This window comes from Barbatula barbatula, assembly GCF_947034865.1.
Source record: "Barbatula barbatula genome assembly, chromosome: 4".
Taxonomy (NCBI): Eukaryota; Metazoa; Chordata; class Actinopteri; order Cypriniformes; family Nemacheilidae; genus Barbatula; species Barbatula barbatula.
The window spans coordinates 8,263,192-8,551,549 of record NC_136768.1 but is presented as its reverse complement, the minus strand read 5'-3'; the positions used below and the strand labels follow the sequence as shown (position 1 = coordinate 8,551,549).

At 39.3% G+C, this 288,358-nt stretch overlaps 12 protein-coding genes across 27 annotated transcripts; 7 read left to right on the top strand and 5 right to left on the bottom strand.

Annotated features, from left to right (window-relative positions):
- Nucleotides 1-108,005: 108,005 nt before the first annotated feature.
- On the top strand, nt 108,006-108,976 carry lepb (leptin b; the record flags this gene model as incomplete). The annotated part of the gene is made up of 2 exons (XM_079454393.1): nt 108,006-108,146; nt 108,605-108,976. 2 exons carry the CDS (start codon nt 108,006-108,008, stop codon nt 108,974-108,976), a joined length of 513 nt encoding a protein of 170 aa, XP_079310519.1.
- Nucleotides 108,977-114,679: 5,703 nt separating this feature from the next.
- On the top strand, nt 114,680-134,031 carry prrt4b (proline rich transmembrane protein 4b). Its single transcript, XM_079454877.1, has 4 exons — nt 114,680-114,776; nt 119,231-120,226; nt 126,177-126,287; nt 131,135-134,031. Exons 2-4 carry the CDS (start codon nt 119,326-119,328, stop codon nt 133,159-133,161), a joined length of 3,039 nt encoding a protein of 1,012 aa, XP_079311003.1. The 5' UTR covers nt 114,680-114,776; nt 119,231-119,325; the 3' UTR covers nt 133,162-134,031.
- Nucleotides 134,032-134,051: 20 nt separating this feature from the next.
- Nucleotides 134,052-146,520, bottom strand: impdh1b (IMP (inosine 5'-monophosphate) dehydrogenase 1b). Of its 5 annotated transcripts, none has more exons than XM_079454878.1 (16): nt 145,736-146,520; nt 142,360-142,458; nt 142,212-142,286; nt 139,408-139,456; nt 138,159-138,260; nt 137,995-138,069; nt 137,709-137,915; nt 137,494-137,581; nt 137,131-137,330; nt 136,826-136,916; nt 136,659-136,754; nt 136,325-136,468; nt 135,971-136,115; nt 135,732-135,875; nt 135,577-135,660; nt 134,052-135,479 (listed from the first exon to the last, which is right to left on the bottom strand). In XM_079454878.1, the coding sequence occupies exons 1-16, from the start codon at nt 145,936-145,938 to the stop codon at nt 135,458-135,460; spliced, it is 1,824 nt and encodes a 607-aa protein (XP_079311004.1). In that variant the 5' UTR covers nt 145,939-146,520; the 3' UTR covers nt 134,052-135,457. The 5 variants fall into 5 exon arrangements, with proteins under 5 accessions (XP_079311004.1, XP_079311007.1, XP_079311006.1 ...); XM_079454881.1 differs by lacking the exon at nt 145,736-146,520 and adding an exon at nt 144,081-144,193; XM_079454880.1 differs by lacking the exon at nt 145,736-146,520 and adding an exon at nt 143,755-144,009.
- Nucleotides 146,521-152,577: 6,057 nt separating this feature from the next.
- On the top strand, nt 152,578-192,008 carry rap1b (RAP1B, member of RAS oncogene family). 2 transcript variants are annotated; one of them, XM_079454648.1, is made up of 8 exons: nt 152,578-152,869; nt 175,486-175,565; nt 180,862-180,930; nt 182,466-182,522; nt 184,474-184,614; nt 187,454-187,597; nt 189,746-189,861; nt 190,025-192,008. In XM_079454648.1, exons 2-7 carry the CDS (start codon nt 175,509-175,511, stop codon nt 189,830-189,832), a joined length of 555 nt encoding a protein of 184 aa, XP_079310774.1. In that variant the 5' UTR covers nt 152,578-152,869; nt 175,486-175,508; the 3' UTR covers nt 189,833-189,861; nt 190,025-192,008. The 2 variants fall into 2 exon arrangements, with proteins under 2 accessions (XP_079310774.1, XP_079310775.1); XM_079454649.1 differs by lacking the exon at nt 152,578-152,869 and adding an exon at nt 152,992-153,147.
- Nucleotides 192,009-192,978: 970 nt separating this feature from the next.
- mcat (malonyl CoA:ACP acyltransferase (mitochondrial)) lies at nt 192,979-195,573 on the top strand. Of its 4 annotated transcripts, XM_079454759.1 has the most exons (6): nt 193,014-193,168; nt 193,297-193,373; nt 193,472-193,684; nt 193,818-193,905; nt 194,540-194,757; nt 195,111-195,573. In XM_079454759.1, exons 3-6 carry the CDS (start codon nt 193,490-193,492, stop codon nt 195,519-195,521), a joined length of 912 nt encoding a protein of 303 aa, XP_079310885.1. In that variant the 5' UTR covers nt 193,014-193,168; nt 193,297-193,373; nt 193,472-193,489; the 3' UTR covers nt 195,522-195,573. The 4 variants fall into 4 exon arrangements, with proteins under 4 accessions (XP_079310882.1, XP_079310883.1, XP_079310884.1 ...); XM_079454756.1 differs by having other exon boundaries at nt 192,979-193,109; nt 193,190-193,684; XM_079454757.1 differs by having other exon boundaries at nt 192,990-193,168; nt 193,254-193,684.
- Nucleotides 195,564-198,275, bottom strand: bik (BCL2 interacting killer). The gene is made up of 4 exons (XM_079454760.1): nt 197,166-198,275; nt 196,727-196,867; nt 196,251-196,362; nt 195,564-195,987 (listed from the first exon to the last, which is right to left on the bottom strand). Exons 1-4 carry the CDS (start codon nt 197,258-197,260, stop codon nt 195,883-195,885), a joined length of 453 nt encoding a protein of 150 aa, XP_079310886.1. The 5' UTR covers nt 197,261-198,275; the 3' UTR covers nt 195,564-195,882.
- Nucleotides 198,276-198,878: 603 nt separating this feature from the next.
- On the top strand, nt 198,879-201,700 carry cbll1 (Cbl proto-oncogene-like 1, E3 ubiquitin protein ligase). 2 transcript variants are annotated; one of them, XM_079454102.1, is made up of 6 exons: nt 198,879-198,952; nt 199,560-199,718; nt 199,805-199,911; nt 200,007-200,090; nt 200,162-200,235; nt 200,413-201,700. In XM_079454102.1, the coding sequence occupies exons 1-6, from the start codon at nt 198,940-198,942 to the stop codon at nt 201,434-201,436; spliced, it is 1,461 nt and encodes a 486-aa protein (XP_079310228.1). In that variant the 5' UTR covers nt 198,879-198,939; the 3' UTR covers nt 201,437-201,700. The 2 variants fall into 2 exon arrangements, with proteins under 2 accessions (XP_079310228.1, XP_079310229.1); XM_079454103.1 differs by having other exon boundaries at nt 198,897-198,952; nt 199,808-199,911; nt 200,413-201,687.
- A 3,851-nt stretch (nt 201,701-205,551) lies between these two features.
- On the bottom strand, nt 205,552-213,979 carry LOC306892789 (chloride anion exchanger-like). 3 transcript variants are annotated; one of them, XM_079454084.1, is made up of 20 exons: nt 213,882-213,979; nt 213,014-213,182; nt 212,173-212,312; nt 211,572-211,682; nt 211,180-211,340; nt 210,873-211,037; nt 210,542-210,694; nt 210,205-210,287; nt 209,252-209,399; nt 208,925-209,038; nt 208,316-208,393; nt 208,099-208,194; nt 207,769-207,875; nt 207,599-207,668; nt 207,353-207,445; nt 207,045-207,140; nt 206,637-206,864; nt 206,410-206,464; nt 206,118-206,251; nt 205,552-205,849 (listed from the first exon to the last, which is right to left on the bottom strand). In XM_079454084.1, the coding sequence occupies exons 2-20, from the start codon at nt 213,142-213,144 to the stop codon at nt 205,799-205,801; spliced, it is 2,214 nt and encodes a 737-aa protein (XP_079310210.1). In that variant the 5' UTR covers nt 213,145-213,182; nt 213,882-213,979; the 3' UTR covers nt 205,552-205,798. The 3 variants fall into 3 exon arrangements, with proteins under 3 accessions (XP_079310210.1, XP_079310211.1, XP_079310212.1); XM_079454085.1 differs by having other exon boundaries at nt 213,014-213,159; nt 213,882-213,959; XM_079454086.1 differs by having other exon boundaries at nt 213,014-213,162; nt 213,882-213,947.
- Nucleotides 213,980-217,499: 3,520 nt separating this feature from the next.
- Nucleotides 217,500-225,062, bottom strand: slc26a4 (solute carrier family 26 member 4; the record flags this gene model as incomplete). The annotated part of the gene is made up of 20 exons (XM_079454392.1): nt 217,500-217,928; nt 218,048-218,131; nt 218,226-218,371; nt 218,444-218,498; nt 219,030-219,260; nt 219,402-219,497; nt 220,025-220,117; nt 220,396-220,465; nt 220,732-220,838; nt 221,068-221,163; nt 221,668-221,745; nt 221,840-221,953; nt 222,620-222,767; nt 223,192-223,274; nt 223,523-223,675; nt 223,865-224,029; nt 224,216-224,415; nt 224,520-224,630; nt 224,718-224,857; nt 224,929-225,062. The coding sequence occupies 20 exons, from the start codon at nt 225,060-225,062 to the stop codon at nt 217,905-217,907; spliced, it is 2,328 nt and encodes a 775-aa protein (XP_079310518.1). The 3' UTR covers nt 217,500-217,904.
- Nucleotides 225,063-228,031: 2,969 nt separating this feature from the next.
- def6c (DEF6 guanine nucleotide exchange factor c) lies at nt 228,032-235,802 on the top strand. 2 transcript variants are annotated; one of them, XM_079455404.1, is made up of 13 exons: nt 228,032-228,578; nt 229,559-229,699; nt 229,813-229,995; nt 230,542-230,769; nt 230,995-231,141; nt 231,469-231,577; nt 231,917-232,119; nt 232,398-232,505; nt 232,803-232,969; nt 233,048-233,201; nt 233,890-233,973; nt 234,104-234,194; nt 234,279-235,802. In XM_079455404.1, the coding sequence occupies exons 1-13, from the start codon at nt 228,483-228,485 to the stop codon at nt 234,428-234,430; spliced, it is 1,863 nt and encodes a 620-aa protein (XP_079311530.1). In that variant the 5' UTR covers nt 228,032-228,482; the 3' UTR covers nt 234,431-235,802. The 2 variants fall into 2 exon arrangements, with proteins under 2 accessions (XP_079311530.1, XP_079311529.1); XM_079455403.1 differs by having other exon boundaries at nt 233,048-233,219; nt 234,279-235,801.
- Nucleotides 235,803-237,099: 1,297 nt separating this feature from the next.
- atxn10 (ataxin 10) lies at nt 237,100-247,332 on the top strand. Of its 4 annotated transcripts, none has more exons than XM_079454067.1 (11): nt 237,100-237,262; nt 237,529-237,723; nt 238,036-238,121; nt 238,222-238,318; nt 238,477-238,644; nt 238,964-239,044; nt 240,377-240,536; nt 240,622-240,730; nt 241,215-241,393; nt 243,849-243,912; nt 245,267-247,332. In XM_079454067.1, the coding sequence occupies exons 1-11, from the start codon at nt 237,153-237,155 to the stop codon at nt 245,449-245,451; spliced, it is 1,434 nt and encodes a 477-aa protein (XP_079310193.1). In that variant the 5' UTR covers nt 237,100-237,152; the 3' UTR covers nt 245,452-247,332. The 4 variants fall into 4 exon arrangements, with proteins under 4 accessions (XP_079310193.1, XP_079310194.1, XP_079310195.1 ...); XM_079454068.1 differs by having other exon boundaries at nt 237,113-237,262; nt 241,272-241,393; nt 245,267-247,103; XM_079454069.1 differs by having other exon boundaries at nt 237,182-237,364; nt 245,267-247,109.
- On the bottom strand, nt 247,144-260,036 carry wnt7ba (wingless-type MMTV integration site family, member 7Ba). The gene is made up of 4 exons (XM_079454071.1): nt 259,798-260,036; nt 258,670-258,896; nt 256,205-256,476; nt 247,144-248,903 (listed from the first exon to the last, which is right to left on the bottom strand). Exons 1-4 carry the CDS (start codon nt 259,878-259,880, stop codon nt 248,424-248,426), a joined length of 1,062 nt encoding a protein of 353 aa, XP_079310197.1. The 5' UTR covers nt 259,881-260,036; the 3' UTR covers nt 247,144-248,423.
- Nucleotides 260,037-288,358: the final 28,322 nt, after the last annotated feature.

Here is a 288,358-nt window from a genome sequence, read left to right as displayed (position 1 = left end):
GGTAATAATAACCTAACGCTTCATTATGTAAGGTCTTTAAACACCTCTGCACAGATAGTTATGTATGTTATATTGCATTCAATAGATCCGCAAAATAACACACAGCACCTTTAAAAAACATTTAACGTCACAGGCATGGCCAAAGCCTCTTCATGCAGTTTTTAATCTGATATGTAAATACTGATAACTAGGGTCATTACCAACATAGAAAAGCAGGGCCCTCAGACTGCTGTTCATATGAATGTGTTTATTAATAATAATTAATTAACTACAAGGAATGTTATTTGAGGGCCGTTCTCTCAGGGAGTCTTAGTTTTTCATCTGGCGCTAAGCTCACCTTTGCTTCCCTTTACGCGCACATTAAAAGCGAGTTTATACGTTAACACCGAGCATTAGACTGCATCAATTATTTAACTCCTGCAATTACATATTTATGAATTCGGATAATTGCATTTTTAATGTAGCAGATGTCAGGCTCATCTGATGTGCTTAATGAATATGAATGACAGGCCTATATGCTTAGTAAGTGTAAAGAAAACTAGGTGTGTACAGACCTACATATACTGTATACTTTATTATCTCCTATATATACATAATGTAATGCATACATATTCAGACACACACATGAACATATTTATCGGCATCTAGATTTCTGAACTCGCTTCCAAATCGTTGTTTCACATGAATAGCTGGCTGCGTCACCTGAGTTTCATTGAGCTTTCTGAATTTTTAAGTGTTTTGAGAGACTGTCTCATGTGATGACGGTACATCATACAGTTGCTGCACCTACAGCCATTTTTCTGGTTTAGTCAAAACAGCAGAGATCTTGCTCTATTACTTCAATCTAAGTGACCATGCTTTAGGCCGGACCTGTGTCATTTTCTTGGTGTGATTTCTGTGCTCGCGCTGGACCCTTCACGTCCAACTACGATCATGGAACTGCTGAACAACAACAGAAACATTTTAATAACCGTGACCGATGTCACCGTTCCAATAGAGCCGCCTGACCAAGCTACACCAAACCCACACAGAGACTAAATGAGAGTGTTAGATATGGCTCAGCGACCGCCTTTAATGTACTGTGACTCACTGAGATTTTATTAAACCTGTTTGATTCTATGGCAGGCAGAAACTGTAAGTGGTCACAACTTCGCGATAAGCCACATTTTCGATATCGTTGTGTGCATTCATAATAGATAGAAAAATACACAAACGTTGGGTTATTTTTAAACCCAGCTTTGGGGATGAACCCAACCGTTGGATCATAAATTAACCCATGCTGGGTTGTTAGAAACAGAAAAAGAAAACCTAACTTCTTAGCCTTCGGTTTATCTTCCTTTTACTCTGACAACACATCTTTTTAATCTTGCATACACTAGACTATCATAATATAAATATTCCGCAGGTTTAGGCTGCACTAGTTAGATCAACCGGAACCAGGAACACTTCCAATAACAACTGATGTATTTGTTGCATCAAAAAGTGCAGAACCGTACTCTACTCTCAGCAAGTCTTGTCTCAGTGTTCCAAGGTTACCAGAGCAGGCAGGACACAGACCAAGATTACCAGAGCGGACAGGACGCAGTCCATGTCCAGACCTGACAAACGCTGAGGTGATAGAACTGGATAAAGGACGCGGAGACTTGACACATCTTTGCTACAAAATTTCAGCTGCTATTAGATTATTAATGATAACCTTAAATCTAAATTTAGTTTTTGCCTTGTGCAAGCACTGTCGAGCTTGTGCAGAGGCCGTAGCTTTTGACAGAGGGGAACTGGAATCCCCTGGTTAGGCCTGGTTTCCCTCTGAGTTTTTTCCCTCTAATGGAGTTTTGGGTTCCTCGCCACCGATTGCATACTGTTTGCCTGGCGGGGGGGGGGGGGGGGGGGGGTGGTAGAATTAAAGTTTTATTTAATTAACACTGCATATAGGAATTTAGTCTGTTTAATAATTGACCTGTGTTTCTCTCTCCTTATCTTAAGTGTGTGGTTCTAGGTGATGGTGTGTGTGCCTGTCTGTCTGTGTGTGCGTTTGTATGTGTGTGTGTGTTGGTGCGTGTGCGTGTTGTGTGGAGTGTTTTGTGTGTGGGTGTGTCTGAATCTGTATGTCTGTGTCTGTCTTCACCTTTTTGTTTTGACTTGCAAAACCTTATGTGTTTTGCTTATGGTCAATATGTTTTCTTGTACAGCTGCTTTGTAACAATGGAAATTGTAGAAAATGCTTTATAAATAAAGTTGACTTGACAACGAAAATCAAGTCGGCAGAGTCGAAATAATTGGCAAATAAATCATAATTTTCTGCTCATTGTATTTTAAGTAATTAGCCTATGCCATGCTACTTTTAAGAATGTAAATAGGACTATATAAGCACTGCCAAATAAAGAGGCTGCGCTTCCAGACGATAATGGTAGAATATGGGATGGCTAAAAAAAGCGTCTCCCTGTACTTCCAATACACAAATAAGGAACCTGAAGCTACCAGCCAAGTCGAAGAAAGTGATCCATCAATCAGCACACAGATAAAATCTAATCATGCCTGTAATTCATCTGCATTTTAGTAGATTTGGAAGGACTTGCCGATAGGCGCTTGCTGGCTCGATTATTACTAGCATCTTGCTCATCAAGCCCTAAGGACTGGTGAGTATGCTAATACACTAACGCTACAGAAAACACTCAACTTAAATTGTCATATTAAAAATAGAAATGTAACAACATGCCATTTCCTTCACAGAACTCACAGCCATGGGCCCAATGTTGAACCTAAACCTGAATTAGGTTTGTTTAGCTATCTCTTACATCACTGCCGGTGCTATGAGTCTTCAGTATGGATGACTCGGGTATATTTAAAATGCAGATTTTATGAGCGGCTAACATTGCGGGCACTGCACTAGCAGGTGCCAAAGGAAAATGAAGAAGTAAACCTGTGGGGCTCGGCACTGGCACGTTCTGCAAAGCTCGCATAATCAAGGACAACCTTGTAAATGCCCAGGCTACTAATTCATAGAGCGCATTATTAATCTCTGCATGTCACAGCTAAAGGCAAAACAGGGTTAAAATATCTCTCTGACTATCCTTCTCATATGAGGCCACTTGCATAGTTCAGCAGATCTGCCAGTCGTATAAAGAAAAGGCATGGGATGAATGAGAATGAATGCGGATTTGTGTGCGTGTGTTTGTGTGTATATTAGAAAAAGTGGCCGTGTGTGTGTGTATATTTGCGTGTAGGTGGTCCTTGATGCGACCATAAATTATAAAGTGTAGTCATGATGTCAGTCTTTCCTTATTTGTGGTAATGTGATAGAGAAGATGTACACTGGGCGCCTGCCAGGCACATGGAGTAAAACTTTAAAACTCACACGGCCCTCCCTCCCTCACACACCTCAATGGTGCTTAACTGAGCAGAAAGAGAGGAACAGAGAGAACAGGAGGCAGAGGATGAGAAAAAAACTGATTCGACCACTTTGAATGAACTGAGATTTCAGATCTTTTTCAGATCTTCATTGGTTTTAGATGTGCTATGCTGGATGCCATGAAATCAAATTAGTTTGAGATTTCTTGAGTTTTGTGGCATCTAGTCTACCCATGTCTGCTATCTTTTGAGTCATCTATATGTTAATGTACTCCTTATGTTTTGCGCATTTTGCAGACTGACGAATGTAAAAGTTAGTGTCTTTCTTTTCAGTAAAGGCAATTCAAAATACTGATGACTCATCCTGCACCACACTACCGTTTTGTCCAATGAAATGCTCTGTTAAATTATAGAGTGTACTTTCTCTATAAAATAAAAATATCTCCAATATTTGAATTCCCAGCTTTCCGTCTAGCTCCATTCAGTACAATGCATATGTAGAATAAATAAAATATTTAAAAAATCCAAGAAGTATGTCTGATCCTCAAATAATATCAGGAAGGCTATTCCAGAGTTTAGGTGCTACGTATGAGAAAGCTCGACCCCCTCTGGTGGATTTAGTTATTCTAGGTGTTATCAAAAGTCATGAGTTTTGAGATCTTAGAGAGCGTGATGGGTTGTAGTGTGATAGAAGCTCTGTTAGGTAGGTAGGGGCTAAACCCTTTAAGGCTTTATAAGTGATTAAAAGAACTTTAAAGTCAATACGATACTTAATGGGTAGCCAGTGAAGGGTTGATAAAATTGGGGTTATGTGATCGTATTTTCTGGACCTGGTTAGAACTCTGGCAGCTGCATTCTGAACTAACTGTAGTTTGTTTATTGATGATGCAGGACAACCACTAAGTAGCGTATTACAGTAGTCAGAATGATGGGAAAATGCTTATTTTTGGGGTGGACTGCTTATTTAAAAACAAAAAAGGAAGATGGCATAGACAGCAGAGGAAGGATACATTTTTGAAACTGAGATCTGCAAAGGGATAATGAGGGAGAAGACATCGCCCCATACAATCTGACTGTCTTATGTTCTCATTAGCCGTTCACAACACAGACAAACAGGGCGAAGTCATTCACTTGCAGCGCCCGGGCCTTCCTTCACATCCATCCTGATTAGCAAAAGCAGCACTGTAACACCCTCTCGGAAATAAGATGAGAAGCCCTTGTATAAGGAGCGCGGGATGGTTTTAATTACCACCCCTAAACTGTCACTGGCGTGCATGCAAATCGTACTAAAATGTACAAATAAGATCCTGCAATAATTGGTCATGTCGTGAAATAGTTACGAACTGCATATATTGGAAAAAGACTCAGTTAGGTGCACATAGTTACTCCGTAAGGTGCACATTTCACACTGATTGATGCTTATTTAGATTAGTGACACTACAAATACATTTTCGTATTGTTTGAGGGTTTTAATCTTCTTTTCAGTGACGTGGCTGTAATGAAATTGAGGCGTTATAATGGAATTCTGTTTAGGAAAAGAAACATTGTGCGTTTAGTGATTGAAAGGCTAATGTTAGGTTATGTCAACATGTAACTAATCTGTGGAGAAAACCAGGATGAAATTAGAGCAGACGCATGATTTATATACATTTAATCTGATCCACTCAGGAAAGATGTATAATTACGAGGGTACTAATAAGGCTGTTGAGCATCTGAACACACAAAGATAGCAGCGTACTTCTCTGTGTGTGTGTGTGTGTGTGTGTGTGTGTGTGTGTGTCTGTTGTATGTTCTGGTCATATCTTTGGGCTCTCGAATCAAAAATCCTGTTTCACTGACCAGACAGGCCACTATCCCCTCAAAGCTTTAGGCTGTAATTAGGAAAAAGTCAATTACTGTCTGTTTTTAATTAACTAACACTGTCTGATTGACCAGTTCAGCAAAAGCTGATTTATACTAAATTAAGTTTGGTCACCGCTCAAGCCAACTGTATTCAAGGGAATCTTGATCATAGTCTTAACTGAGTGTTTATATCCAAACATCGAGAAACGGAAATGCATTGAAATTAAGCTGATTTAAGAAAGCATGAATGCATCACATAATCTATTGAATTTAGTAAAACAAGTTTACCTAGCGTAGTATGAAAATGACAATGGTGGTTAAAAGTGCCCCAAAACTTTGCTTTCCTACATTATTCAAAATACTCTTTGATATTTAACAGAACAAAGACATAGAGAAGATAAAGCAATGTATAGCTTTGGAACAACTTGAGGGTGAGCTAATGTTGACAGAATAAAATTTTTTGGGTGAACTGTCTATAAATCATTAATCCACACTAAGTTTAAACAGGAAAACAATGTATGGCCTCAAACATGTCAAAGAACGGATATAAGGAAGAACAAATTGGTGGCGAGTTGGTATTTGGGTTGGTATTTACACAGATCTATCATGTTTGATCTGACCTGCTGTTATTAGTTTTGACTGAGCCACTTCGTCTCAGGAGAGGGGTAAATAGATGCTGGAGGCAGTCGATTGTCTTTTGCCAAAAACGCAGTACGAATTTACACAGTTAGGTATTAAAACAGCACGACTGTTGTATCAACGCACCGATCCGGAGCTTCAGTCATTACTTCAGTCTTAACAACAAAGATAATGACTTACCACAAACACTTTACACAGAATGCACACACTTTTTTTTAACCTTATACTGGATGATGTTGCCACTGGTAACAGTGTTATTTCCATCTTTAAATAGAAAATAGTTGACATAATACATTGGTTATGCAATGCAATTCTGCATGTATAGTATCTTTTTAAATGCGTTCATACTGCATACAATACAGGGATAAACAAACACAAACATACATTATAGAGGGTTAACTGTGAGGACAGCTGTCTCAAAGGACCCCAATCCCGAAGGTAAGCTATCAAAGGAATAAAGAACTTTGGTGGCAGTCCTGCTCAAGTTGGTGTAATGGACTGCCAAGCAGCTGCTCAGAGAAGGTTGGTGATTGATGCCATGGTGTTGATGAATGCTAGCATGCACCCGCCCAAGTTAGTGGAGAGATGACAGCTTTATTGATAAATGAACAGTAGGACATGTGGATCTCATCAATCTCAGCCGTTTTAGCCACAGAGTAAAGTACCCCACTTCGGCCCACGACCCTGACCAATCCCGGATGGTCAACATCAAGCCAAAGACCGTCTCGCTGGGGATCAATAAATATCAATGGTTCTACTGCATTACAGACAGAAAAAACAGGAAATGCCCAAATGATCAACATTGCGGTCCAATACATGTCATGTTTGCTGGCACCAGATGAATTAGCGTGGCCACAACAAGAAAGTCACCAACCTTTGTTTCCACCCTCAATATTACTTAACATCATCATTAAAAGAGGTGGCATTTCGCAAAAAAAGGCAGGGGCCCCAGTTGAGTGCTCTCCCTTATTCATCTCTGTCTGCAAATTCTCTTGATCTTTACCCAGAAATCTTTGCAACAACTTCTAATGAACAGCCCAGAGAGAGAAAACAGACCAAATAATTTCAGGCGCAGCGTGAGCGAGAACAACAGATTAAAATGGGGCGTAGAGAGAGGGAAAAAGAAAGATGAAGTGAGAGGTTGAGCGAGAACGATAAAAGGATTGTTTATAAGAGGCGGTGAGGAGAACAGAAAGGTGACGTACTGGCTGAGATACGCTGTGTTTCTGCCCTGAGAATGTCAGTGCTGTCTGGAAGCTAGAAGAAACACAAAGAGAGAGGTTGCTGCGATTAAGGACAACGTTGGCCCCCAGTCTGACCAAAGCAAGAGATCACGCACTCGGACGTTTGCACAAACATATCAGCCACAGCACATTGCCACAGACCAGGACCAAAGGGAGAGCAGGAAACCTTCGGATAGCTTTATCGCCGTGAATTCAGGCACACGCACATACCCGAATCACAAGCGTGCTGCGAAACGGCATCTTTGATAAACGAACCTATGCTCATTTGTGCTAAAGTTACATTAGCTCATTATAAAAGTATACAAACACGTTCACTGTAATCTCAAATGGCACCGATGCCTCATGGGCCTAGCTAGCAACAATTAGCATGGAAGACTTCATTGAGACAATTGGCCCAATTAAACGCAAATGTCATAATTATCATACACAAGCCAAGCTGTTAGAGAGATCAGGCGGCTGTTCTCTCTCGAAGCTGGCACATCTGTCGAATACCCGCTTTCTTCTCCTGACTGAACTTTAATAATGACGGCTCTGAACGTTTCGCTCACCGGAGCGCCTTTGTCTCGATGCTGTCACCAGCTGTCAGAAGCAGGAGGGCTTTGATGGTAGACCTCTGTGTATTCGGCACACATTGAATGGATGTCTTCTGCCGGGACGTAGCGGAGAGTCTGGAGCTTCTGGCAGGAAGGGGCGAAGTGTAGGAGAGTGGAACTCATTCAGTGGGGGGCGTTTTTACGCCTTAACTCTCATTCACATCCATTCAGAAAAGCACAAAGGAGCAGGAAAGGCAAACAGGGATCTAGTGAGTCAGTATTCATCGAGGAAAGATTAGATCAAGATTGCAAAACACAGGCATAGTCTTTGCGCACAAAGACATTTCCAATTTCTTTTTCGATTTGGTGATGAATAAGGGAGACAAGCAGGAAAATGTGAAGAAAATAGGCCCTTTACGTGGTTTAGTGCCATATTAAAATACAAAATTAAAACCCACGGTTTAAAGATGAAAGTCAATAAGGTTTTATGAGCAGAATAGTTGAAACATTATAATATTAAAATAACAATATTTTCAGAGTAAAACATACATTGACATATTTTAATCATACAGTGCTGCTGAAAAGCGATAATCGGGGGTATGTTAGTACAATATTTGTTTTAATGCGCTCTCATGTTCGATTTAACCAACAAATCTGATGTGTATGGTACAAAAGGAACAGAACACTAACAGGATTATTTGTCAAAATTGCAAACTACAGCATGTCAGGGAATATGAATTTTAAATATTCAAATATTTAAAAAAAAGCATAAAAAACTAAAGAACTTAACTGCAATATTATTTATAAATATTTGTTTATCTTCAAGTAGTAATATTTTGTAGCCATTCTTCTAAATGTCTTTGTAAATTTTGAACATGCATTATATTTTTTTGCCCAGCCTCCCTAAATTCTTTAAGTTGAACTTCATTTATTAATATAAAGTTTAACATGAAAAAAATATTTTTAATGGATGGTTTTGGCTACTACTGTATATTTGCAGGACAGTAAACGGTCAAACCTCCCAACAGGGATCTGACAACACTGATTTTCCTACATTGTTAATGTTTGCCTTCAGGAAAAAGGCTGGTCCTAGACCAGCACCAAAGGTGCAGCGTTTCAATGACAGGTCAGCCAACTGTCAGAGCAATTGACTCTTCACGCAGCCCTCATCATGTCGTGACTTCTGAATGAAAAAACACAGACGCTGGAAGCCGACAGGTCATTTCCGCAATCCGTCAGAGCGCTCGTAAAGCGTCCCGTGGTGTCGAATCTGATGCATGTTATTCTCCATTCTGATACAAAATGAAAAATGAATGAAGACATAACTGTCAGAGAGATAACGGCGAATTACGCAGCACGGGGAAGAATGTAATACATTGCACGCTTTTCCTCATCAAACGAAATATGTTTATGGGTTTATCATTTTTCAGTGTTGGCGAATATTGCAACCTTCAGCAAATGTATAAAATATGTTTCCTGACAGTGCGGTGAGATGGCTGAGTTATGAGCTGTGTTTGAGATATGCAAACAGCATTGCTTGTTTGTTTTGCCTTTAAATGGCACGAACAGCGGGACACCTCGTTCACCCAGAGTTCAGTGCGGTTCTTCTTCATCAGATAGCCGTGAACAGCAGTGCTAACTGGCCCGTGTTCATTTTAGCAGATTTAATGGTGGACTTTATTGCCTTTCACAGTCATTAATGAGGTAAACATACACATGGACTTTGATTGGCTCTCCAACGAACGGAGAAAGGTGCTGGCCCATGAGAGACTGACATGATGTGAGTATGCAGGAAAAATGACGTGGGCGATGGCTATGTTGACCCATGAGGTTGAAATGTGTTAATGAGACCTTGCTAGTGTGGTGTGAAGGTACAGATAATCTGTAAAGGCCCGACAAACGTCAAGCCACCAGACCAAGTATCCATGAAGAAGAGCTCTTTGAAAGGTCAGGATTTATCCAAAGGCAGAACGCTGCTTAACAACTATATGGATCACAGACATTGGCTTAAATAGATCCTAGTTTGGTGCACAAATGAACCTAATTGGTCAGGAAAAGGTGAATGCACAAAGAGCTTCCTGAAACAAAATAGTTCAAAAAGCGTATGGTTTTTAGAAAGTTGCCAACATGTATGGACGCAAAATCAATGCAAGTCAATTGGTTCCGCACGGGTTTAGTTACCAACATTCCCAAATGATCTTCTTTTTTGTTCTGCAGAAGAAAGAAAGTAACACAGGTGTAAAATGACAACGGAATTTAATTTTTTTGGGTCCTATCCGAAGTCTAGCAAACTGACTGAGGCTGGTCAAAGCAGTCGGGAAGCCTTTGACTTGAACTGGAAAGATGTACTAAAGAGTTTCTGGCCCACTGTACTGGATATACTCAGAAAGATTTGCGAAGTCTTTAGAGACAATTCAAAGACCACAACAAGTAACCAAATGCTCTTATCTGCTCTCTTTCAGATGGTAATAAAATGCCTGGGTTCCTATTTGCTATGATATGTAAATACTCCCCGATGAAATGGCATTTACGTGGCATGGAAACATCATTGGTTTAGATAAGCACTTCCTGATGAATATCAAAGATCTCCAACCTTTGTTCAGCAGCTGAGGCAGTGGCAACTGTTTTTCTGTTTCTGTTAATGCCAGGATCGTGACAGAACTAAATTGGAACAAAAGGCGAATTCCCCATATCCAGAAATACACAAAAGATGCACAGACAGAAAGTGAAAGCAAACATCCATCAGATGTCCAGGGTGGGTGTGCCACCTGTGAGTGCAAAAAATGCAGACTTTCAAAAATCTCCATGAAACTTTTTTGATGTGATGCAATGCTTGCATTCACTGATGATGTAACGATTGTGTTATACAGCAAGAACGATGAGTTAAAAACCGTCAAACAGGCCTGCTGTTGCCGGGTGCTGCTTGAAAATAAATCACAGACATTTCAGCAGTCATTTCATCACAAGGTTTAGATTCCTCTCCAGTGAAAGCAAACTGAGTTAAAATAGTAAAGAGAAGTGCTTCTGGCTGAGCTCCTGGCTACTGAATTTAAGTAATATGAATGATATTCTGAGCTGGAGGATGCAGCCTCAGATTTGCTTGACATTTTCTGGACGAACCAGAAGGAGACCACTTGGCAGCGAAAAGATACGAAGTAAGAGTGACTCTCAAGCAGTGGCCATAGTGGACTCTTTCGCTTGGCCATAGGAAGATAGAAGCCATGCAACCAGTCTGACTCCACCCTCGAGTGCCACAAATGACTATGTTTTCCAAAATGTGTCAGATAGCCTGGTGAATGAGATTATGGATAGAGTGACGTGCTGCTAAATCAGCATATTTTGTTCATCTTTTGATAAGAATACTGTTGAAATCCCAACCCCTATACTTGGTTAAAGATGTTAAGCACGAGAACAGATAGACAGAGAGAAAGAATAATGTAATAAAAGAGAATGCAAAGGTCAGAGGGAAAGACTTAAGAGAAAGCTAAGATGTTCCTGTTTTTTGGATTGCAAAATTGGCATGCAAGGCCCACCTGCCTGGCCCTGATGGGAACTGATCATGTTCTCGCATTCTCTGCTGGTTTGCTCCTGTGATCTACAAACCATACCTGAGGCTATGGAAACAGTCCTGCCAAGAATCTACACAGGTCTTAGCCAGCTGAAAGGTCCTAAGAGACGCGGTTAAGCCAAGCATGAAGAAGAGCCCTACAGGGGGCTGAGGAGATGAGAGGAATGGAGAAGAGAGAGGAGCAGGCCTCTATGGAGAGAAAGAGACAGGACAAGGCTGGTTAGGCACATCCTGCTTACAGGAGAAAACCGGCATTCTGGGGCCGACAGGCTGGTGGAGCTGAAAGGCCTGTAAGGGAAGCTACGGAAAACTGATTGGAAGATAAAACGTACAAAGAGAGTTGACTTGTCGTGAAAAGATGTGAAAACAGACTGGCGCAAAGGCTTATAGATGAGAGTGACTTATCATTCCAGCCAGAACTTGAGCCATAGGCAGTATCCTTTAAGAGTAGAAGACTCAAAGGCAAATATACTACTGCATTGCTACAGTAGATAAGTTTAGCTAGCCAAGAAAATAAACACCAAAATTCATAGAAACCGCCAGAGCAAACAGTGTATAAACAAGATGAATGAAATCTAAAACCGCAACCTTCTCAAAAGCTTTTGTGGAGAATGCCACAGGTAGATGATGATGCATTCACAGTCCTCTTGAGGAGAAGGGCAATTTCAATAACAGTGCAAAGACTGGAAGCCACAGAGAACGGCCGTCGTCCCTGCAGGCCATTGGTTTAGATCCAGACCACAGCTGGGCCAGTAAGTACCTCATTTAGAGAGACGGAGTTGGAGAGATGGGCTTGACTGAGCCAGGAGAAGATTACAAGCTCTTGCCCCCGGATAAGTGCCCGCTGTTTCCCAATTGTGATCCAAACGCTGGGAAAATGGCAGCTGTGTCTGTTTTCTTTTACATTCCCAGGTCTACTTACTGGCCGGGAACATGGTCGATTTATAGAATGGAACTTTGTGATGCACTGTAAAGTGCGCCAATGGAGGTGCCTGTTATAAACCAAAAAGTATATTGCTGTCTCTGATGTTTCCATTTTTTCTCTCTTTGCCGGCAGGTGTTTATTTTTGTTGTGTCCTTGAGAATCACAATGAAACACCTTTAGGGAAACGCACCTATCTGGTTTGCACAAGGATACTTTCCAAATCTACAGACTGTGGGCATTGGCATTTCACATGTATGAAAACAAATGTTGGCACATATTATCATATCAATATCCCCGCCACACTAGCAAACTATATGGGTCAGACCCTTGAGGGCTTCTTCTGGTCACCTCATTTCAAGGCAGAAACACCTGCTTCCAATTCCCAAACTCAACCCATGCGGCTGGCAGATGCAGACGGCCGCAAACTTGTGCGAGGATCGTGGTCTTTAATCAAATCCAAAGAGCCCATATATGCGATGTTTATTTATTGCTTTATTTATTAAGAGAGAAATAAACCATTTAGCTTTTGAAACATACACACTTTACAATGAGATGTCAATCCATACTCCGTCAAGCGATTTTTTTTAACAATGGGCACTTTTGTTTATGAGTGCCTTAAACCATTTTCATTAGTTTATTTAGAAAACTCTGTAAACTAATCAGAGGAAAGGTTTGTAATTTACATAACCTTATACTTTCATTGTCAAATAAAGTCTCAATTTTATAAGGAACATCAAAGTAGTCTTAGCCCTAACATGATATTAGGTAATGTGTAAATAAAAAATCTAATGAGTTTTATTGTCACATCACCAAATATGTGAATAAATTGAAGATTTCATTATGGTTTTCAAAATAGAGTACTCCAATTTTAATTTATAAAGCATTTCATTCTGAAATTAATGATTTTTAATAATAACGGATTTAAAGATTATATTGACATTCTGTTTTATTTTAATTCTGTTTAAATTTTGTATTTACATAATGCATTTTAAATGTTTTAAGATTCATAAAAGCCATCAAAGTAGCTACAAGTTTCAATGTGACCTTCAGCTAACATAAAGGAAACTAAAATCTTAATAGTTTAATAAAACATCAACCCCAGGACATGAAAGTAATCTGATGAACAACACGTTTCCTGAATGTTCAACCACCATTTTTCTTCTGGCTCTGACCTTTGCACACAGAATATAATCCTTAAACTTGAGGTGACTGCTGTAAACTACTTTAAAAGATCTGCTGTGTTCCTCCTTTAACGGGAAGGTAGCAGCTCTGAATAGTGTGGCTCAATGTGTCTTTCTCCACCAAACCATTAACCTGTTACCTCACAACATTTGCACTCAGCTGTAGGTCACGCTGACATTTTGATTAACACAACTACAATTTTCAAAATGCCTTCAATATTTCCCACAAGACAGCTGAGGTTGCATCGGACGAGTTCCGACATTTTGATATTAAAGTTGATCTCTTGTAGATTGCACACGCAGATTGCAGGAGTTAAGACGCCGCAAAGTCAAATGAGCGGAAAACACAAGGGAGATCTGTTTCATATGAAAGAAAGTCTTTGTGGAGATGAGTTTGACATATATGGGGGACTAAATGCTGATGTTTAATAATGAAAATACAAAAGCACTGACAAAATATTGATTCCTTGGTCTATGAAACTTTACTTGGATTCACTGGTAACATTTAACAAATCGTAAAAACATTAAATCATTTTTCACACTGATTTTTGCAATCTAGCCTTAACTTATTAAATATGCATGTGGTTTGTTGAGTCGCAGAAACTTTCACATGCTGTTTAGTTACAGCGTTGGAGAGAAAAATGTATATGTCAAATGTTGATGGCAAATGTATTAACTAGAATGAAGAATTACATTTTATTTATTTATCGCTGATCCCAATTTGTTTCAAAGTAGCTTTACAGAAAAAATTACATTTCATAATGTCATCGGCAAGGGGTAAAATTTCCCACTGATAAACTAAAGCAAATAAACATTTTCAAATGTTAATTATATTGAATAAACATGACTAATGAGTTTCATTCTATAATATAATAAAGTTTGTCTGTGTTATTAATGCAATCTAGTATAAATATTACCTGTGCAACTTTAAGAACACTGCCATTAACAATTTTCCCCACTTGATTTACCAAACTATCTTTCATTCTAAGGGTCTCTCTCTCTTCCTCACTCACCCACTTGTCTGACCTACTTGCGATGTTTCTTCCGTCCTGCACAGCCTAATAAATGCAAATACGATTCATGTATGATGTGATCTGGTTGACGATGTCATCCGAGGTCTAATCTGGTCCATTATTTGTGTGCAAACACTGAGCAGCCTCTGCAGAGTTTAGACACGTACAGCCACAGATGGAGGGAGTCTCAAAATATACACCAGCGATGGCAGGACATGACACCCAGGTGCACATTAAATGAAGTGCATTAAATTAGTGCCCAGAGACAAGGGCATTAATGATAAGCAAGGGCAGAGTTCTTTATGGTACGGCTCGGATTGCTTTATATTAAAAAGTCTTAATATATTGTAATTAAATAGTAATTACATGATAACTAAATACAATCATTTGTAATAGTGTGTAATTATAAAGCGCCGTAATGGGTTAAAATGTAATTAAAGGTGTCTACCTCCATCAGGTATTTTAAGCAAGGTTGTGTTACAGTCTGTGCCATCTCTGAGTCAGGAAAGGGTGGAAGGACTTTCGTTATCTAAACAAACTGAATTGTACTGGTTTTCAATGACAACGAGGTTCACGGCTGTAGGCAGATCTGCATTAATCCGCTCAAAATGCCATCGCTCGCATATTGACACCTGTGTCAGGGTGAAAAGTCCAATTCAACCTGCATCTGTGCTAGATATACTCTACCTGATGTGAGGCATGAGGCCACCTGGCTCCGGGTCAACAGGCAGAAGATATTCATCTGTAAACAGGATTGGGAGGGAATGTAATTTCAGGCCAATGATGCTTCCATATGCTCCCCCATGAACGCTGCCTCCAGTTTCATTAAATTTCGATGAAGTATCATTTCTCCAGGAATAAACGCACCCCCCATCCTTCTATAAGTGCCAGGCTATAAGCATGATTGCATTTTTTCAGAGAGAGAAAGAGAGAGAGTCTGGGATTTCAGGATGCTGTTCACATTAGACATAATTGCCTATAGATACTTCCCTATGGGAAGTGTTTAATTAAACTATCCCTCTCTGTGCTACTATTTATTACAACGATAATACAGCGTACTGTAATCTATGAATCTAAAAATGCTTTCTTAAAAGGCTGGTTGTACAGTATGTCTTGAGAAATGCAGCAAGTGCTTACTTGATAAAATGTCTGACATGAGAACAAGAAGGAAAGGGAATAAATTAATAATCAGAAGGTTCTCAGATGTGCTGACACAAGCCCCGTGTGTCCAACCGTTCAAACAGGAGGTCTAAATTAAGATTTATTAAAGTGTTGATGTTCAGCACAATAGATCAGAGTTGTGGTTTTAAACATGACAGTATTGGAAATGGCTTCAGGTCGAGTTTGGAAAATATTATCTAAATTGTGAATTAATTATACATGATAGTAGTATTTGCTGAACTGCTAGTACATAAGTAGTAATGCATTGTGGTTTATTACACATATGAATTGAATGTCACCAAAGTCCATTTAGGGAAGTTGTGCCACTCGGCGGCCATCGTTGCAACGCGCCTTCGTCCAGTTAGGGTAGTTATTACGTAATTGGGAATACTGATATTTCTACAATCGCAGAATCAAACATCATCCTACTTGAACTACATATTTAAAAACGATGTAAACTGCACCATAAAGTGTGTTTCCTATGATCATATTGCACTTAAACATATAATTTTTCATGTTACTTTAGATACTGCTCATGCGTAAAGCTTCGCTAGGGCAGTCATATTGAGCATTGCGTTCCTCCCTGTTTGTTTCAATGGCAGTGACGCATCTTGTTAATATTAATATCTTTTATGCATAATGTAACCTTAGGTCAGCTCTTTCTTCTCCAAACACTGACATGATCCATACAAAAACCACCAAACTGATCGATCGTCAGCACAAAAGAGAGGCTTTCGTCTAAAAATGTGGCCACTCTGAACATCTTTCTGCGAGAAACTGAAAATAGCCACTATTAAGTGGTGAGGATACAACGTCCCTCAGGACCGGAGACAAAATCAATAACATCTGAAATAGAAATCAATCTGAGGAAAGTGTGTCAGTGATTTACTGTTTCCACTGAGCCCAGTGTCTGACAGCTCACCCTACACACACACTTCACTGTACTGTCTTACTAAAGTTCAAGTCTCTTCAGTTAATACTTCCACACATCTGCAAATTGATGTTAAGGTCCACCTCCAGCAAATAGTCTTCAAAAGACTTTTTGCAGAGATCTCACACGCAGAAGTGCATTTTCTGCCTCAAATAACTGTGCGACAACTTTGATAAATTAGACTGCATAATGATGTCAGTAATTACAAAATCTCTCACTGCACAGAACATTTTCATCTTTCTCCTATACATACAAAATCATGTAAATTATATTCACCTATAATCTCTTATGTAAATCAAGAAAACAAAATTGCTAAAACGTATGCATATTTCTCAAAATACGAGCAGCTGCCAGCCCGATGGTTGTTTTAAATATTTATGCATTTCGAAGCAAGAGAAAACTAATGTTTAAGCTCAGATCACACATTTATGAAAGACATTAAGATGGTTTAACATAACGAATAATAACTGTCAATCGCAGCTCTGACACTCTCTTCATAATACAATTTCCTTAATATTGTTTTTTATGATTTATACAGTGGGAAACGTTTGTAGAAAGTAGCAAAAAAAAACTTTTGACATGCTGTCAATCATTTTGGGGCACTAACTGTTTTATTGTACTTTTTTTCAAAAAAGATGTCCTAGTTATCTTACGTGATGATGAATATGATATGACTGTCTTATCCTTCGCATAGGTATTTCAAATTAGAGGCAAACAGATGGTGTGTGGAGTGTGCCAGTAGGGCTCTTTAATAATGACTCGGGTGGCAAGAAAACATTTCAGCCTATAATGTTTCTCAGTAGGTTGCTCCTTTAAGAGTCTCTCAAATTAGCCTATTTTAAAACGAGTGCAGAAAGAGTGACAGAACAAGACTGAAAACTGGATAAGAACTGGACAAACTGGATTTTCGCCTGTCCAACATGACAGTCACATAAAAGCTGTGTAAAAGTGATTGTAGTCATGCACTGTTCTTTTTCTTTACTTTAGTCAGATACCGTTGGGCTCAAACTAAGAAATGTATCTAGCTGATGAAAAGTGTACGAAAACACATTCAAATATAAGTGCATGCACATTTAAAATGTAGTGCACAACCTTAAAATAAATGTTACATTATTGGTGAATTGTGATTATAGTTGTCATTCTTGGACTGAATGGGCCTTTATGTAGCATCACTTTAAATTCATGTCTTTCACACAAAGGAAAAAGTCAATTAATGAGAGAATTTTAATGTTTACCCTGACAGCCTACTGCGCTAAATAAGTACATTGTTTCCAAAGCAATCATAACACACTCTCATCCATTGCAAATTAAATCAACGTTCCTCTCAACCCTTTTGCCATCCCACTTCACTGAAGGTTTGATTTCACACTCAGGAAAAAACTTATCTTATCGAGGATTGGGGCATAACACATTTAAAATGCCCAGGAAAATCCCTAGCTTTGACTTTACTTGTGCTGGCTTCTCTAGCATCGCACGTCAATAGGCCTCCGGTAAATATGCCACTTTGTCAATGCCCCCCAAAAAATTGTAGTTATACAAAAATAAATACATGCCACCGCAATGTAGGTTGATCTGATATTTTAGCATCGTTGTATAGGCGTTTGGTCCCCACAACGACATACAAACAAGAACACACAAACACTTTCCGTTCGTGGTGACTCACCTAATTAAAAGCTACAGTGTCAAAATAAGAGCGCGTCATAGGAGACAAAGAATCAAATTTCTTCCTCTCTATTGATGGCACACTTGCACAATTATCCCTTGCTTCTACTGTACATATAACTAAGACATCTGGCCCTCCACCTTCTCAACAACAGAAATAGACCTTTCACTGCCAAGGAAAGAGCAAATGAGCTCATTATAAAACTGCTTCCTTAGAAAAAGGGCTGGAGTCAGGTGCTCGGTCTAAAAACCTTGTGAGCTACCTACAAAGGCAACATTTTAGGGTTGATATAAAAGCTGGTTTGAATAATCACACAGCCTTAATCGAAAGGAATCATGTGTCTTTCACAGACATAATGCAAGAAAATAAGTGAAAAAGTACGATTGTGGACGAGGTAAAAAGGGGGTGTTATGCTTATTAGAGTGGCATTAACTTAGCAGCATGCTACATGCTAACATCTATATTCGAAGCAGAGTTTTAGTTCAGTCACTTCAAGACCCGCTTGGATGCTGTTTTAGAAGACATCCGTATACGAAGAATGGTTGCGTTGCTTTGGACATCATCTCTGCAGTCAGAGAGAGAAGGATAAAGTGACGAATGAGCCGGTGCTTTTCTTTTGGCTGACATTTTACTGAAGCCTAGAAACCAGGTCTTCTAGTCTTATTTTGGATTCTGAGTCTTAGAGACAGTTTAGCCACACACCCCCCCACCCCCCGAAATAAATATATGTTTACCACATTGTTGAGATTGTTGACAAATTGTTAACTTTTGGATCATCCTTTAAAGCATTGTGTACGATATATACAGTATATATAAATACGGTATACGATTTTATTGAAAATCAATAAGTAATAAGTCAAACAATAGGACCGCTGTGACCACTGTGTGTGGAAAGAGGAAGATCTATGTATGAGACCTTTTGTGTATAATTCCTGAGGGTTTCGTTTTGTATCAGTTGGAGGGTAAAAGGAAAAACAAGAGACTGCACCCCCCTGTGGTTGCTACAGTCTTTGTGGTTGATTTAGAATTTGCTAGTCATATGGCGGTGACAGCAAAAATTGAAAACATTAACAATGAAAATAAATCTCTATATTATATGTAGACACATGACATGGCATGATATATTTGTCAATAGCCATTTACTGTATTGTAAAGGAAAGTAGTAATGTTTCATATTTAAAATGGAAATTATTATTTTGTTGTGTTGTTGCAAGGGCCGGTTGCACAGACTGCTTTAGACCAGTCTTAAAAGTTAATAGTCTCTTTTTTTTCTTCAAGACTGGACATGGCTTCAAGTCAGTTACATAAAAAGGTAGCTCGGCTCAATTTAAATCTGAAAAGACTGTTTAGTCCTAACCAACTGCTGTTAAATCTTAATTTAGCGGCTATGTTTATGCAACTGGCCCCTAATCTCTGCTTTTTGTTTTGTCTTATTGTGTGTTTATATGGAATTATTCCTATAATTTAGAAATAAAACTGTCCTCACAGGTACATCTGTCAAAACACCCCAAAGGTTCGCCAAATCCACCTCAACATCACCATTTAGTTTTAATATCATAAACTAAATAAAACATGTATGTGCATAACTGTATGTTGAATATGCAGGCTAATACACTGCTCCAACTTTCATTTATTCGCACCCACTGCCAGCGTTGTTTTACTTGAAGGAATTATACAAATAGTGGCACAAACATGTCTACACAATCTGTGCTGAACACAATTTGCACTGAGCATTTCTCAAATACTGAGTTGTGGAGGGAGCAGCAGATCACTGCAAACTGCTACTTCTTTATTGGGACTGTACAGCATCACTCCAACACTGCAGTCCAGACACTTAAAAATCATGCACTCTTTTATGAATAACTGCTTACAAGAAATGAAAAAAGTCATGCCTTTTTAAACTCACTTTGTGTTACGGTTGCAGCAAACAATTATCTTGCGTTTTGCATATAAGGCACAATCTGATAATATGAATTCATACAAGCTTGCAATGACACAAATCGCAGCGTGCATTTAACTGGATTGTAGATGGACCTTCGGCATTAAATGAATTCGCTGCTGTCATCTGTTGCAGAATAGCAGATAATGGTCTCTATCTCATATGGAGTCTCACTGCATCTGTGTCGAGTTTTTTTCTTTTCATGCACTAGTCTCTCTCTCTCCAGCCTTCAATATGAAGCAACGATTGGATTTTTATTTGCAGTGGTTAGGCCTCCCAATCCCTTTAATATGGACAAATGGGTCTCATTATCCTCTCTGTGGCCAATCTTGCAACTGGGAACCTAAAGAAAAAGGAATCAAGAGTCTTTGACTTCCATCTAAGACTCTGAATCCCATCCACCCCTCCACATTCTCACCGTTCACTTTTTCGTGCACGCTTTCGACGTATTCACTTGGGAAAAAAAGCAGGGAGAGTTTAAAGATGCCCACTTCAATTTAGTTGGCATGAATAAACAATGGGGTTTCCATGCGCGGGATAAATTTCCCAAGGCGACGAGCTTTCGTACACACTGGCCCAGAAACGCGCTGGCGTACGCACACCTGCAAAGACTGCACACTTTCACAGATCAGGTTATAAACATATCGGCTTATATGTTGATAATCAAAAGCATTGTAATTTCGATGTAATGGGATATTCCTACGCACATTAATTGCTTTAGCGCACAAACTCGCACTCTTCTGCGAATTACACGCTCGGATGCATTAACATTCTCTATTACAGTTTGTTAGCGCTATAAAAAAAGATTGCATTGTCTGTGTTTACGATTAAGACATGCGTAAATAAGAAGGTCAAACAAGCCATTGAGAGCTATAAGGGGACGAATTGGCTCCACGAATCTACGTCAGTCATTTCAATTTAGTTCCTTGCATAATGAGAATTTTATCTCGGCGAGCTCAGGGGCTTGACTGAATGAGAGCAGAGTGTAATTAATGAGAGTGGAGATACCCGTGTGTGTATGTGTGTGTGTGTGTGTGCACACATTCAGTATTTCACAAGGCCTTGAGGGACCATGAATGGTTTTGTGAACATGTAGCTATCAGTCAGAAAGTGACGTGGACTTCCTTAAAGTCTAACACACGTAGGCAAAATCTTGATGAAAATGTGTCTTTAAAGAAACCGAAAATATGAAAACTGAGGCATGTTTTAATTCTCAGAGTAATACTGTATATGATAAAGCCAAAGCATAAGGGGGCAATTGTTTTAAATTGGGGAATTGGATGCTTTTGAGGGTGTTAATGGAATTTCACAACGGTGCCACTGTGAAGCTATTTTAGTGTAATATTAAGTGTTTGTTTCAATGCACGTTTCTGTTTATCCAACGATTTTATTTCCCGATGGAAAACTCAGCTGCTGCAAGGTCTTTTCATGCATATTCAGCGACGTCTTTTTGATAGCGAAAAGAAAGAAGAAAGCGTCGACCAGAGTGGCTGGTTGTGAGCATTTCGTCTGTTTTTGTTTTGGGTCTTTAACGTCGTGGTGGGCCTGCTGGGACTCTGCTAATCAGCATCACAGCTGCAATTTATGATTAATGAAGCAGTACACGTCGCAAATGAGTCTGTCTATTAAAGCCTGCATCAAGGCCTCAAAATAGATGTTATGGGCGGCTTGCGAAAATATCATTTAGCCCTTTACATTTTCGTGAAGAAATCGTCGAGGGTGTCCAGATGTACCCGCAAGTTTATTTCCAGCAAACAAGCACGCTCGACTGAGAACAAAACAGAAATCAAAAACTACATTGAAATCAAAAATATGTACATCACAAGGTATTACAAAAGGTGATAAATGAATCATGTTTATATTTTTTTTAGAAAATGTGAGTTGTGCATGCACATTCTGATGGCAAAAAACTATTTTCTCAAGTGTTTTGTTTTTTCAGTAAATGTCTACCAAATTCATCCATCAGGAGACATTTATTTGAGAACTTTAAATAAGCAAAATATCTGCGTACAGGGTAAAAAAATCAATTATTTTAATTCAATTTTATTACCTTAGAATGAGCAATTTCAATCTACGTATACCGCGGGTCCCCTTGAATGTAATTCGCCATTTTCTATCAGCCCTCGTAGTGTTATGAAAAGGAAGGGGTTGAGTGACTGAACCTTTAATATCTTGCGTCATTTTCCTTCTCAAGTAAACGTGTCTTGATTGAAACAGTTTTAGACACCTGTACTGGAAAACAAAAATACTACACTCTAGAAATGGTTGTGATTGAACAACCCTTTTCATTTGTTTCACACAAAATCAACACAAAATATGTTAAAATAACACATAATGTGTCATAATAATGAACATAAATGTTTTCCTTAAGTACACTTTTAAAAGTGTTAAGTAGTCAGAATGTTTTTCTTCAAATGAGTATAGAAATAATTAATCTTTTCTATTACTGTAATTTACATATTTTTGGTTATGTCAAAAATACCAAGAAATGTATTTCTGCAGTTGGGTCTTCTGCAATACAAATCTAAAGTATTTTTTTTTTTCTCATTTTATCGACTGCTGGGTTAAAATCGTCGCAAGCTGCATGATTTTAAGCGTTATTCATGGTTGCGCCAAGCAATGTGGGGTGGGGTATTTTTTAATTATATTACATTCATGTTATATTCTCATCAACAAAATATTTAGTAGTTATTCGAGCAGTCGAAGCACATTGTTCAAATTGACATCCATCCCATGCACACACCTTTAACCCTGAAGGCCAGCAGCCAGGCCCACTGCGCATGGAAGGCCAATCAGATCCCCGGATGCCGCACCGGCAGCCAATCAGAGTCCTGGCACAGCACGTAGACTGAAAGAGCAGAACCGGTGGGATGTCACACTGCTACAAAAGCTTTGCTGTATCTCACAGCGGTGCACAAAGCCCCAGCCCTGGAAGCACCACAAAAACATTGTTTAATGCTCACCAGGGAATGATGGGCTATTTCATCTGTGAGCTGTCCATCTTCTATCTTACCCTCTCTCATTATTGTGAGTGAATCAATTGTCAGGTAAAGGTTGCTGTGCAGCACAGCAGTACGCTTTGGTTCTTTGCTTTGCGCTAATTAGATCCACTCAGCGAGGAGAGGAAGATGAAAAAAGACAAGTATTTATTGTTTTCCTCCTCTCCCGCGGGTTTCTTCCGTTAATTCAAAAGTTTATGGCTCAATAAAGAACAAAAAGCGCAAAGAAACGAAGTTCTCCCCCAAACCTGCTCGGAGGAAATGTTTTTTAACTGCACCAGCGGTCACAAAGTCAGGCAGAGGCAGTCGAATTACGACCTCTCGTGAAGTTTGACAGCATGACTATTTCTGCACAGTTACGCTGAAATACCACCTGTCGGACTTCACTTAGACCATCAAATCATTAATAATGCCAGAAAGGTCCGTATGCAGTCCGTATACATTCATAGTATAATGGAAATGGCTTTCTTAACGATCTTAACGGCTTCTCTGTGCATAGATCTGATCAATGCCAGTCAGGTCAAGCTTGGACAGCATGTCAAAATATATATGTGTTCTGAGCTATTTCCTCTCAAATATGTCACATGAAAAAAGGCTTCAGAAAACTAAAACTAAATTAAAGAGGTAGAAAAAAATAATACTAAGATAGGGGTAGGTTTAAAATTAGTGGGTAGAGAATATTATTAGCTTCAGTTGATAAAGTTATCGCCTTGATAGAAAACCAAAAATAAGTGGCTTTCCAAGTAGAAGGTGACAGACAGACAGTTAGCAGCAACCTTTCCACAACTGTTCATGTGATCATCATTCACCTTCACCTACACACATCACCCATTGACCTTTGTGTTTGAGATCTTCCAAAGCATCTCAATACCAACCAATTAAGATAATCTGATGTTTTAGTATTAAAAGATTAAAATCAGCAAAGAGAGTCTGGACACCTATACAAATCTTTATACAGTATCTCTCAATGTCTTTCAGTAGTGGGATATTTGTACAATATCCGATAAATACAATGAAACAATATCAAAATATGAGTGTTGAAAACATAAGGTGTACTAAAGAAAATGGATGCAAACTACAGTGTGTCAGTGAATATGCCTTTAATTCTAATAATAAACTAATACGGTATATTTAAATTTACATTTAGTCATTTAGCAGACGCTTTTATTCAAAGCCACTTACAGATAAGGAAACATTGAAAGCAATTATAACAACATAGGCAACAAAACTAGTCCATTAAAGCCTAGCACAGTATACAAAGCTAAGAATAGTGAGGTTAGTATTTATTAATTTTTTTAATAAGAAGAAAGAAAGGGAAAATAATTAGGTTAAATCAATCAGCGACGTGTTGACGGAAGAGATGCGTTTTTTTAAAGATGGCAACAGAGTCTGCTGATCTTGTAGCAGCAGGTAGATCATTCCACCAATGTGGAACAGATCCAGAGAAGGTACGGGAGAGTGACTTTTTTCCTTTTTGAGATGGTACCACTAGTCGTTGTTCCTTTGCAGACGGCAGTGATCTAGCAGGCAGGCGCTCTCTTCCGTTCATTGAAGACCACTCTTGCCGCCGCATTCTGGATCATCTTGAGAGGTTTGATTGTGCAAGCAGGAAGTCCAGCCAGAAGTGCATTGGACAAGACAAGAGCCTGGACTAGGACTTGGGTAGAGTGCTCTGATAGGAAAGGTCTAATTTTCCTAATGTTGTAGAGGATGAATCTACAGGACCGGGTGGTGCTGGCAACATGAGTTGTGAGGTTAAGCCGATCATCGATTACCTCCCCCAGGTTTCTAGATGTGCTGGACGGTGTAATAGTTGATGAGCCTAGTTGAATGGCAAGGTTGTGGTGAATCTTTGGGTTGGCTGGGATCACAAGCAGTTCCGTTTTTGCAAGGTTCAGCTGCAGGTGAGGGTCTTTCATCCAAAGCGAGATTTCACTCAGACATGCCGCGATGCGAGCAGAGACCGTCGGATCGTCATCCGCATAGCAGTGATAGGAGAAGCCATGCTGCTAAATGACCGTGCCGAGGGATGTCATGTAAATGGAGAAGAGTAGCGGTCCAATCACTGAGCCCTGTGGCACCCCCGTGTTGAGCTGTTGGGACGCGGAGACCTCATCTCTCCAGGATACTCTGAATGACCTACCCGACACGAACCATTGCAACGACATTCCAGAGACACCAGGAGGATGTGATGATTCACAGTGTCAAAAGCAGCAGACAGATCCAGTAGGATGAGCACAGATGACATGGATGATGCTTTTGCCAGTCTCAGGGCTTAGATGATTGAGAGCATTGCAGTCTCTGTGGAATGACCGCTCTTGAAACCAGACTGATTGCTGTCCAGGAGGTTGTTTCGCATGAGAAATGAGGAGAGCTGGTTGAACACAACTCGCTTCAGGGCTTTGGCAATGAAGGGAAGAAGGAAACTGGCCTGTAGTTTTCTAGCAGTGTAGGGTCGAGGGTGGGTTTCTTCAGTAGCGGTGTGATGCGGGCCTCTTTGAAAGTTGTGGGAAATATGCTGCATATGCTGCATTGACTGCACTTCATATTTATTGAACCTCTCTTGTAGTAATGTTTTGTAGTCACTGTCTTTATAAATTTTGCACATGTATTTTTTTGCCAAAATATATATAAAAGATAATCTTAAATAAACATTCTCTGTTTAGTGAAGAGAGTCTGACCTATTCCACCAACAAAAACGTTCTAACTGAATATCTGTACCTATAGACCACCACAGAAAATGAAAACAACACTGGTCCAACGTGTTGCGGTGTCGTGCCGGACGAGACAGACGAGAATGCAGGTTTTACAAAAAGACAGGTAACTTTAATGAACAGACTGGTACACGAAACGCAAGACTTTACACGACAATCAATAACCGACAGGGGAACAAAGGAAACACAGGGTATAAATAGTCTTAAATGATGACAATGATCGCTGGCAGGTGCGGGAAACGGCGTGATACAAATGACAGACAGGTGCGGGATAGCAAATGAGTCCATGGGGAAAAACAGGCAGGGAAACGGACGGGAGTGTTACAGTACACCCCCCTCCCCAAAGGCGCGTCCTCGCGCCAACGAAACACCAGGGAGGGGGGGTGGGCAGCTGAGAGACTCGTGCGGGACATACAGACTAGGACGGGACAGGGAGTCACTCAGCTGGCTTCCCCCTGGCTTGGGGTCAGGAGGCTTGGGCTCGGGCTGAGGGTCCGGAGGCTTGGGCTCGGGCTGAGGGTCCGGAGGCTTGGGTTCGGGCTGAGGGTCCGGAGGCTTGGGCTCGGGCTGAGGGTCCGGAGGCTTGGGCTCGGGCTGAGGGTCCGGAGGCTTGGGTTCGGGCTGAGGGTCCGGAGGCTTGGGTTCGGGCTGAGGGTCCGGAGGCTTGGGCTCGGGCTGAGGGTCCGGAGGCTTGGGCTCGGGCTGAGGGTCCGGAGGCTTGGGTTCGGGCTGAGGGTCCGGAGGCTTGGGTTCGGGCTGAGGGTCCGGAGGCTTGGGCTCGGGCTGAGGGTCCGGAGGCTTGCGTTCGGGCTGAGGGTCCGGAGGCTCGGGCTGAGGGTCCGGCGGCTTGGACTCTGGGCTATCCGGGGCCATGGAACGACTGGTGGGTGCCGGGCTCCCCGGATAGGCAATGTGCACCCCCCCAAAAAACATTTGGGTTGGCCCCTGGGGTTCCTTGGGCTCTGGAGAGGGCTCGGGCACGGGTTCGGAGGCCTGGTGAGGCTCGGGCACGGGTACGGAGGCCTGGTGAGGCTCGGGCACGGGTACGGAGGCCTGGTGAGGCTCGGGCACGGGTGTGCATCGGGGCGCTGGCACGGGAGTGCTTCGGGGCGCTGGCACGGGAGTGCTTCGGGGCGCTGGCACGGGAGTGCTTCGGGGCGCTGGCACGGGAGTGCTTCGGGGCGCTGGCACGGGAGTGCTTCGGGGCGCTGGCACGGGAGTGCTTCGGGGCGCTGGCACGGGGGTGCATCGGGGCGCTGGCACGGGGGTGCATCGGGGCGCTGGCACAGGGGTGCATCGGGGCGCTGGCACAGGGGTGCATTGGGGCGCTGGCTCGGAACACCAGAGGGAATCCAACTCCCGGAGTGCCTCTGGTGCGATCAGGACCGGTAGCTGTGCCTGGGAAGGCCGGGGATTTTGACCCTCACGGCCTTCCATATTCCGCTGCTGCGGAATCTCAGGAGCGCACTCGCGCTGCTTGCGCTGTAGTGCCCGCCGACGTGGATGGCGCCGACGGGACTTCGTGGAGGAGTGAGGCGCGGTCCCGGAGTGAGTCAGAACAACCCCCACGCGGATGACCGGTACCGGACGCGAACCGCTCAAGCCACCGTCCAGCTCCCCAACGCGGTCCACGGATTCCTCCCCCGGGAGAACCTGATTGATCAACTCCTCCAGGGGAAGGTCGTCCGCGTACGGGAGCAGAACGGCGGCGAGCAGGTCGTCGTCCAGACCGGTCAAAAACACACGGTTAAGTGTGGGATTGTCCCAACCCACCCGGTAACACACCTCAACAAACTCCTCCACATACCTCTCCAGTGGCCGTCCGTCTTGAAGAAGACCCACGAGCTGGTCCACTGGAGAGACGTAGATGTAATCCATACTGGTCGGTTATTCTGTCGCGGTGTCGTGCCGGACGAGACAGACGAGAATGCAGGTTTTACAAAAAGACAGGTAACTTTAATGAACAGACTGGTACACGAAACGCAAGACTTTACACGACAATCAATAACCGACAGGGGAACAAAGGAAACACAGGGTATAAATAGTCTTAAATGATGACAATGATCGCTGGCAGGTGCGGGAAACGGCGTGATACAAATGACAGACAGGTGCGGGATAGCAAATGAGTCCATGGGGAAAAACAGGCAGGGAAACGGACGGGAGTGTTACACAACGCTAGTCCAGAAGAACTTCCTGTTTCAATGTTTTAACATTGCACAACCGTTTGAACAAAACACTACCAACTAGACATTTATGACTGAATTAACCCTTATGGGCTGTCTTGGACATTTTTGTGTGTTTTTTAAATTGATGCACAAGGGTTAAATTGTTAAACGAAAATCTATAAGATTTAATTGTGTAATATATAAGATAAAATTAAATTAAATTAAAACAAATACAGTTAAAAAATTAAATTTTATTTATATAGCGCTTTTCACAATCTGCATTGTTCCAAAGCAGCTTTACAGTGGAAAATAGAAACTCTAAAATACAAATAGGTAAAACACATTGCATGGTGTTTATATAACAAGTTAAATTATTCTAGTAAATAATATCTGATAAATGCAGTCTTCCGGTGGTGTATTTAGCATATTTTGCATTAAGTGAAGGCTTTGCTGAAAAGATGTGTCTTTAATCTAGATTTAAATTGGACGAGTGTGTCTGATCCTCGAAAAGTGTAGGGGAGGCAATTCCAGAGTTTAGGTGCTACGTATGGGAAAGCTCGACCCCCATTGGTGGATTTACTTATTCTAGGTGTTATCAAAAGTCCTGAGTTTTGAGATCTTGGAGAGCGTGATGGGTTGTAGTGTGATAGAAGCTCTGTTAGGTAGGTGGTGCTAAACCCTTTAAGGCTTTATAAGTGATTAAGAGAACTTTAAAGTCAATATAATGCTTAATGGGTAGCCAGTAAAGGGTTTATAACATTGGGGTTTTGTAATCGTATTTTCTGGACCTGGTTAGAACTCTGGCAGCTGCATTGTGAACTGTAGTTTGTTTATTGATAATGCAGGACAACCACTAAGTAGTGTAATACAGTAGTCAAGTCTTGAGGTCACAAATGCATGAAAAAGCTTCTCTGCGTCAGCAACATTTCTAAGGTGGAAAAAGGCGGTTTTTGTGACATTTGATTTCAAAATCACAGGTTGCTGTCTAATATAATTTCTAGATCTTTTACTGTATTTATTGGAGTAACAGAACATCCTTTAACGTGCAGGTTATAATCCGAAATATTCGGTTTACGCGTCTTTGGTCCGATAAGTAATATGTCTGTTTTATTAGAATTTAAAAAAAGGAAATTTCAAGTCATCCAATGTTTCATATACTCGATGGACTCTGCTAATTTTGATAGCTGGGAGGAATCATCTGGTCTTGATGAGATATATAAATGGGTATCATCTGCATAGCAGTGGAAGCAAACTCCATGTTTTTTAATAATGTTTCCAAGGGGCAGCATGTATATGGAGAATAGCAAGGGTCCTAGAACAGATACCTGAGGTAATCCATAATTTACTTGTGTTAGATTTGATGATTCCCCATTTAAATGGACAAAATGTTCTGTGTTTTACCCTTTTTTGGTTTTTTTTTTCGTTTCTCCCCTGTAAAGCTGCTTTGGAACAATGCAAATGGTGAAAAGCGCTATATAAATAAAATTGAATGGAAATTAATGTCTGTCTGATAAGTAAGATCTGAACCATTGTAGTGCCTGTCCCTCAATACCGGTATAATTTTGCAAGCGATCTAGAAGTATGCTATGGTCTACAGTATCGAAAGATGTTACCTTTATCTGATGCTATAAGCAGGTCGTTTGTAATTATACTGAGCGCAGTTTCAGTTCTATGATGCGGTCTAAAGCTTGACAGAAATTTTTAGTGTATGTCATTATTTTGTAAGAAAGAGCATAACACTACTTTTTCTAGTACTTTTGACAGGTAAGGGAGGAAATAGTTTCCTAGTTGGTTGGGGTCCAAGTTTGTTCTCTTGATAAGAGGCTTAATGACGGCCATTTTAAAGTGTCTTGGGACATGGTCTAGATTAATTGACGAGTTGATAATGTTATAAATGGGCTCAATTGCAAAGGGTAGCAACACTTTTAATAATTTAGTTGGTATGAGGTCTAATAAGCAAGTTGCAGGTTTAGATGTTGCAATAAGTTTAATTAAATCTTCCTGTTTTACAGGTGAAAACAATTGTAGCCTTTCTTTTGGGGCGATGGTTGGTATTTATTTATAGGACAGACTTGGAGGTGGACTTCCTCCATTGAGGAAGCAGAAGCTGAGGGCTCAGAGGTGGACTCGTCCATCACCCAAGCCGAAGTCACTGAGGTAGTCAAGAAACTCCTCAGTGGCAAGGCACCGGGGGTGGATGAGATTCGCCCTGAGTACCTCAAGTCTCTGGATGTTGTGGGGCTGTCTTGGCTGACACGCCTCTGCAGCATCGCGTGGCGGTCGGGGACAGTGCCTCTGGGATGGCAGACCGGGGTGGTGGTCCCTCTTTTTAAGAAGGGGGACCGGAGGGTGTTTTCCAACTACAGGGGGATCACACTTCTCAGCCTTCCCGGGAAAGTCTATGCCAGGGTACTGGAGAGGAGAATACGGCCGATAGTAGAACCTCGGATTCAGGAGGAACAGTGTGGTTTTCGTCCAGGCCGTGGAACGCTGGACCAGCTCTACACCCTCTACAGGGTGCGGTTCATGGGAGTTTGCTCAACCAATCCACATGTGTTTTGTGGATTTGGAGAAGGCATTCGACTGTGTCCCTCGTGGCATCCTGTGGAGGGTGCTTCGGGAGTATGGGGTCTGTGGTCCTTTGCTAAGGGCTGTCAGGTCCCTGTACGGCCGAAGCAGGAGCTTGGTTCGCATTGCCGGCAGTAAGTTGGACTTGTTCCCAGTGCATGTCGGACCCCGGTAGGGCTGCCCTTTGTCACCGGTTCTGTTCGTAATTTTTATGGACAGAATTTCTAGGCGCAGCCAGGGGCCGGAGGGTGTCAGGTTTGGGGACGACACGATCTCGTCTCTGCTATTTGCGGATGATGTTGTCGTGTTGGCCCCTTCAAACCAGGACCTTCAGCATGCACTGGGACGGTTTACAGCAGAGTGTGAAGCGGCTGGAATGAAAATCAGTACCTCCAAATCCGAGGCCATGGTCCTCAGTCGGAAAAGGGTGGCTTGCCCACTTCAGGTTGGTGGAGAGTTCCTTCCTCAAGTGGAGGAGTTTAAGTATCTCGGGGTCTTGTTCACGAGTGAGGGAAGGATGGAACGGGAGATTGACAGACGGATCGGTGCAGCTTCTGCAGTAATGCGGTCGATGTACCGGTCCGTCGTGGTGAAGAAAGAGCTGAGCCGCAAGGCGAAGCTCTCAATTTACCGGTCAATCTACGTTCCTACTCTCACCTATGGTCATGAGCTTTGGGTCATGACCGAAAGGACAAGATCCCGGATACAGGCGGCTGAAATGAGCTTCCTCCGCAGGGTGGCTGGGCGATCCCTTAGAGATAGGGTGAGAAGCTCGGTCACCCGGGAGGAGCTCGGAGTAGAGCCGCTGCTCCTCCACATCGAGAGGGGTCAGCTGAGGTGGCTTGGGCATCTGTTACGGATGCCTACTGGACGCCTTCCTCGGAAGGTGTTTCGGGCCCGTCCGACCGGGAGGAGACCCCGGGGAAGACCTAGGACACGCTGGTGGGACTATGTCTCCCGGCTGGCCTGGGAACGCCTCGGTGTCCCCCCGGAAGAGCTGGAGGAAGTGTCTAGGGTGAGGGATGTCTGGGCATCTCTGCTTAGACTGCTGCCCCGCGACCCGGCCCCGGATAAGCTGTAGAAAATGGATGGATGGACTTGGAGGTTGAGTTTTTAGATTAGATTAGATTCAACTTTATTGTCATTACACATATACAAGTACAGTGTAACGAAATGTAGTTTAGGTCTAACCAGAAGTGCAATTAGCAAGTGCAGGATATACAGTTAGAATAAATACAGAATACAATATTGATAAAATATTATACAGTTATGAAAATATTTTACAGTAGGTATGTTCTATGAAAATATGACAGTAGATATGTACTATGAACAATATAAACAGATGACTATATACTATGAACATTAACACTATGAACATTAATGTACAGGTGGATATGAGCAGATAATAATTTAGACTAAACAATAGTGCAAGTGATTAAAGTGTGCATAGATTATTGACATTAGCTGTTAAAGTTGCAAAAAGTTTTACTATTTTGTCTCGTATGTTTTCGATTTTCTCAATAACCAGGTCAGATGATGTCTGTTTATTTGATCATTTAGCAACTGTGCTAAATAAAAACCATGTTTTTGTTAGTTTCTATCAGGTTATGGAGGTGCACAGCTTTTGTTGCTATTAGTGCCTTTTTATAAAAGTTTGCACTCTCTTTCCACTCAATTTTAAAGACCTCTAATTGGGTTTGTTTCCATTTGCGCTCCAGTTTACGTGTTTCTCTTAAGGGCGCGTGTTGCTATTGTACCATGGTGCTATTTGTTTCTCATTCATCTTTTTTGACTTTATAGGTGTGACAGCTTTTAATGTATTAGATAAAAGAGTGCCCAATTTGCTGGTCATGTTATCGAGTGATTCTGTATTTATTGGTATAGTTATTAAAGGAGTCAGATCTGGCAAGCTCTTTGCGAAACTATCTTTTGTAGTCAATGTAATTGTTCTACCCTTTCGATAACAAGTTAAACGGCCGATTCCTGCAGTGTGCATGTTAGTGATCGGTGACATAGTCGCTTTGAGGTATAATATCTATATTGGTTAGATCGGCTCTGTGAGATATAATCAAGTCTAGTGTATGATTAAGTCGATGAGTGGGTCCTTAGATGTGTTGTATTACTCCAAAAGAGTGTAGTAGTTCTGTAAACGCCACTGCTAGTGAATCTAATGCTATCTACATGGATATTAAAATCTCTGACAATTAGTACTTTATCAACATTAACCAAGAAGTCCGCGAACTCTTTCAGAAAATCAGTGTAAGGACCAGGGGGTCTTTACACGGTAGCCAATGTAAAAGAAAGCAACGTTTTTTTACTTTTGTTTGGAACAATCATGTTCAACGCAAGCACTTCAAATTATTTAAACGTATGCTTTGTTTTCTGAATTACAGTAAGAATTGAAACCGCAAGTGCTTCTGGACCAGTCGTTCCATCTTCCAAAGTGGTCTATAACCTAAATTTAAATTAGTAATCTTATACAATCGCCTTCGTTTTAAACAGATCATGAGAAGGGATCTTCAACAAACAGATTCACTTCAGCAAACAGAGTCTGAACTTGTCACACTACTGCATGAGAATCTCTCACCAGGCATCTGAATTGTGCTCTGTCAACCGCTCAGCCTTCAGAACTGTGAGGCTGTCATCATCTTTGTGCACACATGGGCACAAATCAGCAGAAGTAAATAAAGAGATCTCTGGGCCACCAACCCTTCCTGTCTTCTCTTAATATCACTCCCTATTTTTCAGTCCCATTCTTCCATGCGAGCACGAGCAACAAAAGGTAACCATTGGAAGCTTAGAAATCAATTGTGTTTTGTGCATGACTGATGGCAGGGTTTTGCTGCAGGGTTAAATACCGTGGGCTAACACTCACAAGCTGAGATTGATATTGTGTGTGTGTACACTACAGGAAGCCAGGATCAGCAAGAGATAGGGCGTCTGAAGCTGAATGATTACACGGCTCAGTATCAGGCACTGTGGAGGTATGTGTGTATTGGTATTCTACATGCTCAGCACTTATTTACATCCAAAGTGTTCCTTCACCTATCAACATATACAGTAGCAGAGTACTCCAGATATCAAAAGAGATTGCAAAAGCAAAGGCACCATGTATAACCCTGCATGAGCGAGAGCAAGAGAAGCCTATTTCATCTGTTTATGCCTCATTAATACAGCCCCAGTGACAGAGCTAATCGCAACATGTCACAGATAACAAATGCAAGGGCATCGTTTCATGAGAAGAGATGTCACGGCACTGTAAGTAGAGTGAATGGAAGCCTTCATTGACCGTGGCTTGGAGAAATGCACAGTAATTATATTCTGCACTCATAATGAGGAATCATGTTCAAGCTATAAAGACAGATGTTTCGCCGTGGTTGAGGACTGCTTGGAGACACGCCACAACTCTGCCCTGTTTGTCAGAGCTCCCCCTGCTGTTCGCACCAATCAGGACGGCCAGAGGAAGTTGGAACCCCCACACAAGGCGCGGTTGAAAAAACATGTGGTCCTTCAATACGGTTCCTTTCTCGACAGCTGGTGTGAATATCTTCAAATCAAATGAATGTAGTCCCAGAGAGAGAGAAAATATGAAATCAGTTCTGGGATAGAGCTTTACAGAGGCGGCTTGTGTTCACTGACAGCTTATTTACCAGATACGGGCACTGAAAGAGATGCTCTGTCAGGCTCAATTCAAAAGCACCACCCCTTAATGAGAACTCAGAGTCTTCCATCCAAGAATACCCTTGGGTCTATCATCCCTCTCTTCTCGCACAGATTTACTCTCAAACTATAGCGTTTAATGGCTACAGGGAACTTATAACAGAAAAAAACTATAGCCATTCACGTCACGTCCGCTTCGGGTTGATCTCCCACCCTCCAGTAAAACCCAAACTGGTCTGTGGGCCGTTCTCTGCATCTCTAATGACCGGCTTTTGATTCGCCTGTCATTCAAGTGCTTAAGATAGGCCAGTCCAAGACTTTACCTGCATTAAGGTTGAGAGAGTTATTTTGTGCCCTGTTCATTTGTATTAAGCCGATTTAAGTGCGTTAAAGGCTATGAAGTGGGCCAGCTTTGATAGAGATCTCACTGCTCCGACTCGCTCCAAAGGAGGAAGATTAAGGTGCAGTTAGTGGAGTCCTTCATGCCTGGTGGTAAAGACCTCTGGTGCGATTGAAAGTCGTCTGAATTTTTTAATTTGTTTGAAATACAAAAAGTGGAATGAGAGCTTTTCAGATCTCAGATTGCACTTTTGCAACCACATTTTATGGATCTTTCGCCCTGTTTTCCTCATCTGAATAAATACAGCCACTGAGAAACTAAAAAAGAGAGCACTCCAAAATTATTTTCAGTTTTTCTGTATTTACTAGTTAGAAGTCTGTCTAAGTTTTTAAATTATTTGTTTCAATCATGTAATAATTGAAGACTATACTGTTGAATATAGTAAAAGTGGTTGATGCCTTGCAACCAGAAAATATTTCCTAAAAGATGCAGACTGCCAATAAAAGTTGTTTCGGAAGCTTAGACTCTGTTTATGTTGACAGTAAATATGAGAGTGACATTTTTATAAACAGAAGAATGAGCACAGTGGCACAGAAACCTCTCAAATCTGGTTCACTACACATGCACAAGGAACCAAAAGAGGCAAGCCTTCGTTTATTTGAGACGGGAGTCGCACCTGTGTGCCAATTCCCGAAATAACATTCAAACAAATACAGCTCAAAAGACTAAATGCAGGGAAATGTGGGTAGGAACAAAAAAGGACACAAAAAGAAAAGAACATCTGATCTCCGTTTTACTGGGGAGGCCTAAGTATCTTGGAAGCAGATTCAGGCATTTTGCGTCTAGCGCATTTGCATGTTGGCTGGCTGGCGCCATTTGCCACTTGTTGCTGCCAAAGCATTGAGTCATGTTACCCGTGATTACAGCACTGTCTCCACCAATTTAATCATTGGACTCCATCTCCAGCAGTTCACATCTTAAGCAGCTGCAAAAAGAACAATGAGTTTTGCCTGTGCTGTTGTTCACCGAGTCCAGCGAATCGGTGAGATGAAGGCATATACAAATTGTTAGTGATAGTCATTCTTAAGATGAATATGGATATGACCGTATTCATCACAACAGCCCATTCAAAAAGAAAAAAGAAAATAGGCTTGTTCGATCAACTTGATCTTTTGCCGTTGCATGCAATGCAAAAACAATTCAAATAAAGCTCCGCTAATAAGATGAAGTTAAATAACGATAACGCTCACAGAAAACACAATAGTAATGATACAGATCGACTCCTTTGAAGCTAGACGATGCATTTATCAAAACACCACATCCCGTGTGGTGGCTTATTGCAGATGGTTGCCTTGGATTTAATAAATTACAATCTATTACACGCCATCATGCCTGTAAGCGGGACTTAATTCAGTTGAAAGTTCAGCAATAGTTACAGATTGGTCTTAATTGTCTAGAATACAAATGCATGACACGTTTAAATTCAGAACGTTGACGAGCTTTTGAGATTAAGAAAATTATGACGCAGAAGAAAGAAAAGATGCAGCAATTTTAATGAACATCTGTAACTCTCCCAGGCACTTTGCCAGATCTGGGTCTTGAGCTCAAGGGAATTGCAAGGTTGTCATAGATGTAGCCTAAAAAACACAAAGACGGGCAACTTACTTATCAGGTGGAAAGTGCGTGGGTGTCTTTTTCCTTCTTTTCCCACTTTATTCAGATTTCCTTCTAAGCATGCTAATGTTTAGTAGGAGTAACAATGCAATTGTTCTCCAAGGAGAGCGTGTTCTCTAATGGCAGAAAAAGCGTTTGGCCTCTGGCTATAAGAGAATCCCGAAAGGCTCGTCATGTACGGAGTTCTTTTAGAGATGCGCTGCTGTGTTGGGCTAAACGTGGGTTGCATAATCAAATCACTTTACCGCTTTTTTAAATTCCACAATACTTTTCTATTTACGTTGTTATATATTTGCTGCCAATAATAGCTGAAAGCCCCTAGAAGCCTCTCCTATTGTTCTTTTGGTCTTGACACACCATCTCAACGATGCAGAGCTAATATGATTAGCTTTTGGCTAATGCATCTGGAACCATCTTTTTAGACCAAACTAACTACGACCCTGTTCATGAAGCTGTTAATGTTGTTCTAAGAGAAAAATAAATATATTTCAAAGTCATAATTTAGCAGAAATATAGCAGAAACAATGAGAACATGATTGATTACATTAGCTTTCAATTTGCTGCTGCAATAATTATGTTAGTATAATCAAACTGACTGTACAAGTAATTTCAATTTGTAAATCTTGATTAGGCAGGAATTATCGAAAGAAAATTGAGTTTCAAGGATAAAATTGACAATTGCTTCACTTATTTAAAACATATAACATACTGTACATCTCTGCTATTCGCATTACACGCATTCCATTACTATATTATGCTATACATATACATTTATCATATTAAAATGGTATTATATAGTATCTACAACCAATGTAACATATTAATTAAAACATTTTAGGCAAAGTAATTGTTATGAAAGGTTTGTAAAGCAGGAGCAAGATCCTGGACATGAGAGAATGAGGATCTTTATCGTGGAGCTAGCTTGACAACATAATCACCCATCTGTCAAAACACTGGGAATCAAACGTGTCTTATCTCAGATCCACGGACAAAATTTGCTCGTGCTTGTCTCATTGTAAAAGGGTTTTTTTTTAAATAAAAAATCAGTTTGATGGATCTGATATTTCTCAATTGACGGCTTGAAGGCCACAGTAATAATATATAAAGAAATGAAAATACTCGAATCAAAAAGTGTTTCATTGAAGTATAAGAAACGCTGGTGGACATGATGAATAGTACAATATCATTTTTTCATTTTAGAGAGGACTTCAGATTCACTTGAATTTGACAGATTTGGAGATTAAGAGGTTTAGAGCAACAGTTAAAGCCGATTTGAAGAACAATCATTGTGTATATAGCCCGCAAACTCCAAACACACTGTGATCAAAAGCAGGTCTGCTATTGACCAATATATCAAATTTTGTACGTCAAGAATTATCACAGCAGCAAATTAAAAGACAATTTGTCCAAGACATTAGCACAGTTTCCTTTCAATTCAATCTTAGGACAGTGTTAAAACATTTATGACAATGAAAATCTGAATGGCAGCATAAATCCCACGTATAACTCGGCTTCAGGAAAGAAGTGAAAGGGGGTGGCTTCTTAAAAAATCACTCTTGTCTACTGTGGTACGCTTCTACTCATTATATCTACTCTCTATCAAGCTCATTAATCTCGGAGATGCACTTCTTTTAATTAATATAAGCTCCTGTGCTGTTATAAATACTGGAGGAAACGGAGGCTTGGAGACCTTCCTACAAAAGAGGTTGTCAGCACACACTATGATTTGATATCTCTCTTTTCTTGTCACAGCGAATAATAAATAAATAAAAAGTCCAATCCAAAAAAGGAATATGTTTAGCAGCTATGCATCCCGTGTGCAATGATTTTCTGGGATGACAACAGCTACAAATCATATAAAGTAATGCAGCGATTCAGCTCATCGGTTCAGCCGCAGTTCACCTCAGTGATCCCAGCCTCAATCCAGACATCTCATGAGATACATTTGGCCATATTTTAGTGGAGTGGCCTTACCTCAGTCACTGCAGCAGTTGCCATGGCGATAGGGTGCCTGTGGATTCCACAAGCAATACATTTGTGCCGTACTGGAGCCACTCACAATTAACAAGAGGGAGAAAATCTGTGGTATTGATAGGTGTGCGCGGTTCAGAAACATCTGCTAGTAGTTCGGATGAAAGTTGTTGAAAAGTATTCTGAAGTTAATACCTCAATGACAAAGTGACTAACCACAGTTATTTTTTATTTAGTTTAAAGCATTGTAGTTGTGTTTACAATTATTGAAGTTGTCATGTTGATTTCAGTAGTTCAGTTTTTAGTTATTTATAAATAATATTAAATATTATAATTTATTGTTATTTATTTTATACATGTATTCATTTTGTTTTAATAATACTATATTCAATATAATCTTTATATTAATTTAAATAATTTAAGGGTCTCAAATAAAAAAGAATATTGCTGAGGCAATGTTTAAGATTTTCACATAATAGTCTTTTTATTAAAATACTTTTTTTATAAATGTTATTTTAGTAAACTATAAAATTACAATAAGACAATTGGTGAAATAATATCCTAGTTGGCGTACCAACAAAGTTTATTTTGTGCCTCTTTTTCTGTGAAGACTGATAGAAACAACTCCAAAAGTTGTGTAAAGTTTGCCAGAACAGAGATTGCTTTCCATTTTATTGCATTGTGAATAAGATGGTCAGTAGATGGACTGTGCATGGCCAGTGGGCATGTCACTTGAGACTAATAAAGCCCAAACAATAAAAGCATCAGAAAAAACATAAACCAGAATGAAACAATATACATCTAACAATATAAGGAATGAATTAAACATCTATGAATCATACTCTATAAAAACACAACACAGACTGTACAATACCATAAACACACATCTTCATTTGTTGACTGTGTGAGGTCAACATGCACCCATCCAACCAAACGAAACCTATCACCTCGTGACTTACGCAATTTAATGCAAGACTTCCTTCCCTCTCCACATGCATCCAGTAGATAACAAGTTTTATCTCTTACACTGGCAGAATTTTTCACCCGTCTAGAATGTGACATCTGTACTGACACAATTAGTCTTAGACCAGGACAATTCACATGTCAGCTTGATTAAATCTGGCTGGCCGAAAATAGGCCCTGGCAGAGGCACACGAACGTTCCAAACGCGCCCGCCATCCTTTATAAATCAGATTGAGACCTCTTTAACCTACTGAGAGCTGCCCGCTTGACCCCGACAGATGCCTATTGGTTCAGCTGGCGGGAGCTAACGAGCGAGCGGGCACAGGTCGATGAAGATGATGATGATGACGAGGAATCGCCGCCAAGCCCAGCGGGCACCCTCGCAGCCACGCGGCACCCCGAGCAGGTGCCGTAATCCGCAGCGAGTGCAGCAAAGTGATATTGATTGAGTTTCACGCTGCCATTTAGTGGTTCAATGAACGAGCGCGAAAATAAATATGGCATTTTGTTTATACGAGTCGTTCATTAATATACCGTCAGGGAGCTGGGTAAATGGCTTTACCCAGGGCGGCGGCGGGCAGACACCTGCCGTCTGTCTGCGTTAGGGTTTATTTCACTCCAGTGGGTGAGAAGAAAACACAATGACAGCCTAAGGCATCTGCCCGATAACAGGGAAAAAGTCAATTTTTGTTTGGAAGGCGAATTGCTGGTGCGTTTGCCAAGCATCGTAACATGATCTTCTGCACAAATCCGCAGTGGTGTCATGATAGTTCTGGCAAGGCAGGAAAATTGAGCTGTGCTGTGAAAAAGTGTTTGAATCGGTATGTGGGATAAAACAGAGCTGATGGAGTTGGTCGGAGTCCCAATGGTCCAAAATGGACATCAACAGAAAGATTCCAGAGGGAGGACAATCCCTCCAACTAAAAAAAAAACAGATGATGTGTGTGCGTTTTGTGTGCGTGTTCTTTGTGCAACTACTCTCACTGCTTTAAGTGTTTGTTGTATGTTTAAATATTCATTCAAGCTGTCTACTCTACTGTATCTTGTGGTGCAGATGTTACCTCTTGACACGAGTTTACAGTGCTGTATCTGAGCTTAATGCTATTTGAATAGATTATTTGTCGTACGCACACAGATGCAACGAGCATAACGATATTTGACATACAGTAGATGAATGATTACAGTTTGTCTACTCTCCTTCAGTCTATGTTCATTTGTGGGAGAGAAAAGTGTGTTGCACACGATGTACAGTATAGTACAGTTCACAGTCCAGTACAGCAGAATTAACTGGTAAAATCATTCAATTTTACATGATTTAATTGTAATTAAGTAAACTAATTTGGTAACTGAACAGTTGGTAACCGAACAGCTGTGGCACCCATTCACTTTTATTGTATGGACACAAAACCAAGGCAAGTGAATGGGTGCCAGTTAAAAACATTAGTCGAATTATCTTCTTTTGTCTTCTGCGGAAGGAAGGAAGTCATAGAGGTTAACAATGACAAAATGGTGAGTAAATGACGACAGAATTTTCATTTACTATCACTTTATCTAACATTACGAAAGTTACAAATGCTGAAACATTGTATTGCTCATTGTTAGTTCATGTTAGTAAATGCATTTACTAATGTATTATAAATCTTTCATTCATATGCCATAAATTCTCGTGATGTCATAATATTTCATAGACCTTAAATGTATCGTGCTCTATTTCTTTACTATATTCTCAAGGTACAAATTACATTTAGAATCCTACATTTCAATATGGTCTCAGACTTTTGGACCCCTCTGTACCTATATTCTAACTCTTTATTATTACTAGCACTGATGCACATCAGATTTATTTTGATCACATTGTGTGTATTTTCTCAACATTTCATATATTAACAGCTCAAGTGTTAATGTTTTTTCGATATAATAATGTGTGTGTGATTCTCACCAGTGACTTTGTAGCATTCATTTAAATACATTTCTCACATACATCAGCTCCGAATCCCACGTAACGTCTGAACGTACCATAGCTCCATCTGACAGACCGAATATGCTTAAAATCGTTAATTATGAACTGATGCCACCTTTTCTCGTTCATATGGATTTATTTAAAGAACAACTTACAAGACTTATTTGAAGGTGGCTTCTATGGGCTGTTACTGTACATATGGAATATGAGCTTTGCGTGATTCACTAAAGCCCCACTGCAATGCCTTGGAACGCGCAGCATTATCTGATGTGTTTATATAATTTCAACTGAAAAATGCAGAGAGCTCGATACATATCGAGTGACCCAGCCCTCTTCTACAATAAACAATAGTGTTTCATTTACGGCACACAGTCAAAGCTGCATTTAACAACCTGACAGCCACAGTGGTGTAAAAGTCTATCGAAAAGAATAGGAAGATGTTATACCAGTGATGTGTCATTTGAAGCTTGTTATTTACGTTGGTGAGTGACACTGGTGTTTGTCTTCTTTACTCAACAAGGCTGCGATGTCCGATTGTCCGGAGTGAATGGGGATTATTTTCTTAAGCCTCAAAAGCACATTAAAAACTCCATGCGACTCATGTCGTATATTTCAAGTGTCCTTAAGTCACAAAAAAATTATATTTTATTTGATGATTTATTTTTCGTTTCTGTGTGTGCACTTACAAAAGAAAACAGCAGTCTGATTGTTGCCATAACAACCGACATGTGTCGGCAGGACACTGAGATATTTTGTTGAGAAAACTACATAAAAGAACAAATTATACTTTATTTTTCCACACTATTTTTGGGTGAACTATGCCTTTAAGGTTGGGTTTGGAATGGATGGTGAGGTGGACACCAGCATCGAAAACAACACATGCACATCAACTCTTAATCAAAAAATTAGTATATATGTCTTGAAAGTATTTACTGAAGCGTGTCAACTGTTTCAGATAGCACGCTAGCCCGTTTTCAAAACATTTACAATAAAGGCCATGAAGCTCAACAAAACAACATTAAACATGACTATAGCAGTAGTCATTTACAGTATATGGCTTATAATAGAGTTTGCAAACAAAGCCTGCAGTCTATTGCGAAGAATGATACACCAATTCACATTTATTTATTGATATTGCGCTCTTAACTGCTGGTCGAGGATGTTTATTGTTGCATTACCAATAATAGCCGTAATACCACTTGATGGTGTCAATGTTTCACTCCAACTACGTTTTACATTGTGTTTCCCACCTTTGCATTTGTCACCTACGTCCGCATACAACACACAGCACTTATTCTGTGGAGTGATGCTGTTCTGTGGGCCTGGCCTTGAGCCCACAGACAGACCTAAGCAGAGAGCGCTGGCATCACCAAAGTATGGCGACCTGCCAACGGCCCCCGGTCTCTGGCTGGGTTCCGGGGTAGCGGTCCTCCCTTTGTCTGGATGGATTTAAAGGTTATCTCCTCTGATCAGTCTTACTCTGTATCCCTCCAGAGTGGCAGCCAGATCCACCACAGGTGTGTGAATGAGAACGATAAGAGGAGAGCATCATGGGAACACTCCAGGGCTAGAGAGCCGCGGTCAACTTTGATATGGAAACAATTAACTGGCCTTTCCCACCTACATCAAATCGAGCACTTGCTCATTCTTTATGAATCATATAGAGATGATTACTTGTAATGGGGTAATTGCTAAAAAAACAGAATGCACAGTTGCACGAGTACACATTTGACACAGCGTAAGTGGCACTAACCAGTGTCTCTTGTAAGTAGCTCTCTCTTTCCTTAAGAATTAGTCATCGATTACTCCCGCATGTGCATCACAAAAATGACGACTGTGTCAAAGAAACCACATCAGCTGTGGGCTAATGTGCTTTTCAGTACGAGGAGTACAATTGACCTCTGGTTGTAGTGATTGAGTGCTTATGAGAAAGGAGGACGCCCATCTGGTCCATCAGGTAAGGCTCACCCCCTACCCTTGACTCTCATTCACTCTTTTATAACTGACTATGTCCATAAATAAATGTTACTTAAGCACTATTGCTTATACATTAGTTTGAGAGAACGGTTGTTATTTATGCCACGTTTACACAATGAAAAAAAAAGTTTTTTCTTTTGCATTGTCAAAACATTCACACGGATGCATGCCATGCCAGTGGATAACGTGACGTGCCTGCGCAAATATGCAGACCCTAAAAGCCGAATGGGCTTATTAATTTCATTGGTCGACGTATATGTCTGTTTAAAGTCTGTCGAATGTAAATGTAAAATCTCAGTAGGGCATATATTTTTTGCTGGATAAACGTTTTGTCGCATAACACAAGCACACAGTACCCAACGTCGGCATTATTGTTTTGGGGATGGCCTACTCACGCAACTGAACATGTTATTTGCATGCGTGTGAGGTTAGCGTTTTTACAAAGTTGTGTTTTGCCTTAGTTTTTGGCATCATATAAACAGCCTTTAAATTTGAATTTCTACTTCTGTATTTTTGGGTGGTTACAAATATACAATCAGCTATTGAGCAAGGATATAATCCGGTATGTTTGATGTCATTTTACTTAATTTTTACCATTTAAGAACGGAAAGGAACCTGCTTTTATATAGTTCATAGTTTAAACAGACATGGCGATATAGAGGCTAAAGCTATGGATTGTAGCTTTATTGTCCTGTTGTTGAATGTCCCTCAAGCCAATAAAGCAACAGCGAAGTGTTACCAAGAAATCTTCAAATCAAATTACTTGCATCTTGAATTAAAAAATGTTGCATCGTTTTCCATTGCTAGTTATTGAAGAATCAATGACGTTTTAGTGTCAAAGCAATGGCCGGTTTTATGGTCAGTTTTTGATCTTGACAGCCCATGACCACAGCATTGTATGTCAAGAGCTGCATAACAATTCTACACAAAGTTATCTTTTTGTGCTGTAAACGACGTTGTGGGCGAGTAAAAAAACAGACATTTTATTTAGCATGGGCCGTTTGTTTAACTATGTTAGATGATGTTTAAAAAGCCATAAGCTATTTCAATCTTCCGAGTTACTATTTGAAAAGTGGCACATTAGCAAAAATCCACTCATTTTGAAGAAGCACCAATTTGAAAGACCTTTGTCGACAATAATAAAAATGACTGTCTGCGATGCATGCTGCATGAGAAGACGCTGGTCAGAGGGGAATGATGGCTGTGTCGTCTCATTAGCCGCCGTGGCCCACGGCAAAAGAGCTCATTACATTTTGCTCCCTTAATAGGCCGCAGTGCAACTTAATCAAATCCTGCGAATCCAATAGACCAATTAAGACCACAATAAAGCAATTGATTTATAAATTTCCTGCTGAAATCAATACTTTAGCACTAAATGCAAATAAGTGCTGTTTGACGAAACGGCTCAAAACGAGGAGTTAATTTCCTGACAGCGGGCACAATTATTTGTTATTTGTTGTCTCAAGGCTGTCACTGAAATTATGAGAGCGCAAACAAAAGCGGCCTAATACAATTCAGCTGAGATGAGCGTTTCTGTGCCAGCGCGGGCGTTTAATTGTTGCCTGAACGTTTGTTCAACCAGTCAATGCTCGACATAACTGTAATGTCATTTTGAGATGATATGCATGCGTAGCGTAGGGTGTCGTCGCATGCCAGTTTAATGCATCATGGAGCATTGCGCAATAAGCCATACTTAAAACTAAATTAATTGGAAAATAACCGCATAACAAAAGCCGCACACGCACAAACAGTTTCTGCCCTACGTACCTACGAAAGCTTCGCAAATGTGCCCGCAAACCTACACAAAAATAATAGCGCTCGGTATCTGCCAAAGTCATACACTCACCGATGACACGGCCCACTAATCTAGACACGAACAAAAGGCTACCGTTGTATCTGAAGCACATGCGGGGCTCACGCACCCAGGCGGGTTCAATTATTACCCGGCATAATGATGATGCATGCCATGTTTTGGGAATAAAGCACAACACATTGCTGAAGGGGGATGGAAAAGCCCCTCTCCAAATGCCATACAAATACAGGCCGGAGCGAGTACACGCACACTCCCTGGCTAATTTCAGCCTGTTGTACAATAACACCATTCGTCAAACTGACTAAGATTGGTTACATTTCACCCCGGTCCCTGTTTATGATAATTAAATCAATGTATGTGTAACTGAAGCTCCTAGTCGAACAACAGTTACAAGAGGACTTGGATCGTGCAACAAAACTTGGTTCTCTAAACTCTAAACTTAGAATCGAGGAGAAAAACTAAAATAATAGATTTTAAAATCAATATTGTTTTTATGATAGTTACGGTATGTAAGATGAAAAAACTAAAAGGAATCTGTCAAGAATTCATTGATGTCAATTACCAGGCAGTTAACATTGAATCATGTAAACACAAGCACTAAAACACATCAACAAAGTTTTCATATAAGCAACTTTCTTTCAAGACAAAATCAATAAATCATTTATTTAAAGTAAGCGTGAAAAGCATCCACATTCCTTATTACTTTTGTAATGTGAGAGAACTCGGCGCAAAAAGATATTCAGCGAAGCAACTGTTGTTAAATTACCCACAAACATGAAAGACTAACATTTTCTGTATTAGTAATAACTCGCACAGCATGACCAGAATTTAATGAAAAACATTGGGTTAATTTTGACTGTATTCACTTTGAAGAAAATATCTCGGTGGTTAGATGCGAATCCAGGCAAACAACATTAAACCTCGCCGCCTGATTGCTCACCCGTGTGTCTGGTTACCATGGCCACCGTTTCACATGTGTCACTGCTTTGGAAAGTTCAGAAACATCCGATGTTCAGCCGGAGAAAACATCCACAACATCCAAGTCCAAGAGATAAGTCACAAAACACACCAGACATTCTGACTGTAAGACAGTTTTCTACTACAGTACAAACCGATGGAGCCCAAAACAAAAGAGACATCCAAAGCAGACAGAGAATGTCTGTCAAAACAGCAAACAACCGAAAAAAGGGGTTCAACTTCAGACAAATATGACCTCTCCTCACCTACCCTGCCTTCATGCATCAATCATTGCACAAATACCGGTTCTCCCTCTATTTTTCCTCCTGTCATCTCTATTGGACTCTTGCACATGCCAATAAAAATGAGTGACATATACACATATATCTCATTACCCGATCTGCACTGTTTTCTGTTCTGCAGGGCTCTCTCTGGCCTTTAGATCTAGCTAGGTTATATCTCCTCTATGTCTGAGTGAAGATGCAAACACACACACAGGTATTTGTTTAGGTTTTAAGATCGAAACTACCATTTTTAGAGTATTTACAAAAACAAGATGGTACATTATTTACAGTAAGTCAACGTAAATGAAGAGAGGTTTCGGCAGAAATCTCGATGCAAGTGCGTACTTAGTTACTGCTGCTGACAGACACAACGCTTTCTCTTTAGTTGAAATGAACTCAAAATCAAGGACTGCTAAAGCTCTTTTCTCACTCTCTGGAATGTTCTGTCCAATCATTCGGCTCACAGAAAGCACCATGGCAACGAGAGGACTGCAATACGGAGGTTCAAGGACTCCTCTTGTTCCTGCAACATTTTAATTACATCACCAGCGCCTGTGGTGATGTTTTGCGGGGCTGCTCTTGAGGACTTGAGGCCGTAGGAGTTTACCCTCTATCCATTCTGATCTCTTTCTCGGTTTCAGCAAGATTAGGATTAATTGAAGAAAATGTTCCCTCCTGAAAGGGACTAAGACGGAAAATAGAATGCATTTAAGACTGAAAGAGTAGAAGACAATTGGGAAGCAAATGGAAAATAGGAAGAGTGGAATCTAAAAGTGGTTCAAATTCAGCTGTAAATTAAAGGAATAGTTCACACAAAATGAAATTGCAATTGTCATTTAATGACCTCAATGTCCTTCATAACATGTATTCTGTTATTTTATTCTTTTTTGCTCTGCAATAAAAGAGATATTTAAAGACTCTTCAAAAATGATTACTTTTGTACAAGATACAGGACGAAAGTAAGGATCATCAAAATGTAATCAGTCTCCTATCTAGCTTCAACTGCATTCGAATGATATACTGTATATTACATTTACATGTTATTTCAATGTATACATTCCATCAGTCCATACATTCATGGGTTTTTCAACTTATGATCTTGGCATTGGCAGTAACACGCTCCATCGCTTGTGCTGTGAATGATATCTGGTAAAAAACAAACAACAGGTGTAGAAAAGTGTATTTTTCCCCCTGATAAGATGCAGGACTTCATTAATGGCCATTTCAAACATAGATAACAACAGGAAGAATGCACACATTCTGAATGAGACATGTGAAAATTCATGATTTTCTAAAGAATACTGGTAATTGACCTATTAAAATGTTTTGGAGAGCTGGAGCCTACGTTATTTCTATTACGTTGCATTATGGGATAGAGCAGACACAGACTTTTAATTATAATTCTTTTAATTGTAATTGACTGTTGCCCCAGATAAAAGCTTGGACAGACTGGAGTCGTGGTCTGATAAATAGCCGTCAAATCTGGAGGTATTTTATTCAGTGTTTTGGTTTTAAAACACTATTGTTTGAAAGGCACAACACAGTTTAAAAATACGGCCATAAATCATGTCATCTTTGTGCACACGGGTCAAAACAAACCTCTCATGTTGATACCAAAGCTTAACACGAAGCAAAAGTTGAACTCAGATTTTGAAAAGTGAGTGGATGTTTGTGTCAAAAACTAACTAGATGCTTTAAATGAGCTTGTCAGATTGTGGCCAATTAAAAACCAGCATGTGTTTCTTCGGGGGATGAAAATAATAATTGTTTGTGCAATTACATTCACACCAAATGTTTTCTATATACCTTTCAATGAGAGGAAGCAACAGATGTCTATTTGCAATGCAAAATGTACTGTTCTGTTAATGATTTATAGAAGCACATATAAATACATCACTTTATATAAAGCGTGAATAACAGTGATTTGCTTTAAAAGTTTGTTTATAGGAGTCAAGTTAAGACTAAAACCACTTTTTAGGACAAAATATAATTGTACCACTTCTTTACCTATTCTTGGATGGTGTTATTGTGGTGGTTCTCAAAATACATCCTTTAAAGTCAATGCACGATCCCCATTGTGTTATTGGACACCTAGCAAGAATAGTACTGGCGGTTCTGCTCAACTTTCTGTGCTTGAAACTGTTTCATCCCTTTTCTCTGGCAGATTACTTGAGGATTATTCTTACATTCCAGACACACGGTGGGAATGCTAATGTCTGTCTGAGATGGAACACACTTGTGTCCATAATGCTGACAGTGTGCGACGCTTACAGAAGTGAATGTCACAGGTTCTGCTGTTAGTTCGGGTCTTTGTGTAATCCGCCTGGCCGGGTGGATTTGAATACAATAGAGAGAGAGAGAGGGTTGCGAGAGAGGAAGAGTGTGTTCCGTTGCGCTTTAAGAGTCTATCCTGGGAATGTGTCTATGATTTCAACGATTTTCTCTCAGTCTCTTTGGACTGAAGAGAATTAATGAGAGAGAGACACACATTAGCAAATCTCTAAAACAAGTGGGTGAGTGAGAGCGACATGTGGAAATGACGATAAAATCAGCTGCTGTCATCTTGTTGAAATCGATTTTCTGCAGACAATGCAATGAATTAAAAATGATGAGTTTTTTCAATAAACACTCGAAATGTCTATTTATGAAAGGGATAGTTGACCCAGAAATAACATTTCTGTTATAAAATATATTTTGAGAAATATCTCAATGGTTTTTGTGTTTATATAATGAGTTGGGGCCAATGTTGTCTGGTTACCAACATCCTTTAAAATATCTTCTTTTGTGTTCTGCAGAAGAAAGTTATACAGGTTTGCAATGACATGATGGTGAGCAAATGATGAATTCATTTTCATTTGGGGGTGAGCTAACCCTTTAATATACATATTTTAATGTATGTAATTGCTGACTAACAATCTTTCCAGAAAAATCTCCTCTAAATGAGTATTTTGTCTTGTCTCAACATCCCTAAAACAAGGCACTTCCTTTTGTAAGGAGGTATGAAAATATATAAAATTCTCATTGCATTTTATTATCACTTCTCTACCCTAAAAAAAACTTAGAGAAGGTTCTTAAACAAGAATATTTTTAGTTCAGTTCTGGAAAACAAGACAATAATGCTAATAAAATACATTTAAACAAAAATGATTATTATTATTAGAAATAGTAATAATATTAATAGTATTATTAGTTCCGCATTATGTACTACTTTCTGGGCCACACCTGCCAAAAAACCTTCCCCTCCACCCAATCTGACCTTCGGCATCAGTGCCAGGTGCTAAGACATCACTTTCCTGCACTCAGGCTTCAAATGAGAAGCTCATTATCAGAGACTCCGGGTAATATAAGCCCTGATAAGTGACTAAACACTAACCCCCAACAGCCAGATATCTGTAGCTGATGAAGAGATCCAATTGAATATCTGATTATAAGCGATCAGCGGCAGGTCTGATCCATGCCTGGGCTTTGAGAGGCCTAAACCTCTGTTGACATTAATCACTCCAGCGGACATCAAAGATTAGATGCTTTTAGGGGGATTCTGCTAATCACTTACAACAAACAAACGTCAATACGGCCGATGCGCTTTGAGCCTCCCTGTGGCCAATGGATCACTGCTTCAAAATTAAATCGATCAAATATCGTCATTCGACGATCATTCCGAGGGTTTAAGGGGAGTTTCAAGAAATGTTTTAAGTTCAAGACAAGTTGAGCTCTATCGACAGCATCAGTGGCATGTTGTCGATTGCCCCTGACAGTGAGTTTGACTTCGTCCCTAGGTTTTGTTTAAATAAGCAGAAACTCGAAGTCTAGGGCAAAGGTTTTAAAACTGAAATACTAACATAAGTGAAGAGCTTAATATACATAAATTCAACACAATGTTTTATTTGAACTTTAAATGGAAAGTTATTCTTGTAGCAGTGGGAGTATTTGGAAACCATGTTTGTTTTAACATGTATCTCAATGAAATGTCTTCCCCCATAGATCTTTATTATAAGTGCATTACCTTAAATGCTGTCAACAACAATTATTTGAACACATTTTAAGTTACAAGTGGCTAGAATCACGTCACAACGCGAACAAACCGAAGTACATCCCTCATAACTTTAATACCTAAAAGTTCCATAACTTCTTATCCCGAGAGAGCCAAAATGATTAAAGCACAGCCCTAAAGCTAGTTTATCAACACACCACTACATGCACGGACACACATTCTAACCGACAAGAGCTGACCTTTGATAGAATGGTTATTTGTTATGCCACAAACACACGTCCATACACACATTGCTTTCCTTCAAGTTGTTTTGGTAATGCTAAATAGCTGCTGTCCTAAATGCTATAACAGTTTACCCAATAACCACACCGAATGATTTAAAAATAAACCAATCGGAAGAGTTGTTGATCCATAATGACACACGCTGTTATTGTTTTAAAACGCCTCGAGCAACCGAGCAATTAACCGCTTGTACCCAGAGCAAAGAGCCAATGAGAGCACACACAGCGAGGGGAGAGAGAATAAAATCAGTTTCAGCATTTTTATTATTACATCACGGAAACAGAAACTCGAATCCCTCTTTATCCAACAGGGAGATTTGATTATGAATATTGCTTCTCAATGCGAGTGGCGCCTTGTGATATCTTGTGCTGGAAAAAAAAGAGCTCGTCGGCGCGATCTGTGTGCGTTTCCGAGTGTCATTACCGCTAAAAGCAAATAAAGGTGCTAAATGCTAAACGCTAGTATTAACGAGTATAAGAGGCTCTCTTCATTCCTGCTAATGGCTCCCATGCTAATGCTTCACGTTGCCTCGAATCTCACATTACTTTGGGAAACTAAATGAGCTGCGAATGCTCCACTGAGCCGAGAAGGCTCTGAAATAGAAAACAAACTTTCAGGTACTCCAGGATCTTTCGAGGCATTAGTCACAAAGCTCACTGCGATGATTTTGAGTGCTTCTTTGGCAAAGGGGGCAGCTTAGGACACACATACTTAAATCGATGTGACATAACAACCTAACAAACTGAAGCGGACACATTCATCTCAATAACAGGTGCTTAGGTGGCTGCAGAGTTAGAAGTATGAGACCTCCATGCTGATATCTTTATAAGTTCTCACAGATGTGAAATATTTGCTTTGCATTTTTTGTGATTAATGTATTTACAATACACTGAGATTTGTATGAATAACTGTCACATACAGCCCTGCACAAAAAATACTTTCATGTTTGCGTCAAAACAAAATGTTTTGAAGGAACAGCCTGTATTCTGCAGAACATAAACAGATATATTTTGAAGAACATTGGTATGCAAACAACACTGGTTCCCATTGACTGCCATTGTATGGACAGACAAAACCAGTGAGACATTTCTATAAATATCATCTTAATACATTCTGCAAAAGAAAGAGCCATATGCACTCGAACAACATGAGGGTCAATAAATGATAACAAAATATTTATATTTGGGTAAACTATCCCTTTAAGATCTATCAACATCAATAGCAGTTGCCATTTTTTCAGACAAAAAATACATTTATGACAGTATGTTTTTTAACCAGATTTAACTTTTTTGCATTCAAAAAACAACATAGAAAGCACAAATTACAATGGCAACAAAAATGTACCACATAACATATTTAATAATATATACAAATATGGTAAACAGGGATTCAACATCAGAGGAGATGATGTGTTGTGTACAGTGTACACTCTAATCCTTAAAACAAAAAAACCTGTACATTTTCCAACTGGGTCCAATGGTCACAAAGCAGCAAAGTTTGTTTCCAGATACAGTAATCTATTTTTTCTATTAGGTATTAATGTTTGTTTTTCAGATTTTTTCAGTCTTTCATAGATATAAATGTAACAAAATGTGTTATCGCATCAAACTGACAAAGCCTCTGTAATAAAAGCAGAGATTGATAATAAAACCTTTTTTGCCACATCATCTAGAAAAACGTACAGTCCGCTCTTTATGAAATCCTCAAAACACACAGTAATCTCGTCCTAGACATGACACCATGGGAGAAATATCACGTAATCAGGGGCATCATTTCAGTCCGAGCGAAGTTAAAATCGCCTACTTGTGTAAGTAAGATAAACAAGTGATCCATCAGTGATAAATGCTGACAGAGATGGGTACAGAAGATTTGATTCCACTAATGGAACCTGCCAATGTCAAAGCCTTTCTCTGATCTACCTCCACATCCATTTTTCTCCAATTATGCCATCGGGGCTGAAGAGGCTTTGATCTGGCGTGCCCACAGGGAGGGTCATCTCTTCACAGGAAGTATATTACACAGCTGGACCGCTGGAAGCTGCACTGATTGTTCGAGGGGGAAGAGGCCTTATCTTTCCCATTAGCGTGAAAGTGGGCTGTAAAAGATGGCCCGTTCTGAAATGTGCAGCTTGTGCCGGGGTCATTCTCGTCTCCTGTGGAGCCACAGGGACCCATTATATCTACATCAGACACTGAAAGCGGCATTTCCAGATGCACATATCAATAAGGCTATCGATTAAAGCGTAATTACAGCGCAGGAGAGCAAAGACGTGACAGGAAGACGAGGAATACATCAAAGACGACGGGACCACCTGAAGACGGAGAGTGGGGGGCGGAAAAACGTTTCAGAGCGTCTGTGCATGGTCAGAGTCTGTCTTCGGCTGCGTTTTTATTATTTATAGGAGTATTAAAGTGAATCTGGGGCTTTCGGTTTGGATTATCCAGCTTTGAGATGAAGAGAAGAGGACTGGCTTTCTCGGAGTCCGCAGCCGTAGGGAAGCTGTTTGTATTCTTTGTTGTGCAGTGCTGACTTGATTTTAGACTGCTGGCTGCTTTTTATGATGGAAATATTCCTCCTCTGAATGTTATCAAAGGCGATGAGGGTAGAGGGATGGAGAGAGATAGAGAGCGAGAGGGGGGTTTGTATGCTATCTGATATAAAGACGGTTAAGATACTGATTATGGTTCATAGCGTTTTAAGGTCAAGTCACAGATTAGTTGGATTCCATAAAAAAATAACCTGCATGAATATCAGTATTTAGCAAGGCAGTGAAAAAAAAATATTTTTGATAAGGTTTTAAGCTTCAATGCTGCATTACAACTGCTTAAAATTCAATATGCAAATAAATGCAAGACCGATCAAAAACCAGTATATAAAAATGAAAGAGCCATATAAAGGGATGACGTACAACAATTCTGTAGTCTAAACCAAAAGTTAGCGCCACAGTGGTTCCTTCAACCAAAAGCCTATAGATTTTCCACATAGACTTTAGGTAGATCACCAAAAACATGGACCACACCACGGTCGCTCAACATCAATATCGCCGCCATCAAGCCTTTGACAACTCTTTCAAACTTTATTAAAAACCTCTTCCCTGGTAAGTAATTGCTCTGTGAATGAATCCTTATCTACATTTTTAGGAATGTATGCCCATGTTGCAATTTTTGCTAGATTTTTATGCGTGATGACGTTTTTAACGTTTTTCGTACCCACGGTTGTAAAGACATGTAAAAGATTGAAGTGACAAGTAGGTTATAATGGTGTCCGAATAAAACTTTCAAATAAGTAGATGTTTTGTTAACCACACACCTTATTTCAGGCCCCTATTCAAAAAACCATATGACTCTGGTTCAATAGAACCGGAAGTGCTAACATGCTACAATACAAATAGGTCATCGATGTTGTACTCTATTGCTGTTGGTTTTTTATTTTTTTATTTTATTATTTTCTAATAAATGCAAATAGTCACTGGAAGAATAAAGAATAAACTGAAAAGGTTTTTAAACTGATTTTTAATTGAAAAAGTGAAAAACTAAATCCAAGAAGCTATAAGGAATTTTATACAGTGCTGCCTTGCTGAAGTATTTAAAACAGTTTTGGTCTGTAAATACATATCATGCTAAGATTGAAAATAATGTTTCCCAGCATTTATTAAATCAGTTACCATCTCATTAAAAGAACATTGCCTATTTCTTGAAATACAAACATATAAAATCAAGCTAACCTTATGGACATCAGAAAGATATTTTCATGTACAGAAACCACTGCAATGTATGATACGGTATCTCGAATGAAACAGACCATTTATGTTCTGAGATGAAACCAAATTAATGCAGTTACAAAAGAAGCACACATACACACAATCCCGCTCAAAAATGATGAAGTGGAAAAAACAAAGCCTATTTTTAGACCCAAATCTGTTGAGCAGAGTGAAGCTGATCTATTGATCTCGCTTTCATTGTAGGCTTTAACAAGGAACAAGCTACAAGCAAGGTGAATGAACGCAAGCAGAACCCCAATGGCATCTATTTAACTACTTAAATACAGCCACTGTCCTGCATTCACACACAAGTATCCCAGGAGTGTCCTCGGAAAAGTCCTTGAGTAATTGTGTAACAGTGCTAGAGAGGAATATTTTTAAAGAACCCCTTACATCTCAAGAGGAGCTTAAGGGATTTGGGTTGGAGCCTGACAACACATCGGTTCCACTGCAGCGGTCCTCATGTTTCTTTGTGCACACAAGACAAGTCCTGTTAAACTAAATCTGTCTTTATCTCTCCAAGAGGCAAGGTGAATCGAAGCTACGATCTGACTCATCATCGGTAGTCAATGCTGAGACCGACACCCAGGGCTCTAGCAGGGGTGAAAGGTGGAAATGATTATGGGGTCCACAGGTCCAAACGGCCCCTCAACAATTTCTAAATGTTATAAAAAACGTAGAAGCCCACAGCAAGAGACCCTGTGCCAACACCAATGTTCCAAAGATAAAAGCTTCCACAAAGCCTTGATTTATCCATAAGGTACTACAGTAGCTCTGACTAATGAAATCGAATTTAGTTTTTTGGGGGATGAACTACTCCTTTAAAGGTCCAGTGTGTAATTTGTGGGATGATCTATGGATAGAAATGCAATATAATATACATACAGTAGTTCAGAGTAGCATAAAGAGCTTACACAATGAAGCGTTATGCTTTTATTACCTTATGAGCTATCTACATACACTGCGGGTCCCTTGGCATGTAATTCGCCATGTTCTGTCAGCCGTCGTAGTGTTTCAATAGGGAGGGGTGGAGCGAGCGGTTGGTTGCAATTCGCGACCTTGCCGGTAGATATTACTGACTCGACCTTTGATTATTATTAAACCACAACGCTTACAGATCCGGAACAATATAAGGGTTAGTAATGACAGCATATCCATTTTTCGAGTGCTCTACTGCTTCCATGGTTATTGCTGAGGTTTGTCTCATGAAGCCTCTTCTGCGCAAGCAGCAATTAATAATCATTAGAACAGCTCTAATTGGGAAAAATTTAACTAAATTTATGGGACGCAACGTAAACATAAATAATGCTGGGAGGCAGTGACTCCAGTTGTAAAACACAAGCAGAAGTGTGTTTGGGAGGCCTGCTACCAATATATCGGATTCATTAGCGACGTATTGAACGCTACCAACTAATCTGATGCGTGTAAGCCGTCCAAGGGTCACACGCCGCATCATACGTGACCCAGCATACCATTAGAGATTTAGACTGCACAAAGCTTTATAGTTTCAAAGTCACGGCATGAAAATTCAAAAGCTACATATCAGTCTTACTGGGGGAAATTGGCTTTTCTGTTTTTTAAATATTAATCCGATTGCTCTGATTTCACTGGCGAGTTCTCATTTGCGGCATACTATGAGCACCATTGAGTATAGATCAGATCCTGTAACTAACATGAAAGGAGATACGCCACAACTAGAGAAAATGAGCTCAGAGCACAAAGAGAATTCCACACAAGTGCCGATTTTAAAAATGCTAAGTGCTTGCAAAGTCTATTTAGAAGACATATCTCAACCCATTTCCCAGACGTCGGAAAGTCTCCCATGATGAATTTCAACGCTGTGAACTCATCGTTTCATGTCCTAGAGTCACTGCTTCTCTATGCAGTCCATCGTTTGGCCAATCTCTGTCCCTTTCTGGAACTGCATTCCTATCGGTGTGTTAGATACGACTTGACTTTTGTATATAAAACGGAAAACGTGTATCTAAAATGAAAATCCCGCTTTCTGAAGCTAACCCATATTTTAAGTCTGTGGAAGACTGGCATCCCACACAAACATTTCCTCCAGTCTGACACAACAAAACGAATAGCATTATAACAGAAAAATACAAAGAAAAACCCTTTCAAACATTTCTAATCCATGCTTAGGAACACATTCGAGTGCCAGTCATCTCACGGTCCTATTCCTGCAGGATCTGAGCTGAGATTAAACTCACTCACCTGTTCACCCGAGCCTGAAGCTCTCTATCCTGCAGACACGCGGCCAAACACTCCAACCATCATCCCAATTAAGACCGTGGCCAGTGGGGAGAGCAAAAACACCCATTCTCTCGTCTCTCTCTGGTTTCTGCTCGTACATGGTCTGAAGGCCTGTCACAAATAACCTTGGGTCAGACACAAACAATTCACAAACGGGCTTCAAAGTCCGCAGACAATTCCATTCATTACCTCCGAGATTGTGGCAAAGGATCTCGAATGAGGAATGTTCAGGGCTTTAGGTTGGATATGTAGCAGGTAGATAGTGGAAAGGAGATGACGTAAGGGTGCAAATGAGGCTGTAAATATTGGAAAAAATGTGTTAATAAAATAGGGATCATGTTTCCATAAACAAATATTAAATGACAAAATATTATTGAAAAAACATCAAATAATGAATTTAGGGAGCAGTGTTTTGACATTCTTGACTGTTTTGTATAGCAGTCTAAGCATTTTTATACATCAACTTCTCCGCGTACATTAAAATGTACATGTGATCGAATACAGAGACAGAAACAAGAAACAGTGAAATTTTACTGGGGGGAATCAGAATAGTATTGGGGCTTACACGTGTGTCTCAGTCAAATTTGTCTAGCAGACATGGTATGGAGAATGGTATTCGAGAGCTGCAACTTAATGCTTTTTATCAATTATAACTTAAACTTTGTAGATCCATGCACGTGTAATTGTGTGGAAACAGGTGCCCGGAATTCTCCTTTTTGTGTCACTGACAAAATAACAGCATATGGCTTTTTAACGACACACGAGTAAATAAACTATGACAGAATTTTCATTTTCGGCTGAATTATTTCTTTAATACCTGTCAGAGTAAGTAAAAGAGTACATAAACTGAAAAATAACGACATTTACTCCTGAGACAAGTAGAATGTCTGTCATACGCATAATACAGATGTCACGTATCTCTTTTTTTGTGCCGTAGGAAATGTACAGAACAAAAAGCCTTTTGTCATATTCAAACTCTTTCTCTCTCTCACATTTCTTCCATCTAAAGGGTCAGACAGCTTTGTGTCAATCAATTACATTCCACCAGCCACCACAACACCCCACTCCCCCCCCACCCCCGGCTGGACAATTACAATATTTATGAGTGCCCGTATCATCGCACACCTTTCATTTTAGGTCTCATTTCTGCCCTCCCTCTCCATCCATTCATATTCCTTTCTCCTTTCTGCCTGAGTTTATTTCAATGATAAAGCAAGGAATCAAATCATTCAGGCATTGTAAGTGTAATTCCTACGAAACAATGATTTGAAAAACTATAAGCAGGCGGAGGTAAAAGTGCTGACAGCTCCGAGAATAATACATTTCACAGAGCCGAGAGCTCAGACCTTCACCTACTGTTCCCCCACGACGATTCGCCTTAATTGATTGAAAAATCAAAAAGCTAATTTCATTGACCTTAAAGAGAAAGGCAACTAAAGACGGTTTAAGAAACCAAGAATCAAACCAGTTACGTCTCAATCTTCCCACTGATCAAACGTCTCTCTGTGAGATCTAATGTTCTCTACTCGCACACACCTGCATCTCCATTACTACATTGATATGAGTGTCACACCACCCACAGCCACACAAACTTCAGCCAGAAGTCAATTATTAGGTTTTATAGCACGTCTTGGTGGAATGACTTATTCATGGAGTCCTTGTCAGATGAAAATTACACACCCTTTCAATCAGCTTCCCTCAAGGGTGTTCCTAGTGGCGACACAAAAGAAAACTTTTTCACACCTAGGCAGGAGCACAAATGATGTTTTGGAAAGCTACATGACTTTGTGTTAAAGAAAGTTCACAAAAATTTTGAAGAAGTATTCTTCAAGTTTTTTTTCTAGCATTTCACATTGCGTTTTATGTGTATAGTTTTTGTTTGGTTCACACATTTTTGTAGCTCAACTAGCACATTTAATGCATTTACTATGCAAGTCACTTAGGTTAGAGACTTTTTGAAAATCTGTAGTCTGAGGGTGAAAAAAAATCTAAATATTGAGAAAATCGCCCACTAGAGTTGTCCATGAGAGGCACTGGAGTAGGCCGTTGCTAGGAAGAAACAGGTTTGTTTTAACGCTCTCTATTGGCTTACTGCTGTAATGACATTGAGGACAGTAGAATAACCTTTAAGCAAAAAAGCTTTACATAGATACCAAGGCGGGCAGCAGCAACAAAGTTTGCAGTCGATTTTGCTGCATCCACTCATTATAGCGTTTTTCGTTATTACTCATACCGATATATTTACGGTAGCAAATTCACAAAATGTCTTCATGGAACACGATCTTTACTTAATATCCTAATGATTTTTGGCATAAAAGAAAAATGTGGTTTTGTTGGCCATTGCTACAAATATACTCATGCGACTTATGACTGGTTTTGTGGTCCAGGGTCACAAACTGGACGTACTCAATTTATGTTGGTAAAACAAAAAATATAATCAACATTTGATTATGAATATTTTATATAATATATAATATTATGTTAGCTCTGCAATCTTTGCCTTCTAGTAGCAACATTTTTGTAAAATAATTATTTACAATAATAGATGTAAAATATAGCTAATATTATAAATATAATACAATAAAACTTAATACGCAAAACTCATTTACGGTGACAACAATCGACATACCTCAATAACTTGAGCTCTTAACATCACCAAACAATAAACAGCTGACAGTGACAGCAAAAAACCAACAACAACAAAAATACGCTCAACATCACATAAAAAACAAGAATTTTATAGCAGTAATGCATAATTGATTCATGCAGCAGGGCATGCTGGGAGTTAGCAAACATTGTTCAATGGAAAATTGTTTGTGCAGACAATTCTGTTATTGGTTATTTGTGACAACATTTGGGCTGAACATTTTTGGTTTTATGTGATTCATTGAAAAAAAAATTGTAACTCAAAAAGTCCTCGACGCTGAATATAATGTAATTGGTTTTTTTTTCCCATGAGGGCATTTATCTTTACTGGATGCAATACATGAATAAATGTAGAATCTCCAAGACATTGTCACGAATGCATTATAAAACATATTAAATGTTAATGTGTAAATAAAAAATGTAATATAAGAATGTAATAAGACTTGTATGTCTGCGGGCAAGCAAACAATATGACAACAAGTAGACATGTCACGTAAATGGCGCTTAAACTGTCTGTTAAGACGACGGGAGTTGCAAGAAGTGAAAAGGTTCCTCAGTGTGGATCTCAGCTCAGCTCTGAGTTAAGACTGCGGCAGACCCACGGTACATGCACAAATTTCATGGGTTACAGCTCAAGCGTTCTGGACTCTGTGTTCGGATCGAATCACCAGCACTCTCTCGTTTTTTCTTGTCCTCCTCATTTCCTCTATCCTTATCTGTCCCTCTGTCCTGTGGGATTTTATACTTTATATGTGTTTGATTGGAGAACACACCTTTACCTGATTATCAAGACTCGAGTTATGTGCCCTGGGCCCTGCATGTATGGGTGAGTTACACAGACATGTCAAGAAGTCATATATATCATGTCACATAATATAAAATAATATAATTATCCTAAATTAGGTTAATTATATTAATTCATTTATTTTACAATGAACCAATCTCTTGAAAAATCTGTTTTAACAGTTGATTGAGGTGGAATTAACCATCATGCAAAAAAGCTTAATGGTCCTAAAATAGTTTTTTAATAATAGCATCATTATGAAATATTCAGTTGCAATATGACTTGGACATTTCTTCATAAGATTAAACTCGATAATGCAAATTCTAATCATAATAAATGCCTCCAATTACTTGTAATAATCTGAGTACTCAGCATGAGTGAGCATGTGACATTGCAAATCTTTTTAGTTTTTTGTTGAATGCCATTATATATCAAATAAAAGATTAGTTCATGTAAACTATTCATATAATCATAATACAATATTTAAACGTAAAATCCACAAATGAGTCTGATTGCTGGTTTCCATCTATGACTAAACCCATATATCATATTTACAGAAGATGAGCATATTTAAAATGGCCAGTGGTATGATGTATAATTAAAAAGTATAAGCCTAAAATTATTTTACACAGATTTGTAATGTCATTAGATGAGATTTACAATGTGCATGTAGATAAGGCATGGGAGACCATAATAGGTAGATCTTAAAGCGTTAGTTTTAGTGTGTTGATTCTGAGAGAGAGAGAGCTATTGTGAAAAGGGCTTTTCTGCACTGACTGGTGGGAATTAAAAAACAGACAGAAAATGATATGAAAAGAGAGAGAGTCTTTAATCTGGATTTGCATTATCAAAACGCTTTCTGGCTCCAAAAATGAAACATAAATTAGAACCTCAAATCATTACTTTCTCTCTCAATTAATGAAAATAGTGTATTATCCTCTAACAAACATATGTACTTGTGTAGCACTGTTTACTGCTCATCTTTTTGTCAATGTGAGAAAGTGTTAGTGAGCCATAAACAAGTCTTCATAAATCACTTTGTAACAGCAGGAATTAGACACTGTAACAAAAGTTAAAGTTTTAACCACTCAGAATATCAAATCTGTTATGTAATTTTGTGTTTATTTTTGTAGGTTTGAGCAGAAGACACACAGACTCTCTGTGCAAGGCATCTGGAGTGATTAGTTCGGGCGGATTCATCTTTTTATTCTAGTCTAAATCCAACTCCAACACATTTCTGAAGAAGTAAAATCGTATTCAAAAGCGTTAAAGAAAAGTTGATTGTTAGTCACAATGCAGCAATGCGTCACCTCAATGTCAACACTAAACAAACATTTTATGAAACCATTGTGACAAACGAATTGATGGCAAAAAAAGTTTTTATTTTGCGTCAAAGCATTAATTTCAGTTTCTTGGTTTTGAAAGTGATTGAAAGGCACATAGAGCATGATATTTTAATTTCCTTACATTGGCTTCCAGTTAAATTTAGAATTCAATTTAAAATTCTGGTGATTGTGTACAGAGCACGGCATGGTCAAGCCCCAATATACATAAAAGAGATGTCGCAGCCCTATAACTCCAGCAGGAATCTGGGATCCTCAAATCAGATCCTGCACGTTCTAGATTGAAGACAAGAGGTGATCTGTTTAAGCAGTTTTTAGCTTTGTTCTATTTTGCTAATTTTTCATTTTCTAATTTTGGGGTAAAGCATTTTCTGACACTGCTCTTGAAAGGTGCTGTAGAAATAAATATTACTTATTTACTCGACAAAAAAACTCAACTTGAACCTAGGGACTTGGCTAACTACCTATATCGAATCTACATTTCATTTCTAAAGTACTTGAAAAGGTTGTTTCGTCACAGCTATGTTCCTTCCTCTGACATCTGTGAAGAATTTTAGTCAGGATTTAGAGCACATCACAGTACAGAGAGTGCTCTGATCAGAGTAACAAATTATTTGCTTTTGGCATCTGATCGTGGCAGCATCTCGTTACCTGGCAGTCAGATCTAAGTGCTTACTTTTACACAAACTTGAAAATTATGTTGGCGTTAGTGGTATAGCATTAAAATGGTTTTGTTCATATGTGTCTAACCATTTTCAGTTTGTAACAGTATACAATGAGTTGTCACGCAAATCACTAGACCAGTACGGCGTGCCACAGGGCTCAGTCTTAGGGCCTCTGCTCTTCACATTGTACGTACTCTGCAAACACTGTATGAACCCATAGCTAACCACCAAGGATACTGCTCAACTTTTGACTGTGCTCAATGAAACCCTCTTCGTCAGCTAGGAATCTGGGAGTTTTATTCAATAGTAATCGGTCATTTAAAAACCATGTTGCCAACACCTGCAAAACCTGTCAGTGTGTGTTTGGTGTGCGTTAGTGTGTGTCAGCACATGTATGATATTTAATGTACAGCTGCTTTATAATAATTAAGTAATTTTGGGGCAGAATCGGTTTTACCCAACTGTCACATTTCTACCCTCATTAAACTTATGCATGGACGCATATATAGCCAGAAAGAATTACTTTGAAGCATGCATACAAGCAACAGTGTATGTCTCATGAAGCATTTATTAATAATTACATAGACATCAGGGCTTGACATTAAGCATTGTCATGTGGTTGTCCTTCGGACAAGTACATTTGTCATTCACTTGTCCAGGTACAAAACTTACTTGTGCAAAGATAAAAAAATTATATTTAATTTGAATAATAATAGAATATAATCTATATAATTGTTTCGGATTTAGTTTGGTCAAGTTTGCTTCTAAGCTTCTTAACTAGTGTAAACTTTGGCCGCCTGAATTTGGTTATAGTCCTACTCTCAGTGACTGCTATAAAACAAAGCAAGCCGTAATTAGTATTAGTGTTAAGTTAACTTTTTTGCAAATAGCACTAGAGAGGTTTAAAGTTTGGTAGCACAGGCCAAACAGTAATAGCAAGTATAAATCGTCTGGTCATCATTAAAAAAAATGCATGTGCAGTTCATCATGAATAGGCAGTTAACTAACTACAGACATTAATGTTACATAAATTAGGGCCATATCATTTTTAGACTACCTAAATTAGTTTGTATTTTCTAAGTTCTGTGTTTTTCCTTTTTACAAGACAATAATGGTATATTTGACCACATTTTTTATTACTATAGTCAACTGCAGTAAAATTATTGGATACTATAGTGTTTTTGAACTTTACTTTACAGTGTCTATCAATTTACTACAAGGGCACTTCAATTTTCAATAGCAAATACTAAAGTACATTACAGTAATTTTGTCTGAGTGTACAATATAATAAGACTTAAATTTTCTCGAGCCTCAGGAACACGCTTGAGTTTTTTGTGTTTGCAGATAGCTTCTCTCAAACAGTAAAACGCTTGTAAAATAAACTCTCCAAGCAACTCTGGAGATAAAGTTTATGTGTTCATATCCTCATACAGTGCAGATGCAGATAAATCTTTGACCATCACTCATGTCGTATGTTAAACTTTGTACATAATTCACTCAGACACACAGAATGACATTTAAATAACAGGATTCTGGTTCCGCATCTAGTTAATGTTACATGGACCAAGTGCCGCACACCATTGGTTATTGTTGCACACAAATAAGCACAACTATGACAAACGCACTTCACACAAACATGCAGCTCTGTCTAATGCACATATTCTTATTATTCTACAAATGTCGCACTGTTGTTATTTTTTAAGTTACTTGTCCGGTCGGGCAAATAAAATTATCTCTCACTTGCCCATACAAAACATTCACTTGTCCAGGAAAAGCATTCATGCACATGCTAAAAATGTCAAGGCCACACACAGACTACATGCGACACATGACTGGATAATACGTATTTAAAGGGGGTTGGGAGTATTTTTGGGTCAGGATCTGTTTTACCTTACTGTCACGTTTCTACCTCCTCTAAAAAAATATGATTATAACTGACAACTAAGGAAAATCCCAAATTCAGTATCTCAGAAAGTTAGAATATTGTGTAAAGGTTAATATTGAAGACACCTGGTGCCACACTTCAATCAGCTAATTAACTCAAAACATCTGCAAAGCCTTTAAATAGTCTCGTAGTCTAGTTCTGTAGGCTACACAATCATGGGGAAGACTGCTGACTTGACCATACCTGTCAATATTGAGATTTGAAAATAAGGGAAATTTTATAACCAACATACCAACAAATACAATGTTTTTATGTATTTTATTATGACACAATTCTTTACAAAACATAATTTACAAAATCTCTCGTTGGGAGACTAAAGTGCAGAACATAGTTAAACACAGTTAAGTAGAACAAATACAATAAAGAAAGTAAGTACAAATAATATAAAATAAAATAAATTACAGGCATTACAGTCCATGAGGCATGTCAAAGTGGTTCACATTCATATATTGTTCTCAGTCATCAAATATTCTTAAAATAAAGTTACATGGAAGCTTAACAAATTATAATGACAAATATTTTAATACATCTTCACATAGAGAGTAAATATTATCACTGGAATCTTTCAGGAGTTTCAAAGAAGCAAAGTGATCCCTCAATTCAATTTTAAACACCACTAAGGAAGGATTTTTATTTTGCCATTTACATTTATGGATATGTTCGTCCATCATCGGGATGCTGCTGCTGTTGTTGTTGTTCTTCTTCGTGCAACCTTTTTTTTCCCCAAACTACTTTGCGGGAAAATCCCGCCCTGCAGCCGATTCTAAAGATTTTATTGGTCATGTGAATCACAGTACTGATTGCCTACACCAAACATTGATCCCTAAACCTACCCGTCATTGTAAGCCTAACCAATGAAATTAGCTGCAGGGCGGGATTTCCGCCTAACTGTTTTGCGCCCAGTGTTTTTTTTATAGAAATATAAAAAATACGGGAGAGATACAGGAAAATATTTAAACGGTATGATAGCGGGATAGGAAGGTCAAATATGGGACTTTCCCGGCCAAAACAGGATACTTGACAGGTATGGACTTGACAGTTGTCCAAAACACGACCATTGACACCTTGCACAAGGAGGGCAAGACACAAAAGGTCATTGCAAAAGAGGCTGGCTGTTCACAGAGCGCTGTTTCCAAGCACATTAATAGAGAGGCGAAGGGAAGGAAAAGATGTGGTAGAAAAAAAGTGTACAAGCAATAGGGATAACTGCACCCTGGAGGGGATTGTTAAACAAAACCCATTCAAAAATGTGGGGGAGATTCACAAAGAGTGGATTGCAGTTGGAGTCAGTGCTTCAAGAACCACTATGCACAGACGTATGCAAGACATCAACAACAGATAGCGTCAGAAGCGTCTCGCCTGGGCTAAAGACAAAAAGGACTGGACTGCTGTTCTCTGATGAAAGTAAATTTAGCATTTCCTTTGGAAATCAGGGCCCAGAGTCTGGAGGAAGAGAGGATCACAATCCACGTGAGGTGCAGCGTAAAGTTTCCACAGTCAGTGATTGTTTGGGGTGCCATGTCATCTGCTGGTGTTGGTTCACTGTGTTTTCTGAGGTCCAAAGTCAACGCAGCCATATAGCAGAAAGTTTTAGAGCACTTCATGCTTCCTTCTGCTGATCAACTTTATGGAGATGCAGATTTCATTTTCCGACAGGACTTGGCACCTGCACACAGTGCCAAAGCAACCAGTACCTGGTTTAAGGACCATGGTATCCCTGACCTTAACCCCATAGAAAATATATGGGGTATTGTGAAGAGGAAGATGCGATATGCCAAACCCAACAATGCAGAGCTGAAGGCCACTATCAGAGCAATCTGGGCTCTCATAACTGATCGACTCCATGCCACGCCGCATTGCTGCAGTAATTCAGGCAAAAGGAGCCCCAAGTAAGTATTGAGTGCTGTACATGCTCATACTTTTAATGTTCATACTTTTCAGTTGGCCAAGATTTCAAAAAATCCTTTCTTTGCATTGGTCTTAAGTAATATTCTAATTTTCTGAGATACTGAATTTGGGATTTTCCTTAGTTGTCAGTTATAATCATAAAAATTTTAAGAAATAAACATTTGAAATATATCAGTCTGTGTGTAATGAATGAATATGATGTACAAGTTTCACTTTTTGGAATTAAGTGAAATATATCAACTTTTTGATGATATTCTAATCATATGACCAGCACCTGTATAGCCAGAAACAATTCATTTGATGCATGCACACAAGCAACTGTGTATGTCTCATGAAGCATTTATTCATAATTATATAAAAAAACAGGTAGTGTTCTAGCTTTTGTTGAAACTAGTAACTTTGTATTAGCACACTATTGCTCTTTGTATGACATATCGCTTATTGCTCCCCGAACTCTTTGTAAGTCGCTTTGGATAAAAGCGTCTGCTAAATGACTAAATGTAAATGTGAATGTAAATATAGACATGCTAAAATTCCAAGGCCACAGACACACTAAATGTTACACATGACAAGATCATATTTAAAGGGGGTTGGGAGTAATTTTGGGACTGGATCACTTTTACCTAACTGTCAGGTTTCTACCCCCTTTAAACTTGTGCATGTTGCATATTGGGACGACCCTGGGATTTCTCTTGATTCTATTGGTGCAGCGGTAGGAAGACTCTGATTGGTTTTCCTGGCTTAATTGATAGCAGGTGCCTTATATAAGAGCTTGGTGTGTTAATTGTAGGGGTGCTCTCTTTGAAGCACAGTCCTCTCTTGAAAGTTACAACAGTTACATACTGTGCAACACATTGTGTCAATATTGCAGTCTATCAATATTGCGTGTCATTTAAAAAAAAAATTGCATGTACAAATGTAGTGAAATTACAACAATCCCATCCCACTCACAGGAATAGTTCGGTAATTAGCAGTAAACCCGTTTATCTCAATCGTCAGTCTTTTTTGCACAAATATAATGATACACACAGGAGCATGATACATAAATGAAGAAACGCCATTCAGAGAGTCTCTGTGCAAAATTGTGTGTGTATATTTGAGAGCGCTAAATAAGGGACAGGCTCTTACACACAGACAACTACTCTTAATGGCTGTGAGCTGTTGGTATCAACACTCCAGATGCTTAAAATTTGACATTCGGGGGTTGGGGTTCATTGAACTGCATTACAATGCCACAGCGTGAGAAATTGATGATAAGGGCGATTGCAGTCCACAACTTAAATTAATTCTACAACCAACACACACACAAACACATTGACATGAGTATGACAGTAAGAATGTGTCAGTAATGGCCTGCATCCCCATCAGGTACTGAAGCCTAAAATCCAGTCATGTACAACCTTATTTGACTGTTCAATAAGTGGTTAGAAAGAAAATTGCAGACCTTGCTTGAATCTCAGACATGTATACCATGTATGTTGATAGTGGACAAACCATGTTTAATGTTTGCTGTTGACACAGAGGATCATGAGCATTCTAAACACTGCAATACATGAACTAACAAGCTATACAGGCCTAAAAGACAAAAATGAGCAAAACATTTGCTAGAGAGTATAGATGGTATTTTTAGAGTTCACAAGCATATAAAGATAGCAACATGTACTGTATCGTTTTCAGAGAAGAACAATCCATGAATGCTTTGCTGAATATGCATAGAAAAAAGAGCCAAACGTTCTATGCGCATGCTTCAACTAATACTAAAAATATTGTTACAAAACAAGCACCAACGAATAAACGAATATTGGTTAAAAAAGTCAGACAGTTATGGACCTTTCTCGTGCCTATCCACTTGGGTTTTTGTGAGACAAAATACTTTCTGTTATTAAAATGTACAAGAAGCAATAATACCAAGGAAAGGCTCTTTATAGAACATAAAAAGGATGTTTTATTTTAATAGTCATGTGCCCATCCATGAAGAATTTGAACTCTTATGGTTGTGACAATTCACTTAAAAGTTTTTTATCTTAAGGTTGACATTTGCATGTATTGTAAAATATAGCTCTCTAAACAGACCATAGACCGCATCACTGTATTTTGGTCATGAAATTTTAAAGAAATACATAAAACCTAATATTACACATAGTTCTATTTGGTCCTAAGATCCCCACTAAACTCAGAGCTCAGAAACTCTTGTTTACCTGTACCCGAGAGCTCATCGAAAGAATGCGAGAGAACAGCAGCACAACAGCCTAGCACACTGTTTTCCCCTGATATAAAGCCTCATCGATCCCTGTGTGCTGTAATTTGGCAGTGAAGGTTTGTCCTCTGCTTTGCTGGAGTTATGGACCAGCTTTGTGAATAGAGCTGTGTATGTGTCCGCCCTTCAAAGAGGTTAGGCGAGAGTTCCTCAACAGAAACGCCCAAATTGTTATACCCAAGCTAGGTTCACATTTGGTGAAAAAATATTTAAAAGGCCAAAGTAAAATGCAGGAAATATGTGAAAGCTTGTGAGAGATTACTCAGCTGTGATACAAGTCTGTTGTAAGACCACAAGACACACACGACCTGTTGAAGGGGTCAAATAAACAACCACGTGTCATCATTGCTTTTCTTTGTTGTGGCTTCTCAAAGGACGGAGAAACTCTCTCTAACCTTCATGCGGCAGGGTGACTCAGCTCTTGTCTGACAATGACATACGATTGGAAAAGCTATGGGTGTTGCAGCCACGGTCTTACTTCAACACACACAGGAACGCATGATATGTGAGTATGCAGCTGTGTTCAACAGATCAAGCCTACCTTAGGAACAAAAAAGTTCATAAAGGACAATACAGAACTATCTTCTACTGTATGTTGTGGTTCAGTGTGGTCTCGTTGACAAATATTTAAAGCTCTCATATTCCTAACTTGCTATAAAGGTTAAAATAACCTGGACTATACTTGTTGCAATGCACTCTGGGATGGCTTTCTTTGGTTGCCATGCAATGCCATACATTTGGCCAAATATAGGCATCTTGGAAGGCAGTAGAATGTTGCCGTCTAGTTTCTGGAACAGCCGTCGCATCTGCATGCTTCTACAATCCCCTTAAAATTCTGTCTGGGTAGGCAGCTTATTATGATCAGAGCTCTAAACACAAACTGCCACACACAGACCTACCCAGACCGCACTGTGGCAGAAGACAAATGTGTTGAGTAATGAATGTCCAGAAGGCCATCTTGTACCGTTTCCTGATGGATCTCTCTCAAACACACACACTCGCACAGAAATACAGATGACTTGAAGATCTCGGGTCACTTTATCAACCCCGAGTGTCTGTTATGGACCAGAAATTTCCGTCAATCACCCCGAGACGCCCAAACCAAGTGGGATATTTACTGATGCATCTAAACACAAAACACATCATACATCTGTCATCTCTCTTTCATCCGTTCACTCTCTAATAGGGATGGGCAATACTACACATTTAAATCATATAGTTGGTGGGTTGTCTAAATGAATAGTTGACAAATCAGTCGTAGGGAAGTGCTTTATATTTGGGCAGGCTAGGCTTAATCATCAACAAGTTTGTTGTAAGACATTGATCTTGACCTGACATCTATCTATAAAACTTTAAAACTTTCAGTCTTTTTTCCTCTTTCTCTATTAATACAAATCTGCTTCTGTAGAGAGGGAGAGAGAGGCTGTATTCAGCATGATTTTCAATGGGATTACAGCAGTGATTTCGTCTGGCTCCTTTTGGCAGCAGCACGGAGGTCTTTTCACTGCTCCTTGTGTGAAATTGAATTGGACTTTGAGAGCTGCCAGGGCCTGTTTCCAGCAGGTGCTATAATCTGGTTAAATGACGCTAAGTCTCGCACCTAAAACTTCATAGGAAACCACAAGTACACATTTTGGTTAGGGTTATGCTCAAAATGAATCCATGAGTGGGATTGTCAGGAAAGGGCTATCAAAGGATGTGGCTGTGCATTCATCCAACACATTATTTCCATCCTCAGGAAGCGGGTTACGTCTTGACACTTTTAATACAATCAAAGCTTGTACAAAAGAGTTTATGTAGGCAAGCGAGGTAGTTAATCCTATGACACGTTATCACTCTGTTCCAAAAAGCTACGGAGGGTATCTTTCAGGGCATCATAGGCATGTTCCAAACATGGGCAGCATCACATCGATCCCAGAATGCATTGAGCTAAGCTCACTGAAAAAAATGTTGGCTACAGAATTGTTTATAATAAGTTTTGTAATTGAAAATGGATTATTTATCCAATGTATCGTGCATGTTATGTATTTGCATGCTTATTTGAGAATCACATCATTGTCTAAGCAACATTCTAACATTAAGGCCTTGCAAATCAATTGCAAGTTGAGTGCAGCATGCTATTTTTCTTTTAACTAGAGTTGCTGCCTAAGTATGTACAGCATTACAAAACGGTCACGTATGAGGTCATTGAAGGTTATAATGCTGCCTTACAAGGCAGCGGGGCAGGGATGGCTTACAAGATTTTGAAACAGATGTTAATTGTATGTTTATATAAAATACTTCACCAAACGATTATATTGTGTTTATGGCTGAGAGTTGTATTTGGGCCAGATTACGGGTATGCAGATTTTGCACCATAACCTGCCATGTCTCAGTAATGTCCACATATAAAATCTAAAAGTGGGCGGGGCTCCCCAAAGCAACGTTGGCGAAAAAATTATTTTAAGATCAGTTCCGTGCATAGACCTTTGGCAGGAAAGGTGCTCAAGACCGTGTTTTCATCCGTTCGTGAAAAGGGCACTTTGGGCAAAGGGGCAGGGGCTCACCCTTCGCCCTACCTCTCCACTTGCCTGGTTAAAACGACAGAGTTTGAAAGTTCTGTTTTCAGAATTATTGTAGTTTTATTCATATTTTTAATTAGCTTTTAGTATTTTTTGTTTTCTTATATATTTTGAGTTTATTTATCAACAACAGCAAACGTTATTGTTCTAAAACGTTTCAAGTTGAGAAACAGATGAAAAAACTTTTTATAGCAATTTTTATGTGTATTATACTGCTGTATAAGTAAAATTTATTAACATCCTTCTAAACTAAATTTGAGATTAAGTTTGGGTTTTAATTATTTTCATTTCATAATTTTACCTCAATTTAAACTTGTCCTGGCTATTTCTGAAAATTATGACCAACATTTTTTATTTTAAAAAATATATATATGCATGCGTCATATATATATGGCAATTATCAGGAATATTTAATAGTGAGTTTGCACCTTATACTGTTATTATGCAAGGTTATTACATGTTTGCGGTAAGTTTATTTGCTTGATGCTTAGCCATCCATCTATCCGTCTTTAAACTGAAGTTCCTTCCTTTTACTCTGTCTTTTGTTATCATACTCACGGTACTCATAGCTTAAACCTAAATGCTAACACTGTGAAGTGTAAATAGTCTATTTGACACTATAAACAAACTTCAGTCATATCAAACAGATATTTATAGACTGTCAAAATGTATATAGTGTCACTGATTTATTGCAGACCGGATGCTGTGGTTTAAGTGTCTCATCATATACTGGCTCTTCTGTGGGCTACAGTAGAAGCCCAGCTAACATGGCAGAGACAAATGCAACTCATTACATTCAGAGGGCCGGACTCATAAAGCCCGTCTGAACCGAGACCAGGCTGAGAGGTGGATAAGGCAATCATTTGAGACCATATTCAAACCTGCTATCAATCACATCAGATCAATGGAAAGATGCACAGTTACCAGCAACACAATTCAAATTTACTTACGTCTTTTTTATGGCATGCCATTGAGCCAGCAATCAGCATTAAAGGATCAAATTAATCATTTTATAAACAAGGTGTGATAAGATGCTAGAACGCCCTGAGAACTTTTAGAAAACAAACTTAATTTGGCAGCAACAATACCCAACCATGTACATACATGTCATTTCCGGCACAATTCCAATGGGCATTGTGTTTGATAACATTGAAATTATATTGCACTATTTTCATCACACCACAAGTTCTTTTTTCTTCCTTGAAGTAAATGGAAAGTTAATGTGCTTGATACTAAGAAGACGACAGCAGTAGTGATAAGTCTTGAAGATGAAACGTATAATAACACTTCAAATATGAAATACTGAAAAATACATACAAATAATAAATGAAAGAATAGTAAAGGCATTTTAAAGTTTTAATGTGACATTTATAAAATATGTTTGGTTTAATTAAAATCGATGTTGACTAATCACCACCGTGCAGAAAGGGTTTATACTCTCTTTTTTTTTCGTTTTCCTCCAGAGATGCTCGATAATGGATAAAAGCGAGAGCAACAGCTCACAATGTCAAATTATTCAGAAGGGCAGAGACACAGCGACAGAAGGTTACAGGCACACATACCAGCACACATGCACAGACAGAAACCCTGATATTTCCCCAAAATGTCAGTAGACTGCTTTTGATCTACTGTGTGTGTCCAAAATGACAAGGAGACGGGAGGTCTGTGATTTCGTCACGCTCGTCTTGACCGAAACAAGGTGAAGAATAAGTAAAGGTCAAAGGTGAGGAGAGTAAAACAACAGGTGTGTAACAGCTTTGTGTCAAGTCAAGCACACACTGTACACACTTTTATCTGCTTGTGTGTTACATGTAGAACTGCCGGCAGTATAAGCAGCTCAACATGTATAATAGAGAAAGAGTTTAACAAATAATATTTCAATTGAAAGAATCACAGTTGTACGACAGACAGAAGGACCGACGGATGGACAGACAGACAGATGGCCATCGTGTTCAATGTGAGCAGCTTGGTGGGTTAAAATAAAGCAGGTGCAGGCTGTGGTCTTAGCCACACGTGAGCAGTCTTGTTCTACAAAGCCTGGCAGATCACAGACCAACCACAGACTCTGGCACACCACAGCCTTCATACGGACCACCCCACAGCAATGTATGTCCTCACAAAACCTCGCTTTTAAACTGCCTCAATCTACTGAGGCACACGTGGTCCATCACAATGTTAACCGTCTGTGGTATTGAAGTCAACGTGACCTTTGATAAGACGGAATTTGGAGAATATGGAAATAACAGATGTGGGAAAATATGTCACTGTCGCAGCGGGCAGACAAACACTGTGATCAGTCCGCTGCATTGACGGCTCTGGCAATTTTCCCTTTCTTGCAAATAAAGGGCCGATGGGAAGGTTGTCCATTAGGTTGTCCTGTATGTGCTCTCTTCTTCTAGAAATATCTCTCTCGCTAACACATTTTCCCCCTATTAAATATTTTTCTATATAATTTAGGTTTCTCTATTTTTTCCATTTGATGCATTTCCCCACACATGGCTAATGTTCCATTCAACTCTTTCCGGACGTTATATAGACTACAGAACTCTTTCATGTTTGTACTAGGGCTGTCAAACCTTGTTCACAGAAAATATATGTGTGTTCCATGTAGGCGTTACCCTAACAAATATTTCAATTAATATAGACGCTGTCCTTCTTAAACCTTGTATGTTCAAATTCGCTGTTTTTCAAGAAATTGAAGAAAAAACTGTATATACTTTATAAATGATTACATACTGTGTTTTTGACAAGCAAATTTTTGTTGGTTAGATATTTGGAAAACTAAAAAGGGTGACTAATAATGATTAATGGCAAAACATTTTAATCACGAAATATGGAGATACAACATTTCAGAAGGACAGCAGCGATATAACAAATGGGTAACATTTTACGTTAAGGTACCCTTTATAAAGCATTTATAATTGTGTTCATTAATGATACATAAGTCATTTACAAACGCATTATGAAGCAGTTATAACTGCATGATTAAAAAGAGGGATTCTAATGACATACCTGCCAAATAGTGCGTAACTCACATGCTATAAATGCTTAATAAATGTATTTATTCATAAATTATTTGACTTGAAAGCAGATTCACTATTATCTTGATGTTGTTTGCAATATAGGCTGTCAGACTGGACAATGTTATGTTGTTTTTCTTATACCTGCTCACTATTTGGCAGGTATTTCATTAGAATCCCCCTTTTAATTCATGCAGTTATAACTCCTTTATAATGCAAATTTAAAGTACTCATTAATGAAGAATTCATAAAGGGTAACTTCATGTAAAGTGTTACCAAAAAATGTGTGTTTCAATATAATTATATTATGTATGAAACAAATATAACCACATTACACATATTTACACACCAAACGCTTTATTATTTTTAAACAATTAATCACAATTAATCGATTTAACAGCCCTACTTTGTAGCTATTGAATTATGTTCAATATGTCTGATTCAAAGTATTATTTTGTTAAATGAAATATCTGTTAAATGAAATATGACTTTTTTTCTATAAAGCAGAAATAATAGTTGGCTGTTTTGTAAAACTGGAACACAGGTTTAATGTTAAACCACTATATAAGGCACATACACCACAAAGGCTAAAAAATGTCTGAATCAACAAGATTTTAGCTAAATTCAGAATCACATTTCATCAACAACTTCACACAGTATACAGACGGGCAAGAACACCTGTAATATGTAGAAGTAAGGGATTTCTGCTTATAAAAGGGACTTTAAAATGTCACCCACCCATGGTAATCCCAAACCCACACCTTCAATTGTTTAAGTACATTTACACACCTCAAGGGGAGAACTACAGATCCAACAAATGTTAACAATCAGAACATATCAGAATATATCAGACGTCTTAAGATTTTTTTTGTTCCAAAACAGTGAAAGTGACAGATCTGACCCTTCCGTTCGGTAGCTTTTTTAATTATTTACTGCCCATGACTGAGATAAGAGTTTAATAGCGTTAAAACTCAGGCCAGGATTATCACAGTCAGTTTTGGACTTTATAAAAGTAGCTGTTTATTTGGCAGAAAGGATAAAAATCCCTGGTCTGTGTGTACATTTTCTGCTACCGCTATAGCTCGTCTAATCTACAAAAACACTCACAAGTGCTACTGTAATGAATGTACTTGAGTACAAACCCGTTTTAATTACCCCCATCAGCTCTTTCACAAATGCTAATATTTTACACAATCACCACGTCTAAACGATAAGCCAAGTATATTGATGTAGTCTTTGACCAAAGCTTACAGACAATTAAAATACCAACAGATGTGCAAGAATACGTTCGCTTATGGACAGCGCATTGTGAATATCAGTTTATAAAACTGATATATCTTGCTTCGCTTTAAGAACTTTAATAATTAAAATCGATTTTGACCTTTTCGAAGGAAAATGTAATTGGTGCCCATACAATTTAAAGAAGTTGCTGTGATGTTGGTAGGTGGTTGCCAGATCCCGTAGACGGTTTCAGTGGCATCAACATAAACAAACGTTATGTGGCCCAAACGTAAGTAAGACCTCGTAAGCATGCAAATTATTGGCATATTGGCTGTTTAATAGTACTTACATAGCATATATTCTGCATGACCATAATCTACACCCCTGATCCTACCCAATACCTAAACCTAAAAACTACCTTACTAACTATTAATAAGCACCAAATGAAGAGTTTATTGAGGGAAAAGTCATAGTTAATTGGAGAATTGCCCCCTATACTGAAGTGTGACTGAACCTTTAAATCACCTTTATTTTTAAATCCCCAGAAGTGAACTTTAGGCCACGCCCCATCGTATTCTGGTCCTTACATGGCTCGGGTTTCAATTTTAGTGTATAGGATTTATTTGCCTGTTTTTTGTCCTACTATGTAAAAATGTGTGTTAGATCACATAGAAAAGTCACATAATGACTATCTTCTACAAGTTGAAGTATCATTCATGTCTGCAGAAGAAGTAGCACATGATGTTCTCCCTTTAAAGTTTAATACTTAGGATTGATGGTTGCCTAAGCAAGTACCATTGATTAACAGTTCAAATCATGAGCTGCTTTTAGACAACTAAAACTCAGCAACGCCATTGTTTCTATGCAAGCAGATAGATTTGAAAGATCCAGACGTCTAATGCAAGAGCATATGGTTTCATTTGGCTTTGATTGCTAAAATGCTCTATAGCAGATTTACATGAAGCACTTAGCAAATGACGTCCTCTTACATGCTGATAGGCTCTGCTTTGGATCTTTTACAGAGTTTTAACAAGCTATCACTATATGAACACGTCCACCTAAACTGGGAATTTGCTTTCAATTAAAAGGAAGTCAGTTGTCCTATTTATGGATCATGCTGCTAAATCTGCAAGAATACTTCACGATTGAAGTAATTGGTTGATGTGTGTGTGGAGCCATATCATAAGTTCATAAGCTCCTCATTAACGTTTCATTCCTTCACTTTGCACACACAGAATATCTCTTACAATCCTGCATCGAGTGCACACATCAAATGATGCAGTCCCTTCCACCGTCAAAATCCTTCAAAACTAGAGGCCACCAAAGAGCCAATGTGACCCAACAGCGGCCGGTTGCATGAGCTGCCATAATGAGCACAGAAAGAACATTGGCAAACACGGCTCAAGAGTAATAATGTTCTCTTTCCCATACAGCCCTGAGATACCGGATCAGATTATTTAAAATGCAAACTTGCATTGGCAAGAGCTATAGGCCTTCACCTGAAGTGTCGCTTTCATGCTGTATCATAAAAAAACAAGGAAGCAGAGAGTGGGAAGAAAAAAGATTTGCAGGCTCCATTTGCAGAAAGCAGCAGAACTACTGTGCATGTACTTGACTGATATATAAACATATCTCTCTCTCTCATGACCTGTTCTGTATTCTATATACTGTATGTATAAGGTGACTTTTTTAAATGGATTTTAAAACTAATCATGGTTATAAAATGTAATAAAGTCAAGTACTTCATAAAGCTTGATGTGAATTTGTTCTTTCTGGTTCATTCGGCATGTCGCTACTAAGAGATTTGTGATATGATTGACACATCGTATGCGTTAAAATGTTTATTGAACCAATTTACACACATTTTTACACACACGTTTGTTAAAGATATGCAGTAATATGCTTTACACAAAAACCTTGTTTTTGGCTTATTTACAAGGCATCGTATTGATTAGTTATCCTTTTGCAATGCTGCTTCTTAGGTGCCGTTTCAGAATGGGTTAGGATGCTGTCTTAGAAGACAGCTGCCAAGACGGGCAAGAAAGCGGGGCAGTTCACAAGGTCTTTAAAGACAGGCCTGGTGTATAGAAAAAGAGTTGTAACCTGACAAACCCCGGCAAAAGCACACACACACAGCCATGGTATCAGATAAACAAGCGCTATATTAGGAGAGACAATGTAGCACTCTCCAGGGTCTGAGGCGAATGTAAGCATCCAGTGAAATAATGCACTGTAAGCTTCTTAAAGCCCCTGCAAAAGGAAAGACGGAAAAGAGCAGTCGAGAAAAAGAAAGAGAGGGGTGGGGCTAAGGAGGAAGGTGGCTCTTTGACTTTTCTCCTCCAATCTGGTCATGAGCGTAAGCAAAGGGCTCCATGCCCATCTACCTGATCTGCGTGTAAACCTTCTAACATGACGTGAATGAACCCCGAGACATCAAACATCTGCGCTGTCGTCTGCCAACTTAAACCCAATCAAGGGTTCCTTCGTGCTGCGAGGATCACCTGACACTATGACTCCACCTCTAAAACCTCATCCGTATAGACAAATCCCCCATTAATATGCAGGGGATGTACAAACATTCCTGTTTGTTTAATTAATTCATTGATTAATTAGCTTGTTTACCCGTTCAGCCATTTGTCGTAACGCTTTGAATGGAACTGCAACCTGGCGGCCTTGAAGGTTGGAAAAACTGGGCTGAAACAAACCGCTCCATCATGCGTTTCTGTACCAGCAAATGTCACAACATCATGAGAAGAGTTGTAAACAAAACTGTTAAATTTTCTAAATAAAATCCTAGTGTTTTTTTGATGTTCTCAACCTTGGCAAGCACTTTTAAATAGTTTTATTGGTTAGATATCTTCAAAACCATGTGACAAACATAAGAGTGATTAATAGTGAAGATTTAGGGTTTCAGAAGGACAGCAGTGATTTATAACCTTAAAGGGATATTTTGAAGAATGTTGGTAACCGAACAACGGCGGTACCCATTCACTTCTATTGTATGACAAAAACAATGCAAGTCAATGGGCACCGCCATCGGTTACCAACATTCCTGATGACAGAACTGTCATTCACTACTGTATCCCTTTAAAGCTGCAAACGTATATCTCTTTATCACCATCTCTCTTTGAAACAAAACTGCAGGTTACTTCACATACTGTAGACAACCTCCTCTTGTCCTTGACCATTCGCGCTGTCTTACTCTCTCTTTCAACCCAGCAAACATGATCACACAAACGCTCACTTATTCCTCCTTAACAAACACAAACAGTAAGATCCAGAGAGCTAAGGCTACCAAAGGTACCAAGTCCATCGAGGAGCATACAGGTCCTTCAAACCCAGAGATACACACACTCGTCTTTCTTGCTCCTCCGTACAAAGTCTAATACACGGAGGCCCCCGAGTCTGTTGCCTTAATGAAGACGAATGCAAGGAATCAATTTGCACCTTCCCAACTCCATCTGGCAGCTCAGCACTCCACCATCAATTAACACACCAGCTGGGGAACACACATACATACACACACTCACACGCCGCCCACTTCTGCTGTCTGCTCATTGCCGCTCAACTCCGAACTGCCAGAAACGACCTGAACCTGGAGGGCCAGGAGCTGTGCAAATGCATTTTGGGATATCTAGGTTGCCCAAAATGTGAAAAGTAGTATGAAAAGAACTTTAAAGCTAAAGGTGAAGGAGAGCTGTTGTGAATGTGTGGGCCAGAGGATAAAGAGACAGTTCCAATACGCAAGCTCAGGCAAAAACAAACGCTCCGTCTCTGCGATCCAGATCCAAACAAAAAGGCATCACAGGGCATGTAAATCGGTCAGACAGTAAACAGATTAACTTCATGTGGACAGTTTTAGGGTAAGCTGTGCACCAGCAGTGCAAGGAGTTATCGACTGATTTCAAACAAAGACGGACAAGAAAGTTTATCCTTCTTCCAACTCGCACTGCTCTGATCAGTCCGGTGAGATAAACACAAATCCGCTCGCGGGGCCAACCACCATCAGATACCAATCTCTCGGCAGACCGACAACAGACATCCACCTGTTCAAATCCTGTTGGACAGTGAAAACATATGAAATAACAGCAGGGTGAAATATCACAAGTGAGCGGACACATGCAGAAAGATAGAGACATTAAAACTGCATCACGGAGCTGGAGATCTTTATGAAGGTCATGAGGGTTTTTATGAACATGTGCTCTCTCCTTCACTTCCCTAATCTCTCATGTACAAGTTACACGAGTCGGTAAACAGCACAACACACATGGGATGTACATACAGACGGTTAATTTCATGTAAAATAGAAGGGGTAAATCCGTGTTCAAAAAATGGCATATGCTGGATAGGTAGGATTTGAAGCATGGTAGCTGGTCATGTGCTGGTTGAAGCTGGTCATGAGCTGGTTTAAGATGGTCCTAAACAAGTTCAGGACCAGCTTTAAACAGCACATGATCAGTAAAGGACCAGCTCATGACCAGTTTAAACCAGCAAATGACCAGCTTAAATCGGCACAAAACAAGCTACCATTCTTCAAAGCCTACCTAACCAGCATATGCAGTTTTTTCCAACAGAGACTCTGACATGAGACTGATTCTCATCCCCTATACACTGTAAGAAAGCAGCGCCTGATGCCCAAACTAATCCAAATTCCTCACACTCTAAATCCATCTAATAAACACTGGAGTGATTAAGTTTAACTTCACGACTCCCCTTAGATGAGTATGGACCTCAGCACTTCACATCCAAACCAAACAATGAGCCCTGAATAATCACCACATGCCAAAACTTGTGGCACCAAATACCACAATACAAGCATAAATAAAAGCGCAAATAATAAACGCTTCACAGTAATCTGCATAATTTATTCATGCCGCTGTGCATTGCTGGGAACCAGAGTACGGCATCTATCCCGAAAATGCTCACATTCGACGGAAACACAGAAAATAAGTCAAGACAACTCTCACTTTGTGGCTATTTGAATGTTTGAGTGCTTGCGTTTTAATGTTTAAAGCACTGTGGGTGGCAGAAACAGTGCTTGTTAAGGCTTGTCACGTTCTTTCCGGAATTATACGAGGAAGTTGCCGACGAGACGCAAAAGTCACACTGAGTTGAAAAAATGAGCAATTCATCTTCACACTAACTAAAATAACCTTTCTGCGAAGATATGCTTCGTATAAGGTGTATATCTATAGTTCTCATTTAAGTTTTACAGTTAATGGCATTTGTGTGTTTAAATACATTTGAAGTGTTGTTTATTTAAATTATTTAGCTTAATGAAAGTTTATTCATCTTCCAATTGATATTAATTATAATGTCATTCAGCATGTCCGGATGTTTTACTTTAGTTTTTTTTATTCTCATCTTTCATTATAAGGTTTTTTATTCAGTTTAAATATTGTAATATAGTATTTTCTTTGACGAACTTTAACCTGTTGAAAATGACAATAATGCCTCAATTTTGGGGTTATAAATGACTAGGATATACAGGTTTTGTGACTTTCATCCCTCCGCTGAATAGAAACTGCATATTGTAGCAACTGACCTGTAGGATGTGTTTGAATGATTCTTAAAGTGATAGTTCATGTTCATACACTTTGACATGAAAAGAGACTGAGTAAATATCCACAGAGTTTTTAGTTGAACCATCCCTTTAACTATCTTAACCATAATGGTTTGATGGAGGCTTTTCTGATCCACCGGACTGGCACCAAATCAGCACTAGCTTACATAACACCAGCTATTCCCATTGGTCAAACCAGCAGGGTTCAACCACGCTTTCCTGTCTCTGGATCGTATTGTGTTGTAATACCTGCTATTGTATATTTCAGCACAAGGTCCCAACAGTATTTGTCAATTCTTCATTTGGTTTTCGGCCTGGAACACGAAAACTGCTTAAGTAAGAATTCTTTTGTCCTTTGTGTGAAAGAGCCAATAAATCTTTTGAATCTTTTGCGGCGTGGCTAAATTGAAGAATCAGCAAATTTAAGGCTGTTTGTTTTTTTGATTCAGACACGCGTCTGACAAATCCGATTTACCTCAGACCCTCTGACAGGGAGTTTGTTGTAATAGATTTGTACGAGTGTCAAAATAAACGTTAAAACCTGACAAATAGAAATGACTTGAAAAAGTCGAGTGAAGCGTGATCCAACGATAGTCGCATGATTCGTACAACCATTTTATTTGCTGAACTTGAGCGTGTGTGTGTGTGTGTGTGTGTGTGTGTGTGTGTGTGTATAGATGCTTTGTGCAGGTGTGTTGAGCTGAATGTGTGAGCACCGGAGTGACTTAACAATCAGGTTGGGTGTGCAGTCCAAATTGGTTGCTGAATCTGAACACCTGACAGGAGTGAGATTGTGTTTTGTTTCAGGCTATGAAGAGTGTGTACGATCAGATGGAGCAGCAGTACAAGCGTCCTGGGTGAAGGAAACAAACCTTCATGCGTCATGTGTTCAGGATGGTGAGTCAGTCATACACATACAATATACACACGCAAACTGTCTCCGAGGCCCAACATGTCTACTCTGAAATGTGTCAAAGTTAAAAAGACCTTTTGCAAATGTCAAAGGTACATTCAGGCTGTGTGTGTACCTGTGTTCTCTTGTGTGCGCAAGATTGATAACGTTTCAACCTGCCATACTAATAACCACTGGCAACATCTGGAACATGCTAAAAATGAAGATACATCATGAACTTACTTCCTTTGGTCATTTCTTCCATAATTAATATGCAATATTAGTTTCAGACCAATATAATACATAAAACAAAGGGTTTTTGATGCACTTAATTGTGTTTCACGTCACAATGCAGCTTTCTAATTTTCTTAATTGTTATTTTTGTCTTGTTTTCCTTTAAAAGATTGTATAATAATTATTTGTATGAGTGTCGCTAACTGGCTGTGGGTGTTTTCCATGTTATAGGCAGAAAAGAAACAAAACTGCTTTGATTAAGTATAGACCGTTTCATCAGACGTGTGCGTCTGGACTGCCGTTAAGTTACGGTCTGGCTAGTCTCTAATAATAAAACAATTTAATTTATTTTAATATTAGCATAATTTACCGTTTAATAAGTGTTTTAAATAAACAATAAGTTGAATGCGTCTTGTATCTTTAGTCGCATTTAAAGAAACCTTATGGGACATCCAGCGGTTGAGCTTGGTATCGCGGTCTAAATTAAAAATATTGGAGAGGCAAGTTTAGTCAAGTAACGGTTCTTCTCGGTTTCTTCTGCTTGTTACCATGCACTCTAAAAGGTGCTACAAAAACAATTTTTGATTCCCAAAGAACCATACACTAAAAAGTTTGAATAAGAATAATTTCCTTCGTACTATTTTATAGAGAGTCAAAGATTCTTAAAAGAAACATTTATTTTCTTACCTTTTTATAGTCTGTATAACCCTCTTTCACTACAAAGAACACAACATGTGTATACGTAGCTTCACTAACCTCGAAATTAAAATGGAAAGCCTATTGTAACAAGGTGATAGCCTAGTTACTACCACGGTCACCGTAACATCATTACATCAAACATATTATCCTACTCTCTACAAATGAATGATTGTTCATGCTTCACTGCTTCTGGATAAGGTACAGACACTTCTACACGCTGACGGCAGAAACAAGTCGGATATTAAACGAAAACAATCAAACTAAATGCTGCTCTCTCGTGTCTCAATAACAGCTCAAGAGAGAGGTCCAATTGGAGAAGCAATGTGTAGATGCAGGTTAGATTATTTTATTTAGCAACTAATACACATCCTGCAGACACGGGGGAAAATTCACAAGATTAGTGTTTTAGCTAGTTTTAGCTTATCAAGCTGCTAGTTATGTTTGCTGATTTTAGCACTTATTACATTGTTATGAATGTGTCTAGCTTTCTTTGGCACCAATTTGCAGTTGTTTGCGCTAATGAGGTTTACCTGTACAGGGTGCTAAACACTGAATAAGAGTAAAAGTTGAAACACATTGTGAGAAGCTGAAAGTAACACTTTACAATGAATATTAACTAATTTAGTGAAACATGTCTCCTGTTTTTCTCTTTGAATGGTGTATTTTATATACATTTGTACATTTGGCAGATGCTTTTATCGAAAGAGACGTACAGTACATTCAGGGTGTTTTATCAGATTTTGTGTACCCTGTGAATCAAACCTATCAATGCTCCATCAATTTATCTACACTCAGTCAAATCAGTTGGATTAACATGAAAAAATTATCCACAACCGCTGCACATAATAAAGTTATGTTTACTAAGCATAATTTAATTATGCCAAATGTATGGTTGTTAAACAAACATGATTTTTATATTTTAATTTAATGTTCTATTAAATTAACATATGTGCTATTAATTAATGTGACTTGATTTTTTATTTTCTCTCTAACAAGACATTAAGGTAACCAATGTTTTTCTGAACAATGGTAACCACAAAACGTATATACAAAAGCATATATAAAAAATTCCTTTGAAGCTCAAAAATAAACGAACATTAAGAACTAAAAAATCTTTATCTTTACTGAAAAACACATAAAACAACGCTTAATTAAGAAAATAACTCAAAATGCAGTCTTGTGCAAAGCATGCTGGGAAATATTAATCATCTGCCTAGTTGTAACAATTATATGTTAACACACCATAAATCATTTATGTTGTGCCAACATGAAGGGATTAAAAGTTACATAACTGAACAAGAACAAATCATGTTGTGACCAAATTTGACACAAATTGTGTTGATTTAACTTTAAATAATTGTTTTTCATTTTACCGGAACACAGTATACTACATGTTTGGTTGATATAATTATGCATTTGTAAATTGTTTTTGTGAGATTGCAATTCTACATTTTACCTAATCTTTAACACAACAGATACACCTTTTAATGCTAGAAATCTATGCGCATGCAAATGTGTATCCAAATGCATGCAAATATATCTTAGTTACAAAATGTCTTTATTGGTTGGTCGTGTTACTATTTTTATTTGCGGTAAGTGTAACTAACATTGCATTAACATAATTAACCATATTGTAAGTTATTACATTATATTACTAAATACTACATTTAAATGCTTGCAAGAACACAAAGGAAACGCCATAGAAGATATTTTAAAGAATGTTGTTAACCGGCACCCATTCACCATACAATAGATATGAATGGTTGCCTGCGCCGTTTGGTTACCAACTTTCTTGAAAATATCACACTGTTTTGAAATGCCATGGGGGTGAGGAAATGATGACAACATTTTCATTTTTGGGTGAAATATCCCTTATAAAAAACATTTTGGATGTTTTTATCATCTATACACATATTTCTATGAGCACATTTCAATGCAGTGCTCTCTGTCTGTCTATATCTACAACAGAGCTGTATCTCTGCTGCCCCTCTCAGGCGAGAATGTGCAACTACAAGCAACACTTACTCCTCACATCTCCATCTTTTCTCCTTTATCTCTCTCCCCGTCTCAATCTCTCTAACTCTCTTCCACTCACCCTCTCCAGCCCATATTGGTGTTCATCTTGCCTGTCTTTCTTCTGTTCTTTTATTTGGTCATACAGAGTGAGCCCACCTACTGTTCACTGTCACACCGAGAGCACAGAGCCTTCTGACTGCAGCGAGACAGACTACAGAGATACAGGAGAAAGAGACAGAAAAGAAGGCGTGGAGGAGAGTGAGCAAAAAGGCTTAAGAATAAAAACTAATTTAGAGAAAGACAGAAAGTGAGATAGAAGCCAAAAGGTATTACCCACCCCATTGTCAGCTCTAAGCACACCAACATAGCATAGCATTAAACGATTTCTGTAAAGCACCACATGGCTTTTTAACAAATAAATTATTATTATAATATAATATATATTATAATAATATATGATGACTGTCATAATATTGTATAATTTTTATAGATTTTGCCTAAATGCAGAGGAAGCTTTGCGCATCGCTAAAACACCCTAAGCCATCTATGCAGCTGCATAGCAACACCCTGACAACCACCTACAACCCTCTACGATACTTTTCTACAATGCTAATCTGTACAACATAGATCTGTATTTTCTGACAACGTTTGTGGTCTAAATGTTCTGAGCAGTCAGAAGCCCCGCTGAGGCACATGCATGTGCTGGAGCAGAAAGCCGCTCTGGTTTCAGCCCGTATTAAAGGCTTGTGTGATGATTCGTTTGATGCGTTTACAGTGATGGCTGCTGCGCTTGCTTTTTAAATGCACTTCAGCAGATCTGAGGAGTCACATGTTTCCTTTTATTCTTTTTTGCATTTATAGCCTTATTTTGAAGTTTTTAGGTTTGGTTACATAACGTCCATGCAACTTTAAAGTGTTGCATCTAGTGTTGTGAGTCAAATTCCATCACATTCTTTGATACACGTCGCACACAGATTTATGACTGCATGAAAGTTATTACTGTATGTAGTCCATGTGAAACATGTCATACAAACATACAGTAAAAAACATAATAAACAGCTCTACTCTGCAGAAAAGGAAAGAAAAGAACGAATACAACAAACGCCTTTCCAATAATCCAGAAGGCACACACAAGTGAGCACACATACACACGCACAGAGAGTTTAGATTATTAACCTCATTTCCCATAAGCTGCTGTGTGATCAGATACATTATCTTTAATATGAAAAACAGCACATTAGCGATTAGCGGCTCGGTGCTAATGATAAGAAGCAAAGCTGTAGTATATTACTCACTCAACTGTAGCTGTGTTTGTTTACTAAGGTTGTGCTCTAATTTGTCAGCATTATGCCGTTCATTTTTCTTTGTTAGGGGTACTGTGAGGCACGGAGGGAAAGAGAGATCTGACACAAAGAGAGAGACGTGACAATGAGACATAATGATGGGAAGGCAATAAGGAAAGTCAGATGGAGAGAAAACCCCCAAAAGGACAAACAAAAATTTGTAGTTGAGAAAAACCAACTTAAAGGACACAAAGGTGAGAGAGAAAGAGGGAAATCTAAAGGACATCAGCTCTGATTGGCTGAGCATTTGGAATTAGTATAATGCGCATGGAAACCATGGTCTTCTCCAGATGACTAATGACCCTTTTATGAGCCCCCAATCTATTGAAATCTATAGAGTGAAGCATCTAGTACCAGTGCAACAGATTTTTACGGGGCAATTTTCATGATGCATCATTACAAGGGCAATGCTGGCATTGAATGAAAACATTATTAAAGAAAAAAATGATTTTGTGTGTCTACGTACAGAACATTGACTTTCAGCTCCTAGGTCGAACACAAAGAGAAAACAAGTAGAAAACCAAGCGGAAATCAGATGGGATATTATATTTAAATGCACAAAACATCATGATACAATAGAAACATTGTTCCTTATGACTATGGCTACGATTAAAGATCTTCTCCCATACTCCCTTAAATCACAACAGCAGGTCAAAGTGCATAATGCACGGGCTGAGAAGTGCCTCGAAGAACTGACGTGAATCTCGTAAACAGGCACTCAAGAAGCCTTTGCTGTCTCTGCAACGCCATCCCATCTCACAGTCCTACTTAAACTGTCACACGGTTTCCTGATCCCCTTGACTCAGAGATGAGCGTGTTTGTAAAGTTACTGTACTTGCTCATTATGAGCTGAATGACATGGCACATTGCCTTCCATTATCTGGATTACATAAGGAGGTCAGCGCTCAGAAGTACTGATGCATTTATCAGCTGAGTGTGTCTTTTTGTGTGTGTGCTGCATGGACTTCCCCAAACCTTTTTACCAAATGTGCATTGCCCACATCCCTCCAAACACCCTTCCACTCGTGTGTAAACCACTCATCACAATAACACAAACAGACTCTTCCTTTAAAACTTCCCACGTCTGTTCCCAGAACACCCCAGGCAAAGCTCTGATTTCCCTCCTGTCCAAAAAAACTCAATACTAGAATTCCCATTGGTCTAACAATGGCCCGCGGGAAATATCTTTTCAGTAAACCAAACACAGACAATCTGGTTGTCAGGATAAATATTATCCGTGCGAGTCCTAGTAATTATCATAAACATACAGATGCCAAACAGCACTTTAACGTGTACAGAAAATAACATGGCTAATACACGTTACGGAACCGAAACATTGCCCAAATTACAATTCGTCTGCGTAAACATAGCAGTATAGGAGTATGTTTGTTTGTTGATTTTAGTAATCTTCTGAGAAAGAAAGAGAGGAAAATAGAAAGTGCGCAGGAGACAGGGAGCTTTGGTTGTTTCAATATCCCAAGGCTCACTCTACACAAAGTGATTTAGCCACATACCTCAAAAACCCTCTTCCTCCCTCACCCACCGCTTTTCCCCTCTTTCTTTGTTGGTTACTTCTTGTGATGTGAACCCATGTCATCCTTTGTCGACTCGCTGGGCTGAGGAAGAGTTTCTTTATTTTGAGTTTCTCTTGGTCGGTCATTCTTGCAGATGATGCAATGCTTTTCAGTTTTTCATTATTAAATACTTTCTTTTTGATCATGTGTAAAGCCATCTACATTCATAGACCAAATCCCCCAACCCACCCTCCCGTTCAAAGGTTTGGTCATTTGAGTGAAATGTTTCAGTAGACCAATGATGTAAACTATTTAACCAACCAATGACAGACATCCCAGAAACTGGGTAAAAACAGCCATAATGTGCAGTTCCTATCCTGGTGTATAGAAATGTGTGGTAAGGTGTGGATGAAAAAGGTTGAACGTCAAGCAGTTAAATTCATTTAAAAGACTACAATCCTGACAAAGAAGTCTGAATCTGTGTCTCTCTTTCAGATATATCCGTCTTTGTACCTTTTTCATGCCGCTACACGAAAACACATTTTTTTCCACTTCTCAAAGCCATTCTCTTTTTGTTTCCTCATCTCCATTCATACCCTCGCTACTTCACTTCTATCATTGTCATCTTTTCCCAGACATCTTTGTGATCCTATTCCGTTGTTGTTCCACCCCTTCTCAATTTCATATGACTCAATATCACAAGAAAGAAGACGACCCCACTCTTGCTTGAAATTGAGTCCCAGCACACACACACACACACACACACACAAACACCTCAAATGCACACTGTGAGGTAGGGCTTTAATGATGTGTCTGGTTCTATTAGCTGTGCTGCCATCTTAGTTTTCAATGAGTTCATTATTCACCCTCCTGTGACTCAGGGGCCTCTTATCTCCATGCATTTCTCCACACGTCAACCCTTCCACACCTCCTGAGTGACCCCACAGGGCACTCTAATGGAGAATGCTGCAGATAACCCTCACATCTGATCTGCTTCCAATTGGATGAAGTTAACTCAAACCAACAAACGGAAACTTGCATGAAACACAATAACCCTATCATGTGAACGAGGTACAGCCGGTGTTCTGCCATCTTGCATGATGCTAATCTATGTTCTCGGTCGACCGAGGCGCAAACCTCCCGTTGGGAAATTCATAGGGATAGATATAAACCTGCACACGTGTTTGCAAATACCACTTACGCATCATCGCTTTGCCTATGTAATCAGCTCTCACCAGGAGCCCCGGTGCATGTTTGATGAGCTGCTTCCTTGTCCCTTTGTGCCGGCAGGTAAAACCAAGGCAACCATGGAACATGCCCGTGAAGGCAGATCAAAGGGTCCGTTACAGAATCCCCAGATCAGAGCCGACATCCTTAGGCCAATAACTGTGGGATTAAGATAAAATCAGCCTTCTAGTTACTGGATTTTGTCTCCCTCTTTTTCTCCACCTCGTCCTTATTCATCTTTTGCATCTTTTCTCTGTTTTTTCAAATTAGTGCGATCTCTTTATTTTTGTGGTGTTTTTTCCAACAGGCACTGTAGGACTGCAGATTCACTGAGGCTGAACACCTAAAGTGGCTCATTAAACAGTTTTTCCACGCAGAAATCCCTGCGTATAGTTCGCAGTCTGCAGTTTCCTTCCCCCACCCCTAGGCGGGCTTGTCTGATAAGAGTCTGATAAGAAATAGTGCAATTGAATCGAACCGCACATCATCTCATCAGACTGTTTGACTCCTGCTGCTTTTTGTTATTTGTCATTGTCATTCCCGTTTTTCGTCTCTAAATAGACAAAACACAGATGCACTCTGGATAAACAAGTGCAAGGTTGAGTCAGTTCTGTACACACTGTGCCAAATGTAACATCAGAGATTTGAGTAAACAAGGTTTAAACAGGTGCAAGCAGCAACAGAGATTTATGTCCTTACCCAACCTATTATAACTCAGAAACACAAAAATCAAAGTCATCACTCAAAAGACATAACATTTTGTATTATGATACCTACATTATGAGCAATTTACCCGCATTTGTGAAAGAAATTACACTCCCTGAATATGAATATTCGGGTTTGAGTGACACCCATAAGTAAAACCTTTGAAACGAAATGTTGCCACTATACGCAGAATAGCAGAATGAAGGTTTGTGAAAGATCTGAACAAAATGCTTTTCAAAGCTGAACTTTGACTTTAAGTGTTTGACCGAAGATTTCAGTTTAGGGACATTGTAGACTAATGTCCTGGAATTAGTGCATTTGTGTGTGTTACTCTCTCTGACACTGATGTGGCATGGCACTGAAAGCCTGCAGCAGTTTTCTGGCCAGCGGTTACATCCTGCAGCTTCACGGCTTAGACAAGTAGAACAACACTAAGAGCTCACGCAGACGCAAGCTCGTACACAAATACAGAGAGCGGAGGCATAAGAGGGCACTCAGCAAAGTAACCACCTTTAAGGATTAGAAGCGCTGGCAATGCCGCGCACCGCTAAGGAATTCTGACAAACCAGACAGCTGAGAGGGAGACAAAAACAGACTGCTGTTTCCAAAACACTGTCAATGAATTCAAAGTAGTCTAAGCAGATTCGCAGAATTAGCTCCACTACAATCGGTCTGAAAGACCCAACTAAATACGATTTTAATGAGTTCACGTTGAGGAACAAAATTGAGGCCAGTATATGACTGGTGGATTTTGACGGTGTCTGTTACGTCATTTGTGGTGTTTGCTGAAGCTCAAACTTAACAAATCCTTAATGCAAGCTTGTTATGTATGTGCTACAGGCAATGTCAAAACAAAAGAGAAGGAGGTCTGAGAACTTAGTATTCATGATACAGTATTCCAGTCTTCCGATAAAACCAATGCAATTCCCATTATGACCATTAAATCCATTTAAAATTCTGCAATGGTTTTTACTTTATTCAACAGTTTTTTAAATCAAATTCAGTGCATATTCTAAAAGTACAGAAATCCACAAGTGGTCAGTGCAATGGCCGGTTATTAAAAGGGGACATCTGGAGCTCCGATCTTCTCCCCTGTGTGTCTGCCATCATCTGGTCAGCATCAGAGCTGCACTGGCCTGTTAGCTTTACACGATGCCTGCTCCAAAAACTGAACCTAACCTCCACGCACAGGTAACTTTCACGTGTGTAGGTACAGAAGACCCAATGGCCAAGGTGATTTTACAGACGTGTGTAATACTTCTCAATATGCAAAGCAGTGTTACACCAGATAGCGTGCGAGCAGATGTTTGTAAAATAAAACTACACCGCATCTGTTGCAGAATGCCTCAGCTATGCTTGGATATGTCCTGTCCGTGTGGAGTTCAGGGCTATGGCCATGCTATATGGACCGGTGACTCTGTCCCTGCTGGAACGGCCACACGCCGATATCTTGGATTTTCCAGATCACTGGGTAATCTGGCATTCTTTACTGGAACATCACTTTAGCTCTGATCGAAAACAAAAGCTGTAGCAAGCAAAAATGAATGTATTTTCATTCATTGTGTGTGTATGTGCACGCTGATGTGTGTGGTAGGACCCTCTGTTTTACAGTAAGACTGCATAGCGCTTCACAGTCTCTTCATATCCGCATACATGAATAAAAAATAACTGTCAAAATCTGGATGCACACAAGTACAAGGATATCCATCTTATGTAACATGCGAATTAAAATCCGAGCTTTAACACTGCGTGTGTGCCTTTGCGATGTGTGCGAACGTGTCAAGCAAGCTTGTGTGTTTATCCCTCAGATGTGTGTGTTTATCAAGTGCAAGCTAAGATCCTGGTGCTTTTGAGAACAGTGGGGGAAAAAAATAGTGCAGTCCTCAAAAGCTGATGACAATGTGTTTGCCACAGAGAATTTACTTATCACAGATGCCAAGAAAATTACCATGGAAATGATTCAGCTGACAGACTAACATTATATCTGACTGCAAAGGCCCAAAATATGTATGCTTACAGCTAAAATGAGAGAGGGGGAGAGAGAGAGGGATGAAAAGTACACATCTAAAACCCAAGAGAAAGAAACCCCACTTATAAGGAAATGCAATGTGAAGGATACTGGCCTAGCTACATGAAAAAAGCGAGAAAAAGAGGCTGACTTGGGACTTCAGAAATGAACCCACTGCAGAGACCGTGGACTGTAACATTGTGGGTTGCCATAGAAACGGGGACAGGCTCACTTATGTGCTAACTGTTTGCATATAGATTGAAATGAATGTGTGCATCTGAACGGCTTCGAAATTAGCAATAAATATCTTGCAAATATATTCCGCCCATAACTTAACGCAGCAACGCCATTCCACTAATGTACCCAGCTCATCTTGTTAAAAATCGAGCTGGATAATAGCTGCATTAAAGTGTAACATAATTATATGGCATGTTTTAAATCATTGTATGAGGTTTGAGCCATAAGCCATAGAAAAAATTACTAAATGTAAAAAAAGTGTAATCCATCTTGTCCGATTACTGTTAGGTAGGAATATGGAATGAATTTTGTGGGTGTTAGACCATTAGTGAAGATTTTGCAATTTTTCTATTTAGCATTTTTCTAATTTAATAAAAAAAAATGACCATTGCATATTATACTGTGGAAAATATTATGGTGCACTGTAAACACTCAGAAATAAACCGTAAAAATAACAGTTTTTCTCTGTAAAATTACATGTTTCACAGATTTCAAGTTTTTGACCATATTTCAAAGTACATGAAAATCTGTAAACAAAACAATACAATTCATGAAAAATAATACAAAAAATAACAGAAAAAGTTTTTTTACAGTCTGGATTATGTAATGAATACATTGGAAGTAAGACCACTAGTAAACAATTTTCATGACAAATACTTTTGGTGAATTGTTGAACTGATATTCAATACAAAAAGAATACAAGATTTGATAAACTGTTCCCGGTTGATTTAATTAGATTAAAGTAAAATATTATCTTAATTAATAAGAGGTCATATTTATAATAATGGCAAAAAATAAATATAATAGTTGAAAATCATTTGAAAAGAGATGCAGCAGCACACAACATTTCATCACTAAACATGAAAAGTGAAAGATGTGCAAGCACAGCTTATTACCAACCAAGAGCCTCTCTCTCTCTGCCCTGCCCTGCTCTTAGAGTGGCCGTGGCTAATCGAAGGTAAAGCTCTTCATTTTTTTCTCTCCGTGCTATAATTATGTTTTCCCATTAAAGAGGAGAGATAAGAGAAAAGCGTCTTCAGCAGATGTGCAAATCTGGGTCTTTACAAACTATTGATCATTAGAGCTAAACTATAGGACCAGAACTTTCTCTTTGATTATATACTCACTTTTGTCTGCTTCTAAGTTAGTGGAATTTGGTTATTATATGACTTTCGGCATGGTCATCAGTCTATTCATGCAGTGAAAACATTTCACTAGCTCGTCATAAAAACCCCTTGTCATTACTGAAAAGAAATGAGTTTTTGACCTTGGGTTCTATTACTTTGGAATACACAGACTGACTAAAATGAATACTATTCAAGTTGGTTTAGATGAAGTGGCTAGTTATGTAGTACATTTAATGGAGCCCAATGGCGAAGTAATGTGAAAATACTATGCAAATATAAGATCTTACATGAAGGATATAATACCAACAGCACGAACCTAAAAAAACACATTTCCACATCCATCTTCCATCTTCAGAAAACGTATAGTGTATTTGAAGTAGTGTTATTTCCGGAGGCTCACTGCTGCTAATAATGGTCTGGAGAATTTGCGGACTGCTCATCTTTAGAAGAATTCGACATATCTTCGCTGTATACAGCTAATGCCTGCCAAAAAAGTTTGCATCTGAAAAGACTTCAATGTGTTTTTCGAAATCTAACTTTCTGCAGACTTTACGCCCAAACACCTGCCTGGAATGAACAAGTGATCCCAAAAGACGCTGATGAGCTGGTTTGGGCCTGTTTGATTACAGCTGGAATTAAATGCAGCAGGATGACGGATCTCAACAGGAGCTGTATTAAGCACCTCTGCTATAATCACTGTCATTAACCTTTGAAAAAGAAACCGAAGGAAAGATGGAAATGAAATGATGAATGAACCATTATGACTTTATCTCGGCAGAGAGTCCTGTGATATTGCCTGATGTGGTATCGTTCTTTTCCATGAATACTAAAACGAAGCTACAAAAAGTCTGGTGAACATGCGAAATACAAAGGAGAGTGTTATGCAATACCATTGTTGTTGTTACCATGACGATACCATGATGTTATAGAAATGTAGCTATGGCCATATAACATAGAAGACATCGCTATGAATGTATATAACCAAGAGACATCTAACAAAGGTCCAGTGTGTAATCTTTTTGGAGGATTGACAGAAATGCAATATAATCAGAGGTGTATAAATGAATTGGTTGCCATTCGCAACGTCATCGCTAGAGGCCGCTAAATGTCATACACTGGACCTTTAAAGAAATAGTTTACCCAAAATACAGATTCTGTCATCATTTGCATACCCTCAAGATGATTCAAATCTATTGTATGTAAGTGTATTTATTCTGTTAAACACGTCATTTTAAAGAATTTTGAAGAATTTCTTGCTGTATTATTTTGAAGAATGTGGGACACCAAACAGTTCTATTGCTCTCAAGGGCACTTTTTTAATAGGCACATTTCGCCACAGAAGTACGTAAGCTGGCGGTGGCCATCTGTAACCACAGAAATCTTGACAATGCTAAATGGCACCAAAGTGCCCTTTACAAGAAACTATCTTGTGAGTGCACAAGCTTAGACTATTGCACGTTGTGAATACAGAATGCTTATAAATGATATAATACAGTACATAAGTTGCTGCAAAACTATTTCATCAGAATTCAGTCTACTTTTGAATGGCAGACAAAAGAATCAAGGTTTTTTACCCACCAACCAGCCAAACCTTGAGCTCCTGGTTACAATGTGCTGTGATTCTAAGAGGCCAGGTCAGAGTTCCCATACTGTTGTGTTTTTAAAGTTGAACCTTGTGGCGTCCACCCACCAGGCATAAAAGATCACAGGAGCGACTGATTGACAGCTTCGCTCACAGAGGTGCCCATGCACACCAATGAAAAGCATCGGAGTAGCAGTCAGGGCACACACTGGCATTTCTTTTGGATGTGCACTTTTTCAAAAGGCCCGCAGGGGAGACGGGGATGCCCGCAACGACCGCCACCGAGGAGTGCACAGCTGAACGCTGAAGCTAACAACAGGAGACAGAGCAGTCGATGTGACATAAACTATTACACTTTAATACCTGTCCGAAACAATCTACCTCTCCATCACACACACACAGACTCTTCCATTTGAGCTTCAATCATAGATTCCATTGTATCCTCACACATATACAGACTACACCCTCCTTGTCTACATCATCTTGAATTCATAAACACACAACCACACACACACACAAATCATTTGCTGTCGTAGCTCGCAAATATGCCGTGACAGGTTTCATAGAGAGGTTGCAGTGGGTGCGTTATTCAGTGTGTGTTGCACAGAATGTAAGATGCCTATAAAACGCGCGCGCACACACACACGTTCCCCCAGCAGTGCAGTCAACTCTGCATTAAGAGGCTTGGAGGATTATGTTGGCAGACATGAGCTTTTGTGTCCCTGTAACACACATGTGCTGTGGAATCAATACGGTACTAAATGAGTCATTTGTAAGTCATGTTTGCAATACATTTATAATGACACAGGACCAAACATAAACATCGCCATGCTCAACAATGTATAACGCTTAATGTCAATTATTCACAAAAACTTATAGCTGCTTCAATAATATGCAGTATTGTTCTCAATGTGTGAATCTATATATATAAATGTATTCATGCTATAAGGAGCATCAAAAACATCCGCGGTCTTCGGTTCCCAGAGACCTTTTTTTTCTAATCCAGCAATTAACATGAATGAATTAGTGATAAAAGGGAGGCCAAAGCTGTGAGCCTTGAAGACGGAGTTCTGCCTCGTAAGCATTCAGATCTCATCTCAAGGTTGTCTAGGTCATTCACCTCCTAAAGATCTAGGGGCTGAGGAACACTAGAAGAAAAGAACTTTGATAAGCTTGATCTCTCTCACTCTCTCTCTCTCTCTATCCTGTGGTCCACCTCCTTTATCTCTCTTATTCCTTTTTTTATATTCTCATGAATCATCACTAAAGGAACTCTGACTCGAGATCTTTTTAAAATCGTTCTATTTGATATACTTGCAAAAATGCACAGACAGAAAGTATATAACACTATAATCAAATTGTTGATTATAAATATGCAATGTGTGCATGATTGTTTGATTGATTGTTTTTATTTTCTTTACATTTTGGTACACAAATAATGCAATTAAAAGAATGTAAATGTACTGTTGCATCTCTCTCTCTCTCTCTCTCTCTCTCTCTCTCTCACTTTATCTCATTCTGTCACTCATGCCTCCATGCACTTATGTAGAAAAAGAGCAGGGTCAGTCAAGAGAAGACTAAGTTGAGAAGACCAAGTCAAAATCAGGTCTGATTGCTGAATGACCTCTTCTGCCCCCTGGTGTTCAAATAACATCTGACTAGTGGAAATACACAGAACAGAGATGCCGTTTTAAAACCTAATGGATGCAGCATGTTCTCATTTTTGGCTTGGGTCCTTAATTTAAATGCATCTACTGGATGAATATAAAATGTTGACCTGGTTCAGCTGGAGTTTAGCCCAGACAAATTTAATATTATTATATAGCCAAATACGCTAAGTAAACTCTTATGAACTTAATTTATTCTCTGTTCCCCTTTCTACATTGAATATGTGCATATTTTAAAATTGGGAAAACTTCCTTCAGCTACAGGCACCAGTGATTGAGCTGACATTTCAAGTATTTCACTACAAGAACAGTTAATGTCTTATTACTGATGTAAGGCCAGAATTATGAAAAATAGCTAAACATTTCCAAGCTTATTTCAAATTAAATTCATGTTGATATACAATGGCAAATATATTGTGATATAGTACTATGTTGAAAAATCTGACATCTTATAGTGCCAAAATGATCGAGTCTCATTTGGTTTTTTATTCACTCAGTCTTACTTAACACACTGAAATACTTTACCGAGTTAATTCAGTGTGTGGGATCACAATGGAAATACTGTAATCTGTGCTCTAAAAAAGCATCTATATTTCCTGTCCAAGCCACAGCAGATATAGGAAATAGACATTATTTATCCCATACTAGAGAATTTATTTCATAAATTAACAAAAAACTTTGAAAACTGAAATGACAAAAAAAATCTATATTAGTGTCAATGTGATGTGTGTTTGCAGGCCTCAGCATCAGCAGTTGTTCTATTTTACCAGTAGATGGCATCAAAAGTTAAAAGAGAAGAACCTATTTACAATACATCGCTGTCATGTAAAGAGTAGAAACTAGTAGAAACCATGCTATGGACACCTATATAAAACACCATGTAGTTTTTTTTTTATTTTTTGTGTTTTTGGTTTTTATTTTCCCCTGTAAAGCTGCTTTGGAACAATGCACATTGTGAAAAGCTCTATATAGATAAAATTGAATTGAATGGATACACCCTCTCCTTCTATTTCTCTATCAAATATGCAAATAGGGATGTAATTACACTGTCTCTATGTGTGATTTTGGACCATAACATTATTTTTTTCCCAAATGCAAGTTGCTATGTTAATCTTAATAAATCTTTCATTTTTCATTAACTAAAATTAACTTACATCAAACGGTAAAATAATTTACTGATTTACTGATATTATTTTTGTAGCAAAAAACAACATGCTATCCAGAAAAGTGGTTAAGCCACTAACTCTATAGCTCTAGTCCATCTAGCTAATATTTTACACACACATAAGTAATGCTGTACACAATACGGTTATCTAACAGAATGTAGGTAGTTTGTAAACAACCATAATTGGTAAACAGTTTTTAAAACAAAAATCTTATTTTATGTTACTAAATTTATCTACAGTAGATCACAATACAAGATTTAGCTATGTGACATTAGGCAAATACATAAACTGCCTCTTATAGGATTATAAAGAGTATAAAAATGTATTACTGCCATTGCATCGGATAGCAAATGTCAAACCAAGCGCCTTTTGTAATATCTAATCTGTTTTTCTTATTATTGCAGTTACCTTTAACCAACTGTTGCCAAAGCCATTTTATTTAAGTCAGATACAAAATTTGTATGTATACTCATAAGTAAACATGGGAAAAATATACACAGAAACAACAGTTGGGTTATAAATTGACTTGTGAAGAGCAGTTTAAACAAAATAGTATATTTATCTGTATGCATGTGTGTTTGTGTGTGTGGCCTTTGATTGTAAATTTTTTTTTTTTAAATCTAAAAATGCATAAGCTGTCTATGATCATTAGGTATAGGGGTTGGGGGTAACGGGTAGGGGAAAAAATACAAAGTTTTTACTGTATAAAAATCTTTGTGTCTGTGTGTGGACTTGTTTTTTTATGTTAGTGGGGACCTAAATCTGAATGCACACCAACTCATGGGGACCCGTGTCACTCTGGGGACCAAAATGTAGGTCCCCATGGACACAAAAGCTTATAAATTGTACAGAACGATAATGTTTTATGTTAATACAATTTTAAAATGCTAAAACTTTTCTACGATCTTTAGTTTTAGGGGTTGGATAATAAAACATACGTGTGTGTGTGTGTGTGTACGTGTGTGTGTACGTGTGTGTGCGTGCGTGCGTGCGTGCGTGCGTGCGTGAGTGTTTGTGTGTGCGTGCGTGTGTGTGTGTACGTGAGTGTGTGTGTGTGCGTGCGTGTGTGTGTCTGCGTGTGTGTGTGCATAAAACATATTATTACTAAATCCCCTGCTTTTTATATTTCAGAATAAACTAGATGTGCATTGTTTACACAATACATTTTGATACCTTTATTAACCAATCCACATTTACAAGTCTAGCCACACTTTCAGTCAATTAATGATCAGCTAGAACTGGGGTGAGTAGAGTAGATTTTCTATCTTTCTCCATTGTACCAAATTTTACAGTTCTTCCCACAAAGCCCTCCCCAGTTCCAGGCACCAAATCCTCATCCCAACGAACCCAAACCGTTCAGACTCATTTTAATAGATTTTCTAATTCGACCTCCATTTTAAAGCAACCATTAACATCGTTACAAACCGATAGAAAGACTCCGTATGTACTTTTGTGTTTTCACACTGTACATAAAAATGAATGAGTGAATGAAGGTATACAGTTTGCGTTTTAGGTTTTCCACTTTTAGTCAAATATAACCCATTTTAAGATCCAAGATCCAAGGCCGTTGTGTGTGCGGCGCATGTGCGGTTCTCAATCTCTCCGTTATATATTAGTCCAAAAAGACTAGCCTTGTGGATTTTGTCAACGTCAAACGCACAGGCTGTGTAATATTTGATAAAGGGAGTAGCCGATGTATTTATCTTCTGAATTCATGTTTTGTTTTATTGTGGCGTTTTTTTGTGGCGCAATCTGCTGCGTTTCAGTCACGAGGCAGCGCAGGCTGCTCCAGCTAAATTCCTCTAATATAAGGAGGAAACTGGTTTTGAATACGTATGCGATCTCGCGATGTTTTAGGTGAATGTACATCGACTGGTTTAGATATCGCAATAAGCTGTGTGGGTATAAGAATGAATGAGAATGTCATGACAATGAATGAAGTCAATGGATGCGGTTACCCCGGTACTCTCGGAAGGGGATACCTATCGTTTTGGCGGTGGGTTGCTTGGATCATGTTGGCTACAGAAAAGTGATAAACTGGATTACACTATGGCAAATCTGAAATAAAGACATAGATAGCAAGTTAAGATAGCTATTTTGATGAACGTGCGTGTGGCTCACAACAGCACAAAACGCAGAGCCGCTATTTTCTTTGTTTCTGTTTTGAATGCTTTCTTTAGTAGAGCCCCCGCTAAACACGCAAGCGCTCACGAGCTCCTCCTGTTCAGATGACTGCTCGCGCTTGGCACTTTCTATTTTTGTCCCCGTGGCGCTGTTTCTGCTCTTACTACCGTTTTTGATTGCGGGCGGGAATAAAACAAACCCGAGAACACCCTCATCTGCTCCGTCCCTCACTTTGATATTCATGTAACCGTGCCTTCTCCTTAAAATAGTCGAAAAGTCGCGCCTGCTCGTGCGCCACGAGATCTTTAACCCTCTGAAGAAAAAAAGAGAAGGAATGGGAAAAAGAAGAGAAAGAACGAGAAAACGAAGAGGAAAGAACGAGAAAAAGAAGACAATGTAGGGGAGGGGGTGCGAATCAGAATATTACGGATTGATACAAATAGTCGCTCGCGCCAACCCTCAGCCAGAGTTGAATTAATGTGTTACTATTTTTGGAGCGCCTGTGTTTCCAGGGGAAACCTAATGACGCAATGACGTCAATGCAGGTCAACAGCAGACTGGAGGAATTGAGCGCTTCCATTAGATTTTGCAGTATTTTCCAGAAACGCGGAAAGGACAAAATGGATTAGTTTAAAATATACTTAGAAACATCAGATTGCACTTTTATAAACGTAAAGATCAGGGGGCCGGAAAATGTGCGCATCCGAAAAATGGGAAGATCAGAATTTATTGGAATTATCATTGCGAGAAAACGAAGAAAAAACATATCGGCTTCCTTGAAGCATCACTCACACGGTAAGTCTGACATGTATTTTTATATAACGGCTACAGATGCGCGTTGTCTCGTGTCGTCCGCTTGTAACGGGGCTTGACGGATTTAGAAATGTATTTAGGAGTTTCTGAAAGACAGTCCCGATGCGTGTTCTGTCTTCATCTCTGAACTCAACACACGGTGAAAACACCCTGTTTCGGCTGTCTCTTGTGGAGAGGGTAGGTGAGCAGCGGCTATAAGCGTCTATAAATGAGCTATAACGCGCAAGCTTCGCCCTGCGTCCCTTTGCGATCTTGTAAAATGCCATTTAGTCTCGTTACAACTGTTGAATTGTGCACCATTTTGTAGTTCTTACTTATCTGTACCTGTAACAATCCTAAAATTGCCTTCAAATATTTGATTACGTTCTGAAATACTGACTCGTGACTGAATATCTGGTATTAACTTCGTGGTGTGGAACAGGCGTAAAGCCCTACCAGTATGCCAAGACAAACACATTATATGTTAACCGTCTGATGTGTTAGTGGTTTAACGTGACATTAAAGACATTTGAAGGTCTGGGACAATGGCATTTACTGAACTGAAAAAATAAGACAGCCATATCTAATTCCATAGACCATAAAACGATTTATATCCAACACTACAAACCGACTGGGCATCACAAAAGCATTAGCAACAAGTACTGTAAAGATGGGAAGGTGCGAATTTCGTCTTCAAGTATATGAACAATTGAAACCTTTTGCTTGATCAAACTTGCTTACATGAATACAAAGCAAACATCTTGCCAATATCAGAGGACAAAAATGCACACACCCCTGAAACAAGTACACTTTAACACACACAGAGAGAAGGAGAAAGTGAAATTAAGGGAGTGCGTCAAAGGCACATCTAAACTCAATAGGGAAAACATTTTGTGTTAAAACAATTCTAAGATTGCATTTAATTTTATGTTCCAGATTACAAGCATCCCTATTTAACTTGTCATCGGTGTGAAAACCCTTTCCTTCCCCCTCTCTTCCACAAACTGTGGGTGTGTGCAGTACTGGGCGTTCACCGCGGCGGGATTCAGCACCGTGGACAGCAGCCCGTTCAACACCACGGACAGCACCAGTTTAATTAGCGCGCCTCCCTCAATCAACCAGAATACACCACATCTGCGCAAACAGTACTTTCTTTTCTCCATGTCCACATGTTAAGTGTTTCATCTGGTGACGATTTCATGACACACGGTACATCTGGACATGGAGGGAAAATACGTATTTTTTTAACGTTTAAATATATAAACTTATACAGCAACATTATATTTGGTTGGTTGATAAGAGATACAGAAAATCCGCAAAAGTCGTAAAAGGAATCGTGGCCGCAGCGCAATCAGAAAAGGGAGGGGGAAGCGCAAGGGTGGGCGACACTTTTTACACATATGACGCATTTAGTGAGGTAGGCGCATTTAGTGAGGTGGTACGTCATCTGCTCCGTCGGACCTCAAGCATCTTCGCCCGGGTAATAACTAACAAAAAAGATCCTCTGCGTGATTGGTTTAGATTGACTGTCCTCTGACGTCATACAATTATACAGAAAGAAAAACTGTTGATCATTTTGGCATGATAAGACCAATAGATTTTAGGACCATTAAAGAGTAAAAGAAAATCAAATAATGATATTCATGAAGTGTCAATTAATCAGTTGCACGTACAGTGTAAGTGTCTTTATACTGATACTCCAGATCTCTGGGCCTCATAAATGTTTGTGTAAAAATGTATTTATTAAAATATGTTCTTCTTATTAAACAAATTCACTTTTCATTCTTTCTCCCTGGTTCTCTTTCTCTCTTTCTCCCTTTCTCTGTTTAGACAGACGAGGCTGAATTCTGTGACCCTCTTTGTCCTTTTCAGGTCTTTTTGCGGTCTGGGCTTGCTGTTCCTTAAACCACTAGCCAGGAAGCCCTTACCCCAAAAAGTATCTGCAGAGGACCACAACATCCGAACAACATATCAAGCTCTCAACATCACCCCCAAGACCTCTGTCCTCTCAACTTTAAAAAAAATAATCTTCTACATCCTTAATGCTCAAGGTGCATATAACAAATATAAAGAATCCGTGTTTACTAACAAAATTAACATTACGTCTAAGATTGATTATTTCACATTATTTTACATAAGAAAGTATACACATTTCGTTGAGAAATTAAACACTTATTATATAATATAATTTGACTTAAATATATAGTCATTTTTATCTGTTGAGAATTTAAGGATCATCTTTGGTCACAAACCGGACACAGAGGATGAAGCGTGACCATGCAGACAAACCTGAAATACACATAGATCATAACTTAAACATATCTGCCTTCTTAATTGATTCTGCAGAGTTTGGTTACATTTGGTGTAAAGACATTAGGCATTAAATTACCTATCAAAATATACTGTATATAAAAGCAACTAGACAAACTGTGTCGCAAGGCAGTTCACACAATTGGAGCAATTACAAATATCCCATATTTTAGTGTTAGTTGGTCTATGTTTAAAAAACTGTCCATTAATTAATCTAAAAACTCTAAAAAGACTAATAACTGTTTTCTGTTGAAACTTTTTGTACATCCAGTGCTCAAATACAGGAAAATAGCAGAACACAATACATTTCCAATGTGTTTAAAATATCTCTAAACATCACCCAGACTTCCGTTAATTGAATGCATCAATTATTCCTTTATAAAATACAGAAAGGAAGCATACTAACAAAAGTTTTAAATAGGTCATAAAGAACCTTAATGAATGGCAAAGAGTCAGTGTAGTTGTGCCGATGACTCCCTAAGATACAAGAGTTGAGTATTCAACTAGCTCTATGGCCATATTACAATTGTGCTCTTTTGCCCAAAGCATTTATCCCCATAACTTCCTCCCCGATTCACTGGAGTGCTTTGGTCATGTGACTCTACTGTCCGCAGGCCTTCCAGTTTACCCAGTTCTTCCCTGAGAGATCTTTAACACATGCAAGATCAAAACTTATAAATAAGGTTCACTTAAATTATGATAGAAAAAATATATCAGGTCTCTGTTTAGGAATAGAAAGAATTGTTCTAATGTATATAATGTAATTACATCAATTGGCACCACATCTTAGTGAATGTTATCTGGTTAACACAAGTCTTTTTCAAATGCATAATCCATCCTGTACTAAAACTTAATGTGTGAAAAAGGGTTAGTCTCTTTGAATTATGATCCACGGACATGGGACACAATTTGTGTCACCCTGTAGCCTTAGGAAATAGAACAGTGCTCTGCCGATGTCATCCGCATTATTGTGGCACCACTTTTTGGGTCTCAATGTTGTAACAGACCTTATGACGTCGCTACTTTATCAGCGTTGTGGAGCTAAGACCTGTAATTCATTGTTTGTTAATTTGTTTTGACAGACAAATGTTTAACATGGACTCATCATAAATTCATACCTTGTAATGTTACAATATGATATCATTCTTATTAAAAACATGAGTGATTGGTGTCTTTCCTGCATCTGTGTATCCTCCGCTTAAAATTTTTAAGCACACTTTAACAATGTCCCACAATCTGAAAAAGTTTCATGTCAGACTGATTCATTAAAGCAAAGACTGTTACCAAAACATACATTCTTATATAAATGAGAATGTGTATTAATGTGTATAATTCCAATTCCCATTCATATCTAGGGTCATAAAACACATCACAAACCAGTTCATTCCTGACACAGTTTACCCAGAATGCCAATTCACACTGTTAGTGTATATTTTCATGTTCTAAAACAGACATTAAAGTTCAGTCAAATGTTTAGCCTGATATTTACATGATTTTACAGAGATCATTTCAAGCATGACACTTTGTTTGTGATCAGTGTATTTGCGCTTTTTTATTTCTTTGTAAAAATCATTGTGCATTAAGGCATGATACAGTAGATGACAGAGAAGTGCCAAATACTTCAATAATTCATTTATATTTATACGTTTGGCAGACGCCTTTACAGTACATTCAAGCTATACATTTTATATTAGTATGTGTGTTCCCTGGGACAATGAGATGTAGAAAATGTCAAGCTGCCGAGGAAACAGTTTTGGGGCAAACAGGACTTAAAAAAATCAGGCACTAAATATATTAGATAAAATTAAGTAAATCGATCTTAAATATATAAAATAGGACAACAGAATTATGCAGTTGCATGTCATCAAACCAATGCAGAAAATGTGCTTTTGTACTAATAATTGTATAATTGTGTCCGTTTGATCATTCTGAAGATTTACTGTGATACACAGTTTCATGAAGGAATATGTTTTTCCTTTATAGACCTTGCAGTTTGTTTTTCGTATTTGAAAGTTGACTCAGTGAAGCCTTCTGCTGGTCAAACAGAGAACTGCACTCTAAGCTCAGTTTGAAAGAGACGGCAGTTTTGTGATGTAAATTTTTCTAAAATACTAGGAATAACTACATGCACCTCTACCTGGAGCATTAGTGTTCAACAACAATCAAAAAGGGTCATAGGCATTATTTAAACAGCTTTGTGAAACAAAGTGTCCATATTTGGAGAGTCCACATGTCCTGCTTCGATTAACAGCATGCGGTTTCCAGACAGGACCCTCCTTCACTCCCCACCCCCAGCAGTATCCAGCATTTACAAGATTTGGTTGGGACACAAGCAAGTTGGAACCATTCTGAACGATCTCAGACCAGTGCCTAGACCACTAGTTGAGAAAACATCTGGAGAAATATTTTTCTATGTCTAGCTCATAATTGCAAACAGATGGAAGGCGAAAATAGAATAGCCATATACAAGCTGACTTAGCAGAATCAGATTCCTAAACACCATCTTAATATTTAAATATACACAAAGACACATGACCCAAAAGGCCACATGATTTATAAAAAACAAATGTGTCATTGTTAGGAATAACGTCAAAAAGGTTTGTCCAATGACACAGTTAGAACAATGAACCCTCCTGAGACACAGTGAAGGGGAAACATGCATCAGTGGATTTTATGTGAATACCATTCTGATGATTTTATTTTTTTCAACTTCATCTCATTAAATGCATATTTTACAGGCTGTTAAATCCAGGAAATCACTGTTTCCCCACTGTTTTTGCTGGGTCATGCTCTGTCGGGTCATATAAACAGTAATGACGACCAAAGGAATCTGTGACAAATGATTAAGAAAAGCGAAGAGAATATGCTTCAACAAAAAATAATCAAGCTAAGGATTTATGAAATGACAGGATACGAGAAGAGCATAATATTACAATCAGTAACTCAATAGATGCGTCAATAGATCCAGATAAGAAGAATGTCAACTAAAGTTTAACATGCACACACATACATACACTGAAAACAAGACTTTATTCAGGGCATATGCAAACAGACACACAGACAAATAAATATGAATACTATGAATAAATACAAAGGTGTTATGTTCTTTTCAGAATTCAATAGTGAATGCTTTTTAAATTACAAATATATGTGAATTGAACTTTGAATGGGGAAACAAACTGGTTGCAGCATTAGTCGAATGTAAAGAAAGTGATCTTTTCATTTTTCAATATAGTATGAGTCTTCATTAGTGTGTATAATATACTGTATATAACATTTGGGGTATTTCGATAAATAGTAACTGTCTGAAATGCCATCTTAATTTTTTGATATTTAGAAAATGCTCTTTCATACAACGGACCTAGATGGGATAACACTTTATTTTGGAGAATGTTCCTTATTATAAACGTGTTTATCAATTTTTTATTTTTATAAAGTAATATACAATAGGGTGCACAATTTGTCGTTTGTGTATTGCAAAATTACCATCCGTTATTATATACTTTTCACAGTATTAAACATAATTTAAAGAAATATATCAAATCAGACATGTTTTGTATGTTATTCTCAGTCAAAATCGAAGTAAATTTGTTTTATTTCAAAATTGTGCTGATTTTTTTATATTGCAATTCCCATACAATTATAATTCAACATCCTGTAATCTGTGGCCATTTCAATTCTAAGATATATAGAAGTGAATCATGTCTGGACATCCGGTTGCATTCAACTCTTACACATTACTGAGTCTCAATGGAGCATGAATTAATGCTCAACCAAACCAACAAAGTGAGAGCACAATGTGCCAACCGGGCTTATGGTAAGTATAAAAAGAGGATCCGTTCATTATAGCATAAACACACTCCAAAACAGGAAAACCAATAGGAAAAAGATTTCTACAGTATTTATGCCTGACAAAACAGTTACTCGCATATTTTGGAGTAACTAGATTCGAAGAGCAAAAGCAACAAACAAAAGCAATAAGGGTTTACGGTAACTCTGAAACAAAAGATTTGGGTCATTTTCCACACAGAAAAATGTATCAAGTCACTGTTTTGTGTTGTAGATGACCAGCTGAATTACACAATGTGCACTGATCAAGGACGCTCTGCCCTGATAGTAAATGTAAACAGAAAACAATTATTTTTTCGTTTCATAGCTCCTGACAAAAAGCATTAAATTAGGATACTTACAAACTAAATACAACCAAGACCACGTTTCAAACCAAACCCTAATTTTGGTCTAGTTTTGATCACAGACACTAAGAATGTGAAGAGAATTTGTTCAATAACCTGTAAGACTTTCTTTAATAATCAACAAAAGGACATACATTTTACAGCCATCCTTCCTTTTTCCATTCCGTTCTGCAAAGCTTTTACTTTTGGGTTCCACAATCTAGGTGACGGTAAGCAAATTACTTTATTAAATCCATCTATAGACTAAATGATTTCATTAAAAAAACTGTATTTGGCTGTAAATCAAATATACTTTATACCACCCCTTGACCTTTGACTTCCTTTAGGGGATATGTTAACAAGAAATGCCAAATTACTATTACAATAACTAATCCTGTTACAGTTTAATTTTGCCTGCATACATGGTCTGGTCTGAGTGGTTCTCTTCCTAAAACCAATACAAGAAAGAATGTGAAAGAAAATCCAACACACGTCATTTCCAGGAACTTGCCTTGGAAGCCTAAGGGAAATATATAACACACTCGATCGCACACGCGCATACACACACACACACACACACAGGCACGCATGCACACACACACACAAGTAAAAGTAGACATACATACACACAGGAAACATGCATGAGCATGCAAACACAGATTAGTACGTTCAAAGGAATGTATTCTAGGGTATTCAATGTGAATATGAGTATTCCAGAACAGACCAGTTTTTTGATGAGCATAATATGAAATTGCTTCATCAGTTATTGTCTTCCAGTCTAATAAAACATTATATGACATATTAACGAAAATTTGCATTACTGCAAAATATATTTATAAAATATATTTATATAAAATATAAACCAAATCAATTGTAGGGGTATGTAGAGGTCAGCAAGTTCAAAAAGTTTCATCATGAATTATAATTGCTGCAAAATATAATTCATATTATTTTGTTACGAAAAACTGACTACAAATTACATTTATGAAATTAGTTTTATCCAAATTAGCCACATCATACATGTCAATACAATAGTCGAAGGCCTAGTGGACAATGTTCTGACATATGGCATGCTTGCATTTCAGGGTGACTAAGTGCGAATCTCGTAATTTCCCAAACCCACCCCCTTCTCTCTCCCACTTCACTTGTACTGTCTAAATAATGGCAAAAAAGCCTGAAAAAATATCTTAAATGGAAATAAGTCAATATTGCATATCTGTTTTAAATAATATGATAATAATCTGTTTGACATCATAACATATGCTTATTATTTTATTAAACAAGTTATAAATCAAGTAGAACAGCACACATGAAGACTATTTCACATTCACAGCCATTTTATATATATTGTTTCAAGTTACCTTGCGTTTAAACATGAGTTTATAAATTGATAACTACTTTTACCTTAAACTGTGAGCCATGCTTTTAATGTATTCAATGCTAGACCAATCTTTTTACACTGCCTACATATTTCTTGCCAAACAACATTGTTTTGTGTGTCCTTTGAGAACACATTACATCCAGCATGGGTACATAAGATATTCTGTACAAATCTGCTTGACACCAAAGAATATTACATTTATATATGGGTGTGCTCTTACCTGGAGCCCCTGGATATTTTTTTGGACCAGAAGGTATGGAACGGGTCATCTACATGCTTGATCTCATGGTGGACAACATGAGAACCAGACTAGACCAGCGGAGGGTGATTCACCAGAGCAATGAGTCAATCATGAATACAAACTCCTATAAAAGGAAGATTCCTGCTTGAGTTTCTCAATGTGAACATCAACACACCAGAGGTAAGCACTCATACAAGAATACACAACAGTTTGGAGACAAAATTTGGATTTAACTAACATAAGATGTAACTCCAAAAGCTTATTTTTTCCAAACCTGACAATACAAATGGACTGATTTCATAACATTCAATACGACTTATTTCGCAGAAAGATGAACTTGTCGCTGATCTTTTGCTCAATCTTAATGGCAGCCCTGGTGGCCCTCACTGTGAGCCGACCCACAGCCACGCTGGACATGATCCGGATCATGGCCCGAACCACCATCAACAGAATCAAAAAAAATAAAGATGAGGTACATTTTCTTGATTTCTACAAAAGTGGCACTATCTAAGCAATGACATTACGGATGTATTTTCAACAATACATCACAGTTATGAGTCACTCTGACTGGTGTATTCAACGGCAGTATAATTGTCCTACTGATGTAAAGTAGAATAAAATATTGCTTTTTTGGGGTAAGATACAGTATTAAGTCCAAAGTACAGGTGAGAAAATTCACACTCATTTGTAATTTATTAGCAACATCCAAAGCACTATTTAAATACACTTTATAAAAAATGTATTGAATAAAATATGACATTTCATATTAACATCATTAAAGACTAATGTTTGAAAGTTTGTATAATGTAATTTAGAAACTGTATTAATCAGATGCAGAAAAGCTTACATTTAATAAGTTTCTCAGTTTACTTCTCAATGTAGCAGCAATTGGTAACTACTGTAACTGTGTAACTTTAACTGTCTCCACAGCACTTCCAGATGTCTCCAGAAATCGACTTTCCTGGTCCTGACATTGACACCCCCTTTGACGGTCTCACTTCTGTCATTGTTCACCTGAGATACCTGCAACTAAGGCTGCAAGTGCCCCCAGCCCAGCATCTGCGACAGTTTCAAGTGGACTTGGAAATTCTCCTTAGCACATTAGAGGGACTAGCCGTATCACACGGATGTCCCCTTCCCAACCACGAGACCCCGGTGCACAAAGCCGAAACCACTTTCCCATTCACCTCCAACTACCTGTACCTCATGGAGCTCCAAAGGTTCCTGGATAAACTCTGCCTGAACATGGAGGAACTAAAACGATGCAAAGATACAGATGTGGCCGAGGCATTTACGTTCTGAGACGCGTAAGCCATGTGTAACTACTTCTATGCATCACGCTGAAACTATGCACATAAGGATCAGTTCTCTAAAAAAATTGTTTACTTACCAGAATTGATTAGTTCTTTGTAATGATCTAATTTGCTAATATGTTATGAGTTCTCCTTAAATTGCGCTTAATCTTAAAATATTGTCTTCAAATAATACTGATGTATTTCATGGCACATGCTGTTTTATATCACGACAGAGACTATGGCACTGAGAAATTTTGCACATGTATGTAACTGTTAATTGAGTGTTTATTGGACATAAATATTGAAGAACTGCGTTTTGAAAACCAAACTTTGAAGATGTTTAAAGCATCCTTAACTAATAAATTCTTACGTTAGTACCATTGGTTTTACTTGATAAGAGGCAATGCACGGAAATAAGGCCAGTAGCAAAACAATTTTTTTAAATGTATCAGATATATTATGGTGTTTCTTCTTTGGGGGGTTAATAAAAAGGGGGGCGCGGTTCTTTTTGCCAGAATATGGGATAAATCAAATAGATTTGTTTTTTGCTCAAAGTGGCCCACTGTAAAACAATGTAAGCTTCCTTGAGTTTTTAAGGTAAACGAAATTTGCTTTATGAGTTTATTGAACTTAATTATACTGAACTGACTGAAAAAATCTAGTTGTGTTTTACATCTCGATTTTTTTAATTAGTTCCAATATAATTTAAGTTGAATTGACTTGTAAAGATAATTTGATTTAACTTTTTAACTTGAGTTTTTAATTAGTTTTTCACATGCTTAAGAATGAACTGTGATGTCTAAGAAACACTAATTCAATTGTTGTTGTTTTCAAGATTTTATTTATTTGCACATTTTTATTTGCAAAAACTGGCCCTTAAACGAACTCATTACCTGTTAATGAGCGGTCATTAGTTATGGTAATTTGTTGTAATGCTACTCACCTGTCAATTAAGCTTTGTCCTGTGGACCGAGTTTATAAATGGCAATTCGGCGCGGCAACGTTCAGATGAAAGGCTTGCAGGGCCTGAGGAGAATCGCAATGTGCGTTTGAAGCTGTAAGCGAAACTATTTCAAAATAAACTCAAATCACTTGTTGTCAGATGACGTTATAACGTTGACTTGGTAACATTTAAAATTGAACTACGTTCTTAAAGAATTCAATTTGTTTGTAAAAGTCGACACCGTTTCAAGACAACGTTAATCGCGCGCACGTTTTTGCGTGGCTGCAGCGTGCCTAACAAATCAACATAACGCATTTGTTTTATTGCTGCTTCCGTTTTTAAATATTTCATGATAAACTTAGTTTTTCTGAAAAGTGTATTTTTGATGCGGTTACAACTTTGCAGTGCCAGATTCATCGTGTCATTTTAAGGGCATTATACGTGGCCTTTGTTTCTTGCATACTTTTCTAAGTCCAAAAAGCACATAATCATTCAATAATTTGGGAGGAAATCCAATAAAAATTGTTTTGATATAATGGGCGTTTGTTTCTAAAAAGTTTAATATTTCCTTTCCTAAACAAAGCCTGCTTTATAATCCGGCAATTTTCAGGCATACCTAAGAATTATCAAGAAGACAAATTATGACCTAAATTGACCTTGTTCGGGTATGGAGTTCCGGTTCTAATTCCATATGTTTTTTTATTTAGGCAGATAATCAAGGGACTTGAAGGGTAAATTGTTTGTTTGTTTGTTAAATGCATTACAAAGCAATACTTGAACATATGAAATCAATGTCGATTTTACCCTAAAAGGCGAAGTATTTCCAAGAAGAGTATTTTCGTTGTGTAGCCTATGTATATGCTTCGTGCTTGTTCAACTGCTTGAGTTGTATCTCGGTAGTTACAACCACATTTGCAACAAATTTGTTAAGAAGACGAAAAGTTGCTTTCCATGGGTCGCGATCAATCTTTCCATTGCACGTTTAGTTCTGTACCACCTGAGGGCAGCAAAAGCTCGTTTGCTGCCAGTTTTCGAAAGCCGATTCCTTTAGAGCTGATGCAATGCGTCTCTACAGCAAGCTTGAAAAATTGCCTCGTTTCAAATCCATGTCAGATGAATACCACGATCTTTATTTTTCTCTGACCAAAAGTGCTGCCTTTGTTGTTTTTAAATGTTTTGTCATTGAAACAAATGCCAATGTCATTTGTATTGTGTAGTCTCTCTCTTTAAATTCCAAGGGAAAAGGATATTAAATATACCGCTGGAGATAAACATCTCACCCGGAACTAAATAAAGTTATGGTGGGCAAAATGGGTGGATATGTCGTCGCCTTGTGTCCAGTTGTCACCTCCCCCTCTATTGTGTCTCTTTAGGCAGAGTTGAGGCCATTGAGACGGGGTTGACCTTAGGCTATGCAACGTTCAAAGATTTTAACACGGATTCACAAGTGAATGTATAGTTCATGAATATAGAGTTAATACAGATCCTGTGGATATTTACATTTACATTACATTTACATTTATTCATTTGGCAGACGCTTTTATCCAAAGCGACTTACAAGTAGTTTTATACAGTGGCACATTACTGCAGAGCAATCAGGGGTAAGGTGCCTTGCTCAAGGGCACTTCAGAAATATCACATTACAATGGTGAATAAAACAATGAAATGAAGAGACACATTTATATTAAACTTTAAACACACTTGTTCAACTTTAAACACACTAGTTGAACAGCTGCCTTTTATGTGAAGGTGATGTTAAATTCGACAACACACCCGGATCCGCTATGTTAGTGAAGCAATCAATGAACGATATGCTCCCAGTTGTAACATCCAACCGGTGTAATAAGAAAAGTGACATCTAGTGGATAGTTGTAGCAATAATAATTGTGTTTTGTCCCTTAATTGGGTAGACACATGGCGCTTGATGCATTAAACATGTGCACATTGATCTAGCATGATCTGCCTGTATGTCAGCAACCACAGCTTATTTGAACCACTACACAATACACACTGTTTCTCAGTTCGTAGTGTAATACCATGTTTAATAAACTCTTAAATGAGAACAGAAAGACTAATGCTGACAGGTTTACCTTTTAAAGCACAGATAGCCAAACTTCAATTGAACAAGCATCTTATCCACTTTTTATACATACTTTCTGAAGTCAGTGTTACTGGTTTATCTGCATTAATTGTATCTAAGGCCTTTTGAGCTAGTTATATATATATATATATATATATATATATATATATATATATATATAGCGTATTGTGTGTGTGTGTGTGTGTGTGTGTGTGTGTGTGTATATATATATATATATATATATATATATATATATATATATATATTAGTATGTTTAAATATAATTACATTTGTCTACTTTTGAACATCCTCTATACATATGAAGAGATGACACACAGTTATTATAGTGTTGCTATCAACATAAACCGTAAACTGTGAACTTTCATGTGCTTTTGTCTCTGAGAATATCTCCATTTATCTCCACTCACACAAATGAATGTTCACCACAATCTGGAGATGTTTCGGGTCACATGTTTGCTTACAGAAACGTGTCCATAACATCATATCTGGTTGTACATGTCACATGTTGAAAGCCACAACCATTCCTTAGCAAGACCGCCTAAAAGGAAAATTGCACATTGAAGACAATTTCTGTGTTTTAGCTTGTTAAAACAGACAGTTAGAGTTCATTGCTCCCTGGAGACAGAGGTACTTATCTATATCACAGGCAGCCTTTGTGCTCCCATCCGGATGCTGGGGGTGGGTGAACATAGAGGGCTGTGGAGTCAGGAGGGGAAACCCTGCCCACCTTACGCTAGCCAGTCCGTGTGCAAAACAATATGGAGCCAGAGTATAATGGATGCTCATGAACTTCATGATACACGGTTGGATACTGTGACTTACTTATACGTTTTTGTTTATGCAGCTGTAATGTGTGAATGTCATACAGATGGCATAAGTGCGTTTTGCCCATCAGAGATTTAGTTTCTCATTAAATTAGGAGCTAAATGGGATCACTTTCAATTTTCAGTTGTTGTTCGTACATTCACAACAGTAAACAGTTGCAGAATAATTTTTTTCTGTAACTGCAGGCAATGTGTGAGCCTGTTTGCTAAGCTAAGCTTACTGACTAAACAATTTTCATGTGTGCTGGAGGGTTATGAGTTGATCTAATATTCAATTTTTAACGTGAATTTTTTAAAGGACGACTCCACAAGTGGCTTTTTTGCTGCAACATTAAAAAGTGGACTTGTGTCTTGCTTCTGGCCAGATTCTAATAATGCGATTTTGTTTTACTTTAATAGAAAACCTCATATGGGGAAGAAGAGATTTCATAGTCATGTAATAATAAATGTACTTTATCAAAAACAATATTTTTGTCCATAGTTAGAACGTGAGGTCATAATATCAAGTAATGTAATTTTAAATATTGATCTACATTGACATTCCTTAAAATAATCTTACAAACACATTTATGCCGTCAACCTCCAAATGTACAAAGGAACTCTATAGTCCAACATATTCATATAGTCAACTTCAAATATTGTCTTTACCCTTATAGTAAACTGTAACCAAAAACCCTTCAAATGCTTAGAAATACATTAATTTAATTAAAAACACAAATATATCATTGTTTGATAATGAACACCTGCGAGAACGACCCATGCCCTCCAGAAGCACCCACTCATTAGACTAACACACGCTGTCCTCAAAAATGTAGCCTTATGTGATTGCTCTCATGAGAGATACAGATCTAGAGCAAAAGTGAAATGGTAAAAATAGTTGTGCGTTAATGTGAGTATAAGACTGGCATTGAGACTTACTGGCTCCATCCATTCGGACAAAGCTGGGATTTTCATCAGGAAATGATTTCCTTGGGATGGGACAGTTCTGATTGTTTCTAAATTTGGAGAATTCCTTAGGATCAGAGAAGCAATCCCAGAATGCCCTCTCTCCCCGAAACATGTTGAGAATAGATTATTATTGTAATTTAGACTGGGGTCAGAGATAAGCGAGTCTATTGGCAACAAAGAAAAGTCAACTCGAACGCATTGCGTATTGTTTGGGTGTAATGCAACATGTTGGTAGATCCTTCAAAGACATTTCTGAAAGTCTGTTAACACTTTCCTGCCAGCGGCAGCGTTTACAAAACTTTGATGGCTCCAGGAACATTTTCTTCTATGTTTAAAATACAAGATGTTAAAAGAAAAAATAGCATATAATATTAGAGAAAATATTGTCAATGGTGGGAAGAGTTAAGGTAGCTGGTAAATAACACAAACGTGAATCAATTTTCGGATTTGGGATTTTTGTTTGAATTCTTTTTATTGATGAAATTTATTGGGAATGATAAATCATGTGCAGGTTGACTACCAAGATGTGGAAACCTGTTTGATGGAAGAACATGTACAAAAAATTAATAAATACTTTTCAATGAATCGCTCAAATGTACATAAAATGAGTGGAATGGTAAAAGACTGATGCTGTGGTTTCCATCACCTCATGCACATGCATACAGTATGTATTCCCTGTGTGTTTGTTTTGCATGTGTGAGATTCTTAATTCCCTGATGTTTGTTGCCTGGTGTACAGTGCTTGCTCTCTGCTCACTAACAATCTGCTCAGTGAGGTGTGACCAGATACTGTGCATCCGAATCCTATACTGGACTAGTGATGCAGCGAGAGAGGGGAGGAGAGAGAGAGAGCAGGGGAGAGAGAGAGAGTGCAGCAGAAAACAATTTCTCTCCCACACGCGCAGGGAGACAGATCGCTCACTCTCTCTCCTGCAGTGGAGTGCTGCTGGTGCCTCTGCATTCTCTATTTCCTCTCCTCCTCTGGAGGAACGGTGAGTTTTTCCTGCTCTCGTTCATCTCACTGTTCAACATGTTTGTTTATGGAGGCTACAGCTTTGCTGCAGGTGATTCAGGGAGGGGGGCTGAATCTCTTCTGTATGCTTGCATATGAGGAATAACAACCTTGAAATGTGCGTGTGGGTATGTGTAGTGCTTGTGACATGTCATGTAAACATCTGTAATTTCTCTTGAACGCTGCACAGCGAAACGGAATAAAATCTCAGACCTCTGCACACGCACGTATGTGCGGTGTGGGTAAAGCTCTCATTTAAGATATATTCTGCTCTTCTGGTAACCATGGCAAAGGCAGTCGACGTAGCCGCCTGCGCTGGGAACGGTGCGTTTGAGATAATCAGGTGATCCGGATGCTTGGAGAGAAAAGCTCATGAAAACATTCGTGTGACAGGTCATATATCGTGCATTTAAAGTGGCATTGACTCCATTAAGGTGCGTTGTCCTGGGTGTGTGTGTTTTGAATTTGGAAAACATGGATGTAGACATGTTTAAAATAACCTGCATTTAAAAACACGAAGGGATTGATGGGAACTGGTTTAGGTAACGATATAGTCATAAACATCAACACGTTGCTGAGACCACATTGAGAATCATTTGATTGATATGCACATCATATGTTGTAGTTTGTGAGACCGTAAACTCTACATGTGACGTTGTAGAGTGAAATTGCAACCAGGAAACATGGATACAGGCAATTCTGGATACAGGCAATTCCATGCAAATGTCAACCTTAAGGTTTTCAACATTCTGATAGGTTGGAAGTCAGTATTTGGTTGTTTGGTGCCAAAGTTTTTGAAGCATATCTTTTTCCATTGTTTCCATAATGGTCCATATTTCTCATAAATGGGCAAATTGATATTAAATAGTAACTATTTTATGTTCTATAAAGAGCAACCCCTTCATTTGTTGGTTATTTTAGCATTTGATTTGCACATTTTAATTCACAGAAAACCTACAAAGTATGTGGTCTCTCAAAAACGTGCATGCTTTTTTTGTCACATCCATAACACATAAATGTTTCCCTCTTTTAAAATAGAAAGAGATGATTCAATATATTAAAATATAAATGCATGTTCTAATTGCCCATACAGTGAAGTACAAGAACATTCAATGATCTTTGGATATATGTGCAGGAAGGAACTAAATTTAAAAGGATCGATCCTGGCATAGGACCGCAATGGGTAATAAAACGCCCTGTTAAATAACAAAACCATTGGGACACAGAAAGCCAATGGTGTGGAAATGATTGTGTACATATAGTTAAGAGTATTCAGTCCGGTGTTTTACAGTCTGAGGGAATGTGAGGGGAAAACACTGTAACGGCTATTCAATGATCCGTCAAACTGATTGATTTTAAGTGATTTAGTGGAGGTTGTGTTAAACTGGGCGCTGGACTCTCCATTGCAGATGTGTAGATGAATGCTATCAACAAATACATTTAAATGATTTCTGTCTATTCCTAAACTAGTAATTTAGAGCCAAATAGAGACCAAATTCTGACAATGGACCACCACGGACATGAAGCACCATACCTTAGCTGCATTAGTCCATGGTTGGGTTAATCTAGGGTTAAGGTTAGACTAATGGCTTTTGCTGTCCCTTTAGACTGGGTTTAAAGAAAGACCCCCATTTAGGGGTCTGTCTTTTTTATGGCTGCAGGTCATAAACACCCCCTCCCCCACGGCGTCTGTAAGACAGAAAGCCGCTGTGAATAAATCAGTCAGTTTCTTCAAGGGGTGATCCAATGATTCCCACAGTAGTCATGCACGTCTGGAGGCCTGTTAAAATAATTGATACCATGACGAGTCAATCCATCACCACTTAAGAAGGTCCTCATTGCTAGAAATGCTTACAAGAGCACATATTGAGAGAAGAACATTTCCACCCCGTCTATGATCTTACGGCCTTCTCTTAGCTCCCTGAAGGTTTTCAGGTTTTCAGCCAGGTTCTTTGACCACTTCTTTAATGGAATTGTTATTTTGAATCAAGAATTCAATTGAACGTTGTTGACGGATGGCGCCTGCAACTCAAAAGGCTCAGCGTGTTCTGAATTTATTTGCCGCAGGGGACAGCGTGGAAAAACAACGCTAAATGTGTATAATAAAATGCATCAAATGACATTAAAGGGATAGATCACAAAATATATTTTGAAGAACGTTAGTAACTGAACAACGGCAGTACATATTGACCCATTTTCTATACAGACACTAAACCAGTGCAAGTCAAATATCTTCTTTTGCGTTCTGCAGAAGAAAGAAAGCCATACACGTCCAAAATGACAAGAGGGTGATTAATTGATGACAGATTTGTCTTTTCTGGGTGATCTATCCTTTTAAATATGAATCTATTGCATAATCATACAAGCATTGTCATTGCATTTGGGATCCTAGGCAAATCCGGTACTATGCTGCGGCGTGAACTACCGATTTTTAAGTAAAAGAGAAGAGGACTAAAAGTGTACTTTGGATGACAATCTGTATTCATACTGTTATGATCTGTAAGGTGATTGTAAGAAAGAAGGGCATTGTGGGTAACAGGCGCTGTAGACAGAAGGACCACTTTCCAAATATAAAAGGGAGGGAAGGATTTTGGGCAAAGAATAAGTGTGTGATGTTAAATCAGAAGTAGCTCTCGAATGCTCTCTTTTTTCCCTGATTTCTGCTTGAGTGGTTACATCCTGCGCAGGAAAGACCTTTCTTTGCCAGACACAGTGGAACTACCTAACAATGTGAGAGAGAGAGAGAGAGAGAGAGAGAGAGAGAAAGAGACAAATGGATTGAGAAAGAAAAGGGGAGGGGTCTTGTTGTAAAGCTCTAAGCTATACAGTCATTAAGGTTTCCTCTTTGGCACAGCCTCTGACACATACACAGTATTTGCGATACTTTGTAATAAGCTCCGATGGGGTCTGACTTACAGAGGCATTAAGCACAGACTGAACTGTTCTTCACATATAAGGTGAGAATGTTTTTCATATATCTGGCCGGCAGTGATGGCGTTTTTAATAGGGAGGATGCAGGAGATGGGACACTTATAGGGCAAAGCAGGTGGTGTGAAGTGTGGTAATGATTAAATGGTCTGCTCAATAATGACAGTAATGACTGTGACTCAACCAGGCAGTTGAGATCTAGCAGCGTCTACTGTGGAGAGATTATACATTTGAAAGCCAGACCTGAGGAGATAGTCAGCTGAAGAGTCATACTTGACAGCAAGTCTCATGACGATGTCATATTCACCTGTAGCTCCACCCACTTCCGCCTTGAGACTGCTTTCCTGTCACTGCTGCTTGGAATCTGATGTACAGTAGTCTGGATTTGAGTTACAGGTGCATTACAATTTATAACGATATACAGCTTTATAATAAAACATAGCACTTGGCATAGTTTTTAATGTTGTGACATTTATTTAGCAAATTTGCTGTTAGCTTAGTGTGTCAGATCGCACCAAATTCAATGGCAACAATAATGACAACAATTTAAAACAAGAGCCCCAGTACCTTTGGCAAATGGTTTGCTAATATATGAATAATCATTTGAAAAGGTCATCGTGTATCCATAGGTCGCAGCTGATGTTTAGCATTTTCTCACCAATACGAAACTGAGATCCATCAATCTTCTTTAAAGCCCATTAGCTCAGAGCTTGTTACTTGGTTTAATCTAGTAAACAAACCGCATTAGGCTGTGAGCAGGAGTTGCGTCTTCTTTCTGAGATGCAGATGGCATTGAGACACAGTTGGGTAAAATATCAAGACGTGAACAAAATCTAAACGGTTATGCCATTGTTTACTGACTAATTTATTTTTTTCCCAGTGGAAGAGTGGAGAGTTTATTTCAGTTTCAAGAATAAATCAATTGTGTGTGGGGGAGAGAAAGAAAGCGAGAAAGAGCGAGAGAGTCATGTGGGGGTGGAGCAGAAAAGTGTGTGAGGCTCAGTACAAGCAGGTCTCCCTCGGAGATAAATTCCAGCAAATTCAACTCCTCTCACTGGGGTTACAGGGCATAAGCTTTATCTTCCAAAATTAGCCCACAGCTCCACAAAGAACCCGGGCCTCTATATGTTCTGCACCGCCCCCATATATGCATACACACCCACAATAAGATCTCCGATTAGTATTCTTAAAGATCTCTGCCTCTATAATTGCTCTGTCAATGGAGAGCTAAGGCCACCACTTTGAAAACAGAAAGAGGAGAGCTCGGTATGTCGCTACTACACTCACAAACTTACAGCATATGACGTTCTCACAAACACACTCAAGGTTTCAAAAACATTACATTGTGGTGTCTAGAGTAGTTGACACGATTCAGTGACTTCTCACATACTATGCAAGAAGATTTTTGCGCTTTTTGTCATTGTTCTTGAGACTAAATGGAGATCTCGGTTTGGTTTGCTGTACCAACAAGATCTCACGTGTGATCTATCTTTTCTATGTTTTTAGGGCTTTTTCTCCAGAACCCTAAGAATCTGGTGGATAGTCCACGTCAAGTCAAACACCATGTGAGCAGAGGTCCTTGTCAACATTAGCGAGGCAGAATGCCGCTTCTGCGTGGGACCCTTGGGGTTGTTACCCTCCTGTGTCTCTCCGGCACTGCAAATGGATTTTTCAGTGGGTTTGGGCCGAAATCGACCCCCCAGGTACAAGCAAAAGAGAAAGGATGGGGCATACCCTACATGGGAAAATGGAAACCAAAACTTCCATTATTTGGTTTGGGAACATGGGGCTTTTATGGTTCTGAAAAAAAAGGTTCTGACACAACAACGGGAAACCCAATACTCCCAGAAGCCACAACACAAAACTATACTCCTCCTCCTTTATCAGATGAGTCTACCAGCCCAAGATATCAGCTAACCACAACCACCACTGAAAGAGTTCAAAGCAACATTGTTCAGTTAGGCACCCCGCTGCCCTTAAAATCAGCACAACTGCCAACAAATGAACTACTCAGGAACATACAGCGACTGGATAGACCTACATCTTTTTCTAACTATGACCTTGACCACTGGCCCCCCAATAATGCCCCGAGCACAGAGAAGACACCACAAACATCGTCTCCGCTGATAACTCAACCCCAAACATCAACTGCTCACACGAGCACATCGAGATATACTACAGAAACTAGGAACGTTTACAGTCAACAACCAATAACTACAGTAACTCCATCAACAACAACAGAACACAAATTACTGACAACACCTTTAATAACACCAGCAAATCCGAAGTCTGAACTATCCACTGAACCTCTGAACACCTACAGCCCTGAACAAAACATACTGGGGACAGAACAATTGACCACAGTGCCAAACTGGACACAATTTAAGCCCACTGACAAACCTCTAGATGGATTTATATTGGCAGAACAAACCACAGGCCCAAGAGGAGAGGAGAAATTCCAAAGCATCGGCCCAGAATTGTCTTCCACCCTTCCAACAGGAGGTAAGTTGGCTCTATCTTATCTGTTCATCTGTTGAGCTACAACCTAAGCATACACTCGAAATAATCAAATATACAAATTGAGCACTCAAGACCAGCCATTGCTATATTATTTTTGATCTTTTTATTGTCTATAAAGGGATAGTTCACACAAAAATATATTTTAAAGAATGTTGGTAACCAACATTGGCCCCCCTTGACTTTCCTTCTAACACAAAAACACTGAGACATTTCTCAAAAAAGAAAAATTCTCTAAGAGTCAAAAACAGTTTTTGAACAACATGAGGGTAAAAAAAACCTTTTTTGGGTGAACTATCACTTTAAGAAGACTTTCCCTTTTAATAAGAAATCGAGCACTTATTGATTACCAATCGAGGGGTATCACTGTCAGGCTGATGAATTGATTATTGATGTCGTTGATGAGTCACTAAAACATGCAAAGTGTTGCCCATAAATAATGAAAAAGGTTGAGTATTGTCCCAAGTAAGAACATGCTGTCATTACAGGGGTACCATCTCGTGCTTATTTATGTCACACGTATGAAATTAAGTGTATAGGTAATGGTTGAAAAAGCATACTGAGTAAAATATGTACTGTGCACAAAATGCGATTTTCTGCAGCACGTAGATGACCTGCTAAATGTGTAAAATATGCAGAGCACACTGAGGAATATTGTATCCCACAATGCAATGCTCGACACAATTAGAGATGACTATATGGAGTTTGCAAGTCCAAATGACCTCTAGACCTGCCTACAGATAATGAAAATATAAATATACCTGTAATTACGTCCAAAATCGATCTGGATACTTCCGTAAATAACGTGCCATGGCCTTTACCTGTGTTCTTCTGTAATGTGGCCAAGCTGTGTTAACCAGTGTTGACATGGCTCTGTTTGGTATCTACAGCCAGGGGTGTAGAAAGGCAGGGGTGTGTGTGTGTAAAGTAAGCATGGGATTTGTACCGAAGAAGCATCTAACTGGGCGGCATTTGATCAGTATGCCAAAGGCAGAGTCGGCCGTTCCTCTGGGACGTTGTTTTTCTGCACCGCCTGTTCATGGATGCTGAGCATGCTGCTCTCAACATTTAGTCTCCTTTTCTTCATTCCCTCTATCATTCTCTCTCTCTGTCTCTCTCTCTCTCTCTCTCTCTCTCTCTCTCTCTCTCTCTCTCAGTAATAGGCCTCTCGTGATGTTTACTGGATTTCTCTTTTTTCCAGCCATAAGTCTCCTTTAGCCCTTCAGTCCTACGTTTTCTTTGAACCCTCTACTGGCTTCCAGAGATGCAGTTTTTTAATGTCCTGTTCTTTTCCTCTCTGTCTGAACTTGTATGCTTTTAGATGAGGGAGTGTGGCTGAGCCAGGAAACAGAAAATATTGAGAGAGTTGTTTAGAAAGAGAACAATTGGTGTTTTCCGGTCAGATGGTAAAGCAACCATGGGCATTTGATATCCAGGCAATGTATTTACTAATATATATGTTGTATAATGTATGTATTTAAAACAATTCCAGTACAGCTTTAATGCACCGAGGCGGAAAAGGTCAGCCAAATGCAAAAATGTAAATTTCCATCAATTGCAAATATCTTGACGGACTTGATGCTGCGGTAAATCAGTTTAACTCAATGTGATAATATAAAATAAAGAAAATTCAACAGTGAGAAATATCAAACAAGGATGTGCCCTCCATCTGGGTGGCTACAGAAACATGGCTCTTTCTATACGGGGAAAATTGCAGTGTCTCTTCGTGTGTGCGCGTGAAACAGCAAATTATTGACTAATGTTTGGGTCACCTTGTGTTCCGGAGGTGCAAGCAGCCAGAAATTGCTTATCCCCCACCTCTAAAAACACGCTGGAGCAGAGAGAAAGGTCAATTACAACACTGGATCTAAGAGGAGGAGGAGGGGAAAACATGGATGAGGAGAACATGGGGATGGAAAAAATGAGTGTTGAAATGGTGACAGACTGGAAGGATAAAGAGGCTGTTTAGCGCAGTGACTGGGAGAAATTAAACCTACTTAAAGAAAACACCAAGAATTTTGACACGCTGCTAGTGGAACAAAAGTTAAACCATTTTTTGTGGAACACAATAGGAGAATTTTAGGAATCACATTTGCCAATGTCACTTTGTTTATTGTGTTTCTTAAAAGAGTAGTTCACCTTTAAAATAAAAATTCTTTCATCATTTACTCCCCCTCTTGTCATTTCAAACCTGTATGACGTCTCACAAAAGAAGATATTTTGAAGAATCTTGTTAGCAGCCCCACATCCACTTGCATTGTTTACAATATAAGTGAATGGGGGCCTCTGCTGTTCTGCATTTTTCAAAATATATTTTTTGGGGTTCGGCAGTAGAAAGAAAGTTAGACAGATCGGAAATGGGCGTGTAAAGGATGAATTTCCATTTTGAAGGTGAACTACTCCTTTAAAACACAAACAATGTTTCATAGTTAGCAGAGAGAATGATTAGTTAACAACTGATAACATCATTACAACTTGAGTTTCACTCATGCACGTGTAAAACTATAAAAAAAGACAGTAGCACATCATTCAGGGACTAGTATTCTCATGGTGTTTTTATACTTTATACACATGGTCACTATATGCTGCAGACGTTTTTGTGATATTTTCCATGGAAAGAATGACATCAACGGGTTGAAGTAATATTAGAGTAAGTAAATAATGACCGAATTTCCTTTTTGGCTGAATTAAGCGCAGCCGGCTCTTATGTGCACATACACACATGCTAAACCACTATCAAATCATTTCATAAATTAGTTACACATATTTGAAAGTGCAGATAATTGGTCGGTACCATGTGGCTGCTGTCTGGCCTGAATGAATTTGACATGCTGAAAATGTTTGTGACGCACTTCTAGTTTGATCATAAAATTCAACATTTCATTATATCATTGTGCACACTCCTTGTGACATGCTGTTTATGTCAGGGGGAGATCAGGAACCCTATTTATCAAGCGTCTCAAAGTGACATTTTAGTCTGAAGTGCTGAGAATTCATGAAATGTACTTCAACTTCTTGTACTTCCAAAGTTAAGTTATGAAATTTCTTAAAGCTAAGAATCACTCTACCAATTATTAAAGCCCGCCCGAGGGGTCTCTCAAGTGCTAAGGAGTTGCCACTAGGGGCTTGTAACGGTGCTGAGGAGACAGAGACCTGTGGTGGACAGAGCAATTGGTCGACGGAACCGTAGATTCCACGTTATACACACATAAATTCGGTACTCCCCTGCATATTATTACGGGTGGGACAGGAGGTTGAGTGTCAATAAAACAACATCCACACATAATTTTTATAATCTAGTTTATACATTTATACATGCCCTATGTATCATCAGTACTGTTGCACGTTGTAGTTAAGCTGTATTGCAATGGATTGTCATCTTGTTATGCTGTATTGCAATTATTTTTGCGCATTCTCACTATGCTGTATTGTTATTGATGCGATTTAAAATGCAAGAAAAGATTCATGCCAAACATATCATTGTATTTAAAGCAAAACTACTAGACTAAAACAAATAAAAACAAAATTCTGCACCGATTAAGAAATGGTGGAAACTTGTTTATCTTTCATTTCCGATGTCTTTATCATAATATGTTCTCTTGAAAAGTCTTTATTGTCATATATGTGTTGAATATAAACTCACCATTCAACGTGACCGTATCGAAGAATATTCTTAAATAAGGAAATCTATTCAGTGATTGGTCCGTGGCAGTGTCGTCACCCAAAATCCCGGTTGCGGCACAGCAAAGTGTCATAAATCATCCCTAAAATGGAAATTTAGGATTTAGTCCTACACTTCACTTAAATAACGACTGAGCTGCTTTATTACTAACTTTTAAGCGCGGTTTTGAGCCCAAGAATTGGTTTACTCTTAAGTCAATTCTTAGAAGTGTTCTTGTGAGTAATTCTCCAAAGCTTGATCAATACGGGCCCAGATCATAACCAAAATGGTTGGCAAGGTCACGGCTTCCTCGGTAGTTTGTAATTGTCAGGAAAAACTAGTTTAAAGCACTGTTTTGAGTAAACTGAGGACACGGTACACCTTTATCATTTAATATAAGGTTAATATTAATATTCTGCTTATATAGGAGAGTCTGGACTAAACTCATTACTGGCTTTCTTTCTAAATTTAGATCCTCTTTTAATAAAATTGAGACTTGATTTTTTATCCAGAATCTATTGGATTACCTTTTTAATCTCTTTTACAACCCTCCCCCACACACATTCATTTATCTGTAATGTGAGGACGTTTATTATTTTAATTCCGAGTTAATGATATTTTCTATCCCCACACCTTACCTCACACAAACCTCTTTGCAATATTGAATATGTATATCAAGCCTTTTTTCTCATGGGGCCCATTGGCTTCTCACGTAGGCAATTTTACATTTTACTATCCACGTGGGGACATTCGGTCCCGACAACCTGTGCCCCAAACGGCCATACACTCAGCTCCTGTGAGAAACATTCAGTGATGGATCTTGCGCTGTGCAGGGGTCCAAATGACAAATTCTGATCTAATTCCCTCTTTATTAATAGAGAGAGGAATGAAATGTGGGTGTGAGCACGAGAGAGAGAGAGGATGGGGTATAGCGCAGTAAAAGGTCGACGGAGGCGAACGAGAAAGAAAGATGGAGAAATCTCAATGTAAGAGAACATCCCTCACCATCTTATAAGGGCTAGTGGTTTAGGTGGCTCTGATGGAAAGTGACGGAGGACATCTAACTACCCATTTGAAGCCGGCTTGTGAAAGATAATCTGAACTCCATTTATACATCAACCAGAATCTCTAAATCAGCCATGTGTAGACATAGAAGTAAATCAGTATGATGTTAATCTTATGGAAATACAGCATTGAATCCGATATATTCATACAACACCTACTATATCCCTGCCAGTTTATCCAGCTTGTGTGGGGTCATGGTAGCTGGCTGATGTTGAAGCTGGCTATAATATTATGTCACTGACAATTCAGATCTAATATATCCACCTATTTCATTTCCATTAATGAACCAAATATCTAGTGTCATATCACAAACGGGATTTGAAATTTGTCTGTTTAGTTATTCAAAAATGAAAATTGAAATATGGAAGCAAGTGGTGGCTTAATGGCAAGCTTGCGCGAAACCCCGCCAGGAGGGGATGAGCAGAGCTGTCACACAAGCACACGTGCTCTTCTTGTAGTCCCCTTGCTTGGTTCAGTGCAGAGCGTATTATTCATGGTAATGAGAGATAACGTAGAGACTTTCAGCATTAGAAAGAAGATCTGCGATGATCAAACATCTGCAGAATATACATTTACAGTAGACTCTGAGGTGCACAAAAATCTCCATACTTATTTAAATACATTGATGCTGTATATTATCCAGACAAGTATGCTTCAATACACCTAATAAAGAAAATACTACACATGGAGGCATTCTTGTGAGACTTGGAAAGAGTTATTTCAATGAGATCTTTGGGAATCATTGACCGCTGATGTTAAACACTCTGCCCTCATTGTGTCTTAAGTCTCTGTAAGGTGTGTGTAAGTACTACACAGCCACAGGCAACCTAGTGTACTTTATGTTTGAAGCTTTTCTAAACTAATCCCAAGCAGATTGTGTTTCTGGTGCATAGAATTTCTGAAACCATTGTAATTCGCTTGGGTTCAATACATTGCAGGGGTCCGCTTGACATAACTGGGTTAGGAAATATTCCTGCGTCTTCCTTTTTTCAGTTATAAAAACTCTCCACACTTCGTTTCGAGGTATGCTTGGTCCCAGTTCGCCGATGTATATTATGCCTTTGAAGTATGTACTGTTTTTGCTATGGAAAAGTGTATACATTTTAGTGGGTATCAAAACTATGCATGCACTGTTTAGTTATACTATTTAGATTAGTATGCGAATTGGGACGCAGCAATACATACCCTTCTGCTCTGTTTTCCCATCAGGCCTTGCACTGGAGGAAGGAGATTCGGGAGTACAGAGGGGTGCTGATCTGGCAACCCAGGAGCCACACGAGCAGACAACATCATCTAGCACAACAACCCGCAGGAACACAGGTAATTAAAAGTGTCTGTACATATTTGTTTGCCATCACGACACAACAGGTTATGAACCAGTTTTCTTATCAATATAATGCAAAGATGACTGATCTGGGTATTTACTTGTAAAGGTTGAACAACAACAACACCATTGTTGCTAACACTAAACTAACCCAGCGTTTGATTTTATTAGCATAATTACATTTATTCTATTAAATACCCCGTACAACATTTTCTGAAGTAGTGAAAATACGAATTTTGATTTGACAACAAAAGAAATAAAAGCAATTATAGTTTAAACTAAGTGAAGAGTTTATTTTGTGATCCATCTAACAAAATCTAGTGTCGGGGGGCCGAGTATCAATATGGGACCTTTAGACACTTTCAAAGATGCTCAAGATGACAACACAACATACATATTCATAGTTGATGCCAATCTCTATTGGTTAGAAATTGAAAGGTGATGAAAGGTTGAGATCAACCTAACTAGAAGAGATGGCCCCGCCATTAATTCACTTCATTGGTCGAGCTAAAGTTGCTGTTTCGGATTGGTCAGCATGATTTGATAGCACCTGAGCAGTGTCCTGGGAACCAACCTACAAATGGCTCACTTTGTTATTTTATCAGCTCTACATTAAATATAGATAGGTGAACGTATTCTACCATACTTGTCTGTGTGCGTCCCATTTAGTGTTTGTGTGCGTGTGATGTGGTCGACTGCATCCAGACCACCTATCTGCAACCTGTCTGTAATTGCTTCCAAAGAGAGGAGGAACTAGCACTTTTCTCGCAGCAATGGCTCCTCCTACAAAACAAGCCGATGGCTAACCTGCCCAAGAGACTAGAGTTACACAACACGCGTCACTAGAGTAGATTTATCAACATATGGGAGTTGTTAAATATACCACCTTTCTTGTTGATCACGAGGTCCCAGATACTTTTCAGAAGCACCTAACCCACATTCTCCCCGTCACGTTTAGTGGACTAACCTAAATTCTGTTAATAGATGGACAAAATGTGCCACGGCGATCTAAGAACCAGGTTGCGAGAGTATGTGTGTGTTTGTGGGTCTCATGGAGTAAACAGCACGCAGAACTCTGACCCGCAAAACTGTGGCTGGCGTATCTCAAATTAAAGATGCAGAAGGATTTAGAATCTGAATGTACTGGGAAGAAGGTGGATCAGATGGTCTTCTTGTCTTCTCGCTGCCCTCTTGTCTAAAATCTGCCTACACGGGCTTCATCAATATGTACAAGCTCGTTCTAGCCTGCTGCCCATTCATTTATTATTAGTGAGGGCTGATATGAAAGTGAGAATGTGGGGATGAAATCTAAAGGATATGATAGTAGATCACTGTGGTCCTGTTTAGCAGAGGATGCTGTCGTAGTTTAGGAAATCGAATGTTCTCATCCTCATCCTCATCATAATTTATCTAGTGTAGTATTTCATAGACACAAAGACATTTGATCAGACATGCGGTGAAAACTTGATCAGCGACTAAAATTCAAGCTATGAAGTTGATTGGGCAACATGACTTTACAGACTTTGTATGCAAACATGTCAGTGCTAACCATAAATTAAGTCATTTCACAATACTGTAAGTGTAGACTCGCCCAGGTTGGCACCATCAACAATAGACCCAGCCTAACATTAGAAAGGGATTTCCATTAACCCCATGTGGATCAGTGGAGACGTTTGCCTTTGGTCTGCTTCCTGTCCCCTCCCGCTGAACTTTCGGTCAAAACAACTGCAATGCAGTACCAAAACCCCGTATGGAAAGTGAGAGCCTGTGTGATATTATAAAACATGTCCACAACTCCTATGTTAAATACCTCTAGTCCCTAGAGCCACTTGTGTATGTTTTGTTGTGAAAGCCTGCGCATATCATTTCCACGGAGTGGTGAGTGTCATCCAGTGTGGCAGTGTTGTGACCGGGATTGGGGTCATTGAGATTTGATTGATTCTTGGACTGAAACTTTGGCTAATGTACAGATATCGGTCAGATTACCAATACCCCTCTGGCTGGAGGGCACAAGCGTACAAAAAGAAACGAAGAGGGAGGATGTGTGAAGCAACTGCCAAAACAAACCCTCTTATCAGTGCCCGGCCTTCACGCCACCCACTTCCTACGTCTGCCCACAACACAATTTTCCATAAAGTAGAGTGACGCAGCTGACGCTACACACCCACTGGATAATCAAACACAGTGATTGGTTTTATCAAGATGTACACAGATTTTTTCAAATTGTCATATGAAAGTGTATATAGAACATTATTGACAGAATGAAAAAGAAATGTCTTCATTGTTTTTGTCAAGTCTTTAAATGATCTTTACATTTATGTGCAATCAGAAAACATACAGTATCTTGGATTGGAAGCAAGTTTTTTTCAAGTTTTCTTTTTTAAGTGCAAACCTTAAATCTTGGTGTGTGCGTGTACATGTCCGCGTGTGTGCATGTGTGTACAGGCATTTCCCACTCAAATGGTTTGAAAATCTACTATTTTATAGATGTTTATGTACATGTAGTAAATATAATTTATGATACAACAATGATAGTTCACCCAAAATTAAAATAATTTACTCGCCTTCCAAACGGACTTTCTGTAAACACACATGAAGAATGTTGATGCTACTGTATTTTCTATACAACGAAGGCAAATGACTGGACTGCCAGTCAGCAACCTTCTTCCGAACATGTCTTTTGGTTTAAAAAAGTCATATGGTTTTAAAATGACAGTCTGGAACATCTATGTTTGTTAAACGTCCCTTTAACGTCATCTAATTTGTCAAAATGAAGCAATTTATTCGTTTATTTAATATAATTTTATATTATAGACTAATTATAAATAAATCTATTTTAAAAAAACACATTTAATATAAATAATGAATGCATTTTATATCAATAATAAATTGTAATTATTTTAAAAATAAACATGTAATAAATATAGATTTTGTGTTGTATTTTGTTTCCACATTTCAACACCGTTATACAGCATAATTGAATTATTCCCCTTTCCTTTATTCTTCCAAAACGAAAACGCTTTTCAGACGGTTTCATTGTAAACAAATCAGGCCGGTGTACACAGACAAGCCAAGTTTGAAGGAGTACAGTGTTTTTGAGGTGAACAGAAATACTTTACTGTAACCTATATTTAACGTGACATAAAGTGAGTAAACAGCTATCGTGATGTCAGCCTACAGGTCTAATGTGTGCTGCAGTGGTTTGTGTTGTGGTCAACTTGATTAAAGAGAAATGTGTAATGAGCAGTGTGCATGCCACCATTAATCCAATGCCGCCTATGCCTATTCACTGCCACCAATAGAAAAAACACTTTTTTTCACATTCTACACCAATGCCCACCATTGAGTGGCACCACGAGTATATTTAGCCAAAGTGGTGGTCATCGGCCAAGCCTGGCGTTAAAAAACAGACCCACCTTTGGGAGTGACCCATGTCTACACAGTCTTGCTGGTTTGAAGGAGGAAGGTCGTAAATACAGATTTTTTTCCGAGCATCAGTCATTGCAAACATATTAAAGACTGTCAGCTGGCATCACTTTTTAACAAAGAGTGAATTGCATTTTGTGGCTTTAAACCATGCTGGTGGAGTAGCAATGTTTTCTTGTGGCAGTTCCCCTTTAAAGCTTCATGGTTTCCATCTCGGGGGTACAATAAGCACACTGGCTCTTTTAGGATAGCTGATAGTAGCAGTTCAGATGAGTAATGGTTCTGATCTGCTATTTAAAGGGTGTAATTAAATGTGTCAGTCTCTGAAGAGCTGACGCACATCTCTGCGCTCTTTTGTACGGCTCAGATATGGCAGTTGTAGCTAATGTTCTGCATCTTCGATGGATTTGCACATCAGTTGCAAGTTTAGGGAAATATTGGTAGATCATTTTTTTCTACACATGAAATGTCTCTGTGCCACAGACACACTTGCGTGGGTTTCCATAATGTGTGCGCTGTGCGATGATGTCATCTAAAGACTATACACTATTCCAAAATAAAATCTGTAGGGAACGTTTCTCAGACCTGGAAAATGACACAGGATGGCTGTCATATGGAACTTCCACATGCCGTTCCAACCCACCGCCATAGAGCTCTGATGAATGTAACACTCTTCAAGCATCAGAGCCAAGCCGCAGAATGCAAAATCTAAAACAGTAACCTCCTCCGACGACATTCTGCGAAACAGCCGATATGATCACAATTACGTTTATATGGAAACAACAGATGTCATGTCTCCGCCTTTCGTGGCAGCTCACCCTTCTGATCCCTGCTGCTTATAACATCTTTTCTTCCATTCATTTCCAATTGTTCTATTTTTCATAGATTACATTAAACGTGATACAATTGTTTAACAGAATGCATTTCCAGATTTGGGAATAACCAGTCTAAACCGTGCATTATGCTTTCAGCTGTAAAATGAGCCTCGATATGCCCTCCAGCGGTGATGTTTAATACAAAAAACAAACCACAGGTTGTCAAAGATGTTGATGCCAGTAATGTATGCCTTGGATGTGTGCAACTAATTTGATCATTTTGAGAACAATGCTATACACTCATTACTTTCAAGATTTAAAGAAACATATCAGCTAATGTTTAGCATTTTTATTTTATTTTATTTATTTATTTATTTATACAAAGCGTATCATTTCATGCTCATTATTTTGGATTTCCTTTATTTCTTTCATTTAAAGCATCAGCTAATATTTAGTGTTTTTATTTACTTATTTATTTATTTAAGGCATGTCAGCTAATGTTTAGTGTTTTTAATTAATTTACTTCTTTTATTTCACATATTTATTTCGTTTAAAGCATATCAGTATGACTAACATTGCAATCCATCCCTTTTTTCTTTCAGAAATGCCCACTACACCGTCTGAGGACTGGCTGACAGATTTTACAGAAGAATCTGCACTGCCCGACTGCAATGCAGAACGTTCCGGAATATGCAGTTCAAGTGACACATGGCCCACCCCTGTACCGAGCAACGGCAGCAAAAATGACATCACACTCTCACCCTCCACCAACCTCTCTCAGAATCCCATCCTGCTTCCGATGCCACCTATGCTTGTGGCACTGCATTCTGACTGGAACAGTGCCCTGCAAACGTGGGGTTCGGCGTGGGAAGCACATATTTATGGACTGGGAACAGTATTCTGTTTAGTCGCCTTGGCCTCCACCCTAAACCTCCTCTGTTTGCCTCTACAATATCCATCAGGGTGTGGCTACTTCGCTTTAGTCAGTCTCTCCCTGGTGGCTGCTGGCTGCACTAGAGCATTCGCCCTGATCTACGACGCCTACGGATACCAGGACCGCATGGCATCTACCGAAGCTTCTCTGCTACTTTATGAAGCACCATTTCCCTGCATGACTGCAGCGTTTGGTCTGGTGTTCCTGCTCCTGTCAATGCGATCCCGCATGCAGCTGTCCTATTCAGCCTTTCAAAGACCCTGCATACTGGCCTGCCTAGTGCTGCTGCACTTTGCAGCTGCTTTTGGCCCTGCTGCACTATTCCATGTCGACCAGCAGGGGACGCTCTACCTATTTTTGTCCTTGATCTCCAGAGGCGCCTTCGTGACTCTGGCGTCTTTCCTATCAGTTGCATATTTTGTGTTTTATTGCTATGTCCGTGCTGACTCCAAGCATATTTATCATCTGAACAACACGTCGCCAACGCCAGCCGAGCGATATAACCGTTGCCCGTTTGCAGAAAGCAGAGATTGGGACCGGGCAGCAGCCGCAGTGCTGCTATCCGCAGTCTTCTCTCTCGCTTGTGCAGGGTTGCAGCTCTACGCCATGCTGCACGCCCTTGGCTTTACGGGAAGTGCTGAAGCCTTTCGGCCATGGCCATGGTGGACTTTTCAGTTCAGCTGTCGCGTGTGTGAAGCTGTGGTCTGCCTCACACTGGTGCTTGTAGTTTCTCAGCCAGTTTACTGTTCAGACCACCTTCCCCAGCCAGGCGGATGCTGGACAGAACTTCTTGCAGCAAAGTCCCCCATAATTCCCGGGAGCTATCAGTGGACTCTATCCCAGCAGGAAAAGCTGGCCATCTGTGATCCAATTGGGCATGGAGAAACAGAGTGCCTACCCTTGTACACACTCATGGATGAACGTCTGGGGAGCTTAAATGGCCTTGATCTTTTATATCATAGTAACCGAGCTCTGGCCTATCGTGACCATGACCTAGACTTGCCCAACAATCAGCCTAACACCGGTGCCCCCTCCGGAGGTTCGTCCTGCACCAGCGACTCCACAGCAGATCTGCGCCCTCCATCACCAATAAATCTGCGCAGAAGCATCGATGAAGCGCTGTTCAGCGAGTCTCTTTTTCCCATGAGTCTCTTCAGTCCCCTGCGGCCCTTCGCCACTAGCGACCGTTCACTGGATGGTAGGGAGACCAACTCCACACTCAGAGACACACTGACGCCTGATCCATGCCTATACAGAACATCTTCCTGTGTGGAGGTCCTACCCCTGGCCCCTCTCTCTTCTCAAGCCCAACAAGGTGGTCCTTCGTTAGGCTTTCCTCCATCCCCATCACCCTCCCTGTCAACCTCCACTTGCTGCTCATCGCCAGAACGCTGGAAAGGCAGCTCCAGTTCCTCGTCCATCTATAGGCAGTCACTGGCTGGTTCCTCTCTGGTTTTGTGCTCTAGTCCAGAGGGAAATCACCATCCTCCACCCTCTACTCTGAGTGGTAGTTCAAGTCGCACTACGACCTCTCGCCATCAAGAGGGCAGTTCACAGAGACCCTACAGAACATTAAACTCACAAGAGAGTCTGGACCAGCAGTCAGAGTTTGACCAGTCTGTCCAAGAAGAGTTTATCAGTGTGTGCAGACAGATTGATTCTCTCAGCGTTTGCAGTGAGACTATTGACCTATAGGGGAGATTACTTTCACACAAAGAATGATGGACGCACGGGCAGACAAGGTCATTTGACAGGCATGGTGCCAAAACAGATTTGCTCTGTATTTAAATGTAGACAGGCATATGTTTTGTAGACTAGAACTGTGCCAAATGTTACGTTTTATAAGAGTGTTGGTTGAATGTCTCAGAGGTAAGTCTCCCAAAGAGATAGATGAAGTCTTTTTTTCTTGGAAAGGATTAAGTGCCACCGACTGCCAGAACCCGCGGCAGGTTTTGTACAAAACTTCTCAATGCTTATGGGTAAACAAATTTGTAATCGTGAAGCATTTTACGTTTTGACATTTCTATAATGCTTACAGTGACGTTTATATAGCCATTTGTACAAAATCCCTTTGTTGTCTATATGATTGATACTGTGAGAGTGAGAACTACTGATAACCATACTGTTAAACCTATACTTTCAATTATATATAATAACAATAGCCTGCCAAAGCAAGTTGAATATCAACTTGTGTTTTTGGGTTTCCCTGTGAGTTCACAAGAATAATGCAATATAAATGTTGAATAGGCAAATCGATTTAATCAGTTTATTCAAAGAGGGAAAATCAAAAGGGAGATGTAGTGCCATCTACTGGTAACGTTAAAAACTGACACCTAGTACTATATGGACTGAGCTATAGACTGCCATAACATTCATCTCAATGTATATTTGATAAACTACTAGTTTATTTATCTGCCAAGTCTTGCACCATGTTTCAGCTACTCAATACACTGTTAACAATCCATATAAAACGCTTAGATAAAAAAGACTTTGTACATTTTGTAGCGTGCATGTTTTGAAAACATGAACTGTGAGAAACTGAAGATTTTAAATAAAATATATACCAAAAAATGCTGACACAAATCCTAATTCATACAGCAAACAGATCACTGTATACCAGATTTATTACGTTTATTTATTTCCAACAATATTGAACAGGATATGCAACAACAGTCGAGTAAACAAACTTGGCTTTTGAGTTCAACGGAACACCAAACAAGCAACATCCAGTAGACAAAAGGATGCAAACCATGTCTTTGTACTTCATTATGCAGATTTGACTTGCTGTGTAAATGATTGTGTCCACGAATTCCAAGGTACAGAGCGCATGATTTCTACACAAGAAACTCCATTGGGAACAGGATAAAAGGCAATTCATAGTACTGTTGTTAAAAAACTAAATTCACATGGATGACATGACTTCCTTTGGCAGTATCCTTAATTGATGACACAAAGGCATTTCACTGGTTCTCCCAACACACAAAGCCGTGCGACATTTCGGTGACTATAAGAAGACCGACCAGGAACTCAAAGCATTTATTTGGCTTTTGTAAAAGCTTTGATATCGTCAAAAGATAAACGAAAAAACTAAATGCACTTGGCAGTAATGTAAATATAAACGTCGCCATGTTACAGCTTAAAAAAACTCGACAGCATGCACAGTCAAACTCTTTACACCTTTTCGTCAGAGCTTCGATTGCATTTATAATTCTTTGTTACAATTCCAGTCAAGACTGCATTAAAAAGTCAGCCTCAATTGACTTAATAACAAAACCTTCAAATTTAAGTTCCCGCTTTTGGTCAAAAATATCAGGACAACAATGAGACTCTTCGAGCAACTGTGTATATTTACAGATATTAGATTTGGTATATTTATGTTCGGTATGAATCGTACCCACAGATACAGGACACGTATTGTGGACATGGCAGAAGAACGCCAAGATAAACAGACTTGTCCCACATGTAGACATTTCACCATCATAAATACAACCATTTTAAGTTCCTCTGTTCTCTTCCGTCTAAAATAAAAATATATCTTATAGCATCTTCGGTAGTTACAAATGGACTACAGAAAAGATTGCCTCAAGTATAATTCGATCACTTGGTCTCATGGCAGTCGTCAGTTTGCGAATAGAAAGAGATTGACTTAGATGCTGCAATGATGTGAAACTTTAAATGCGTAGACATGGCCGCAGCATCAGTTCAGGAAGTAAAAAGGCTTTCGAGAACAAACGCTCCAAATTCCTTCCTGTTTTTGCTGGTCTGCTAGTAAATAGGCAGCTTTTTGGCAACCCTGATACTCCACTGAGTGCAACTGGTATTGTAAGGGGGACTGGATTGGTTTGAGGTCCTGCTCTCCAGCTATTAATACTTCTCTTCTCCATTTCCCACTACTGTGAAGATTGGAGAAAGGGTGATGGGATTACGTTTGTTGGTATAAGATTTGTCAGGTGTTTGGTCTCTACTTCTCATCCACGCGCCACCGCTTCCATTAGTAAAGACGTTTCTCATAACTATAAAGACAAAAATCATCAAAAGTATAAAAATTCATTAACTATAGGTAGTGTTGAACTAATATAAGTCAAGAACTGGCTGCCCCTAGTGACTTACGAGTGAAGTCCATGCACGCCTCCTTCAACTTGAGCAGACATTGTCCTCTTCTCAAACTTCAGCTCTCCGGAATACATCATGGAGCTTAAGAGTGTAAACATAGTATGACGATTTTCAAAAAAGAACAAATCAATAAATACATGTATTGAACTCACCGTAGAACCGAGAGGCTTTTTGCACCGATGTCCTGGCATCCGTGCTGAATCCCAGCGATAAGGTACGGGGCAAACTTATGGATGGAGCCTTTGTCCTGCACCGAACCGGACACACCCTGAGCCACCTTTACCGTGTCACCCTCACTGCCAAACAGCACACAGAAAACATTCTAGTACATTTATTCAAAGAACAGCTGTGAAGTTACTATTTTACATCTATGGTTTATAAATGTACACACCTAAAGTAACGTTTCTGACTGCTGGTATTCTTCTCCATGGCATCCAGAGATCCCATTCCTCTGTATTTCTTCAACCTCACCCCATCAGAGAAGAAATACTCGCCTGGAGCTTCTGTGGTGGCAGCCAGCAGAGAACCCATCATAACTGCAGACAAAACAAACTCGAAGTCACGGTGGATTCGTTTCAGAATTCCAGTGAAATGAGTTGTGCTAACAAAACTGAACTAAAAATATTTAAAATATATAAAAATATCAGAGCTTTGGTTTGCTTACTAGGTTCTTTTAAGACACTATTCTACGACGTAAAGCTCCTTGAAATGATTGTAAATGAATCAACCAGACTAATTTGTAAACCTGTAGATGCGCCCAGGGAAAGGGCCTTCACCACGTGACCGACCGTCTGGATGCCTCCATCGGCGATGACTGGCACACCAAATCTGCGTGCGTATTCTGCTACTTTATACACCGAGGTGCCTTGAGGCCGGCCACAAGCCATGACTACAGCAAACAGAAATACATAAGTTTGATTGCAATTGTACATTTAATGTTCTTGGAATTACTGCACAGTTATAATCAGGAATGATGATGGGCTAGCATGTGTAAGGAGGTCAAATAAAGGACTTCATGAAAACTTTGAAGTTCAACAAGTAATTCAAGGCTTAATCTGTGTGGGAAATGAAATGCCAACCTTCTTGCGTAATGCAGATCGAACCGCAACCCATTCCCACTCTCAATGCGTCCACACCTGCGTCGATAAGGTTCTTGGCCTGAGCAGCTGTAACCACTTCAAAGAGAGAATAACTGTTTAGAACGAATAAGATATAAAGGATGAAGTGGTAACAATTTGACATTTACCGTTTCCACCCACAACCTGCACCTCTGGGTACTTCTGCTTGATGTAATGGATGATATTTATCTGGTATACAGAGTTGCCTTGTGATGAATCCTGTTGACAAACAAACACCTATCATCTCAATATCGCAACTATGAAGACAACTCGTATGCAGTCCAAATGTGTATATATGCATCTATGAGCACTCTGTCCATCACAAACTTTTCACCGTCATAAAATTTCTAGATGCAGCGTGTTATTTTGTATGTTAAATACTTACTGCTTACTATGAAATGATTTGATGAAATGATTTTTTCCCGTCACCTACCAGGACGACTACATCCACCCCGGCCTGCACGAGCAGATCCAGTCGGTATTTGTCATCTTCACGGGTTCCGATGGCGGCGCCGCACAGCAGCTGTTTGCGCGAGTCTTTAGAGGCCAGTGGGTAGTCCCTGTTCTTCTTCAGATCCGTGCGGGCGATTATAGCCACCAGCTCGTCTTTGTCATTCACAATTGGCAGTTTACCTGTTCAAGAAAAGAATAATGCTGTGTCAATATCAAACAGCTTTTTGTGGGACCTAAAGGCATCTGTTTAAGTATAATTAAATCCATTAATAGTGTAAAAATGGTATCACGCTGAAATAACCATGACACATGAAGTATCTAGCATGGCTGGATGTGATCACACCTTTTTTGCTGCGCTGCAGAATGTCGTTGGCCTCTTTCAGCGTGACACCAGCTGGAGCAACTACCAGATCCTCTCTTTTAGTCATGGCCTAGAAAAACAATTACAAAAATGTGAAAATACAAATTCACTGGATTACCAACCAAATCAAGTCTTTACAAAACTTAAAACAGGATCATAACTCTGCAATTGTAAGATGACACTAAAACTGAAATCACCTCTTCCAGAGGTTTGTTATTATCCTTCTCAGACAGGAAGTCGATGTCTCGCGACGTGACGATGCCGACCAATTTGCTGCCCATCTTGCCAGTCTCCGTTATGGGGATTCCTGAGAACCCGTGTCTGACTTTAGCTTCAAGCACGTCGCCAACAGTATGACGTGGGGTAAGCACCACTGGGTCGGTGATGAAACCCTGCTCAAACCTCTGCACACATACGAGATCTTAAGACTTTCATACACAAAGATGGCGTCAACTACATTTATGAAGATAGTTGTTGTCTTACCTTGGCCTTGCGCACCTCGTTGGCTTGAAATTCTGGGGTGCAGTTATGATGAATAATTCCAATCCCTCCCATGAGCTAGATTAGACAGTCAGAGACATCTATAAAACTGGTTGACAGATGTTTTGACAAATCAGATTGAAAGGGAACTGGTGGAGAATACTTACTGCCATGGCGATGGCCATTGCGGATTCGGTGACGGTATCCATGGGAGAGGAGATAAGCGGGGTCTTTAATGTGATCTTTTTGGTCAATGCTGAAGTCAAGTCCTAAAAAGTTTAAAATGAATCATTTTTTAATAGTCAGTTTCATGGTTAGCCACAAGGGGCAGAAGTGCAACCAACTGTTAACATGAAAACTGACACATGGAGCATTGATCTGACAAAAAACTTTTGATTTAGATGCTCTGGATCAAAACACAAGGACTGAAGGTCAACTTTGAACTGTAATTCAAAGATAATCGTATACAATTCTATCATAAGTATATCTGTTAAAGATGTGATCTAAACACTAGTAGGAGAAGGAAGGGGGGGATACAAGACAATGTGACCATGGAGGCTGTGACCTTGTCTTATACGCCAGAGCTGAGAATTATTCCTCGTACATAGATAAGCTCCCAAACATTCAACTAACAATCGCCATGTCACCAATACAAGCCAAATTCCCAAAATACACTCTCGCATTCTCACAGGTGGGGGAAGAGCGGTCCCGTGAGAGAACACACACCATAGTGGGAAATTTCCCAAACTCACGGTTCAGTCAAAGCTGGTTTTATGAGCAAAGATTTAAAGCGACAGACACAAAGGGCATTTAAGTTGTAACTACACCACAAAACCCTCCAATACAGAGTGTTAGTTTCACTCTTTGTCATACTAGCAATATTGTTACATTTTTGAGTTATATTTTCATTTATTTTATCTGTAAGGTGCTACAGTGTGCCCAAGGCGATACAAATAAAACCAAAAACAAAAGACGATAAGAATGAAATGTGCACTTTTTAATGTGTGTGGGGGGAGTATTTCAAGAAAATTATAACATTTTAAAAGTGCAGCTTGGCTTATAAAAAACATAAATGTTCATTTTGCTGAATTAAGTGATACAAAAAGAACTCAGAAAAGTCAAATACTATAATATAAGCTTTCACATACTACTATCATATTAAATAGATGTTGATTTTAATTTCAAGATGTGCTACATGTTTTATATGTTGAGATTTTATAATATAGAAAATATAATTCTCTTTATATGTTGCCTCTTTTCTAAATCGCAAAAGTCTGGGACAAAGAACCAGAAATTTTGCTAAAAATAGATAGAAGAGAAAATGCAGACGGGTTGTTGAAACGTAAAACGTGTCATTATGAAAACAAGTAGAGTGAAAAAATGAACATGTGCACTAGATCCAGCGTGAAAACTCACCACTTCATCCGAGGTGAAGTCAATGAAGCCGGGCAAGATCAGAAAATCACTGTAAGAGACACAGAGAACAGATGAAAGTCAATTATCTTTCTTTGTCTTACGGCAAAAAACAAGTGTCATGAGAAAGGCCTACTATAGTGGATTACAGTAAAATTCATTCAAATAAAAATACTTTCAAGGCAAAACAACAGAACACTTTTTTTAAAGTCCATTTTAAATGAATAGACTTTTCTTTAAACATTTCTTCATATGCATTTTGATGCTATTTGTGAGTATTATCCTGAAACAGTAGACATGTTTATCATCACTATAATAAAGGCATACCTAAAATTATCTTTATTATCATTTTGACAGATCTCAACAGATTCAAAGTACTCAAGTTTTGCAGTTATTCTGAAGACTTTAGGCTACAGATTTCATTTTTCCAATGGAGCGTCTAGACAAATGCAGTCAAGCATAATAAACTCTATTCATGGTACCATAAATCAAGTGTGGTTTTTTGAGGCAAAAACATTGGAAAAGGAATGAGTTGATGCGGAAAGATTGTGTCCACACTATTCTTCAAATAAACCTTAACCAACCCACTGAAATCTTTCAGGATGTGCTGTATATTTGATTTATTTCAGCAAGCAGAAAGGTCCTGAACCAATGAAGGGGAAAGCCAGGGCAATGAAAAACACGTCTGATAGTTGTCTATCCTCCGTTTGCGGCGAGTCGTCTAAACAAGGAGACTGTGTCTGCTAAAACAGGGCGGGGCTCCTCTGCACCCACATGCGCCAGTCACACAAACCTAACCTAACCTCCACAACACGGGTGGGAACATCAAGAAACGCCAGAATATCTGTTAGTTCCTTCTAAATAAGGCGATGGTGAGAAAAACACTAAATGTGACATGACAGACTTCTCTACAGATGCCATACACGATGCCAATGATCACTACAGACAAACGGCATTCGCCACTTACTGCCATAAGATTTGATCTCAAGTATTTCATGATCTGACCATGGATTCATCCCGAGAATAATATCTCATAATAGTGCATTCTCCGCAAGGGACGATTCACTGAATAATTCACCACACAGCTCCTATTTCTTTTTATGCAAATAACATTATTAAAATGCCATTCTGCCTCGCTCAGCTTGTGTGTACAACCAATCATTCGTTCATTGGGGAAAAACACTGCATTTAGCGGAGATGGATCTAAATATATGCAAGATTTAAAAAGTATAGTTAATGTAAAAGCTGTTTGGATTTGCATACATTTGTAAGTCCTGAATTCTCTATTGCTTTGATCTGGCTTCATAAATTTGCAAATGCAACTCCATTACATTTCTGTAAGCATCATTTAATAAATTATGATGTAATGAAAAACATGACATTTTAAATAAAGAAGTAAAATGCTATAAGGGATTTTTTCATCATCATAAATTTGTGAACGCTTTTAAGCAATTACACTAGTCTGAAATGTATTTAATAATGCAGTGCCGTTTTATATATCTCATTCGTTTCAGAAACATTAGAAGTCCCATTCATTTAATCTTTTATTAAAAGCTTAACAGATTACATTAAAAACATTTATGAGCATAGTTTTGCTGTCTGTTTAAGCAATATTTTATATGTAGTATTAATATAAATGTTTCACTGACAAATGACAAATATACCTTTATAAACATCAGTTGTATATTACTCATTATATCATTTTTACGGTACTCAAAGCACAAGACTCAGCGAATCAAGTCACTAAGCTAATGATGTATTAAAACCTGAAACTGAAAGTATGCTTTCATTTTCTGTAAAGCAGCGTTAATGTGTTTTCAAAAGCACTCGGCTATACAAATAAGTGTTAACTGAATTGATGGGTTTGCTTATGGATAATTCCCACTGCTGTATTCCTGTGATAAAATAACATCTCATTCTAAAAAGAGAAAGCAAGTAAAGAGTAAAAAACGACTTGACACCGGCATATGAGCCTCGTTTGCTGTTGCGTGTAAAATAATTGATTTAACACATATGAGCCTTCGGCATACAAGCATGCTTTCTATACCTTTGTACCCTTGTAAAGAAACGCTCACATGATGCCAGCATGAGGACAGTCATGCGGTCCGCACCACATCTCTTTCATTAAAGATCACACAGTAGACATTTAACCTTATGAGCTTTGCTATTAAGACAACGCTGTTAGTGATTAACAACATCCTAACGTCACAAAGGTGACCGAATCGATTCTTCAGGCCACTGGGATTTAACTGATGTTATGTAAACCTGTATGTTCATAACATTAAACAAAGTTGACAGATCATTCAAGTTGAACTATAAAGTTCAAAAAACAAACCAGCCTTAAAGTCAATGTATAACAATCCTCCACATAAACAAACACAGACTGAATTATAAACATGTTGGAAGTTGTTAAAACAATAAAGCATTATAACAAGTCCCTTATCTATTGGGGTTTTTTTTCAAAGCTGCAAAGACATAGACAAACGAATACATCCGAAGAGATTCAAACCAACTGCCAATTCTGTGGATTAAATGCAGAACGCTGAACCAAGCTTGGCTTTCTTAGTTTGTCAATCAGTTCTGAATTTAAGATATTGGCATGTATCAGGTTCAAAGAATCATAGAAAATCCTCATGAAGAACTGCATGCTGCTGCTCCAGGGCAGTTTGGGTGAATTTGTACTGTTTGTGGGGCAAAAGATTTATCACAGCTACTGTTTGGCCAAAATGATGTGCTTCCTTTATTGATCTCACAAGGAGACTGAGGTTAAAATATGACGTCTTTATGCGAAGTACCATATTACTCACTTGTAAGTCATACCGTCCCCCATAGAGCAAAGCTCTTCAGCCGTGAGCCCGTCTCGGGCAGACTTCTGTCCTGATCTGTAATGTGGATGCCCGTTACATTCGCACGGAGTATCACTGCAAGGAGAGGAGCCCAATGAAAGGTACTTACTTGTAGGTGAGACCATCCCCGACAGAAAAAAGCTGCTGGGCAGACAAGCCATCCTCTGGGATATACCCCGTACCTCCGCTTATAAGATAGTCTGCCATACTGGAGTGAGAAATACACAAACACAAGCCAGTAAATTACCAACAGATGACTTCCCTGGCAGTCTGGCCTTTACTTTTGATTCTAAAGTCCAACTATCCATGCATATTTAAACTGCAAAGCAACAGAGTCTGCATTTCAGCAGCTCCCAACACTGGTCCTAGAGGCACACCGGTACACATTTTGGACGTCGCCAAGGAAACATATCAGCTCATTAGCAGAGACACTCAAGACCTGAAATGGGTTACATATTAAAAATATGAAGTGATCTTGAAAATGTGCATGCTGCTTAAACATGGTTGGGAAACACTAGCTTGCTGTATAGTCCTTTCTAACAATGTCAGATTTCTAAAGGTAAATCTTAAAACGGCGCTCAAAATCCTGCCATTTAAAGAAAATATAGCAGTCACATTACTTACATTACATTTTTTGCTTCCCCCCCCAATCTATATGTATATAAATAACTTTTCAACAATTTAACAATATTCTTTTGCTGCATTGCAAGAAGTCCTACTGACTTCTACAAATCTATTTATTCACATGCATTTTCTGTTTAAACCATATGCTGTTGTTTTTATACAGAAACGCGTGCAACATAACGTTTAGGTTTGGGGATAGAAATAACAAACACGGATTTAGACTACAGCCAAATTACAGCCTGTATAAATTCGGAAGCCACAATAAAATAAAGATCGCTCCGTGCTCCAACCTTATTCTGTCTTAACACGTCACACAAAAAAATAGAAGAGCAGATGTTGCACACAAACAGACGAGCGTGGAAAGATCTGCAATACTGTATTTCTATTTGACGCGTTGCTTCGTGCGGTAATACACTGGTACACTGGCCCGGTGACCTACATTTGCTCAATCAAACGTAAGGCAGGGAAGCCCGGTCCCTACATAAAGGAACGATGGTGGAGGTTTGTGGTGTTAATAAACCACCTAACATAACGACACAAAACGTAAATGCGTGCATGATGCATTATAAACAGTGATAATAACAAAACATTTCATGAAACAATGCGTTCGTCAGCACGCAACGATATACCAGTCTACACTACCACTAACATCTCCATGCACATAACGAAAGCTCTTCTTTCGCCGAGGGAAATGTGCGCGCAAGAAAACGATGACCATTACTGCCACGCAGTAAAAATGGTTGTTCTCTTACTACACACACGCGCGCGCACACTCACACACACGCGTCAACACCTGCACGACATCCACGTTTCTCCACGTAAGAGCTCCCGATGCCACAATGCACAAAACACTTTCAAGCTACATAATGAAAAAACAAACCTGTTTCTTTTTAGACGAGCACGCGTTTATCTGAAGCGGATGGGCTTGTGCGCGACAGAAGCACGCTATCTAACTTAAGACCTGAAACACCGCAAGTGGTCTGAAATCGGTGTTATTTACGCCCCTGTTCGTAGCTTCCTCGCTGGCTTCTTATACTTGAAAATGTCGCTTTTGTATCGGGGTCTTGTGATGAGTGTGGGTTTATGTAGAGAACGAGGCAGACACAGGGAGCCCGCGTCATATCCTCACTGCTCTACATCCACGTGGTGACGGCATGGTTAACTCTTTCATTCCTTACACACGCGTTATGAGTTAATAACTCTTACCGAACATTGTATTCATTTTGGGTATAGACTCATTTGCCTGTGCAACAGCCCAGTTCTTGTTAGAGTTGGCCTTACTTCCTGGTATGGACTTTTGCTTTGTAACTGCTGAAAACAACAAAACAACACAATGGTTTCCATTATATCACCATCTGTTTATCATTAAAACCCTCTACAGAATTATTTTATGTTTATTCCTGTAGGTGCTTCTGTGGGTGCCAGATAACATCCAACAAATTTACACTGCCAGAGACCCACAGACCATTAAAGTTTCCATTAAAACCAATGCAATTCATGTTGCATCGGTAAGACAAGGTATGGGCATGAAGCGGAAACAAGGAAGTTACTTTCCTTTCCACTAAAATTACATTTGCATAATGTTATATCTAAAGTAAGGACACGTGTGTCCCTTGTGATTGTTTAGCATCACTGATGGATATGGAGTCAGTCACAACCAACTGCCAAAGCCAATTGCTAAAGGATGACTGTACTTAAGAAAATCCTCTTCATTGACTGGCCATGGTGCCTCATTACCATGAAGATAAATCAGACTTGAATATAGTTGCTTACCGTGCCCATTTACCCGTACCATACGCAAAAAAAACGTGAAATAAGTACAGTTGCAAAATGGAAAGTCATCTGATATTGAGTCTCAGGTGAGAGTACATTCTTCAACCGTATGAAAGTCACAATAAACAATTTTCATCGGCTTTTCCATCATTTGGACAATATAATAGATTTATGTTCAAATGAATCATTGTAGGGGTGAAATGTTCTAAAGTTAAATTGACAAAATTGTCCTAAATGGCCCTTGCACTTTGTTGTTTGTCAGTTCCAGTATGTTTTGCTTTGGTTTTGCATTCCAGTGATAAAAACGAGCAGCTGACCATAACACAGCCAACAACTTTGAATACACTTTGCGTTGGGGTTTTTTCTACAATAAATCACACCTCTAATTAGGATTTTCTCTTTAAAACATCCCTATTAATATCCAACATCCCTGCTATTCCAAGGCAGAATCAGCAATAGTGCAGATTCATGAAAGAACTTATCCCATGATTCCCTGGGAGTCTTCAGCATGTGGGTTTGTGAAATTAGTTGATGTGAACCGTTTGTTCAAAATGCAAGAGAGAGAATAACCGGGTCTCCATTAGCAACAGTAATCTATACCTCTGACTGAAACACCATTTTCTCAAACACTATTTCACCAGCCAAAGAATGGTCACATGGCGATTCTGTGTACGTTTCCATATGTGGGTCAGTGGACATGTGGATCAGAATATTCTCCCGTACCAGCTGCTATTTTAGACGACAATTTTGACCCATTTGGACTTTGCCAGGACTCCACAGTGTGTCCTGCGTAGCTGAAGGAGACGATCTGATCTTCTGTTCCCAGAATAGTTCTGTGCTCTTTTAAAAGCCAACTTTTGTTGACCCGAAATCTATTTTTAAGCCATTTAATTATCCAAGCTTGTTTTAACCCTTCATCTTGGTGGTTCTTAAAATAGAAGATTAGAATGACTCTTACATTTAATTACTGCGTAAGGACTTGTCTTCAAAGTTACATGTATTGAGGAAGAAATGCAAGCATGAAAGGAAATGACAGGGGGGACATAACTTAGACCGGGTTTTACGTGACATTGTGTCCTGTCACTCACCTGTTTGGAAAACCAGCTTGTAAGCGTGTCACGTTGTAGCGCTGGGCTGCAGACTCGTGTCCACGCACATGAGACACCTCTGGGAAAACATTGGAGCAAGATTCAGTGTTGTCCGACATCTCATGGTTCACCTGTGCCTGGAAATGGTCTGGGATATCTTCCATGTCTGCCCAGTTTGTGGATAAATCCTGCGGATAACTCATCTCCAAAACAAACAGCCTTCTGACCAAGCGAAGCCTGACTAGTGCCTCAGTGCAAATGCAAATTATCGTCTTTGAATCCTATTCAAAGTAGCACGATCATGCGTCCAAGATTCAGACTCAAGAACCAAAAAATCTGTGTGTTGAACTGAGCCAGAACTGAAGTCTCAATTATCTCCATGTAAATCCAGACTATGCATGCGGTTATCAGCTGCTCATTACTCTGTTATCCAGTGAGGTGAGGAGACAGGTTTGCTTTGACTGAGCTCACGGCCAGGGTGAGCGAGTTCCCAGGAATGGTGGATCCATGCTCTACGTACCTGCTCACATGGAGACCGGGGTGTCACCGTGGAGATGGTCCCACCTCTGAATCCCTCTGGCCTACGCGTGGTGTAATAGGTGGACCGAGAAATGGAGGGATTGACAAATAAACCAGATAAAAGGGAACAGAGAGAGAAATAGCAAATGAGACTTCAAGCCTGAGGGAGAAACGCACTAGAACGCGGAGAATGAAAAGAAGATAAAAAGCTCTCTCGCTCTCTTTCTCTATTTGTGGCTCAGGCATAGAGGACACGTCACTCGTACAAAGAGGATTGGAGAATCAGACCTGGGGAACATTAAGAGGAAAACTTTACATTTTACAGACTCCGTTATGGTTGCGAATGTAAATACAGTACCAGTTGCTAAATGAAATATTTACAATGTTACAGTAGTTACAACGTGAGGCGAAATGAAAGCTGACATTTTAAACTTAGTCATGTTTGTTAAAATATATAACCTAAGAATAAGGAATGCTTCTATTAGTAAACACATTTACAAAACGTTTCCCTAAGATATGAAGTTCAGTGTCCATCTAACTCCAAAACATTATAATAACAGTTGAGATTACCATGTCGCTATAAATAAGCATCAGTCAAAACAGTGTCACTGAGTAGCTGATAAGTATATTTGGCACAATAACTGAGTCTTGTCTTTATTTTTGGTAATAAGCTCCAACAGATGGTTGAGGGTGGGAGACAGTAGCTTAAGCTAAAATCCTCTCAGGCCTTATAGAAAGACTATCACTGTCTTATTACAATTAAACACAATTTAGCATCCAACAGGCCTTGTTTTCGAGTTGGATTAAGCAAACATATTTTTCTCATTCTGTGGCTGCCATGACTGTGTTAATGAGTCTTGTGCTCAATTTGTGAGGGGTCTCATTTAACAGACTGTGACAGACCCAGGCGCATGACACAAGACCACTGTCTTTGTGTTTGTGCGTGTGTGTCATGTGCTCACAAATGTATTATAAGGTGTAAAACTGATTCTTCTTGTTCTTATTTTTACCCCTTATTTATCAGTATATGGTTACTGGAATTGCATGCAAATTGAGTTATAACGGGTTGCACATACAAAAACAGTCAAATAGCCTTAAAAAAAAGTCTTAAAGCTAATAAGTCAGAGTGGGCCATGCTTCATATTTAACATCATGTTTCAGCTCAAATTTTAGATCAAATTTTCACAACAACATTAAAATGGTTCCACATATGAAAGGGATTGTATGTGTTTCCATCACACTATTTGTGTTAAACACAGTGTACCCTGACTACAGCCTGACTTTGATTCTGAATGCAAGTATGAAGGTCAAAGCATGCCCTATATGGATAAAAGTATTGAAAGGCCAAACATGTTTATCTATTACAGTAATAAAAAACTGATATACCATACAATACCATATTAAAGAATTTTGTTTCCATCTTTGTTGCAACCGTTTTGGGGCCTTTGTAGTTCCCAAATGACTGTACCCCACATGTGTACAAGTCATTGACGGGTTTGGGTGAGGAGTGTTCGATGGGTTCAGGTCATTCAAGTTCTTTCACAATAGAATGAATCTATTGTTTCTTTTCAAACCACATTGGAATAGAAGGGGCCTGTTCGGCGTGGAAGGGCTCCGAGCTCGGAATTTCAGCCAGCGTACTCTCCTCTTCAACTGGGATTGATACCAGCAGAGAGGGAGGCCATCGGGTGTGTAGGAGGATGCTGCAAAAACTGTCGCTGATTGGTTGGATTACATTAGGCTCCTCCCGAATTTAGTTAAATAATAAAAAGATTTGTGCTCACGAAAATGACTTGACTATTTTTGTCTACGGTAACTGTTATTTCCCATGTATATATTTCATAACATTTGTCTCCCCCTTGCGCTTTCTTTTGGCAATTGTCTTCATCTTATTCTTCTTTTGACCACACGAGAGAAGCAAAGACCATTTTTTATCACGGTCTCTTCCTCAACAAAGACAGTTCTGCCTTGTTGTCACCCACGTTGTGCTCTATCCAAATCTGGACTTTTTCATCATTAACACATCGGGAATTTTTTTTTATCTTGGGTTCAAAGACATTTGTGTCACTCTTAATACACTCGTGTTTCACACGTATTGATGACTAATAAGAACATCCTGTTTCACAGGAATGACCAATGAGTTTTTTATTGAGTGGTTATTAAGAATTGAACTAAACGTCAGACAATAGAATAACCGGTTACGTTTATGTATACGTTACAGAACCAAATCTTAAGTCAATTTAGTAGTTTCGTGCATAGATTAAAATAGCAAGGACAGGGAATCTTTACAGACTGGCTGGATCATAATTTTGGAAACTCCCACTGAAGCATTATGTGGGTCTGATCATGCCAATACAGAATCAAAGCAACACACATAGACTGAGGAACAGTTGCGTTTAACACTATATTAGCGATACATCTCTCCTGGAGGCCTGGTAAGAACGACATTTAATACTAAACATATTTATATTTACATATTTCTTAAGTAAACTGGCATCTTGTAAAATATTTGGTCTTGCATGATGTTGTTACGATATATTAAGAGGTCTCATCGCCTACTTTGTTTAATTTGTCGTTTATTATTCGTCATCATCTGTATTTAAGCTATTTTGCTTCTATTATTCCCGATTAAATCTTTAACTTCCGGCTTTGATGATGAACGCGTGGTTATGTGCTTCTTTCGTATTTAGAGCAATTGCTGGTCTAACGCTTCGAACTATGGCTGGCATCCTCAAGATCTACTTGATCGGGACAGTGTTTTCCCTTCTGGTGGCTCTGTTTGGATTGGTGGACTCTGTCGGAGGTCTGATGTATCCTCAAGGATCTGCTCTGGCAGACGGTAGCCACGAAGAGAAACGAGCTCCAGTTTCTCCATTGAGTGCTGCTAGCGCTACCATCACGAAGCGCATGGGCTCACGGTGATCTGATGCGTGGACGTTCAGTGTGTGACCTATATCAGGAATACTATCAATTTTACCTTGGTACGAGATTGTCTGACTTGACAGAAAATACACTGGCAGCTGTACAAAGACAATTGAAGATACTTGCTGTAAAATGTAAACATATGGGCATTTTTGTAATGGTGTTATAAAGGTGCAAATTGCATTTTTTGTGAAAATGTAGTTATAAACAATGAGTGTCCTTAACTTACTCCAAGTTGTTATGGTAAGATTTGAGCTTTTGTTTGTATATGCACAAGTTATGGATTGCACCCATACATTTGGGATTTTATATATCCTCATGAACTTTCAAATGAGTAATGTTTTGTAACTATTATCTACTTTTTATGACACATTGTTACCATAAGAAACTCTCGAGCAAATGTTTCTGTGATTTGTTGTACAAAACGCATAACACATTGTTTATTGTTTTGTCTGTTTCTCACAATTTGTCTGAAACATAACAACATTCCAACTGACCAAACAAATGCTGTGTTACTACTCACTGTTTTATAAACAATTGAATAAAAAGCATCAAAACATCTCTTCACTTCTAAGAAATGTGGTCAGGTGTGAAATGGGGATTTATGAGGTGATGTAAGTTTATCCTCTTTCTATTTCGTTTTACAACGAGATAAACTGTCGTTGCATTACCGACGGCACAAATTGGCAGCAAAAGTACCTTAAGGTAAGCAGTTTGATTGTGCAAGTCACACCCACAGTTTCGGTACAAAAATTGCGTAGGTTGATGGAAATCATTAAGGTCAGTTAAGGGCGACAAAGTGAAGTCAGTTCGTTTCTGGATAAAATGTTGATCTATTTCTCTCTTTACAGAAAAAACCCAAACTCATTTCAGTTTTTTGTCTGATTCTTTAGGCTTGACTTTGGAATGTTGTATCTGTTCCGGATTCACACGAAAATGTTCTAAAACACATGTATATGCACATGTGAAAATTGTGTCTGAAAGAGGCTCTCTCACTTCGTCTTGTGTTTTTGCATTAATATCTCAGAGCAGTCTTTTTCGCAAGACTGTACTTGCAACAGAAGTATAACCTAGACAGTGACATCATGTGGAACATCCCTCATGTGGACCCACAATCTATGAAAGTGTGTCAGTAATATTCAGTGACTTTCTCCCATTTCATGAAGAATAACTTAACATTTTAAGACTTCAAAAGGTCATACAAACAAAGTACAGTATAGTGAGCTTATAACCTCAAGCTGATCTGACTATTTTAACGTTCGTGAAAAAACTAAAGACATTCTTCCAGTAATGAACTAGACCAGAACCATACCAGATCTTTATTTAAATAGGGAGCGTTTAAATTATATATATTATATTATCTATTTATTAAGAAAAATACTTTCTGTCTTCTGTCTCTATAGAGTCTATACCACTTACCATTCCAGTGCAACACTCCAGATATTAAGGCTTTAATGGTCATTTCACATTTTAGGTCGCTTTTAACAACGCTTTACGTACAGGACATTAATCTCCTTAAAACGTTAAATCGCACTGAGCATTATTTGCTAATGTTGGATACAAGTTATGATGTATACTGAAAATATTAGTTATACCTGTTGGCTATACAGTATGTAGCAACAGCGTCCTCTTTTGGCTAATACATAACAGAAGTACACACCCTTGTACAATACATAAACAAGTACGCTACACGCTTTCAGAATGTTTCTTGCTTATATTCATACTTTTTTATTGTTCCTCATATTGGCAGTGTTGCACGAAAACAACAAAGAAGTGCACGGTTTGTACTGTACTGTAAATGTCACGGAGAAACTTTGAACATCCAACCAACAGGAAGACAAAGCTAAGAATAGCAAGAGCTTAAGTTTCCACCCACCCTCACAGATAGGAGTTCCTCTACGTGATCTGGAAGACAAGGTGTCTCCATGCAGCGGATGGCCAGCTCTGTACTGACATGTTTACATATGGGGTTTGAAAATAGATTATGGGAAACTTACAAGGAAATGTGTCTCTAGGGCCTACCTCGAAAAATGGAATACATTTTTTATATAAAACAGGATAAAATGTATATTCATACAGGCATTGCATTTACTTCCCCCTGCCTTGTAACATGATGTTTGAAATAAATAACTTACAAGTGCAGTGGTACTGCAATATGCTTAACTAAAAATGTTTACTAAAATTAACAAACTAACCATCAATTACATTTAGAGTTTTTTTGCACAGGTAAAATGATTCGGGACCCTGGTACCATTTAAATGAATAAATTTGCTTTTAATTTTACATACATTTATAATTCTGTATGCAAATTTATACCTTATTTAGCACTATATGGTTACTGGAATTGCATGCAAATTGAGTTATAACGGGTTGCACATAAAAGGAACTCTCAAATTGCCTACATTATTATCTTAGTTAAAGTCTAAAAGTCACAGTGGACCATGCCTCATATTAAACATCAAGTTTCGGGTCACATTTTTTTATCAGATTTTCACAACTACATTAAAAGTGTTCCATCTATTAAAGGGATTGTATGTCTTCCATCACAATATTTGTGTTAAACACAGTGTACCCTGACTACAGTCTGACTTTGATTCTTTGATTGACTTTGATTCATCGGTTAATGAAACTTGGTTTACACGCTTGTTTCTATTTCGCCCAGTCAAGTTAAAGATGTACATATCAAACGTCACACACTTCATATATAACAAATTTATATATTACGTATGTAACATATGTTGATTGCATTGGGTAGAAACACCACTCTGATCGGATAAGCAGACTTCCACCAGTGATATACATCTCCTGATGTAGCTCGGGGCCACATGTCCGCTGGCAGAGGGGAGGGGGGTGGTGGTCCACAGCAGGGAGTGGGCCTGCATTCCTGATGCCAGTAAGCATACTTGGCATTCTTGGCTTCTCCTAGCGGCTCTCAATGAGCCATTTGACTAGCGCTGAGGTTTTTTCTCCCCCGGAGTGGCAGAGTCAGCCTCCATGGATGAGAGTTGCAGCTCGGCGAGAATAGGGGACTATTCATACCGTGCTGGGACTAGAATGATGCCATTGAAACGTAGTGTGGGGAACATTAAGATGTGGCATGTCTGAATTCAGTGTGGATGGGAGAGGAACAGTTTGATTCACGTGGTTGTTTGAAACTGATTTCTTGAATTTGATTTCATGGTACACGTGAAATGTAAAAGCAACAAAATGTGGAATTAACATGTACGGAAAATAAAGGGTTTTAACACAAATATCATATCAAAGGAAAACCGAGGTTACTATACCCAGACTGTGGTACATTTGTCGTCACAATAGTACAACATATCATACTGTGGCTAGGTTATTTTTTTATAAAAGGGTATTTTTAACCGTTTTTATCATGTACCATTGCTCCTATCTCTAGGGACATGCGTTTCTTCATGTTTTTAGTCCGCATCGCAGTCTGCATTGCACTCTAACTGTTCTGTCAATGCATTCCATCCACAACGTCGATTTCACGTGCCACATTTAGCACTCGTTCGTGCTCGCGCTTTAAAAGGCTCCGTTTCCCGTTACGCCGAATTGTAGGCAGAGCGTGCGGTGTCGAAACCGAGGCTGTAACGTCATGCTCGCAACCTCACCCACCCTCCCAGAAGCGAGCAGCTTTTTCACAGGCGCAGACTGACTGACTGGCTGGAGCTGTAGCGGATTGCTGTAAGTATCTCGTTTGCGGGAGATTCAATGGCGTTACGCTGGTAACGGCGTGCGCGTTGTACTGGAACCGTCGGGGTTTTACGGGGTCGTCTGTGCGTTTCGCAGCGTTTTAACGGCGTTGGGAGGGTCGCGAAGTAGACCGGTTAGAAACGCACAGCACGGGGTTTGCGGAAGAGCAGCTCGGGTGTCTAGAATATGGCGGAGCGGGAGTGAAACAATTTAACTCCTTACAGTTAAGCAGGGCGAGCTTGTGTAGGGAACAACATCAGCGTGTCGGAGTAAGTTTGTGTAGTAATGCACGAGGGCGTGGGCCGGGTGGCGAGAAGAATGGCGTTTTTTGTTGTATCGCACCGACGCCGCCGTTGAAGTTATAGCGGAAATGGAAAAGTTGTACGAACGAGTAGTTTTACGAAGCACGGATTATCGTCTTCGGACACATGTGTCGGAATGTCTTGTTTAGAAAGAGTGGCGACGGCTGTTCACCGTTGTCGTTATTGCAACGTATTGTGTAGCGCAGTCTTTCCTTCTAGATTTGACTGATCGCCGACCCCGCCTAGTTCGGTTCCTCACTCCTCAGTCGAGAAAACATGACTCTAGTTTATTAAAGAGAAACGCGAGGAAATGAGATAAGTCTGCGATGTATATATTACACAATGTAGGGAATAGTTTTCATCGCGATCGTGCTTTTCGGGGTCACGGAAAGAAATCGAGCACAGATTGTCATTCACGCTGCGTTTCCACTTTCGAGACCACCAACGTTACTGGGCCTTTACGACCTAAAATAGTTTGGCGTGACATTTTGAATATGATCAGATGGTTGGATGGTTCACGACGTGCTGAGGAGCCACGTTCATCCGAACCAGAGATGTATGAGGTTGTTAAAGAAGCTCCTGTTGCTTCTTCATGCATTTTTAATTCATCTTTAATGATGGCCCTACTGCCTTTGAGACCGCTGTCAGATTATAGCAACTCTTTCTCCAGCACTGCATTTGCTTCAATACATGCAACGAAACGTGTAACCAGCGACCGAGTGACTACCGTTTCCTGTTTTTAAAGCAGTCTTGAGCAAACATTTGTCATTCCCAGTCGAAGAAAAGTACGCAGTCATATATCTGTCACTGCCCATGGCAGATACGTTGGAAGGGCCCTTACATTTCCGGTGTCGGAACTGAGACGAGCTGTCAAGTCTGTACATACTTGGGTGGTTCTTGATAGGTTTCCAGTTTACAAGGTAACAGGGTTGTTTTTGTTACACTTCTTGGACTTCCAATAACATCTTCCTAAAGTACAGATGGTATTTCATCGAAAATACTTAGAAAATTCCTATATATGTTGTGTATATAATTAGTATGCCTTTGAAAAGTCACTCTGCTCGTTACCACACAGCGGACACTAAAAAATGATCTTTGCAAGTGGTAGGTCGGGACGACCTCACCCTACTGGGGTCTGACCCCGATCCGGTCCCTCCTGGAGAAAGAGGAAGGAAATCCCAGTGATAGTGTGTCCTCTTGGGCACAGAGGAATGCCGGTCTGAAAGCTCTGTTGAACATAACAAAATAAAGAGGTGTGGACTCTTACAAATTTGGGTTGGGCCTTTATAAAACGTCTATTTTTAGACATATGTCTGCTATGATGCTTTAATATTGTGTGTATCACATGACTTTCATTTTATGTTTGGAATTCCTTGTTGTGCTGTGTAATAGTAGTCACGGTTATGTTGTGGTTGTAAAAGTGTGGTCTTACTTTGAGCTGTATAGGAACTACTCGGCACTTGCGGGAGTCAAGCTGCATGCAAACAAATGCAGGGTCTGTCTCTGTGACTTTGTAAAGGGTGGTTTTAATACAGCTGTCTGGTACGATTCCTCAGAAAGGCTGTTTCAAAATGACCAGTCTGCTAGCCTGAATCATTCACAGAATCCACCCAGAGACACTATTAGAGGGCCGTAACAACCAACCTTACTATTGAACAACCTAATAATAACCGATGTCTGTGTACATGCACCTGAAATTTCAGTGTGTCATGCAGATGTTTTAACCTCAATGTCAACATTTCTGGCTTCTAACAGTATTTTACAACCATGAAAAACACATGTTTGTAAAAGTCTCACAACCTGTATTTTGTAATCCATTGTGCTCTTGTGTGCTGTTGTCAGGGACATAATTGAGAGTTAATATGTTGATTTAATCTGTTTGCAGAATTACTTAAAGGACATCTCCAAGGATCTGCATTAAAGGCATAGTTCACCCAAAAATCAAAACTCTGTCATAATGTACTCGTCCTCTTGTCATTTCAAGCCTGTATGACCTTCTTTCTTCCGTGGAACAGAAGATATTTTGAAGAAAGTCCGTAACCGAACAGCACACCGACACCCATTACCTTATACTGTATGAACACAAACCAATGCAAATGAATGGTTGCCAGTTAACAACAGTCTTCAAAATATCTTCTTTTGTGTTCTGCGGAAGAAAGTCATACAGGTTTGAAATGACAACAGGGTGAGGAAATGGTGACCGAATAAATTGTTTTGGGTGAACTAACTTTAACCACAATATAGATCTCTCTCAATTATGAAATCATGTTCATGTGAACATGGTTTGTGACAGATTCTCAAATGTTTGCCTTTGGTCCGATGTTGAATATTTGCTGACATCCTTGCTGTGCCAAAGTTAACAAAACAGCAGTAACATATCGGTTGAAGATGTTGTGTAGTGTAGTTTCGCACCAAGGCTGAGACTTGGAAATGGAACAACATTTTTGAGACCGTGGGCAATGGGATGCCAAAACATCAACTGCCAGCTGTCGATAAGCTTTTGAGGTTTCTGGAGGAAGTTTGAGGTTTCTAGAGGAACCGACCGAGCAGACAGGAAAGGAGATGCTCTGGAGAGGAAGAACCGGACAGTGTGAGTAAAAGAAGGCTGCTGGTGGCCCTCAGTGAATTTGACTGCTTCCTCTTTAGGCCAAAGGGCCTTGTGAAACCTGGTGGCCCTGTCACGCTTTCCTTCCTCCTTTTAGTCATGTGATTATTGTGCGAGACTAAGAGCTGCTTCCAGGGTTTAAAGATAGCTGATGTTTGCTGAGCTATATCTGCGGGTTTGGTCTGCGTGGCAGGTGTACTTATTTACTGGCTCCCAGTGTAGAAAACTCCAGATGTAGAGGCTCTCAAGATGTTACCAGAGCTAATGTGAGCACACATTTTCTGACGGTTTAATCACATAGCAATCCCACCACATCATTGTCGTCATTTAGGAGTGTAAGCTGTGATGACTGATGACAATGGCAGCTATTTGTGACTTGCAAGGCAGAGGCCTTTCTCAAGCTGCGTACTAGAAATAAACCTTTTAGGGTAAAACCCAAAATTTTCTTCCATTTTCAGTACATGCATTGCGATTAAACATTGGATTTAAAGGGATAGCTCACTCAAAAATCGATCTAGTTTCATGTCGTTCAAAACCTGTATATGCATTCTGTGACTTAAACTCAGAACCTGGACATTGCTAGCGCAGCTGCCTATTGAACTACAGGGAAAGCTGTTATTAATAATTTCAGGCTCTGGTGTAAAGAGTCACATCAAGTACATGACGAAGCCCAATTGCTAATTTCTCTGCTGAGAATTATGGGTGCGTAAACGCGTCCCTGGGGTCTATATGCTGCAGTCAGTCAGTTAGACGTCAGATGCCCTGCCATGCGTTGACATTTGACACTTGATGTTGGGCTGAGATCTCATTGATCTCCTCTCCCGTCGCTCCTTTTCCTTCCTTAATCTGCTTCCCAACTGTTGTTTTCCAGTCTCTAAGCCGCTTACAGTTTCTAGCAATGGATATCGTGCGATTGACGCCTTGTCAGTGTTTTGACGAGATGTTTGACACCTTGCCAAGTTCGTAATTGTAGTTTATTGAAATAAGACCTGAGGTAGGTTTTGATGGGCAAGTTTGTGCCCCTTGTGTTAATGCAATGCACTGTTTCGTTTTGGTGATGCAAATTCAGAATTTTAGTGCTTTGGTTAGCAAGGATGATTTTACTGTAAATTATTTTTATTTTTTAACACAAACATCCTGAAATCATTGTTGGTACACGCATGCTTTTTTGCTGCCCTTTACCCTACGGCTACCGTTTGAGAAAATTGCTTCATTAAATAATTAATGGTTCGTCTGTATTATTTCTTTTATATGATTCTATAATAAGGAAGTTCACTAATATGCATGGTTTAAAGAAGTGTACCGTACAAATTACTTTTACATTCTCAGTCTCATGCATTTGTATACTGTAGGTCATTTCTAGATGTACCCTGACGCATCTTACCCCACTCCCTACTTTGTTAGAAACAAAAAGAGACCACACTGCCACAGGTTGAGATGAAGTGAGAGAAACACCAGAAGCACACTTTTGTAAATCTCATTAGATTCCTTCTCTGCAAATCCCACTATTCAATGCGTCAGAAGGAAACGCCAGATTGTTAATCCATCCTTGCTAGCCCATGTTTGTTATCACCTCATCCTTCTTGGCAACCTGTAACCTAGGTGAGTTGACTGACTTGCAAATAACACGTCGGGTTTCAACACTGATTTGATCAGTTAACCTTACATCCCTCAACACAACAAAAGGCCTGTTTTTTCTTTCATCACATGACCCTTGGTGTCATCAGACCTTTCAAGTTGTCTTTAAAGATACATCCGCTCCGATCGCATTTGTTTTGAAGCATACTTGAAACCCTTACATGGGCCGTATTCAATCTCAACTGCTCCTCCAGAGTCTTGTGATTCATAATGCGGTTTGTTTAATAAGCCTTTTGTGCATAGGTGGGTGTAAGTTCGAATAGATAATTTGACATGATTAGGTTTCATTTAAACGTGTTGTTCGCAACGAACGAACACTTGACGGCAAACAATGAGCCAGACTGCTTCACGTTCGCCGTGTTCGGTAGCTCAGTGTCGGTCTACCTTTTATTCACAGTCTAACTCTGATATAATGGCCCTTGTGTTTGTTTCCTTGTACTGCAGTTGATGATAGGGTTTCATGGATTAATTTGAATAAAAACACAACGAATACGTCATTTGTTTTCATCCCCGCTGTGGTTTGTCTTAATAACAGGCAAGAGACCATTTTATGCACTCATTACCCCTAGATTGTGTTGCTTTGACACAAGTTTACCGCAGGCTATGAGTAACCATGTAAAATAACGGTAGCTTTGATGGTGTGGAAGTAGTCGGCCTCCAGCTGAGGTGCTAATAAGTTGGCTTGCTGGTTGTTTGCCTCATCGTGAGTTCAACCTTTTTGGCTTTTAGGGCTTCCAAAGGTTGGCGTATCTCTCACCTGTTCATCAGAGTCCTACTGGGGTTCAATCCTACATCGGGATGTTTCACAGTGTGATTGATATACTTTGTTTATTGTAACATACAGGATCTAAACCCTATGAGACATTAATGTCTGTAATATGATTTCTCGCTGAATAAGATGCATGTATAGATCGATTTTTGTCTTGTAGGATTTGTTATGAGCAGCCGTTAACATCTTGTTGGCCTAAGAACCCTTGCGCTCACTATATGGTTAAGTAGAAATATGCAAAGTTAAATGTTTAAACAGACATCAAAACACAAGTTACATTGTGTGTCACTACAGAAAAGTGTCTCCTACTGCAAACCCTGCAAAAGCTTCAAGAGTTTTCTTTTATTTATGATGCCACAGTGAAATATTTTACTCGGAGAAGCAGAGTATTGAGAGAAAGGTATGATCGCTTGAAGGGTTGTCTTCAGAGACATGGGAAATGCACAAGGGTCTAAGAAGGCCTTTAATCACCGTGGATATCGACTGATGTCCCAGCATTCATGGCAGTTTAAGGAGGCTGTTGGTCTTATCGCTGGCCTTCGCTTGTGTAAGCCGAGCAAAGGCCAGGTCAGATTTTGGGCCTTCTGCGTGTTTAGGGTTAGAGGTCACGGTAGTGACCCATAGAGCCACGCAACCTCATAAAAGTAATAAATTGTGAAAAATCTGAAATGCAGGTTGAATGATTCCCATGTTGACAGCTGGTTTATTGCTCTTGGAGAAGGACTTTAGAGGTCTCCTCAAACTACAGCCCTTTTAAGAGAGTAAATTAAAACATTCAAGTAGTACAGACACGATACCATTAGGGATGCGCACAAGCACTCAAGTACCACTTATGATCACAGTAGGGATGTAACGATTACCGGTTTAATGGTTTACCGTGATGAAAAACGTCCAACGGTTAGTATTACCGGGTCATATTTTAATTACAGTTGAACCGTACCAGTGTTACAGCTTGAAAAACCCTGTCCAGCATCAAGCAAAGTTATCAAGAGTAAAATGTAAATGCAACGCGACACATGGTTTTTGTTCATTTAAGTCATGTAAATATGTGTTTAATCTACCAACATTGTAAAAATTTAGTTTTTAATATTTTTCTAATCCATTCGCTTGTGGACTGTCTACTTTGTTTATCAGTCGCTTACTCTGTTGTAGCCGTCAGTAAAGCCAGTTGTTGTTGACTGTGTGGATCTCTAAATAAACTGTTCTGTGGATTTTAAATGAATCCCAGCATCTTCAGATAGACTCCGACGCCGTTTAATGCGCTACCATAGAGAGCTCTCATGTATCATCCGTGTGAGCGTTTGTATTCGGGTGACCCATTCATGTGTATATCACTCGCTCTCTTTGCACATTTGCACATCTTTAGAAAAGCAATCCCTTTCATGTTTTAAGATGTATTTTTTAGCTCCAATGATAAGCGCACTTATCTCTCTGGAGACGTGCGTTCGCAAACATATATTTACATACGAGTCTTCGTCTATTTGTACGCAATATAACCCACCTCGTTTTACCTCCCATCTGGATGTCGTGTCGAAATATCAGTTGACTTTTCATCAGAGTGACACGTTCAGACTCCCTCCGATGGGTCTCGTGGGAGAGCATGATGCTTCTCTTTACGCTCCTCAGAATAGCGAAGCTAGCCACCCCTGCAGAACCCAACAGTCTGTTCAGCTTTGAGAAAAGGAATCCGCCTGGCACCGGCAGGCACCAGCAATCCCAGAAGGCTAACTGTCTTTCCTCTGCTGTCCTCCTAATTCCTTTCGCTGTGGATTGGACTTTGTTTGTAATAAACCGGTTTTGTTTTCTGATTTATTCAAAAAAAGCAATTATACTATCCAACTATTTTTCTTGGTACAGTAAATGGAGTTGATCTGGTTCATCAGTTTGACTGTAATAAGCTTCATGATTGGTGTTTATTACTTCGTTTTTGGCTGAAGGTGACACCAAACTTCAGTATTGGGGAATTTCCCATGAATGAGTGTGTTTTGGACTCTTTTCCCAATGGGGGAAATTTCTTGGTTTGTCATAAATGATGTCAAGGCTAATATTTAAGCATGTCAAGATTTAATAATCACTTTGTAGTTACATGATGTATGATCTGTATTGATTTGTATGATTCTCATCATAGTGTTGGCCTAAAAACAAACCTTATTGAGGGCTATTGCAGTGCTTCAACCTACTTCAGGTGGTATATCATGCTATGAGCAGTAACAAATGGCCAATAAGAAAAGTTGAGAAACTTGAAACATGTTTCTCTTTCTCGGTGTGGTAAGTCCCTTAAGTTCCAGCATGTGGAGAAGTTCAAGTTTCAGTTTCTATGTTCCAAAAAATCAGTCTGCAATCGTATTTATACCAGAAGGCTTTCGTCAGTATTTCAGGTTCTCTGGACATATGGCCACTTTAACACTTTCTTTCGATCTGTAATTGAGTTTCTGCTTTTTGGTGCAGTGTGCGCGAGCTAAGTCACAGTTTAGTTTAGATGCCTTCTTTTTTTCGTAAAAATCATAAAATCTAAGATCAAACCTATTATTCTGCCTCTTTTCATCATCTTTCACAGTAGGAGATCATCAGAGCCCAGCAAATGTCACGGCAGAATGTCACTCTTCTGAGATGTTTTGTGATTGTGTGGGCAGGGTCTGTGTGTGTTACGAGATTGGGTGGGTGTGATCTGTGGGTTCAGAAGTGGCTGAAATGGAGTTGGTGTGGATTTTATCTGTAATATTACAAATCCTGTCATGTGAGTACTTGCGGTTTATTTGGAGAGTTTTTTGCAAAAAAATCTAATGGGAATTTCTAACTATTTTACGACGTGGCTAAAGTGTATGTTTTCTTAAATACTAATTTGGATCTTTTAATAAGGTTTTCTTTCAACAGTGCTGCTAGAATTAGGGATGGGGATAGAGGAGGAGCTTCACAATAGTTTTATTTAGGGATGCACATCCGATAAATCGTAAATGATTTCCTCTGAGCAGCGTCCAGCTGGAGAAGTTTAGCCACAGTTAAAAATCAGCACAGTCCCATCTTTCTGTCGTGATCATTCACTAACTGCTAAACATAGCAAAACATTATTGTATGTAAATATGGTATTTATGAATGTGTAAATTATAGGAACAAAAGTATATTGTTTGAATCAGACACGAGACCCACCTACCATAAAGATTGTCTGGTGAGAGCTGTGGACCTGAAGCCTACTCTTGCGATAGGGAAAGAAGTTTGAGGTATGTTTGTTTGTTCACAGAATTTCAGTGATGGGTGTTATATAAACTGTGGATATAACACTGAATTTGGAGATTGTAACTGATAGATGGCGTGGACCAACGCTAAAAGATGCCAGACAATGTGAACTGCATGCAGAAAGTCAGACGAAGTCATACGTCTGTGTTTGTTGGCAATCGTCGTGGACGTGCAAAATGTAAAAAAGAGGTATTAATATGATGATGTGTTGCTTACTTGCGCTGTACTTCCATCCCACTTTCCCCTCTAGTCCCACCTCTAGCAGCTCGTGTTTTTCCGGAAATAACCGTACACCTGTGTAAGCTAAAAACTCTTCGAAGTTCTGATGTATGCAATACTACTGTATAGGCACTCAAGGTATGAGATTGGCAGAAACTGCATGTGATATGTGATCTTTAATTTTTAGATAATATATTGGTTCCAATGTTGAAGAATTATTGGTTATCGTTATCGGCCATCAAACTAGCAACAAGAACTAGAATTGCACAAAGTTTTCAAATTAAAATAAAATGTTATAAACTTAAATAACAGTAACATCTTTGCATTACTGAATTAAATTAACTTAAAAATATATACATTCTCAACAGTACAGGTAAATTAAACAAATAGAACATAAATACGGATGTACACATTTTTAGGAAAATAATCTCAACAAACGGTTATTTAAGCAGATTGTAACATCTACTTGGATGAACTCTTTTGGAAAAGAAACTGCATATAAATGTGTGGTTCAATCTGTAAAACTTCATTTGACTTGGGCACCTATTAAAATGGCGACGAATGCCCATGAGATCAGCTCTGTTTGTGAGCTTATTCAAAAACGTTCGTCCAGTGATACGCTTGTACTGCTTGATTCTCACACAAGCTCTTAGATATCTGACGTCTCCAACGGGATGTGTCTAGGGATTCGATAGTGTTAGTCAGTGAAAATGCTGATAAAAATATTAATAAACAGCCCATGGCAGGTTGTTGGGATCTTCAGAACACAAAGCCTTCAGCGTAATAGTGCACCTTAACATGAAACATTTGTCTTTGTTTATTAAACCTCATGCCACTCTTAACCCTATTTTCATACTTTAGTAATTCAGCTCTTTTCCATACAATTAAACATTTGACATCTTTGGAGCCCGACAATTTACATTTATGCATTCGGTAGACGCTTTTATCTAAAGCGACTTGCATTGCATTTGATTTACATTAAGATATGTAAGCTAATGACCTTCCACTATCCAGAATATTTCATTTTGACAATAACAGTCTAATTTAAGGCCCAACTCATCAACATGATCTCGCACTCTTTATCTACCGTCTACCAACACATAAACGCACACCATTAAGCCTTATTCGTGTTCCTATCACGCACTGATCTCGATGGTGTGAGCTTGCAAAGTGTGCCAGCCCACCAGTTGAGTATCACTTGCAGAGCTTATCTCATTTCTGAGCAGTGTCCGATTACTAGACTACAGGTCCAAAAGTTTACGAGTGATCCGTGTTCGCCAGAGCTTTCTTATGTAAAGAACCGAGTGTTGCTGGCAGTGAATCAGCACCATTCACATGTGCAGTCATGTCTACACGCATGACATCACCTGCGGGAGTCATGCATGCACATGCACTGCTATGTTTGGCACTCACCGTCACGCACGCATATTGAAAATTTCTTCAGAAAGCATTTGTTTTTGCACACCAAGCATTGTCAGTTAGGCAAGGGTACCCTTGTTTTATCACTGCATTCCTCATTTCTTTGTCACATGTCACAGTGGGTTTGATTGGCTGGCGTGCAGCCAGGAGCTGCTGGTGAGGTAAAGAGTCATAGATCTGCTCTCGCATCCTGGAATGGAAAAAATAAACACAATAACCACACTCTAACTTCCCCCAATTTTCTCACTACTGTGTCAATTTCATTCGTAACCCAAGCGCCGCAGACTATTATGTTGCTCCTGCCGAGGAATTTAAAGGTCCAGTGTGTAATTTTGGAGATGATCTATTGATAGAAATGCAATATAAAATACATTGCTGTGTCTTCAGAGATGTATAAAGAACTTGCACAATTATGGCGTTATGGCTTTATTACCTTGGAATGAGCTATTTCTATCTACATACACCGCGGGTCCCCTTGCATGTAATTCGCCATGTTCTGTCAGCCGTCGTAGTGTTTCGATAGGGAGGGGTGGAGCGAGCGGTTGGTTGCAATTTGCAACCTTGCCGCTAGATATTAGTGACTGGACCTTTAAGGGCGGCATTAAATGGAAAACAGCATTTTGCTTAATCTTTTGAGGCATTACAACTATTTTTACAATTACATTTGAGGTAATTGTAGACGTACGCTTATTATTACAGTGAAAGGTTTGTTCTCTTACTCACGCATTCCATTTAAACTACTGAAAACATTCAGAAAAGGTCTTCGTAAGTGAAACGGTAGGTGAGAGAAAATAAGTTTGGAGCTTATTGGGATAGTTCACCCAAAAATGTCATTTTCGCACTCTTTGTCATTTCAAACCTATATGAATTATATATGATACCAAACTAATCACAGGGCTCCTGACAGCGATGTTTTTTTTTTACAAGTACTTGCGCATGTGCGACCTGCAAATTTGGAATGTTTTCTAGTTGTTATTTCATGTGGAAAGACAAGCAGAATGTGACCCGCCACCAGTGCAGGCTGTGTGTGATAGTCAACTGCACGGGTAACTCTTGCGTCACTGATGTGTGTACCGCATTTCTTGTAAAACTTGTTTGGTTTTAATATCGCTGAATAGGTTCGGCTTTGTTTAATATTTTGTATAAGATCTAAATTTAAATCTTTCTCTCACAAACCTCTCATTTAGCTTCAGAAGACATTAACCTCTTTAAACTCTTTTGCATTACTTTAATGATGATTGTATGCGCCTCATGGACCTTCAGCATTTTAAGTCGACATTTTAATATAAAATTGATGATATTCATTTATTTGAACGAAAGTACAACTTCAATTTGACGGGGCTTTTCTGTGAATAGTGCATACAATTTTAGTTCATTCCACAAAGCTGGACCTCAAGGGAGAGGAAATGATGACAGACAATTCTTTTTTGGTTAGGTTCAATTCCAGGGGTCAGAGAAAATGTTTAAAATGGTAATGTGAAACTAAATTATTATAGCAGTTTTTGGCGCAGGAAACCTTGACGTGAGAAAAATGCCTGGTGGGCAACCTGGTGCACCTCTACAAATTATTTGAAACCACACTGGCTGTCTGTTGATAGCAGATGCTTTATCTGACGTGAGCTGCGGGTTCAGCCTGCCGACATCACACATCGGAGACCGTCAGTTTCCTTATAAAGACACAAGACAGCAGTTGCACGGTGCCGCCCCTCATTTCTGAGTGGGCGCAGCTTGTGGTTTATTATGCTCAGCTATCTGGTTTCCGTCGCTGCAGGGAAGCCTAGGAGATGGAAGGGCCTGCTGCCTAATCACAACCAGCAAGAACTTCCTGGCCCCCCTCGTCTATGTCAAAAAACGTCAGAGCAACTTCTCCTGTCAGACTCGGATGAAGGCCTCAAATCGACCTCTGTCCAGCTGCTGCTTTCCTCATGCTCTCGTTCATTGTGAGTGTGAGTGTGTGTGTGTGTGTATTCAGTGACTTGCGCCAAACCACTACCTTCGTTTTGTTCTTCTGCATGTGGTTGTGAGGACTGTTAGTCAATTCTGTATAGTTTGTGATTGGGCTGTCACATCTGGCCACCCCATGCTTTTGGTTAGGGGCCGTAAAGAAGGGGCCAGAAATGTAATGCGCAAATTCCTCAAGGCAGAAATCTGTAGCGTTTTAAGGCTTGTGCTTTATTGTCGTGAATGACGAATTTTCAGTGTAATAATTCATTTTGGGGAAACTTTTTTCAAATATAAACAAGTTTTCCAAAAGATCATATTCAATTCAGAAACTGTATACAGCGAAAACCTAGAGTTCTTTTGCCTTAAAGTTATCTGTATCCTTATCAGTACTGTTGATGCTTCGACTCATGCTGATAAGTTTGAATATCACATTTTTGGGTCAACTCTTCCATTAATGATGTCACTACCATTTCCGTACAAAATTTTGTTTAGTAGATCTGTTTGCATTACGCAAACCATTACTTACTAACTTAACTATGCAAAGTAGTAAATACGTACAAAACCTTTTTTGTTTTATGTTTCATTAGAATTTAGTTTCTGCGGTAAAGTTTGGCATGAATTCAGAATCTATATAAACGTTCTATTGACACATGCCAGGAATGACCTTATAAAGCTGGGGAAAATGTTAAATTCTACAGCTTTAGTAAAGTTCCTTCTCTTTATTTTGTAAATCTTTCTCTTACTTTATTTAAACATTCAATCTTCACAGGGAAATGAGTTTAATTGTTTTCGCAACAAGACTTTACATTTTCAGATTTAGAAGCATTTCTCAACACTCTTTCTCAACAATCAAGGCCTTTCCGCTCTCCCTATGTATTTCTGGTGTGACCGAAAAACACCCTGATCATTCAGGAGTTTTTCACAGCTTTCTTAGGCCGAAACGGGCAACGCCTAAGCTCACGTTTGTGGGGGGGATCCCCTGGGGGGCTGTCTTACTACGCCTCTCTGAATGACTGCTCATGGAGATCCAGTGTAGGACAAAAGAGATCCTCCACATTCCAACGTGAAACTGCCCAGAATTCCATTTCTACCCTGCTCTTCCGCTTCAGGCGCAGGGACATTTGACACAAGATAGCGGGCTGACCGAACAGCCTTTTATAAACAGCCGCATTCCAGATGCAACAGAGAGAAGATACGCAGCTCTCTTAGGTATTGTTCTGCTCTGCTTTAATAGAACTATGCAGGAATGATGTGCTCACATTGCACAGGATTGAAAGACATGATCGGACATTTTGGAGTGTATCATAGTAACTGAAGATTTGAAAAGCTATTATATTTTCTCCAGGCATGGACTTGGTGTAGATTTGTTATTTGAGCTTTGTGGATACTGTGACTTTTATCGTGTGGGAGGTTTTATCTCTGCAGCCAAGACCAAATACATTTCATCTCTTTGGCACACCGTCTTCTCTTTTTGTTTGTTTGTTATTAGCTCATTATTATGTTGGATGTTCTTTTTCTGCAAGCTAAGAAGAACAGTAATTTCTATTTAAGTCTATTTAAAAGCTTTCGTAAAGAATCGCAGAATATTTTTATTTGTAACAATGTTGTTTTTGCTGTAACTCGGTTGAGCTTTGCGTTGGCAGCAAAGTGCACACATGCTGATGAAAGGGACAGATTTAATGCACTCGAAGATAAATCACTTCGGATAAAAGTGTCTGCCAAATGCGTTAATAAATAAATGTTAACAATATTATAAAATAAAATATTACGGTATGTACACACAGATTTCTTTCTGATACAATTGATAATTAATAAAATTTTTATAGATTAACATTGACCATGTTAAATATGTTATTTTGTCCATAATATATCTATTGAAACTGACATTTGACGAAATGTTACATCTGCAGTATCTGCATTTTTGCTTTAGGAAGGTCTATCAGAGACTTTCATAGTCATAAAATTAAGCAACAGCAAATAAATCTGCGAATTTAATTTTATATCCATAACTAAAAGATTTATGGCCCAGCCTTAAAAAAAATACACAGACATGCATTGGATAAAAAACCATTAACAGCATGTCTTGGTCTGCATGTGGTTGCTACTCCGTCATCTGTCTATATAGCATCAATTGATCACACTTAAGTTAATGGGATTCATTGCTTTCTGTTACAGGCCGTTTTGGATTAATGTGTGTGTGTGGGGTTTTTTTTGCCTATAGTGGATCATTCTCCCATCAGAGGTGTGCAATTTGTTGGCAGTTGCTGTTTGAATAATGGTAGCTATCAGCACCAAGGCAATAAAAATGCAAAAACAATAACTTGTTACTTTTGGATCAAAATGACGTTCTGTAAAACTTTTTAAGTGCTCCTTTTAATGTCATTTAACATCCAATCTATTCAAACTAAAAGCTATGCTGTCTCCCCGTGACTCGATATAATGATTCTTGAATGCGAGAACCCCTGGCGTTTATGCAGAGATGAACACTCATTATTACTAACTCCGAGTATTTCGCTGCATGCGTCCAGATATGCAGGGTATGGATTTGCCACCGGGTCTGACTTCAAGTTCCAGCTCAGTTTGTTCAATCATCTGTCCGCAAACAATAAAGTGTTGGTGTCTTAATCAGAATGATTATCCACGGACGCAGTCTGAGGACTCATGGGATGGCTCACTACTAGACGTATTAAAATGCTGTGTGCACATCTATTTTTAATCCTTTGGAACGTTCACACTGATGGAGATTTGCAGCAACAAATTGGAAGATTTGCATTCTGTTTAGCTCTCATTGGTTATTCATTGCAAAACAATTAAAGCTTTTTATCCAGTAGCATCAATTCAGCTGAATGATATTGGTTATCGGCTACATCTTTACAGCAACCTCTGACGGTTAAATCTTTGTTGGTGTTATGACCTTTTTGAATGTCACATCAAATTAGTCTTCCCTGTGTCAGAGACGCTCTTGTCTTTGCGTATGATTTATGGAACATGCACATTCCTGGTCTTTCTCCGGTTCAGGGAACTATGCCAGGATCTCTGTAGCTTTAGCTTGGAATGACAAACGATAGACGAGAGGTTGAGGTGCGTCCAGGGTACGACCGGTTGGGGTGATGGGCCCACGGGTCATTAAAACTCCCCAGACCTTGTAGTCTTGAGCCATCTGTTTCTGTCTAAATGAGCCGAGTGTAATATCTCACCCTGACACCAGCTTGATCCATCCGCCATTTAGTTCCAAAGAGTTTGGTTTATGTTGCACCTAGATACGCATTAGGGACCACAGAGGTCAGGACCTCGGCTTAAGCAAAACCACAAATCAGAGAATGGCCTTTGTAGGTGATTGATACAGCCTTGGATTGTTGGACTTAATTGTCGCACTTACAGCCAACGCTGCCAATTCAACAGCATCTTTTCTGGCAACGTGATGTCATTTCCTCCTCCCGCCCTTATGAATGGGTTTTAAAACTGCCTGTCACATTAATACGAGACCCTTCTTTCTGCCCGATGACAGTGATTTCTAGTGTACTCCAGAGACCGTGCCATCACACCTGGGGTGAAGCAGCTGTGTTAATTGAACAGCTGGGGTTGCCCGGCTTTCATTATAGAGGCATTCTGTAATCCTTTACAAGAGCCAGCGAGGGGGTTAATTGCTCGTGATGGCACAGTATGAGAAGTCGGACAAAAATGGAACAGCGGTGCGGATAAAAATGGACTAACCTGAGCTGCTGATGCACGGGCAGAAAGAGAGGGCCAGGGCATTATTGATTCGGGATCAGGGTTGATGGCATTTCAGGGTGTTATTATGCTTGGCCTGAGGTCTGACTCTATTGCTGAATCCTGCTTTAGCCACTGTTGGGCTGCTTTTGTGTATTATGTCATCATTTTCAATGATGCCAGAGATTCACCAATATATTTTATCTCTGCTCCGTCCCAAGTGATTTTCTATCTTTTGAGTGTTGAGGTTTGTAGAAAGCTGTGTGGTGAATCATTATGTGTGTGTTAGCGTGTCTGCTGTGCAAAGACTGCTGCATCACTCAGCATTGTGTAACAAATGTTGCGAAACAGATTTACATTGGCGAAAATTTTTGAACGACATTACGATAAACATTTGTAATGCAGCTTTGAATATTTCACACGTCCATGGGAAAACGTGTAACAGTGTCCTTAACAGTAGTGACATGACAAATTTTTAGGGCTGTCAAACGATTTATCGCGATTAATCACATCCAGGATAATTGTATATATGTGTGTGTGTGTGTGTGTGTGTGTGTATTATGCATATTCATTTTGTATTTAGAAAAAACATACTTGTATATATTTAAGAACAATATAAAATATAACAATTTAACATTATTTATATTTGCCAATAGTTTAGAAGATAAATCAAATACTTAATATTTGATGATGATACATGTATGTTTATAATTATAAAATAAGTATGCACAGTACACAGACATATATTGTGTAATCAAAAGCTTTTGTTCTGAATGCGAATAATCACGATTAATCGTTTAACAGCCCTACAAATTGTATTTTTACATGTGCAGCGACATCGAATTTTGGCCCAAAGAGATTTCATTGTGGGTAGAGCCAGTTGAGTGAAATGGACCTTTGTCACGTTTCCTGGTTTCTCGGCAGCGGGAGTCATTATAGTTTTAAAAATAGAGACTGATGATGGCAGTCAAAAGAGAGAATGATGTCAAATTTACAGTAACTTCCATAGTCGCTGTATAAGAAACACCCTCGCATTAACATTAACTATTTTTTATTTGATGCAAAGGTCATCTAAACCAAAGCATAGTTTTATAAACGTACATGTGCTGTGGAGGATTCACAATGCTGATGATGAGTATTGAACGTGTGTGTCCTCACAGGTTTGTAAAAAGGTCAATTTTGAGTAAAACAATTTGATAAAATATATGCAGTCGTCAATTTCGTTTTTGTTAATACCTTAAAAAAAAGACAATATATTCTCATGAAATGTGTTCTCATTATTGGATCATTTTAGTAATGAAATACATGTGCATTTATCCCTTAAAAAGAATAGTCCTTTTTTCCTTGACATGGTAGTAGATGGTTAAGACAAACCTCTGATCAACATGGAAGACATTTTTTGCACTAATGGGTTGGAACTTGGAACACAGCCACCAACAAAAACTGCAATTACACTTTGTTGTTGCCTTCTGCATTTTTCACAGAATTGGATTTGGTTTCAACCATCAGTCATAGTGTAAAAACCAGCACGATTTGACTGACTATTGCTTGTGGACTATTAGATTAGATTGTGTCCTTTGCACTTGTAGATGTATGTGCATGAATACTCAAGTGTTACCCTTTCTCCAGTCTCCAGACTCTCAAACGATTACATCTGGCTCGCTGCGACTTTTTCCATCTCTGTGCTCACATGCCGAAATGAATTTGGCCGAGATGGAAAACTCTTTGAGGTTTGAAACGTGAGAACACAAACCTCCTCTTCCCCCCACATCCCCGCGCTGTTCAGCCTCACTTTCACAACCTTCACTGCGGCTTCACTCTGATTCTTACTGTCTTTCTACAGCTGCAGTAAGATATTTCATTCTCGCTGACTTCTGGTGTCTATAGGCTGTCAGTTCACGTTCACGCCTAGAACTACCTCAGGTTAAAATACTTAATCTTTACTGAGAAGAAAGCCGTGTTGCGTTTCTCATGTTTGTTAGTCACTTTCTAGATTGCAATCTGCTTCATTAGCTCTTTGACCTTTGAACTTCCTACAGGAATAAGCACTTAAGTTTTCCTTAATGTTGTGAAATGGTTCATCTCTTGACTCTAGTGTGGTTAATGTAAGCAGTATCATGTGACAGTGACATTACCCTTCTCTTAAAGGTTTGTCTTTACTGACCCGTTTGAAAAAATGGTTTAACAAGCAGTTTTATTTCCCTTTTCTGTTTTATTTTTAGTTTGGGTGAAGGACCTCAAATGAGTTTAGTTCATTTTTAAATGAGGAATAGTCTTTTGTGATATATCATTGTGAATTATGATATGCTTGGTGGTCAGTGGTAGGTGCTATTGAGGGACGGACAGTCTCATTCATTTAATGTCTAGTGCAGGATGAGTCATCATAATAATTTTCATAATACAGTATGTTTCTCCCTGAAGAGACTCAAATGTCATGAAATGTGTAAAATATCTTGTTAGAGTATTGGTTTTGGTACATTTTTCACAGGCAAACAGGTGGCACCCGGCATAGATTAATAGCCACAATATTTTACCAGCTCTCCTCTTTTGTTGTACATTGTTGTTTTCTGCAGTGTGCCTTGATGTCCCCTTGCAGTTGGACGGTGATCTGGTTTTCAGTCATCATGCGCTCTGATGCTGATAGGCTTCTTTGCCAGGCTAGTCTAACGGGACTGGGCATGTTTACGATAAGTGAAGTGTGACACCAAATAAATTGGTCACGTAAGCCAAATTCTCTGCTAAACACTGATGTTTAAAAAAGAGACTTTCGTAATTTTGCTTTGACAGGTTTGTAAAGCTTTTAATAATATCTTGTATGCTAGTGATAAATAAAAATGGAAATCTTTTGGTGAAATAATCTGAGATGAAGTGAAAAGTGAAATGCGAAATATTTTCAAAGTTTGTCAGACTGCAAGATATTATGCAGTGTACTTGTAAACACATACACACATCGTACATAAATTTTAATACTATAATCATAACATAGTGGTATAATACAGCATTATAATTTTATCACTTAATCTCTTTCTTGGTGATAAAGTTGTGTTTGGATGTGCCCAGTTGGTTAATTTATCAAGGAAGCGTTGCTCAGAAGGAACATCACTGTTTGTTGTTATACGGTCCTGTGACAAATAGTGGCCCACTATGGTCTTCTATGTTATATTCCTTATGTGACTTCATTAAAATGGTGTCCAGGCCTACGTTGTAGCCACAAACCTGGTTATCAGACTCATTACATGGTATGCTGGTCTCCAAACAGGTCAGATCTAAAATAATCCAGGTGTTCCTTTGGTCACCCGACCCTCTTCTTTATTTAACAGGTCATTTGGGGCATCAGGCTACATGTGTGCTCTTTGTTTTTCATCGAGTTTGTGTGAAGTCAAAAGGTTATACTTGTCCTATATACCTTTTCAATGGCTTGAAAGGCTCAACACCGTGTTTAAGCATCTTGCTTGCAGGCAGAATCCTGTTACAACTCGCCACTGAATTCTCTTTTATTGTGATTGTTTCAGGCCTTCTCAACCTGTTGACCTTCTTTCAGGACCAGAGGGAGAGAAATTTGAAGCTGCTTTCAGCACAAGTGCTAAGGATAAATGCAACTATGGATTAATTTATAGTTCTATACCATCCATATTTTGGTTGAAATCCATATTTACAGTCAGTTGGAAGAGTTGATAAAGAGAGCACAACTCTTTCTTTGTTGTTTAGGCCACTGAGTTTTTTTTTGCATCTACTTCTGATATACTTATAATTTCACTTCATCTGTTAAGTACTACCAGTTTAGAAAAAAAGGAGCACATGACACGACTAAAACTGAGAAGTGCCATCATTCAGATCAAAAATGAGCTTTCTTTTGCCAGCAATAACCTGATGGAGGTTATTTTAAGCCATGGCCTTGACATATTTTCATCATTCTTCCTTGTCCATCGCTCTTCAGTTTGCTTCAGTTTAGTTCAGAATACATGCTTCAAGCTAATATTACTAGCAGAAAGAGTCTGTTTGTGGTCATACTAAGCATATTTCACTTGGGTGTAAACATACTTCTTTTCACAGAGAGAACTAGGCTTTCAAACCACATGCATAAAACTCATTTACATGCAGCTTTGAGTTTCACACACCCACACATACATGTATGACTCTTGTGCAAATGAATAGTCAAAGAAACTAAAATAAAATGTGGGTTTTAAGTTATCCGGCTATCCTTAAAGCTGCAATTTGGTAATATTTTGGTTACATAAACAAATCGGTTGAGCAAGTGCACAAAAAACAATGGTCAAAAACTAATCTCACACTGATTTTAAAGGGGAAAATCTGTTTGACGTTATTTGACTTCAACTCAAATAACCTAAAATGTTTCGAACCGAGATCAGGATATAAGGGGAAAAGTAACTGCAGCTTAAGAAGTAGGAATGCTGTCTTTTATTACAAATGTTAAACTTTAAGACATTGTCAAAACGTCTTTTTTTTGTGTCCTCCAGACATATAGCTAGGTTAGAAATGCAGCCATTTGCACATTCTGAAAGACAAGACTGATGTAACTTGTCTCTGAATCGACATGCACTGTGCTGAACTGCTCTGAGATATTTTGAGCCAAACTTGTTACTGCTTGACTTTATAGCGCAGAAGAGGCGTGGTGTGTCAAAGGGGATGGGATGAGAAATCACATAGTATTTCCTGTCATAATCCACCCTGTCATATGTACCACACTCTTGTGATATATATGACAATCGAAAACTGCTTGACTACCCACCTCAATCTTTCACAGTGCTTGCAACATAAACCGCAGCCATGAACAGCCTACAGTATTTGTTTGATGCATGATACAGCATCACGGATGCCGTTCCTGAGCAATGTGTTCAGCTTCATGATTCAAGCTCTATTATAATTAACAAAGTCCCTGCAGTGAATAAAGGTCAGAAGTCTCCAACCAGGTCATTTAATTACGCTTGTCGTCTTATGTGCTATTTCTGATCCTATTGTTCCTTGCACATCATGTGCAAATTATGATCTGTATTTTTCAATTCCTCGTTTAGCACCGTTTGGAGTCTTCATAATATCTCAAAAAAGAATATACAGCCCAACTGTACTATTACCATTTACACTCATTGAGAATGAAACGTATGTAGTTATGAATCATAAGTAAAGATGCTATGGGTAAAATTGACATTTGGAAAAACGTAGTCTTTCCACCTGTGCATGCAGTAAGTAAATCTAGTGAGGCAGAGGCATGTTCCGTCAGACGCATCACCCCTACATATGCCCATTGTTTCCCAATTATAACACGTCTTTCCACTTTGATATCCCTTGGTTTCCGTACGAATCCTCTCTCTCCCTCCTTCTCTGATTCTCCCCCTTCTCTTTGCCAATGTAAATGGAAAGCAAAGCGCTAGATGACAGCAGTGGATTTGTTCTCTGGCACCGGCTTTCTCTCTTGTCACTGATCTCTTGCTTTGAGGGAAAGCAGGAGTTGCTTGTGTCGGAGCCTTTTGTGTGTATCGCATTAGAAGCGAGTAAGTGGTAATCGCCTCTATCTGAGCGCAGTCTCGCAGTCATTCTGGCTCCAGACTCCAGGCCGTCATGCCTACTAAAAACCCAGCGTGGTGGATCTGAAGCCTCCTGCCTTCCACAGTATGCTCAATTCTCTCTAAAGGTTTCAGGCTTGGGTGGGATGTGGGAAAAGTTGGGAGCCAGTGTTTGCATTTATTGCTAAGTTATGGACTCGTAAGTAAATATACAGTGCTGTATGTAAACTCGAGGATGGGTTTTGTTTGGAATGACCCCATTCTTGACTATTTAAAGGGATACTTCACCCCAAAATGAAAATTCTTTCTTCTACTCGCCTTCGAGTTTCCCTATTTATTGAGAAAGATATTTGGAAGAATACTTATAACCAGACAGATTTTGCCCCCCCCCATTGACTCCCACAGTAGGACAAGTTAATGTATAATTTTTTTGTTCTGTTGAGCACAAAAGAAGGATTTTTTTTAATAATGTACTTGTAGGACAGCAAACAGTTCTTGGCTGTATTTCTTCCTACTATGGTATTCAAAGGGGAGCTAAATCTGTCTGGTTATAAGCATTTTTCCAAATATCTTTGTGTTCATCAGAGAACAAACAATTTATACATATTAGGAACAACTCGAAGGTGGGTAAATAATGGCAGACTTTTCATATTTTGGGTTGACTATCCCTTGAATTGTTTTTGTATGAAATGCTTTTGAAGTTACATGAGACCGCCAAAGAAAGAGAGAGTGAGTGAGACTGAAGAGCCCAAGAGACAGGGTGTGGAGCAATTCACATCTGTATGTGTGTGTATTTGTGTGTGTGTGTGTGTGTGTGTGTGTGTGCGCGTCACATTTATCTGTGATCTGTCAACCCCACACCGTTTACCGCTACGCTTTTTCTGCGAAAAAGGAAATACTGCAAGAGTTAATGCCACGTAGCCTCAACCAAACACCTTTGTGGGCGATATAGCATTAAGTTTCTGCTGATTGACAATCTTTTTAATTATAAAGTGTGAAATGCAAAAGCATGAGCATGTGAATGTGGTTGAAGATGCATAGTTGCGATGTCAAAAGAAACTATCAAATGATCTATTTATAATAATGAGACGTCGGAGTTGAATGTAGATGAAAAACATTGAAAGCAATTTCATGCTACTAGCCTCCTTTCAAAATGTCTAAATACCCTTAGTGTCTTTGTTAATGTATGTGATTGTTCATGTCCCTGAGAAAATTAGACTAATGGTCTTTCTCTCTTTCCGCAGGTAGTTAACGGACACACTGCACAATGCGTGAATACAAGTTAGTAGTCCTCGGATCAGGAGGTGTCGGCAAGTCTGCGCTGGTAAGTAACTCCGTGGTTATCATCCCCACAACCCACATGTTCTTTTCATTTTTACACAAACAAAATGATGTTTGGTTGTTGTATCTTTCACTAGAATCTCTTTGCCTTCCGTGTAAATGCAGTTCCTATGTCTGTCGTACATCTCTGTCCACTTTTCTGAACCAGAAATATTAGTAGTGTTTTTTCAGTTATTATTGTTGCTCCACTGCATCAAGCTTAAAACCACTCCAAACACCCATAGCAATGCAATAGCATCATGGTTGTGTGCTGCACATGTAGTTTCCCTCTTTGGAAATCTAGTAACATCATTATTCTTCTTTGTGTTGGCTCAATTTCAAGCATCTTTCATTGGTTTTGTGTTTTTGGACACTCATACTTCCATATTCACCATGCACTTTTGACATCTACATGAATTCCCTATATATCAAGAGTCCATACTGGGGATAAACCACATGCATCATTTAACCGCAGCATAGCTGGTTTTGCCTATCTAAAAGAGCTGAGCTGAGCTGTTCTGCTCCGTCCAGCCATGCAGGAGTCAAACACGTCCCTCGAGAAGCTATGTCCTCGAGCAGGTCGGTAAAGGTTGTGAGAACTAAACTGGCCTTTGGTCTGTTAGTCGTGCCCTTTCTGAGCCGCACTGACATCACATAGCTGAGTCACAAAAACAGCAGAACGTCTGTAAAGCTCATTTGCTCCTTGGAGCGTTGATATTTGCCATTCAGTCAGCATATCGTATTGCATTGCAAAACCACAAATAGTCTTCGGTTTTGTAACATTCAGTAGTCAATCAGTGGGTCGAAACAGCAAAGCACAGTGCTCTAGAAACTTTTTGGCCTATTTGCCTTGAACATTAGCATGAAATCCTAAACCGCCATTTTGCTGGGGCACAGAATTCCACATTTACCATTAAGTTGAAAAGCAGAACAGAATAGTTTCCTCATGAATTATTTGATATCATTAGTCACTCAGGTTACCGTTAGCAATTTCCCCTCCTTTAGCATCCTTGCCTTGTTAGCACGCTAGTAATGCCAAACATTTAGCCGACAACACTTTGACCTAGTTTGTTCCACCCCAGTGAACCCAAATGGCTCCCCCATTGGAAAGCGGCCACAATGGCCCGACCCACTCACCTCAGGGCCCGACGAAGAGCCCATTGGCTGTATGTGTGCCATGGGGTGTGAGAACCATCCGCCTCCATCCACTTCTCTCCCGGCACTGAACTCTTTTAGAGTAAAGCATATAGACTTTTATTGTCCATTAGCTCTAATTGGAGCACTATGGATGGGTCTGGTTGAAATGCCCACGCAGAGTTAATCGTGTTGTAAACGCATTCACATTAAGCCTCTCTCCTGTTTCACGCAGAGATGGAGGAGAGAGAGGGTCTGTAAAATCAGTTCATTAAAATGTGGAGTCAACCTGGTGTCTTGTAAGGGGGCTGTGTAGACTGCAAAAATGACCACCCACTTTGATCAAAGCTGCAAATGTACAAGAAGTGTCTTGTGTTGCGTACCTTGTACTTTAACTGCAAAACTAAGAGAATAAACAATGTCTGTTTGATGTCATTTCACTTTAACATAACTGCAGTTTTATGTTTCAAACAGAGATGGCGACAGAGGCGAAAGTTACAGATTGCAGCTTTAAGTTGCTTTGTGTGTCCTGGAATTCTTTTACAAATCATTTTCTTACATTCTGTTTAAAGTTCAATAAAGAGACAAAACCAGTCACTGGTAAGATGAGTCATTACAATATTTAAATAAGAATCTGGGGATTAAAGGACTACTCATAAATAGTCGCAAATCTATTCAGATCACTGTGTTTTTTTAGTTCATTTTCCTTAGAAAACACAAATACTGCCCTTTTAAGGCTCTAAAGAGCACAACATGACCATTTTTACCAACAATAGCTGAATTTTAAGCTATTTTTATTATAAGGCTAGCCTACGCTCGCAAGCAAAAACGTGACTTGCTTAGGTTGCCAATAGTAACGGTGTCTCTTTAGTTTGATTTATCTAAATTTGTAATTGTGGGCATCATCTGAAATTCTAATAATAATTGTTTACTTTTAAATGATGTTGAAATAACACCTCGGTTGCAGCTCAGTAATATAAGACAATAGTGGTCTGTGGTCAGGTGTTTGTGGCTTATAAGACAGCTATAAGGATGACGTTAATAGTCCGGTGGTGTTACCAAGACCACGGGCCGCTGAGGTGGAAGATGACGTCTGTCATATCCACTTTGAGAGATGGACTTTGATTTCCGTGGTCTGGTTCTGGGGTTAGTCATTGTCTGCTCCCTGTAAATAGCCTTCTGTATGTGTTTGAGTGTCTCTAACTGCACTGTTTACTACTCAACAACAATACAAAATGGTGGGACCATTCACAATGACGTTAGTTTGAACCGTTCAAGTCTGTGAGTTAAAGTAGTCGGGGGAGCCTTTACAGGAGCAACAGGCTCAGCTTGTGCTGTAATGATGGACTGCCAGACCTAACACAGAGATCCCTTTTGCCTGCGAGCAGGACCGATATCCACTGAGATGGGGGTGTCATAGAGCTGACTTCTGTACGCCTGAGCGAGACGGAATATACTAATGTGTTTTGCTCCTTTTAAGCCTTTTGAAGCAAATGCCATCCTTCAGTTTTGGGTGGACTATCTTATTAAAGGGCTCGATCTACAAGATTTATGCCTTTTGGTTTTCAAGAGAGAAAACTTTTCACAAGTCATCTTTTAGTCAAAGTGGCTGATGGGATAACAATGTGCTGATCTCAGCGCTGTGGATTTGATCTACTTTCTGAGAGCAGAACAAAGACAGGAAGGCAGTTTCACTTGCTATTGCTATTTGAAACCAGTGGCCTCCTTTGAATTTATATGCCTTCTTTTCACATCTTTCGTGCCATATAGGGAATATTTTTTAGCCCTGTGTATGTGTGTGCATCAGGTTGTTGTGCTGAGTTACTGTAAGAGTGTGTGTGTGTGTGTGTGTGTGTGTGTGTGTGTGTGTGTGTGTGTGTGTGTGTGTGTGTGTGTGTGAAGCTGGCTGGTTACACTAGTGCCTCGCTAATGCACGCACGCACACACAGTAAGGAACAGAGCTGCAGGATAGAATAGCATATGTGCCAGCTGACGCACGCACACACACACAGAGTGATGCACATGGTCTGGTCTGTCTCGGGCACATCAGTTCAGCTCTGCTTCATCAGCACACAGCACCTCCCAGGGGTTACAAGCAGTGGTCAGCCTTACTGACTTGATGTCCTAACCCATCCAACACAAACACGCAGGTCTCCTCGCAGCGTTCAACAGCATCCCCTGCATGCCTGGGACTTAACAACATAGGTTATGTATGTTATAGACCAACTGTAAATGCTCTGTTGATTCAGAAGAAAAGCAGCTTATGGATATTAGTCACTAACATATCAGGCCTGACACGATTACCCGACTGTCTATTTTTAATTTTTAAAATATAGATGATCTTAGAGTAACCAGATTGCTCTATTATGAATATAATGCATAGTGACGGCTTATAAAAATAGCCTTTGTGGTTGTGTTGCCGGCATCATAACATAAATTCACTGTCAACACACGGAAACACTTCACCTGCTCTAGTAAAAGTAGACCATGTTTGTCTGGTAGAGATGACATGTAGTTAAGCATTTGCCAACACGACTAGCATGATTTATAGACACACTGATTATTTGCTGACATGAAACAGTACTACGCTTGATCGATGTTAAAGATTTAACTGGGTGAACTTGCAGCCCACATTCAGCTGTGGCTGTAAGTCATCCTTTAAAGCCAAGGAAACAACAGAGACCATATTACACACACACACTTTTCTCATACTGCGGGGACTTTGCATCGATTCTTGTTTTTATTTTTGGACTTAATTAAAATGTATTAAGCTATTTTCTTTCCGCTGTCTATCAACTAGTCAAAAATGGACCCACACCTATATTTACAACCAGGCATACATTTTCTCACAAGGAACGTTTCTGATCCTGGTTTGCTTGAATAAAAATCTGATTTGAGAAGTAGATCACACTTGCTTCTCATTATTGGCAGCCCACAAGCACAGATCATTATTTCTTCCATCATCTATCCCCATGTTTGTTTAGCGTTACTCTTGCTTCTCACCAAATAGAGAGGCATTAGCTAAACAAATGACCTCTCGTTCACCATGACTACGCCTCCCGTGTACGGCAACAAACAAACTCATTCACTCACACCTCGTGATTGAAACCACCTCCCTAATTTTTCTTTCTCATCTTTTTTGTCCCCCCATCAGTCGATTGTCCTCCACCTACAGGTGATCAGCATCTTAATGGCTTTTTTGTCGTTTATGCCCGTGTGTTTGTCCAAACAGAGCTCTCATTAATGAATCTAGGCTGAGGTCTATTGTGGGTGGAGTGAGAATGAAAGCGAATGATCAAAGGTCACCTCAGATGCTGAAGAGCCCCTGCACCTGTGGGCTGCATCTCATGATTTTGATTCCCACCCCGCGCTTCCTGTGAGGTCATAGCCGAGCTTTTTAATTCGGTTCTTTGTTTCTGCAGACTCGTTCTCCAACCCCCTGTAATTTACCTCCAACGTATCGTTTCTCAGCTACAAATCTTTCTATTTATATAAAGTTCTTGTTAATTGCCAGGTAACCGGTTTCCAAGCAACATTGCAATGCCTTTGACCAGCGAGCGCAGGTTTTACGCCTGCTCTCTTTGAGAAGTGCCGTTTCTGTGGCTTTGCTTTGCCCTTTATAGTTTGATGTAAGCACCTACTTCTGTGTTTCTCAAGTGAAAACATTTAGAAACAAAAGTCACAACTTTCCTTGATATCAAACATTAAAATGTTCTTTTATAAACACGAGCAATGCTGATAAATAAGTATTATTAACCTTTTAAAGCCTTTGTACAATTACGGTAATATGTACTTATTGATTTGCCTATTGTTTATTACTAAAAGGCTCAGAAATGTGTTACCGGCACATTATACGTAAAAGGTCTGTAAAAAAACTGATTCTGTCAAATTAGTTTTTTACTGTGCACGTTATACTTGAGCATCATAGTTTCTGTTTTTCTTTTCATTGAATGCATAAATGTGTATTTTTTGCATAGACTTCTTGTCAGTAGCATATGGTGAGCCATTTAAAGGTCTTTATAATGGATTTCCCCACTAACCAGTGAAAGCGAAAGTCATTGCGTGCAATGTAACCACGCTCATGTTTGAGTATCGTAAACATTAAATGGACATCTCTCTTTGTTTCTTCCCCCCTCTGTCTTCCTGCCTTCCTTTTCTGTCTCCAGACTGTTCAGTTTGTCCAAGGAATCTTTGTGGAAAAGTACGACCCCACAATAGAAGACTCATACAGAAAGGCAAGTCCAGTTCTGCATTATACAAGTCGGTCTGATCCAAAATATAACAAACACTGTTGCATCCATTTACATATCGAGGCATACACATTCTTGTTTGTTCATATTTTTATGTACATTGCATTTACATATCAAGTCGGTGGATTGAATTTAAATTGATTATAAAATGAAAATTCATGAGATATTGTTCATTTGTTTGTTGTTTTATTTGACATGGACACCAAAATGACAAACCCCATGCTTTGATGGAGTGGTTTAACATGCATGCAAATGATCAAAACCTGTCCACAGGAGGCTTTTTTAAACAGCAAAAAACAACAATAATACAATTACACACACTGAGAAATAATAATAATGACATATAATCGTATTATAACTAATAATGCATTAAAAAGAGGAGACAAATATTTAATAAGCAATGAATAGAGGATTAATTCATTTCGTAAGCTATGAAGCAAAGGCAACATGATTAAACACAAATCCAATAATAGGCTATTTATGTTAACACTGCTGTTTGATTTTCAGCCACTATATAATTAAAAACATTCTATTATGGCATGTTATATAATGTTATTTCTTTTATCCGGATACATATGTACAGTAAAAGTACAGTATTAGCTTTACATATGTGGCACAGCTAGGCTAAGCCGTACTGTATTCTAATGCCAAGTTGGTCGATGTGATTTAAGGAAAAATACTGCTATAAATGACATTGACTCAGCCTTCACTGTAATCTCATATTGTCTTTAGGCCTCAATAATCATTCAGATCAATTCAGTCGCACTGCCTGTCTGATGTGTATATATGATATGCGCAGCCCCACCCGCACGTCACCGAAACGGAGCGTGTGTGCGTAGGATGTTTGATCGACCCTGTGCTAAGACCGCCGCGTTCGATGTTTGTTTATATTTTAATCGTCTTTGTCCAAGGCCCTGAAACAATGACTGGGGCTAAAAATGATCTACATTTAAATACTGAAAGGAAGTCCCTTCATAAACAGCGCTTCCCGACCTCACTGCTGCTTCTGCTGGGGTCTCATGGGCACTTCCTGTAGGTGGGGTTTACCGGTGTTCACAGACGGCGTATCATATTCAAATAGGTGAAACTGAAGTGCTTCCATGTTGCCCTCCATCGTCTGAGTCACTCAAGTACCACTTAAAATGTATCGAATTAATTGCTTGGAAAATAAATATTAAATGTCATCTGCAAATAAGTGTGTAATAAGACACCCACCTACAGTATCACTTAAGGTCATATGACACGCCAGAACAGGAAATGATCATATCTGGACACGATGCTAGTGATTTAAATGTCGAAATGATGTCACAAGGGGAAAATCTCAACCTATCGTTGTCTTTGTGCGATTAGACCCCTATTGGCTTCCTTTAAATGAGTGATTCACACAGAAAGTGGGGGGTCACTGTGAGGAGTGTGTTCATAAACACCACATGCACGTACAGTACTTCATTAAAGCTGTGTTTTTACATGATGCCATTGACAACATTTTATATTGAGTGTCGGTTTCTCATCCTTTGCAGCAAGTGGAAGTGGACGGACAGCAATGTATGTTGGAAATTCTGGATACCGCCGGAACGGTAAGGCTGCAAAAATCACTTGATGTCTTTTTAGTAGCGTCTTACTTGTAGGCCTGCACGCCAAGAATTTCGTAGATCCAGTCATGTTAGACTTTCCATGAACCGAGCGTCTGCGATAGAAAAAAACGCTGTGCAGGTGCTCGATGTTAGAGAGCAATTTTGACCCCTTAGAGCATAAGGACGTATTCCCACTTTCGCAATCCCTCTGTGTTACAACTCGGAGTTGCGGTGACAGATGGTATGTGAATGTCCCTGGGCCACGGTCAAATGAAACCGAGCCAAAGTAGCTGACAATATCTCTGTCAGAGAGCTACAAATGGGCCACTTGTCCCTACAGTATATAAATTGTTCCCGTCGCTTGGCTCTAATGCTGCAGAATTATTCAAACCAAATCTTGCAATGAAATTAAATAAATAAAAGTGTAGGGTACGTCATTGTTTTATAGCTCTTAGCTCACACGATTGACTTTATTTGGTGATAATCTTAATGAACTCCTGAAACTAGGTCGATTTGGTTTGAGATTAGTTCTGAATTGATGCTTAATCAGGAGGTTGTGACCTAAAAATACTTCACCAGTACGTTTTCATAATCTTATGGACATGATACTGAACTTATAACCGTGGCTGTTAGTATAGGAAAATAAATAACATTATCAACTAATCAGGAGGTGAAAACGCTTTCCTTAACTTTCGATGTTGATATCGATGGCCACGCATTCAGTCACTTGGAAGAAGCTACCCAACAGGAACAGGTTTCATTACACGCCCTTTGTAAAAATGGTTTGTGTTTATTATTGGCTGTTGAGGATGAATTTGATGTTATAAAACCAAACACACTATAAAGGTTATTTATTATTTAGTAATTTTTTTTTTAATGCAATAATACGATAAATGACTTACTATCTTTATTTGACGTCTGCGTTTATATTATTTAATACATTGCAATGGTTGATTTTAGAAACTTATTTTTTATGATAGCTTTAATACTACTTTATGTTTGGTCTCTACTAAACATTGGTAAAAGATGTATAATTTTTACCATTATAAAATGGCTTTGTTTCATACAAAGCTTTGGTTTGAGTGTGTGTATGTCAACAAGTCCTCCTTTCATGCCCACTCACTTGCACATTTAATAAGTGTGACACCCTTGTGTCCTCTATAGAGCGAGATCATTATTTTTCTTCTATAGCCTCTCCTCACCCATACACTAAAACAAGTTACCTTTGACACTTTTTTTTGTTCCCCGTCGGCTTAACACCTCGGAGAACATTTGTCCCAATGACCCAGGAAACTGAACGGTGGTGTGTTTCTGTCCTCATTGGCTTCACACATTTGGGTCACATGGGCTTTAGGTCATAGAAGGACAGGAACTGACCCCAGTGCATAAGAGGACGTGTGTGTCTAAGTGAAGCGTTCATAGAAAACCACGGACTGAAAAAACTGTTTATGAATACTTTAAATAGTATATACAGTATGTTTAATATCTGGCATATCTGGATTAGTGGTCCATGAACACCACCAGGGATGCGAGAAAGCAGCCGTCAACTAATTTTCACATGATGACGTGTCATCATGTGAATACATAGACTGTATTTACAAATTCATGTGTACAGTATGCCTTTTTGAAAACTCGATAATATCATAGTGAATGCCATATGTGAGCAAAAATGATGCCGTTTGTGTACGTCAATTACATTTTGGGATTCAAATGAAACCCCCACACTGACTGTTTAGGTTGAAAGTATTTTTTAAAAAAAAGAGAGATTTTAATCCGATTTATGTGATTTGCATCTGGTTTCATTTCATGTGTTTTGTGTTTGCTTCCAGTCTACAAAAAACTAAACCAATTGAAGTCGGAAATGCCAAAGATTGGATGTTTTCTCCCTGTCTGAATACAGCATTAGACATAGATATGAGGATATTTCTGTCTGACATGTTTCTTCTCCACACAGGAACAATTCACAGCCATGAGGGACCTGTACATGAAGAACGGCCAGGGCTTTGCACTAGTATACTCCATAACAGCACAGTCCACCTTCAATGACCTCCAGGACCTGAGAGAACAGATACTGAGGGTCAAAGACACGGATGACGTAAGCGTAAACGGCTCTTTGTTTTTTTCTGCAGCTCTACAGTACCTGTTGCTTTCCTCTTACGCTTTTATTTGATGGTCGCACCAGTATCTCTAAACCGCAACTCCACACCCTGATCCCTCATGTGTGCTGTTGTCAATAAGGGTGACCTTTCTGTTTGTGAAGAAGTTCATCGGTGTTGAATGATTTAAGTCGTGAGACTACAGTCGGTTTTGTTGTTACGCTTATCTGATCTTGTTGCCCGTTTGTTATTTGTTGTGCTTTAGCTAGCTGCTTTATTATTTATGCATTATGCGCTTATCACTTTGGAAGTGTCGGCCAGAAATACACGTCGAATGTAAATGCAGCATCATGTAGTTTCACATCTGTTTGTTCTGTTGAAAGCCCACACACTTTCAGCTCTCGACAGATACCGAGGAATTTGTTTAAAGCCTCAGTGTGGTTTATTATTCCCTTTTCTTTCCTCCTTTGTCGACATTTGTTGCTTCAGTTTCATTTAAGAGTTAACAACAGCTGTTGCAACATGTGGCCACTCAAGAATAAAGAGCAACATGTTTTTTTTTTAATTATGTTTACAGACAATAGGTAAAGCCAAGTGGAATGAATGAATGAGGTATTTATATAGCGCTTTATTGTGTATTGCTGTACACCCAGAGCGCTTTACAAACATACAGTGGGGCAAATAAGTATTTGATACACTGCCGATTTTTCAAGTTTTAAATAATTCCTTTCCGTTGTATTGCATTAAATAAGTATTTAAAACAAAAGAAAAATAAAACGTTTTTGGTACAGAAATTTTTGTTTACAATTAGAGAGTTCAGACGTTTCCTGTAGTTCTTGACCAGGTTTACACACAATGCAGCAGGGATTTTGACCCACTCCTCCATACAGGTCTTCTCCAGATGTTTCAGGTTTTGGGGCTGTCGCTGGGCAACACAGATTTTCAACTCCCTCCATAGATTTTCTATTGGGTTCAGGTCTGGAGACTAGCTAGGACACTCCAGGACCTTGAAATGCTTCTTACAGGGCCACTCCTTAGTTGCCCTGGCTGTGTGTTTGGGGTCATTGTCATGCTGGAAGACCCAGCCATGACCCATCTTCAATGCTCTTACTGAAGGTAGGAGAGGCTGTTGCCCAAAATCTTGCGATACAGGGCCCCATCCATTCTCCCTTCAATACGATGTAGTCGTCCTGTCCCCTTTGCAGAAAAGCACCCCCAAAGCAAGATGTTTCCACCCCCATGCTTCCAGGTTGGGATTGTGTTCTTGGGATTGTGCTCATCATTCTTCCTCCAAACACGGCGAGCAGAGTTTATAACAAAAAGTTATATTTTGTTCTCATCTGACCACATGACCTTCTCTCATGCCTCGGCAAACTTCAGACGGGCCTGGACACGTGCTGGCTTGAGCAGAGGGACCTTGCGGGCGCTGCAGGAATTTAATCCATGGCGGTGTAGTGTGTTACTAATGGTAACTGTTGAGACTGCGGTCCCAGCTCTCTTCAGGTCATTGACCATGTCCTCCCGTGTAGTTCTAGGATGATCCCTCCTCTTTCTCAAGATAATTGACACTCCACGAGGCGAGATCTTACCTGGAGCCCCAGTACGGGGGAGATTGACAGTCATCTTGCATTTCTTCCATTTTCTATTAATTGCGCCAACAGTTGTTGCCTTCTCACCAAGCTGTTTGCCTATTGTCCTGTAACCCATCCCAGCCTTGTGCAGGTGTACAATTTTGCATTTTGTCTTGCCCATAGTGGAGAGGTAGGAGTCTGATTGATTGAGTGTGTGGATAGGTTAGAGATTAAAAGAGGTGCAATTAATACAGGTAATGAGTGGAGGACAGGAGGGCTTCTTTAAGACAAACTAACAGGTTTGTGAGAGCCAGGATTTTTTTGTTGGTTGGTAGGTGATCAAATACTTACTTCATGCAATAAAATGGAAATTAATTGTTTAAAAATCATACAATGTGATTCTTTTTTTCTTACATTCGATCTCTCACAATTGAGGTGTACCTATGATGAAAATTACAGATTTCCATTATTTTTTCAAGTGTGAAAACTTCGGCAGTGTCAAATACTTTGCCCCACTGTATGAGGGAGGGGGTCTCCTCAACCACCACCAGTGTGCAGCATCCACCTGGATGATTAAATATGTGTCAAGAAAAAACCCAACATTTATAGGACACACAAATTAGACTAAAGTTAACCTCCGGTCTGTGTTTGCTTATAAATATAAATTAAATATAAATTGTTGTATTATATTCATTTCAATTCATATTTTATTGTATATCAATTGTATTGAATTTAATACCTCTATACAGTTGGGGTCCGGTTTCAAAGACAGGCTTTTGAGCTTTTCTTTAACCTTTTTACTTTAATAATTCGGACCTAAACATTTAATTAAAACCTTAGTGGTATCCTTAAAGGAATAGTTTGCCCAAAAATGTAATTTACTCACTTTCATGTTGTTCCAAGCCTGTGTGACCTTTCTCCTGCCGAACATAAAAGGTGATATATTTGTTTAATTACTGTACATTTAGTTTTTGAAACCGTGTACTGGTTGCTCAGTTTCATGCAGTTACAATAGGGACTTGAGCGTCCACGCATCATGCTGGTCTGTAATAATAGAGACAAAATAAAAGATGACAGTTTTCTTTTTTAAATGCGCCATTACTTTAAATTACGTCTTAAATCCAACCTGTTGGTGTCAATTCCTTTTAGGAGCTTTTTTTATTTACAGGAAGGCAGGTTGAAAACGTACTCATTTATTGGACAAATTGTGCTCCTTGTTCGTTTTCCGATCCGATCAGTAATTGTAATGAGAACCTTTGTGTTCCAGGTGCCGATGATCCTGGTGGGTAATAAGTGCGATCTGGAAGACGAGAGGGTGGTCGGGAAAGAACAAGGCCAGAATCTAGCCCGCCAGTGGAACAGCTGCGCTTTCCTGGAGTCTTCTGCAAAGTCCAAGATTAACGTCAACGAGGTGAGCTTAAATATGTACCTTATAGACCTTATAAAAACTACCCCGGTCCAACCCGGTTACCCATGATACTTTGCAAAGGGGGAACATCTTCTATTTGATTTGATCAGACCATCCACCAAGGCTCCTTGAAATGTATTACTAACATCTTGCAAGTAGCTACTGTATCTGTGTATGGTTATGATATTTCCCCAACCTTTTCCAATCACGTCAGGCCTCTTTTGTCTTCAACATGTCTGTTGTGGCGTCACCATGGAGTTGCTTTTCTGTGCTGAGATCTCAAAACGGTGTCGTTGTCAGCTAGTGATATCTCGCCACGAAGGCGTAGTCACACATTAGCGAGAAAGCCAGTCAGCTGTGGTGTTCGGACACAGAGCGTCCCATTGTGAGCAGCATGACTCCATGCCATGAACCCTGACTATATGACATAGAGCCGCTTTGAATTCAGTGAGTTAGAAAGTCTGGTTTGTTATAACAGCATGACTACGGTTGCTTGGTTCTCCTCACGAGCTGAAACTGCTGTTCCGTCTGTTGATTTACACAATATGGGGATTACAGCAGGGCAAAAGGTGACGTTTAGAGATACTAAGCTTTTTTCACAAGCTTTGGCTTTGTTACAGGATTATTGGTTTATTGTGTCAAAGCGGGGGAAACGCAGCATCAATAAAGTCCAGTGACGGACTCCGCTGTCTCCTAAGTGAAGCTCAGATACAGGTTTAATGGATCTAGCTCTTTTAATAAGCTAATGGAGAACTGTAGCTATACTTGACCGCAGTCAAAGGGAAGGCTTTCTATCGCTAGATTTCTATGATTTCGACTGTGAAACTCCAAAAATACAAATAGAAACTATGAGTCCTTGAGCCATGTTTATTCAGAGACTAATAAATTATAGGCTACTGTTTAACCTGTGATGTTACCAGTGAAATGCACAGCGCTTGCATGTTTATACTTTTTCTTTTGAGTATAATCGTTTATGGCAAGAGCCATTGTGTGTTCAGTTTACAATTATAAGATGCTTTTAAATATCAACACCGTCCATTAAAAAACTCAATATTGCTTGGCTTCTGTTCTGAAATAAACCTTCTCTTTATATTCTGTATCCCTTGAGGGGCGTTTGGGTATTTGTGAACGTTTACAAAAAAAGACAAAACAAATTGCACCTTTTTCATAAATGTGATTTAACAGGGGTAAATGACAAATATTAACCTTATATATGCAGTCTGTGTTGCTTGCGAGTAGAAAAACATCTATACAGTGGTAAGAGCATGGCGCTAGCAACGCCTATGTCATGGGTTTGATCCCAGGGATTGCACATACTCTATACAAATGTATAGTAAATGCATTGTAAGTCAACTAACATAAATAATACAAAAACAACATACAAGAGTTAAAGGAGGGGTGCCAGGTTGATTTTTGATTGACGAATAGCGATAAGACGGAAAAATGAGTGGTGGTGCCAGGAACTGCTGCATCGGTCAAATCTTTTTTCGTTTATCAGCCTTTTTATTCAGTGATTGAAGGAAACAAGCCGTTATTGATGTGTAGGTGATCTCGCAAGTGCTTTTATTTTATTATGCACAAGTTTGCTGTATTTTGCTGATGATCAGAGATTTTTCATTTTTAATGGAAATGTCCTTCGTTTTGCTGCATTGTTTTTTAGATGATCTAGAGCACATAGGACAAATAAGAATATTATGAATAGTTTTTTTATAGTCACTGGGTTGTTTTTGATTAAGTCTAAGCAACATGCACAGTTCTTAAAGCTTTAGATGTTTATTGGAACAGATTGATGATATTTTCCTCATCGGGAGCTGAACATCTGTGTTGTAAAGCCTCCACGCCTCCAAATGAGTGACTTCACTGTGCTGCAAACGTTTCTGTCTGGAACCGTAGTACTCGGCCGTAGCCAATTCATGTATGGCGTTGATGCATGTCTTTTTGTGTGCAAGTGTTTGGTTGTGCATTAAATTGGGGATGACAATGCTATAAATTTGCTGTGCTGGATGGCCACACCTACTCTGTCAAAATCCCTTCTCATAACTAGTCATTAAATATCAAATACATGTGGTTTGCATTACATCCGTTTTTCCAGTTCACATCTTTAATTTGAAATGTACCCGGGTTCACTCTGAAATATTTTTTCTTGTGCAGATCTTCTATGACCTGGTCCGGCAAATCAACAGGAAAACTCCACCACCTGGAAAGGCACGGAAAAAGTCCACCTGCCAGCTGCTCTAATATACAGCTGTTCTTTTGCTCTGAGCCAGGTAGAAGCTTAACCGTCATTGTCTGATCAAAAATATTTGACAGTTCCACGTAATTCCTTGTTCCAATGCTTTAGAATAAAAAATTCAGAACTGAAAAGCTAGTTAAAAGTAGTTAAAATAGCATAAAATAAAAATGTTTTTAATTCCTATTTTCTTTTTGTAGGTCTGATTTGCTGCTGTGTACACAGCAGTGCCAGCATTCCGACGTTACTAAAACCTAACATCGAATGGACTTTCCTGTGTGGTGATGCCCCTTTAACAAACCAACCAACCAACAAACAACAAACAAATGGATTCAAGGCTATAGTGCTATGTCAGTTTTTTGCACATTGATAACAGTCATCACTTTCCAATGCCGCGCGAGAGAGATTTTTACATGTAATTATATAAATATATATTCTAACTGTATGCAACTGAGTAAAACAAATTAAACGAGTAAATGAATAAAGTGCTAGACAAAAGAATTTTAAAAAATACAGAGCCTACACGCAGTGTTATTGCTAACGGAAACAGCCGCCGTTGTAAATGTACGGAGGGAATGTCTAACAAGGCTGTGCACGTTGCCATGGCAATTACAATGATATTTATAAGCACCACTATTTTAGCCAGAAAGGAGAGGAAGTCCAAAGAGCTCTATATATAAACCATTCTTACAGCTAACTTTCACTCTGTGATTTCTTTGCATAATTTTGTTGATTTCTTTTGTAACTTTTGCTTTTATTCTAAACTTTTCCCCTGCCTTTTCTCTTTTATAAAATTACTAGATTTTTTTGCTCTATGGAGATGTTATATTCGCAACAGCTATCGATACTGTTTGAGTTTTACCTTAGGAAAAACAACCTGTGGATACATTGTTGTACATGTAAAAAGTTCAAAAATATAATTTTTCTGTTACCTTAGCCTCAGATGTTGCCTTCGTATACGTGTTAAGACCTTTCCTCGTCTCTTTCTTTTCCATCAAAAATCATTTCCATCTCATAGGCCATCCAAGGTTTCTTTATTTTCTTTTTCAAGTTTGTACAGCAGGCTTTTTTAAGAAGGGGGTATTATAAAAATGGGTTTTGACAATTTAGGTTTAGGCTTCAGCAGTGAGTCGCATGGTGTACATCTATCCAAAGGTCTTTTTTGGGTGATCTCATAGTAAATAGTCAGATCCCTCTTCATGAGAATGTTCCTGATCGAATAACTGTATGTGGTATATATTTTAAAAAAATTGGGGTTTATTACAAGATAAAAATGGAAAAAGAACAAAGGAACTTCAGTGATGTCACAAGTTTGTACGCAAATCCCCACCCACCCTTCCATGCTTGCTGATGCATCTGGTTTAAACTGAGGATATGAAAACCAAATATTGGAACCTGTGAGTCAAGACTGAAGGTGTCTGTTAGTGACTGTTTAAACTTTGTAATAATTTGGCCGGTGTTTTGTCTTGTATCTGTCGGGGTTAACTGAATGTTGGGATGTGGAAACTTTGTGTAAAGGAAAAAATGGGGAAAATTGATTTTAAGCAAATTTACATTGCACGTCGAGTGCGGTCCTAAAGGGTATTCATGAAAGGCCCGAACGTGGGCTGCTAAGCAGTTTTGCGCTAGTACTCTGCGACTGTTCGCTCGGCTGGATAAGTACTGTCTCTTTAAACATCAAACAACTCTTTACAGGGTCCAGCATGCAGTATGATCACAATGAATTCATAATGAATGCTTTGAGGATTTGCACAATGTAAAGTAAAGAATGCAGAGTGTCCAAGCAGCAGTGGACACAGGTAAACATAAGGTGTGTGTTCGGAATACTACACTCAAATGCCTTGTTGCTTTTTGAGCTTAAAAAGGAAATAAATGTAATACTCCTTGACATATGGACCTGAGGAAGAGGCACAGTATATCAAATGCAACATCATATGCTTCTGATGGGTGGGATGGGGGTTCGACGAAAGGGTGTTGAGGGTGGGTGTGGCCAAAGGTCAACTTAAAAGCCTTAATTAAAGTGGTGCAATTTTGTATAACCGAGCATATGTAGTTTAATAAATTGGATTGCCATGCAAGGGCTCATGAAGCCAGTTTTTGCCACTTGAATGTTTTGTGTAGATTGTTTCAGCATTTTCTGTCAGTCAAATAAAAAAGCAAAAGTTTAACTTACTCTGTACTATCACACATTTGCTTTAGTTATTAATATCTGATTAGGGGTGGTTAGGAAATCGAACATTTTGGTAAGTTGTATTAAGATGACTGGGGCGGTCTGACTGAAAGCAAAAAGGATTTGGCAATATGTTTCTCTACAGATTAATGAAATCAAGTTCTTGATTTCTATGTATTATATGTTTAGCATTTGTTTGCTCCCATCTCTTAGGACACTGTACATCATTCAATAACACTTTACAATGGATTTCTTGAGGCATTACTGATAATCTGCTGAGCATTATAGAACATTTATGTAGATTCAAATAGTTAAAATGAAATTAAATCTCGATTCATGCATTTCAAAGCACATCAATAATTGATCTGTTAAATATAACTTAAAGTTATACCTAATAGAAGGTTGACACATTTTATTTGGGGTTATTATAGGATAATAGACTAATAAATTGCATTTTCCTGTCTGAAGTGTCAAAAACAGATGATTAGATAGAAACAGTTGGCTGTATGGATGTCACAATAGTGACCTTGAATAAAATAGATCATATTATAGGCTATTAAACTGGCTTTTCAGATAACATGAAACACATCAAATAAATGAATAGGACATTGTTTATAAAACATGAAATATGTTTTAAATAACAAAAAATATTTTGGAGTAAACAATATGCTGAAACACAGGTTTAACTGTAAAACATCTACATACAGCATGGATTTGTTGAACATTTTGAGTTTCTACCATAGCCCAAGGTCAGGTATCCTCTATATAATATGTTTATGTTTTGTGTATATAAATATTACACACACACACATATATATATATATATATATATATATATATATATATATGTGGTAGAATAATTTAATGTTTACTTAAAACAAGTGTTACAAAGATGCTAGGGAAATGGGGCGTGTAAACGTTTGGCACAACCTCCTGTGCACTAGGTGGCGATGTGCAACTTTCACATACCAATCGTTACCAAACGGAGAAAAAACAAACACGACATGTGCAAAGACGCTGGTTTTGAAGTTACAGAAAATATCTACTGTGATGTCCTAAAAGTTTATGTCAGAATGAGGACTTCTGTCAAACAGAGAGATCTGGGGACTGCCACGGTACTTTGCTGCGAAGCCTGGATATAAGAATCTGTTGTGCATTTGACCTCCGCAGTGAAGTATGTTCTGGGTCTTTTCAGGAATAATTTCCGACAGCGTGGTGGATGCAACTTTATTATAATCGGATTTTTTCAAAATAAACAGTTTTGAACATGAATCCAAGCACGACTATCACGTGTTCTGCCAGGGTTCGTCTGTTTCGGAATACGGCTGCTCTCTTGCGTTCAAGAGGACTGTCAAACGATATTCCCTCATCTGATCAAAGTAAGTCCGATCGCATTCTGTCTGAAGGGATCCAAGAGCAGACCAGACAACCACGGAGAGCTCCACACACAGCATCTGTGTTTCTGTTCCCCGGGCAGGCCAGTCAGTTCGTCGGCATGGGGAGGGGACTGATGAAATATGGAAAGGTGAAAGAGATGTTTTCTGTAGCGCAAAGGGTGCTTGGCTATGATCTGTTGTCTCTGTGTTTAAATGGACCCGAGAAAGATCTGATGAAGACGGTACACTGTCAGCCTGCTGTGTTCGTCTGCTCGCTGGCTGCAGTGGAAAGACTGAACCACGAGAATCCTGATGTAAGTTATGTACGCCCAGAACGTATCGACTAGGACGGTCATTCTGGACATTGGCAAAGGCATGCATGTTTTATTCAAATATAAATGCAGTCTAGTGGTCAATACTAATATAAAACTAATTTGGCTCTCTCAGGCTATTGAGAGCTGCGTGGCCGCAGCAGGGTTCAGTGTTGGAGAGTTTAGTGCTTTGGTTTTCTCTGGTGCAATGGATTTTGCTGAAGGTAAAACTTACCCCCTATGTTTTTATTTAAAAATGTCCAAGATAAACGTGTGTGTGTGTATATACATACACTTATACATACATACACATATACAGTGGGTATGGAAAGTATTCAGACCCCCTTAAATTTTTCACTCTTTGTTATATTGCAGCCATTTGCTAAAATCATTAAAGTTCAGTTTTTTTCTTATTACTGTACACACAGCAGCCCATGTTGACAGAAAAACACAGAATTGTTGACATTTTTGCAGATATATCAAAAAAGGAAAAACTGAAATATCTGAAACTTCATTTACCACATACATTTTTTTGATTACCATATTTTATGGTGTTTTATAGTAAAATCTGTAAAATATGCATAACACCAAAAAATTGGCTACTATAGTATAGTTAAACCATTGTTCATTTTAAAGGGAAGAATAATATTTTTATGCATGGTAAATGCGCGTTAATGTCTTGAAAAAAGTAAATACAATATCATTTCAATTATCATACTTTCATATTTTTATAAAGCATGAGGTAAAAGGAAACCTTCTTATTTATGTCTTTTGATTCCGAATGAAATATTTCTCATACATGTTCTTCAAAATTAATTTACAATAATTGTCTACTTGTTTATGTTGTGTGTCTGACAGCTCTGTTTGCTGTAAAGGTGAGGGCGGAGGCAATGCAGAAGGCCTCCGACCAAGTTGCGAGTGGGATGCTGTCCGTTATTGGCCGACACCAGACCAACTACAAACATGCCTGTCTCCAGGCTAGAGAGCACTGCCTTTCTCTAGGTATCCAAGAGCCTGTGTGTACCATTGCAAACTACCTCTTTCCAGATGGAAGAGTAATAGCCGGCCACAAGGAGGTAAGATCCATCATTGGGATTTTTATTAGTTAAGTGGTCCCTAAAGGCCAGTGATAGATATGGGGTATTGTTGGGTTTAGTTTAGTTTCACAGAGCCAGACTTTTGTACAGTATGTTGGCTTGAGATACGGACCTTGTTAAAAAGTGATTTGGAAAATAATTTATTTACTAGCTAAATAAATCCCAAAACTCAATTGGCAAGTGTGTGCTATTAAATCAGGAGGGCTGTAAGGGCCGAGATGAGGTTTCTTTCAGAGTAGAATATTGACCAAAATCTATCTTGGCCAGACGAGACTGCACGATCATTATGTAGTTTCATTATCATCCTTTTTTTAAATCACTCCTTTTCTTAGGCTTTGGATTTCCTTCAAGAGCATTCCAGAAAGCTGCTGTTCTCAAGAACGCGAATGCTTCCTGTTAGCGGTGCCTTTCACACCCCCCTTATGGAGTCTGTGATGGAGCCCCTGAGAGATGTCCTCAGGCGGATAGAGATACGGCGCCCAGAGATCGCCGTACACTCCAATGTGGACGGAAAGCAATACATGCACGACAAGCACATACAGTCACAGCTGGCCAAACAGCTGGTGTCTCCAGTGAAGTGGGAGCAGACACTGCATGAGATTTATGAAAGAGCCCAGGGGCGAGAGTTTCCTCATACCTATGAGGTGGGACCCGGTAGACAGTTAGGCTCGACGCTTCAAAAGTGCAACATGAAAGCGTTTAAGAATTACACACATATAGATGTTGTGCTGCCTGAGGACTGATCAATGTTATGTGCAATAAAATAATAATAATAAAAACAAGATACATTTATTTTGAAAATTTTATTGTGCAAAATTTCTGGTTTGGAAAGTCCAGCTTCCTTTATTAGAATAGAAATGCTTTTATAGGAAGAGGTAACAATTCATTAGCCCAATTGTCCAGCAACAGAACACAAAACAAATCTCGCCAGGAACTGCGCATATATGAACATTTATATGTGTGAACCAGCACAATAGTCAAAATCATTATAAAAGAGAAAGAAAAGCCTTCAAACTAATTTGGTTATATTTGACCACTGTGAGGCCAAAGACTTCTTGACCATATCCAGCTGACCCACCCACCCAATGTCATTCAGCCATAAAATTAATTCCAAGCTGCCAGAAAGATAGACACAGTGACCAATAGAAAAGCAGAGGCCAGCATGAGTGCATTCTTGCGTGACCAATCGGAAATCTGCAAGTTGGAGACCTAAAGGAAGTATAATTGTGTTAAATCTGTTATCCAGAAGCCCTGACATAATGTATATATTTAACCCAATATATATTACTCAAATAGACTATTTAGATTAAAATGTCTTTTAAAAAACGTTTGAATATCATTTGATTCAAAAAGCAAACCAAGTTTAATCCGCAGACAAATAAAACTGAATTACTATGTTTAATTCTACTTCAACAAAATAAAATTCTTTAGAAAAGAATCATAAATGTATGCAGTGGATATACTGTCCTTACCCACAGTGCTGTCCACTTCCTAGCCTCCTGACAGCCAGAATGAAGCTGCGGAATCAGCCAGGGTGTTTTCAGCATTGGTTTAATCTTAGACCCCCAAATGTTTCCAAGGATCCTGATTTAAACCATTTTATAAACAGTAACTTTAACACAGATACTGATACTCTGTTTATGTTAAAGGTAAAGTTCACCAAAAATCTTTTAATTCTGTCATCATTACAAACCGTTTATGTTGTTTAAAACATAAGTGTCTATTTTTTATGGAATACACAAGGCGGGATCTTAGGAACTGATGCCTCATCACCATTCATTGCATCTTTATCATACAGTAAGAGTAAATGGTGACTGAGGTTGACATTTCCCAACATTCTGCCTAACATCTTTTGTGTTCCACAGAAGAAAAATACATCCTACCGGTTTGCGACAACGTCAAATGGTATATATTTTGTGAGTTTTTAGGCAAATAAGACACAACTCACCCAGAGAAAGCTCTCCTGGTTAGGACATAAGGATATATCCCTATATTCAGTCGGTGCCGTTGGTTTGACAGTTGTTCACTCCTTCTATTGTCCAGTTCATCCCCTATCTGAGCCAGCTGCCTTCCAATACGCTGGGTAACTCTGTTATTTATGCATAAAAAGGTTTTGAAGAAATATGGTCTCAACAGGATCACCACACAGCGTAATCTAAAATGATGGTTTTCAAATGGTTTCGACTCATGACCCAGAAGTACCAAAAGCAATACTGCATCTTGTAACATGTATTTAAAGTAATCTGAGATGTATTTACTTTAACAACAGAAATACAAATAGTTAGGAAACTCCTATTATTATTATTTCACTTGAATTTTGCATTGTTTATTTTTTTCTGGCTCACAACCTACATCGGATTTCTGAACAGATAATACTTCATGATTACCTCATATTGATGGCATAGAGAGTGTTGTGGTCAAACTCAACAGGTCCAGCCTGGAGGGATGCTGCAGTTTTGGGCTGTCTTGTATCTTCCACCATTGTGTTCTAAAAAAGGTGTTATCATGTTTACATGTGGTTTCCTTGCGTTGTTTATGTGGGGAAAGAGAACTTTGTTATTTCGCCCTGCCCTTTGTGGTCTCACGTGACTTTGACCTGTAGCTATTGCGTTCAACGAACTAGTATCTCTCTGTAACCTGAGAACATTGGGTGTGTCCCTCTCTATCACTGCCATGGTGTTTGTAGATGACATCATTGCCCAAACAATTGAGTTTTGAAAAACATCTCCAGCCATAAACATGGCTTCCTGCAACACTGGAGATCTCATTTGTTATATCACATGGCTGGCTACAGATACAGTATACAGTACACAGTTCATAAAGCACCATAGAGGTCAAACCTGGAGTTTATCAGAATTACTGTCATAAATGATAAAAGTATGGGATATAAATTCAATTTGTGTTTTGGTAGTATATGCATCCCATATATAACACACACATTTTATTTGTGTGGATCTAAAAAAAGAAAATCGGACATGTTTTCATTCTCCTCCGTGTGACTCTCGAAAACATCAGGTGTAATGCAAATGCACATTCAAATTAGGCAAACGGCTTAAAAGCAGAACAAAACGTAAACATTTTTCTGAACAATGACATTGTTTGATGATGTGATATCCACTGAAAAAATGGATCCACTCTTAAATAGATAAGTGTAGCTTTTGTATGATAATGCCATTCGTATGTTAAAACATTTGGACAGAAAGGTCTTAAGAGGCCTCGTTCGTTGTAAAATACCAAGACGACATAAAAAATCTTAAAAAATATGTTCTTGCTATACAACCATTTATCCTGAACTTGGCAAATAGTTATTTGTGTTTTTCTTTAAAGGAAATGTCATTTAAAATATTCATATATATTACTGCTAAATGTCTGTAGGCATGCAGCTAAATACTTTAAAAGTAAAATACATTTTAAATGTATATAGCTGTGTTTTTTAAACGAGTTTTAGTATACACTACTTTGTTGACACCATTCAACATGCCCCAGTTCGACTTGTCAGAAAACAAAGGACAGGTGCATAATGGAAAACATATCATACCTTGTTTGTAGATTAAAATGGACGCCGCCCTGCAACATTTAGATACAATTTACATTTAAGGAACGATTGAATTTAGAATTTTTTAATAAATAACGATACAAATTTTGTTTTGTATTACTTACAGCAGCGTCCTTTAATCTTGCTGTCTCCGTGGGATATGATTCAGTACATTGATCACCTAGAGCCACACCTGCGGCTTACAGTCAGGAAGCAGCTCAGGGTGTCAGTTTCATTTCAGACCAATAGAGGTCACTAAAGAGTCCAATGCGGTCATTCATTCGTTATTGTTTGCCTTTAATGTAAAGGCTAATATATATATATTAAAATGAATGAATTTCCGTAAAACAAATATTTGAGCCTGTAACACCTTTTATTGTGTAATACAGAGGTAACACGACATGTAAATTAAAACAATTAAATGCTTGAATTAAAAAATTAACCTAAAGCAAACAATTTATGTTGTTATGTTTTATTTCATCTTTAACTAACGCTAAAATGATGCATACAATTTGTATAAATATTATAAACGGGAGAATAAAAAAAGTGAATCGCTTTTGGGTTGAAGACTTTTGTTTTGAAAGGCGTAAACCGGAAATTCAAATGAAACTTGGCTTCACGTAGTTATGGACCACAGCGGTAAGGAGGGAATTTTTTAGTTTTAATTTCAATGTTTATCTTAAATTAAACGTATAGGCTAAAACACAAAATCGCTATATTGTGATTATGCATACGTTTGTGTATGAATAGATGACCCCAGCCATTTTTAAATGTGTTATCTTGCAAAACCGTCGGTTGTGGCCTCTATGTCAATCTAGCGTTCATCCAGTAGCGTTACGGAGTTTTAGTGAGATAATCTAATGCTGTATAAGTAATATCTAAATCAAATTTTTATCAAGTAAATACAAAACGTAGTTAAGACGTGTAATGCCTTATCGATGGTTGTAACGTTAGTATAACACTAATTTACCATGTAAATCTCATGTTTTGCTTTTACATAAGTTTGTACAAATGGGTGTAACGTTACCTAGTGAATACTTCATCTCATTTAGCACAATAAATATACCGGAATTATTCTAGTATGCACACTGACCAATGCAAACTGCGTGTACGCTTAAAACACTTAAACTGGATTTATTGATCGCTCTTTGAATTCGGATCGCTCTCTCATATTTATACATATATAAAGATGCTTTTCCTAAAGCTCTGGTTCAAATGTGTTTATTTTGTTATTTCCTGGACACAGACAATGATATGCAGGGGACGGAGGGTACCTTATGTGGTCCTGATGTCAGAAGAAGGATCCCCATCAAACTTCTTCCCAAACAGGCCAGGAATAAACCTGCCCCTCGACCACAGAGACAAACTGGACGCTTACCTTCCAAAACCCATTCTGTAGATGAAGGTATTAAGTCTATACACTTTAAAACACATGCTATTCTGTTTTATCTACTCAAAACAAAGTTATTTTCTGATATTTGTCTCTGATAGAAGGCTTTAACTTCAAGCAAGAAGAAAGATTTGACAGTGGCACCAAATCAGGAGATGCGTTTGCAAGCCAGCGACGGTTCCCTCAGCAGCTCTTCTGGGACTATAAGGTAAATCACATAATGCTTTAAAAAAGTGATTAACTAATCATTCAGATGTCAATGTTTGAGGTCTACATGGTCTCACTGTCTCTCATTTCATCCAGCTGCGCTTGATTGGTGAAAAGGATGATACCCCAGTTCATTTTTGTGACACATGTGGATTACCAATTAAAACATACGGCCGTATGGTAAGAATAGTTAGTGAATGTGATCAAATGAGCTTTTCTGGTACTTAATACTGTGAATCCTTTCTTTGCAGATACCATGTAAGCACGTTTTCTGTCACGAGTGTGCACTGCATCACGAAAGGAAGGGTGAGAAGATGTGCCCTGGGTAAGTTGAAGGACCTCTTTTTGATTTATGATTTGTGGTCTTACCGACAAATTACTCCAGCCACCTCAGTAGAAACCCATAGGTCAGGGGCTTGAAAAGATGCTCAATCTGTAATCTCTGATTTGAAAAATCTTAACGTTTTGTAATATTGATGTTCCTTTTATTTTTTTTCTTCAGTCTTAACATGTACAGCTGTACAGATCCGGTGCAGCGGATTGAACAATGCCAGCGTGGTTCTCTCTACATGTGTAGTATTGTTCAGGGATGTAAACGCACCTATCTCTCTCAGAGAGACCTGCAGGCCCACGTCAACCACAGACACATGAGAGCGGGCAAGACCTCCAGCAGCCGCTCTGACTCTCTCCACCTTCCTCCCAGCTCGGAGGTGCCCGAGCGTTTCCGTGTGCCCCCGCCTCACCTGCCCCCACCTCACCTGGCCAAGCCCCATGTGGGTCCACCTCCGATGTCCCATGGTGGACATGACCCGTACAGCCAGCCTCCCCCTTCCGCTCATGATGACCATCGACCGCCACCGGGCCAGCCTCCTGCTGGAGACATGGGACCACCCCGCTCTCTTGCTCAGGAGACCTTCCGCATCTCAACGGTTACTACACGGAAGCACAGTAACCTCATTACGGTTCCAATCCACGACGATTCCGGAAGCTCCGGCCCCTCCCGTGAGCCGCATCCCCAGCCTGGCAATGCCCCGCCTCCTCACCATCACCCTGGAGACTATCCAGGCCATCCACATCACATGATGGGGCCGCCTCAGCAGCACTACGGGCCTCCACCTCCTCCACCTATCAGTCACCCCATGCCTCACCCAGGGCAGGGTTCTAACACACCTCACATGGTTTTTAACCAAGCACCCCCGCCTCTATCATCAGTTCCCCCACCCATCACCCCACCTCCTGGACACCTCCTTGGACAGATGCCCCCCTTTATGAACCATCCTCCACCAGGGCCGCCTCCTCAGCATGGTGGTCCCCCTGTGAATGCCCCACCGCCCCATCATTACAATCCACAGTTTCCCGAGGACAAGAGCACTCTTAGTCCACCATTTAACCAGCCTGGGGGATTGAGTCCAGGGATGTGGCCAGCTCCCAGGGGTCCCCCTCCCCGATTGCAGGGTCCCCCACAGGGACAGATGCCTGGACCACATCACCCTGATCAGGGTCGCTATAGACCGTATTACCAGTAATAAAGTGTCTATTTAGTTATTGTTGAATAAAGTGATTCCTTAAACTGTCAGGGATTTGAATGGTCATTTATAGTCTAAAGCTATTCACTGTATAGTAGGGATCAGTGTTTTAATATCTTGTGGCTGTCATTGTCAGATATTTGAGCATTTACTTTTTTAATAAAAGCCCATACATGCTGCATTCAAGGGGCTTGTATTGATTTTTGAATGTGTTGTTTCTTGAATGTAATCAAAATTAAATGTACTAAACATATCAGACTCTTTTGTTTTATTTCATACTATTCAATAATTATACAACCGTGTTGTTTAAACATGTTACAAAATATTTACAAATATATATTGCCGTAGTAGTGCTGCTTTGCTGAGACAAACCCAGACCTAACCTCTGAATGTAGTTGATTAACATACATACACTACATATACATTATGACGTCTTAAATACTGATGGGGGAGTGACAAAAATTTTTTTTCGTCATTTATTTTTTTCTTTCTATTGTTTCATTCATTTACTGATACGTGTATTTGATTGTTGGTAGATTTATATTTATTAATTTAAATTTAAGTCACCCAAGCTCTGAGGAGGTTACCGCCGCCATGTTGCTTTTGGTGCCGTTGCCATGGTGAATCGTCATAATTCCGTTATTGATGAATCGCAATCAGGATTCATGAAAAATCGACATATAACCAATAATATAAGATTAGTGTTGGATGTCCTGGACTATTCAGAAATGATTAGTGATAATGGGTTTATACTATTCTTAGATTTTTGTAAAGCATTCGACTCGGTAGAGCATCAGTTCATCTTTGACACGCTCAAGAAATTTGATTTTGGTGTTTTTTTTTCTGCAGCAATTAAAACCCTTTATAAAAAAGGCAACTGTTCTATTAAACTATTAAATGGTACTTCCCCTAGATTCGATATTACTAGAGGAATTAGGCAAGGGTGTCCTGTCTCTCCATACCTCTTTCTATTGGTGAGTCAGCTTCTCTCATCTCACATTAAATCAAGTCCAATGAAAGGCATCACAATCTTTGATAGAGAGATCAAAATAACCCAATTAGCTGATGACACTACGCTCTTCATTAAAAACGAAGACCAGATCTCCGTGGCTACTGAATTAATCTGTGAATTTTCAAGGGCATCTGGTGTATACTTAAATTTGGCTAAATGTGATCTTATGGCCATCAAGGAATGTTCTGAAGCATCGTATAATGGTATTCCCTTAAAAACTGAGGTTCAGTATTTGGGAATAAGCATTATTAAAGATCAACACAGAAGGTGTTTACTAAATTTTAATCCTATTGTTGAAAAAACTAAAAGGAAATTTAATCACTGGCTTATCAGAGATCTTTCTTTAAGGGGCAGAGTCTTGCTTACAAAGGCAGAGGGAATTTCGAGACTGACTTATGCAGCAATGGCCTTGCATCTTAATAAAAAAATATGCAAAGAAATTGATAAAATACTGTTTGACTTTGTATGGAAAAATAAAATACATTACATAAAGAAAACAATAATAATTAATTCATATGAAAATGGCGGCCTAAATGTTTTAGATTTTGAAATGTTAAATAATACGTTTAAAGTTAATTGGCTTCGTCAGATGGTCAGAAATCCTTACTCAATCTGGAACTTCATACCCTCCCATATTCTTTCCAACCTTGGTAATATAAATTTTTTTCTTAGTTGTAATTATAATATTGATAGGGTACCAGTGAAACTCTCAGAATTTCATCGCCAGGCCTTTTTATCATGGTCATTGATTTTCAAGCATAACTTTTCACCACATAAGTATTATATATGGAACAATAGGGAAATATTATATAAGCGCAAATCGTTGTTTTTGAAACATTGGTTTGATAATGGCATCATATTGGTGGATCAGCTATTTAACTCAAATGGTCTTCTTTTCACTTACAGTGAGCTTTTGGCGCATTATAAGATTCCTGTAACACCAGGGGAATATGCGAAGGTTTTTGGTGCAATTTCTCCTGAAATCTGTATGCTGTTTAGACATCAAATAAGAATTAGTACCCAACAATTGTCCCCACTTAATAATATAATAAGTACTCATGTGGGCAATATCTGCTTTTCCCTTAACGCAAAGAACAGATCGATAAGAGAGTTATTTCAAAGAAATTCCGTGTCTTTGCCTTACATTTACTCATATTGGAGTCGTTTTACGGAGGATATTGTGTGGAAAAAGATTTGGCTTATACCTAATCAGTATTTGATTACAAACAAAGTTAAGGAGGTGTCATTCAAATTAATACATAGAGTATACCCTGTAAAACATTTCTTTAAAAAGTTTAAAAGTGATATTGATGTTAATTGCACCTTTTGTGACAGTTGCCCTGAAACTGTGGTTCATTTATTTTGGTACTGCCCATTTGTAAGACCATTTTGGCAAAATGTATGTGATTTTATCACAAGAAACATTGATAACCAGTTTATGTTGTTTTGGAAACATATTTTATTTGGTCTTTGGGAGAACAGTAGAATCAAGCACAGTCAGGTTTATATAATTAATTTTATTCTTTTAATGGCAAAATTTTATGTTCACAAATGTAAATTTTCCTGTAAAAAACCCTGTTTTACTTCATTCAACAAAGAAACTGAACTGTATATTGATTCAATCCGGTTTTCTATGAAGCAAAAAGCAATTAAAACATTAAAAATTTGTAAATTCTTTAATATCTTCATTTAAATTAACATTAACCCCCTAGTGTACATTTTATGTTATATTTATATGTTGTATTTCACTGTATGCACGAATGTATGTAAAGATTTTTTCTTGTTGTTAATAAAAAAAAAAAAAAAAAAAAAAAAAAATGGTGAATCGTCATATCGGAGCTCCATTGATAATGTCTTGTCGTAGTTGTCGTGCAAGCGCTTCACTCAAGGCAAGCCTGTCCAGATTTGATAGAACCAACTCAAATCAGCTGTTCTGAAACCAAAAACTAATCTCTATCGAAATAAACTCAGAGTTCACATTTTAACTCGGTGTTGGTTGAACCTCCTTATTGAAACGGTACAAGTAGAGCCGTCTCATGTGGCTACCATGACGTGTTTTCAGAAGGTATGAATTGTTTTCATTAAGTGCTTCTCAACCTAAAAGCTAAAAAGAAGTATTGACTAAATGCAGCTTCAATGACAAACGTGCTGTTTTGTTATATGAACTGATGTCATTCAAAATACTGTAAAATGAAAACTCGTGGTCAAAACTCACAAATCTGTCTTTTGAAGTTGCAGAAAACTTTTATGCAAAATACATTGGCAGATACAAATGCATAGCACATATTTACACGTTTTCCTAGATTTACATTTCAATTGCAACCATAAATCTAAAACATCTCAAACCTGTCACTGCATTATCTAATCTAACCGTCTTGACTTTTGTGGTTGCAATTAAAATCTTTATCTAGGAAGACGTGTAAATGTGTGCTCTGCATTTTTATCTGCCGATGTATTTGGTAATGCTAGTTTACACATTTGTGACTATTTTTCTCCAAATTCAAAAGACATATTTGTGAGTTTTTTTCTTGAGTTCAAATCTCAACTTTCAACCTTAAGTTTTTTATTTTCAAGTTTTCACATTGGGGCTGTGAGTGTATATTTTAGTGTAGCTACCGGTACAAATACTTCCTTTACTAGTCCACAAATTAAAATCTACATGCACTCAAGTCTTCGTAAACATTCCTGGATCTATATTTCTTTGTTTGATGGGAATGTTGTTACTGGACAATTCCCTATAAACTGAATCCGACCTAAACTGCCTCTGAAATATCTAGGCCTAACCAAATCTGTATGTTTATGCAGGACAAACATGTATTTTGTTGTTGTTGTTGTTGCCTGTATAATGTATCCAGTCTTTATTCTGAAGGACTTTCTGCCCAGTTCTCAAGAAACCGTGCCTTTGTTCCCCATTTATAGCATTTATTTTACACACTTCTCTCCAGCTTCATTTCCTCAAGCATATGGCTTTTTTTGTATATCAAATTATTTGTTTACAGCCAGGAAGTTGATTTATTAAATGCAGTGCTCTGTAGTAAAAGTAAAAGAATTACATCTGCACGTGCAACAACATTGTGGAAGTAACTTGAGACAATTTCTTTTTAGAAAATGTTCATTTATTTATTGTAGGATAAAAACAGAACACAATAAAATGCATACATTAAAAAAGAAATCACATGTACAAAAGGCAACGACAGTGAACTGGGAGTTCTTAGTTTATCTAAACTCTAACAATAACACTTTTACATTTAATATTTCATTTTGCTTAAAATACAGTACGCAAAACTTATGTACATTCATTTGTATTGTGAACACACGTGGGATAATGGGGTGGACTGCATGGGTTCCCTCTACAGCCGTGTTTCTGGTTTAGCATCTGCTTCAACTTCCACTGTGCTTTCCTGAAGAAGAAAAGCAGAACTTGACATCAGAATGTTCTTACAGTAAATGATAAAAGAGAATATTTAATGTTTCTTTGCTGTTCACGGATTTAAACTTGTGTGTTTATCGAGTCCCCTCAATATATTGAATTCCCAAAATGTTTGACTTTTTGTTGCTGCCATTTATGTAACAGTAAACCTTTCATGAATATGAATTAGACACGCTTACTTGTGATACATTTAATAAATGCAATAAGTCTTTTATATTTAATGTATTGTTTTTATTTACCTTTCCGCTCACGGTTATTGGTGGATGGGACTCATGAATGCAGAGCATTGCATCATGAATGGTCAAGAAGAAGATGGACGTCTTTATTTCATCATCGAAGAATTGACATTTCCTCTGCTTCTCTATGATGTATGCTACGGACAACATTTAGTCATACAGCACAGTTTATGACATGCAGTTTTATTATGGTGCTTTATAATAGCTCTAATATTGTAGATAAAAAACATTGTAAAACATGCACAAATAGTTTATCCGAAAAACGTGCAGGGAAGTGAAAGTAATGTCAACTTACGATCACAACCGACAATATAAACATCAACATTGATGCGTATGAATTCCTTTAAGGCCTGTAAACAGTGAAGAGGAAAACAAGATGTTCATTGCACTTCTAATCAAGTTCTAAAAACCGACATGTAAAACATAGATGTTTGTAACTACTTTGAAATTAAAATACTGGATTTAAATTTCATTGGTCAAAGTAAAGTAGGGCTCAGATCATTTTAAACGCTAGTGCCGTACCGTTTTAAGACCTTTGAGTGCAGATATATCCAGAAATGAGACCGCAGTAAAGTCCAGGACCAAACTGTGGATGTTCACGTGAGGGAACCGGATGTTGTCAGGAAGTTCTGTGTTCCAGTTCACCTGGATGGGCAGATCAGAATAGTCCGTGGGCTGATCCAGATCCTCCATGTTGCTTTCATCTTCTGATTCTTCGATGGGCGTTGAGCATGTGGTCTGTAGTCCTTTCTGTAGCCAATGAGATTTAAATATCATGTACTGTAGATATCTGAGATTAAAACGTATTAGTGACCACATTGCGAAACATTGTAATCACATTTAAAATGCTTCCATTGTTTATCTCAATTCCTTTGGATAAAAAGCGTCTGCTAAACGGAAAAAATGTAAATATAAAATTGTCGGACGTACGTATGTTAAGATCAGCTCCCCTTTCTTTATCAGCTTCTTAATCTTCCTCACGGCCTTGTTTCTCTTCCTTAGTATTCTCAGAGGATTAAAGCCCACCTGCAATACAGTAAATGTTATGGTTGTACGGCCATTGCAGTCTGTATATTTCAGATGTCTGAGACATGTATCAGTTTAGCTACTTCAGCATCAGGTTTTAATGTCTTTGACTGATATCTTTAAACAGCAAATACTGCAATCAGGTCTAGAAATAACATACTATATGATGGTAGTCAAGCCAGTGGTCATCACATTGAAACTTTTTCACTTACAGCGTCGTTCAGTTTGTCTCTGAAAAAGTCAATATTGGCAAAGAAAATGGGGGATGGAATCCTGAAAATCTTTACCCCCTCTGGTTCATAGATCTAAAATAAAATCAGAGAATCCATTCATTCGCTATACTGTAGATACAATGTTAGTTGAGCATATCTTGTATTATGAACATTGACACATCAAGTAATGAATCATTCGGAAAATATTATGGAATGATTTTGTTGCCATATCTTTGGCAGACTTACGTTGACATAGTCTTTGCGATCTCTGTAGATATCCGTCCCTATGACATTAGCTAGGATACTGCAGCGTGGGCTAAAGATCAGAAAAAGGTTGAAGACATTTTTAACAAAAATATTTATCAAATTAAATGTTCCATATTCTGTCTTCTCTCTACTCCCCCCTTCATACTTACAACTGAACCCTGAAGACCACTGTGAGCAGCTCCACTCCAAGTCCTACAGCAAGACCCAAGTCAAGCCCCAGTAATATAGAAGCCAAACACGTACCCACCCAAACAATCTGAAGAACATTAAAAAACACAGTAAGTACTGGATTTGCCACTTAACTATTAAGTTGTAAAGTCATTATTTTGAATATTGTTGTCCATGACAAATTCAAGAATTAAATTCATCATTCTACCTTAGTAACTTAAGACATTGAAACTATTTTGTTTGTCTATTTAGGATTTCAAAGTAGAGAGAGAGAGAGAGAGAGAGAGAGAGAGAGAGAGTGTGTCTCCTACACAGTCGGGCCGATCTTTCTTCCACAGGTATGGGACATCAACCACCTGCATCAACATTCCCTTCAAGTTCACGATTACCACAGCTCCCAGCACTGACTGTGACACACAACACCAGACAACTGCTTACCATACATTCACCACAAAAACACAGTTTTTTCCGTGGCTAATTTTAATTTTAAAATAATGTTATGATAATAAATAAACTAATGAGTCCAACCTTAGGTAGAGGTTCCAATAAGAACCCTATCCCTAATATTACTACCAGCACAATAATGGCAGAGAGGAAACCAGCTATCTGCAACATAAACAAATTGTTGTTGTCATTTCATTTTATGTGACAAAAAATATTTTGGACAATCATTATAGACGTATTCAATGTTAAATATAAGTTAAGCTTAGTATAACTATAAGCATTTCAAATTCTATGCATTACATATTAAAAATAATATGTAACAATATACGCTTTTATTACAATTGTTTAGTTAAAACAATTATTTTGTTTCTTTTTGTGAATACAAAGAGAAACAGAGATACCCCTTAAGCATGAAATGTATAGTAAGCCAATAACTGTCAACAAGAGTTTTTTTTCTAAAAACTGAAGAACAGATTAAAAACAGTTTCTACTTATTATATTTATATAAAAATATGCATGCCATTTTTATGTAGAAATTTAGTGCAACCTTTTTACTTGTTGTGACCACTAGAGGTCACAGATGCAGCCATCACTAGATGCAACAGATGCAGCCACCTTTTGTGTTAAAGCAAGTGAAGTTTGCTTGTAAACAGATTTACAGCAGTCCAGTGTGTGACTCATGGAGATGTTTACCTGCGTTTTTCCTCCTGTGCTTTCTTGAACTGCACTTCTAGAGAGAGCTGTGCTGGCTGCCAGAGACTTGAAGGCACCTCCCAAGATGTTGCTTGCCCCAAAGGCAATGAGTTCCTGTGAGATACATCATTACATAATTATGTTTGTGGCAGATGCTTTTATTCAGAGAGACTTGGTGTATTCAGCATACAAATCATTAGCAATTTCTGTGTTTCTTGGAATCAAACCCATAATCTTTGTATTTCAAGGAACATTTATGCACAGACTGATTGTCTTTTTAAATGTAAGTTATGTTGATTAAGTTATATAGTTGTATGTGGAACTAACTTGATTTCCATCAATGAGGTAGTCGTGTTTAACAGAATAGACTTTAGCCACTGCATAGGCCACAGCAAATCCCACAATAGCCATTGGGAAAGCGTCCATCATCGTCATCTGGAAAACCTGCAGGTTGGGAGCCACTGGGGGCTCGAACCTTAAAAGGGAAACATGTTTATTTTCTGCCACTTAACAGTTCTATCAGTTTAAATTTAGATTTAAAGCATATGAATCCTATAAGTTCATAATTTAAATTTTTAACTGAATGCTGGTGTGCTCCCTTAACATGATAGCATTGAAAGATGCGTACCCTTTTGCTTCTAGTAAAACAAACACAAATATTTATGACTCATGTTGAATATTTATGACTCATGTTGAATATTTATGACTCATGTTTTCTGAATGAGCATGTAGTTTTGCGTATACCTTCACCATTTACCACCTACTTGTGACTGGCAATAGCAATGATTCACAGCTCTGTAATTCAAGTCTGCTGGCATTTTTAAAACGGGTACAAGCTTTTTGTTATGTCCATAGACATGGATAGCCGCCACATTGGCCGCTGAAACTACATCAATGGCGAGGGAGGGAAAGTTTGATATAAACACACAAGTGAACAGGAGTTTATCTGGATAAAAAGCCCAATGATGTTTACATTTATTAGCCAGATTTGATGGTTTACGGTCTGTCTTTTATTGAAACAAGTTATTTCTTGTCATTAGGAATTGTGAAAACTGCTTTTTCACCAAAAACTTCAGCTCTCATTTATTTGTATGTGTTTATAGGGCAGTCTGGCCCTATTGCAGAAAAAAGCAGGGTATGTCCTGCCACAACTTCCTGGTTCAAAAGGAAAAACACAGGAAAGGAAACGGCCCTGATCATGTCATTGGGATCCTGAAATCATGCAATATGAAATTAGTATATATATATATGTTATTAAATTGTATGTTTTTGCTTCTTACGAGTTGGGGATTGTCCCCACCACATCCACTGCATGATTGTCCTTGAAGTTGAAAGCATAGGAGACTCCACACGCTATGATTGTCTGTGGACGACATGACAGCATAAATGTATTACTGTATTTATAATTTGTGTGGTTTTGTGAGTCTTGTGACCTGTAATATTTACACTGATCACAAAAGATAATCAGACAAAGACTTAGGGAAATAATAACACGTACAGTGCTTGATGGGTGACTGTGGAAACAAATATTTGTTAATAAGAATTATGTTTTGAAAGTGATTCACATTTATTATGCCACATCACTGTGTGGAACAGGAATAGATGGATTTCACTTACCATTATCACCTCGATAGGTATGGGCACTGTTAACTTTGATTTAAATCTTTCGTTGATCTCTTTTACCACAAGCACCACCACTATCACCACGATCGCAGTGACCAGATCATGAATATTGGTTGTGGTGATCTGGACAAATATGCTCTCGAGAGTCTGGGGTTAAAACAAAGATAATGGATCAAGATGGCAGTTCGGTATATCTTAATTTTAAGTATCAGTTGGTCAATTTGAAGTATTAGTATAAGTAAATAAATTATGGTTTTGAATCCCCGATTTTTACTGCAGTTCAGATTTTTAACACCGCTTGAATACCGTATTTGATATGACTTACGTATATAATAGCAAGTGGTCCACTGTAGCCTGGCACCTTCAGCCCAAATATGAACTTGAGTTGAGAAACTAGAATGTGAACAGCAGCTGCAGTGGTGAATCCGGATATCAAAGTATCTGATAGATACATGACTATGAAGCCCACCTGTAGCAGACCCATGCCAAGCTAGAAACAGGAAATGACAAAGAGAAGCATTTATGTCATTTGTTAATGACAGTATATCTTAATATAGATAAATTGAAGTACAGGTCTCTTTGAGGATCAATAAAGTCCTTTAAACATTTTTTTTAGATTAGGGTTGGTGCACCTGGAACAAGCCCATTAGGAAAGTAAGCGAGGCAGACACTAATGCTCTCTGTTCATCTTTTGTAAGGCCCTCGAAGCCGGTGATGTTGACTGATGGACCGTCATCTGGCACCAGTCTGGTCACTACTGCCCCCACCATGAGACTCAACACAGGGAAAGCTCCTGGTGTAAACAAGTTTAGGAACAACATTGAATTACCATAATAATTCAAAATCCTCAAAACGCCTGACATTGGTGTATGCCTGCCAAAGTAAACAATTAAATAATGCACATTACAGTTTACTACACAGTGCCCCCCCCCCCCCAAAAAAAAAATATGTAGTTTTCATTTTCATATGTTCATTTTGATACATTTCTTTTAATTGGTCCTGCTTCATGAAACATGCAACTTACCCACAGAAATGTGTCGAGAGGTGCCAAGGAAAAAATAAGCGATGACTGGAAAAAACGCTGTATACAATCCATACCAGGGAGAGATGGATGCAAGTAAACTGTAGGCTAGTCCTAAAGGAACATTTAAATGATGAAAAAAGTTATTATCATTACATACTGTTATACTCTATTTACAGATGATCAGAGTGGTCTGATTTGTGGTGACCCCCTTAAACTGTTTCCTTCAAGGTCATTCTGAGATTTCTTTTAAGAATGAGAGAAAAGCAAACATATTTTAACTAATATTCCTGGCCAAATATAAAAAAAATTGAAATCATGACGAAATATAGAAACCTTTTCATTAGTGGGTCATCTGTTTAATCTACATGCTTTGCGTGTGTGCTCCATTTTTTAACCTGACACTATGCATTTTCACTTATTTTATCAAAGCAAAGTTATGTTGCAAAGGTGACAACTAATGACATATCAGTTTATAAGGATTAACCTTTCTTCTATAATAAAACTGTGATTATAGCTTTGTCTGCTCTTATATACCCTTCAGAAACTAAATGGTGGATGTTGCATCTACTGCAAATGTTTGATGTCTCGTGTTGTGGGTTACCTTGTAGGACAGCTACCAGTCCAGTACTGATGCCTGACACAATGTCATTTAACAGCCATTCTTTGATTGAGTAGATCTTGATCCATCCGATGATAGGTAGCAGGGACAAGGCAGCGTTCTTTGCACGTTTCGAATTACAACTTAAAAAACAACAAGAACATATTCAACGGCCATGATGTTATTTTTATGGCAAGTCTTTTAACTTCAGGTGGTCCTCATGTAATGCCATACAAAACAAATTTCATAATTTACTCAACATTAGTCATTAAATATTGAAAATAATGTTGAGCAAATTATGAAATATTTGTGTAATTGGGGGGCCTGTTCCTTTAAGAAAACATTTTGTTCACAGAGAATATGAGGTCAAAGAGTTTTAATATACGCATTAATGAACTAAAAATATCTTCTTTTGTGTTATGCAGAAGGAAGAACATCATACAGGTTTGAAATGACAAGAGGGCATGTAATATGCTGACAGCATTTTCATTTTTGATATGAACTACTCCTTTAAGAGCGACTAATCTTTCTGCAGTTCTACACAAATAATGTATAACACCAGTATCAATAGAAACAGTTTGGGTTTATATGAAAGTTTATGAAAATCCTATGAGACATGCACGTGATGTAATATGATGACAGAATTTTCATTTTTAAGGTGAACTACTCCTTTAATCTTATTACGCTTTAATTAGAGAAACAGTTGAGCCATTGAAGATAATACAATGTTTTTATAGCAAGAAACCAAATAAAATGGTTAGGTTATCAACAGTGATCATTGTACCTACATTGTTTTGCATTCTCTTTGCTTCTTAATAAATGTTAAAAGGTGAAAAATGCTTACGTGAAGTATTCTTTGATATGATCCAGCAGGCTCTTGTGTTTCCTATAGACTTTTGCATGTTCTCCTTCAAAGCAGTCCTCCGAGTACAGCGGTCTGGACACCACATACTTCTGCGATAAGGGTCGGAGCATTGTGCACCAATACAGCTGCTGGAAGAAATCCTTATGATCTATGTGTGGTGAGAGAACACGGTATCCAAATAACATTCATCTATCAATATCAGCTCCAACTCTGGCTACTGTTACACACATTATGTTTTATTTATACTGACAATCAGGTGTTTACTCAAACACACTCTGAGTAAACCTCATGCATGGGAGTGCACATTCATATCAATGAGTGTTTGATGGCTTCCATGTCTACCCACCAGCAGATTTTGATCTGTTATCTTAGAGATTTCACATCTTTGTATACCTGCTGGATGAACTGTTTTCTTAGCAGATGTTGAAACATTTTAATAACACACAACAGGTGCTGGCGAGTAACTCTAGTTAATGATACTTCTTGTTTATGGATTTTGTCTTTAATACCAGAAATGTCCGTAAAGGCAGGACTGGTTGCTAAGCTCAGCGAACAAAGCCATTAAATGTCTGTGCTGACCAACCGAGCGAAAGTAATGCATTTACACAATGTTGTATTATAGTAATAATGTTGTGTAGTTAAAGCTAGATCATACATTAGTTAGTATGTTTACGTTAATGTACATTTTTCACCTGATTATGAAAAAACAACTAGTTCATTATATTTATAAATTTTCCATTGTTAGATCTTTATTTTTTCGACCTTTTTTGTTTCGTATATTTAAAAGATGTATGCATAATAGATATATAAAGATAAACATGCAGTAGTTTGAATGTTCTAGTCCTACCTGAGGTGTTGAGAAATAAAAAATTCACAGTCTCCGTGTTGAACCCGCTCGCTTAATAGTTTGAGTTAATCTATCTGAGATCTGTCACAGTACATACTGTCCATTTATAAATTCCATTGGTGGACTTATCATGTCTGTAATTATTAACAGTTATCAATATATCTTCTTCATCTTACCAGTCACATCTCATCTTATCCCTGACCATTGTTCGTACAGATAAACACCTGGCAGAAGCCCCATACTCGCACACTATCACTGGCTTCCTCTCTCCAATAAACAATTACCCCATCAGGCAAATCTTTTGGGACTGCAGATATAAGGAACCATAGTATTTGCTCGGATCATTCATTTCTCAAGGTATGAGATATCATAATATATTAAAAGGGTTTAAGGCACTCTTACATATTACTCTTACATATCTCACTAGAAATCGTTTTGTTATAGTTCATATGGTGAATGATGCAAATATTGTCTTCAGCTACACCAACATTTCAAAAGTTTATCAGAATTCATTCATTAAAGTTATGAACCAATCTCACTCCTGCCCTTCTTTTCCAAGGCCATCGAAAGGGTAGTATTTATTAAACAAATACTGTGTAAGCAACCAGCAGTTCTTGACTGCCATGGTAGCAAAACAGTACTTTTTTGGTTCTGTTGAACACAAAAGAAGATATTTTGAGGAATGTGGGAAAACAAACAGTTCAGGGGTACATTTGACTACCAATTTTAAATGTTCCTACTATGGCAGTCAATGGTGCCTCAGAACTGTTGGTTGCTAACATTAATCCAAAATATCTCTCTTTGTGTTCAACCAAACAAAGAAATGTGGACACATTTTGGAACAACAATTTTTTGGGTAGAGTATCCCTTTAATCCTCCTGGTAGCATGGCCTTGTAAACTGACGGTGCTGTTTAGCATGATGACAAAATGTCGCTTTGGATGAAAGCTTCTGCCAAATGAATACATGTAAATGTATAATTGTTTTGATGAATAACAAAGTTTGAGTAATCCTTGACTCCCTTCGAAATACAGGTCTTTAATAAAAACATGACCATTATTTGAGTGTCGATGACGGTTATACTTACCCAGATTTATCATCATCCTATTCTTGTCATTAGAAAGAGTTGTATTCAGAAACATCATTAGTTGCGATGTGCGTGTATTTAAATATTACAGTAGTATCCTGTAAATATGTAGCTCATGTAGAATAGAGATATATTTATGCTTTCATGACCATATACTTAAAGACTACATTTTCTGAAAAGAATAGTGCAAATTAAAGGGATAGTTTACCTGCAAATCATTCTGCAGTGAATAACTCGCCCTCGATTTGTTCCAAATTTGTTTGTTTGAACGCAACGAAAGATATTAGGAAGAATGTTAGCAACTGAGATTTCTGGGGCACCATTAACCACAGTAGAAAAAATATAAAAAACAAAATAAGAAAACACTGTTCCAGGGTGCCTTTGACAACCATTTTAATGGTAGTCCATGGTGCAACAGAAATCTTAGTTTTCCAAAATGTTTCCAAATATCTTTCTATGTGTTCAACCAGTCTTTTTTTCATAGAGGTATAGATCAAGTTGAGGTTGAGTAATTCATGACAGAATATACATTTTTCGGTGAACTGTTCCTTTAATATCATATTGCCTTTGAGCCATTACATGTAACTTTAAAACATTGCCCTCTTTCTTATTGGTTGCATTTTGTGTTGGCATTTTTTTCCACGAGAAGATATTTGATCAACATGTCCTTTAAATCTCATTTGTTTGTGAGTAGATCCAGACCTTCTCTTAAATCGGATCCTGCAGCTTTTATCATCAAATTAGTTTCTGTTTCTGTTTTCTCTAGCTCTTTGATATGGGGCCTTGAGATGCATCTGTTAGGTTGTAAATGGTTTCTCAGATATCCTTATGTTATATAAGTATAGTGTAGAATCCCTAACACACATAATAGGTGGGAGAAGATGATCGTTTTATATCAAGTAGAAGATAACTCTTAATATAAAAGCTAGAACATAATCAGAGATATCAAAAGTAAGTAAACATCCAAATAGCTAGTGTGTTAAATAAAATATTTATATACTGTAAAATGCATTGACATAGAATACAAACTACTAATTAACTTGTAGTTCATTGAACATACATGACACAAAATATTAAATCATTTTTATAAGATATTTAATGCTATATGATACATAGTCTGGCCAGTTTTACGTGTTATATGGTTAACTAAAAAGGGAAATGTTCATGTAAAAAAATATTGCCCTTATCATTTTTCATAATGTACATTTATATTAAAATACAATTTTCCATTGCTCAAGTCTGGCTTTATAGCATAGACTTTACACTTAGAGCCATAATATTGGATAAGGTGTCAATGGAAACTGCAGCATTAAATCTAAAATCAACTTTTATGACTGGAATTATTGATGACATCAGTGACAATAAAGAGGGCGGCAATTTCAGATCTCTTAACTCTTCATTTCCAAATTGACAAGCCATCCCATGCAACATATTACATCATATTTTCCATTAACAAATACATTTTTGTAATATTCTTTGAATTGTACCAATGAGGTACTTTATAATCGGTCAATCGCACAATCGTTGTTTTGGTAACCCTGTACATTTTTAATCGTAGCTTTTTAAGGATTTAAACATCCTAGACGCGAAAAGACTCAATACTACTTACCTTTGAAAGCCGGAGTCACCCAGTGAGAGGTCAGTGGTGAGTGTATGAATAAGGCACACATGCTCAGTTACTGTTGCTAAATATGTTAAGTACACAAAAGACCTCCAGATAGAGCAACGGAGGAATGTCAACAAAAATGAAACAAGAGCTTTATTGTTTGAGCTTGTAATTTGTTTCATCTTAAGAGCAAGGTTCTGTCGTTCTGTCAATTGGGAATGACAGATGTTACAAAATGTCCCCACAAATACGTTATGTTTGATAAAAGCCATTTTTACTGCTCTGTCATTACAATTAATGAAAGTGTACTTTCTAAACTCTGCAAACATTTTTTGCCGTAGGTATGCAGCTAGTTGCCAGTAATTTACCTATATTTAGATTTATGGAATTTATTGGCAGTTTGTTCAAAGATAAATGAACATTAAACATGAAGTCTTTATCGTTATTAAAATTATAGGAACCAGAAATCCACATAAACCTTCAATTGTTTTTCTAATTTGGGATCCCAGAGGTTGTTATTTGATCTATTTAGGGTGAATAAATGATGATTTCTAAATAACTCAGTCCGGTCAACGACATACTGTATCTTGAAACATTCAAAAAACTACTTAAAACACATCTCTTCTGTGAATACTTGAAATGAGGAAAAATAACTAACCCCCTCACTTTCCCTCAACATGTATTGTTCAAGCTTTTGTTGAAACTTGGTATTAGCAGTCTAAGTACACTATGTGTCATAATGAGAGAAAATCAGATAACAGCCCTTTTTTGTTTCTGACCACAGTGACATGATATCCCATCCAAATCAGGGTCAGCAGACTTATGACAAATGCAGAAACAGAACTACACATAACAAAAATAATTTATTCCCAAATATCCAGTGGGAAAAAACCTGACACATGAACAAGATTTCTCTCTGTGGCGTCACCTCCTTCATCACTAAATTCATCTCAAAACATTACGGCATCTCCTCAATGGCCCTGAGAGCGTAGCCCAAGGAAGGAAACTGCCTATTTATAGTTCTGGACATCAAAAGATCAATCTCCTGCAAGATTCTAAAGTGCCTCAAAATGAGGCCATAAATATATTTCAACAATATTTCTTGGTAAATAAAAAAGCTGCATTTTCTGTAATGTTTCAATTCAGATGTGAAGAGACCTAAACGAAACCGCTTTCTTTCTTTTCGGTGCATCTTTATGGGTCGCAATACAAATTTTCTCAGGACAAAGGTAAGACCACCTTCGACTCTCTATTGGAAGATGACTTGGAGGAGGCTGTCTGTATTTCCCAGTGAGTCCAGCCTAATGAAAGAGTGCGATTCAAGTTCATCCTCAGTTTGAAAGTCCATGAATAGCCTGGAGATAAAACCGGACAAAAAATCTTATACGATTGCTTGTTTATTCACGTTATCTACTATCTGATAAAAAGGATTACGCTGATTGAAACCATAAAATAACAAATGATGGAAGCTCACTAAGTGCTGGTTGTCATAGGTCTCAATCAGGTCCTCATCATTGGTGAAAGGAGGTGGTTCCTTGTCATCTTGCAACTGTGAAATCTAAATAAACAGGGTAATTGTTATACAAATAGGGTTTTGTTGCATTTTCTTAACATTTTAGTTTAATGGCAATTGATGGAATAAAGTTTTTTACCTTTCTAGCTAGCAGATCATCTGCATTTCCACTAGATGTTTCGAGTTGGATGTAGATAATGGCGTCGTGGACGGAGACGAAGAGCAGATCTCTGGTGACCTCCTCATCGAAGAAAGACAAGGCCTCCATTCTTCTGACAAGCTCACCTGTGACATGAGGAGCCTTGAGGTTATTTACTTAGTTCTGATAACAGTATTGTGTGACCAACCAGATCTTACCGTCACAGCCCGCGATGTAGACCCTGACACCAATTCGAATGTATTCTTTTATGACCTATGAGAGATTAAAGCCTGCTTATTACAACACTCCTTACTTTAAGAAAATATACATGCTTTACACAGCACTGATGCAATACGCTAATTTGTACTTTTGTGCATTACAAACTTAATTTTAATTATTTTCTAACCAAAAAATACTGAAGTATTTATAAATAGGTTTTCTAAACCCCTCCTCCATCTTGACAAACAGGTTGGCCCCGCCCCCAAACATGCTGCATTGGGTGGATCAGTCTTGCCATGTCAAGATGCTCAGAAATGTTTCCTCAGCACGGCAGAGCAACAGTGTTTACACTTTTTCAGGGAGTCAAACCAAGAATAGCTCACGTATAAAAAAAATTCTCTATTTTAAGGTAGGTTACCTCAAAATAAAAACATACAAATGTGGCCATGTTATGAGATTACAATTATGTGTCTTAGAGTAGTATTTGCATGTCTACTCACTGTTTTCTTGTTATATAATGCAGCAGAATGGTCTGTGGCTGTGCATTATTGTTAAAGTAATAAAATGACACAACAAGAGGCTCACCAGCTTTAGAGACTTTGCAGATACAACATCCAGAAAGGAGACTGCAGAGAAATCCAGCACCAGGCTGTGGATATGGACCTTTGGTACTGTCACACTGACCGGCAGCTCGGATGTCCAGTCTACTTGGACCTTCACGTCTGCCTGAACGGTCTCATTTACTGCCTCAGGGCCCTGTTCTCTCTCAAAGGCTTCGTTATCCACTCCCATTGAAGCCGCAGGTACCAAACCATCCTGTGAAGAAATTCATGTCAGGTCAGTGATCTGCGGGCCGCTGTATTGTGGTCTTCTTTCATGCCACGTGTCAAAGCATTGATTATATTAACAAGAAGAAATACACTAATGCATTACAAATATTTCTAATTTATAGAGTACCTCTGTAACTTGTAATTTTCCTTTTTTAATGAGTTTGTGAATCTTCTTCAAGGCTTTGTTTCTTTTCTTGAACACTCGTACTGCATCAAAACCCACCTGTGGACATTTATTTCATAGTCATTCAACTACTTCATATTATATATGAATGTATTATATCTATATTATATATCGGCACTGTCTGGCAGAAAGCTCTTATCTTAATTTGTCATGGTTTTTATTTATTTGTATAAATCTAGAAAAGTGGCAGTTTCTGGAGATACCAGGTTTTATTCTGACAATATATTTATATTACTTACTATTACTGAATGGTTACTTATAATATAAATCATTTATATTTAAATGTTATATAATCTTTACTTATAGGGAACAATATACAAACACATACACAATCATTTCTGACTTCATGTCATGTTATTTGATATTGAAAGCAAAATTAAAGTGGCCCTGAAACGGTGTTTCATGCATTCGGACTTATTTAAACAATGTTATACGTGTTGTCTTCTCACGCTTGTCAATTTATTTGAAGGGTGCGATATTCTTTACGTACTCAAGATTAACATTTGATATGCAGAAACTGTTGTGTTATGGCCGCTTTAAATGATTTAAAAGGAAAGTAAACTCACCTCATCCCTTAATTTCTCTTTGAAATAATCAATGTTTGCAAAGTAAATGGGAGAGTTGCATTTGAAAATCTTAATCCCAGGTATTTCTGTAATCTGAAAAAATAGACAAAATCGGTGGAATAAAAGAATAAATAGTGGAAATAAATCAAGATCAGATATTTTTAAGAAGCATGCACTGGGTGGGTAATTTTTCACCCAGGCTGGGTTGTCTTAACCCATTGTTGGGTCCAAAATAAACATTTTCTAGGGTAATTTAACTCATGAATTTGGTTTGTCCCTATTTAAGATAACGCTGGTTTGAAAGTAGCTCTCCATTGTTTTTTGGTGTTTAGCAGATTATAATAATTGACAGCATAGAATTAACGTCTTACGTTTTTGTAGTCTTTCATGTTTTTGTAGATATCAGTGTCTGGCACGTTTCCAAGGGTAGAACAGGATGGGCTGTATTAAATAAGTGAAAATGTGATTTTAAATAACGCAAGAGCCTTTTAAAATCACCCGTCAATTTCCATGCTTGCATCATTTCTTATTTTATATCTTACAGAGATTATAGTTGATTGTTACACATCGCATAGTAAGTGATTTTATGGTGCCATTAATAAAGTAAAATAACACCTATCATTGATTGCCTTGTTTGAGCTATGGCTAATAACATCAATAAAATGTGTTTATACAAAAATTGATACTGATAAGACACTGATACTCACAACTGTGTTCGGACCACCACTGTGCCCATTTCAAATACCAAGCCTGCCAGCAGACCCACATCTAAACCCAAAACGATACATGCCAGGCATGTAGCTATCCAGATGAGCTGCAGAGGGAGAATTTGTATTGGTTATATTTTCCCAACCTACAGACAAACATGAGTGCTGACAAAAATCAGTGTTTAAAAAATGAAATATGGAGATACAAGGTTTCAGCCTGAAAGCAACAATGTTACAGTATGTTGAAGACAGTTTTCACATTCTGGTCGTTCTTTTAAAATCTGACACAAGTCTAATCTCATAATGCTAATTCTTTTGTTTTGTTACGGTACTTACACAGTCTGTCCTGTTCTGTTTCCAGAGTACAGGCACGTCGGACATCTGCATGAACATTCCTTTCAGGTTGGCTAAAACAATACCAGCCAACACTGACTGTGGGACGGAGAAAGAAAACATCACGATAAGTCTCTGTTCTTTGATTCATGATGAATAATGATGCATTGTATTTTTTGATAGTGGGAGAAATTTATAATACAGGATTTGTTATCCTGTTGGTATTCGTCTTAACGTGAGACATTAGCCATTGGTAGAGTATCTGATACTTTATTTCCCTAATAACAAAGATAACGTATGTACGTAAGACGCTCTTTAGTAATATATTAATATAATAACTTGGTATTCATGTCAAATTAATGTTTAATATCTGATTAATTTCTCACTAAGGAATTCAGGGTTTATTGACCTTTCGTCTACATTATATCAGGCGTCGCGAGTTGTTTCGGAGATAACAATATCAAAGCTCAATAAAGCCCCTATAAAAGATGTGTTGGAGGTCATCAGCATCACCTGAGCTATTAAGACCCCTCTTTTAGGAGCACTATTCAATTCTTGAATAGAGTCTGCCTTAACATTAAGAAACACAGTTTTCTTACACACCTTCTGCAGAGGCTGAAGAAAGGGCCCGAGAGCCAAGATCACGATCATCACCATTAAAGCCGAGATAATACCAGCAATCTAAAAAAAGCATCAACAGAACGCAGGTAAATTGAGGTTATATTTACACACACACAGATGTGAACGGGTTAAAGTGACAGCGAATGTATTTTACCTGGCTCTTCCCCCCTGTGCTTTCCTGTATGGCGGTCCGTGAGAGTGCAGTGCTTGCCACAAAGCTTGAAAAACATCCTCCGAAAATGTTGCTGACGCCAAAAGCTATCAGCTCCTGATGTGGATATAAAATTGAAGTTTCGGTCACTGTGGCCCAGGTCATTTTTATGTCAGTTTTATGGTTGATAAAACTGTATGAAAAATATGATTTTGTTCATATTCAGTGTATTTCACAGTATTTAATTACATGAAAAAACATGGTTACACAAATATAAATCAAATATATGCATTTCTTGTTCAATTGCAAAAAGGTCATTATTAATATTGGTATTATTTATGATATTATCTGGTACTATGTGGTTTTATTATTGGCAGTTACTAGAATTTAATGAGGATTATTATAAATAATGACATCATTCAAATAATATTAACTGTACAAAATCTCTGTCTTCCTTTACTTTTTTTTATTTGTTTTGTGTGTTTTCTCCATCGAATTGTTGAGGAACTGTTAAGACAACATGCTATTTGTGAACTGTCACATCTGCTTTGACTTGGCAGGCTAAAGTGACCTTGAAAGGTCAAGTAGCTCTTTCTGACTCTCCCTCACATTACAGTCATTTCCTTATCTGTGGGAGAGGCTTCGTTTGACCTTTATTATATTTCAGAAATAACTTTACCCACCTTTGAGCATGCTTGCTTAATTTTTCCATTGAATAACACACACGTTTTTGTAAAAAGTACTGACGGATGCATACATCTCTACAATCTCTAAGACACATACCTGGTTGCCATCAATTGTGTAGTCATGTTTTGCTGCATACACTTTTGCTACAGAGGCTGCGACTGCATAACCAACCACTGCTGTGGAAAAACTTGAACCCAAAATATTCCCAATAAGCGCTTGGTTTGGTTGCTGGGGAGGAGCAAACCTGTGGAACACAGACACAACCAGTTAAAAATTGGACATTCTTTTTAGGTATTTGGACTCATTTGGATGAGCAGTAAATACATGATTATTATGAAATAACAAAAATTGTAGCATGTGAATTACACAGTGAACAAAACGATTACAAAGACGTACAAGTCCTGCTTATTATTATATACTTTGTATTTTTAAACTCTGCTCTCTTGATGTTTCCTAATTTTGCAGTATTTGTTCCATATTGATTCGTTTTATGTTATTATTGCTCAAGACTTTGTAACAATCTGTCAGCGTCCTTGTTCTAAAGATAACTGCTACACTCTAGTGGCATCTTTTGAATAACTTTCCAGGAACAATAACAGTAGAAATATTGTATAAAGAGACTTAATGTGCAATCAGGATGCAGGAGAAGCCACAGGAAGTGATCTTACCCCCTGGGAAGGCTGTGCACAATGCTGGCACCATACTGGGAGTTCAGGTCCATATAATGAGAGACTGCGGAAGCGATCACTGTCTGTCAAAAGGGAAAAGTGAAAGGTAATCAGCTTTTGGAAAAAAACTATTTTCCAAAAGGCTTTAGTTACATCAGAGGCAGCCATTTATCATAATTCACTACTTGTTGTAAGTGGTCTTGGGGGAGGGACATTAGCATTATTAATAGTATTTGATTGGACAAGAATCTATTTGGTTTTGATGGATTTTAGATGTTCATCTGGTAAAAGGAGTGCACTAATATAGTTTTATAGAAACTAAAGTCCATACCACAATGACTTCAATAGGGATGGACACCTGGATCTTTTGTCGAAATCTCGTGTTGACCTCTTTCACGGCCATAACAATAAAGATTGTCATTAATCCGGCAACCAGGTCTGCAATGTTTGTCTTGTTAATGTTCTTACCCACATCACAGAGAGTCTAAATTCAAAACAAACGGAAGAATATAAAATTTGAGATTACCAATATACATTATACAAATATGATGTCACTCATTCAGATGTATATATGAAGAAATACTAATTGATTTGAAATACCAAATCAAGACTGCTGTACTTAGTTCTGTATATAAAGAAAGATTAGATGATACCAATAATGCCGGAGCCTTACATAAGCGATGGAGAAGAAGCCATTATGGTTGTGGGTAGGAATAGAGAGGATGGTTTTAATCTGGGAAATGAAGACGTGAATGGCTGCAGCAGTAGTGAAACCCCCTACCAGTGGGTCTGACAGATACCGTACTAGAAAGCCCACCCTCATCAGGCCCATGGCTACCTGGAATGAAGTGAAACATAAACGTATTAGTTATGGCACCTTACCTGTATTATTATAGACAATTGAGATGTTCTGCCTGTGTATTTAGATTTAGTTTTAACGTCCTGTAGCATAAAAATTAAATTACCGTCATTTAATAACATAAATGAAACTGATTTATGTTTGTTTTAGTTCCTACAGCTTTACCTGGAATAATCCGACCAGCACGGTCATGGTGCAAGCTATTGTGATTCTCTGGGCGTCTCTTGCTTCCACGTCCACCTCCATCAACGTTTCCGTCAATGTCTCATTCGCACCCGTCACGTTCGCTGGGCGCAGAAAGTGCTCGTCGGGGGCAAAGGTCAAAACAACCGAACCCACCATCAAACAGGTGACTGGAAATGGACCTAAAGTGAACACATTAAGTGTCACATTTTATTTAATCCATTGTTCGGGTTACTAACATTAAAGATGTAATTTCTTTTTTTAAACACACTGACAGGGGACGTACCCACGGAGATGTGTCTCGAGGTGCCCAACGCAAAGTAAGTAAGAATAGGAAAGAACGCAGAGTAGAGTCCATACACAGGTGCCACCGCAACTAACAATGCATAGGCCACACCTGTGAAACGCAACAAAAACCATGACAACCTTAAAGCATCACGTCACCATAGCAACACTGCGAGGTGTTGTTCACACTGGAACTTACCCTGTAAACAGCATACCACACCTGTGGTGACCCCAGACATGACATCGCCAGGTAACCACTGCTTGACCGGGTATTTAGGGAGCCAATCCAGTATCGGGAGAATCCCCTTAATCTTCTGAACGGCCCACTTGTCATTGCATCTGAAGCAGTTTAATCGTATGTCAGAATGCAGGAATACAAATTCACACTAGGTGCTGTTATTTAAACTCACCCACAGGTTCCCTTCAGTCTTTCTTGTAAACTTCTGGTCTCTCTGTCTTTTCTCTGATGGACCTCATCAAAAACACGGTTTGAGTAGATAGGTCGTGACACATGGTAGTCTTTTAAATGCTGGCAGACATCCATCGTGTGCCCTGGTGAATGTCTTTTTGTCTGATAAAAGTAAAAAATGTGGGTGGTGTTTTGGTTCTGTAAAAGAAAAATGAGCTGTTGCATTGGATTTTAGATAAATAGATGGACCACAATGTGATGAAGTATGTGTTCTGATTTAATGAACCTGGTTTAAAAAAAAGTTATTTAGTCCTTTTACATTAACAAATATTCATACCATAAGTAATGCGAGTAATATTTTTAAAATGTTATCATTTACCACGATTAGTTTCTAATTGTTTTGCTTTGTTTTGAGCTTAAAATATAAAAAACATTTGTTAATGTACTCACCAAGTAAAAAATAAAAACACCTTAAATAATTTCCATAGAAATGACAAAAACCTAATTACAAACCAATTTAACCTATTGCAAATATAGTATTTTTGGCAAATGCATAATTTTTTCTAGGATGGCCGGTCCAGTAAGCAAATACAGTAAACAAATACTTTAAGGTTCTTGTCTCGCCTGTATCAGAACAATCTGGTCAAAAGAACCCTTCTCCCATTCTCTGCCAGTACCTCCCTGTTCAATAGACTGGCACCCTCCCAGGTTTCCACTAAGATCAATGAGCCTTTTGACATTAGAAACCCTTCAGAGATCAACTAAAGACGGTGGGGTGGGTGGGTTAGCACAAAGCCACACTTTGAATAAGGGAGCTTGTGTCTCCAGTGAAGCTCTCTCGCTCACATTTGGACTATATCAAGGCCATTAGACCTTAATCCTGCATTCTGAGACCACGATTAAAATCTTTACCCTTATTTACAAGGAAAATGTGGTTACTATCTAAAACTTTCTTAGTCTTAATCAGTTTCTTTATAACATCAAACGACATTGATGTTAAACAAACCCCACATCTATTCAACTGCAATTTAAAATAATTCACCTCTCTCACATTTTCTACCATTATTCTTTACTGATAAACTATTAGTTGACAATTAAGTCTTACCTGCCAATTCTGTTTCTAAGCTCTGTCCAAATAAGATTCGAAAAAATACACGTCCATGCAAGTTGTCCACTTAAAAGTGCATACTGTCCATGTCAAGGAGGTTGCAAATGTGCTGTTGCTCTTTCCTCTTTTCTAAATGACATCGGCATCCCTCTGTTTTGTATTTATAAGCTGAGCTGTGGTGTAGGAGGACTATCAGTTTTAGACACCCAAAGGAAGCAGAAGGGAATTACATCAGTGGCCCACCAGCATGCATCCCGCCAGTACCGACCGTCCCTCCCCAATTATGTAAAAAGCATTTGTTTCTGTTTGTGTGTGGGGTGTGTAGATAAAAGATTCTGTAATCCGTCAAAGGTGGACCCTCAGCGTGTGCATGTGTACATGCTTGCGTATGTACATGTTGACTATTCAGGTGCGATTGAACGCTCTAGACAGAACAATATGATCTGTGCACGATGTGACCTTATCCTGTCAGTACAGAATGTCTAGATATGCCCAGATTTTCTCCACAGAACACGAGCCAGCTCCTTGATAGAGGAGCAAGCCTGAACTGACTCAGATTTATCTGTTTGACACGAGACAGGTGGTTGGTTTTAATGATATTAGCATCAAGGACCAGTGATCTTTTTTAAGATTATGAGATTTGATTTCAGTTGTCAAGGTGTTTGAGTAATTGTATTGTTAAAGTCTTCCGAGACTTGCTTTCTTGGTGAAACATCTATTCAGTTCGCTAAGAGATCTTTTATGTTTTTCCATATCAGGAAGAATTGCTTTATATATGTTGTGTTTAACACAAAAGAAGATATTTTGAACAATGTTGGAAAGCAAACAGTTCTGGGGCCTTTTTGACTACAATTGTCATTTTTCCTACTTATCAATAGTGGCCACGAACTGTTCGGTTACTCAAGCATTCTTCCAAATATCTTTCTCTGGGTTTATCAGAACAAATAAATTCATACAGATTTAGAACAACTAAATGATGACAACATTTTCATTTTTGGGGTGAACCTTCCCTTTAAAGGTGAGAATTGTGTCAATGACTGTATTTCAGTCACATAATATTGAATAAGCATGGTTTTGTTTCCTCTTTTCTTGGGTACTGGAGGTAGAAAATAGTGTGTTTCCATACTTCTCTAGACGACTGGATGAAGCGTGTCAGCACCAGTGCATTTTTCGTGTAGTCTTCTCCACTAAACAGTTCTTCAGTCTCCCGCAGAACCCTTGAGTCACTTTACATATTCAGTTCAGATTTATTTTGAAATAAAATGACTCGCACAATTCACAAACATGTTGCGTTACTTTTGCCAAGCATCTTTACAGAAAGCACACTGCAGAACAAATGATTTTATATCTAATCCTAGCACACATTTCTCATAGAAAAAAGTCAAGTCCAAAGCATATTTTTCAGACTTACAAGTAAAAATTCTTTATTTCATTTTGCACACAAATAGAATTTAGTTAAAATAGTATATTTCTATAAAAGCAGTTAGCATGTAAGTAATAAGCTCACTAATGCATTTTCACAGTGTTTGTGCATTTTATATGCCTTTATTATATTCAGATATAAGATACTTTTCTTAATAAGTTATACTTGGCAACACGCATCAGCCAGCCCCCTATGCTTAATGTTTATTTAAAACGACATTGTTATTTGTTGTCCAGTTATCGTTTTATGTTTCTGTTAATTGTAACACAATATTTCCAGCAGTCGCCATCAGGTGACTAACAGTACTGATGTCCTCTGACGTCAGCCGTATGACATCATAGAAAGATATGGATTATGCACTTTTAATGCGTGCTTTTGATGTGTCTCATCGCAGGCTTGTTTTCCTTCTCTTTGATGTTAGGTGCGAGTCAAAACAACACCTGAATGTTTATCAATACAAGCGGATATTGCTTTAAACGCTTAAAACTAAAACAACGTGCATTTCCGAATCACCTGAGCTCAGTGAAACTTGTCCAGAGATAAAAGTCTTTGCACTGGCCATTTGCAACGCCCACGTAACATTTGTAACCCCACACCATACACGCGTATTGCAGTTCACTTGGTCAGTCGTTTTGCGTTTAAATGAGGTCGAATAAAAGTTGACACGTTTCGTTTGCTTGTTGCTTTACCTCGGCTGAGGATTTTCTTTACTTCGACGTTCACCTCAACCGATGTTTTACTTTCTGCAACCTCCCCCTCCCTCCGCTGCACTGGCTTTACGCGACAGTCGGGCTTGCGTGTTAAAACTTAACGTGCTTTCTATCTAGACAGCATTTTCGGGCACGCTAGACTTCGTTTATGAGCTCACCTGACTTGGACGCAGTGCCATAAACTTGTTTGCGTTCATTGTGCTGTCTATGTAGGCGGCTCCATCGGTTTTGAAACGCGTCCCACATCGCAGTTCCGCAAAGTGAAGCGTTATTTATGTCAGAGTGTGCGCTGAGTGCGGGTCATTATTAGCGTCATGGATCTAAAAAGCGAGCTGCTGAAGTCCATCTGGTACGCGTTTACGTCTTTGGATGTGGAGCAGTGCGGGAAAGTCTCTAAATCGCAACTTAAGGTAACTTGTGTACCTTGACATTACGTTTTCGTTGACATTGTTTCTTAGTAGTCTTTGGTGTTGTTTTACACATTGTTACATTGTAATATCGTCGTGTTGTTGTGGATGGAACATTTTGTATGATAGAGAAACAGAGAATGCTTCTTAGGAACATTATTGTTACAATATTACAAATCAGTCATTTTAATTCCTCTTTCTTTCAAGCAGTTATAAATGATCTGAGGTCAGTTTGAAGTTTGAAGGGAGGCTATAAATGTATAAATACCAAAGCATGCAGATAGCTTTGACAGTCTTTCAAGTTTAAACACGTCCCACCTTGGTCCATAGGTTGAAAACCCACACACAAACAGACATGGGTCCAGACACGTCAGATGTGAGATTTTTGCTGTTCTCTGCTGGGTTTCTCCCCCTCTTTGCTGTGTCAAATTGTGAAGATGCTTCTGTTACTGCACATTGTGTTATATAGGTCAGTCCTAATGCCCATGTCTTATGACAGAAAGTCCTGATCGCGTCAATAAACCAGCTTTTACATCCATCTCTTACCTTTGTGGAATGACTGGATCACATGTGCATGGGTTATGAAGTTTCTAGGCATCTAGGAGGAGCATTAACACTGGATGTTTAGTGTTTATTAACACTTTGTCCTCTTCTAAAACACAAGATCCACACATGAAAGTTTGTTGTTTTGATGCCACTATGCCCCATTGACTTCCATTGTAAAGACTTTTGTCAAAATATCTACGTTTGTATCCCATAAAAAAGGGTGTAGGCAGTTTTTCCATGACATGAGGTTAAATAAATGATTCATTTTTTTTACTTTAAGCTGAACTGTCCATTAATGCTGTTAAACACATTTGGGGGTTTAATTGGAACTCATTTTTAAGTGCATTCTACTGTCATTTATTATGTTTTTACATGTTTGTTATCACAATATACTTCCTTTCTCTTCGATTTAATGTGTGTTTTCTTTCTCGAAACAGGTTCTCTCACACAATCTCTACACAGCTCTGAATATTCCTCACGATCCCGTTGCATTGGAGGAGCACTTTAAAGACAATAACAATGGGCCGGTTTCCAGCCAGGGGTACATGCCCTACATCAACCAATATATCCTGGCAAAGGTACAGTAACTCTCCAAAATCGTTCACGAGGCTGTTTAGACACCTTTGTGGATTAAAATAATCAAAATGAATGCATTGACAGTTGGATTTGAGAACATTCAGATGTTTTTCAGGCCACCAAGGGGACATTCAACAAGGAAATCTTCGATGAGCTGTGCTGGATGATGAGTTCGAAGAAAAATTGCAAAGCCAGCGTTTATCAGGGCCTGTGTTCACAGAGAGACTGCTTTAAACTCTTCTGCCTGTTCAACCTGCTTTCTGAAGACCGATACCCCTTAGTCATCATTCAACCGGAGGTGAGTAACAGAAAAACCAAAGCGATGAAATAAGTACTGAAACGAAAATAATGCACACATTACAGTGTGCATTACCGAGTAAATAGTAGCTTTTTAAGAGCTGGTGCTTGAAACAGGATTGTGAAGGCATGAATAATATATTTTATTAGTTTATTGTTCAGTGTTAGCAATGGTGTTGTTTCTTCCGTTATAAGAAAGGAAGTGACACAGCAATTGGAAAGTTCTTATAATGACACCCACCAAAATAGATTTTTATCAGGCAGCTACATTTGAGGGGATGCGACTTGCAGTCTGTTTCAAAATATTGTACAAAACCTTTCAATTAATCAATCAATCAATATTTGATTAATAAAATATATTGTTGAGTATTTTTCAAGTTTTTATTATTTGTTTCAAAATGACAGTGAAAATTATTTGGGTTGAATGTGATCAACAATGTGATTATGTAAAGATAAAAAACCTTGATGATCCTAAAAATATGATTATTTCTGATTCTTCTGCTGAATAAAGCCGAAACGTTAAACCAGGTCAATTATTTCAATCTAGTTGGAGTACCTGTTGAAGAAAGTCTCCTGTGCAATGAGCCTGGAGTGGGACGGGTCATTAATGGACGACCTTCTGACCCAGAATGCTGCTCTTCAGGATGGCATGTCCGTGTGGGAGTTCCTGGAACATCTGAGCGCAGGCCGGCTTTTGCATGTTGAGAGTAAAGAGGCTTTCGGTCTGGCCTTGGAAGATGTTTTTATGGAGATGTATCACAACATCATCAAGAAAGTGATTATACCTTTTCATGCGGCAATATATGTAGAATGTTAGACGCATGAGCATTTATTTATGTATGTACATTGCTGTTTGTGTGTGTCTCTTGAACAATACGACCTTCACTTCCTACATTGTGTCACAGATGACATTTTATGTCACAATCATTGACACTGGTTTGCCCAAAAGTTATGTATTGCTTAATATCTCCACCTGTCTCTTGTTTGTCTTATTTATCAGGGTTACCTGTTAAAGAAGGGGCATGTTCGCAGGAACTGGCAGGAGCGCTGGTTTGTTTTGAAACCGAGTAGCCTGACGTACTTTGTCAGTGAGGAGTTGAAGGAAAAGAAAGGAGAGATCGCACCAGATGAAAACAGTGTCGTGGAGGTACATCTGCATTGTCTTCATTTTCAAGGGGGATAGTTCACCCAAAAATGAACATTCTGCTATCATTTACTCACTCTCTAGCATTTCGAGCCTGTATGACTTTCTTTCTTCCACGGAATCCAAAAGAAGATATTTTGAAGAACAATCTTAACCGGCACTTACTCACTTGCATTGGTTTTGTGTCCGTACAATGGAAGTCAATGGCTATCACTGTTGTTCGGTTACCAACTTTCTTTAAAATATCTTTGTTTGTGTTCTGTGGAGGAAAGAAAGTCATGCATTGGGCTTCATGACACCAAGTTTTCTCATTTCTGTCATCCAATTCAGAATCTTCCTGATAAGGAAGGCAGACGCTGTCTATTCTGTGTGAAAACTCCATTGAGAACGTATGAGATGAGTGCTTCAAACATGAAGCAGAGAGTAGACTGGATACAGGGTAAGGATGGAGAGTTATCTTTGTATGACACATCCTATACATTTGGATGCTTTCATTAACATTTTTTTAAAGTATTGCATTGTTATGAAATGTTTTTAGAGTATGTAATGATACATCTGACTCTTTAAAGAGTTTCATGCAGGTATTCTAAAACTTACCAACTAAAATGTCGAAGTAGTTTACAATTTAACATCTGTTTAAACTCTCCTTGTTGTGTTCATTGTTTAGAAATCTCTTTAACTATAGAAACATTTACAACTACATGACGTGTTTATCATGAAAATATTATTTTTGGCTAAACATTTTCTTTAGGATCTCATATCTTGTGCTTGTCTGCAGCTATACAGATGGCTTTCAGACTGAGGGCTGAGGGCAAGAGCTCACTGCATCAGGACCTAAAATTGAGCAGACGCAAGCAGAGAGAAACGCTTCAAAGAAGCCATAGCAACCAGAGCAGCCAAAATGAACCCATAGCAGACGAGAAGCCACACCCTTCTCCCGAACAGCAGAACTTGGAACAACACATTGAGAGCATCATTCAAGTAACTAATGTGACAATTGAATACTATAATAAGCTAATACATTTGCTTTAATCTGCTACGTTCAACAGAGCACACTGTGTAGAAATCCCACAATGCAATGTGCAATGCTGGCTACTGTTTTAAACTTTTATCATTTTAAATGTTTAATGTTAAAAAATATAGTTGGTAGGATACAGTATGTACTTACTAGTAAATAGTATGTAGTAGGTAGGATTTTTTTTTCAATACGCCCTGCGTTGTTGATAAAACAATGAGAGCATGTGTATTTGTGTTTTCAGACACAGAGAGAGGTGGAAGCAAAACGTAAAGAGGAAGAAAGGCAAGAGAGAGAGCAACAGCAGTCAGTTCAGAAAGATCTGAGAAGACAACTTGAAGATGCCAATGAGGTGAGAGATAGAAATATATCATCCTGTTACAGTATGTGTTCACACTACATCAACTTGAACTGAAGCAATTCAACACGCATTCAACTCTTTGAGATAAACCCAAGCACAAATGGTACAAAACTTTGGTTCCTTTCCATGCATTTAGAATTGTTACATGTAATGTTGAACTGCTGAAGTTCATCTCTATGCTGGTTGGTTTGCTTCAAGATGTAGATCTCATTGTTAAATAATTGTATGCAGTGCTTATGAAGAAAATAAACAGGAAAGATAGTTTCTTAGCTGTTGGTGGTTCTGTAGGACAGGGAGAGAATGACAGCTGCGTTGAAAGAGATGGAGAAGGAAGTTCAGCTGCAGAAGAAAAGGATCCAGGAGCTGGAGCTCACGCAACAAAAACTAGAGGAAGCCCTTAACACTCAGATTCACGCCCGGTTAGAGGAAGACGGAATCCGTCAGGAACTGGAGAGGTAATCCTTGTCTCTTTTCCTCATGTTAGGAGGATAAATGCAGCATCATTGCAGTGCTGTTTTATACTGTATTTGCAGGCAACTCGCAGAAGAGCAGAAGAAACTTGCTGAGCTTTTGCTCCTTCAAAGCCTGAGGGAAACTGAGGCGGAGGTGCTACACGATGATTCTGCTTCAGTTTCAACATCACCTAGCATTCAGCAACCAGAGGAGAGCAGCCAGGATGATGCAGAGGTGCAAGGCCATGAAAGGGTGGAGTTATACAATTAGAATGAATATAAATACATTTTGAATACATTTTGTTAAATACTTTACAAAAAGGTTACCTAATTGTTAATAATTAGTTAATGCATAACATGATCTGGCAAATTAAACTTTGCACTATGAACTAACATAAATAAAATTGTATTAACATTAAAAAACATTAACAAATGTTATATGCTCATTGTTAGTTGAGGTAAGTTACTGCATTTACAAATGTTAACAAATGCAACCTTATTGTAAAGTGTTACCAATACATTTCCCACTAAAATGAACAAAAAAGACTAAAAGGGCACGAAAATGATGTTATAAAAAATTTGTATCCAGGTTTTCTCAAACCATGCAATAACGCTGTGTCAAACATACTCAAATATAATAGGAAAATTGCTAAACAGTGGCTCCAGTTTGCAGTCATGTATGTCAAAATATGAATTAATAAAAAAATTGAAAATAGTACATTTAATAAATATAGATTTATTGTAATTTGTGTTATGACTGATCATGTCTTTGCAAGTTTGAAAATCCAGAAGCAGGACTATAACAGAATAACAGAGATATAACAGCAATGTTATAACCATTCCTTTAAGTTAGATGTGATGGAACTAAAATGAACTTTCAGTAATGTAAATGTGAATAACAAGCCCTTCTGTTTTTGTTAAAGGAGGCCCACGACCCACCCAGAGCTTCTTCCCCAACACCACCCAACAACCAGCCAGCAGAAGAGAATAGTCAACACCAAATAGAGGTAAGAGACAAGAAGATGGCAGACTTGGTATAATGAAATACAGATAAGGTTAAACGATGAAGGAAAGATCAGGCGAGTCATACTATGACATTGTCTGACCCTCTCTTTTTTCTCTTCTATTTGTACACAGAAGGAGCTTGGGACTCAATATCCTACCAATCTGATGCTGAAGCAATGGAAGATACAACTTAACCGTCTCATGAAGCCTATCACGCCAGGAGGTGACATCTCAATATAACTTTATTTCATTTGATCCTATCTACAGAATTTTACATGTTTTTTCTTATACCTCTGATTGTTTACAGACAAAGTTGAGCATCTGCCATTGAAGCCCAGTTGTCCCAGGCAGGGTCAGGCGCTTACCAGCACAGAGTTTATTTCTAAGGTTCACACAGGAATTCCTCATGAAAAGGGAAATGGTTATAACCCATCACCTCTCCAAGAAGAGGAAGAATAGTTATAGCTATTAATAGCTATAGTAATATTAATAGTAATAGCTATTACTCAAAGGACAAAGCCTTTACATAGTCATCTTGCCAGATAAATATTTTTTTATTATGTAATATGTATTATGCATAATGTGAACATTAAGAATTGTTTAAGGAGGCATTGTACTGTTGATACCAACAGACAGAATTCATCCCTTATAATGCTTAAGTCATTCTTTACATGATCTGAATATATTCTTTTTTTTAGTTTGGATTTATATGCGTAATATTATGTGTGGTCAATAGAGGGGGCACTTGATCTGGATGAAGTTTCACATTTCTCAGTGAAACTAACCACTCATATATCATTAACTTTTCTGGCCCCCAGCTCTAAAGATCACAGGTACCCGGGGAGGTTATAAACACTGGTTGGTTTTTAAAGACACCTTATTTAATCCATTCAACATATTGTTTTGTTTTACTAATAATGTTATAATTTCCATTGACTAATTTGAGCAACAGAAGCAGGGATGACCCCTTTTTACTGCTAATAGGTGGAAATAATCATAGTCTATTTTAAGATCCGTGGAGTCCGGCTAGAAAGCACAGTTCAGTTTGTGGTTTTAGGGCTTTTATTCAGAATGAATAATGTTTCGCACTGTTAGTTTTGGATGGTTATCAACAGACTGACTGTAAATGATATTTTTTGAAGAAAATTTGCGGCAGTGATTTTTTCCAGATACAAATCTCTTCCCCTTATGGTTTGGAGTGTTTCTACCTGTGTGTCTAGAGATTTAAGTCTGTGGCGAGAGGAATTGCATTGTCGGGTCCAGAGATCAGGAATGATAAAATGCGATACTTAATCCATCACTTTTCTGCTACTGTTATAGCATATATGGGTATATTATATTAACGTCTGGCTTGTTACAATTTAACTGGCATATTATGTATAATTTGTACCATTTTAAAGAAAATGTAAGTACAGCACTGACAGCTAGACACATTTAGACAAGAATCACCATTATGCAGTAGCCCGTTTAGAATGCTGAATACCTAAATACACTCTCCATGTTCTAGAAACAAATTTGGGAAATGTTTTAAGAATGCTCAATGTTTGGTTATGAAATATGTTATTTTGTTGACTCTTTAAGAAAAAGTAAGTTATCATTGGAATAGTAGAATGTGTATGAACACTCTTGCTTGTTGGTTTTTGGGTCTGGAGAGATAACAGGCTGTATTTAGAATAAAGGTGTGAAATGCCAAGATTTAGGAGCTATATAAGATATAGTACAATTGTCCTTTGCATATTTTAAGTGCCTGTAGTTGAGAAACATGTACTAGCTGATCTTATAAAAATATTAGTTCTGTTATAAGATTAAACATGTATTTATAAGGACGTCTAACTGTTGCATTTACATTGAACACAACAAACATTTATGTCTTATATGTTTGATGGCAAATACTGTTTCGTGCAATTATGCGTACAAACCAATTCAACAGTAAAAAATCTCATTTGTATGAGTACAGTGGATGTACAGTGGTCTTCCATAGAGGGAAACCATGGCAAGATTTATTATAATATATGTCCTGCATGGTTGTCAGCGTAAAAGCCGTACTTTACCGCACTCAGTCGCTTCCCACGAGGAAGTCTTTAATGAGAACCATATTAGAAACACACGTATAAAACATTTCTGCAAACATTTAACTGCCGTGCAAACGCGATCATTGATTTAGCACGTATTTATTCTCCTAATCTGCTCAAGGACACCAGATATATTTGGAGCGGTACGTGGAATATTTTCAGCCAGTCCTGTAAGCCATTAAGTACACTAGATGCTTTCATTTGGCTTCTCCTTCTCATGATCAATGACTGTTTTAGGGTTTGGTATAGCAGCACGGACCCATTTATGTATTAACAGCGGGTCCACCCTTAGCCAGAGGATATATGTCTGATACGAAACCACCTGTAATTATGTTCTGCATGCACAACCAACTTCCTTTCGAGCATTTCCTAGGCCAGAAGAAACACGAGATGAACCACAGAATGGAAAGCCAACCACCCAAAATACTCCGGCGTTTATGAGGATTCAAAGGGGAACTTGGGCCTTTTGTTGTTTCAGCTGGAACACTTGTCCCCGCAGCTTGCTTGTTTATGAAAAAATTGCTACGATTGATGTTGAAGGCTTTCGAACGTTTGATTCAGATGAATGGGTGTCGGATGACCTGGTTTATAATGGTTGGGATGATCTCATTCTGAAACTGGGACATCAGGTTACATCATGTAATGTTTGGGCATTATCACAAACATTTGGTCCATCCTTTCAAGATCACATTCAGTCAGTGTAACCTTAACAGTGAGTCTTAGGGGCGAAAACAGACTGAAAAAGAAGACAATGCCTCATTTTTTTATATCGCTTTGGATCCAGCCAGAAAAGATTGTGAATATTGCAAATATGTTCTTTACCACTGTGATAAATATTTTGTATTAATTGTAAATACTAAATAGAATACGTTTTTATTCTATTGGAAACTAATTTGATTGGATCATTTATATTACGACACAATTACAACAAATAATTGACAGTTTATAAGTTCCAGCAATTAATGTTTTAAAGACATTATGACGTTTACGTTAGATATACTTTTTACCTAAATCCCTTAAATTACGTTTACGGGCTTTTATTTTGAAATCACGTGTTGCCGGTATACGGAAGTCTGTTGCGTGTGTTGACAGCGTCTTGCAGGAAAATCATGCAGCGCATAAACCCAGCACTGCGTGAAATATCCCTGGACAAACTAATAAACACGCATCTCACAACTTTACAAACGTTGACAAAAGCTTTACGGGATGACCAGTTCAGGTACGACAAACCTTTTGTGTCACGAAATAAACGAAAGTGGCGCTGCTTCCGTTTTTGTCGTCCACGTGTTATGATGACAGGAGGGTGTCCGGGTGTGTGTTTGTGAGTGTGTCATCTGATATAAAAGCTCAACATTTCATATTTATTTTTACAGTTATCCTCGATACAGATCTTTAAACATAAATCGTTATTCTGACACATCCTGACAGGTGCATGCGCAGTCACAAAAATTCAGCTAATTGAAAATTGACAACGTTTTGTTTCAGAGCCAGTGTCGATAAAGAGGTTATTGCAAACCTCCATGCGGCGCTTTCAAGACTGTGTGTGGAAATCAAGAGCATGAGTGGTGATGTGGATCCACTGGATGAAAGTGTGTCACTGTGCCTTAAGCTCACCGCGGAGTGTTTCAGAGCACATAGAAATGCCTGTGTGCAGTGCACTCCAAATCAATGCAGTCTGAGGTAGGACACAGTGTTACACAACATGCATTCAAGATTAAAATCTCTTTAAATAAGTGCAGTCATTTTGACTATTCTCTTCAACCATGCCCACTTTCCAAAACCCTGCTCATGACCCGTCACCAAACCCCAACAACCATAAAGACAATAAACAAAAAGCAAATGCAACATTTCTTAAGTGTACTATGACTAAATGACTCTAGTGCTGCCCCCGGAAGTGTGAGAAGTCACTTGTATCCGTAATATCTGTAAGATAATAAAAACATTTTGTATGTGGTTTAAAAAAAGTTGTTCTGGTTTTGTTTGTCGTTACAGAAACCTAGGTTCTATCAAGGTATCTTTTGAGATTTTGGACAAACTCCTTACGCTTACATCGGGAGGATCAAATGTTGTTTATGATGGTAAGTTGCTGTGGAACGGCACAGCTACATTAAAAGAATATTCAGTTTAAGATGGAGAGTAAGAGGCTTATAAATCATGCACTGCTTTCTGCTTTGGCAGCGATTCGATGTGGTATTCAGTTTCTTGGTAACATCGCTGTTGGAAATCAGCTCTGTAAAGATGACATCTGGAAGCTCGGTTTTCCGCACATCTTTTGGTGAGTGAATTTATGGTCAGGTGACCACAAGTGCGTTTTTCATCATGTCACTCAAAAGCCAGTTCACTTTTTCTTATGGTGATATGACAGAAGTCATTTATCTATCTCTAGCTCTGTTTTCTTACAGTTTTCTTGAGTCGTTGTTCTTTTTCTTAAAGGAACATGTTGGAGCTACCGGATGAGAAAGCCGTTTCGTACACTTGCATGGTACTTCACACTTGCCTCGATGACCACAAGACAGAAAAGCTAGCTCAAGATGCACAGCAGCTTAAAGTGTCTCTGAAGATCATGGACCTGTGCAAGACTTTACCTGATGTGGATTGGACGTAAGTCAGTGTTGGAAAATCAGTTGTGAAACCAAATGTGTTACTTTAAATGAAAAGTTCTGCTGTGTGATGATTCCAGTTGTTTCCTGTTTAATGTACGGTTGCGAGCTGTGGGAATTTTAACCAATGAGATTTCACGATGGACGGAAGAAGCCAAATTTTGATCCTTCCACATTCATGCTGTTTTGGACAAAGCACTGTAAACTTAATCACTTTAGTTTCTTTATTTTTTTCTATTACAACACAACGCATTGGAAAATCTGTCTTTCAGATCTACTTCATAATCCCAATACATCTTTAAACGTTGTATATTTGACAGGGTCTTGATTGCCACACAGCATTTCCTCAAGTCTACAGAGATCATCAGCAAGATGTTCACAGAAATGACCAATGAAGAAAGGTAAAAGACAAACAAAAACAATCTTACTTTTATTACAAGCCTGTAGGTGAAGCACAGGCTGGAGTTTTCTGAAGGTTTTTGTGTTGTAACAACTTTGGATGATTTATGCACTGTTGCAAATGCGAATCCTACTGAGCTACATATCTAGACAGAATTTGAAGAGGATTATAGGCATGCTTTCCATGCGGAGGTTACACATAGAAGCCCTAATGACTTAAAATCGGGTCAAAATTTGATATGTTTTAAGACAGCAGCACATGTTGCTTCATGGTTAACTCCCAGCATGCATTGCCACAAACATTGACAATTTCTCAACATAATTGCAATTTGATGCTGAAGACTATTTATTGAAAAACAAGTTATCCTTAGTTACATTTTTCACACAATGTTTTTAAATATTAAATCTTATTTCTGGGAGGGACTTTTTACCTTTTTTCCATGCTTTATTATGGCTCAGTGGTTAGAGCATGGTGCTAGCAACGCCAAGGTCATGGGTTCGATCACAGGGGATTGTACATATTCAGAATTTCTTTTTATAGTACAATGGAATGTGAGTTACTTTGTATAAAAGCATCTGCCAAATGTGTAAATATAATCCATAGAACAATGGAGGCAGACAGGAAAATGAGGGTAAGAGACAGGGTGTAGAATCGGGACATGATCCTTGTGAGCCAACAGCTCATGTATAAGTGTTTGGAGCACTAACCACTGGGCTAAGCGTCTCATGTTTTTAGTATAGGGCTGTTAAACGATTCCTCGCGATGAATGGCTTCCAAACTAAAAGCTTGTGTTTACATTTTATATGTCTGTGTATGGTGTATATTCATTTTGTATTTATAAAAACATACACATACATGCATATATAAACATCTATATATAATTATAATCATTGGGAAATATAAATAAATACATGTAAATATTTCCTAAATATGCATACATGTATGTGTATGTTTTCATAAATACAAAATTAAAATGTGCAATACACAGACTTATATTATGTACATGCAAAGTTTTATTCTGGATGCGATTAGTCATTTGGCAGCTTGAATTTTTAGTTTATTTGAGCATTATTTGTTACCCAATCTCTATTTGTTACTCTTGTCTGTTAATCTTAAATCAATTGTTATCTGTATTCACAAAAATTTGCAAGATTTCTACAAAATCTGTATTTGGTTCTTAGATCCTTTGAAGGTTAATACTTAGGCAAACAGTAGACCCTAGACAGCAAGACAGCTCGCCGGGGTACTTGCTTGAATTCTCTGGAATAGTAAAAAGATTAAAAATCACATTCATATGCATTTTGAGATTGCATGTTTTTGATTTTATGAACAGGCTAACACTATTGGAGCTGATATTAGCGCATCTTGGTGTTGGTGAAGAGGAGAAAGACTCTTTAATACCTCTGAGTCTAGCTGAGTTTCTGGCCTCCTTCTTCACTGATCGCTGCAGAGCTGTTCTTACCCTCACCTCTCAATCCTCAGCTGATGACCAGGTCGACTTTTATTTCCCCTACCTGTACAACTCCTCTCCTATGAAGAGCATATACTCACCAGATGATGTTTGTTTGGTGTGATAAGGCTGCCGTGGTCATAATCAGACTTTTGGACATCCTTTGCGAGATGACCTCTGACCGGAAGAAGTTCATGGCCCTGCAGGATCACCCTGACCTTCTGAGCTCAACAGTCGGTAAATGTAGCACCCTTGCATAGCGCTTTTGCTTTTATTGGAGATCTTCATGTGTTTTTAATGTATCATACACACAAAAGCCATGGGAAACCATCAAGCCTTTGCCATGAGTTTGAGTTGCAAAATATTTGTTTTGGTAGAACTGCATGCTCACTCCGTAAAAATGCAACTCATCATCCCTCATACTGTATTTTGCAGACGATTAACTAAACCGAGAAATCTATCACAGACCCCTATAGGATTTCCCCCTCTTTCTCATTTAAAACACAAAGCAGGCGTTTCAGTGGGGCGCCGTATGAAACCGACACCCCCGACACGTCACAGCTCGCTGCATAGAGACACCATCTACATTCTTTAAAGACTTTTCTGTCATCTCCCATCATGATGTCACACCATAAACATGCTTGTAATGCCAGCACACATTTTCTCTGTTAAGTCTTGTGTGTGATGTGTTAAATTCATGGATTTTCTCTCTTATCCACAGATCTCTTGAAAGAGGTCAATTTATTGGGCAAGATGAGTAAAAATGTGTTCACCCCAGCGCAGGATTTCTCCTTGAAGAGGCCAGGGGACGAAGATGCCCAACCTGCACTCAGTTTCAAAGCTCATCTAATCCGACTCATAGGGAATCTTTGTTATGGCCACAGTGTCAACCAGGACAAGGTACGGCTCACGAAAAGCACCAAAGAGCACCATTTTTTAGACAAAAAATTTCATATTTTCATAGCTGAGTGATCTGTAACAGTACGTTAACACGATATAAAAAACGGAAAAGTTTTTGAAAAGTTTCACGTACACAGTAAAGCTTTATCAAAACGATCTGCATTTGCAAGGATCTGGGAAACTGTATAAAATCTACGTATTATGCATGCCATGCTATAAAGAGCAATAAAGAAACCCTAAGTGCTTGTGCACATCCGCATACATGGTTTTGATCTAAAAAGCACTTTGAATATATATTAATATGGATGTATGTTTTAAGTAGTGTGCATATAAATACTGTCTCTGCTGGTTGTAGTGGTGCTGTAATTCTACTTTTTGCTGGAGAAATGATACTAAGTTTGTCACGCGCCACAAACATGCAGCATGATGGCCGCCATTATTGTTTGGGGTATATGCCTACAGACGCATGCGTATAACGGAATTGTTTTTGGAAAACGATTCGGAGTTTACACGGCAACAATAATGCTGACTTAAAGTTTGAGACACATTTTCAAAAATGTTTGTTTAGTCCCCCATATCGCGTTTTGTGTAAATGGCCCCTTAAACTGTCACTAGGTTTTCGAAGGGAAGGAATTTTTTGAAGTCTTTCTCTCCAGGGATTTCTGTAATGGTTGGAATGTGAATGAATTTTTGGCAACGCTGATGAAACAGACACCATAGAGCTTGCAGCCAACTCTAATAATCTACCGATTGGCAGATGGCACAAACTACCAGTAGTGCAAAACACATTAACAATGCTGTGGTTTAGAGCCCCGCTAGCTGTCTATCAGGGTTTTTTGTTTGTGGAAGCTGCCTCCTTGAAAACTAATCAGGGGATTAACGGTGCTGGATAAAGGCTCGAGAACCAATCTGAATTTCATGGTTGTATCATCTCATTTCTTGGGCAAATCTTTTCCCATTTTGTTCCCTGTCTCCTTTATTTATTTTAATGAATTTCCTTGTAAGCAGCCTCCTGCGATGGGGTTGTCACCCTTTCAGGTTGGTCCCCTTCTATTCAATCAACAGAGAAGTGAATCTGGTACCAGCATTTTAAAATAGGGTCAAACCGTGCAACATAGAGAGGTCAGAGGTCGAAAAACAATAGCACGTCTCCCACAGCCTCGCAAGCTCACTTTTTTACCATGTAAACTCTGTTCCAAAATCTAGTTAGATCCCTAAAGCCTGCTGCCTACTAGGACTGTTAAGATATCAGATATTCACTACACAACACCTATATTATCACAACAGCTTTTTCTTTCAATAAATATAATGAAAGAGATATTTTACTAATTGTATATGTTTGTTTAGTGTTTTCTCTTTTTGGGCAAATGAATCACACTACTGCTGTCATAATATCTGAATTTCACTACACTGTTATCATGGCCTAAATAATTCACTATTCTTATGTTATCACGGTAATTATAGCTTTGTTTTATAATACATTGAATTTTTAAATAAAGATAGAGTTTGCTTGTTTTGTTTTGTGGGGTTTTTTTTTCGGCCAGTGGATCACACTAGTGCTGTCACGATATATTATACATTTCAGATTATCATGGTTTAAATAATTCACAAAACCAATTTTATTACAGTAATTATAGATTTTTTAATAAGAAATAATTATAATAATTCAAATAAATTATCAGTTATTAATAAACATTATTAATAATGAATAAACAAATCACTGCTGTCCTTCTAAAACCCTACATAAATCATAATTATACATTTAATAAAAAGATAGATAGATGCATAAATATTCAAAATGCGTAAAAATTGGAAAGGATTCACATTAAAGTGCATAATAATGTTTTTATTACGCTGTCCTTCTAAAACCTTATATCTCCATACATTTTTATTGCCATAAATCATCATTATTTGTTATTAGTCACTTTGTCCGCCATCTTTGATTTTTTCCACTGTGCAGTTCGTTATTGGATTGTGAAATTATGATAACTACAGTATCGTCTTGTGTTTAGTTCTTAAGAAGCATGGTCAAGATGCCCTAAAATCACTGGATTTTGTAATAGGACAGTAGTGTTCTGTATGTGGAGAAACTCCTCTCATGTGTCTGGCCGCAGCGCACAGTTCCATAAGTCTCCCATTTTTAGTTTCATTGCTAGAATGACTATCAATCAATCACCTTGTGACTCATTTTTTATTTAGTGCTTTAGTACTTAAATCAACCAAGAGGATTAACGGCCAACCAACACACACTTGGGGAAACGTATAGTTAGGAACTGTATGTGACAAAACCCAGCTCAAACCCAGATGAGTGATCCAAACCAAAGCTCAACCACATGGACATGGCTCAATGGAAAGAAATAGTTTGTTGACCCAAGCTGTCTAGCATATGATGTCTCTATTACAGCTTATATCTTTTATTTCTCCCCCCTCATTTTCCCTCATATCTCTTCTATAGGTACGAGAACTGGATGGTATTGCACTCATTCTGGACAACTGCAGCATCGACAGCAACAACCCTTGTATCCTTGGTCCCGATTCCTTGCAGTCCTCCATCACACAAAGCTTTTGTGCCGTTCGTAATGATCACCATACTAGCAAACACCCAGAGAAACGCAAAGATATTGCTGTCTTAAGTGTAAATAGCATCGTAATAGCTTCCATTACTAATCGAGGGTTTACCACACCGTTTGATGTTTGAATGATTTGTGGTTTGTTCGGAATCGAAAAGTCAGTTTAAAAGTTATTAGAGTAAAACCAACGTCTTTCTGAATGATGTACACGTCCCTTCATTTAATAAGGCCGCAACCAAATGAACGACGTCCCCTGCCGAGAGGTGGAACCTCTGAGCTGACTCAAGATCATTTTCTAACCCTGAGCCATCGGTCTTATTGTGTAAAATATCTAGTCATAAAAGTTTATGAAGCTAAATGTGGATATGGCTCACATGAGTAATTTTATGGTGTCGACAGAGTTTTATAAAACTGTATTCGTTTTATTTCAAACATGATTGAAAAACTGGGTGGTATGTTACCACTTCAATGAAATCGAGGGACGTCTCGTATTTCGACGGTGTTGACCCGCATCCTGCCAAGTCAGTATGAAAAGTTTCATTGATCATGTGACATTTTCATATGTTTCAGCTGTGATGCCAAAGCGTCCATGATTGATGCTGGCACTGTTTTTGCCCTTGATTGAAAAATTATCCGATTCTCGAAAAGATTAATTTGGACACAATTCTTAAGCAAGGAGGTTCATTTGTATTGACGCTTTCATCTTTACATAAAATGCAAATGTGACTGCACATGCGCACTTCTGTTGCCTCAACTGAACTTATAAACAATAGAGTGCCTGTAGATTATTTCTTCTTAAAATCAAAAGAAACCGAGAAGAACCGTTACTTTGATAAACTTGTCTCTTCAATATTTTGAATTTAGACTGAGAAACCAAGCTCATGCGCTAGATGTCAATATACCATACGGTTTCATAAATGCTTCAAAACTACAGGACCCATTCAACAAATTGTTTATTTAATAAAATTAATATACAACAAATCGTTTTATTTAATACAATTATCACAAAAAAAAGAATAAATTTAATATAAATATAAATAGTTACATCATTAGACACTAGCCAAACACAAATCGGAAGTTAACTGGGTGTCTGGTGCGCACATGGGTCCGATGAAACGGTCTATACAGACCTAGGGACAAGCTTTGAATTTTTTTGCCAGAAACAACCAAATAAAACACCTAGTAACCAGATAACACCCTGGCAACCAGCTTTATCCTTTGGCATCGTAGCTTTCCACATGCGAAATGTTCTGAAATTGTTTTTTTTGTCTCCCAAAACTTTTCCTAAACATTAACTTTTCAGTTATAAGCCAGTGGGCTGTGTTTGCCATCCGGAACGTTCTGGAACACAACCCTGAGAATCAGAAGCTCATACAAGAGCTTCGAAGTCAAGGTGTGGGAGACGACACGATGCTCCGAGAGATGGGCTTCAGAGTGGAGGAACGGGATGGCAGTCTTCTCCTCAGGCCCTTAAAGAAAGACCCATAGTGGAATTTTAGGCCAGGAGACACTATCCCAGGATTCCCCTAACCCATCCCCACACTCCTTGCTCTGAAGATGACTTAAAACGCCCACAGAACACAACGGGGTCAATTAATTCTCCAATCAGTGGTTGGGAACACAAGGGGCCGGTCTGTGCTTTTGTGTCGTCCACACAAGAGGAAATCAATCAGAGGAGCTAATCCGAGAAGGACCCATGCTGGTATCTGTGATGCATTTAGTGCTCTTCGATTGTAGCCCCCCCATGTGGGATTCAAATCCTATGAAACAAGCAGAACCGTGTCTTCCTGGCTTTTCAGCTGCTGAAGAAATTCTGGTGACCAATAGGGAGTAGAGGTTAATCCCTAATTCAGTGCGTTTTATAGAGACTGACTGGCCTCTTGATCTGTGCGTGTAAAGTTTGACTCAATACCCGCGAGACATCGCTTTAAATTCCGATTTCTTAGCAGAGCTGTGCAATTTCCCCCAAATATATATTTTTATTTAGCCTCAAACCACAAAGCAAAAGAAGGTATTTTAAGAAATGTCTCAGTGGTTTTGTGTTCTATAGAAGAAAGAAAGTCTGGACAGACATGAGGGTGAATAAATAATGAAATAATTTTCGTTTTTGGGTGAATTATCCCTTTAAAAGAAAAGTTCACCCAAAAATGCAAATCTTGTCATCATCGGCCTTATGTCATTCCAAAGCTTTATGGTTTTCTGTTTTGGAACTGAAAAATGTTGGTTCTTGGTCACTGCACACTTTCATCACATGGAAAGGATCGCCATGAACATCCTGTGTAAAATCATACAGGTTTGGAACAACATGAGGGTTAGTAAAGCATGGCAAAAGTCTTATGCACATTTCTTTGACCAAACCAACTAATTTACATGTTTGGAAATTGAGATTACAGCGTAGATGACACTTGGTTATGATGTATTGCCCGATTCCTTTGCTTGCTGTCCAACCTAATCTACAGAGGAACTTCTCAATGGCTGACCAAACACCAGTCATCATGTCTCTCATTCTTTCTCAATCCCATATCCTTTTTTTGCTTTTGTACCCGTCTAGTTCTCTAGGGGGTCAGTTTGTCCCAAGTGAATCAGACCAGAAGTATTAGCTTGCAGAATCACATCACGCCCCATCCTGTCCAGGAATGAGCTGAGTGGTCCGCCCCCCATCCATTAATACCCCTCTTCGGAGGCCTCTGCTCTCCCCGACACACCCTGTTTTCTCTGCCTCATATTTTTTATTGACAAAATGTTTGCGTGAAACAATCGGTTGACTTTTCTCTCAATCCGGGGTATAGTGTTGGGAGCTTACATGGTTCCGGTACCCAGCAGTTCAGACGGCTAACAAAACAGGTCCCATTTACTTCTGCTCCGATGGCTGCCTGCTATGCTTTTCACACACAGGAAAAAGACCAGAGAGCGTACGGCGGACCAATAAATGAGGCAGCCTATTCAAACGCGGGCTGGAGAACCTCTGGCGTCACTTTGAGATCAGCGTTTCGCTATATCTGCACCCACGCCTGTGTGCTGGTCAGCGCATCTGGGAAGAAATTTTGATTGGATGTGAATTGTTTGACCGTTTGCCATCCTTGTTCTTAGCGTTACCTGCATTTGTAAAATTTTTATTAAACACATACGCTGCTGTTATTGAATGCAAGTCTTGTTATTTGTCATGTATGCGAGTGTTTTGATGGTTTTGATCCAAACTGTTCGATTCATTTATTTTGCTAGTGATTTGCCAGAAAGTATAAATACAACCAGGCTACAAAAAGATGAGTTCGTTTCATATCTTGGAAAAATTATAGTCTGCTCAAAAAAAATAAACTGTACATAATAAACACAAATTGAAGTTCAATAATAAAATGCTAAAGAAGAATGACATGGAAAATAGTATCAATAATTACTCTTTTTGGATATACCTGACATAAAGTGCCATATTCTCTAAATAAAAAAATATACTTTAACACATTTTCCAGCCATGTAACTTGTATAAACACTTTAGATGAAAAAAAAAGTTGCTGCTCAAAATGGCTCCAACGACCTTTAACCGATTCGCACCCAGCTCTGGTTAGGTGAATTCCATTGGCTAAGCAAATATATCTAGACGAGTAAACCTTGTGCATGCTGGACCAGTAATGTGGAATTCTGTGTTTCTGGAATTCATGGGAATACAATGTGCCTGGTTTGGTCACTTGAATGGTGATTGGTCACGTTGCATTTCTATGAGGTGCCTAAACACGCTTTTGCTCTTTCTCCCATGCACATTTAGACACAACAGATCTACAAGACAAAACAATGCAGCATACCATGACCCTGTTAAACTGACTAACAAAGGTTTTGGCTACAGAAATCCCATAAAGATCTCCATGCAACATTTGGCGGTGTTCATCAAAATGATGGATTTTCTCTTGATTTACTGTTGTGGATTTTGCTTTCTCTAATGTATTCCAGAATAACAAAAAATTGGGGATAGAAGCAGTTTTTACATACATCATGTAGCGTACGTGGTCAAATTTTAGAAGCAACATATCAGTAGCATTTTCAAGCTTATTCTCCAAAGAAAAGGAAAAAAGTCATTTTCAGTGTTCAAACAAATACAGTGTGACTGCAGGGTTGCAAAATTGCAGCACGTCTTTCCCCTTCAACTCCCATAGGGGCTAATACAAGTTTTGAGTCAGGATAGGCCGCACGGGACCTTCCTTAAGTCTTAAGAAAACGAAAACAACAAAGTCTGTGTGCTGCTTTTGTAGCGTCTGCATATTTGCATGAAATTCTCTGACGGCGGTCAGTGCATTTTCCTTTTAAGTTTCGGCATCTACGTTCCTCATCCTTAACCCAACACGCTCTTCTCATGTAAAGACTCCCTGATGTGCAAAAAGAAGCTGTGTGAAAATTAGACCCTCTGGATCAACACTTCATTGGCTTCTATCTCCATTGGCTCTCCTTGTCCTTATGATTCTTCGACTTTCTCATTTGCAGGTGAAAACCTCTGTCTTTTCGCTGCAAGTGTTGCACTTTACAAAGCAGCACCACTGGAACTTGCAGTTGCACTGCCACACGCGCGTGTATTGGTGGGTGTTGTGGCCGCGACCGCAGCACATGAGGTTGCAGCCGTCCGTGTGGGGTGACGTGTGGTTACAAAGCCGTCCCTGCGTTCCTGCGCTTCCCGTTGCAGCATCCTCCTCACAATAGTTGGGGGAACGCTCCAAGTACACCAAGTCCGTGTCTGTGGGCTTGATGAACCCACGAGACTGTTTGAGCCGCAGGAAAGAGGGTTGCCGGAAACGCGTGGCTCGCACAGCCTCCACCTCCACAGCGGCGGCAAAGCGTTCTTTTAATACGTAACCGATCTCCCGGAATTTGGGAAGAGTCGTCCAGCACGTTTTTGTGGTGCATGAGCCGGAGACGCCGTGACATTTGCATTCCAGCTTCATGCTCTCCTCTAGAACCTGCGGGGGTTGGAAGACACAACGTTTCTACAGTTAATGAAGACCATGAAGGCAATATGTGCCAATATTCCCAATGACACGGGATGGGGCACTTCAAAATTGAGAATCACACCTGGAAATATCATGGGGAGTACTGAATGTATAATGCACATTTTCTCCATGAAATAAAAAAATGCAGGGAATTTGACTTGTTAAGATCTCTCAAAAAACCTTCTCCAGTAACCAAAAGTGAATGGAAAACGTCTCGGTTACGTATGTAACCTCTGTTCCCTGATGGAGGGAACAAGACGTTGTGTCGAAGCCGACAGATGGGGTTCGCCCTTGAGAACCAGTCATCTCTGACTATTTTGAAAAGGCCAATGAAATTTGGCGAATGAAATTTGCATGCCGGGCCCCGCCCCCGGAAATCCGGGTATAAAAGGGGAGCCGGCGTGCTCATTCATTTACCTTGTGTGCTGAGGAGCCTAAAAGCATCTTGTGACTGCTGCAGCGGACGGCTATTGTCGTGGCAAGAAGGACACAACGTCTTGTTCCCTCCATCAGGGAACAGAGGTTACATACGTAACCGAGACGTTCCCTTTCTGTCGGTCTCTCGACGTTGTGTCGAAGCCGACAGATGGGGTTCCTATGGAAAACGCCACGGCAATAGTCGCGTCACAATCTCCAGCGAAGCGACGTTGGCCAGCCTAGGCGAGTCAGACGAAGCGCTCTCGCGAGATTGTAACCTTCCAGTAGGTAGACAGGGGGACCCAGAGCTTCCAAGAAAGATGGGTAGCCCCTGTCCTCTGTCAACTCAGACGGCCCCAATGGCGAGAGCCGTCCGGCCTTAGGCCACTGGGTAAGCGCTATTCCCTCAAGTGGGAGGTGCGCTACGGAGACCACTTCCCACCCTCGGGGGGAATACAGTGGAGAAACAGCATGGTCTTACCGGCAGGGAAGAACTCATGGGAGGTATGTGCGAGAATCCGCAGGGTGGATGCTCACCCGGGGAAGGTCACGAGTTCCGAGGGAACAGCTCATGACGGAATCTCAGACGGAACCACCCTGCTGGGGGGTTACCACGTCTGGAGCACTGAGGTCGGTTAGAGTCACACGTAGATAACCCAACTGTGCCCGCCAAAGGTGGCAGGCTGCTCCGCCCAGCCCGCTGCCTTGAGTGCTTAGTGATGGATGGAATGCCTATTCTTCGCCCGAGGGGAAAGAAGGGAGGCAGATGATTGCGCACTGACCCCCCCCAAGAGGGGGGCTGGCGCTTGTCGCAGGCGTACGCCCTGCCGGCCGCCGGTCTTACCTGGTGTTATCCTGCAAGACTCGAGCTGACACCGGATCCACGCGGAGGTTGTAGAACCTCGCGAAGGTGTGGGGCGTAGCCCAACCCGCAGCTCTGCATATGTCTGCCAGAGAGGCGCCCCGAGCCAGTGCCCACGAGGAGGCAACACCCCTGGTGGAGTGCGCCCTCACTGCCAGCGGGCACGGGCAATCTTGAGATCGGTACGCCGCCATGACGGCGTCCACGATCCAGTGCGCCAGTCTCTGTTTGGAGACAGCTTTCCCCTTCTGCTGACCTCCAAAACAAACAAAGAGCTGCTCAGAGCCTCTGAAGCTCTGCGTGCGGTCCACGTAGAGGCGCAAGGCGCGTACTGGACACAACACGGACGGGGTTGGGTCTTCCTCCCCGGTGGGGAGCGCCTGCAAGGTCACCACCTGGTCCCGGAAGGGAGTGGTGGGAACCTTGGGCACGTAGCCGGGCCGAGGTCTCAGGATCACGTGAGAATCACCGGGCCCGAAATTTAGGCACTCTGTGGACACGGAAAATGCTTGCAGATCCCCCACCCTCTTGATGGAGGCGAGCGCCGTCAGGAGAGCCGTCTTCATCGAGAGATGAGAAAGATCGGTCTCTCCGAGGGGCTCGAAGGGGGGCCTCTGGAGGCCCGCCAGGACCACATTGAGGTCCCAAGAGGGTACGGAGCGCGATCGAGGTGGGTTAAGCCTCCTCGCGCCCCTGAGGAACCTGATGACCAGGTCATGCTGCCCTAGAGGTTTTCCAGCAACTGGTTCGTGATGAGCGGCGATAGCGGCTACATACACTTTCAGCGTGGACGGAGAGAGTTTACTCTCCAACCTCTCCTGCAGGAAGGACAGCACGTGCCTGACCGAGCAAATCCGTGGGTCTTCTCTGCGAGAAGAACACCAAGACGAGAAGAGGCGCCACTTAAAGGCGTACAGCCGCCTCGTGGCAGGTGCCCTAGCCTGAGTGATGGTCTCCACCACCGCGGGGGGTAGACCACTCAGGATCTCCTCGTCCCATCCAGGAGCCAGACGTGGAGGTTCCAGAGGTCTGGTCTCGGGTGCCGCAACATGCCCTTCCCCTGAGAAAGAAGGTCCTTCGTCAGGGGAATCGGCCAGGGGGGAGTTGTCGTCAGGAGCATTAGCTCCGAGAACCAAGTCCGGTTGGGCCAGTACGGCGCAACTAGTACCACTTGATGCTCCTCTTCCCTGACCTTGCACAGGACCTGTGCAATGAGGCTCACTGGGGGGAAGGCGTACTTCCACTTGTCCCGTGGCCAGCTGTGCGCTAGGGCATCCGTGCCGAGGGGGCCCTCGGTCAGGGAGTACCAAAGCGGGCAATGGGTGGTGTCCAGGGAGGCAAACAGGTCCACCTGTGCCCGCCCGAACTGCACCCAAATAAGCTGGACCGCACGGGGGTGGAGTCGCCACTCTCCACGGGGCGTCGACTGACGAGAGAGCGCATCGGCTGTCTGGTTCAGGTCGCCCGGTATGTGAGTGGCACGCAGGGACTTCGTCACCTGTTGACTCCACAGGAGGAGGCGTCGGGCAAGTTGCGTTAACTGTCGTGAGCGTATACCCCCCTGATGGTTGATATACGCTACGGCAGTCGTGCTGTCTGATCGGACCAGTACGTGCTGGCCCTGCACGAGGGACCGTAGTCCCCTCAGTGCCAACAGAACAGCCAACAACTCTAGGCGGTTGATATGCCAACACAGCTGGGACTCCGTCCAGAGACCCGACACTGTGTGCCCCTTGCACACCGCACCCCAACCCCGTAAGGAGGCGTCGGTCGTTACCACGACGCGCCTCGGGACCTGCCCCATGGGGACGCCAGTCCGTAGAAAGGTCACTGATGACCACGGGGTTAGGATACGACGGCAGAGAGGTGTAATGACGATCAACCTCCTGCCTGTGTGCCACGCTCTCCAGGGAACTCGTCTCTGTAGCCAGTGCTGCAGCGGTCTCATGTGCATCAACCCGAGGGGAATTACCCCCGCCGAGGACGACATGTGGCCCAGGAGCCTCTGAAAAAGTTTCAGGGGGACCGCTGGTCGCTGCTTGAAGAGTTTCAGGCAGTTCAGCACTGACTGTGCACGCTCTGTCGTAAGCCGCGCCGTCATGGAGACAGAGTCGAGTTCCATACCGAGAAAAAAGGAACTCTGCGCAGGGGAGAGTTGGCTCTTCTCTCGGTTGACCCGTAACCCCAAACGGTCTAGGTGCCGGAGCACCAGATCCCTGTGTGTACACAACAGTTCTCGCGAGTCTGCTAAGATAAGCCAGTCGTCGAGATAGTTGAGTACCCGCACACCTCTCTCCCTGAGGGGAGTGAGGGCGGCTTCCACGACCTTCGTAAAGGCACGTGGGGACAGGGACAGACCGAATGGGAGGACCCTGTACTGATATGCTCGCCCCTCGAAAGCGAACCGTAGGTACGGCCGGTGACGAGGGAGAATCGAGACATGAAAGTACGCGTCCTTCAGGTCGATAGCCACGAACCAATCTTGACGCCTGACGGACGTCAAGATGCGCCTCTGCGTGAGCATCCTGAACGGCAGCTTCTGGAGGTGCCTGTTCAGTGCACGCAGATCTAGAATGGGGCGCAACCCTCCACCTTTCTTGGGGACGATGAAGTACGGGCTGTAGAACCCGCTGGACATCTCGGCCGAGGGGACGGACTCGATCGCTCCCTTCGCCAGAAGGGTTGCCACCTCCTCCCGCAGCACGGGAGCATCTCTGCCTCTGACCGAGGTAAAGAGGATGCCCCGAAACCTGGGCGGAGGTCTGGCAAACTGGATCGAGTAGCCGAGACGGATCGTGTTCTCCAGCCACCTTGACGGTCTGGTGAGTGCTAACCAAGCACTCAAAGACTGCGACAGGGGCACTAGAGGTACGATCTGCTTCATCGCCCCTGGGGAGGGCGGTTCGCGGGCTAGCGGTGCCGGCCCCGCCTCGTGGGGGGGCCGGCTCCGCTGATTTGCCTGCCTGGCGGCGCAGCTCAACGCACCGTCGAGGCGAGAGTGCTGAGGGCTGCGCAATTTTATACTCGGCCTTGCGTGTCGCCACAACGCAACGTCGAGTTGACGAACACCGTCCTGCGGAGGGTGAGTGCGGCTGAAAGGGGGACCCAGAGAGAGAGACTGCTCTTTTTGTGAGGAAGTGGGCGCTAGGCCCTGAAAAGGGCCTAGCAGATGTTGGGACGGGGCAGGGACCGTCCATTTCCGACCCGTCAGCGATGTAATGGCTGGGGTCGGGCCCGATCTCGATCTCGCCGGGTCCGGCTCGTCAGGAACGCTTCTGCTTCCGCGGCGGCTGCTGACGAGACGGTGGTCGCTTCCTGTCCGTCCTCTTCCGGGGGACCGCCTGAGGAGGGGGCACCGTAGCCGGAGCTGACGAAGAGGAAGGCCGGGGCTGCTGGGAGGCAGACGTTCCACGGGACCTCGACGGCCGAAAGGCGGTCGGGTCGCGGCGGGGCAGGATGTGTTTAATGGCCTCCGTCTGCTTCTGCACTGCCGAGAACTGCTGGGAGAAGTCCTCGACAGTGTCACCAAACAGCCCTCCTTGCGAGATGGGAGCATCGAGGAAGCGAACTTTCTCGGCTTCACGCATCTGCGCAAGGTTTAGCCAGAGGTGTCTCTCGTGGACCACTAGTGTGGACATCGCTCGACCCAAAGCTCGCGCTGTCACCTTCGTTGCCCGGAGGGCAAGGTCGGTGGCAGCGCGGAGCTCCTGCATAATCTTTGGGTCGGTCTTACCCTCGTGGAGCTCTTTCAGTGCCTTGGCCTGATGGACCTGCAGGATGGCCATGGCATGAAGAGCTGAGGCAGCCTGTCCAGCAGCGTTATAGGATTTCGACACCAGCGATGCCGAAACCCTACACGGCTTGGACGGGAGTCTAGGTCGAGACCTCCAGGTGGCCGCCGTCTGCGGGCACAGGTGCACCGCGACTGCACGTTCAGCCTGGGGGACATCAACGTAGCCTCTAGCTGCCCCGCCATCGAGGGAAGAAAGGGCGACAGAGTCAGCATGACGGGAACGAGCCGAAAAGGGGGCGTTCCAAGTCTTGCTGAGCTCCTCATGCACCTCGGGGAAAAAAGGTACAGGGGGCGTGCGCGGCTTGGAGCCGCGCTCGGACCCGATGTACCAATTATCCAGCCGCGAGCGTTGGGGCGTGGGCGGTGCGGTGCACTGCAGCCCGATGCTCGCGGCGGCCCGATAGAGCATGGCTGACATCTCGACGTCTGCCTTTTCCTGAACTCTATCTCCGGGCGGAGACGGCTCGAAGGAATCGTCAGGGTCGGATGCCAGGAGGTCGCCCTCCGATGCTGCGAGGGACATCTCATCGTCGTCACGCATCGAGTCCGATTGCGTGACGAAGGAGTAAGACGGTGTGGAACCGCCTTCCTGGGAACGGCCAGACGAGCGAGTCGGGGCGTGAACGGTCCGCGAGCCATCGGCTGACGGGTTTACGCTCACGGAAATCCCCATGCCACCCAAGCTGCTCGCCGCTGCTGACGGCGGGGCTGTGGCCACCGCGGTCGCAGAGCGGGAAGCAGACGAGGTGGTGGCTGGCTCTGAAAAGAGCGCAGCCACCCGTGACCGCAACTTCTGTATCGCCATCTGCCCGCAGTGCGGGCAGGATGACTCCACGAATGCTGCCTCAGCGTGTTGGACCCCCAAACACCTGACGCAAGCATCGTGTCCGTCCCCCTCCTCAATGAGGGAACCGCAACCACGAGAGCAGCGGGACATGCCACGCTGAGAAATTTGCTCTTTTAGAATATATCTCTTTCAGAAACACCTCTGGAACTGCTGAAACGCCGGGGGGATGATCGCTCGGAAGGGACAATCCGCTGCACCACGTCAGGAAATCAGCTGTCGTAGTCATTCGATGCATAGGCTCCGAAGAACAAAAGGTAAATGAATGAGCACGCCGGCTCCCCTTTTATACCCGGATTTCCGGGGGCGGGGCCCGGCATGCAAATTTCATTCGCCAAATTTCATTGGCCTTTTCAAAATAGTCAGAGATGACTGGTTCTCAAGGGCGAACCCCATCTGTCGGCTTCGACACAACGTCGAGAGACCGACAGAAAGGGAAGTTAAATTGTGGGAATCCTAATTTGCAAATGCAACATTATAATGAATGATATTCAGCCTTTGCCTTTATAAAACAAGAAAACTAGTCTTTTGCGGCATATTTTCATCAGTGGCATCACATTCTGTGGTTATGAATCCACGCAGATGATGTGTAAGGGAAATTCTTGACATTTTATGTCGACTGTTTTCAGCTATTTGAACCAAACCCCATTACTCAATGCATCCAGCGTGCTGTTGCGACGCGTAATGCCAGATATCTGTCAGAACTAAGAGGAAAAATTATGTTTCAGCCAAATCGTACCCTGTAATTTTCTCTACCTTCCGAAGAACCACATCAAAGAACGAGAGAAATATCCGTAATTCTCAAGTACCCATTTGTGTATATGGTTACATTTAAGTTTAAGGCAGTTCTGTTCAGCTGTTTGATGTGCTACTGATACGTTTAACAGACAGACTTGACAGTTGACTTGAACCCATTTAGTCCAGTGTTTGTATTACTCTTCAATGAGAAGAATTTGAGATTCAAATTGTAAGTAGCAAAATCTTTTTAAAAGTTATTTTTTATAAATGTTTGGTCCATCATTGTCAAATCGGTGAATAACAATTCACGGTGTGTGTGGATCAAATCACATGATGCTATATTTCAAGTATATATATATTGGTCATTTTGTGTATTTAAAGGACAGCCCATATATGGCTAGCAGGAATCTGAAAAACCCATTTTGGCTTCATGAGCTGCTGTTAGTTTATTTTGTTATGTTTTGTTTTTCATTCAGTAGTGTTACTATAGTAGGGTGGGGTTTGGGGGAAAAGGGGTGTGGTTAAGTAAGAAATTAAATGTTGGCATCATTTACATGCTCAATGAAATTGTTTAAAATATTTATATATATCCGCATAAGTTTATTCAGCTTCTATACCTTTCTTCCAGCCTCATTGTTGTGGAGGTTCATCAGTCTCCTTGCATTTTTTTTTATCTCTCGGGCGTCCACAAAGCGCCTGGAGAAGTCAACTCCGTATTTAATGTCTGCTGAACAGCCGCCCCATTTCCAGCCCTCTTCCTCGTCATGGTAGCCTTGCTTTTCTCTGTCGCAACCACAGTGGCTCAGGTTGCCCTGACTGCAGGCTGCCGTCACAGCATGGGCGACACCTGCTGCGGTGATGGCGTAGGTAAATGCAGCCTCCTTGCTGCCTAGGGAGAAAGGACAACCATCATTTGAGCCGATCTACAATCATTGACAACCAATTGGAGTGTGGAATGCTCTGAAACATTATAAGGTCATCTAATGTAATGCTCATACTGTATTTGTTTGCAATTGGTGTTTTTTATTTAACCTTATAACCTTGATTAGCTGTTTCAGGTTTCTTTGAATAGTGATGAAGCTGAACTGGATGAAGGTTAATCTTTCAGCAGCATCATCATCATCATCATATTGATCTCTAGAATAATACAAGGAGACTAAACTGACCCCTGCTGGTGGACCTTTATGTGGTTACTGAGGTACCAAGATCTCTATACTTTACCGTTGTCGGTTTTATGGAGACATTAACAGTTAATGCATTACTAAGTACCACATTATCAGTTTTAATGATAACAATCAAATAATTCAATTGGTTAATAAAATGTGGTATTAAACTTTTTCTTTTGGGTTAAAAATCATTGCATTTATGTTAAATCTTTTTTTAAAACAACATGTTTGTGTAGTTATGATCTAGTATAGTGAGATGTATACATTTATTTTGTCCAAACTACATGTATGCTATTACAACAATATTTCTATCGAACATTTAGTGAGGTGTTCACACTTTTTGTTCATGCCAATATTTAAGTATAAACTGACCAGCATTTACCATATGTAAATAAATAATGAAAAATATAGGGGCCTAGTCCCAGATTAACTTAAATGCTGGAGGATCTTGATAAAAAACAACTTGCCCTGACATATCTTAAAATATATAATTGTGATTGTTTTTTGTAAAGTATGTTTTTTTAAACAACGTAAATATTCCCATTTAACTAGGCCTAGTCTTGAGTCTTAAAAAAGCTAGATAACAGATGGTGGCAGTCTATACTGGGCTGGCACAGAATCTTGAAAAAGCATCCGTGATCCGTCTTTTCAAAGCTAACACTGCAGTCCTATTGCTGATCATCAGGTTAGAACCCCCCCAACCCCCATTCAGCTAAAATATGAATTCTTCTTCAAAGCCTTTATATTTCAGGACCAGTAATGAATGCCTGGATTTATTGACGAATTTCATTACCATTTATTCCCACAGATTTTGTCTGCAAACTTTCTGGCCTTTCATTAAAGTCTAAAATGGCTATTTAATAACATTTTATCCTGAAATGACCATCTGTGCATGTCTGAATAATTTTAGAAATCCAGAGAACCGTGAGATTTAATATTCCATTTGTTGCAAGGAAAAATTAAGCATTTAGGAAGACTGTTCTCAGTAGGTGTAATTCATTGGAAACTACATTCATTGCTATGGTTTCCGATAACAAATCTTTTGATCTTTCGAACAGTGTTAAAGGCATAGTTCACCCAAAAACCCTTGTCATTACAAAACTATATAATTTTTCTTCTGCAGAGCCCAAAAGTCATGAAGAAGAATGTTGGTCAATGAGCAACGGCAGTACCCATTAACATTGGTTTTGTGTTTATACAATAGAAGTGAATGAGTACCATTGTTTGGTTACCAACATTCTTCAAAATATCTTCTTTTATGTTCTGCAGAAAAATGAAAGTCATAAAGGTTAAAAATGAATTATTGGGTGAACTATCCATAAGACTAACTAAGACACACAAATAACACGCTATTTATCCAACCAAACATGAAAGCAGTTCACACACATTTAAATCTCTACACACACCTAGTGGAGCCGTTTTCTTAAATGAATAAAATAAGACAGAACATGTTGTGTCGATCCAGCCAGCCCTCAAAAGAGTGATTGTTACCAGGACCATTGGATTAAACACAGCCCTGCAATGCACTCCGACCGAAACAAAACATTTCTGACTGAAAGGCAATTTACATGGAATACTATATTAGACCCATATTACTGCGGGCTCCCCCTGGTTGAGGTCCACACAAGATCGCTTGTGTTATTTGTGGATTTGTGGAACTGTCTCAATGTTTCGCTAAAAGACATTTTTCAAATCAGATGCAAGTGCTAATAGTGACCGAATCAAAGTAGCTTTTGCTTAAAGACGCAAATGTGTTACCCAAAGCAACTATTGAACTGTTCTGCGCCTATTAACTTCTTTCTCCTCTCCCGTCGTTTTACTTTACTTCCAAGGGAACCAAAACTCAGTAGTGCTTACAAATCGAATCACACAACAATGGCACCAAAGCACAGCTCATTGGGCTGCATTGGACTGACCTACTCTCAGCTCTTGCCCAAAGACCGTCCTCTCACCGAGGGCAGAGCAGTTCCAGCGTCCGTAGCGAAACTGATACTGGCACTCGTTGATGCCCAACTGAGCGCCCTCCCCGATAATGATGATGGCATCCGGGCGGCTCTGACAGATGGCACGCTGTCGGGGGGCCAGACCGGGGATCTTGTTGCAGATGATGTTGGCACCCAAAGCCACGACTGAAGACAAAGCCCTTTGGAGGAGACCATACACATCAGCAGCAGATGTAGACCAGGTATACAGGAAATGCACAAACCTGTTTAAGATTTTTACATCTAAAAGATATATGTACAAGGCCTCTAACCGCCCTTTCCGTATGGAACCACTAAACCAGACATCTCTCATGATTTTTACATAAGTTAAACTTTACCAGAAGGTTTCCTCACTGAGATTTCCATCTTTTTATTATGCCGCAGGAAACATGCTGAAATTTCACATTTGAATGATTGCGTTTGCTAAAAAGAAAATTTAAGAGCATCTCATGAAACAGAACAACACATTAAGCTTCCCATGAAGGTTTTACTGTACATGCAAGCACGGACCTGAACTTGATTTAAATGGGATGGGGGTCCCTGGCTATGTCTAAATAGATTAGCGAAGCAAACGTGTGCTATTCTACAGACAAAGACATTATGCAACTATGTGATCATAGAATATACGGCCCAATTAAAATGAAACCACACACGTGAAACACTGCTCCTGTAAATCAAGCTGTCTGGTCTGCTCTGGTTCTCAACAAAGTTCCCAGCAGAGTGTCTCGTAGATCTTTTAAAATCCAGAAAGCTGCTGTATCTACATGGTTTAAAATGTCCCTGCCATAGTGGGAGATGCTTATGCACAGATGACCAAATTAAGTCCGATTTTAGAGCAGAGCAGCAAAAAGTACAGTTACCATAAATATAATGAAATATGCTAAAGTAATAACTAAAGGAACAGAATCAGAAAAATATGTCCATTCTGAAATGACGAAGTACTCTTAAAATACATGCATGTCCAACTACTCCATAATAAATGTTGCTTTCATGAAACTGCTCTCAATTCTCATTCATAAAGATCTCAAGCCTTAGAATAAAAAAGCAGTAGTTCAAACCTACAGGTAGCTGCCGCTGGTGAGGATGAGGAAGATCTGGGGGTAGTAGATTGACAGCAGCGCACCGCAGGATGAGATGCTGCGCATGGTGACATTGAAGAGATCGCGAATGAACGAGTAAATTCCCACCGCGTGCTGAAGTTTACGCTGCTGCTCGGCGCGCCGCGGACCGTGCGTGAGCTGCGGGCGCGGAGACACGATCCGTCATCTCCTGCGCGATACGGGCTGATTCAGAGTGTGTGTTCCCCGCCGCGAGCTGGTGGCTGATTTTAGGGATTTCGGTGCTTTGCCATTGGCAGAGTGGGGGACGCTCCAGTCCGCCCACCTCTGCGGGCACGGTTGAGTGACATCTCCGCCTTTTTTGTGTTGTATCGCGGAGAGGTTTTTGGGACATCATTGACTTGAAACGTTTTTTATTTTACGATGGCTAATATTCGTTAAGAAGTCTATGTCAGGTGCAGAGAGAAACGTGTAGTTTATAGTGCAAGAATACGTAAAGTGTACTATGCAGGTAAAACCGCAATTCCTCTCTGTAAATGATGCGTGAGGCTTCTCTCATCGCTTTTAAAGGCAGGTATGGGTCACTAATAGAATATGCTTACTAACCCAAAAAATGATGAGAGCAGCACGCACGATAAACACGTAGCTCGTTTCTTTTAATTTCTTTTTTAATAGATAGTCATCACAATTTAAAATTTGTGTTACGCATACTGACAAACTTACAACCAAACTTGTGATCTTGCAAAAGAGAGCAGGTTGCTGATACCTATGGATGTTGTTGTCGCGCATCCCTACAAAAACTATGCCAAAAGCGCCCTCTAGTGGCACGTGATGTAAGCGCACTGCCTAAAACAGCAGTTTAGAAACGTGCCCGCAGTCGATTGTGCGTAAAAAGAACATGTTAATACGTATCTGTGATTTCGTATTGGAATGCATTAGCAAATGTACGAATTCCCGACAACGGAACCCGACAAAGTTACTGTCACTTGTAAAGATGCTCTCAGCAAACATCAGTTTGTTTGCCCTGGGGCAGGGCTGCTTGGACAGGGTAGAAGGTGGAGACTTAGTTGTACAACATCGTAAAGCTTCAAAGGATAAACATGTTTATGAGCCTTTGTCCCTCGCTAGTGCAGAGATCAAAGTGCACGGCCTATTCAGAATTTCTGCTTCTGTTCGTATATGTCACAGTATATCCATATCCAGTATATCGATCCCAGGGGATTGCACATACTCAGATACCCTGTGTAGTATAATGCAACGTAAGGCGCTTTGGATAAAAGCATCTGACAAATGTAAAAAATGTAAATATGTAATGGATCCCAGGATCTCCTTGATAATAGGCTAATGGATTCCTTTCATAAATAATCAGTTCCCTTGAAACTGTAATAAATCCTGCCATGCAAATTGCCGTTTGCTGTTGAATTGTTTTCAGTATAAATTCTGACAAAAGCAGTCAAAAACAAGTCCACATTTACATATGACCTCTAGCTTATAAGTTTAAGAAGTTTGATTAAGCGAACCTGGCTTTATAAATATATGATGAGGATATGTGTCGGAGTCTGTCAGTTAAGAACCTAATCATATTTTAGATACTTCGAATGTCAAATGTGAACTGTGTCTGTTATTCATTTGTAGCAAGCAGATTTGACCCTTCCTCCTCTAAAAGGAAATGATCATCCCATCTTGCATCCCTCATGCATTCTTGCTCAGTGACTCTTTTAGTTATGTAAAAACAATGCCTGACAACGTGTAAAGACATAATTGAAATCTTCCATTTAAACAAAGACTCCCTCTCTCTCTGAAAGAGATTTTTGCCTGTATGTCAGGCTGCTTGGAGTTAACCTAATTGTAGGTCCATGGCAATGTCAAACTACTAATACAATTATAGATGAGCGTCGTTCAGGACCCTAAGAGGTAGAGAGAAATTCGCAATACTGTAGGAAGCAAAAAGGGGAAAAATCCCATCAAATGTCTTTGTTAGTGTTTTTGACCACAGAGCTCATAGCCAAAACTGCACTTTAGCTGCGCTCTCATTATTTGGACGGGTCCCCGAATGGAATCTGTTTCTTTTCATTTACTTCTTCAAGATTGCAGGGGGGGGGAGAGGACAATTTTCTTAAGAGTCTGGGGGGAATATCTTATTGTCTCATTGCATTTTATCAACGACCCCCTTGCTTGAGAGCCCTTTAGAAAGCCAGCAGAAAACAGCAGATAGAACAGGCTTGTTTAGCGCTCTTGTTCTGCGTTACACGGAATGGAAAGTGGACATGAATACCCACAACCCCCCTTCTGTGCTATTAGTTTTAGTTTCTTCATCTGCAATTACTTTCGGAATAGTTTTCTCCCTCCTTGCACCCTGTGACATCTTTGAGCCCAACTGCGTGCACGATCAACAAGTTGGTAAATCATAGTTTGATTCGATCATGATTATGATGCTCTGTGCATATGGATACAATTTACTTTCGCCAGCTCTGGGGATTTAGCAGGGATATCTTTTTAGAAACATGTCTCCTCAATTATTGTGCTTAGTTTTTTACTTTTCTTGAAAATAGGTGCAAGCAAATGAAAATAATTAAACCGCATACTTTCATTAATGTATCGCTTGTAAATTTCTGTGATGTAAATTATTCCAGAATTTATTATTTTACTCTCTCTCTATGTGTGTGTGTCTCTCTCTCTCTCTTTCCCAAAACATAAAACAGATGCTGGTACAGCTACCCACAAACAGACACAGAAACAGCTGGAGACATGCAAGCAGTGACAGCGTAATTTAATATATAAAAAAACCCACATGACATTCTACCACATGCTAATAATCCTAAAACTGTCCAAATCGCTCCAAATTATATTATATTATAGAGCGTGCACATCTTTGAAATAGGAGTGCAATAGGAGTGCAGGATGAAAAACTTATGCGGGCCACATTTATTAATATCATTATATACACTTTATTTTAAAAGTTGATTTTGTGTTTGTAGAAGAATGAAAATCGAATTTTAAGAGTGAGGGTTAGCATTATTTCTGTTATAGAAAGTGCAATATTCAAACTTTCCAATAGAGGGAGACAGAGTTCTACCAAGTGATCCCCTGCACTCCCAATAACCTGACCAGGCTTTCACCCTTCACTGGTGTAAGGATATCCACCCTATCTCTCCCTCCATCAAAGTAAAACCCCCACGTCAGGTTAAGAGTCTGCATAAGCTTCCCGCTCCCTCTATGCCCTACTCAAAGCAGTTTCTAAAAACCTCCACAAGGGGGCTCTACTTGATAGCCTATTCTGCAGAAGAGGAAGAACCCAAATGGGATCCGAACCTCACTGCACCCGCCATCTTGTTTCCCGCCCTCTGAAGTATAAACTTATCTACTGTCGATTGGAGCTGAAGCAGGACGGCTTGGGTCAGACTCAAAGCCCGAAGTCGAAGGCACAAAAATCCTGAGGCATCAGCCGTTAACACTGCATTTACTGTCCACTCATGTGACAATATGTTGTACTTTAATATCGGCATTATATTTTTATTAAAAACTTTCGTGTTTTGCGAAAGATGTTGGGAGTATTGTATTACTAAAGCAATGAAAGTGATGCGATAAGAAGGACGCTGGTAGGAGTCTAAGTGGAATGAAAGTTCAAATAGTTTGAATTGACCTTGAACAGAAGTTATTGCACGGTGTCGTCTGTGATAGTTACCTGCGAAGAATGACTAAAATGACTGTTGAGGACGGATAGAGTGAAGAATATAGAATTGTGCAGAAACTGAAAAAGATGGAGAGTAAAGGCAAAATAAAAAGCTGGAGAGATGGGTAGAAAAAAGAGAGAGGCTTGTCGTTTTGTTGCCCATGTGATGAATGCCTGTTGGGACAACAGATGTGTGGTGATGTCATTTTGTGTGTGTGTGTGTGTGTGTGTGTATAGGGAGGAGCATTAGGAAAGTGCACTCATTCCAGCAATGAGAGGGAAGATGGAGGGTGGGGTGAATCAGGGCTCTTGACTCTTGACAGGCCTGTGAGCCCTTATTAGCTTCTCTGGTCTGTCGTGTGTAAATTGTGAGTCAAGCTCTTTTTGTAGTTGTTTTTAAGAAATGACCTCTACAGATTTTATGTGGTTTCTTAAGTATTTTCAATAAATACATAGTAAGTAAGCATATTTATTGATAACGTTTCTATATGTGACTGTTCGCGACATGCCCAATAAAAAAGTGATGCTGTTTGCAAGAACTAATGTGACCAGTCAACTGAGAAAAATGACTAGACCTATCTGTTAGTGTTGAATTTTTACTTTTATATTATAGTATTTATCTTTAAATGTATTTGGATTATATTTCAAAAATATTAAATTGTTTTACATTAAAAAATTGTTTACTTTTTATTACTTTTTAGTTAGATTTATGATGCGTCCCAATTCGCCTAGTTATACTATGCTCTCAAAGTATGTACTGTTTTTGCTATGGAAAAGTATATACAATTTAGTGGCTAGCAAAACTATGCATGCACTGGGACATACTAACAGGAAACGAAAGTGGCCGTTGTTGACACTGTGAAACTCAACTGTCACAAACATCAAAATGCAGCTCTTCTACAGTATTTATTAATACATTATTTCGTATGTATTGTTTACTGTATATTTGCATTTATTAATTTAGTGAATTATCTTTTATTTTAATTTGATTAATGCAGTGTAGTGACACTAAACTCCGCCCTTTCACAGTGGTTGTGGGTAATAACAGCCATTAAGTGTCCGTGGTTTTACACTTTGGAATTTTCACCGGAAACAGTAGACCATTGGGGTACTTTGAGAACACTCATATCAGCATACTATGATTAAGGACATGCTAATAATATGTTCGAATACTATTTAGGACAGATAGTGTACAAATTGGGACGCAGTTTTAGATCATTTTTGGGTTGGATATTAATAGTGCAGGCTAATGTCTGATTAACAGCATCATATACTAGGGAAGTCTCTGTTTCTCTGTAAAACGGCACCCATCACAGAAACACGTATAAGACACATTTTTCTTTAAAACTTTTATTCATTCCTTGGCTCAAACTGAAGAATATTTGTCACCACATGGCATTCAAGAAAAAGCTTAATCCTAGATAAACTTCTCATTGTAAATTTTCCACTGATGTCAGAAGACACGCAAAGTGACGGATGTTTCTGAAGTAAAGCTACAGTTCAGGGATAGAAAAAATTCACCCTCATGTCTTTTAAAACCTGAATGAATGTGGAAGACTAAAATTAAAGAATGTGTCCTCATGTTACATGAGGGTGAATAAATGATAAAATAATTTGTATTCTTGGTTGAGCTATCCTTTTAAACTGTGCATTATTTTGCCGACCCTTATAGTTATACTGGCAAAATGTTGCTTGTGTGCTGAACGAGTGGTATTGTAATTCTGTACCCTACTTGTACCTGTGAAGGTCACCACCTCTCAGCCAAGCACTAAAGGCCTCTCTCCGTTCAGAGAGGGCATCTCCAGGGTTTTTTACCTTTCCATACCCCGCTGTCACCAACCTGCCACATTGCACACAACTATCTTTCATTAATAGATGATCGAGCGAGCGAGTTTCTGATTGAATTGTGGTTGTAATGTTAAACTTTTGCCTCTGTCTTCTGCCTCTCTCTGAGAGGCATAACAAGTCAATTGTTCTTGCGGTATGCCGTGACAATAGCTGGTTGTCATCGTGTGGAGCCAGAAAGAGACAGGCCAGAACACACAGTAACTGCACTTCAGTACTGCCAGCACTACACTCTCCCAGCAGGGTCACACCAAGGCCAAAGTACTCCCTGTCACACCATGTATTCCCTTGTCTTTTCCTCAGTGTGTTTGTGTGCGGCAATTAGCACAATATGATAACCTTTTTCACATTGACAGTTTGAACTCCAACAAAACCTACAGAGACACGCATTCAGCTTCGTTATTTCAAGTGAATTTTGGTGACATGGGAAAGTGCGAAGAATGCATGCTCCCATAAAAGTAACAGCAAAAAACATGAGAGTATCCAAAAGCAGTTAATATAAATTTTATCTCACTTTAACTTTTTGTGGGTAGCAAAAAATATTTGATCATTTTCATCTCCAAAGTGTTGTTAACTGATGTGATCGAAGCGAGTCAGTGTGAGTTTAAATGATTCGTAAATGAATCACTCCGATCCAGTTTTGTGAACAGGATCAAACGATTTCTTCAAAAGACTAAAAGGACTTCTGCCATTCCAAGAATTGTACAGTAATAAGATTGGAGCCAAAGATAGATTGACAGGCTTACTGTGGGAACTTGCTGTAGCCTCCATCGTAATGTGAATGTTTTAACCATGTGTCTATGTTTTCACTTTGATAATATATCGATTTTGTGGGTTTGAAACAAAGGCCTCTAGGGCAACCATGTACTGTACATGGGAGTAAATATTTCAAAAGAGCCTGAATGGACCGGGAGCCTCATATGTCCTAAACGCGTGATTTCTTGGCCACAGATTAAGTCTAATCTCAGAATAAAAGGGATTTTCCGTAGAGAATCGCCATTGATAATGCCGTTTAGTACAGGACTAAGGTTGATCTGTTTCTGGGAAGCAGACCAGGATGATGCAAATATGAACTCATTCTAAACTGTTTCATGTGATTATGTTGGTTTGTGTGCAGAATAAGCAGTTGGAAAAGAGACATCTTTTTAGCGCTGTCAAATCAAAGAGGGATTCAGGAATTTTTAAGAGCTCTACAGACAGCATATCAAAGCACCAGAACCAGGAGAAATCACTCTTAATGTAAAGTGATACACACAGCTGTCCGGGTAAGCTGGGCTCACCATTTTTCACCTCACCTCGAACAAAGAGGCTATACAGAGCCAACGGGCAGATTTTTTACCCCAGGCACTTGATTTACTATGTAGAAATGGGCATCACCATTCAGACTGTGTAATGGATGTTATCTGGCCTATTGATAAAGTAATATGTGTACTGTACCTTCAGCTGCACACTGGGTTTTATCGTACCATAGTTACCTTGAGATTGTGACCCCTGTGTGAGGACATGGCTTGTTTCTGAGTAATCATTCACTAGTAGCCTTGGGCCATGCGGCTGTGACAGGCATTGTCTTGACTCTTGAAAAAAGTAATATCTCGTATAATAGACCTGAATTATAGAAACGCTGCCATATGCGAGTGCTTTATTTCAAAACCCACGAGCCTTTAATGTAGGTATAGATAGACAGACAGGTTGTGACTTTGTAGTAAAAGAAAACAATATTTGTTATGTGACAGACAGAAAGGGAGATGAGAAAAACACGTTTGATTCCAAGGCAGTGGCGTCATTTTTAAGATTGTGACAATAATTCTTGTTTAATCACTGTAGAAACGAAATATAATTCGAAATCTATTCAATCAAATTGATGTTTGTTCTCATAATGGTGAGTCGGAGTGCAAGTCTTGTGGGTGTGGTACTGCAGCGTGCCCACGGACGCCAGTCGCAGAGGGAGGGGGCTGTTGCAGCCTGTCTTTCTCTCCCGAAATCCCGCCCCCTTTGCCAATGCCATCTCTTGGCTTTCCCAGAATGCCCTCTGTCTGAGAGCACTGGCCTGAAATGAAACTACGAGGGCCTGCGCAGAGAGAATGGGAGCTTTGTCTCAGCTGCCATTTACACTGTCTGGGGGCATAGAGAGCGAACTCAAAGAGAGTGTCTGATTGCAAATTAGCACAGCCCAGGGCTCAATGCTCTGTACACTCACGCACGCACGCTCGCTCCGGCGGTGTGAGGCGCGGAGAAAGTTCGGCATTAAACACTGCTGAAGATCATTACGTCCTTTAGTTCTATTGAATAGTGCCACATTTCAGTCAGTGACAGAAAAATAATTAGCAGCCGGCTTCTTCTTTGCTGACTTGTATATGATCGAGACGTTTGGGGTTGTTTAGTATGCAAGTGAGGGTGAGTCTGAATTTCTGATTAGCTGTAAGACAAAGGGTGCAGCCGGTGCACCGCAGGGCTCTATAAGTGGGCCTCTCGACGTGTTTTGGGGTGATTGACACGCGTCAGGAGATCGCACCCAACTTGTATGTGATGACTCTATTTGGCGTGAGAATTTGCTGCCTTCGTGTTGGGAATGCAAGGGTAATCATGAGACCGTTTGACCTAAATCCGTTCTGGCCAAATGTAATTGCCTTAGGAAGCAATTTCTAACCATGCGGTACGAGGCCATAAATGCTATATTAAATGTCATATAATCATATCTTCCCTTCGCTGGCTTCTGCATGAAGGCCTTGCATGCATTAAACAATAAATATTTGCCCTAGTTTTACTTTTGTATGTATGTTTGCATTTATGTATCCGACAGATAAGGGATAAAATGCTTCAGAGTAAGCTTCATGTAAACATGTGATGCCATGTGAACTCAACAACCTTTCCCTAATAATCTGCTTGCCACCAACTCCCATTAAGTCCCATGAGGCCGCTTTGTGTAGGACGTAAACACACGCGCGTTCACACATAGGACACAATTCGGCCCTTTAATCTGATTAGCTCTGTCTGTATGGATAAGCCTATGGGTTCATCAGGTGTGTTTTGCTTCTTCGACACGTCACACACCAACATTCTTTCAAGTGGTGAAGCAGTGATTCAGTATTTGGAGGAAGAGCAATATAAATTTGACTTTTGTATGTCAAGAACCAGAGGAAAAAGTCATAGGTAATAAGCTCGGAAATACATTTTAGCAGGTTAAGTCAATTCTGTATCAGAACTAATATTTTCCTTTAATGTTCAGAAGATATTCATGAATACACACTAGCTTTATTTATTAGGCCAACTTAATATTAGTAACATCACTTTTATTTGTATTTTTATAAATAATAAATACGTTACTGGGGGGGGGGGTCTGCAATATTTCCCCCTTTTTACCCATAATTTATTAGCATTCCTGAAAAAATCTTTTATTTTGTATTTTGCCTTTTTATAAGTACAATGTGGAAGCAATTTTTCAAAGCAATGCTTTTAAACTCATTTTTGGGACTTTGTTCTTGACTGTGAACTAAAGAGGTTTGCACTATTGGACCCTTATGGTCAAATAAAATATTTTCCTGTAATTAAACAATAATTCTTTACTACTCATAACATGTTTTACAATAACCTCAATAAAAGTGGTTTCCCTGTGTAAATATAACAACAACAACAGTAAAGGCATCGAAAAACATACATTTTTAATATGATGCAGTCACTGTTAAACAAATAGCCGAGCCCACAGATTAAAATGGCCTTTAAAATTACAGTGCTTGACACCAATAAAAAACAATGCAAAACAGGTTTAAATATTACATAAAAATACTGTCCAAATATTTTGATTTTCAAAATTTGATGCTTCACCAAAAAAATTTTTTCTAGCATGTAGGACTTGCTGCCACAACTCGTTTTTTATTCAACTACACATTTATACTAATATTGTCCTGACACATAAAAGCAAAACATTTTGTACAAAAGTTATTTTTAGCTATGCTTTTGCACAGTAACTGCATATGTAAGCATAAATAGCTTGAACTCCCGGAGGCAACAGGTAGTCTGTCTCTATCTTTATTTCATCACCCAGAAAACGATCAGATATTATTTCAAACACCACGTAAACTTTTCTCAAATGCTGATTGAACTGATCAATGTGCTTCTGAAGCCGTTTATTTGCTGTGGCTTTTATACGCGGTGTGCTGATCCAATTCAACCAGACCGAACTCGAAACTACCACCTCAGATTTAAAACGTACTGGCACCCACGCAACGCGACGAATCGGTTCATTTCCGTCGGTTTAAAAACGGATTAAATATTCGTCATTATGTAAGACTAACTGATATAAGCCTGCGGGAAAATGTGCCGGTAAAAACGGGTCGAGCTCGATGAATAATAAAAAAAAGCACTGAACCGTTATATAATCTGTACATGAGCGTTTTTTAGAGCTGATATTAGATAGGTCAGCGGCTGCTGTCTGGCTCTTTTGTAACGGTCGCTGTGTGTCAGTGTGTGTGTGAATCACAGTTCACCTTACTTGAACTTGTGTGATCTAGTTCGCGGTAGTGAGAAGCTGTCGGTGCGGTGGCTTCGGGGGGGATAAACGGTTATTCTTGACCATACAACCCCGAAACTGCATTAAAAGACGCGGTGTACCGTCGCGTTTTTTTTTTTAGATGGGAAGGTTGTGACAGTTTGCTCGTCCGCGTGCGTGAAGCGAAGGCACGTAATAACGGTCGTTTGTATTTTATTGAAGTATCCGCGCGACAGGCGTCCGCCGTGGAGAACGACACCTCCCCGGTTCAACGCCAACTTGAATGAGAGGAAAAACGGTCGTTACGGTTTACTCACCGACTCCTGATAAGTTTCTCTCCTTTCTTTGTTTGTCTTTGACGTGTTTCGTTTCTGACGAGAACTAAAGGCAGCACTGCTGATGCGGATGAAGAGAAGACGCGGATGGAAAACGGGGGTGTTTCGTGTAAGTTTTCGTATTCATTGGCAACCTTTGTCGTATTCTTTCTTTTTCGTTCGCCATTTGGCTTTGCCTAAACTTGAAATTATATGCGATGGACATATGCGGTTGGCATATGGGGCGTTATTGAGCCGAGCAGAGATCTATAGCCCAGTTTACACGGGTTATATTCCTGGCATCGGGTATAAACTAGCTCGCGCACGTACTGGAGGTCATTGAGTTAAACGAGGACTAGCTCTTTTTATTAGTGCAGTTTGAAGAGAAAGAGAGTAATAGGCACATTAGAGGTAGAAAAAGAGGTCAGTTTCTCATGGCCGGACGGTTTTGTTCACGCTTTTCTAATAACCGACCGTGTTGCTCTGTTGGTTTTTTATAGATTGTCCTCTCTCGCAGCCCCACTGAAAGCACCGAGAGTTATCTGGCCTTATCTTATCATCAAAATTAAAATGGTGTATTTCATAACTGGAATATCTCACTAAATTATTTCTGTAGGACATTTCATGTCTTTTTTAAAGGGAGACTGGCCATCTCCCCATTTTATCACTGAAGCGAGGCAGTGATCAAATAAAAAAAACGTGATATAAAACTTAATGCATTGATATTGTTATATACATTTTTGTTTTCTTTTGACGTGACATTTCATACACTGATATCTTAGTTTATAGTTTTCTTGATATGCATAGCCTACATCCTTGGAATGTCCCTTGAGAATATGCCCTTTTTAGTCGGAGGGTGTTTACACGAGATTATAATGCAGTTATTTAAGCACATACCACGGAGACGAGTCATGAAGAAACTAGCAATTTCACCAGGATTGTCTACTTAAAATGCACATTGCTTTTGTCGTAGGCAATGCAAGTAGTCTGCAAGAATAGAGCTTTTTCTGAAATGTTTTGCAGTGTGTGTGTCTGTGTGTTGCAGTGTTGCTTGAAATGGTGAACATTTTTCTCGGACTCGGCCCAGAGATGGAATGTACATCCACCTTTTATCGGGTAGGATTTTGTGCTTAAACATATTTAAATATTTTGTCCTTTCAGGGTAAGCCCCTCGTGAAAATATTTTACGATCATAATCTGCTTTTATGTGATGGAACTGAGATTTATATGTACTTTAGACTTGCATTAAGCAAAACATAATACCATGATTCAGAAATATTAATCCTGCTGTAAAACAAGCTAGTGTATTGCTTTTTATCAGTAGATCTTTACCGTAAAAAGAAATCGTTTTGTACAAAAGAATTTAGCGTGCAAATATTCATGCATTTTTAAAAGGTTTACATTTGGTTGTTGACCTGGGAAGCAGCCGCGTGTTATAGCACACATGCTATAACATGTTAACTTATGGCCTTAGAGATTTGTTATGATGATTGTCCAATTACCAAATCGGGCCTGCTTAACTTCCTTTTATGAATCAAACGTTCTGCTAAACAAAAAAAGAATCTTTTCCCACTTTTTCAATCAAAAGGAACATAAACAACTTCAACAAAGTTTGAAATGCTGTTTTCTCACTCCCTAATTTATTGGCCCATGGTTATTTGTAAAATGTGTCTTTTGAATTCTTTGTCAGTCTGTTTGGTGGTTTTTTTTGGCACGCACGGTGGATTGTTGAGGGTTGTGATTTAGTAATGTGCTTTGTGTGTCATCGTGGTAAATGAGTAAAAGACTTGTAACTGTGCTAGGTACAAATAACACGGCGACAGTACATTAGAAAAATCCAGAAGCATAGCTTTAGTCATCCTTTTGTTGTGTAAAACGGTCTAAACAAAAAAAGGAAAGGGTTTTTGAATATGGAAATTGTGAGGTTTTAGGTCACTTTTATGGCTTTCATAAAGGCTTGCTCAGCTGTTTAGCATTTTTTTGCCTGTTATACCGTGACCCCGAGCTCATGATAAACAACGGCCAATGTTGTTTACAGGTGCTTTTCCTTTTATCACAATCAGTTTTCTAAACATGCCTCCTCACAAAGGCGGAGATTTAAACACAGATGATGTCACGTTTTCAAAACAATTAAAACAAGAAAAGCCATCAGTCATTGCGGCAATCTGTTTCCACTTGTCTTAATGTTGTCACTCAGCACTGGACTTATCTCGCCAAATTACATCAACTATCGGGGAAAATAACTGAACTGCCATTGAACATAGAGCGAAGTAACCGGCGCAAACGTTCGGGCCAGACTAGATCCCATGCAGCACGTCTGGCTCTGTCCGTATGGTATTTGTGCACACTGGAAGTGTCTTTCCATGACTGGCCCCTGGTGCTATAGCCACGCCAAACTGTCAATCCCACAGGCATGTCTCCCCAAACTCTCTGCAAAAGATGACAGAAATTTGGCCTATGGTATTGTCATATGCTCTCTCTCTTTCTCGCCCTTTCTTTTCGCTCGGACTTTTTGCTTTATCCCTCCTCTGCTTTTGTGCGTACTCTCGACTCTCTCCCCTTTTCTGCAAAGACTTAAAGCCAAGCTTGTAATGTGTCAACATGACCTGGCCTAAATTCTGTAATCTGAGCGTTTCATTCGGCCGCTTTGAAACGGTGTGTTATAATGGCATCCGCCATCTTTGGCTGTAAACGCTTTGAAGAACACAAGATAATTAAGCAACGCATACCAAGGCCTCCGAGATTACAATAAAGCAAACAGTCCTACGTCTTCTGGCCCACGTCCGGGCAGGTTTACCTCAGTTAACCCTATGAAAAAGCACACATTATTCAAAATTTGAAATGAAGATTCCACGGGGAGGGGGAAGCGCCTCCTCTAACCCGACACAGTCACACAATAATTTGCTCGCTGTTGTGTGGCTCTCGAAGACAAGAAGCAGCCCGATGATTTGAGTGCCCGTTGGTGTCAGCTGAGGTCAGGGGCGTGTCCCGAGTGTTGTTGCCTGTCAGAAACTGGCACTAAAAGGTTGCACAGATGTGAAGGAGAGCCGTTAGAAGATGCTTGTCTGGTGGGAGCATTACAAGATATAGTTAGATCGCAGGTTAATCTACTGTGATTCAGGGTGCATCAAAGGACAGCCAGAAAAAAAGACAAATTCTGCAGTCTGGTGGTTGCGGTTACCTATGATGCATGAAGACATCAGGTGACACATTGTATGTGCATCTGCGTGTGTTTGTCTTGTGCAAGTGTGTATGGGAGGGCCGAGGTCATGTGTGTTTTTATTTGAATGTGTGTAAGTATGTCACTGTGTGTGTGTGCATTAGTTTTAGAGAGAGATTTTGTAGGTGTAAGGTGGGAGCTCTTAAGTACTTGACCTAATTTCGCAGGCAGAGAAGAATTCAGTAGTGAAGGCCTTCCTCTGTTAGTGTGAGGTTGCTGTGCTGGGTGTTTCCTCCCAGGGTCTAACAGGAAGCTCATGTTTGAGTTCACTTGAGGACAGGGAAAAGGCTTTTCTTTCCACTGTAGATCGTTCTGGAGGGGGGAGACAAGCCAAGGCCCCTGAATCGCCCTTCTGCAATCTGGCATTTGTTTTAGACTACTTGTACTGCTCTATTTTCTGTTTGTTTCAGATGTACCTACTGGAGATGAAAACATCTATTTGTTGGGCTGCAGATCTACAATTTTAAATCAAAAATCAAGTTCGTTAATCCAACAAGCAAATTCAATTGTGGTAGATTTCAGATTCAGGGTACCTGGGTCGTGACTTTAGAAAATGCTGCGGAGTGACTAGTTTATGCGGAATAGAAATAACTCGGCAGTTATTGAAATGAATTAACTGTTTGTGGTTCTCGCTGTTATCATCACGTTTTGGAATGGTTTTTTTTCCAGTAAGTTTGAGAAAGTGTTTGTAATTTATGTCTGTGTTTGTTCACAGGTTCATGGAGCTCTTGGAGAGACTGAGAGGTGCCGTGAGTCTCGAGTTTTCCAGGAATACAGGTGAGAGACTATGTCAAAAACTAAACTCAAATTCATAATAAGCAGAAATGGTTTTATTCAGTGTAAATCTCAGTCCGCTCCTAATGTAGTGCTATTATATAGCGTAATGCAGCATTTCATTTAGAATTGACTGGCTTGTGAATAGTGTGTGTCTAATAAAAGAATGTAGTCAAGCAGAAAAGCAAGATTGACAAAACATTGTCTAAACATTTGTTTACTATTATCCCATGCGACCAACGTTGGAAAAGAACATTAATGGATAAATGATTACATTAAAAGCAAAAAGCTTTTATTTTGGATTAACAAACTAGGCTTCAGGACCAGGAAAGTCAGATTCATTTATTTGTAAATGGTCTGGATGTTCATTTATTTAATATTGCTTATGTACTGTAATCTAAATTATTTATGATTTCAAAGATATTAAGTAAATTATGAATGCATCATCTTTTTACAATAACAATTAATTAGAAAAACGACCTCAGAAACATCACATTCGACGTCCCTACAATAGACCCATTTCTACTTTTGATGCACTTCACAGACACACCATTTTCTTTGCAAATATGTAAATAATTGAAATTTATACTTTATATATAAGTCATATCTTACTTTCCTTATTGGCCTTTTTTTAAATCACAGCTAGTGAACAATTTGAGTGGATGTGCGTCTGTGACACTTACCTGCGCTGCCAGACACTTCTGGTGTAGACACAGTGTTTTACAGTAGCAATGATTATTTAATTATATTTTTTTCATAAGTAATGCAATCTTTTTATGCAGCCTTAAGTGAGTCTTGAACTCCATTTTTATTTGTGTGAACTATTTACTCTGCAGATATGTAGAGGGGGCTTTCTGTTCATTCTCATGATATTGTTATTTATTTAGATTTCTATAGAGAGGATTTCTGGTGTAATATTTATGTTCTTTCCATATTAGAATAGACATATTACGTAATCCCAAATGTTCTGATACATGATCAGAACATCAGACAGAGATCACATTTTTCATCGGGCTGTGGGGTTGTTCAGAATCTAGGCCAATACTTTGAAAGCTTGTTTCTATGGTGGGCAGAGCAGACAAATGATGAGAGTCAACCTGTTAGTCTCCCGTTGCATCATCTGACTGAAATTACAGGCAGATTTTAGAGGAATGGTTTGCAATATACCGGCTGTCTGAAAATGATGACTTTAGTATGGCTGTACTCAAAGCCATGCTGATCAAACATTATGTGCTGACTTCTGACTCCTTATCTAAATCTGTTTGTAGTCGTGTATGTTGACATGTTAGTTGTTAAACGACTTTCTGTGTGCCTGAAATCAACATGACAAAAACAAAAATATTTTGTCTTTGGTTTTGCAAAGTGTCCCAGCAGATTTATTTACACGTATTCTTTGCATATTGCATACATGTATAGCAGAGGAAAATAGAGAGATGACACTTGTCTTCATCACTCTGTCATCTAACAGTCTCTTTCACACATTAGACCCATTTCCTTGTCTCCTGCTGTGTGGATGTGCTCTCAGGTCATGTGCCGTTTGCAGGTGTCATCCAGATGTTTTCTTGCATGTTCTGATGCTCCCTCTGTTAGCACTTAATGTCTTTTTTGTAGATCGAGCAAGGAACAGAAAAGTTCCTTGGTCTAGCAAAAACGATCACGCTCTCAAAGGCTTAATAAAAAGAGAAGTTTTCACGGTTTTGGAAGATAGCCTTGTAATAGATATTGCAGGAAATCAAAATCTAGTTTTTCTGAGTGACGGATAAATAAATAGGAAAAAAAAGATGTATGCACAAATGTGACGGCATTATCCCTATATAAACCAGTATAAAGGATTAATGCAACTAGAGTAACTGAATTTGCACTACTGAGTATTAAGTCAGTTTAATTATTTGAGATCCCAGTCAAGAAAGGTCAGCTATTGTAGAAAAGGTTGAAAAAACACTTTTTGTGTGACATAATAAATCTCATTGTATGACCTTGTACGTGTCATGAATTAATCACATAGTCATGAAAGTCAAAGGGAAAACTCGCCATGTCTGTGTAAAGATGTTTCAGGTTATTTTTGTAAGGAACCAATTTTGCGACATTGCCAAGTGACTGTTTTCTTGGCCTTAAGCAGTTCCCCTTGTTGTCCTGTGATGGATTCCCATATATGTTTCCTCCACATTGCATTCAAGACAAAACACTTTCAGATGGCTGTATGATGTACTATTTCAAAGCCTCAGAATAGCAAATAACAGATATTTTGAAAGGTGTATTTAGCTGTCTCTGTTGCTTTGAAGGATATTGCAGGCATCTTAGACTTATACTGATGCCTAGTGGCATAGAGGCAGCATGATGCAATTTTCGGTCTTAACATTGTAGAAAAGCGACATATGCACTATTGTCCAATAGCGGAGATGATAATAGAGAAAGGTCATGTGACCTCATCATCACAGCAGCATCCATGACTTGTAAAATGAATCAGCTTTATTACTGCTACTCATATCACAAAACTCAAGTGTACATGATTTGAAAGATATGTTTGTACAATTAAGATTTTGTAACATTTTTCGAATGAATTTGTTTCCCCTAAAAATTCTTCAGATATATATTGTATTACGTTTGTATTAAGAAAAAATACATTTGTAAGTCAAGAAACATTTTATAATCTCGTTCGGCTATCATTAATACATTATTAGAGTTAATTTTGAAGGTCCAGGCTGTGGACTGTGTCTCTGAGGTCCAGACGAGAGCTGCTCTGTGGGTAGACCACTGTTGCATTGTTGACAGTGGCTCATTTGAATAGCCCTTTAGTATTTTGTGTGAGCAAGTCAGCGCCATTTGCATTTGTTCCAGTCACAAAGGTTTACAGGTCAATAGAGACCAAGCTAACATGCAGAGGAACGCTCTCTGCTCTTATTCTCTATTCTCTCCTGTTTCTCAACCTTCTTTTGCCCTTCCTTGGTTGTCATGATAAACTCTGCCCGTCTCCCCGGGAATGTGTTTGTGCATGCGTGTGTGCGTAAGTGCGTAGCAACACCTCAGATGTCTGGCGAGTGATTAATTCTTCGCTGGGAATAAGACAAAAGTGAGGCCCCTGGTAGCACTCAAGCAAACTTCAACAATAATTTGATTATCACACTCGAACATGCTTGTTTAGCCCATGCGTGGTCATGCGTGCGTGTGTCTGCAGGCAGAAGACGACACAGCGTACCTGATTGAACGAAGCCCATTCAGGGCCATTGTTTGGGAGAAGTTTGAATGGCTGCGCTGCTGACACATATCTTCTTTGTCGCGCACACATACACAGAATCGCAAGCAGCAGGTCTTCATAATTAATCCCAGAGTGAGCTCACGACCCGATCCTCAGAGCTTTAACTCTCTACTCCCCATATGCCCTCGGTCACACACTGCTGCGTACATGCACACATACAGGTTTTTCGTTTAGGTTACTTGACTAAAGTTTCATACAAGCGTGCCTTTTCAGCAGCTTATCTAGTTAACAGTCCCTCTGCCTTCTAATGCGAAGCAAATTAACCCTCATACTGTATATATTTATATAGTCAATTTTTATTTAGTACACCAATAAATATTGCATTGCTTTTTTATAGGCATGTGTGCTTCAAATTTGAAATGTGATTTTGGACAAATAACTTTCGTCTTTGAACTAAATGTTACTTGGTGGATACAAATAAACCATGTGCACATGTCTGCACAGTAAAATACAAAAACATACTTTTTACTACCTATTCTTGGTTTCACTTTGGTTTCATTTGAACAACATTTTGAACTGGATTAAAATCAGTTCATTTAGATGGTGTGCACATTTCTCAGTGTGTGCATTTGCATTCTTGCGAGTTTGTTTTTAGCGTGGCCGCAGGAAGGCAGTAGTATCTCTGCATCTCTCCATGAGGCCTGTTCTCTTCCCCTCTGAGCTGGACGTGTGAAACACAGCACAAAACCTAGGCTGCTGGATCAGCATGCATACTACATAAAGACTGCTTTTGTTACGGCCTGCACGCTCATGACTGCTGGCATCTATAGCCCCCAACCCCCAACCAACCTAAACTACCGGGCTGTGTAGAGAAACCCTCCCTCGGAGAGAACGGACAGTCCATTTCAATCATGTACACTGACAACCGTAAAAGTTTATAGCAAAATAAATAAATGAGCCTAAAAGCTGCTTTTCCAACTCATTTACCCCCGGGGCTCAATAAAGTCCTATCTTGTTTCACTCTGGATCAGATTTAAGTGAATCTGTCTGGTTGGAGATTCATTATTTAATTCTTATAGTTGTACCTATGGAGAATCAGATAGATTTAATCTGCATCTGTAATGCAGCATAAGTCGAAACAAATCTTTTGCAATGTAATTATTTCAGGTAAAAACAGAAAATCTAAACGCCTCTGTAGGTAACAAGCTGTGCGCACATCAGCCATGCTTCAACAAACACAGGCCTTAGATCTAGAGCAAGCAGACTTCGCCTTGCAGCCACCGGGCTTATATTGCACCATATTCACCTTAGCCTATTAAAGGTTGGGATTCCCATCGGGGGGAACACTCATGCACAGACAATTAATAGAACAGAAAAATAATAAGAAAAAAACGATGACAAGATAATACGTTTGTGATAATGAGCCTCGGCTGACCTATAATCATCGTTTCAAAATGAATTTAACCAGGAGAACGTCCTTGAACATCAGCAATGACAAGTGCCACATTTTGTGCACTTCTGAAATAATTTGTGAATGTTGTTATAGAGTTAAAAGGAGACGTCTGGGCCCTTTTTTAGTATTGTTGCTGTGATTACCTAAGCAGAGATTTGCGTTCCCAAGAGAGAATATTGACCTCAAGGTCATATGCAAAAGTAAGGATTTTTTTAAACAAATGATATTTGTTAAAACTTATCAAATAAAATAAAATATGAAGTAAGACAGATGCTAGTCTTGCCCAAATAATTCTTGTGACCATCAAGTGATGATGCAAAATTTTGCAGCAGCAGGCTTTCTAAATTCAGTCCGAAGATACTCTAAGAATAGTTTGTTTTCAGGAAATTACACTGAAATGTTTATTTCATGATCTTTGACTGTCATTGCGAAGACCTCGAATCAACGTATTATACAACAAAAAATTGCAGATTTGATAGGCAAGGACTGTCCAGTGTGTGTAGATGTCAGAGCGCCCCGTGTGCACCCGAGGGATTACGCCCGGCACATCCCTCGAAGTTGAAGGTGGCAGGGTTGAGGGTTGACTTGGGTGTAGAAGGCTCAGCTGGGGCAGATCCTGGAGGTCTCGTTCATTTCGAGGCGAAATGACGTGGCACATGCAAAAGTAGGCTGCTCTTTCTTTTAAGAACCAGAAAGTGCCAGAACTGTCCTTGTTCTCCTGACACACACACACCTTCTAGACTCTGGGAAAAAAAGAAAGACGGGTGTGTTAAAATATAGCCTATTATTAGAACCAAACCAGGATGACCGGTTATTGAAGCAATTTGGAGTGATGAAAGAAACGTAACTTGCATTGGTTATTTAGAAGGAAGTAAACAGCATCGAATGATATTTGGATACATGCGTAGCAGTTAATTTGTGCAGCATGCTTGACTTGAGGTTGAAGTGTTGATATGTATTGTTAATTTCTCTGAAGAACTTAAAAGTAGTGTTTGACATCTATTTTACACAGATTGCCGGCTTAAGAATGTCTTGCATCGGAAGCAGTTGATAATGCAACACCATTGAAAACATTTGAAGAATAACTCTTGAAGAGTTCTTGCACTTTCCCCTCGCGGCAAAAAGCAATCTTTTTGGTTTCACGAGCTGCATGCATCTCTAAATAAACGATCCACCTGTTGAGTTTTATTTGTCGTGTCGCACTTGAATCTTGTTTGTTCAAGAGTGTTTGGAAGTTTCAGAGGTAATCAAATTGTGGGATCACGCCACAGGATCCTGCTCCTCTCTCCAAACACAAAGTGCACAGCAGAAAGTTTTGGAGGTTCCAGCATGCGGCAGCTAGCAGCCGCGGATGAGTGAGCACTAGGTCAAGTGGACACGTACAACGTTTTTTTTTCTTTTTTAATCGTTGTCTTTCTTTATCACAAGACTAAATATATAAGGTGAGCTACTTTCAGAAAAGCTGTTTTAAATTTTAGATTTTTTGAGAGATAAGCTGTCAAACATACCAAAATGTATCTTTGGATGTAAAACTAAGACCTTTGTAAGCATTAATGTATGTTACCGTAGTATGTAACTGCTGGCTGATGTTCCTGAATAGTGAAAAAAGTGTTAAATTGTGGCAGTCATGAACTGTAAAAAATCTGTACAGTAGCCTATTTTTTAACACAATTAAACTTTCTGTATTTTAGTAACCATATGATCAAGATTTATATTTAAATATAAGTGTCTAAAATTCTGAGCACTCAAGAGATAAACTATGTAATGTGAGTTCCTGTTTGTATCTAATTCAAAACAGATTTTAAAATGAATTAGTTTTCATTACAATAAAGTCATTTTTTACTCTTCAATATTATTAATGAGGGACACTGTCAATTTTAAGAAAAGTACATATAAAATGATTAAATAACAAAGGTTTGCATGCTTTATTGTTTTTAAGCATTTTAATAATGCACTGATTATTCCTATTAAACCTATATTTATCTTTTATTCTATTTGGACTGTTTGAAATGCTTACTACCACAATTGAAATAAAGATTTGCACTGCAGATAAGGAGGTCAGAGAGAAATAAACTATTCGGGTGTAATTTTCTTAATTGTATTAAATTTGTATTTGTTTGTTACTTAAAGCTTTTTCTAATTTAGAAGTGTATTACAAATATTTTAACTTATGATTTAAAGCTGCGCTAAAAATTTTTATATCCCTTGCTCTTCAAACGCTAATAGGAACAAGCTTCTGGCTTTGTTTAATCTTCACATACTGCCAAGAAAAGAAAAATGAGGACAAATCAAGTTCACAGGCTTTCGTTAAACTATTTAAGCAAAGACATAAATTTTGAAATTTTATATAATTCAGTAGAAGCATAAAAAAACAGGATAGAAATAAGATGGGAAATAGGAAAGAGTAAAGATGTTGTCATTCAAATAGTGTCTCAGACAATGAAACATTTTCCTCTTTTTTAAAATAATAAATACAAAACATGCCTGGACAAATGTCTCTAATTTCTCTAAAAAATTCTAATTTGCTCACTAAGATTTAAAAGCTGATACAAATCTGTTGATTTTAGAATGCAAAAATAAAATTAATAATTTATAAATGCTGTAAATGTCAAACTTTTGTTCTGTCCAAATATTTTGACATGTATTTTACATTTACATTTAGTCATTAATTGATTAAATAATGCAATGAAGTGTTATTCTCAGAGCATTCTCATTCTCAAGTTCTCAAATTTATCGTTCAAATCGCTCTTATTTGCTTTATATATAAAAAATAAATGATAAAAAATCATGTGTAATGTCATGTGTACATTTATTTGAAATGTTGTGGCATTTTAATGTTTTATGTCAATCAAAACCTTGGTTAACACTGGTTATACCCAAACTGCAAACTAGGTCAAATTACAAGTCAGTATGTATAAAAATAACTTTTGATCTATTATATTCTTTGTCCTATTTATATAAATTATCGTTAACCAGTATGTGTTTTGCTGTTTTTTATTGATGTATTAAAAACATTATCCTTGCCTTTTTTTCTGGAATCAGTGCCTGAGCTGGCCATCGATGTAATGGTCTGGCTCTCTGAACATGCATTCAAGGTTACGCTCGCACTCATGCTGCAACAAACGCAACACAGTGGATTTTTTCATTACAAAATACAACGATTTCATAGACCAAAACACATTACTCTTATTTGTAATATGAATATGCACAGCTAAAGGTTCATCCTTGCCTGACCGTACATTCTCATATCAGAGATGACCGCCATGTTGTATAACTGTCCTCCATTTTGTGATTTCAGACCTTTACTGCAGCACAGCTGCCCCACCCTTGCAAAATAACGCCGCCATATCCCGACGGATCCGTATTGTTGAATCTAATCCTAACTAATTTCTTCTGCAATAATAACGTTCACAAACTTTTCCTCATGGACATAAACAAAAATTGCTGCCTGTGAAATATTGTTGCCTGCACTCCTTCAAAGGGAGATGTGATCAAAGTTATGTTGAAACATGAAAGTTATTAAATATATTTCGTTTGCTAGCACTCGGCAAAGCAGGGGTGGTAATTTCTGTGACGGCAGTGATGATGTGCTTACATTAGCTGACAAGACAACATGAAAATTGCTGTAGTACAAGTGGCTTACCTTTTATGTTTGAGGAAAAATAAGGTGTGTGTATATGTTTGAAAGTATGAGATTTCTAAAGGTTGTGATGAACTTTAATCTAAGCCAAGAATAAGGTAAAACATGTTGTAGATTTAATTATTGTCCTTGTCGATTTGCACAATGTAATCTGTCATAATAAGTAAGTCAATTATAAATAGTTTTTATCATTTATTCTTAAAATTGAATTCTGTTCTTTTTGGAAAGACTTATTTTAATCTAAATCATATTTAATTATGTTTCATTAGGAATTTTAACTCAACAAAGAGTGAATCTGGTCTAAAACATTTGCTTTGTTTTATAAATAAATTCTTGATAATTGAATAACTTAAAAATGTATTATTGTGCTTTTAATGTTTTATTCAGTTAATAAATATGATTACGTTTTAAAGTCTGGAATAAGATCTCACTCTTGTCTACAAAAATGTTTTCATGTATTATAAAATAAGAGACAATATTTTGAATATTATTTGATTTATTTATTATAATGGTATCAGTAATTGCTGTCAGACAGTCACTGTTACTCTCGCTGTAATTTCTGTCAGGGCCACAGTGAAGCGCAAGGGTCATTTAGCGGCTCATAAAGGCAGGCGGAGGTCAGGGGAGTTAATCGGAGTTGATGGAGGGGCCCTATGAGTGACAGTCCTAAGGGGCTCACATCTTAATCTCTGTTTGTCTGTGTTTTAGTGCTCTTTACCTACACAAAGCAAACAGCCCACTCCCTCTCAATGGGCACCAGCCTGCTCCCAGCCTAGCACTTCTGACCTGTGGGTCGTGCCTCTATTTGTTCCTCTCTCTACAGAGGCTGACCTCTGATTTCACCTCTGTAATTGAGGAGTCCTGTAGACACGTGCCAAAGGGGGCCCAGGAGAGACCACCACCGCTGTAAGCTCACAGCTACCTCCGTGCCGGCAGCTAAAAAGGTGTTTGAAAATGTGAAGTGTTTTCTTATGGATGACATCAAAAAAGTTTGGTTGTACAGAGCTTATCTTGATTTGTTACTCACTTTCCCAGACGTTTTATTAGGCGTCTCGCTGCTTGAAGAGTAAATGGTGTGCGCAAAACAGGCACGCTGAAATCTGTAGTATTTCTTTACATTTTCATATGCGTTTGTTGGGCACAGGGCACATTTATTTCTTTGATATTTGTTATATTTTTTGTATAGACTCTATACACATTTTTGTGTTAGCTGAGTTTGACATGACCCGATGGTCATAATGATATTTCAAGATCTTACGTTTATTTGTAAAGACTGATAAACCAGGCCAGGTCGGAGCCTGCTTCTCACATCTTTCATCTCAGCCGGGTTTGTCTACTTGTGTCGTAATTTATTGTGTGCTTCATGGGTGTGTCATTTTGCCTTTTTTAAGCAGTTGGCACAGTTTTTCTGCTCTCCTATAACAATGATGAAAATTTGTTGGTTAAAAGCTCACGTTATTAGTTTTCACTCATTCCCCTCTCCACAACAGCATAATTATGGGCGGAAAATTGCAGCTTGGTGATGTGCATGTGCAGCACATGGCTGCGTTTGGCTGCAGATTCCTACTGATGCTTGAAGTTGTTTTAGTCAGTTGTGCTGGAGACCCTGTTGATCAGTCAGAAGGAAAAGAAAATGTTGTGAAAGATCTGTCATTTCAGTGATATAAAACAGAACGCGCTGAACAAACATTAATTTGCCTTTCCAAATGTCATATTACTTTATTATTCAGACATATGATGTTCAGGGTTGAAATGGTTAATACGCATTTTTTTATCCTCTGCATTTCCCGAAGGATGTTGTGGTAAGTGGAAGAACACATGCAGTGATGAATGCCGCTGTGCAAACCGTTTCGTTGTAAAAGAGTATTATTTGAATATCTCTAAACTGTGTCGGATGTACGGCTCTAACACCATTTTGGATTTCGGAAGGTATAATTACTAAATGCTGACATTTGCAGAAACGAACGTGCAAGTAGCCCACGTCGTATTTGCGCCTCTGCCTTTTTAACCTTTCAAAGACGGTAACCCAAAACGCACTGTAGTCATTATTGCTCTTTTGTAACTTTAACCCCAGAACACGTACAAGCTTTTCAAATCACACGAGAGTCTTTTAAAAATGATCTCAGCGATGGTGCATTAAAGTGCTCTGAGGTTGAGCCCTGAAAAGAACCATAAAGAGTTTGTTTTGATTGGCGTTTGATCATTTGCCGTTTGTCTCAGAGCCTTGTGAAGGATGGGGCCTTACAGAACAGCTCGCTGTTTGGGAGTTGGCAGACGACCCAAAACCAAAATTGTATCCTCAAATGAACTTTAATGCAATGTACAACACAGCACGCGTGCCAAGTCCCGACTCCCTGCTTACATGTTTTTAGTAAACACGCAGAAGAATTCATGCAGAACCGTCTGACATGTAGAGACTGAGGGAAAAAACTAGAGAACAATTGAGAGGCATACAAGAAAAAAACACAAACGGAGGGATTGGATTTTAATGGGAAGCACAGATTTCCGTGCACAGTCGACCATGTGCTGGTATTTCTCATGTAAAGGCGTACCTTCTTTGCAACTGGCTTTCGTGATTGGCTGACAGACGTGGCGCAATGTGACGTGGCCGCTTCGCACCTTGTGCCAGAGTGTGACCTGTTGTCATTAGCGATTCGGACTCGAAAAAGTAAGAGGGGTTAGTGTTTAAGAATTGATTTAGCTGGAACTGTTTCATACGGATACCACTCAGCCCAGATTTGGTGTTGGATTGAAGGTGTGGTGTGTGGGTTGCTACGAATCAAGTGTGTGTGTGTGACGAGAGGTCAATGCCATGAGGGAAGAGACCAGAAAGAGGAGGCCGTGAGTGTGGCGGGGAGTTCTGGGCGGAACAGGTTTTTCGGTCCCTCCTCCACGTTTGTGTGTGTGTGTGTGTGTGTGTGTGTCTGATGAGCAGCAGGAGTCTCCGTGCAGCCATGTTCATTGAACGTCGTGCATGCTTTTATCAACTTTGTAGTTCACTTAATACAGAAAAGCTAAAAACAACAACAAGCGGATCGTGATGCAACACCAGCAGAAGCAGTTGAGGGAACAGAGGCAGAAGACAGGCCCCACACTTGCATGTTTTGGTATGTGATTTCGTATTATTTTGCGGATCATTTGTAGTGAGGAGATATTTAGTTTGTGGTTGAATTGTTTTGTGGAGAAATGCGTGTAAAACAGTTCTAGCACGCGTCCGTGACTGCGTAACTGCAATAGCTGCGTAAAGGTTTGTTGGTAAAAATAAGCCGCAGAATTAGACGCGGAGTGTGTTTTCTGCATCGTTGCCACAATAATGTACTGAAGTGGCTCGCAAGTGCTTGTAATTCTAAACATGCTGCTCATTGAAGCGTGGTCAAAACCTCAATCAGTTTTAGGAGGGAGGCACGAGGGAGGTATGCCCTGAATGATTGAAAAACATGATTGGCAGCGAGCTCGGCTAATTATTATACCCACGAAACTCCACCTCTCCCCACCAGGCGGGTTCCCAGGTAGGCCGTGTGTGTGTGTGTGTGTGTGTGTGTATGTGGTCACTGCAGATGAGATCTCATTGAAAATTGTGACAGATGTTTCACCCTTCATACGCCTGTCGGTTCTTGACTCCAACTCAGGGCAGAGGGAGAAGGCTCTTCTAATGTTCGCGCACTCCATTTTCCCAGAATTCTCCTTGCTCGACGGTCATTCCACATCCTGGACAGTTCAGTTTGAAGGTTTGCTCGCACAGATTTATAGTTTTTCAGCATTTTATTTTTCTAGTTACGTGCTTCAAGGTTTCCACGGTCATAAACGAATGCAATGTTATTATAATGTTTAACATTTTATTTATTAGAATGTAATAAATTAAAGTATTTAATTAAATAGAAATAGCGAATATTGTAAATGCAGTGGCAATAAACAATGCTATGCAATCTTTATAAAGTTCACAACCAACTGGAAAAATAGACATTTCTCAGCTTTGTTTATGAGCATGGTTTAGTTGTTCAAGCATTATAGACTAAGGCACACTTTAAAGACAGAATTCTATCCCGAAAAAAGAGTGCATGCTCAGTAAAAATGGTGTTTGAATGGTTGCTAACCGATGTAAGCGTATGTTTGTGTGCACTCTCAGGGTGAACCGAAGTCTGTGTCATGCTTCTCTCCTCACAAAAGCCCTCCCTCCCAACCAGAGCCCTTGCTCACTGGCTGAAGCGATGAGATAAAAAAGAGACCGATTTGCTCACGTACTCCAATGCCTCTCGGTTTCATCATCAAGTTTTTTCCCTCCACTTTAGTTTTCCCTCTTCTCTAATTCCCCCCCCCCTCTCTCTCTCTGTGCGGATAGAAGCAAAAAAGCTGTTTCCACAGCACAGTCTCCGCCCCTTTACCCAGGCTGTGCCAAGAGAGGGCGGGATTTCTGTTACTCTCTGGATTTTAACCCTGTAGCACAACCGAGGGATTCTAGCCAGTAGATCCTCTTTGTGGCACTTTAGTATTTCACAGCGTGACTTTCCCTGAAATGTTCCTCTGCGGTTTTGTCACCTCGAGATGCTTTCAAGCAGCTTTTCCAGGGCTAGAGGTGTGTAGAGCGGTGAGCGTCGGCAGTTGTCGTCGTCAGTGGGGTTAAAGGATCCTTTCTGTCGCCGAGCTTTTGAAAATGGCCGTGTGCTCCTGCTTGTTGCATTTCTCGGGGAAGGGAGGTGCCAAGAGCCCTATCACTTTAGCACCACCATGTCTCTCTCTTTCTCGCCCTCCCTCTCGCATACATGCACATACAGTGCTTCTTTCTCTTGCTCGCTCTTTCCCTGTCTCTAAAAGGAGTGCAGAAGGGCGGTGCAGTGTTGGAGCTTTTTCTGGGACAGGTGCCAATTTTAAACAAAAGACATAAAAAGGCAATGAGTGAGAGATGCCTCGAAGGAAAGCAAGAAAAATGTTGCACGATTCAAATGTAAGAACAAGTTTGTTGGTGACCATGTGCGCATCCGCGCGTTCGTCTGCATGGAAATGTGGAGCGAATGAGTGCGAGAGCTGCGATTTGAAATTCTTTGCCTCTCTCTCTCGTACGCTCTCCTCTAGAGCTGATCGTCCACTAAAGGCATTTCAGTCATTGGGGGTGGGGGGGATGAGGGGAGGGGAGGGGTCTCGGCTTTCAAGCTCCTGAATTATTCATAGGCCTGGGCCAACGCTGCGATCGGACTGGCTGGGACATTAACATGCAGCGGACATTCTGTTTGTCTGTTTGCTAACATTCCTCATTCAAAGACTTGTTAACTGCAAGACGGGCCGACACACGCGTCTCTCAGGCTGCTGTTGTGGCGTGGACCCGGTCGTCCCAGACCGGGGGACCGCGGGCATACGTGTAACCCGGTTCTGGGGCCATGCAGCTCTGGTGGGAGGGTTGGCTTGGCCCCCTGGCCTACCTCCTTGAATCCCTGTGCCTGCTGTGGAAAGCTCACTGCCTACTCTCTCTTTTTCTTCCTCTGTCTCTCTTCTGTAACACAGGGCTGGTGAAGAGAGTAGAAAAGGCCTTCAGCACTTGTCTGGAATGTTTCTGTCTACTGACGCCTGTCGATACATAAGGTAAGTTGTTATTTGCGAGGTATTTGTGTATATTTGTGTTAGATTCCGTGGCATACGTGCATTTATTTCTGGATTAAAACAAATCTGTATATCCGCGATGTTCTTTTTCACTTGCCTGGGATTATCGGTGAAATTTGTACTGCGAAACATTAAGCGTTTATAGAATTTTTTTGGCAAATGGCGTTTAGGAATATGTAAGGAAGTCCACTTTCCACATGGTGTAGTTTTGAGGTTAATGTTTTAAAAAGGCTTTTGATAAGATTTTCGTGGCCGTCTTCGGGAGTGAAACTTTAAAGCTGTGATAATATGTAAATCTGCAAATGATTACTAATAAATCTTTCCTTTTATCAACGTTTTGGAGTGCCTGTGCCTTTTCTCATAGTGAGTGGA

Excerpts from the sequence above, each read along its gene's own strand:
- prrt4b (XM_079454877.1), top strand. The coding sequence starts at position 119,326 with ATGCCGCTTCTGCGTGGGACCCTTGGGGTTGTTACCCTCCTGTGTCTC. Across the intron at positions 120,227-126,176 it reads TTCCACCCTTCCAACAGGAG|GCCTTGCACTGGAGGAAGGA; the intron begins GTAAGTTGGCTC and ends TTTTCCCATCAG. Across the intron at positions 126,288-131,134 it reads AACAACCCGCAGGAACACAG|AAATGCCCACTACACCGTCT; the intron begins GTAATTAAAAGT and ends TTTTTCTTTCAG.
- impdh1b (XM_079454878.1), bottom strand. The coding sequence starts at position 145,938 with ATGAGTTATCCGCAGGATTTATCCACAAACTGGGCAGACATGGAAGAT. Across the intron at positions 136,469-136,658 it reads GATCTGCATTACGCAAGAAG|TCATGGCTTGTGGCCGGCCT; the intron begins GTTGGCATTTCA and ends TGTTTGCTGTAG. Across the intron at positions 135,661-135,731 it reads AAAAGCCTCTCGGTTCTACG|CTCCATGATGTATTCCGGAG; the intron begins GTGAGTTCAATA and ends TACACTCTTAAG.
- rap1b (XM_079454648.1), top strand. The coding sequence starts at position 175,509 with ATGCGTGAATACAAGTTAGTAGTCCTCGGATCAGGAGGTGTCGGCAAG. Across the intron at positions 184,615-187,453 it reads GGGTCAAAGACACGGATGAC|GTGCCGATGATCCTGGTGGG; the intron begins GTAAGCGTAAAC and ends TTTGTGTTCCAG. Across the intron at positions 187,598-189,745 it reads CCAAGATTAACGTCAACGAG|ATCTTCTATGACCTGGTCCG; the intron begins GTGAGCTTAAAT and ends TTTCTTGTGCAG.
- mcat (XM_079454756.1), top strand. The coding sequence starts at position 193,262 with ATGAATCCAAGCACGACTATCACGTGTTCTGCCAGGGTTCGTCTGTTT. Across the intron at positions 193,906-194,539 it reads TGCAATGGATTTTGCTGAAG|CTCTGTTTGCTGTAAAGGTG; the intron begins GTAAAACTTACC and ends TGTGTCTGACAG. Across the intron at positions 194,758-195,110 it reads TAATAGCCGGCCACAAGGAG|GCTTTGGATTTCCTTCAAGA; the intron begins GTAAGATCCATC and ends TCCTTTTCTTAG.
- bik (XM_079454760.1), bottom strand. The coding sequence starts at position 197,260 with ATGGTGGAAGATACAAGACAGCCCAAAACTGCAGCATCCCTCCAGGCT. Across the intron at positions 196,868-197,165 it reads CTCTATGCCATCAATATGAG|AGTTACCCAGCGTATTGGAA; the intron begins GTAATCATGAAG and ends CATAAATAACAG. Across the intron at positions 196,363-196,726 it reads ACCAGGAGAGCTTTCTCTGG|GATCCTTGGAAACATTTGGG; the intron begins GTGAGTTGTGTC and ends GGTTTAAATCAG.
- cbll1 (XM_079454102.1), top strand. Across the intron at positions 199,912-200,006 it reads AGCTCTTCTGGGACTATAAG|CTGCGCTTGATTGGTGAAAA; the intron begins GTAAATCACATA and ends CATTTCATCCAG. Across the intron at positions 200,091-200,161 it reads TTAAAACATACGGCCGTATG|ATACCATGTAAGCACGTTTT; the intron begins GTAAGAATAGTT and ends CTTTCTTTGCAG.
- LOC306892789 (XM_079454084.1), bottom strand. The coding sequence starts at position 213,144 with ATGCTCCGACCCTTATCGCAGAAGTATGTGGTGTCCAGACCGCTGTAC. Across the intron at positions 209,400-210,204 it reads GTGGGGACAATCCCCAACTC|GTTCGAGCCCCCAGTGGCTC; the intron begins GTAAGAAGCAAA and ends TTCCCTTTTAAG. Across the intron at positions 208,394-208,924 it reads GCACAGGAGGAAAAACGCAG|ATAGCTGGTTTCCTCTCTGC; the intron begins GTAAACATCTCC and ends TTTATGTTGCAG.
- def6c (XM_079455403.1), top strand. The coding sequence starts at position 228,483 with ATGGATCTAAAAAGCGAGCTGCTGAAGTCCATCTGGTACGCGTTTACG. Across the intron at positions 229,996-230,541 it reads TAGTCATCATTCAACCGGAG|TTGGAGTACCTGTTGAAGAA; the intron begins GTGAGTAACAGA and ends ATTTCAATCTAG. Across the intron at positions 233,974-234,103 it reads ATAGTCAACACCAAATAGAG|AAGGAGCTTGGGACTCAATA; the intron begins GTAAGAGACAAG and ends ATTTGTACACAG.
- atxn10 (XM_079454067.1), top strand. The coding sequence starts at position 237,153 with ATGCAGCGCATAAACCCAGCACTGCGTGAAATATCCCTGGACAAACTA. Across the intron at positions 238,645-238,963 it reads TTACCTGATGTGGATTGGAC|GGTCTTGATTGCCACACAGC; the intron begins GTAAGTCAGTGT and ends TATATTTGACAG. Across the intron at positions 240,731-241,214 it reads CCTTCTGAGCTCAACAGTCG|ATCTCTTGAAAGAGGTCAAT; the intron begins GTAAATGTAGCA and ends TCTTATCCACAG.
- wnt7ba (XM_079454071.1), bottom strand. The coding sequence starts at position 259,880 with ATGCGCAGCATCTCATCCTGCGGTGCGCTGCTGTCAATCTACTACCCC. Across the intron at positions 256,477-258,669 it reads TGGGCAAGAGCTGAGAGTAG|GCAGCAAGGAGGCTGCATTT; the intron begins GTCAGTCCAATG and ends CTTTCTCCCTAG. Across the intron at positions 248,904-256,204 it reads ACAATGAGGCTGGAAGAAAG|GTTCTAGAGGAGAGCATGAA; the intron begins GTATAGAAGCTG and ends CAACCCCCGCAG.